The sequence below is a fragment of the Mustela erminea genome, chromosome 10 (assembly GCF_009829155.1).
Source record: "Mustela erminea isolate mMusErm1 chromosome 10, mMusErm1.Pri, whole genome shotgun sequence".
Classification (NCBI taxonomy): Eukaryota; Metazoa; Chordata; class Mammalia; order Carnivora; family Mustelidae; genus Mustela; species Mustela erminea.
In genome coordinates this window covers 58,790,104-59,078,461 of record NC_045623.1, presented here as the reverse complement: position 1 = coordinate 59,078,461, position 288,358 = coordinate 58,790,104, and the positions used below count along the sequence as shown (strand labels likewise).

General features: G+C 37.7%; 3 protein-coding genes and 2 pseudogenes across 20 annotated transcripts; 3 read left to right on the top strand and 2 right to left on the bottom strand.

The window, feature by feature from the left end:
* The first annotated feature begins 51,350 nt into the window (after window positions 1-51,350).
* Window positions 51,351-64,177, top strand: USP1 (ubiquitin specific peptidase 1). Of its 5 annotated transcripts, none has more exons than XM_032303486.1 (10): window positions 51,351-51,439; window positions 54,171-54,409; window positions 56,185-56,305; window positions 56,842-56,946; window positions 57,487-57,647; window positions 58,887-59,578; window positions 60,258-60,428; window positions 61,071-61,272; window positions 61,600-61,632; window positions 62,198-64,177. In XM_032303486.1, the coding sequence occupies exons 2-10, from the start codon at window positions 54,240-54,242 to the stop codon at window positions 62,931-62,933; spliced, it is 2,391 nt and encodes a 796-aa protein (XP_032159377.1). In that variant the 5' UTR covers window positions 51,351-51,439; window positions 54,171-54,239; the 3' UTR covers window positions 62,934-64,177. The 5 variants fall into 5 exon arrangements, with proteins under 5 accessions (XP_032159377.1, XP_032159376.1, XP_032159373.1 ...); XM_032303485.1 differs by lacking the exon at window positions 51,351-51,439 and adding an exon at window positions 51,504-51,589; XM_032303482.1 differs by lacking the exon at window positions 51,351-51,439 and adding an exon at window positions 51,836-51,947.
* Window positions 64,178-65,787: 1,610 nt separating this feature from the next.
* DOCK7 (dedicator of cytokinesis 7) lies at window positions 65,788-285,519 on the bottom strand. Of its 14 annotated transcripts, none has more exons than XM_032303467.1 (51): window positions 285,135-285,327; window positions 256,979-257,084; window positions 246,807-246,982; window positions 246,542-246,610; window positions 241,396-241,525; window positions 241,076-241,288; window positions 240,635-240,720; window positions 228,611-228,677; window positions 227,337-227,486; window positions 222,909-222,989; window positions 220,372-220,537; window positions 215,259-215,401; window positions 211,112-211,205; window positions 210,274-210,436; window positions 172,734-172,851; window positions 169,326-169,396; window positions 165,504-165,642; window positions 164,445-164,546; window positions 157,335-157,421; window positions 151,957-152,188; window positions 148,154-148,318; window positions 146,324-146,493; window positions 139,770-139,862; window positions 138,482-138,571; window positions 138,130-138,165; window positions 137,449-137,544; window positions 135,489-135,629; window positions 135,280-135,393; window positions 132,720-132,890; window positions 130,773-130,912; window positions 125,932-126,101; window positions 124,829-124,983; window positions 114,348-114,530; window positions 114,075-114,237; window positions 110,736-110,832; window positions 107,561-107,657; window positions 107,121-107,255; window positions 106,059-106,211; window positions 100,917-101,075; window positions 100,080-100,180; window positions 98,479-98,671; window positions 96,933-97,076; window positions 93,854-93,985; window positions 92,334-92,348; window positions 84,317-84,442; window positions 82,098-82,187; window positions 81,746-81,982; window positions 81,244-81,387; window positions 79,392-79,498; window positions 69,062-69,229; window positions 65,788-66,403 (listed from the first exon to the last, which is right to left on the bottom strand). In XM_032303467.1, the coding sequence occupies exons 1-51, from the start codon at window positions 285,170-285,172 to the stop codon at window positions 66,361-66,363; spliced, it is 6,459 nt and encodes a 2,152-aa protein (XP_032159358.1). In that variant the 5' UTR covers window positions 285,173-285,327; the 3' UTR covers window positions 65,788-66,360. The 14 variants fall into 14 exon arrangements, with proteins under 14 accessions (XP_032159358.1, XP_032159362.1, XP_032159361.1 ...); XM_032303471.1 differs by having other exon boundaries at window positions 114,102-114,237; window positions 285,135-285,325; XM_032303470.1 differs by lacking the exon at window positions 92,334-92,348.
* Window positions 185,368-195,210, top strand: ANGPTL3 (angiopoietin like 3). The gene is made up of 7 exons (XM_032303488.1): window positions 185,368-185,909; window positions 186,617-186,727; window positions 189,411-189,525; window positions 191,014-191,127; window positions 192,383-192,478; window positions 194,050-194,316; window positions 194,903-195,210. The coding sequence occupies exons 1-7, from the start codon at window positions 185,415-185,417 to the stop codon at window positions 195,085-195,087; spliced, it is 1,383 nt and encodes a 460-aa protein (XP_032159379.1). The 5' UTR covers window positions 185,368-185,414; the 3' UTR covers window positions 195,088-195,210.
* Window positions 232,687-232,861, bottom strand: LOC116568440 (annotated as a pseudogene).
* LOC116568038 lies at window positions 263,204-263,816 on the top strand (annotated as a pseudogene).
* Window positions 285,520-288,358: the final 2,839 nt, after the last annotated feature.

Genomic DNA, 288,358 nt, shown 5'->3' with positions numbered 1-288,358 from the left:
AGACTAATACATTGAGAAATGAGGTGCAGTTCTATAAAAAGGACTTCCCAGAAAATCCTTCTAAAAACTGAGCTTCCTGATAAGCAGAGGCAGATTTGCTATGAACCTGACAAAGCATAAGCCATAAGGTCCCTCATTTGCAGACGCCCTTCCAAGGCCCTGGGAGGATCCCCAATAAATATGGTCATATGCTTTTATGAATTCACAAAAACATAGTATTTTAACTGAAATTGGTTGAGGCTATTGTCTTCACTGCAGTTCCTACCACCTTCTTCCCCTATACTATTTTCCCCTGCCTTGAAAGGAACTTTATGATCCAGGTAAAGCAAGAATGAGTTGGGTTGTATAGGTGGCTCAGCCGGTTAAGCATCTGCCTTGGGCTCAGGACCCTGGGATGGAGTCCCATACTGGGATCCTTGCTCAGCAGGGAGCCTGCTTCTCCCTCTGCCTGTCATGCCCCCTGCTTGCACTCTCTCTCTGACAAATAAATAAGTAAAATCTTTAAACAAAACAAAACAGAAAAAGAATGAGTTGGGTCAAACCCATTTACTCTGGGTTTAATGGGACATTTTATGTGGCTCAAATTCACTTTGGTTTGTGGTTATTTCAAGACATAAGCTAGGTTAGGAATGGCTATCAGAAACATCCCTGCCAACCGTATGCTGACCCTCTCAGACTGATGATGCGAAGAGCCAATGTTCAGGAGTACATGAGTTATGGAGCAGAAACATGTCAGAAGAAAGACTGGCTCAAAGGCTTTCCTCTCAGTAAGTGCCTTGGCCTAGTCCAGTCTCACTTTCCCCAAAAGCCCTGCTCTCTTTTGTGTGTGGAGTTCTAGAAGCTTTCCTCTGCTCAAAGAGGCAGGAAGTTCCTTAGTGTGCAGTGAACACTGCCTCTCCTTCACTGGAGTACGGGGAAGTCAATGCCACCTCCAAGGTCCAGTTCTCAGCAGATTCTCTGTGCTTGGCTGGTAAAGACTGCCACTTGCTTCTCAAGATTGTAATAGCCTCATTTCTGGAAAACTACATTTTTATAAATGAAATATTTAAGTATCTTGGAGGATCTTCATATTGAGAAGGATCTTAGGGAGTATCTTTATGTAAAATGGATACTTGATTCCAGATTATTCTGCTCCTAGGTTTAGGATTACAAATAATAGCTAATATACTTTGGATACTTGTCTTGTGCCAGGCACTATGCTAGATATATTTAATATGCATGATTTAATTTTCATATTAACTCAGTGAGGGAGTTACTAAAATTATTCCAGTTTTAGAGATGAATCAATTGAGGCTTAGTAAATAACTTGCTGAGGGCTTCCCAGCCATGAACTGGCAAAAGCAACTTTCAGAAGTTGTATCCTTGAGGTGCCTGGGTGACTTAGTCAGTTAAGCATCTGCCTTCAACTCAGATCATGATCCCAGTATCCTGGGACTGAGACCCACCTCAGGCTCCCTGACAGGAGCCTGCTGTTCCCCCTGTGTATGCTTTCTTGCTCTCTCTCAAATAAATAAATAAAATCTTTTATAATTTTTTTAAAAAGTTATTTTTTGGAGTTTTGGAGTTTAGTTTTGGAGTTTTGCTTTTTATGTAATTTTATATATTAATTATGTAACATGTATGCATAGTTCTAAAGTCAGATCTATCTATAAAAACATAGACTGTATCATTTTCTCTTTCATGCTGTTTTGTCCTTCCCCCTTTTTGTGGTTTATTCTTCCAAGAATTTATATAAATGTGTACACACACACACACACACACACACACACACACACACACACAAAACATTCTTGGGTAAATGGTAGCATTCCCTACATATTTTTCTCTGCTTTGCTAAATTTGAAGAAAATAAAACCAAATGATGCACTTGAACCTAAGAGGGCAGAGTTAAGGCATAATCATATGAAAATTTCTAAAGTGACTTTATTTTTATTATTTTTTAAAGATTTTATTTATTTATTTGACAGACAGAGATCACAAGCAGGCAGAGAGAGAGGAGGAAGCAGGCTCCCTGCTGAGCAGAGAGCCCGATATGGGGCTCGATGTGGGGCTTGATCCCAGGACCCCGAGATCATGACCTGAGCTGAAGGCAGAGGCTTTAACCCACTGAGCCACCCAGGCGCCCCTCTAAAGTGACTTTAAAACGCAGTTACTTGATGGTACTTTGATTATGAAAATACACCAGAGAAACATCTGAGTATTCTGAAAGCTGGTAAATTGAAGAAAAAATGTATCCTGCCATTTCTAAAAGAAATTTGCCTCAAATATTCAAATACATGTATTAATTGTACAAACTATTGATGAGAAGTTTCTCTTTACCCAAGTATTTCAGCTGCTATTAAAAGGAATGATAGAGTCAGAGAATCACCACTTCATAATCGCTAATGAATTACTCTCTGTTGCCAATGACCGTCAACACCCACTAACATCACAAAAAGAAGACTATTAGATACAACAAAGCTCACAGTCGGAGTTCATACCACCACCTATGGAGTAGTTTTGCCCCCCCCCCAAAAAAAAAAAAGAGAGAGAGAGAGAGAAAGAGAGTTAAACGTGATTCTGATCAAGACTCTGTGTCTAACTGTTAGAGAGACAAGGGGAAAGGGCGGTGTGAAAGGACACAGTGGGAATCCAGTTAGCAAAGAAATTGTCAAAAAATACTTTCAGGGCTATATGGAGCACGGAGTGATTCCTGATGGATAGTTGATAAAGTTAAGAAGCTATTGTTCATTTTTAAGATGTGCTAATGATGTTGTGGGGTTTTGGTTCTTTATGTTTTAGACATACATTCTGAAATGTTTACAGATGAAATAGCCTGTCTGGGCCACACTCCAAAATAATTCAGTGGAATTTCATTTCCATCATTGCAAATGGCAGGACTTCCTTCTTTTTTTTTTTTTTTTAAGATTTTATTTATTTATTTGACAGATGGAGATCACGAGTAGACAGAAAGGCAGGCGGGGGGAGCGGGGGGAGCAGGCTCCCCGCAGAGCAGAGAGCCCGATGCGGGGCTTGATTCCAGGACCCTGGGGTCATGACCTGAGCCAAAGGCAGAGGCTTTAACCCACTGAGCCACCCAAGCACCCCCTTCCTTTTTTTTTTTTATGACAGAATAATATTCATTTTTCTTATCCATTCATTGATGGGCCCTTAGGTTGTTTCCATGTCTTGGCTATTGTGAATATACTTGAACATAGTGGTGCAGATATCTCTTTGAGATGCTCATTTCATTCCCTCCGGATATATACCCAGAAATGAGATTGCTCGAGCATATGGTATATATCTATTTTTAATTTTTTGAGAAAACTCCATACCGTTTTCCATAGTGACTATAACAATTTATCTTCCTACCAGTGGTGTCCAAGTGTTCTCTTTTCTTCAAATAATTGCTGGAGCTTGTTATCTCTTGTTTTTTTGATAATAGCTATTCTAATATCTGTGAGGTGATATCTTGTGCTTTTGTTTTCCATTTCCCTGATGATTAGTGATATTGAGCAGCCTTTCATATACCTGCCTATTGGCCATTTGCATGTCTTTTTTAGAAAAATGTCTGTTCGGATCCTTTGCTCATTAAAAAAAATTTTTTTTTTATTATGTTCAGTTAGCCAACATATAGTGCATCATAAGTTTTTGATGTAGTGTTCAGTGATTCATTAGTTGCATGTAACACCCAGTGCTCATCACATCCCATGTCCTCCTCAATTGATTATTATTGTTGTTGTTGTTGTTGTTACTGGGGGGGTGCTATTGAGTTGTATGAGTTCCTTGTATTTTTGGATATTAACCCATTTTCAAATACATGATTTGCAAATATTTTCTCCCATTTTGTAGGTCGTCTTACATTTTGTTGATTGTTTCTTGTGCTGTGAAGGGCTCTTTCATGTAATCCAACTTATTTATTGTTGCTTTTGTTGCTTGTGTGTGTATTTGAAATTGTAATGACTTTCAGGTGCCTTTTAGATACCCAAGTGGGGATGTCTAAATAGATACACAGAATCTGGAGTTCAAGGAGAGGATAGGGTTGGAGATAGAACTTTGGAATTGTATCTGAATGGCATTTAAGTTATGGGCCAACAGGAGATAACCTTGAGAATGAGGATGGGTAAAAGGGATGCTGGAATACTGAGCTTTCTGCATTCCTGCATTTAGAGGTTCAGGAGAAGAAGAAGGAGCTAGCATTTGGCCAAACCCATTTCCCAAAATGATCTATCCCCAGGAGGAGTACTCTGGGAGAAGTTCCTTTCTGGGTATGATACTCGTACACTGTGCTTTCATAACCACTGTAATAGCCACTGGGGTAGCAGTCATCTTAGCAGTATTGCCTGTTCTGTGTTTATTGGCAACCCCAGTTTGCTTGTGATGAAGTTGAAGCTTAGAGAAGTAAAGCCACTCATTGACCCAAGCTCAAAGGCCATGGAAGCTTGTCTGAACATCAAAGCCCATTCCCATTTATGGCATGTAGCCATGGAAATAGTGCCCAACACAACTTCAAGGGCACCATTCCCATAGACTATAACATGAATGACGTACCCTGGAGGTGTGTAGAACACAATATGCCCAAGCATATGTTGCTGCCTGTGCGTTTTCTTACTGTCTTGCTGCCTTGGCATCTTCCCTACAAAGTTCTGCTACTTTTAACATAAATATCTAAGTCCTTCCAAAGCTTCCTGATAAAAGAGGTTTGTCACAGTGATTAGAAGCTTGAGCATTGGAGCAAAACAGAAATTTGTTCAAGCCCTAGCTCTACCTCTTTCTAGTTGTTACCCCTTGAAGCTTTAGTTTCTTCATCTGTGAAATGAAGAAAATAAGAGCAGCCAGCAGCCTCCTCCAAGGGATATGTAGGCATTAAAAGAAAGAAGGCATGAAGAAAGTTTAGCCTGATTTACTCAATACTTTTTGTCTGGTATTAACTTATTTTTGCTTTTAACTGCTGCTTCCTCAGCCTACATGTTGGTTCTCAGGAGAGACTGAAGGTTTTATGGAAAGGACGGGAATCAGATTTGGTTCAAATCCACCAGCAAATTAATGAAAAGGGCACCAGGGACCAGGAACTAGTGTGCAGAATAAAGATATGCACCTCAGCAAGTGAGCAAAACAACTTGGGTGACTTTGTTTGGATCTGTTACTCTTCCTGTACAGAAAAAAAAAAATACTTATTTTATTTCAAGTATTAAAAAATGCATTTGTCTCAAGTTCAGTTTTGTTTCTGTTTAGTTTGTGCACATTAGGAATTCCAGGGCTGTGTGAAGAGAATTTTGAAAACCTTTGAGATTCAGGCTGTTGGTGCAGTCATTCCATTATGGGGCAGGGCATTAGGAATTAAAGGCAGAGTGGCCCAAGGGATTGAAATCTGTTTACAACCTAGTTACAGTATATCCTGTTTCCCCCCTGCTGTGCTGGGGTAGCATCTCACAAAAGATTCTTCCACATATCTGAAAATAAAATGAGGTCCTGGTGACAGTGTCTATGAGAAATTGACATATTATGTTTGGATTTTATTTTTGTTGAAGGTGCATAATGTTTTCCAGGTTTTTCTGCTCTTCTCCATTCTTTAAAGAAATGAGAGGAAAGAAGCCAGTCTTTAAAAGGGGGAGAGGTTCTGGCCAAGAGCCCAGGATCATACTTCTGGTCTCAGAAGGAAATGTTAAGATGGGCTGAGTTTTAAATGAAGACAGGGGAAAAAAATTTTGTGTTGTGGAGTCTGACATCATCATCCTCTGTGGCCTCCACCCCAACCTCAAACAGCTATGCAAGAGTTTTCTTTTAAAGATTTTATTTTTAAGTAATCTCTACACCCAGCGTGGTATAGATCAACCCTAAGATAGAGAGTCGCACGTTCTGGGACCCAGCCAGCCAGGTGCTCCACAACTATGCAATAATTCAATGTTAGAAAAAGTTACTTGTAAATGTTTATTTGGTTGATTTATTTTTATTTATTTTTTTTAAAGATTTTATTTATTTGACAGATAGAGATCACAATTAGGCAGAGAGGCAGGCAGAGAGAGAGAAGAGGAAGCAGGCTCCCTGCTGAGCAGAGAGCCCGATGTAGGGCTCGATCCCAGGACCCTGAGATCATGACCTAAGCTGAAGGCAGAGGCTTTAACCCACTGAACCACCCAGGCACCCCTGATTTATTTTTAAAGACCTTGATATGGTGTGAGAGATACAGCAGGATCATCCCACTTCTGCCACCTCTATGCATACTTAGATCCACAGGAACAAGAGTAATGGGGGGACCTCCTCTGCCACCTTTAAGAATGTGTAAGGTGAATCCTTCCAAGAGAGGGAATATTAAACAAATGAATAAAAGAGCACACAAGCCAGCAAGCCAATAAATAAATAAATAAACAAACAAAAACAACTTAGATCTGTTTAATCATACTCTCAGGAGAGGGTTTAGTAATCTCAATATTTAACTGCTACCCCCAGGGATTCTTACCTTAGGGAAGTTTTGGAAGCATTGTAATTCAATACCCTCATTTTTCAGAGGGTAGATTGAGATGCTTGCAGGGGAAGTGATTTGTCAAAGTCACCCAGCTGGAGGAGAGCAGTTAATATTCCTGAAGGACACATACCCTTCGATTACTACCATGAACCCACCCACATATGGATAACCAGATGTATTTCTTTAACATTTGGTTATGTTCTGGCCCAGTGGGTTCAAAGACAAAGAAGATTATATACATAAGTATTTATGGGTCTCCTGTGGCTAGTTCCATGGTAAGGAAGAACTTTTTAGTTCATCATACTTCTGTTTAGCTTTATGATTTCAGGAAGGTCTTTATTACAGCAAAATGTGTTTTCAGAACTTGGCTTTATTGAGAGACGTAATGTTTAAAATGCAAACATACCTTCTTGTACAAAGAGCCCTAATGAGTCAGAAGGCCTGTTTACAGAGAAACTAACATTTACAATTGAAAGCAAGATGAAAGCGTGATATAAGGATTATTTCCCTTACCTTGGACATTGGCCAGAGTTTATTCACCTCTGTATACTCTTACATTAGATCAGTGTGTTGGGAGAAACATTGTTCTGGAGATATTAATAGATGTGCTGCCAACAAAGATTTTTTTTCTGATCAAAGTTTGGGAAATGCTGCATTAAGCTCTCCTGTCTTTGAAATATAGAAAACACATTAGCCTGTTGCCATTGGGCTCGATGGCAGAGTAAGAAATAGAATACAAACCATGGCACATATTGATGAGAAAATGAGTAGGAGTACATCAGGTTCAGAGTGAAGTAAGGGAGAACATGGCTTGTTTTTTTAAAATCAGATACCATATGACACATTGTGTTTTCTGTTTTGTCGTGCTTGCTGGAAAGCTTAACTCCAAATTAATGCTTGATGCAATTACTATTTTATCCCAGGTTCTAGTCTCAATTATGGGCTCCCTTCTCAGAGACCTTATTTATATTCAACATCCTATTGTACTTGTGTTTTTATTAGCAATAGCTCTTATTAGCAATTATAAGAGGTATAATAGCCTGGTATATGAGTTCTGGACACACTGTGATCTATGTCACTGACTTGGGGCAATCATTCATTTGCTCTGTGTCCTTAGTTTCCTCATCTGTTTAGGGAATGTTGAGAGGATTAAGTAAAGCAGTGCTTAGAAAGTACTTGGCAGGGGTGGCACCTGGGTGGCACAGTGCTTTGAGTGTCAGACTCTCTGTTTCTGCTTGAGTCATGGCCATGGGGTCATGCGATCAGGCTCCTGTTGGGCTCTGTGCTCAGAGCAGAGTCTGCTTGGGTTTCTTCCTCCCTCTCCCCCTTCCTTCTGCTTTCTCTCTCTTTCTCTCTCAAATGAATAAATAAAAATTTTTAAAAGTGCTTGGCGGAGTGCCTAGGACATAGTAAGCATAGGTGTTAACTGTACATACCAGCAAAAATTAGGCAGTATGATACAAATTATGAATACCTTGACTAAATACTTTGTATGCATATTTGTGATAAAGCCATTTTATCATTTCAGTCCGTTATTCCAGAATTGCTCCTAATATTTAAATAATGCTTACAGTGTACCAGGTACTTATGGGGAGTATTTTACGTGTTAACTTACGCAAACATATTTTTCTGATGTTCAGTGATGGAAACGTTGTGACCCGTACACCGACCCTGTGAGGCAGGACTGTCATTTTCTCTACTTTACAGATGAGACAGACAATTGAGGGACAGAGGTCAGCTTATTTGCTTAAGTTCATAAAGACAGTGAGTGACAGAGCTGGGGTTCACCCGCAAGCACTCCAGCTCCAGAGTGCTTTAACCATGGTGCATTCTGCTTCCAGCCATTATGTATTGAGCACTCACTATGTGCCAGGCTCTGTGACGAGAACATTACCTCCAGCATCTCATTAGGTCCTTCCAACAACCAGGTGACATTGGAAGGTGCCATTTGAAGAAACAAAACCAGAAACATTGGCTCTAATGTAAAGATCAGCTATGAAACCAGCTGCAAATGAAAACTATAGCCATGATTTATGCATTATTTCCTCTGTGACCATAGAAATTATTTATTAATAGAATTCATGGTTGAGGAATAGAAGATCTTATGTGAAAAGGGACTAAAATAATGAACAAAGTCAAAAAGCCCTTATACATATTCATCTTTGCTAAAATTAAACCAGTAAAGACACTACAGTCAATGGACCAGCCATTGCATTTCTCATTATTGGTTACTAATGACCCAGATGCCTGTATTTCTCACAACCCAGTTGTAGGAAAACCATGGCAGCTGCAACAAGACTTGGAATGTTTTGCCCTTCAAGCTCATTCAGTGTGAAATGGTGCACGATGTGGAATAATATACAATTATATGTGAGAGGCTAGAATTTCTCTTCAGGGCAAACTGGTATCTGTTAAAAGATTGCTACAATGATGGAGTTGTGGGGTCCACATCCGCGAGCTGATGAGTGAAGTACTTGGCAACAGTGATATGTCTCCTGAAAGTGAAAATACTTCCAAGGGAGAGAAACAGGAAACGTTAAACATTCTTTCTTCTCTGGGGTCACTTTTCAGGTTCAGGATGCTATGACATGAATCCAGCTAAACCTAAGTACCCAGGATGAACTGTTTTGCTAGTATTACCCACAGGCCATAAAAAAAGAAGAGTCCATTTCTTTGAAGTATAGGCCACTTGAAAGTTTTCCAAGACAGCCTCAGTGTTTTGATTTACTAATCGGGGACATGAATGATTAATGCCTTAGTGAAGCAGCTCAGTTGCTGCTAAAGCTAGGCATTTTAATGTGTCATTCCTGTTGAATTATTAAATCACACATTAAATTACATATTTATATATTTATATGTATGTATATATGTAAGTGTTTATATGTATATGTACATATGTATATGCAAATGTGTATATATATATATATATATATATATAGGTACAATTGACATATAATATTGTATAAGTTTAAAGTATACAATGTGATGATCTGATATACATATATATTGCAAAGTGATTACCATAATATATGTATCTCCAGAATAGAACTCTTGCTTTCCACCCCTTCTTTTTTTTTTTTTTAATTAATTTATTTTTTCAGAGATCACAAGTATGCAGAGAGGCAGGAAGAGAGAGAGAGGAAGAAGCAGGCGCCCCGCTGAGCAGAGAGCCCAATGTGGGGCTCAATCCCAGGACCCTGAGATCATGACCTGAGCCGAAGGCAGAGGCTTTAACCCACTGAGCCACCCAGGCGCCCCATCCACCCCTTATTTTCTTACCCCAGTCTTCCCCAACTCTGTAAAAGCCATCATTCCCCCAGCTGCTCAAATCAAAAGCAAATCCCCTTGACTGTGATCTTTAACAGTTATCCTTATTGTGACCTATTCTCCCTACTTTCACTTGTTACTTTTGCATGGGTGTGTGTGTTGATGGTTTTCATGAGTTATATTTGTTATTCACCCAGAGAATTTATTTTTAGTATGTGGGATTCATTTTTCCTTTTATAACAGCATCTTCAGGGGTGGGCCCTGCATACCAAACTACTTTTATTGCTCTCATTCTCAGACTAATTGAAACACTAAATCTTTTTTTCTTTTAAGATTTTATTTATTAAAAAAAAAAAGATTTTATTTATTTATTTGACAGAGATCACAAGTAGGCAGAGAGGCAGGCAGGCAGAGAAAGGAAGCAGGCTCCCCACTGAACAGAGAGCCCAGCCATGGGGGGCTCGATCCCAGGACCCTGGGATCATAACCTGAGTCGAAGGCAGAGGCTTTAACCCACTGAGCCACCCAGGCACCCCAGAAACACCAAATCTTAGTCTTATCTTGGCCTCAGGCATCTTAAAGGAGTTTGTCTTTTCTTATGCCTTCGACTTCCTCCCAAGCCACTCACTATTCCACACTCTGTATTCTCACCCACCCAGCACCTTATTGACACTGCTATTGACAAGGCCTCCAATGACCTCCTAATTGTTGAATCAAAGGGATTATCTCTAGACCTAACTGTGCTGGACTGCCCATTGTTAATGGCTTAACTCCTTCCACTCTGGATTCCATGGCCATGCACCCAGCTTTCCTCCATCGTGGGGCCGATGGGTGTCAGACTTGTTTGCTGTCTCTCCTTGCAGACTCCCCTTCTCTCTTCCCATTCTACAACAATGGTTGTAGAAGTTTAAGAAAAACTTCTTTTTTTCAAGGATACCTTTAGAAAGGGGCTAAAAGTTAAGGGACACTATTCCCCGAAAAAAAAAAGAAAAAGCCTATATTCATGGACACGCAATATTTTAAGTAATTTCAAGAGCTTCTCTCATACCCTGAAGCCAAATTGGATCCCCTACTCTGCTTTCTCAGTGTGGGGGATGCCAGCCACTCCCAGGCTTTAAGTGTCACTCATGTGTTGGTGGCTTTCATATCTGTACCTTGAGCAGCCATTTTCCAAAACCCTAATCTTACATTCCCAATTTCCAATGAAAACCTCTCTGTTTATCCCAAAGCACCTTATGCTCATTGCGTCCAAAACTGGCCTGCAGTCCCTGTCTGATTCTCTTCCAGGTGAATAACATTGCTATTCACCCCAGTCACCATAAAGAAACCTGCTCCTTGCGATCCCTGTACAGGCCACCAAAGGACGGAAAGAAGGAAGGGAGGGAGGGGGTGGGAGGGACACCCGCTCTTCCTCTCATGTCTCACTTGGATTACTGGAATCGTCTTCTATTTGGTCTGCCTGTCTCCCGTGTGGACCTCTTCAAATTCATCTATTCCACTGCAGCTTCTTTTACCTTCACCAACACCTTACATTGCTTAAGGCAGTACCTCCCCGTGTGTGTTTTTAAGAATACAAGTCTGTGGGACGCCTGGGTGGCTCAGTTGGTTAAGCGGCTGCCTTCGGCTCAGGTCATGATCCCAGCGTCCTGGGATCGAGTCCCACATCGGGCTCCTTGCTCGGCAGGGAGCCTGCTTCTCCCTCTGCCTCTAGCCTGCCACTCTGTCTGCCTGTGCTTGCACTCTGTATCTCTCTCTCTCTCTATAAGAAATAAATAAAAATCTTTAAAAAAAAAAAAAAAAGAATACAAGTCTGTGTGATGTAATTGGTATTACATGAACAAAAAAGGTTTTATGGTCAATTGAGTTGGGGAAAAGAACAAAAATTAGTTAGGTTTAATTACTTCTCAGAGTCTTCAATATGCTAAAACACATGTTGGAGTTCAAACTGGAGGTACGAAATCAAGCATTTGTCAAAAGTTTTGGCAAACAGTCTAGAGTTCTTTGGGATATACTTCGGATGTGGCTAATCTCTGAGCTGAAATTTAATTTCTTTGTCTATCTTTCCTTCCAATTTCTAGCTGCTATTCTTGTAGATAATGAGAGGACAGCAGTATGGTAGTCTAAATTTAGGAAGACCAAGGTATGCATTTCAGTACAAGACTTAAGTTAAATTACTTAATCTCTCAGAACTTGTGCTGGCTGGTCTCCATTTGCCCCTCAGGAGGCTGACCTCTATCGACTGCATCATCCAAATATCCCTGCTCCCTGGCTTCCAGTTGGGCTTGGCCAGTAGAAAGTGGTGTTGAAGAAACCAGTGGGTAGGAACAGTGGGAGAAGAGGGGGCAGGGTAATAATTCCACCCCCCACCATCCTGCCCTGTTGTACTGCACTGTTTTGACTCTCTTTCAGCTCCAGGTCTCATGTCCCAAATAACTCTCTCCCTCTTCCCCTTTAGACCTAGGGGAGATAATGGCTTCTAGCTGTTGCTAACCCCTCTAAGACTTCATTATCTCTTATTACTTCCTTTACCTCTGTTCACACCTCTGTAAATAGTCCTTTCCTTAAACTCTCTTCAAACCGCCCTGAGTATGCCATCTGTTTCTTGCTGGATCTCTGACAAAATAGAACTTTGGTCTCCTTACAAAGTGGGGATAGTAACACCCACCCCATGGGGCTGTTGAGAAAATTCAGTGAAATTACACTAAGTATGCAGAGCACCCAGCACAGTGCCTTGCACCCAGCAATGCTCACTGAGAGATGACTTCCCTGGTTCTGTTCCTTTCTGCCTGTCCTCCAAATACAACCCAGGCTGAGATGGGTAGCAGGAAACAATGCTGAGTTCCAGTCTGAAGATACAAAGCTGCCACAGGGAGTCAGACTCCACTCTGCAGACATTGAACGGGGTTGACCTGCAGGTTCCATTACAGGACCCTGGAACAGAGAATCCTAACAAGGACTGGAACAGCAAGGGTCAGGATGTCTATGTTTTCAGCATTCCTCTTGGAAGAAAGCTGCCTCTGTACTAGGCCCAGATGGTCTGTGCCCCCACACTGGCTAATTGTTTCCCAAGGAGGAAATCTTTCCAGTTCCAAATCTACTCCTTGTACCCATTAAAGTGATCAAGTGGCCTGAAACAGGGAGGGGGGGAGTGCTATTTGGAAGGGGAAGTCACGTGTACTAGGTTTCTAGTACATTTCCCAACAGGCATAAATTGGAAAAATTTAAAAGAATGTTGATAAAATAATGAAGAATATTTAGTGAGTCTGCAGGTGGGTGAACTGTTTGTTGATAATCAGTTGAAATTTATTCACACTGAGATCTTATAAAGGAAATTCATGTATTAGGTATGCTGAACAAGACAAACCTAACTTGTGGCATGTACAAAATGTTAGTTCATTTGGTTTTTTATCATCCCTTTAAATGGATTCAGTGGGAGAAATTCTTTTCATATCTCTTGAAAACTCAGGGAGTTTGCTGATCACTCTTAATGCCAGTCAGACACAGTCTAATTCAGAAATAAAGCTACCCAGTTCATTATGCCACACTTCTAACTTCACTCAACAGCAAGTGTTCCCTCCACCCCAAGAGCTCTCTAGTAAAGAAGTTCTCTATCAAGACTGCAATGCATCCTGTGGCAGAGCTGCCAGCTTCAAGAACTTTGAGCTCTCCCAACATCTTGAGGCCATAGAAATTTGAAATATAAAATTTCCCCTAGCATCAGGGAGCATCCACATTGGTCTACCACCAGACAGTATTACTAGGAGGAATGACCCCAGTGCCAGAATGAGGACACAAAAACAAAAGCTGAGCAAGGACAGGAGATAAGACTCTGTATAAAGGGTGAGCAAGGAAGGTGGCTTGGCTCTCTTCTCCTGTGGCTCTCTTTGCTTTCCCAAGGTGGAACCATGGGCCCTGGGGACTCTGAAGCTCTCCAGGGGGATGAGGATTATCTAGCTTGGATAGCACAGGATGCCCTGATTTCAAGCAGTCCACCAGTAGGGGAATGAGGTTTTTAACTCTGAACAACCCAAAGTAAATACAAGCTTAAGGGGTAAAGTTTGCAAAGGTGAGGGTGTCACAAGGTAGCTGCCAAATTAAATGCCTCTGTCCTCCAGGCCACTCTTCAGGACTCTCCATGGTATTCTGCACAGGCTGAGGCAAAGCTCCAGAAGTTTATTTGGAGAACTGCAGATCTCCAGAGATGGTGAAATTGCTAGTCTAAGCAAATCTCCCTGGGTCAAGTGAAGACACGGGTAGGTCATGAATGATATCCAAATTCCTGGGTCGGAGCTCTTTGGGAGGACATACTATGAAGGCAACCCTGGGCCAATGTTGACCTGAGTACTTTTTTCTAGAACTCGGTTGCAGGTCCTTCCTTCACCCTCTTCAACTCCCCCCACCAGAATCTCCATGGAGCCTCTGGTGTGGCAGGCAGATGTCCATGTCTTAATCCACTAGACCTGTGAATGTGTTACTTCATATAAGAAAAGGCAGTTTGCAGATGCGATTAAATTAAGGATCTCGAGTTGGGGAGATTATCCTGGATTATCAGGTAGGTGGACCCACTGTGATCACTTGGGTCCCTGTAAGAGGAAGGCAGGAATGTCAGAGTTGGAGAAGGAAATGTGACAATGGAAGCAGGGATCAAAATGATACAATTGCTGGCTTTGAAGTTGAAAGGAGGCCACAAACCAAGAAACATGAGCAGACTCTAGAAGCTGGAAAAGATAAGGACTCTCACCTACAGCCTCCAGAAGGAATGAAGCCCTGATGACACCTTGACTTTAGCCTTGTGAAAGTAATTTCAGACATTTGACCTCTAGAACTGTAAGATAATCAATATGAGTTGTTTTAAGCCACTACATTTTTAGTAAATCGTTACGGCGGCAACATCAGAAACTAATACATGTGGTAAGAGAATATTGAAATGATTCTTTCAAGCTCCTAAAACCCAGATTTTAAAAAATCCTGATGAGACAGCAGCACCCCAATCCATGTTCAATGATACCATTTTACTATGGGAGATTTCACTCTCAAATCTGGAAGTTCCAGGGCTGTTCATTCACATCCAGACTTTTGTTACTATCAGGGACACCATAGGGTGTCTCAGTGATAGGCATAGCTATCTTTCTTTATGGCCTGATACCCAGCTCTGGAGCAGATACGTTTCTGGTATGAGGAAGGGTTTCTTTTTGGAGAGAAATCCCCAGGCTTCTCCCTCACCAATGATGGCATTGGTTAAAAGATCGTGGTGACTCATAGGGTGGTAGTAGGAATAAATGGCCAGTCTACATAATTTCTATATAAGAAACATCAACAAGTGCTAAATTACATATTCAAGTATTCCTGGAGAAAGAGATTAAGAAATGGAAATACTAAAAGAAAAAATATATATCCCAGTCTAACATTAATACTCAGTGAACCATTGTAACATCTAAGATTTTGTCACCTCCATTTGAGAACACAAGTTCTATCACAATTATCAAACATGACATCATCATTTTTTAATCCACAGTCCCATTTTTTAATGTTTCTAATAACATTATTAGAACTATATTTTATTCCAAGTTGAACAATGCAGTGTGTTATGATTACTTTATTATACAGCTATATAGCTTTTTGTTTTCTGTTAAGTTAGTAATTGCCTTGGTTTTTAAAAGATTTTATTTATTTTTTAATATTTATTTACTTGAGAGAGAGAGACAGATATAATGGCAGAGGACGGGAGCATGAGTGGGGAGGAAAGGAGAAGCAGGCTCCCTGCTGAGCAGGGAGCCCAACACAGGGCTCAACCCCAGGATTCTGGGATCATGACTTGAACCAAAAGCAGACGCTTAACCGACTGAGCCACACAGGAACCCCAATAATTGCCTTGGTTTTGTTTTTTGAGTTTTCTAGATAACCATCACTATGTCACATTCAAACTTTGGGACTAAAGTATAAATCTCTTCTCAAGATGGTCAAACACATGAGGCAATTTATGTGCTTTATTTTTTCTTTGTTACGTCTCTCCTGAATCTCTCTGTCCTGCTAGTCACCTGTGGACTGGTTCCTTTCTAGGCTTACCACAGGAGCTCTTATGCTGGATGAGCTCTACTTTAGGGTTAGGTGTCCGAGACTGACCAAGAGGTGCCCTCAAGGAAATTGCCTCAGGGTATGTGCCAGCTCTGAATTTTTTTCCTGACAAAAATTTATAGCTTCGGGCGCCTGGGTGGCTCAGTGGGTTAAGCCGCTGCCTTCAGCTCAGGTCATGATCTCAGGGTCCTGGGATCGAGTCCCGCATCGGGCTCTCTGCTCAGCAGGGAGCCTGCTTCCTCCTCTCTCTCTCTCTCTGCCTGCCTCTCTGCCTACTTGTGATCTCTCTCTGTCAAATAAATAAATAAATAAATCTTTAAAAAAAATTTATAGCTTCGATTTCACACACAGGGAACATTCTCAATCATATTATATTTAACACCAACCCCTGATCCATCCCCAGTATTTTTTAACTGGTAGTGAATCAAGTAGATCTGGTTAACAAAGATGATTGGCAAGATCTCAAGGTGGAGTTAAGTGAACAAAGACATGATAAGAAGCTGTTAATGGTGCCCTGGCCTCTGTTACATACAAGAGGGTTCCAGCCCACACTAGTCCCTAGCCAGTCACCCAAAAGGGGCAAGTATAGTGAGCACTTTGGCCCAAGAAGGGAGCCACAGTATCAACTGCATTCCTGAGGCCAGATTTAAAAATGGGACTGTGGATTAAAAAATGATGATGTCATGTTTGATAATTGTGATAGAACTTGTGTTCTCAAATGGAGGTGACAAAATCTTGGATGTTACAATGGTTCACAGTTCTTAAAAAGGCACAGTACATAAACAGATATATAGTACATTTGTGATACTAAAATTTTATGAAGAGAAGAGTGATTTGAAAAATTTGTCAAAAAATATGCAGGGGAAAAAAAAAGATTCAAGAAGTAGAAATAGTGGTCTAGAGAAAGTTGGTTTTGATTATTGATGTCCTCATAATATATGTTTTAATATGTTTTATTTGATAATTAAAATCTGAGTCAGATAGAAAAGTGGATTGTTCTCTATTGTGTTCATGATTAAAAAAATAATTCCTACAAAACCAGTCTCCTTTCAGGATCCTTCTATAATCATGGCCCAGGAAGCTCCAGGAAGGAATCAGTTACCCCAGAGTTACCTATTAATAGTTGTCCAGATCTTATAAAAACCAGGGACTGAGGAAAAAATTTGTATATAAATTTCGTCTAGCCATGAGATGAGGGATAAGCTGTACTTGCTTCTAGGACCAAATTGGCGAAACTCACTGTATTCTCTCTCTTTTTTTTTAAATCTTTAAAAAAATTATTTAAATCCAGTTTAGTTAACATATACTGTATTATTAGTTTCAGGGGTAGAATTTAGTGATTCATCAGTTGCCTATAACACCATTGCCCTTTTATATCAAGTGCCCTCCTTAATGCTCATCACCCAGTTATCCCTTCCTCCCAACCACCTCCTCTCCAGCACCCCTCAGTTTGTTCTCTAGAGCTCAGCATCTCTTACGGTTTGCGTCTCTATTTTCATCCTATTTTATTTTTCTGAGAGTCATTGTATTCTTAGCCATTGCCTGGAACAACCTCTTAGTGCTAATGAATGGAATCCTTCCATTATAAGTTGTGTATTCTGTGAGTGTGCCCTGAGGACCCTAATAATCTGCTCGCAGTACCAGATGGGATTAGTCTCAGGTGGGTAAGAAGGTTTTGGTGGGAAACTACATATACCTTGTTTTATGATAGAATCCTTATGAAATCACGTGCCCATGTGATTGCTGTATTTACTACTCCTCTCCCCCACCTCAACAATGACACTACTTTTATTATTTTTTTTAAGATTTTATTTATTTATTTCACAGACACAAGTAGGCAGAGAGGCAGGCAGAGAGAGGAGGAAGCAGGCTCCATGCTGAGCAGAGAACCCGATGCAGGGCTAGATCCCAGGACCCTGGGATCATGACCTGAGCCGAAGGCAGAGGCTTTAACCCACTGAGCCACCAAGGTGCCCCAATGACACAACTTTTAGTAATGATTGGAACCCCATAGCCTTCTGGAGAGTGTTGCTTTTGGAATGGACAAAGGATAGGCTCAGAGGCCACCTCAGTCCATTCCACATGCTACAGAAGTGCCCTAAGAAAGACTGGTATTGGGTCAATGAGTAGTATGTATAAGTCTACATATATGAACTGTGATAGACATAGAGCCAGAATGTTTTATAGGGAAGCTATCTAACTATAAAGTGAACTTTGGAAGGACAGTAGAAATTTATTTTGTAAAACTGGAATGCTAAGAGCTGATACATGAAGTCCAGCCCCTGAGGAAGATGTTGTTAAAAAAATCAACTGCCCACCACCTTTGGTCCCAGCCTACATAACACTATGAAATTTGATTTTGAATTTAGATGAGTCTAAGTTGGTTGACCAATTCCAAAAATTAAATGAGTACACAGGGAAACATCGGAACCTGTATTCGCAAGGCAACATTTACATTCCATAGGAAAACCTAAAGCCTCTGAAATATGTCCAGTGACCTGATATGGGGACTCCCCATAGTTTATTATCAAACCTATAGAGAAAATTAATGTAAGGTGGATTGTCCTTCAATGAGGATGAATCCAAACAATGACATTGTCCTGAAGATTTCCACAAATACAGATGGTAAATGATTCCGTCATTAACCTTACATCTTGTGGGTTTTGTGTTTTTCTCCTCATTGCTATGCCCTTGAGCCTCCTGGCAGATAATATTGGGAGAATTTTTTTATTTTTTATTTTTTTAATACTTTAAAAAACAATATTTTATTTATTTATTTTTGAGAGAGTGAGGGAGAGAATGGGGGTTAAGGGGAGGGGCAGAGGGAGAAGCAGGCTCCCCAGGGAGCAGGGAGCCGGCTGTGGGACTCGATCCCAGGACCTCGGGATCATGATCTGTGTGGAAGGCAGACACTTAACTGAGCCACGCAGGCACCCAGGAGAATTTTTTTTACTCTATCCATATAAACTTATTTATGGGATGTCTAGTTCATTTCTTAATATTTAATGCTTTATTCATTCATTTAAAAAAATCTCTTTGGGGTGCCTGGGTGGCTCAGTGGGTTAAAGCCTCTGCCTTTGGCTCAGGTCATGATCCCAGAGTCCTGGGATCAAGCCCCACATGGGGCTCTCTGCTCAGCAGGGAGCCTGCTTTCCCCACATCTCTCTGCCTGCCTCTCTGCCTACTTGTGATCTCTGTCTGTCAAATAAATAAATAAAATCTTTAAAATATCTTTAAAAGAATAAGTAAACAATCTTAAAATTATCTCTTTTGAGCACTGTTATAGCTGAATTATGTCTCCCTCCCTGACCCCATAATGGATATGTCAAAGCCATCACCCTCAGTACCTCAGAATATGACTATATTTAGAGATAGGGCCTTTAAAGAGGTAATTAAGGTTTAAACGGGTCATTAGGGGAGGCCCTAACCCATGCTGACTGGTGTGCTTATAAGAAGAGATTAGGAGAACACAAAGAGATAAGATGCCAGATACATGCACGCGTGCAGGAAAGGCCATGTGAGGCCATAACAAGAAGGCCACCACCCACAAGCCAAGGAGAACGGCCTCAGGAGAAACCAAACCTGCCTCATCGGAGGTGTGCATTTTGTGGGGAGGAGAGGAGGCTTTAAGGTCCACACATAGGCACTCCTCCCTGACAAATAATATATTCCATGCATGTATCTGTCATTGCACTTGTCAGTGAAATGCCAATTGAATATTACCCCCACCTTAAAAGACCACCAGTCCTTCAGTCAGCCTATTTGAATATCCTTGAGGCTGTGTTTGGGGGAGGAGAGGACAGGAAAGCATGTCTCATTTGTATCCTAGCCCCTAACACTGACCCTAGCACAGAGCTAGCTTTCAACCAATGAAGGGTCATGAAAGTCAGGTCAGGACTCAGAATTGTATTCTTTTTAAAAAGATTTTATTTATTATTTATTTGAGAGAGAGTGGGAGAGCACAGAAGGAGAGGGAGAGGGAGAAGTAGATTCCCCTCCGAGCAGAAACCCCGACATGGAAATCGATTCCAGGACGGGGGCGGGAGGAAGGGGTCATGACCTGAGCCAAAGGCAGACCCTTAACCAACTGAGCCACCCAGGCACCCTCAGAACTGTATTGTTAGACAACTAGAGTTTCGATAAAAGCTCCTTAGAGTCATCAGACCTGAAGCCAGGAGAGACCCAGAGTCTGAACTGGGACTGAGTGAGCTAAAGAATGGGTTTTAAGTGGTCCCAGCTGGACCACTCTCATTTTACTTGATTAATGCTTTTAAAGAGCAGAGACTGCAAAGAGAAGCTCACAGTTCCCATGCTCAGATGACTGCAGATTCCCAACGCACAGGATCTGAAAGTGTCGAGCCCTCTTAAACTTGGTGCTGCCTGTGAGACAGATTGGTGAGAAGAACTCGTCTTTCCTTCCCATCTCCCTGCTTCTGTCCCCTGAGCAGCCTTGATTCCATCCCCTAGGCTGAACCAGGAGCCGAGGAAAGGCTGGGCTTCACCCCAGAGCGCTCACAGCGAGTCACCAGGTCATCGTGTGTGCGTATTTTCCGCGGGGAGAGCGGCAGGTGAGTTCAGTGGCGGTGCCTGTCCATGCGGCGCTGTGGGCAGTCAGAAACCCAGACCCCACCGTGTAGCTTTTGAGAATTAACTGCTGAGACTTGATGTCTGTGAGACCGAATGGGCCTGACGGCTGAGCACTGGTGTGTGTGGAAAGGTTGGGCAGGCTCTCCCATGGGGCACAGCGCTGCTGCTTCTGGCCCCAGAGGCCAGCTACTAGCTGGTGAGACCCGGAATCCACCCCGATTTTAACGAAGTGGAAGAGGTTTCAGTGGTGACCTGGGACTGTTGTGCCCAAATTCCAAGACCCCCCAAAGACAACCACCAGAGTCCAAATCAAAGCCAAACAGCAAGGGTCATTTATTACAAGTTCGAACCTGGACCTCCTCACTCGTTGCCGGTGATGCTAAGAGGTCCCAAGCGCGGATCACAACACCTTTTATACACTATTTTTGGGGAGGCAGGGACTTAGCATACATCATACTATCTTGTAACAAATCGTCACATACCGCCGGAAAATCAAAAAGGAACTCTATAATATGACTGGCGCGCTACAGAGCGGGAAAGGGCTGGGAACAGATTATTGGTTAGATCAAAGGGCTGTCTTTCTTCAAACTGCTTGGTTGGCACCGCTAGGGTATGTGTCACCTCAGGATTGGCCAGGGTGTCCCTGTCAAGCCGCGGGGTGCCAGATGGTTATTATCTCTTGCATCCAGAGCTGGGTGGGGGGTCCGGGAGCAGTCATTTTGTCACATCCAATTCTGGGTGGGGGTTTCTCTGGAGCCAGATGACTGTTATCTCTCGGTCCAGAGATGGGTGGGGGTCTGGGAGCGGCCACTCTGCCAGGTTCAATTCTGGGCGGGGGTTGTATGGTTACAGAGTGCCTATAGGAAGTCTGCTGGTATTTTTCCATCTCCTCATGGGTTAGCAAGCGAAGGTACAGAAGCAGAAATAGCGGTAATAGTTATAATTTAGGCATCTCAGGACAAAGCCTGAATGGAGTGGGCTTGAGGGAGAAGGGGAGGTGAGGAAACCGTACGGTGCTAAATGAGTACTTTTTGGATTTAGATGCAGGAATGAGTAAAGAAATGGGACGTTAGTCAGGCGGGGTGGGGGAAGGGAGGGTTGGGATCAAGAGAAGATGGCCCGGTTGTGAGGGCAGGGAGAGCGCAGGGGACAAGTCGGGGATGGACGGAATGAGTGCAGTTGGGCCGTTGTGGGTGGAGATATTAGAGGGGAGCTGCCGTGTGCAGTTGAGGTGAGGAAGGGCCTCACGATCTCGAACATGGCGAGGGTTGACCTTTGGGCGGTGGGGGGGGGGGATCTCACTACCGGTATGAGCGCGCCTGCTTAAATTATGCTGAGCCGGCTTCTGGTGCTGTGGTTGGGGGGAGGGGGGGCACTATGAGCCTGAGAGCTGAACCCTGTGGACCACTGAGTAGCTGGGCTGGAACACCCAAGTCCCCACAGTCGCATGCAACAGGGCCACTGTGTCAGCTCCGGGCTGCCTGTTCAGCACATCCACTGAGGAGAGGAAAATCGTCTCTCTCGCTTAGGTTACTGCTCTTTTGCTTCTCAGTTCTTTGCAGGTGAACCTAATTCTAATATAAATAGTAATAAAAAAAAATATGCCAGTGTAGCAAAATTTCATTAAATAAATAGAATTGGGGGCTGAAAGTAATAAGCAGCGAGAAAGAAGGGCAGTATATAATAATAAAAGGAACAATCCTCCTCCCCCCAAACTGTGTACTTAAATGCACTTTATAACACTGTGTGTGTGTTTAAAGATTTTATTTATTTATTTGACAGACAGAGACGTAGCGAGAGGGAACATAAGCAGAGGGAGTGGGAGAGGGAGAAGCAGGCCCCAACAGGGAGCCCATGTGGGACTGGATCCCAGGAACCTGGGATCATGACCGGAGCCAAAGGCAGATGCTTAACGACTGAGCCACCCAGGCACCCCTATAACATAGTGTGTTATATAAATATGTATATATACTTAAATAGACTTCGTTTTTAAGAGCAGTTTTAAGTTCACAGAGAAACTGAATGGAAAGTATAGTTTTCCCATACACCCTTCACCCCACACATGCACAGCCTGCCCCATTATCAACATCCCCCACCACACTGGTGCATTTTTTGCATTCTTTCCAACCAACCTATACTGACACATCATTATCACCCAGAGTCCATGGTGTACATTAGGGTTCATTCTTGGTGTTGTATATTCTGTGGGTTTAGGCTAGTTTATAATGTATAATGACATGTCTCCACCGTTATAGTATATCATACAGGGTAGTTTCACTGCCCTGAAAATCCTTTGTACTCTACCTGTTCATCTTTAAGTCTTCCCTAACCCCTGGCAACCACTTATCTTTTTACTGTTTCCATAGTTTTGCTTTTCCCGAACTATAGTTAGAATCGTGCCGTATGTCGCATTTTCAGATGAGTTTCTTTCACTTTGTAATATACACTTAAGTTGGCTTGATGTCTTTTCATGGCATGATAGCTCCTTTCTTTATAATGATGAATAATTTCCCACTGGATGTGCCACAGTTTATTCATAAGTTTGGGCAATTGTGTGCAGGTTTTGGGGTAAACGAATTTTCAGCTCCTTTGGGTAAACACTCAGGAGCATGGTCGCAGGGTTGTGTGGTAGGAATATGTCTGTAAAAAACCACCAAACTGTCTTAGGAAGTGAATATGCCATTGTGCATTCCTACCACCAGTGAACGTGAGTTCCATGTTGCTCCACATCCTCACCAACATTTTGGTGTTCCCAGTGTTCTGGACTGGGCCCTTGGACAGGTTTGTAGAGATATCCCATTGTTGTTTTAATTTGCATTTCTTTAATGATCTGTGAATGGAGCATCTTTTCTTATGTTGATTTGTCATTTGTATATCTCCTTTGGCAAGGTGTCTGTTGAAGTCTTTGGCTCATTTTTTTTTAAATCAAGTTGTTTGTGTTTTTATTTTTAAAAGTTCTTTGTATATTTTGAATAACAGTCCTTTATCAGACGTGTTTTTTGCAAAGATTTTCTGCTCACCTGTGGCTGTATTTTCATTCTTTTGCAGAGAAAAATTGTTTAATTTTAATGAAGTCCAGATTATCTTTTCTTTCTTTTATGGATTGTGTATTTGACATTGCATTGAAAAAGTCATGACCAAACCCAAGGTCATCTAAATTTTCTCCTATGTTATCTTCCAGGAGTTTTATAGTTTTGTGCTTTACATTTAGGTCTCTGATCCATTTTGAGTCTTGTGAAGAGTGTAAGGAAGGTCTGAGTCTAGATTCTTCATTTTTTTTGTTTTTTGTTTGTTTTGTTTTTTGCTTGTGGATGTCCGGTTGTTTACCATTTGTTGAAAAGTCTGTCTTCGCGGCGCTCCTGGCTGGCTCAGTCAGAGGAGTATGTAACCCTTGACTTCAGGGTTGTGAGTTTGAGCCCCACATTGGATGTAGAGATTACTTAAATAAAGACATTTTTTTTTTAAAGTCTATTTTTTAATAGACTGGGTGGCTAAGTCAGTTAAGTATCTGCCTTCAGCTCAGGTCATGGAACAGTCCGTGTCCAGCTCTCTGCTCAACAGGGAACATGCTTCTCCTTCTGCCTGCCACACTCCTCCTGCTTGTGCTCTCTCGTGCACTCACTCTCTCTCTCTCAAATACGTAACATCTTTTAAAAGAAAGTCAGTCTTTACTCCATCGTTTTTGCCTTTTCTGTTTTGTAAAAGACTAGTTGACTATGTTAATGGGAGTCTATCTCTGGGCTCTCTATTCTGTTCCATTGATCTGGCTTTTTGTTTTTAGGTTAATACTGCACTATTACTGTAGCTTTATAGTATGTCTTGAGGTTGGGTAGTGTCAGACCTCCAAATTTCTTCTTCTCCTACAGTATTGTGCATGTTATATTTTAACACACTCCCATCAGACATGAGTGCTCAAGTGGAGTAAGAACTAGTACTAAATAGAATATAATATACAGAAAGTGACCATGTATTATGTCCTGAAGTTTATTCTTAATTGCAGACAACAGAATCTATCCAATTCCATTTAAGCAGAAAAGAACTAATAAGATATTAGGTAGCCCCTTGATTCTGCAGGAGGGCCAAGAGCCAGGCTTGTAACCCACATGGCCAGCAGTTAGGATTTCAGGGCCCCTGCACCCAGGACACATGCCTAACCACACCAAGGGATGGTTGTAGCAGTAACCTCACTGCTATCACCTCTGCCACCTGTATTCTGCACCTTTGACAGGAGGGGCCCAGTGCCAGTCAGCACTCCTTGCATGAGCCTCACGTCTAGCACACAATGTCTGCTGCTGGTTGCTGGTTAAATAAGTCTCTCCCCACTCAAAAAGCAACCAACCCAGGGTGCCTGGGTGGCTCAGTCATGAAGCATCTGCCTTTGGCTCAGGTGATGATCCCAGAGTCCTGGGATCTAGCCCCACATCAGGCTTCTTGCTCAGCAGGGAGTCTGCTTCTCCCTCTCCCACTCCCCCTGCTCATGCTCCCTCTCTCATTGTCTCTCTTTCTGTCAAATAAATAAATAAAATCTTAACAAAACAAAACAAAACAAAAAAACCACCATCCCAGACAGCTTAACTGACAAGTTCTTCTAAAACATCATGGGGGGGGGGGGGGAAACAAACAAACAAACCCTTTTATGATAAATCTTTTCACAGACTAGAAAAAGAGGGAAAGCTGCCCAGCTCATTTTATGGGGCTAGTATATTTTTGATACTTAAATCAGAAAATAAAACGATAGGCCGATCTCTCTTATAAATATCAAAAATTAAATTAAAAAAATTTAAATCCCATTTAACACTGTATTAGTGAAAACAAAAACAAAAGACATTTATCATGACCAAGTAGGGCCTTTGGGGAACACAAGGTTGAAAGAGGGAGTCCAGCATGTAACTAAGACAATAGGTTCTAGAGCCCGTGTGTTTGCTACTTCCTAGCTGTGTGACCTTGGACAATTTGCCCAAGCTCTCTTTGCTTTGGTTTCTTGCCTGTAAAATGGGTATAATAATAGTTCCAACCTAATAGGATTATTGTGCATACTAAATGAGTGAAATAAATCAAGAACTTAGAAAAGAGCCCTAATTAAGTTGTCATTATCTCATGCCTGTGGTTTTCAAATGCGGTGGATACAGAGGCGGATCAAGGAAGCCTAAGGACTGACAGCAGCAGCAGGTGCTGGCCAAGGATGGCAACAAGCCAGAAACCCCCTTCCCTCCATGCTTACGTGCCAGCCTAGGGAGACAAGGGATGCTGTTCTGGGTTGGATGGCACCCATAACTGAATTCTGAACCTAGGGTGACAAAGAAATTACTGAATCAAACTAAATTTCTCTGAATGGGAGCAATCAAGTTTTTTGCATCAGGCAGAATAGGGGTTCAGAGTCAGAAATCATACTGAGTTGTAGAAATCAGAGCTACATTTTAGCACTCCTGAGTCAGGACTGTGAACAGGGCCAGCTAGGTAATTTGCAGGGCTGGTGCAGAATAAAAATGCAAGGCCCCTTGTTCCAAAAGTAAGAATAATGTGCTGTTTAAGTACTAAACTTCGAATGTTTTTTATTCCAAGGTCTCTCAACTTGCCATGGTGCTTTTAATTTGCTATTTAATTTCGTTCTAAGTAAGTAAATACTAAAATTTTAAATTATTTTTTTTTTTTTAAAGATTTTATTTATTCATTTGACACAGAGAGATCACAAGTAGGCAGAGAGGCAGGCAGAGAGAGAGAGAGGAGGAAGCAGGCTCCCCGCGGAGCAGAGAACCCGATGCGGGACTCGATCCCAGGACCCTGAGATCATGACCTGAGCCGAAGGCAGCGACCCAACCCACTGAGCCACCCAGGCACCCTAAAATTTTAAATTATTAACATGAATTTTACCATTAATCTTATATTGTCCAGTGGCAGTTTTAAATGCAAATTGAAGAACTTTTAAATCCGTGAAATCACTGAAATTACCCAATTCATATTTCATAGCTCATACATGAATATATATTTTGTTCTTACCAAAACAGTGGAAACAGTGCATAAAACAAGTTTCACTGGCTTAATTTTATTTCTCCATACATACATTCTATCAAGTTTTTGCCCTCACTTCGCCCTGATGAGCAAGGAAGGACTGAAAGAAAAGGAACTAAGGATTGCTCTGGTTTTTCCTTTCCTTCTGTAACATAGCTGCATTCATTTTTATTTTTTTTAAGATTTTATTTATTTACTTGAGAGAGAGAGTACATGCACGCACAGAGCCACACAGGGGGGCACACGGAGAGAGAGTGGGAAGCGGAGAGGGAGAAGAAGACTCCCCCACTGAACAGGGAGCTAGAGGAGGCCCATTGTGGCAGGAAGCCCAACCAGGGGCTTGATTCAAGTACCCTGGGATCATGACCTGAGCCAAAGGCAGATGCTTAACCAGTTGAGCTACCCAAGTGCCCCAAATGTTAGCTTTAAAAATAGAGTGAAGTAGTATTAATATCTCCATTTTATAGAACTGCAACTCTGCATAATTCCTAACTTTCAAATGCTCCATTAAATGACTTCATGTCCTTGGGCACCTGGCTGGCTCAGCTCCGATTTCCGGGTTGTGATGCCTGATTTCCGGGTTGTGAGTTCGAGCCCCGCATTGGGTGTAGAGATTACTTAAATAAATAAATAATTTAAAATATATGAGTAAATTAACTTCGTATCCTGCTAAATTACCACCCTCACCTTCCCCTCTTCTAAGCAGATTATTGATTAAGTCATTCAGCCAAAGAAGCTTGCCCAAGTGTTCCAAGTACTAATCAACAGAAGCTGGATAAAATATTAACAATACTTATTTTTATTTTTTTTTATTTTTATTTATTTTTATTTTTTTTTAAAGATTTTGTTTATTTATTTGACATAGAGAGATCACAGTAGACAGAGAGGCAGGCAGAGAGAGAGAGAGGAGGAAGCAGGCTCCCCGCTGAGCAGAGAGCCCGACGCGGGGCTCGATCCCAGGACCCTGAGATCATGACCTGAGCCGAAGGCAGCGGCTTAACCCACTGAGCCACCCAGGTGCCCCAACAATACTTATTTTTAATACCATGTTTATTTTTTAATCCTTGTAGCAATTACATACTCTGCCCTTATTATACATAATGAATGCAGAGGACCATACTTTTCCATCCCCAAGTCAGTCTTTGAGAAAACCGGCCGGCTTAAGGACCAGTGAACACTATGAAGTGAGCGCCACCTACTGTGGAGAAACTTCAAGGCGTTCTTAGTCCTAACGTCTTGATTTGGCTTAAAGCCATTCCTTGTTCTGAAGATCCTTCTGATGCATGAAACCCAGAGGATACTTCTTTCAGTTAGCTAAAACTCAGTAAGTTCCATTTTACTTTTAAATAGTTAATTCATTAACTGGCCAAATATAACCCCTCTTAACTAGAAGGTTTTATCTTTTAACTATTTAAGCTTTAAGTTTTTACAATTTAAATTACTTTAACTTTGAGTGATTTCAGCAATTGGCATTTCAAAGACTAGCTTGGTGGGGTTGCGTTTTTGAGCTAGAACGAAAAACTTCAATCTCCCTTCACTGATCACTTTTTTCTTTTTCTTTTCTTTTTTTTTTTTTTTTAAGATTTTATTTATTTGAGAGAGCGAGAGAGAAAGAGCACAAGCAGGCAGAGAGGCAAGCAGAGAGAGAGGGGGAAGCAGGCTCTCTGCTAAGCAGAGCCCTATGCAGGTCTCAATCCCAGGACCCTGAGACTATGACCTGAGCTGGGGGCAAAGGTATAACCCACTGAGCCACCCAGGTGCCCCCATTGATCACTTTCTTTATGCCAGGCACGAGACACAGGGAATACAGTTTTAAAAAAATTATCTCCGTGGAGAGCAAAAATATAAAGTATTATAAAATGTTAGAGGTTAAAATGGAAGTGTTGGGTCCCCCCAAATTGGGTACCCTAATAATGGGTCCGTGATTAAAGGAGCGAGACTGATACAAAGTGAAAGTCAAGCAAAGCTTTATTTCATGCCAAGCATCAGGAATCAAACTGACCGTCAAACAAAAGGGTCGGGGCAGCCCCTACAGAGAGGACGACCCCTCCCTGCTTTCCAGACTAACTTTTATAGAGCAAAGGCCATGTGGTTGGGTCTGACCACACACAGGTGGCCAATGAGATTGTAACACACAGGAAACTCCACAGTGATGCTAGGCAACCAATTGAATTACAATTTACCCTAGTAGACATTTGAACCAGCCTATCACCTAGTTCAGAATTGGTGCCCAAAATGTGCCCAAAGGGCAGGGCCCATACTCCTTGGTAGCTAGGAGACAGTATGCGCCCCCACTGATTGAATACTTCTACCTGGCCTGACCCACCCTTGTATTTGGACTTTGTTACCTGGGACTGGTTTCCCGGACTTGCTTGTAAATAAGTTCCCCTGGTGGGGGACAAGGTCAATTTAAGCTTTACAGCAAAATGGCAGTTCAACCAGGGTGGGGCTGCTCTGGCTGAATAGGCCCTTACAGAAGTCTGTAGGAAGTAAAACCAGAATAGAGAGGAGGCAGCAGTTCATCATTCTGTGTGAGCTTCTGCAGAAGTGATACTCGAATGACAAAATGTAAGAACCGGGGGAACTAATTCATTTGACCATTCCTTATAAAGTGCCTACTGTGTACACAAAGATGAGTCATACAGGATTCATTTTCTAGAAGAGCCCATGGCCTAGTGCGGGAAGCAGATACTTTAAGTTATCCCCCTGTCTTTGTATAAAACTAGAATAAAATTTGGTAATTTGGAATGGAAATATAAACATCAAGAGACCCAGATACTTATGTGTACAAAGAACTCAGCATCCAGTATAAAATGCCATTATAAGACCATCTAGTTTATGATGGTAACAGAAAGATGGCATGATAAACCCCACAACTTGGTGGGTCCTTCTACTGGAATATGAATCCCTATGAATCCCTTGAGGCTGAAACTTGGTCTTATTTATTTTGTAACCCCTGGACCAGAACAGGGCCTACCCCATAGCTGCCAATCAAGGCTGAGCAAACTGTGCTCAGGAGAGGGAAAGGCTAAAGAAGGGTTCATTAAGGAAAAGACTGAACTAGATGTTCAAGGTAAGGAATTTTCAAGTCTAACAACAGGTAGAGATGGGATTGGAAAAAAGAAGACAAAGGAGAGAATCTGAGCAAAGGAATTAGTACGGATTTGTGAATGAGCATAGCCCATTGAGGAAACTGCCAGTAGCTTGGTGTATTTGAAGTATAGGGAAGGACTAGGGAAGTGGTGGGATATAAGACTGGAGAAACAGAAAAACTCACTTCATTCAGGGGCTTACACGCCATATATGGGAGTTCAGACATTACAGTTCACAGATACTGTGTTAAAAAGACAAGTCTATGGGGCGCCTGGGTGGCTCAGTGGGTTAAAGCCTCTGCCTTCGGTTCAGGTCATGATCCCAGAGTCCTAGGATCGAGCCCCACATCAGGCTCTCTGCTCAGCGGGGAGCCTGCTTCCCTTCCTCTCTCTCTCTCTGCCTGCCTCTCTGCCTGCCTCTCTGCCTACTTGTGATCTCTGTCTGCCAAATAAATAAATAAAATACTTAAAAAAAAAAAAAAAAGACAAGTCTAGGGGTGCCTGGGTGGCTCAGTGGGTTAAGCCTCTGTCTTTGGCTTGGGTCATGATCTCAGGGTCCTGGGATCGAGCCCTGAATCAGGCTCTCTGCTCTGCCTGCCTCTCTGCCTACTTGTGATCTCTGTCAAATAAATAAATAAATAAAATCTTTTAAAAAATTATAAAGATAAGAAGAGAATGAAAACAAAGCAGTAGTTACCCAGGGAGGAAGGCTGGAGGATGTGATGGAGAAGGGGCCTACAGAGCTGTTGACATCTAGCTTTTCAGTTGATTGTTGGTTTCATGGGCACTCATTTTATTATCATGCACCACAAATTATATTTGTCTTGTGTGTTCTTCCATATCTCTCAAATAGTTCATAATAAAAAATAATCTGGAAAGCAGGCTAAATGGGTGAAAAGAAAGTCTGGCACAGTAACAAAAGTTACTGTAGTGGGTATAAGTTTATTATGGGTATTTTTTTTTAAAGATTTTATTTATTTATTGGACAGAGAGATCACAACCAGGCAGAGAGGCAGGCAGAGAGAGAGGAGGAAGCAGGCTCCCCGCTGAGCAGAGAGCCCGATGTAGGGCTCGATCCCAGCACCCTGGGATCATGACCTGAGCCGAAGGCAGAGGCTTAACCCACTGAGCCACCCAGGCGCCCCATATTATGGGTATTTTTTTTGAAAATTCCTGAAACTCATCTTGCTCCACCAGATACATATTTTTTCCTTCTGTGAAGTTCTGCTTTTTCATGCAAACTCTAGCTAAATTTGCATTGGCTAAACTGGTCCTAGTTCTGTTTAAAAGGTCTCTTACAAAGAACGGGAGGGATTTCTAACAAATATAGCTGCTTAGATAAGAAAAGTGTAAAAATGTTTACACTTCCGGAAGAATGTGATACCAATGAGTGGGCCTCCCTATATGACTTGAAATATAGTCACTTACGATTATGTGAAGATGCTGAAGCAATGGTTCCAAAACTGGGGACTTCACCGAGGCAGTGTTCCTGAATTCTCCCAGAGGTGCACCTGTCAGCCTGGCTGCCTTTTTTCAAGGGGTCTTTAGAGATGAGGATCTAGAAGCTTTGGTTTTTACCAAAAAGTCATAAGTTAAAAAGTTATAAGTTAAGAACAGATTGTTTGATTTCAGTGTTTTGTACCCCCCCACCACCATGTGAATAGAGGAAACATCCTGGGTAAATCAAGGCCAAGTACTTTGAGGAGGTATTTTTTCTTGTGAGAACTGAGATAGAGGGTAGCTCCAAGGACATGCTTATAAATTGATTAAAAGTATGCATAAATGTTGGGGCGCCTGGGTGGCTCAGTGGATTAAGCCGCTGCCTTCGGCTCAGGTCATGATCTCAGTGTCCTGGGATCGAGCCCCGCATCGGGCTCTCTGCTCAGGAGACTGCTTCCCCTTCTCTCTCTGCCTGACTCTCTGCCTACTTGTGATCTCTCTCTCTGTCAAATAAATAAATAAAATCTTAAAAAAAAAAAAGTATACATAAATGTTGACTCACAAATGTTGGAAATCTGTGTACCACAGGTAACCTGGGACAAGATGTCACTATTCAGAGGATGCATTTGAAACTCAGGGGAGCAGGACACTACAAGAAAGCCTGGTGGACTGGAGTTTATAATGTATGAGAAAACAATGAAGTACTTAGGAATCTCAGCTGTGGAAACTTCAAAAATCTAGAAGGCCAGGTCAAAGTTTTCAGCAAAACTAGGTAAGTCAGCCCAACTTTATCTGATAAAAGGTTTGTATCCAAACACCCCCCCCCCAATAATCCAGTTTAAAAAAAAATGTGCAGAATAGAAGTTTTTCCAAAGAAACATACAGATGGCTAACAGACACATGAAAAGATGCTCAACATCCCTCATCATCAGGGAACTGCAAATCAAACCTACAGTGAGATACCAGCTCACACCAGTCAGAATGGCTAAAATTAATAACACAGGAAAAAAACAGGTGTTGCTGAGGATGCAGAGAAAGAGAAACCCTCTTACACTGTTGGTGGGAATGCAAACTGGTGCAGTCACTCTCGAAAACAGTATGGAGTTTCCTGAAAAGTTAAAATAGAACTACCCTATAATCCTGCAATTGCACTACTACATATTTACCTAAATACTAATTTGAAGGGGCACATGCACCCCACTGTTTACTGCAGCAGCATCAACAATAGCCAAATTATGGAAAGAGCCCAAATGCCCATCAACTGATGAATGAATAAAGAAGATATGGTATATATGTAATAGAATGTTACTCAGGAAGAAAGTTTTTCCTTCTCCCCCTGAAGCAGCCCAGCCAATGAGAAACTGTCACAACTCAGCCAATGAAAAGCCACTATACGTTGAACTCCCAGTTTAATCCCGTGGACTTTGTTTATAACAGCCTCCCCCTTTCTCTAAGAGAGCAGTCTTGTGTTCTCAGGGCTTGCCTATGGATTTGCCTTAGTTTCCTTGCTCCAGGATGCACTTCTCTGATATTCCCAAATGAACTTATTTTTGCTGATAAAATAACTGGCAGTTGGGGTGCCTGAATGGCTCAGTGGGTTAAAGCCTCTGTTTCAGCTCAGGTCATGATCCCAGAGTCCTGGGATTGAGCCCCGCATTGAGCCCCGCATCCGGCTCTCTGTTCTGCAGGGAACCTGCTTCCTCCTCTCTCTCTGCCTGCCTCTCTGCCTACTTGTGATCTCTGTCTGTCAAATAAATAAATAGAATCTCTAAAAAAAAAAAAAAATAGCTGGTGGTTTTGTTTTTTCAGGTTACATGACTTGGTGATGAGAACTGTGACCCAGAGAGGACCCCCAGCAACTCCAAGGCTGGTGAGCAAATTGGTGCTGGTATCCAAGGACCGATCAGTTGGACTCACTGCTTTCTCACTGACCCTGGAGTTTGAGAGTGACTTTTCTTCTGCATTGCAAGCTTCCCTCTCTTTGTGTTCAAGTCCTCCAGGTCTTATTCAGGATCTGTTTTAAGGCCTTGTCTCTTCTGAGTACTAATTTGACCTTCAGTCTGACTCCTTTCAGAATCAGACTGTGCTGGAACTGTGCCAGTTGGAACTGTGCTGGCCTTTGATCCAACTCCTTTTCAGAACCACACTGTTCTCCTGGAACTGTGGTGGCCTTTGGTCTGATTCCTTTTGGAACCAGGCTTGTCTTCTTAAACTATGCTGTTTAGGAATTTATTTAGAGGTTTAAAGAGAAACCTTCAAGAAATGGGATCCCAGTCATCAAAATGTTTGAGGGGGCCCCACTTCTCCTTCCTGGGACTCTGGCCAGTTCTTAAGATTTTATTTATTGATTGATTTTTTATTTGAGGGAGAGAGAAGGAGAATGCAAGTAGGAGAAGGGTCAGAGGGTGAGAGTCTTTCAAGCAGACTCCCTGCTGAGCACTGAGCCTAGGCTGGGCTCTATCCTATGACCCTTGAAATCATGACCTGAGCTGAAACCAGGTGCCTCTGGCCAGTTTTATGTCTAAAGAACTATGGTGCCCCTGCATGCATATATGTAACTAAATGGACTAACTTAACCAATAGCAGTTTAGGACACTCACATCCATTATGCGGAATTTTTCATCTTGAAGTTGTTTTATTCAAAAATGAATTAGAAGGCTATGGCTCCTAAAAAAGAAAACAAGGCAAGAAAAAGATAACTGAATGGGGATGCCTATTTTAATTTGTAACGTGAGGCTTCCAGACTTCTTCAGGATTCAAAGTTTGCCTCTTTACAAAATACTATTTCTAAATTAACTGAGGCAAACAAACAATTGAAAGGAATCAAAATGGCTTTTGAGGCCTCCATCTTCATCTGTGGACATGGCCGCCACCCTGTGCTCAGGCCTTGTCTCCAGCACCATTATCCTCTTTCTCCCTGCTGATTTCTCTTTTCCTCTGAATCTCTCTCTACTTTCTCCTCTCCTGAACCTACTAAAACCTGTCTCTCTAAATTTAACTCTTGAGCATCTAAATAAACTTAAGTTTTTTATGTCCCCTGGACTAGGGGCCCTATAAGTTTGCTAAAGAATTTAACACAGGTATTCAAACTTACCAACTTGGTTTCTCAGTTTTCTCTCAACTAGTCCACATGCTTGTTGGTGAGGACGAGGCCAAACATTGGATGGAACTAACCCAATGGGAACATCCTGAAGAGAATTTAGAGAAACAGATCCCTAACTTTTGGCAAGAAGTTAGATGCAAGAACACTTGCTGGACATCTCCATAGAGCAATTACAATAGCTTTTCCTAAGCCTCTGATTGAAACGAATTTCAGGATTGCACATAAAAGCCTGATGAACCTGTTCATAACTATTACAAAAGAGTCCAAATTGCTTTTTAAGAATTCTGGTCTTCCAGATGTTGAATCCACCTGGGTAGCATTTAACTCTATGTTTATAAGTGGGCTGAACCAGGATCCTTCTCCTTTAGTTAAATCCCAAAGATACAGATGTAGTGAAAAGAATGGCCATCTGTACCCCAGTGTTCATAGCAGCAATGGCCACAGTCGCCAAACTGTGGAAAGAGTCGAGATGCCCTTCAACGGACTAATGGATAAGGAAGATGTGGTCCATATACACAATGGAGTATTATGCCTCCATCAGAAAGGATGAATACCCAACTTTTGTATCAACATGGATGGGACTGGAAGAGATTATGCTGAGTGAAATAAATCAAGCACAGAGAATCAATTATCATATGGTTTCACCTACTTGTGGAGCATGAGGAAAAACGTGGAAGACATTGGGAGACGGAGAGGAGAAGTGAGTTGGGGGAAATCGGAGGGGGAGACAAACCATGAGAGACTGTGGTCCCTGAGAAACAAACTGAGGGTTTGGGAGGGGAGGTGTGTGGGAGGTTGGGTGCGCCTGGTGGTGGGTATTATGGAGGGCACGTATTGCATGGAGCACTAGGTGTGGTGCATAAACAATGAATTCTGGAACACTGAAAAGAAATTAAAAAAAAATAAAAATTTTTTAAAAAATAAAATACCTTAAAAAAAAAAAAAAAAGAAAAAGGACCAGGATGAAATGGGAAACTATGTCCATCCCAAATATAGTTAGGTTTTTTTTTTTTAAGATTTTATTTATTTATTTGTCAGAGAGAGAGAGAGAGAGAGCGAGCGCACAGGCAGAGTGGCAGGCAGAGTCTGAGGGAGAGGCAGGCTCCCCGCGGGGGAAAGAGCCCGATGTGGGACTCGATTCCAGGACACCGGGATCATGACCTGAGCCGAAGGCAGCCGCTTAACCAACTGAGCCACCCAGGCGTCCCTTAAGATTTTTTTATTTTATTCATTTGACAGACAGAAATCACAAATAGGCAGAGAGGCAGGCAGAGAGAGAGGAGGAAGCAGGCTCCCTGCTGAGCAGAGAGCCCGATGCGGGGCTTGATCCCAGGACCTTGGGATCATGACCTGAGCCAAAGGCAGAGGCTTTAACCCACTGAGCCACCCAGGCGCCCCAGTCCCAAATATAGTTAGTTTGATAAACTAGTTTGCTCACATCCTAGATGAGTCACCTAAAAGAGAGATCACTAAAATTTTTCATTTTTAACTCTGGCAAATGGCCCCTGTACAAACCCAGCCCTTCCCTGCTAGTCTCCGGTATTGCAAAGAGCCAAGGCATTGGAAGAAAAGATTGCTACCAGCTTAAGAGTTCCAGGTGCCTTCAGCTTTCTAGCCAGCCTTTCCAATGTCCTCCTAATTCCCAATTATGGGAATCTAACCCTCTTTCCAATCCTCTCTCTCTCTCTTTCTCTGTTTTAAAGATTTTATTTTTAAGTAACGTCTATACCTGACATGGGACTTGAACCTATAGCCCTGGGATCAAGAGTTGCGTGCTCTGCCAACTGAGCCAGCCAGGCATCCCCTCAATCCTCTTTCTTAATCAGCTTGGAGAATCCATTCTCCAGATTGGGAATGAATCTCTGTATTGACACCATCACTACACCCTCAGTGCTCAGCTCCACTACTATAAAGCAGCCCCTTCCTCAGGATATAAAAGCAGTTTGAATAGCAGGCTTCTCTAATAAACTTCAACAGATTCTTGTCTCTGAACCTATTCCCTTTTGTCTAAGCCCTTTGAGAGATACACAGCCTTTTCTTCTTGGCTTCTCCACCTCTATTCATGAACTGGGCCAAGATTTCTTGGAAAAGTATCATGCCAGAGTTCCTTTCTTCCAAAGGTGGCGGGAATATTTCTAGAATTTGATAGTAATAATCAAAATAGTCAGGGAAATAATTAAATGACTCTGCAACATTTTTTAATTTGCCCTGTCTCCAACAACGCTATAGTGCTATGGCCGAGTCTGGGGACACCAATCATTTGTTCCTATTAGATTAGCTACCATCCTCTTTTTTTTTAAGATTTTATTTATTTATTTGACAGACAGAGATCACAAGTAGGCAGAGAGGCAGGCAGAGACAGAGAGGGGAAAGCAAGCTCCCTGCCGAGCACAGAGCCCAATGTGGGCCTTGATCCCAGGACCCTGGGATCATGACCTGAGCCGAAGGCAGAGGCTTTAACCCACTGAGCCACCCAGGCACCCTGCTACCATCCTCTTTATGGGCAAAATCCTGAATTGATATTGGCAGAATCCACAGTACACTTTCCATCAAGATTCAGATCCCTCAAAAGCGCCCTCCTCCAATTAATACCCCATAAATAAGCCCTTCAAGACATCAAGCCCATAATTAAAGATTACAAGGCTCAGGAACTTATTATCCCCTGCACCAGTGCCTGTAATACCACCCTTTTACCTGTGAGAAAACCCAGTGTCTAAGGATGGAGGTTTGTTCAGGGCCTTTGAGCAATAAATAACCCTGTTATTCCTGTTGTTCTCGACCCCCTGCTGTTCCTGTTATTCCAAACCCCCATATGCTCTTGACATCTATTCCCACTGAAAACAGATTTTTCACTGCAGTTAATCTACACAGTGCATTTTTAATGTTCCAGGTGATAAGGATAGCCAATATTTTTTTGGTTTCACTTGGAAACAACGAAAATAGAGCTGGACAGTAATGGCCCACGATTTTGCAGAGTCTTTACTTTTCACAAACCTTAAAAATTGGTTTGGATGACAGTTTTCTGCAGGCTCTACTTTGTTACAATACATAGATGATTTGCTTCTCAGCCTCCCTTCCCAAACCTCTTCACCAGAAGACAGGGGTCCACCTGTTAAAACTTTTGGCCTTAAAGAGACATAAATTCTCCAGAGAAAAATTGCAGTTTTCTTAAACTCAGGTTCAATACTTAGAGGATCTGATCTTGAAACAAGGGCCACACTTGGAGCCAGATGAAACCCTTCAGCTTAATGCTGACAGATTGCCTTTTGAGTCTCTGTGACAATTTATAGGAAACTCCTCTACCCAATGCAGATTTTTCATGATTGACTGATGGTTCTTATTTAAGGGATGAAAATGGCAAATCTTGTGCTAGGTATGCTATTGCTACTCCTTTTGAAGTCATTGAGGCAGCACATTTACTTACCTTTGGCTATTTCAGCCTAATAAGTTGAGTTGTACGTCCTTCAGCAAGGATAAACCAGCAAACATTTATACCAGCAGTTGGTATGCCTTTGGGGCAGCTCATGACTTAGGAATGTTATGGAAACAACAAGGCTTCCTAATCTCCAATTAAAAATGACTCCTAAGTCCAGAATTTATTAGCGGCCATACCTTTGCTGCCTGCTCAGGCTATCATTAAGGTTCCTAGGCATTCCACTCTCAGTTTCCTGGAGGTCAAGTGAAACCAGTAACCAAACCTCTGTCGTGGTCCAAAGGGATATTCTCCCAAATGATAATTTGGAAAAACTGACAACAAGAGATACCCAAAAATTGGCACCAGGGAGGGAAAAATAATATTGGAAATCTAATTGTTGGCTTAATAAAAAGAGAAGTCTGGTTTGGACCAAATAAGAATCCAGCCCTATCAGAAATTGTAATATACCTACTACTTAACACTGTACAAGCATTAAATCATTGGTCTACTGACAAAATGATAACATTTATAAATCAATATTGGTGGGAAAATATTAATAAGGCCTCATAGAGCACTTATCTCACTTGTCCCACCCATCCAAAATATAATCCAAAGAATCTCATTCATCTAAATGGATTTCCTACAGCTTCCCCATCTCGTGGGTGTATATTTGTTTTAGTCATAGTTTGTGATTTCTCTTGAAAGACAAGGCAGGACAGGACAGGACAAGATACTGTTTCTTTTGTTGTGAAAACTGTGTTAGAAAAGATTGTCCCTGCCTGGGGAACCCCTCTTGAACTTCATAGTGATTGGGGAAACCCTTTTACTGGTCAGGTGCTTCAACAAGTCTGTGCTGTTTGGCCCGTTTTACACTTTTTTTATTGTGCATACCATCTTCAATCTTAAGGATTAATGGAACACACTAACAGCACTATTAAGAATCAGTTGGCGGGATGCCTGGGTGGCTCAGTTGGTTGAGCAGCTGCCTTCGGCTCAGGTCATGTTCCCGGCGTCCTGGGATCGAGTCCCACATCGGGCTCCTTGCTCAGCAGGGAGCCTGCTTCTCCCTCTGCCTCTGCCTGCCATTCTGCCTGCCTGTGCTCGCTTCCCCCCCCCCCCGATAAATAAATAAAATCTTTAAAAAAAAAAAAAAAAGAATCAGTTGGCAAGGGGCGCGTGGTGGCTCAGTGGGTTGAAGCCTCTGCCTTCGGCTCAGGTCATGATCCCAGGGTCCTGGGATCAAGCCCCACATTGGGCTCTCTGCTCAGTGGGGAGGCTGCTTCGCCCACTCTCTCTGCCTGCCTCTCTGCCTACTTGTGGCCTCTGTCTGTCAAATAAATAAATAAAATCTTATTTTAAAAAAAAAGAATCAGTTGGCAAAATTTGTAGATACCTCCAAATACCTTGGCCCAAAGCGTTGCTACTCTTTCTAAATCTTGGATCCTCCCCCTTGGAAACTTTAGGCTTTCACCCTCTGAGATACTCACAAGATGTCTAGTACACTTGGCCTTGCTTCCTTTGACCCACAATTGATAAAAGATGTACTTCAATATTATAAATGCTTAATTACTACTATTAAAACTAACCATGCTTTGTAAAGCAGTCTTTTTGCAGTGTGCTCCCAGGAGATGAAAGCATCATACCTTGCAACCTGGAGATTTCAAAAGATACCTCCAGAAACACTCTTTTCAACCTCACTGGAAAGGCCTTTATCAGGAACTACTAACCAATCCTTATGCCACCAAAGTTCCGAAAATAGGTTCTTGGATTCACATGACACATCTAAAGAAAGCCCCAAACCCTAGCTGGACCTGCACACCATCTGGTCACCTAAAAAGTAAAGATTTCCTGGAACTGAAGCAGACGACATCTGACAAGGCATTCCCAGGATGTCCAGACTAGGCCTATCAACCTTTTTCTCATTGTTCCTGCTTCTGTCTCTGCATTTTCAAATTCACACAAAAAGGAGAAATCTGGGCACCTGAGTGGCTCAGTGGGTTAAAGCCTCTGCCTTCGGCTCAGGTCGTGATCCCAGGGTCCTGGGATCGAGGCCCGCATTGGGCTCTCTGCTCAGCGGGGAGCCTGCTTCCCTTCCTCTCTCTCTACCTGCCTCTCTGCCTACTTGTGATCTCTGTCTGTCAAATAAATAAATAAATAATCTTTTTTTTTTTTTTTTAAGATTTTATTTATTTATTTGACAGACAGAGATCACATGTAGGCAGAGAGGCAGGCAGAGAGAAAGGAGGAAGCAGGCTCCCCAATGAGCAGAGAGCCCGATGCGGGGCTCGATCCCAGGACCCTGAGATCATGACCTGAGCCGAAGGCAGAGGCTTTAACCCACTGAGCCACCCAGGTGCCCCAGTAAATAAAAAATCTTAAAACAAAACAAAACAAAAAACAAAAAGGAGAAATCTCTTATGGCCTTTCAGAAACAGCCCATCATGATCCTGTGACAAATTAAATTTTCACCAATTAAATTTTCTGAAGCGTTAGAAAGTTCAGAATTCACAAAAGTCTTTTCTCATCTGAACTATTCACTGACTAGATTTTTACCCGAAGTCATGGTTTCTAAATTTACAGCTTTATAGGCTATATTATTGATAACACATTTGGTTCCAAACAATCTTCTTTTGAGATAACACTGTTTCAAAACACTTCTGCAGTTTTGCTATTTTGCAAAATGATCATTAACTGTTGCTTCATGTTTATACCTGTACTGTATCTTAACAAATGCACTCAGTTAATTCTATCAGTGTACCTTTGCAGTATTCACTATTTTGCTTTTGTGGTTTCTTTAAGCAGAGACTTCCAGGAGGCATACATGACTACATTTTTGCCATTATGAGAGAAACTTTATTCCCAAAATCATAATATTAAATACCAGTAAATATTTTAATTGGCTACTTTCAGACCTAGAGTCCTGGGAAACCACCATACAATTTGGAATTTTCATGTTACTTCTTCTGTTTTATATAATTATTTTGTTTTACATTTTGTCACCTGTCAAAATTTTTAAAAATGTACCCAATAAGGCAATGCTGGCTCAATGCTTTAAGATGATCTCCAAAGCTTACAATCTTAATAAAATATGGGCTATAGATGAGAAGTGCCCGAGAGGTCTCCCCCCTAACCTTCCTTGTTACTCAAATGAGGCCTTCAGTGGTTTTCAACTCTTATGCATTTTTGCTCTGACATGGGGCATGGCAACCAGGAAAGGTCTTCCTAGCATGGAAAGACAAAAACCACTAAATATGGAGAACTTGACTCTTGGTCAGTGAGGATTTCAGACAGTTGTTGATCCAAAGGGGAAAATATGAGAATTAATAATAGAAGATACCATTTAGAATGAAGTTGAGAGGCCAGCAAGGAGAGCTCTCACACATTAGCACTCCTTGTCAACTGCAGACCCAACAGGAAGGGAGAGGGACCTTGCAAGTGGATGCGATTTTTACTCCATCCCAGCAGAAGGGAGAAAGTTTTCCTTCCTCCCCCAGCAACAGCCCAGCCAATGAGTGATTGTCACAGTCAGCCAATGAAAAGCCACTATAGGGACGCCTGGGTGGCTCAGTTGGTTAAGCAGCTGCCTTCGGCTCAGGTCATGATCCCAGCGTCCTGGGATCGAGTCCCACATCGGGCTCCTTGCTCCGCAGGGAGCCTGCTTCTCCCTCTGCCTCTGCCTTCCACTCTGTCTGCCTGTGCTCGCTCTCACTCTCTCTCTCTCTGACAAATAAATAAATAAAATCTTTAAAAAAAAAAAAAAAGAAAAAGAAAAGCCACTATACATTGAAATCCTAGTTTACTCTAACGGACTTTTTGTTTATAATAGTCATCCCAGCTTCCACCTTTCCTCTATTAAAAACGGTTTCATTCCTTTGTTCTCCAGATTTGCCTATGGTTTTGCCTTAGTTCGCTTGTTACAAATTATAATTCTCTGCTATTCCTAAAAAAAAAAAAAAAAAATATATATATATATATATATATATATATATATATATATGTTTCGCTGCTGAAATAACTGGTAGTTTTATTTTTTAAGGTTAGCACCTTGAGGGATAGGACTTCTACTTTAAGATAATATGCACAGGAAGACTGGAGTAGTTTGTTACATTATTGACCCCAGTGACTCAGCCCTTCTCTCCCCCATATCCATGCCTTTATGAAGATGCCTGACTTTGAGTTTGGCCATGGGATTGGCTTTGACCAAAGGGAGGAATACAGAGGTTTGGTTTACACGTGCACACTGGGTTTGGGTTTCGTCCCCTTGGAATTCTGCTGCCATGGCCTTGTGGAGAAACCCCAGGCAGTCTCTTTGAAGACAAGTACCCAAGGGAGAGGGAAGCCTAGCCAACCCCACTGATTCCAGTCCCCAGGTGACCCTCCACCTGAATGCAGCCTCCAAAGGATCATGGCCAAGCCATAGAATCATGAGAAATAAGAGATCATCATTTTAGACTGCCAAATTTTGGGGTGCTTCCATACCAATACCTATACAAAATCTAAATCTGAATTAGTTGAAAGATAATCATCACACAATCCCCATGTTAGAGCCAATGGTATTCTTGTCTGATTGCAAATACATGGTGGGGGGGGCGCTCAGTCCATTGGGAGTCTGACTCTTGATTTTAGCTCAGGTCATGATCTCAGGGATGTGGGATTCAGCCAAGTTGTTGTTGTTGGGGGGGGCCGTGCTCAGCAGGGAGTCTACTTTAGATTCTCTCCCTCTGCCCCTCGACCTGCTCCTGTGCTTGCGAGTGCATGTGGGTGCTCTCTCTCTCTCTCAAATAAATAATCTTTAACAATTTTTAAAAAGATTTTACTTATTTATTTGACTGAGATCCCAAGTAGGCAGAGAGGCCCGCAGAGAGAGAGGAGGAAGCAGGCTTCCTGAGAAGCAGAGAGCCCGATGCGGGCTCGATCCTAGGACCATGAGATACGACCTGAGCCAAAGGCAGAGGCTTTAACCCACCGAGCCACAGAGCCACAGCGGCACCCCTCAAATAAATAATCTTTAAAAAAAGAAAGAAAGAAAGAAAACTACGTGGGCTCTTTTCAAAGCCCAGAATGAAATGATAAAGTAATATACAGTAACTTTTGACATACTTAAATAAGATTCATTTTTTAAATTAAGGCTTATAAGCCTTTAATAATATTGTGGTTTAAACATACAGCATGGGAAAACAAAATATTACATAGTACAATCAAGTTAGTAAGAAAAAAATTTTTTTTAAAGATTTTATTCATTTATTGGACAGAGAGAGAGAGAGATCACAAGTAGGCAGAGAGGCAGGCAGAGAGAAAGGAAGGGAAGCAGGCTCCCTGCTGAGCAGAGAGTCCAATGCGGGGCTTGATCCCAGGACCTTGGGATCATGACCCAAGCCGAAGGCAGAGGCTTTAACCCACTGAGCCACCCAGGCACCCCAGTAAGAATTTCCTCAAAGGCAAGGATGCTTTCAAAATGTTGAAAGACCTGGACGTCTGTTTAAAAGGTGTCCCCATGGGGGGCGCCTGGGTGGCTCAGTGGGTTAAAGCCTCTGCCTTCGGCTCAGGTCATGATCCCAGGGTCCTGGGATCGAGCCCCGCATCAGGCCCTCTGCTCAGCAGGGAGCCTGCTTCCTCCTCTCTCTCTGCCTGCCTCTCTGCCTACTTGTGATATCTGTCAAATAAATAAATAAAATCTTTAAAAAAAATAAAAAATAAAATAAAATAAATAAAAGGTGTCCCCATGGGATGCCTGCATGGCTCAGCCCATTAAGCACCTGCTCTGGTCATGATCCCAGGTCCTAGGTTCAAGTCCTGCATTGGGCTCCTTGCTCCATGTGGAGCCTGGTTTTCCCTCTGCCTACCGTTTCCTATGCTGTGCTTGCTCGCTCTCTGACAAATAAATAAATAAAACCTTTAAAAAAATAAAAAAGGAGTCCCCACAGGTTGAAATATGACTGTTTTTTGCTTCAAAAAGGAAATAAAAATTATATTTAATTAAAACAAATTAAGACTGTAAAAAGCCATGAGTCCATAATAATACTCGAAAGAATAAGACCTTATTTTCTCTCTAAGTACTTAGTACTTTATTGAAGTAAATTTTATGCAGAGTAGAAAAAAATACTGGAGTTTAACTATAGATCGCTCTTCAGGATGAGTTGAACGTACAAAGGATAAGAGGATCTTAATGGTATGAGAAAGACAAGACTCTCTTTCCGTTAAATATAAATAGGCCTATGAGACTTCCTGCTACCCCCTCAGCACCCACCCACTTACCGGACATTCCTCTACTAAATTGTTACTAAACATTAAGGAAGTGGGGCAAGGCATTCCTTTCATAGACATGGGAGGTCCTCCCACCTGACCCTGAGGCTTTAGATTGTGAAACAAAGTATAAAATCCTGAAGCCAAGTGGGGTTTACCCTTTAAACAGACTTTAATTTATGGAAATCTTTTATTTAAATTTAAGGATAGTGGTTTTACTAGCTGTTTTGAGGTTGGTTGCCTTTTGTGGTTACTCAAGATGCTGGATTAAGGCCAAGGGTTCATACACTAAGCCTTTTTTAAACTTGTACCCAGAAGGTGAAGGTTCGAAGAATTGTCACCCCAATCATAAATAATCTATTCCTGTTGCACCTATTTGTTCTGATCTTTCCCAGGGGATGAAATCAGAACAAATAATTCATTGACAGTGCTTAAACAGAAACTGAAACAATTTTTTTTAAGTTTACTTTTTTCAAAGTTGTACAGGATTTAAAAAGGTAAATTGTTCCAGCAAGGCTTCCCTTCCCTCTAGGCAACTACTTTCAACTTAAAGCTGAATCTTTGGTATTCACCCCCACTTATCTAAATGACACGTTCATGTTTCTACTTCTTGCTTTTCAGTCAGCCGTTATCTGCCGACTTAAGGATATAGCCATCTGATAAGGATAAAGCCTTCTTTTGTACATTTCTCGGCACTTCCACCACGCATGTGCGTTTTTTAGCCTTTTCATTCTTCAGGTCTTGTTACAGCATAATTTGCTCATCCTGCCCAATCAGCAGGAGGTCATTGATGTCGTAGAAGATGTGATGTTCTTCAGGATCTCCAAAAGGTCCAGATCACTTCAGGTTATTTGATAACATAGGACAGGAATGTGAACATAGCCCTGGGCCATGCTGCAAATGTGTACTTTTATCTGCTTCATGCGGATGCCAACTGTTTCTGATCCTTTCTTACGATTGGGATAGAAAAGAATGCATCTACTCAATCTAGAATGGTGTGCACCCAGTACCTGAGGCTGTGTGAATGTACTCTAGCAGGTAGACTACAGCTGCCACAGCAGCTGCCGTCAGCCCTACTAATTGATTGAGCTTTACAGTAATCTGCTGTCATCCTTCAGGGGTCGTCGGTTTTTTGCAGGACCGCATGGGGAGTTAAATGGAGATATGATGGGAATCTGCACCTTGTGTCCTTTAAATTCTTGAGACTGACTCTAATTTCAGCTATCCCTTCCTGAGGTGCAGTATTATTTTAACTTCCTGTGCCATGTTTGGCTGGGGAAGGGAAGCTATTTCAGGGAACCCTCCCTTGGCCTTCTGCACTATGATGGCTTGTTACTTTACAGGCAAAGGATCCAGTGGATTTGTACCAATTACCCAACAGGTGAATCCCATTATACATTTAGGGACTGGGAAAATGACTGGGTGGGGCAACAGACCCAAAAGACCCACTCTGAGCTAGACCTTGTCATGACCCTGTTTATTAACTTTCCTCTCTATGCTTCTGCTCTAACAGGGTAATGATGATGCTTCTGGTCTCTGGATATCAGTGTCAATTCAGACCTTGTGTCTAACAGTCCTTGAAATGTCTGGGTATTCCCATTTCCCCCAGGTACGATTACCCAGGTAAATGACCAGGTAAATGGGGATGAACTGGGAAAATCATTATTTATACTTGAAATGTAGCGGGGCCCTTCCTCCTAAGGACCTCTTCAGCCAGTGATTCCAGATCTGTAAACTAGCTCAGGTATAAACATGGATTAAAGAATGGTGAGTTTATTGAGTGAGGGATCTTAGTCTCCTGGTCAGCTATTTTTGATTTTTTTTTTTTTTTCTGCTGATACAGATTAAATAGGACCTTTGTTGGCTGCCTACCTATTTTGCCCTTAGGGTTACCATGGTCTATTAAACATTTCCATAACTGTGTGGGTTAGGTTCACATTATAATGTTTGTAATTCCCTGGCTTCTGGTAGTTGAGTTGCTACTTGGTCTTTATTGCTCTGGGGTCCTGTCATTGCTATCATTGTCATTGCTGTCGTAGCTAGCATTGCTATCAGTGGGCCAGGTTCTAGAGGCCTCTGCTACCTTCAGCCGTGACTTGCAGAGAGCCACCACTGGACTTTTTAGTGATATTCCTGCCCTTTGCACCAATGCATTTCTGGTGGGCTTGATAAATGGTGTCCTCTGGGCTGTTCTTCAGAACAGAATGATCATAACCTTCTGGCTGTAGATAGTACATCCATTCTAACACACCTACTTCCTTGAATCTTTTTATCCAATCTTGTCCTACCTACCCATCCTAGCATTTCAGGCATTTCAGTGTTAGTGAGTTAGGTTTTTTTTTTTTTTTCCATGTTTCTGGGAGCAATCACAGTAGTGAGTTCACACCAACTCTCTGGGCCCTTGTCAGGATGTTAGATATTTTGGGAGAGTGCTCCACCAGCAATAGAATTTTCCCTATCCCATTTTATGGTCTGGCCTCCTTGACCAAGGCCTCTCTGAATCCAGTCCCAGGCCTACCCCTCAAGCTACTGGTGGTTCATGCTGGCTAGGCCTTTACCTCCTTTATTAGACACAGTTCCTCCCAACTGGGTTATGCTATGATTCAACCCTAATTATAGGCCTAGTGGCAGAAGGCGTGTGTGTGTGTGTGTGTGTGTGTGTGTGTGTGTGTGTGTGGTGGGCGGTGTCTGCTGGGGGAGAGGGGAATATGTTGCCTTCCAGTTAGAAGCCTCTGCAGAGGCTTCTAGCACAGGAAAGGATAGATCTTAGTAGAGAGGAGTGAGCCCACACTGCAAGCATCTGAGGAGCCTGAGGAATGAAAATCTCCAGGAGCACCACGCAGATGTCTCCTCCATGTGTTGGAATGCTAGATTTTCTCAATCATGACCCTGACCTTGCCACAACAAACCTGCCATTTTTGGTCATTTAACCATCCTTTAAGCACTCTAAAGTCTGGTCTTATTACTTGTCTTTCTCCACTCTTTCCCTGCTAATGAGAGCTTTTTTGTGTGCAACAAACGGGCTCTCTCCTCGCTTGCAATTGCCTATTACCTACCCTCAACTGTTCATTCTTTTTTTTGTAACCAATGGAGCGTAGCAATAGTCAGCTAATTCTGTTATCCTTATCAGTTACTTTTACTATATGTCTCAAATTCCTGATGTGTCACACCTCTAGTATTCTATTCATCTCGTATTAGCACCTCAGTTAGACCATCACCCTGTGCCGGCACTGCCTGTGTTTCATCTACTACCAACCAGGTGGTCCATAATCCATCTCCCAGACTGCATCTTACTGCCTGCTTTCTCCAACCAGTCCTACCGTCAGTTATCACAGGTAGGGTTCTTGGGAAGCAGACACTGGGACAGAACATAGAAGATAGGGAAAGAAGTCAAATTTTAATACAGTTTTAAGAAAGATTTTTTTTTTTTTTTAAGATTTACTTATTTTAGAGAGAGAGAGCATAAGCAGAGGGAGTGGCAGTGCGGGAAGGTGAGGGAGAAAGAGAGAGAGAAAGGGAATCTCAGGCAGATGCTGCACTGAGCCTGGGCCTGATGTGGGGCTGGATCTCATGACCCTGAGTTTACCACCTGAGCTGAAACCAAGAGTTGGATGCTTAATCAACTGAGCCACCCAGGCACCCCATGGGTGCAAGAAAGCTTTGAATAATCTGCACAGAAGCTCTGGAGTGAATATTGCAAATCATATGTCCCAAGGTGGGCCATAATGGCAGAGCCTTTCCACTCCAGCCTCGTGCAATTAGCTGTTGAAAGGGCATGACCTTGGGCAAGGCTTCTCTCTGTAGCTGAAGTAGACCCTGATGGAGCTGACAATTGGAAGTACTCCTTGCAGGTTGGGAGCAGTTCCTTCCTTGAAGCGTGTTCTGGGCAGCATCTCCTTACTTTTTTTTTTTTTTTTTAAACCTTCTGCTTCCCCAGCTGGGGAAATCTTTTATTTAGTCGGGAAGGTAGAAGCAGAGCAGAGAATATTTGTCCTCTAACATCTATTGTATACTTCTTCCTTGATATTATGATCACTTATTGGACATACAGGCCCTGAGAATAAAGTAAGTTCTGGCCCATGGGTTGTAAGCAGGAATGGTGTGTATAACTTCTAGGAAGTATCCTTTGAGGAGGAAAGATTGTCTTCCTCCTTTCTGCTTATTAGAATGTAGACATGATGGCTGGAACTTAAGTAGCTATCTGGACCGTAACGTAGAAGCCACATGTTGAGAATGGAGGAAATTAGGTCCTTCATGGTCTTGGAATCACCACTAATCTATACTGCCTACCTCTCCACTCTGTTTATGTGATAAGGAAATGTGTACATCTTGGCTAAGGATGCTTAAAAAATGTTGCTTCTCATAGATTAACCTATTCCTATCTGATGCAGAATTTGATCCCTATAAACTCATACAGCACATAACACGCCTTAACATAAATGTGGTATTGGCTTAGTGGAAACCTAGTAGCAGTGTGTGGTAAAGACTCAGATACCGCAGAGACCCTTGTTGTCCTGTTGCAAGATATTTGTGGCATGAGGGAAAATAATTGGAAAAAGGTATAAACTTAATATACTAGCTTTAAATTTTCACCAGTTTCACCAAAGTTCTTTGATTAGCTCAGGCCAGAGCTACTCAGAATGCAAGTGGGGATGGAAAGGTATGCAGCTTTGCTAAGAGGGAAACTCTGCCTATAATCTAAGTGGATTAAGAGTTCCATAATTTGGAAGGGCTGAAAAACCCAAAACTACTTTTTTTTTTTTTTTAAGATTTTATTTATTTGACAGACAGAGATCACAAGTAGGCAGAGAGGCAGGCAGAGAGGGACGGGGGGAAGCAGGCTCCTGCTGAGCAGAGAACCCTATGTGGGGCTCGATCCCAGGACCCTGGAATCATGACCCGAGCCGACGGCAGAGGCTTTAACCCACTGAGTCACCCAGGTGCCCCTTTAAAGATTTATTTGTTGATTTGACAGAGATCACAAGTAGGCAGAGAGGCAGGTAGAGAGAGAGGGGGAAGTGGGCTCCTTGCTGAGCAGAGAGCCTGATGCAGGGCTCGAATCCAGGACCCTGGGATCATGACCCGAGTCGAACGCAGAGGCTTTAATCCGCTGAGCCACCCAGGTGCTCCAAAACCCAACACTTCTATACCTTTAAGTCAAAGCACAGGGGGGCCTCGGTGGCTCAGTCAGTTGAGAGAATAAGGAAAATTACAATAGGAAACTAGAATTGGTTATCTGTCCTGGTAGAGTTTGAAAGTAGCAACGACGATTCTGCTAATACTAGAGAATGAGACACCCCAGTACATGATACACAATGGCAAACTAAGACTGACCTATAGTTGCATTTCTAGTTCTGTCCTTGTCTATTTTGGTTATCAACATTATACCGACTTCAGAATGAGTTGCGGTGCTTTCTTTTCTGTGCTCAAATAAGGAATTCTCAATCCCTCGAAAGCAGCTCACGCCCTGAGCTTATTTTACCAAGTGATAGCAGCATTAATTTCTCTTTACGTAGCTCAGAGTCGCTGTGTGTGTCATACTGTTCTTTGTAAAAATTCAGTGATTAGGAGCTTTGAAGTCTCACTCTTCAAATGTGTACTTGGAAAGGGTATTGATTCTAAGGTGAGAAAATTACGAGGCAGTTACCTGGATTTAGGATTCTTGGCTTGGCAAGGGAAGAGGTCATTAATGCCCTGCAGAGTTTTTAGGATAAAGATGTCCACTCTAGGTGATTTCTTCCAGTCTTGTACCAGTCAAATACCATTTGGTGACTCCTAATAGATTTATACCCCCCAATCCAAATCTCCCCCTCTCCCCCAGCTCCAAACTTATCTGTTGGTTCATCTTTGTATGTAAAGTAGGCCTCTTAGTTTTAGTGTGCAAGAACAATAGACCCTCACAACAAACCCACTAGTACCTTAATGTTCCCCATTTCAGCAAGGACCAACCACTACCCAGTTGCTTTGGGGGAAAAATAATCCTTGTCATTTTGTCTCTTTCTTGTTACAACCCATCAGTGGATCCTATTGGCTCTACTTCAGACTATATCCTGAATCCTACCAGTTCTCAACATTTCCACTGCTACCACCTTATTCCAAGCCAAATACTTTATTTCCTGGTATGTGGAACAGTCTCCTAGCTAACCTTTCTGCTTGCACTTTTGAAGGTCAACCATCTATCCACCTCAAGCAGCCAGTTTACAAATTATGCCACTCCCCTGCTCAAAACCATACAATAACTTCCGTTCCATTTCCTCACCCTGCTTAATTAATCAGAGCCCTGCTGACGTTATTTACCTCATTTCCCACAATCATCACATCTAGACTCATTGTGCTCTAAGCACCCTAGCTTCCCTGCTTCTGTCCCAAACACCGAGCACATTAAACTTGAGGACTTTTTAAACTTGCTTTTTCTCTTTGCCTGAACCATTCTTCCCTGAGATTCCTCCAGGTTTCACTCTCATTCAGCTCTCTGCTCAAATGTCAACTCAGAGAGGTCTTTCCGGACTATTGTACTTAGAACAGCCCACTCTAGATCTCCTTTACCTAACACTCATTATTTCCTATCATTTTAAGTTTAACTTCCAACCCTGTGGAGCAGGAAATGTATTTCATTCACACCGTGTCCACAGCGCCTTGAAAAACGCATGCCTGGCACCATACTAGTCACCTAAAATCATGCTTGATTAAATGAATTTTAACTTATCCTGCGTTAACTGCATTACCTGCTTTGTGGGGTCACCTCACTAACGTAAGCATACCAACAAAGGTAAACAAAAACCAAGTAAAGCCTGCCTTGCCGCATCTGAGCCCTAGTAAGGGCTCGCGCAGAAACCCTCTCTAGCTCCCTCAGTCAGAGCTGGGTCTGAAAAATGCTCTTTTCTTTTCCGTGTCTGGCCGAGAAAGGGAAGGGGTAAACGAGCGAAAATGAGGCATAGAAGGGCTGAGGAAGGAGCCTCAGCGCTACAGTATACGGTTGAGACTTTGCTGTTATCCGTGGCAGCTCCGGTTTCTGTTGGGCCCTGGGGCCGGGACCGCGAGTCCAGTCAGAAAGCACAGGCGCCGAGCACCTAGCACTCCCGTCAGCCATTTTCCGAATCTAGTCTCCCTTAGTAACCCCGCCCGAGTGCGTACGCAGGAAAGCGGGGCGGGAGTTATTGTGAGGGCCTCACTCCGGAAACCGCACCCTCGGAGGCGTCCCACCGTCGAGGATTCACAAAACGCAGAGCCAGATTTAACAGTCGGCCGCGAAAGCGCGCACTCGAACGCCAATCAGAGCGGAAGGAGGGGGCAGCTCCTGAAGGGTACTTTGCATATCTAGCAATGATTGGTGGAATTCTCCTCTCTTCTTTTTGGTATTGGCTAGACAGCCTTCTTCCGCCCACCCACTTGTCTTTTGCCTAGGTACTTGTGATTGGCTCCTCCTGGGTGGTGGTGGGAGGGGCAAGGTTTGGGAGATTTCTCATCGCAGATTGGTGGATTTGAGCATCTAGCGTCGTCTTCTTGGGGAAGGATACCGTCCCGTCCTCTCCCTGTCCCGTCTCCCGACCCGTACGCTTTTCCTCAACTCGCGCGCACGAATGGTTAAAAAAAAAAAAAAAAAAGGGTGTGAGGCTCGAGCCCGCCAGCCAGGCCTCCAGCACCTAGCGCGCGCCCTCAGCGAGGACCCGCGCGAGCTGCCCGTGACGCTGCCTGCGCTGTTTGAAACTGCAGAACCCGTTAGGATCTTGGGGAAACTACCGTTCCAGCTGGTTCCCGAGCCCGTGCGTACCAGGGGGGCGAGCGGCGGTCTCGAGGCGGCTGCTGCCTTTCGCGTCTCTGCAGCGTGGAGACTAGAACCGGCACTTTCGAAGGACGCCACCTCCAATCGCAGTGCTGGCGCGGGCGGAGGCTAAAACACGGGGGTCCTGAGAGTGAGGAAAACGCGCCAAGTTCCCCTCGGTGGTGGAGTGGGAAAGACCCTAGCGGTTCAGGCGCTGGGCCAACGGGGCTACTTCTGGTGCTCCTTGCCATCCCGGGGCGGGGGCGGGTGGGGCGGGCGTCGCTCCCGGGATGTAGTTGGTGCCGGCGCAGGGCAGGACCGAGTGGCAGCCCGGGTTCCCGCTCTTGAGAGCGAATGGTCACTCCCCTGTGGGGAGGGCGATCCGGCCAGCTTTTCCTTGGGTCCGGGGTCCCCGGGGCCCCGGGCAGGGTCTCACCTGTCGCACCCACACCCATCCCGGCTGCACTCGGGGCGTCACCGCCGCGGACCTCGCTTTGGGCCATGACCAGGTAAGGGAGGGCCTGGGGAGGAGGGGCCGGAGCTTGGGCGCCGAGGCAAGTTCGGCCGGCTCCCGAGGGGCTCTGCCCTGGGACCCCGGTGTCAGCGCCGCGGGGGAGACGCCAGGACCACTTGGCTGCGGCGCCCTTGCCAAGCTGCCAGACGAAAGGGCACCGGTGTGTGTGTGTGTGTGGTGTGGCGGGGGCAGGGTGCCTCTCCTGCCGCCGCAGGGGTTTCGGGAGGCAGGTGCGGGCTGGGCGTAAATAGGCCAGCTTCTCGGGCGAGGGGGGCCGGAGTCTCCACCGCCACCCGCCAACCTCCCGCCGGGCCCGGGCCGTGTCTGACGGGCACGCACGGCAGCACAGCTTAGTCTCTCCACTTTTGTGTTCCCGGGGTGGTGCGGGGTCTGGAGCAAGTGTTTCCATTCACGTTGTCCAGTGTCGGGAATTGACAAATTTTATCGCGCACTCTTGAGTATTTGTAGAAGTATTTAGAAGGCCACGTGTTTTAAACCTTTGTCGAGGATGCTATCCTTGTTTTACGTTTTTCCTGAAAAATTGGAATTAAGTCGTGTCGTCTTGCAAAGGGAAAAACTTAAAACTAATTTAGAAACTGAAGGTTCACACTGTCATTTATTTGTTCAAGAGCAGTTAATGCTCTATTTGTTGTGTTTTGTGCGAAATTTGATTTAGACTTAAGGAAAACCAGGAGCAAGAAGCGGTGTGACATACGGCACCTGGTAAAAATGTGACATTGTCAGTTATGTCAAATGTGAGTGATTTGAGGGAGCCAGGAGGGTATATTGCTTAGGATTTATCCGTTATTTCAACTGCGTCCTCATTTTTTTCTAATATGTACTTAAATCCGGTTAGAGAATACACTTTCCATTATATCTAAGAATTGGCTCCCAAGAAAAACCTTTGACAAGAATCGTTAATGCTTAGAGATCCCTGACAACTTGGTGCAAGCTGATTTATTTTCGTGATAAGCTTTCCATCAGTAGCATTAAGTGGCTAGGAGGGTAAATTGAGTTGGGAGGGGGGATGGGGAAATGGTCAACTTTCCAGTTACTTCTGAGTTGTCTCAAAAATGTGGTTTCACTACTGAGTTCAAAGTTGCGAATTCCCAGATCAGCGGCAGCCGATCTTATTATGAAATGGTTATTAGTAAGCATTAGTTTATTATTGTGTTAGCTTATTAGTAAAGATGGAGTTTGAGTGAATTTTGTTAGTTTATCTATTCCTTCTATTACTGTGTATTTGACAGTCATTGTCGAGCTTTTGTGCTCTAATATTCCAGTCAGATAATTTCCCCCCAGATATCTTCATGAAAGTAGGACGGGTGTTTAAAGTAACTATCACAAGTACTGCTAGAGTTTTTTTTCATTCAGAAATTTTAACAAGTTAATAAAAAAGGTTGCAAAAGTCAAAATATTTTTTTCTACTCTGAGGAGCATTAAAAAAATTTATAGTTTTTTAAAAAGTGATCGGAAAATCAGTAATGTATTGTGTTTAGTGCGTAAAAAGTTGGTCTGCACAAAGTGCAGCAGTTGTTTACACCACTATCCCAGCTACACGTTTTACTACTTTTCACTCAAGTTTTTAGGTATAACTGAACATCAGATGTATGCCTTTGCTTATATGCAGTTACACTTTAATTAGGAGTATAGCTGACACATAACTTTATTTTAGTTTCAGGTGTACAGCATAGTGACTTGTGCAAATTATACCTGAAAGAAGTTTTTTTAAAGAATTCATTTCATGTATTCATATTAATAACTAGAAGAGACCTTGGAAGGAAGACTCATTCATTCACTCTGAGCACTGTTGTCTTCCCATTCATCCCTTTCTCTTTCTCCCCTTGTACTTAAGAATTAGAGATGGTTGTTAGTCAGTGTTTTCTGAATAAGCTAAAATAAAAATTAACTTTTTACTCAAGACTACTTTACTGTAGATGTACTAAAATGGGGTTATTTTGTGATGTGACCCTTAATCTAGTAGACTTATGAAAAGTTCAGTATCTCGTATTTTTTCTTGTTTAGGAAAGTTACGGACAAATGGCAAGCGCCTTCATTTAAGCAGTAAGCATCGAGTGCCTTTTATTGGCTAAGAAATGGGTTTTCAAATGTGAAGTTCTAATTAGTTCCATTCCTTAGTAAATTTTCAAAATTAATGATTTTGTATTTCCACCAGATAAACTGGAAAGTAATGAAATCTTCTCTCTGCGATTAACAGATATGATTGGTGATTACAACATCCTTATATAAATTATTACTTGTCAACTCCTTGGGATTTGAAGAGAAAATGCCTGGTGTCATACCTACTGAAAGTAATGGGCTTTCAAGAGGTAGCCCATCAAAGAAAAACAGACTTTCCTTGAAGTTTTTTCAGAAAAAGGAAACTAAGAGAGCCTTGGATTTCACAGAATCTCAAGAAAATGAAGAAAAGCCTTCTGAATATAGAGGATCTGAAATGTATGTATCTTATTTTAAGTCTATTTCTGTATTTTAAAAATTCCATTATCAGTGAGGCAGCAGTGAACTTTGATATCTCCAGACATTCTGACCTGATAGTCTCTGAAGGCAAAAACACACAGTAGTGAGACAAACATATTAGCTAATCAGATAGATTCATTTGGAGAACTATGTGTTGGCTAAATTATCTTTCAATTCAAACTTGTTTGTAGTAACATTCTGTGTAAAGGGTAAAGAAATTTGTGTGTGTGTGTGTGTGTGTGTGTATGGTTCAGAAGACTTAACAGTTCTTGAGATATCTAAACTTTATAGTCATTCCTAATAGGTATGAATTATCAAACCTGTTGCATAGTTGCTTATTTAAGATAAATTTAAAAGTAAGAAGTGCTTTGATGCAGATAAATCCTTCAGTGACTGAGATCTTAACAAAATGGAATACTTTAATACCATTGTTTTAGTTGTACTCTATACTAGGTCATTATTCAACAAATAGATGCACTGCTGTTTCAGTAAACTGGATTTGGTCATGTGTAATTTCCCAATATTTACCAATAATCAGTTTAGGGGATGTGACTCTTATGTATAAAACACTTTGAGGGGATAAACACAGCTGTAAAATAAATAAAAATGCTATGAGGACCTACTATTTGTTAAAGTGAGGTAAAAGAATTATAAACTTGAACAATTCGTTTTAAAGCGAAGGACAACTGTGTGATTCTCTTTAATAGACCCTTACCTTTTAATTTTGTTAATAGAACCTCATTTAGGTATACTGCCTCTCCTAGATACGGTCATAGCTTATTCCCAGGTTTTTATTGAGAGTTAGACTAGTCTTTTTTTTTTTTTTTTTAAGATTTTATTTATTTGATGGAGAGACACAGTGAGAGAGGGAACACAAGCAGGGGGAGTGGGAGAGAGAGAGAAGCAGGCTTCCCGTTAAGCGGGGCCCTGGGACCATGACCTGAGCTGAAGGGCAATGCTTAAAGACTGAGCCACCCAGGCTCCCAAGAGTTAGACTACTTTTAAAAATGTCATGTTTGGTTCATTAATCACAGTACCTGTTCAGTTTTCTATTCTCTTTAAAATGGGATTAATAGCTTCATGATGGAATCCTTTAGAGGCTTGTTGTGTATGATTTTTTTTTTTTTTTAAAGATTTTATTTATTTATTTGTTTGTTTGTTAGAGGGAGAGAGAGACAGCACAAGCAGGCAGAGCAGCCGGCAGAGGGAGAAGCAGGCTCCCCGCTGAGCAGGGAGCCCGATGTGGGACTCGATCCCAGGACTCCGGGATCATGACCTGAGCCGAAGGCAGCGGCTTAACTGACTGAGCCACCCAGGCGTCCCTGTGTATGATATTTTTAAAGTGCTTATAGGGGCGCCTACACTGTAGCCACTGGATGGCTCAGTGGGTTGGGGCCTCTGCCTTTGGCTCAGGTCCTGGTCCTGGGGTCGGGCCCCGAATTGGGCTCTCGGCTCTGCAGGAAGCCTGCTTCCTCCTCTCTCTCTCTGCCTGCCTCTCCGCCTACTTGTGATTTCTGTCTGTCAAATAAAATCTTTAAAAAAAATAATAAAGTGCTTGTAAAACTTTTATTCTGGGTAGGTAGCAATATTTACACCTGTACAGATTTTTTCTCCTCAAGTGTCAACTGAATAAAGTCCACATGCTTTTCAGCTCATCCAGTTTTTGGGAAAAGACTAAATCTAAGGAGGTATTATTTCCACTTTGTGTAAGATACTACACTTCATAAGACCTTTCTCTGATCTATACTTTATAGTGATCAAGTTGTTCCTGCAGCACAGTCCTCACCTATAAACTGTGAGAAGAGAGAAAACTTGTTACCATTTGTGGGACTGAATAATCTCGGCAATACTTGTTATCTTAATAGTATACTTCAGGTAAATTGATGGTTTTGCTATATAGTAAAGCTTTAGTAGGCAAAGCATGATGTCATATTTAATGTTCTGAGAATTTCAGATTATTGGGAGTATTTTAATTGTCCATATATATGTCTTTGCCTTTGATTGTAAATAAACTGGATTGGGCTAAAGTAATGATTCTAAATTGCATGTTATCAGCTTCCTTTGGGGTGAGAGAAAGTAATACATTAGATGAAATTGGGATAACAAAATTGAATTGACTTTGGTTAATTGGAAGATGCCAAACCCTTAGTTTTTGTGCTTGATTCCTAGTGCTCTGGTGATAAGAATTTTAACCTTTGGAACTCTGCTTTATGCTCTACCCTATAACCATAAGTCTTAGTAGTATGTGCCCAGCCTCAGTGCTTTGATGCCAGCGAGGGTAGACAGTTGGCTACAATGATGAAATAGAAAACAATTTTTGATATGTTAATCTCAGAATTTTAACTAATGCACATTTAAAAGTGCTCTATCAAAAATGCAGATAAACACTCAGACACTCTTATTTTTTATAGGTATTATATTTTTGTCCTGGTTTTAAATCTGGAGTGAAGCACTTATTTAACATTATTTCAAGGAAGAAAGAAGCCCTAAAAGATGAAACCAATCAAAAAGATAAGGTAAAAAAAGAATATATAAAAAGTAAAGTAGTAGAAATTCACTTGCTTAGAAATGAAGAAGTAACAGATACAGAGAAGATTTGGGAGGAGGATAACTGAGAAATTTCTCAGTATCCTTTGTTTTCAGAAAGGCTTTCCTCCCCCCATTCCTGTAGGTTAGCTAACTACATTATCACCTTTTACAATGTCTCCTCCTGCCCTCCAGTTATTGCTTATGCATAAACACTATCATTTATATGCCACAGCCAGCAGTTTATCATACCCTTGTACCATCTGCTACTTAACCTACTGTTTTCAAGTAGTCACTTTTAAAATTTAAGTAAATATAAAGAAGCCTTGGAACTTAGTCAATCAGAAAACCATTCTCTTACAAAGTAATTAAAAAATACTCTTAAAATTTTTTAATTTATTTGTATACCTCTGCAAAATTAGTGTTAATAATGAAATGAAATTTAGCAAAGCTAATATTGGCTAGTGAGACAAAGAAAAGGGGGAACAAACTTAATTTGTTTAATGGTTTGTGGCTTTCTTTTTTGACAGGGAAATTGCAAAGAAGATTCTTTGGCAAGTTATGAACTAATATGCAGCTTACAGTCCTTGATCATTTCAGTTGAACAGCTTCAGGCTAGCTTTCTCTTAAATCCAGAGAAATACACTGATGAACTTGCTACTCAGCCAAGGCGACTGCTTAACACACTCAGGTATAGCCTTTAATAAAACTTTAGGATTCCGTGTTAGCAAGCTATTGCTCTCTTTGGAGGAGAATGATACATGAGGGAATAAAGGGCAAGGAAAACAGAAACTACAGATCTACTCCCTAGTATCTCAGAGGCTCTGGAGATTAGACATTCCTTTGGTAAGTTTGGTATAAATAAATTCATTAGATCTGAATGGGTAGGAGGCTTTTTATAGTCTTTATTCATTCTGATATATAAAGTGAATATTCATACATTTTTCTGTAGAAATAGTAGTTTGTTTAGTTATGGGATACTGTCCTGTCTTGCTGGTGAAAAATCTTTGTTAAGTGCTGTATTTTTGATCTGAAAAATACTGGATTTCTCAAATATATTTGGTCCTAAGAAATTTCACATTAGGAATTAAAGGTTTTTATTCAGAATATGTTATGCATAAGAACTGTAAGTTGCAAATATCCAGTTTTGTTGTATGGACTTGCAGAACTATTAACTGGATTAGATTTCTTTTTGTTTGTTTAGAAAGAGAGACCATAAGCAGGAGAGAGGGAGAGGAAGCCTCCCAGCTGAGCAGAGAACCCGGTGTGGGGCTTGATGAATGAAAGGCAGATGCTTAATCGACTAAGCCACCCAGACATCCCTCTTTGTATTGTCCTAAATGAAACTTTATCCAGTATATAAAATAGTTTTATCTGTATGGTATAGGGTAAATGTTTAGTTTTAAGAATAGACCTAGGCTGGCTTAGTTGGTAGAGCAGGCATCTCTTACTCTAGGGGTTTTGAGTTTGAGCTTTGTGTTGGGTGTGTGAGTAAAAAAACAAAACAAAACAAAAACCAGGGTGTAAATACAGTGTTCTGTGTTTGTTGATGGGCAGGGTAGTATAGCATGCTGGCCAAGACCAGGTTTGCATCCTGGCTTTGAGCAAGCTACCTTACCTGAATCAGGGTGATAGTAGTACTTATCTTACAGGATTATTGTTAGAATTATGTTTTTTTGAGTAAAACCTGGTATATGGTAAACTATATGTATAGTAGCTGTTACTAGTATTTAGAAGAGGATAAAAGTATTTGTGGTAAAATTTATATTTACTTTTATAAGTTTAGGTAAGTTTCAAATTAGTTGAATAAAAATTAAGATTTTTAAAATAATTTGATATCCCTCTAAAGGAATTAATTTCTCTATAGAAAGGGTTTTTTGTACTCTATCTTTAAAACTAGAATAGATGAAATGGAAATTTTTATTTATAGGGAACTCAACCCTATGTATGAAGGATATCTACAGCATGATGCACAGGAAGTATTACAGTGTATTTTGGGAAACATTCAAGAAACATGCCAACTCCTAAAAAAAGAAGAAGTAAAAAATGTGGTAGAATTATCTACTAAGGTAGAAGAAAAACCTCATCAGAAAGAGGAAATGAGTGGTATTAACAGCATAGAGATGGACAACCTGAGGCATTCTGAAGACTATAAAGAAAAACTCGCAAAAGGAAATGGGAAAAGAAAAAATGACACTGAATTTGGTAACATGAAGAAAAAAGTTAAAGTATCTAAGGAACATCAGTCATTGGAAGAGAACCAGAGACAAACCAGATCAAAAAGGAAAGCTACCGGTGATACATTAGAGATTCCTTCTAAAATAATCCCCAAGTATGTTTCTGAAAATGAAAGTGCAAGACCCTCACAAAAGAAATCAAGAGTTAAAATAAATTGGTTAAAGCCTGCAGCTAAGCAACCCAGCATTCTTTCTAAATTCTGTAGTCTGGGGAAAATAACAACCAACCAGGGATCCAAAGGACAGTTGAAAGAAAATGAATATGATCTTGAAGAGGACTTGGGGAAGTGTGAAAATGATAACACAACTAATGGTTGTGAACTTGAGTCTCCAGGGAATAATGTTAAGCCTGTTAATGTTAATGAAGTTAAGCCCATAAACAAAGGTCAGTATAATTTATTCTTAGACTTTGATAGGTAGGAGGATTAACAGCTACAGAACTGTAATGTTCTTAGATACATGTACAATGTAAATCTGCTTCAAGTTTTAAGAGGAAATTTTAACAACATGAATTATGTTTTAAACACTGCTTAGATGTGTGTGTATAAATCTTATTAATCTTAAGGTGATGTTAAAGTAGGGTAATGTTAATTTTTGGTTTGTAAACAAGGAGTTTGATATATTTTAATAGAGAATTATTTTAACTCCTTTTGAAAGCAGTACTTGATAATAAACTTGAGAAATTGCATTTTAGTGAAATACATTTTTAGAGAACTTTAGTAGTTACACTATACTCAAACTGGATTTCTACCTAGTTTCATGCAGATCTCACAAATATGTATAGTATTGACATGGTTAAGGGTTTTACCAACAGTGTTGTACTTCTTTGGGGTTATTCCTATAGAAATGTCTTTGGGAAGGGAATTAACCCACTGAGCCACCCAGGCGCCCCTGGGAAGGGAATTAAAATGACATAGTTTTGAAGATGAATCATAGTTATCTTTACAGGGAATTTAGAGTTCATGAGTAAGGCACCTCTTAATGCTAATAAGCAAATTTACGCTGTAATTGAACTATTGGTTATGTGGGCTATGCTGAAAAGTACCCCCCCCTTTTTTTTTTAGGTGCAGAGCAAATTGGTTTTGAGCTAGTAGAGAAATTATTTCAAGGTCAGCTGGTATTGAGGACTCGTTGCTTAGAATGTGAAAGTTTAACAGAAAGAAGAGAAGATTTTCAGGACATCAGTGTACCAGTACAAGAAGATGAGCTTTCCAAAGTAGAGGAGAGTTCTGAAAGTAAGCAGAATTGGAGTCTTGTATGGACGTGTGTTGATCATGGAATAAGCAGTTTTCTTCAATGAAACACGGTCTCATAGTAGCTTGTGTAATTACTGGGGAAAAAGAGCTGGCTTTTAATTGTTTCTGGTGTAATAAAGTCTTGCTGCTCATGTAGATTCACTCGTTAATAGCATTTGGAAAATTGTTGGCATCTTTATTTTGATGTGTGTAGTGGGAAAATGAAATGCTTTAATAACTCTTGGGTATCTTAGTCTTTGAGCTACATATCTGAGCCACTGTTTAGTATAAAACAACAAAAAGTAGGGAAAGGATATGGGAAGTGATCAGGAGACCGGCTTTACCTGTTCAGATATCGGAAATTAATAGCTGAACTAAAGCCTGTGTCTTAACACTCAGAAAGTAGGTTATTCTCATTTTGCTGTCCCTATCACCTTAATACTTTGGCTTCTCAAATATAAATATTTAAATATATATACTGTTGAGGATGAACTTAAAAGTTTCTGAAATTCAAAGGAATGTTTTTATCATTTAAAAGGATTAGTCAATTGAAATCATGCTAATTTTGAATATGGAACGTGTTTAATTTTTTAAATGTCTGAGAGGTTTTCATTTGTGAGTGAAAGGAATTCTCTCATGTAGTTTCTCCAGAGCCAAAAACAGAAATGAAGACACTGAGATGGGCAATTTCACAGTTTGCTTCAGTGGAGAGGATTGTAGGAGAAGATAAATATTTCTGTGAAAATTGCCATCATTATACTGAAGCTGAACGAAGTCTTTTGTTTGACAAAATGCCTGAAGTTATAACTATTCATTTGAAGTGCTTTGCTGCTAGTGGCTTGGAGTGAGTATTATAAATAAAAGCTATATGAAAAAAATGAGCTGCTATAAGAAGTTTTGTTCAAAATACTATAATAGTAACAAAAAAGCGTAATAGCATAATATAAACTACTGAAATGAAGTAATTTATGAAGATTACCTTAGAAAAGTCTGTTCTGCTTTTAAGAGTTAACTTATAAAAATGCATCATTTTAAATCCTTTTGGTGTAAATACGTATTCTAGGATTTCTTCCCACATCTTTTAATCTTCATTCCTTATTACAAATAGTTTCAAGTTGAATTGATGAAAGCAGCAGATTTTATATAACATTTAAGTTTTTTTTTTTTTGAGGGGAGAAAAAGGCAAGATTGTTTCATTTTCAAGGTAAGCCAGGAGTCAAACTAGTTCTTTCAAGAATGAGAGATTCTCTTCTTGTTGAAAATTCAAGTATCTTCATGACATATATACATGTTAATGAACTGTTTGAAATTATGAGAGCAGCCCACTAGCTCTCTACACACTTTATTATGCCTGAAGATGACACTTAGTGCCTTCTTTCTGTGGACAGTTTCTTTGCTATCATTTATTTTTGTTTCCAAATTTTGGTAGCGAAAGCCTCCATATTAAAATTACTTACTAAACTATAAAGGATTTTGAAGTTAAAATGCCATTTAAGAAACTGGTTTTCTCATTGTACAAAATTAGAAAAGTAAAGAATATGAAAGGGAGAATGCCTTATATCCTTCACAGAAAGAGCTGAATATTAGCACTTATTTCAGTTTTTCTTTGCATACATTTAAGTGTACAAAATTAGAGTCAGTTTTTTATGTTTGTATAAGCACTAAATATTAAGGGTCATTCAGACATCTACTTGGTTTCACATTTGGGGGTAAAACAATATATATAAAGTGGAATTGCAGAAAACTTTTTTTTTTCTTTCCTTCCAAAGGTTTGATTGTTATGGTGGTGGACTTTCCAAGATCAACACTCCTTTACTGACACCTCTTAAATTGTCACTAGAAGAATGGAGCACAAAGCCAACCAACGACAGCTATGGATTATTTGCAGTTGTGATGCACAGTGGCATTACCATCAGTAGTGGGCATTACACTGCTTCTGTTAAAGTCACCGACCTTAACAGTTTAGAGCTAGATAAGGGAAATTTTGTAATCGACCAAATGTGTGAAATAGGTAAGCCAGAACCATTGAATGAGGAGGAAGCAAGGGGTGTGGTTGAAAATTATGATGATGAAGAAGTGTCAATTAGAGTCAGTGGAAATACACAGCCAAGTAAAGTTTTGAACAAAAAAAATGTAGAAGCTATTGGACTTCTTGGAGGACAAAAGAGCAAAGCAGATTATGAGCTATACAACAAAGCATCTAATTCCGATAAAGTTGCCAGTACAGCATTTGCTGAAAATAGAAATTCTGAGACTAACAATACTAACGGGACCCATGAATTTGATACAAACAAGGAATCGAGTGACCAAACAGGCATTAACTTTAGTGGATTTGAGAACAAAATTTCATATGTAGTGCAAAGCTTAAAGGAGTATGAAGGGAAGTGGTTACTTTTTGATGATTCTGAAGTAAAAGTTACAGAAGAGAAGGACTTTCTGAATTCTCTTTCCCCTTCTACATCTCCTACATCTACTCCTTATTTGCTATTTTATAAGAAATTATAGAGTGAGTATTTTCCTTATGTATATATTAGACCTGGACAAAAGCTGGTAAAGTTGATTACATCAAAGAGTCTAGCTTATCTTTTGAAGCTATTGGTTATTATTGGTCTCTCTAGGTTTTTATATAGTGAAATTTGAATTACTGAAAACCATGTTAATTTTTAGAATTCATTTCTCATAGTAGAGACTAGTGATGCATTAGCTTCTGGAAATAAACTTGTATAGGTTCTTAATTGAATTATTCAAATGGAAAGCATTTAAACACTTTTGAATTTACACCTATCTTTGTGTTTGCTTTTTAAAATAAAGTGCTTGTATTTGTATCTCCATATTTTGGAGTAATTATTATATGATGTTTATAGGTCCTGTGGTTTTTCAGCTAAGAAGCAGAATCTCATTCAGTACATTTAGTTTTATAAGTCATGAAGCCAAATCTTTAATGGGTTGTATTTAGAGGCACAAAGTCTGGAATATGTGTGTATTCACAGTAGTGTATATTTTGTGCCTTGAATCACTTTGAAAAGTCTCAGAAAACCTGGACAGCTAGTCCCCTTTTATCTTCACAAGAATTTTATATGTATTTATGAAAATGATTCTGTATTCTAGTAAATCTTCTTGGGCATGGACTAATTTGTATCTCTTCATAGTCATATTCTGCACGATCTGTATATATAGTATATCAAATTTAGAGGTGTGACCTTAAATTTAACTTTTTTTTAAAAACCGGGAGGTCAATAAAATTTAAACTGCTTAACAACTATGTATACAACTCAAATTTTTTTACTTGCATATTTTTTAATAATTGTAGCTGAGTTCTCGTAAGAAAATGTATGTGTATGTATAATATATGCATATCTGCACATACATACCTAGAAGAGAAAAAACATGCATAATTACCTTTAATAATACTGTGACAGTTGGAGGTGAAGAGATTTTTCAAATAGGAGAAACTTCTTAGTCCATCCATGTTGTCATACTTAAGTTTATAGTAAAAACTGCTGCATTCTAGTAGTGCTTTAAAGTAGACATAACTTTATGGAATCCGTAAAGGTAATGCTTTGTGCACACACAAAAATGTTAAATTTTCATTCTAAATGTATATTATATTGGTAAATGATCAGTTACCTTATGGCTTAAGAAATTAAAAAAATCTGAAGAATATATAATGCCATTAGAGTAACACTTTTATACCCCTATTTCAACAAATAAGAGTACCTGTTAACTAATAAATTAGTCACACAGTTAAATCATGTCTTCTGTTCTTCCACAGGATGGTGTGATATAAAATGTCATGGTTCTTACCTCATTCTACATTCAGAATCACTAATGGAACTTTTAAAAAGAAACAGCCCTGAACACTACCTTTAAGTTTCTGATAGAGTAAGAATCATTAATGGAACTTTTAAAATGCAAAAGCCCTGAACACTATTCATAAGCTTCTGATGGAGTAGTTCCAGGATATAGCCTGGGTTTCATATTCAAGAGATAGCCAAGAACTATTGGTATAGATTCTTGATATGAGAAAGCTTTAAGAAAACGGAAGCATGTGGAAAGTAAGGAAGTGTTCAGTATCATACCATTGTTCTCAGAGGAAGCCTGTTTTTAATTCAAGTCAGAAAACTATTACATGGTAATTAAATCACAATTATATAAATTCTAAAGTTCTTGATACTATCACTGAGATTTAAGTGAAATATTCCAAGCTCTTACATGATATAATCTAGTAAGTAATGACCTAAGGATTACTTTATATTCTCTCCTTTATATATACCTCCCCCATCCCTTGCCCTTAAGAGGAGAGAGTGTTACCTTATATTTGTTTTAATGAATTTCCATTCTTGACTCCTTGTACTTCCTTATTGTTCATGTGGATCCTCTGTCCCCAAATTTGTTTTTGGGGTTATTCCTTTCTGACTCCAGTCTACCCCTTTTCGTCCAACACTGTTGACTCATCTGAAAAATCTTGTGCTTCAGTCTTTGGATTGATGTAGATAAGATGAATTTGAGATAATGCTGCCAGTTATAAAGGTAGGCTGCAGAAGGGTATCAACCATCCCCTATAGTCTTAGGAGAGGCAGACATTTTTGAGATCTTGTTTCAATATCAACTACAGAATGAAGGCACCATATTTAATCGGTTTTTAAGTGATTCATGTCATTGGTCAATAGATTAAAGGGACATATTAAAAATGATGCCTTTCTATAAGCTGTATTATTACACAAAGAAAAAACTGTTGAAAACACTTCCAAAAATCATTAATAGGTAGTTTTTTGACAAACCTGGCCGAAAGTAATTGCAATATATATTTTCAAAAGGATTTTTGCCTTAGTTTTTCATGTCAAAGTTACTTTAAATTACTTACTTTAAATTACAAAGTTACTTTAAATCTTAATTTCAATTAAAACAGCTAATTTTACCTTTTACATTAAGTTTATATAGGTGTTAAAAAATTAAACTTTTCATTCAGCTGGTAGATTAAAATCAAATACCAGCTCTTGGTGTCCTTTTTATGGTGATGTAAAGTAGATTTCTAGTTTACCAGTTTAGATGACCAAACTCATAAAATGACCGGCTTGTTTAATTTGAAAGACAGGAATCATTCACTAGTTGCTGAAAGTCATGAAGTTCATATTCTCAGTATAACAAGACTCAGAGTCAAAGATTAAGCTACTGTGACTGGTAGCAGCTATTCCAGTATTTAATTGTTACAGACAAAAGTTTCATCAGGTAAAGTTACTCTATAATTTATCCCAAATCCCTGGTTGGTTTTTTTGGGTTTTTGGTTTTGGTTTTGGTTTGTAAGTGGAAAATAACTTAGAAACCTGTTTTAAGACTTCACAAACCAGTTATCCATATCTATCTATACCCATTTATTCATTTATTTAATATTGGGCTCTTTGGCCCATACAATGTCAATTTTCATTTTTAAAACTTTGCTAGTTTTGGAACTAGTTCTTGAATCAACTCAAAATTCTCTGTTTCTGTCAATAAAAATTTTTAAAGTCTCACTCAGTAAAATATGTAAACGTTCACATATTTAATAGTACCTTTAAAATAAGCATTACTACATTTAAAATGGTTCCAAAATGAATCTATAAATGGTAATATAAATTAAAAAATACAAACTTAAAGTAAATAAATTTAACATTAGCTATGGTATAAATAATAGTAAATGTATAGTGAGTCATTACTTTTGAGTCTTAAAAAAAGATAACAGCATATTACCAGAACATGAGAAACCATGGCCATGATTCTCAAACTTCAGTGATCTACATTTGATACTGTTTTGGCCACCGCATTCTTCAATGAGTAGTAAATTAATGCTAGAATTTCCAGAATTTAGCCCCAAGTCCTGTTTTTCAATAAATCTTTTCACACTCAGTGTTGAATACATGGCTCTCTTCAAATGAGTAAGACAAGTACATTTATTTTAAAGATCCATTTTGCGCAGGCTCATCCGACTGAAGGAATCTCTGGGGAGAAAATGAAAGGATATAAGTATAAATAATTTTTGCATATTTCTTTAAACTATGCTTTACATACTTCTTTCTGCAGAGCTATCTCAAAGTTTTGCCATCAGAGTTACTAACTTTCAAGTTACATGTCCATCCTATACATTCTGCTTTATATATTCTGGTTTTATAGATTAAAAGTATATTACAGTAACCACTTTGCCAAGTGCATTGAGCATTTACTCATTTGTCCAATAGGTGTATTAGATATTGTGATGAAACAGGAGCAAAGGAATAAGGGGAGAGATTTCAGGAAAAGATTTGTGATTATTAAAAAGAGAAAGGCAGGTGCTAGTTATTTAAAATTTTAAATCGTAAGAGTTAAGCAGTTCTCAAACTCCTGGGCATTAGGTCCTTTTTATACTTAAAAATTGAGGACCCCAAGAAGCTTTTGAAAGTGGATTCTACATTGATATTCACCATGCTAGAAATTATTAAGGAAATTTTACATTATTTAATAAAATAACCCATTACATGTTACTATAAATAGCACTGTTTTTAAAAACTTGTAAGAATTTTAGGAGAGTGGCATTCTTATTAAATGTCTAGTTCACAGAAAGCCTAAATTCTCATATCTGCTTCTGCATTCAATCTTTCACAATATTCATATTGTATGTAGTCTCTGGAAAACTCTATGGTACTCTTAAGAATGAGAGTGAAAAAAGTGAAAAACCTTTAGTAGAAACCTCACAGGGTTTCTGGGACACCCTTCCATGTGTTCCAAGGTCACACTTTGAGACCAACCACCTTAACAGCTTTTAAGCCTACTGCAAAATAATATTCCGGGTTATGTTAATCAGCAAAATTCAGATTCAATGAAAATGCTATTTTCTAAGTTCTCAAGAAATTAACAGTGAAGAGGATAATGTTCTTCAATACCTCTTAATGTCTTTTTCTCTATTCTGAAACTGGTTTCCTTCAGTTTATCCTTCCTCCAATTAAGGTTAAACCCAGAGGCTTAGATCTCCCAGAAAAGTGAGGGCAGGTACAAAAAAGATCATTTTTGAATCTCAAAGCTTGGTTTTCTGGTTCCAGGGAAAATACCAGCCCTGAAAGCTAGACACTGTTCACCACACCAGCAGCCCCCAACCAAAGTGTGTTTGATAATTCCAAAATGACAATATTAAGAAAAGCTTGGGGGACTGACCATAACATAGATCACAGAGGAAGGCAAAACTCAGGATTATGGTGTTAAGGGAAAAACTTCTTTAGATTGGAATGATACAATGTTTCCACTAAAATGGGCTGCAAATTTGAAGGAAGCAAGACTAGCATTCCCAAAGGACCTGATTGTGTCAAGGACCCAGTACCCTTTTCCCAGGACCTTGGACAAGTGAGTTAAGAGGAGGTGGGTAAAGGCAACAAAGAGGAAAAATTCCAAGAAGACTGAAGGGAAGCACAAAGTAGTGGGAACTGGCATTGCTTCCCACTGAGAATTTTAAGAGGAAATGTATCAGTTATAGGATGGTGGATGCAAATTATATTTTGCCAGAGACAGGATTTTTTAATTTAAATTTTAGTTAATATACAGTGCAAATTGGTTTCTAGAGTAGAATTCAGTGATTCATCACTTAAAATACCCAGTGCTCATCATAACGACTGCCATCTTTAGTACCCATCCCCCACCCCCTCCAGCAACCCTCAGTTTGTTCTCTATCCTTAAGAGAGTCAGGAATTTAGAAAGGCCCCTGTCTCCCTCTGTTATTGTACAGCTACAACAATGCTCCATGTAGGGGACATGACCTACAGCAGGCACTTAGCAGACCTTTGAATGCATGTGTGATTTATTTTTTTCTACATCACTGCAGAACTGGGACTAATTTCCAGATGATCAAATAGCTCATTTCACTTTTGTAGCATGTTATACCATGCACGTACATTCTATTTTCATATAAGCAACTTCAAAGGTCTTCCAGATATTAACTTATTAACAATGTAATAGCTTTACTGTTGTTAGTTCAAAGAAAAGGGTGGTAAAATATTCAGTGGTTATGTATATTTGGGTTTGAAAATGCAAAAAAAAAAAAGGGCAGTTAAAGTTTTAACAGTTACCATGCCCTCTCCAGAATTCAGGTGCTAACTGTTTTAACACTGTCCTTGGAAATTCACATGCCTAAAATTTAATTTCTATAACAACCTCTTAAAGTAAGTATTATTTCTCACAATTAGTGGAGAAAAATACTCAATGGGGCCACCTGCTTTAACACAAATATAGAAGAACATACTGTAATATTATTTACTCGTAGGGCCAAGGAAAATGAGTATTTGGCTCTTGATACATTCTAGTAAATTCTGCCATTTAAATAAAGTATAACAGGCCTAAAAGAAATAGTTTTAGTAGGCCAGACTATTGTGTCTTGGTTAGTATGCATATTTAACACAACTTTATTATTCTTTAACACAGCTTTATTATTCTCAAATTCAGAAAGAACTGACTTCTATCTTGAAGGTTGATTGATAACAGAGTTATTCATAACAGGCTAGTTGAACTTTCTAGGTTTCAAGGGACAGTATCTGAAACCAGGTAATAAAATTTACACTAATTCATTATTATTGAACAATCTGAGCGGATTTCATTTTCCTGAAGATATCCAAAATAATAGGAAAAAATGAGCATACCTGTGGCAGGTGACAGGTAATACTGCCTTGTATAACTGAGGGATCTTTCTGTTTATCAGAGGCTGTAAGGCCTCTTTAAGGCGATGATAGTTTCTCTCCAGTTCCCTTTGATACTCCTTTTGATCAGGCCCAATTAGGCTCTTATTTTTTCTTAAGGCATCCTCACACCTAGGAAAAACAGTGTGTTACCAAAAGATTTCTTCTGGCATAGTTTGAAAGCTGGATGCTACTACACATATTCACCATGATGATGTCATTCAGTTTTTCCATGGAACATTAAATATCCACTCTTGCATTGGGGGTAAGGCAGGGGACAGAGATGAACTTGAGTTCTTTTACACTAACATTCACTTAACAGTCTTCATTTAGTTAAAAATTACATATTTTTTCATGTTAAATCTTAAGTCATTTTCTCATATATCACCATCAGACTAAAAGCTCTTTAAGGGATTTTACCCTACTCATTCATGTACCAACAATGGCATCTGGCACAGTGGTCTGCCGATATTCGAATAAGCTGCTTAAATGAATAGTCCTTGGTAACAATCCTTTGTCCAATTTATTCAGATATTTAAGAAAAAGTACCTGGACCCTAACAGATCAAATAGTAGGATGTTAAACAATGTACACATAGCTAGCTGTTTCAAACACTTAACAGAAAAAAACCCCCAAAAAACAAACCAATGTACACCTATCACTAACAGAATTGCAGCTAAGTGACGTTCAGAGGAAAATGTATAGTCTTAATTTTTTTTTTAAAGCTAAAAGCGAAGAGCTTAGCAACTTAAAAAGAACAGAACAAACCTGAAGTCAAATCACAGTCTTTACATACAGAAAACAATCTGCAAATTCTACTAAACATTTTAAGAACGGGCCCCAGTGTAACACAATTATTCTACAGTATGGGGTGGTGAGGTGGAAGTGTATTTCTGAGAAGAGTCTCCAACTCCTATTTCAAGGCTGGGATACCAAAACCTAATGGAACTAAAAAGAAAAAAGTGTATTTTAATTTCCCCATAAACAGTTGCAAAACTCCAACAAGCAAGACAATAGCAAACTGTTCCACCAATGTCACACACACCCCTTTGATAACGCTCTAAAATCTGTCATGATGAAAATTCAGCATAACAAAAATAGGTGGGAACTTCTTTAACCTAATTCAAAGCATCTACAAAAAACCTGAAAACACTATCCTTGATGGTGAGCATTTTTTTTTAAAAATATTTATTTATCAGAGAGAGAGAGGGGAGAGAGTGAGCACAGGCAGACAGAATGGCAGGCAGAGGCAGAGGGAGAAGCAGGCTCCCCGCCGAGCAAGGAGCCCGATGTGGGACTCGATCCCAGGACGCTGGGATCATGACCTGAGCCAAAGGCAGCTGCTTAACCAACTGAGCCACCCAGGCGTCCCGATGGTGAGCATTTTTTTCCCTTTTAAATCAGGAACAAGAAAGTGATGTCCTCTATCATATTGCTATTCAGAACAACATAGTACTGGAGCTTCGAAACATCACTGTAAAAGGGGGAAAAAATCCTAAAGATAAATTATTAGAATTAACAAGTGAGTCTGGCAATATCCTCATGTAAAAATATAGAATTCAACTGCACTCTGTACACCAGCAAACAAAATGTAATTCTAAAAGATATTAACAAAAGCATAAAAGTATGAAATGCCAAGGAATAAAATCAAGATCTGTAAAGCCTCTACAGAAAATCAAAATATTAAGAAAACAAAAGATCTAAGTAAATGAGAACTAGGTCACATTCACATACTGGAAGAGTCAAGTTCTAAAGAAGTTCCAACTCTCTGCCAACTTATCTACAGATTCAGGTTATTAGTTTTATGGGGGTAGAGAGGTGGAGGGAATGATAAATTGATTCTATAATTTGTATCAAAAGGAAAAGGTGCAGTAGATATCAAAGCTGCAGTAATTAAGAGACCATGATATTGGCTCAAGGAGAGAGGAAGAGAACAATGGAAGATAAGATCACAGAAACAGATGCGTACCAACATGAGCACCTGATTTATAATATTTATTATACTTTATAATAATGCCACATAGCAGAAGATAAAGGGCAATTTTTGAAATAAGTGGTGCTGTGTCAACTGGATATCCCCAATTCACACCACATTCAATAAATGATATCCAGATAATCATCAATTATCAGTATGCACAAAAGTCAAACTAATCCACTTGAACCATACTCAAAAATCAACTGCAAGTGGATTTAAAAAAAAATAAACCATTTTAGCCTTTTCCCCCTTTTGTTTAACCCATATTGAAATTTTAGAGATACCTGACGACTATGACGGGGGCGCCTGGGTGGCTCAGTCAGTTAAGCGTCTGCCTTCAGCTACGGTCATGATCCCTGAGTCCTCCTAGGATAGAGCCCTGCAGCAGGCTCCTCGCTCCACAGAGAGTCTGCTTCTCCCTCTCCCTCTGTTCTCCCTGTTTGTGTGTGCTCTTTGTCAAATAAAATCTAAAAATAAAAATTACTACTACAATTTCACCCAAAAAGTAATCTAAGAAACAAAAAGCAGTAGTCATAAAGAAAAGGCTGAATCCTTTAGCTACATTAAAGAGCTTCTTTAAAAAAAAAAGTGGTAAGCCCCAAATTCAGATATTTATGATACTTGCAAATAATGAAGTATATATCCAGATTATGTAAATACTCAAAAGTCAGTAAGGAAAAGAATCCATTAGGAAAGCAAAGGACCTGATATGTAACTTTACAGAGAGGAAGGCGAAATGGCTAACAAACACATGACAAGATATTCGACCTCTTGGAAAAAGAGAAATGCAGGGGTGCCTGGGTGGCTCAGTGGGTTGAGCCTCTGCTTTCAGCTCAGGTCATGGTCTTGGGGTCCTGGGATCGAGCCCTACATCGGGTCCTCTGCTCAGCAGGGATCCTGCTCCCCCCTTCTCTGCCTACTTGTGATTTCTCTCTCCATCAAATAAAATCTTAAAAAAAGAGAGAAATGCAAATTTAACCCATAATCCATAATCATACCCATCAAACTGGTAAAAGTTAAACTGTTAGAGAATACAAAGTAGCAGTATAGTTATATAGCAAGATGAACTCTCAGATACCAGTAAGATTTAAATTTGTCTTAAACACTTTGTTTTTAAGTTCTTAAAAGTTTTTAATTTTAACTTTAGTATAGTTAACATATACTTTTATACTGGTTTCAGGTGTACAATATAGTGATTCAACATAGTCTATACATTGCTCAGTGCTGATCATGAAAAATATACTCTTTAATCCTCCTCCCCTCTGGAAACCATCAGTTTGTTCTCCATAATTAAGAGTCCATTTCTTGGTTTCCCTGACTTCCTCCCATTTTCCCCCTTTGCTTAATGGTTTCGTTTCTTAAATCCCACATATGAGTGAAATCATGTTGTATTTGTCTTTTTCTGACCAACTTATTTCTCAGTGTTACACTCTCTAGCTCCATCCATGTTGTTGCAAATGCCAAGATTTCATTTTTTTTTTTTTTATGGCTGAGTAATATTCCGGTGTGTGTGTATATGTGTGTGTGTATGTGTGTGTGTATAAACCACCTCTTCTTTATCTGTTCACCTATCTATGAGCATTTGGGCTGCTTCCATAATTTGGCTAATGTAAATAATACTACAATAAACACAGAGGTACATGTATCCCTCCGAATTAGTGTTTTTGTGCGTTCTTTTTTGGGTAAATACCAGTAGTGCAATTACTGCATCATAGGGTAGTTCTATTTTTAGCTTTCTGAAGAAACTCCATACTGTTTTCCATAATGGCTGCACCAGTTTGCATTCCCATCAGTAATGCACTAGAGTTCCTTTTTCTCCACATCATGGCAAATGGCTGTTGTTTCTTCTGTTGCTGATTTTAGCCATTCTGACAGTTGTGAGGTATAGTTTTCATGTGCGTTTCCCTGATGGTGGTGATGATCATCTTTTCATGTGCGTGTCGGCCACCTGGATGTCTTCTTTGGAGAAATTCCTATTCATGTCTTCTGCCCATTTTTCAATTGGACTATTTGGGGTTTTTTGGGTGTTGAGTTGTATCATTTCTTTACAAATTTGGGTACTTACCCTTTATCAGATACATCATTTGCAAATATCTCCTCCCATTCCACAGATTGCCTTTAGTTTTTGTTGTTTCCTTTGCTGGGCAGAAATGTTTAATTTTAATGTGGTCCCAATAGTTTATTTTTGTTTTTATTTCCCTTGCTTTAGGAGACTTATCTAGAAAAATGTTGCTATGATTGATGTCAAAGAAATTACTGTCTGTACTCTCTTCTAGGATTTTAATGGTTTCGGGTCTCACATTTAGGTCTTTAATCCATTTTGAGTTTATTTTTGTGTGTGGTGAAAAACGGTGGTCCCAATTCACTGCATGTAGCTGTTGGGTTTTCCCAACGCCATTTATTGGAGACTTCTTTCCATGGCATATTCTTTCCTCCTTGCTTAAGACTAACTGACCATGTAATTGTGGGCTTATTTCTGGGTCTTCTATTCTGTTCCATAGATCTATGTGTTTACTTCTGTGCCAGTCCCATACTCTTCTGATTACTACAGCATTGTAATATAACTTGAGTCTGGAATTGTGATACCTCCAGGTTTGTTTTTCTAGACAGTTTTGACTATTTGGGGTCCTTTGTGGTTCCATACAAATTTTAGGATTATTTGTTCTAGTTCTGTGAAAAATGCTGTTGGTGAGTTGGAAAAGTGAGCAACTCTTGATCTTGAGGTCGTGAGTTGAAGGCACATGCTGAGTACAGAGATTACTTAAAAAACGTTGTGGTTATTTTGGTAGAGACTGCAATAAATCTGTAAAATGCTTTGGGTAGCTGTGTGTGTGTGTGTGTGTGTGTGTGTGTGTGTGTGTGCGCGCGCGCGCGCGCTTCCATGAGCATTTCCTCTTTCCATTCCTTTGTGTCAACTTCAATTTCTCTTATCAATGCTTAACAGTTTTCAGAGTACAGGTCTTTCACCTCTTTGGTTTATTCCTGGGTATTTTATTGTTTTTTTGTGCAACTGTAAATGAGACTGCTTTTTTAATTTCTCTTTCTGCTGCTTCATTATTAATGTATAAAAATATAAGAGATTTCTGTACATTGATTCTGCACCCTGAAACTTCACTGAATTCATCTATCAGTTCTAGTAGTTTTTTGGTGGTGATATTAGGATTTTCTATATATAGTATCATGTCATCTGCAAACAGTGCAAGTTTTACTTCTTCCTTACCAATTTATGTTATGTTTGTTCCCTCTAGACCTACCTTGTTGAGGGTTTTTAATCAAGAATGGATGTTGTACTTTGTCAAATACTTTTTGTGCATTTATTGAAATGATCCCATGGTTTTTATCCTCTCTTATCAATGTGATGTATCATGTTGATTGATTTCAGAATACTGAACCACCATTGCATTCCAGGAATAAATTCCACCAGATTGTGGCAAATGATTTTTTTTAAAACATATTGTTGGATTCAGTTTACTAGTATTTTGCTGAGGATTTTTGCATGTATGTTCATCAGATATTAGCCTGTGGTTCTTTTTGTGGTGTTTATCTGGGTTTAGTATCAGGGTAATGCCGCCTCATAGAATGATTTCAGAAGGTCTCCTTCCTCTTCTATTTTTTGGAATAGTTTGAGAACAGATATTCCTTAAACGTTTGGTAGAATTCACTTGTGAAGCCATCCAGTCCTGGACTTTTGTCTGTTGGGAGTTTCTTTGTTATGGATTCAATTTCATTGCTGGTAATCAGTGTACTCAAATTTTCTATTTCTTCCTGCTTCAGTTTTGGTAGGTTGTTATGTTCCTAGGAATTTATCCATTTCTTCCAAGGTTTTCAAATTTGTTGACACGTAATTTTTCATAATATTTTCATTTAATTGTTTATATTTCTGTGGTATTGGTTGTTACTTGTCCTCTTTCATTTATGATTTTGCTTATTTGACTCCTCTCTTTTTTCTTCTTGCTGCATCTGTGTGAAAATTTATCAATTCTGATCTTTTCAAAGGACCAGCTTCTGGTTTTATTGATCTATTGTTTGAGTTTCCATATCATTTATCTCTGCTCTAATCTTTATTATTTCCTTCCTTTCTGCTGGTTGGGGGTTTTATTTGTTCTTTTTCCAGCTCCTTTATGTATAATGGCTCACACACCTTGGGAAAAACGTGGCATTATCTGGCTGAAGTTAAACCCATGAACCAACACTACTTTTAGGTTTATAACTCCTGGAAAATCTCTTGTCAATTCAGAAACAGAGGAATATTTGAGTAGTACTCTTTGTAACTAAAAACAAAAACACAGGAAACCACCAAATATCCACTAACAGAAAAATTAATAAATCAGGGCATATTCATACAACATAAGATATAAAAATAGATTGAAGAAACATTATGGGTCTATCTCACAAACACTGAAAACAGCAAGTCACAGAATTATATTCACTATCCATTTATATAAACAACATGCAAAATGAAGTAGTGTATTAAAGAATAATACTCATTTATAATAAAACAATACAGACAATAAAGTAAATAATATGAAATTCACGATAGTGGTTACCTCTAAAGGAAAGAAGAGATGCTATCAGAGAAGAACATCTGAGGTGGAGATCTCAAAGCAAAGAGAACGCTATTTCTTAGGCAGGGTGGGTAGGTACGTGATTTTTTTCCTCCCTGTTCTTTAATAGCAAATAATATAAATACTATACGGAATCTATTCAAGATTTAATGAAAACAAGTTTTAAAAGATAAACCCCAAAATATAAAAAGTGAACACATACAAAAGTTTTCATTGTTTTTAGGAATAAATCAATGCAAACTAAAGTACCATTTAAACTGATTAACAACAGACACCCTACCTAAACGGCATTGTTTAAAGCAAAGTACACTTGCATACTTGACACTTTTAATACTTAGAAACTTTTTGCAATGCACGATGTATTAAGGGCCAATAAAAATGTACTTTGCCTCAGTCATCTCAGATTAAAATTTTAACAAAAGAAAAAAGGAGGTACAGCCACTGTGGAAAACAGAGGTTCCTCAAAAAATTAAAAACAGAAATACCATATGATCCAATAATTTCACTACGGAGTATTTACCTAAAGAAAATGAAAACACTAATTTGTAAAGATACTTGCATCCCAATGTTTACTGTAGCATTATTTACATTAGCCAAGATACGGAAGCAACCTAAGTGTCCACTGATAGATAAATGGATAAAGAAGATGTGATACACACAGACACACACAAACACACACAGACACACACACAGATACACACACACACACACACACACACACACACACAGAGACACACACACACAGGAATATCACTCAGCCATAAAAAGGAGGATATCTTGCCATTTGTAACAACATGAGTGGGCGTAGAGGGTATTTTCCTAGGTGGAATAAGTCCCAGAATCAGACCTACAAATACAGAGAACAAACTAATGGTTGCCAGGGGGAAGTGCAGTAGAGGTAAAGGGGATTGGGAGACACATGCTTTCAGTTATGCAATGAGTAGGTCACAGGCATAAAAGGCCCAGCTTAGGGAGCATAGTCAATGGTATTGTTCTAGTGTACGATGACAGACAGTAGCTACACCTGTAAGCACAGCATAAGGTATGTTGTATCCTGGAAACTAATGTAACATCGTGTGCCAACTATACTCAAGAAAAAAAAAAAAAAAGAAAGATCCAATGCACTGGTGAATCACAGCACACTTAAATTCAACTTAAATTCAACTATATGATAAAATAATATAATCATTATAAAGTTTTAACTTTAACTGAAAAATAAAAAGATTATATATATACTGTGAGCTTTATAAACATGTGCATATGATATAAAAAATAAAATGTAACTCAAAAATTAAAAAGATAGCATGAGTTGAACAAAACAGTAACAAAAATGGCTGTAACTTTCTTGATAAGGTTTATATCATGTAGAGGGTTTTCTTACCTTCTCTACAGTTGGTAATACTTAAAAAGACCAGCAGACTACAGAAATTCATCACCTTATCAACAACATACATGAGGAGGAGGACATGTGATTTAAAATGTAGTCAAAACAACAGCATAAAAAGAAATAACTGTCTCTACTTAAATGTCTAGGATCTAAACTAGTATGTATTTTTCCAAGATCATCTGGCACACAAAGATAGCAGGGTGTTTTTGGTTGTTATCCCAAACTTCCCTAATAATAAAAATAATGCTAGGGATGCCTGGGTCACTCACTGCGTTAAGCCTCTGCTTTTGGCTCAGGTCATGATCTCAGGGTCCTGGGATCGAGCCCCGCATCGGGCTCTCTGCTTGGCAGGGAGTCTGCTTCCCCCCGCAACCTCCACGCTGCCTGCCTGCCTGCCTCTCTGCCTACTTGAGATCTCTGTCAAATAAATAAATAAATAATCTTAAAAAAAAAAAAATGCTAGAAATCAGTCAATTCTACAAGTATAAAGTAGATTTCTTTATTTTACCACCACAGTTCATCTACTCCACACATTAGAAGCTACGTTTCCTGTTGTCTCCTAAAACCAAACTTAGAAGATAATCTGGCCTAATAATAAGATTCTGGAATCTCAGATTTCCAATGAAGCTTTCTGAAGCCTTTTAAAAGACAGTCACCATGTTCAGGTGGGAGAAGCTGACAAGAATTCACGACAGCTATTGCAATGAGAATGGGGGAAATTCCATTCTAAAATACTTGAACATGTTAGCATTCCTCATAATTTTCTGATGACAAAACAGATGTGATATTATTTCTAACCTTGATAAAGCTGTTCAGTGACTGACTTGATAAGAGAAACCACAACAAGGAGTCAAAGACCGGGTTCCAAAGTCACGTCGTTAGGTGACCATCACATCATTTCCTGAATGGTACACAAGGCTCTCTTACGGTCCAGTCTAGGTTGACTTACCCTGTAACCGACTGCTTGTCTTTACAGAGTTACAAAACTTTACAGAGTTCCAGCTTCATTAAACTATTCACCTTTCTCAGAACAGTCTCTAAACTTTGTGCATAATGTGCTTTTTTCTTTTCTATTAAGTAGACCCTTCTCCTCCACGTTTCTGCCTGAAAAACTAATACTCATCCTTCAAGGTCCGTATCAAATGTCGAATTCTCTGGGAAACCTTCCCGGGCATCCCCCTGTAAAATTAATCATTCCCTCTACTGTCAAGCTTACAGTGTTGGTAAAGCAGAAATCAGTCTCAAGTTGATAAATGACTGTTTGTTTCCTATTGTTTCAAAATTTAATATCTAACAAACACCTATTTATTATGTGCCAAGTATTATCTGTGCAGAAGAGAGTTAATTGCAGGCCTGAGACTGGTATCCTTCAAAGGCCTATTTGCAAGGTGGGTCCTTGGTTAGCAGCTGGGAGGTGGGATTCTGGGAGGTAATCATTTTCAGAAGATAAGAGTGGCTCACTGTGCCTACACTATTTATACAAACATGGCTTCTGCTGAACACCTGCTTTCAGGATTCTGGTATCTGCCAAGGAGAAGGTGCCCACAGGAATAGCCCCCAACAACAATCTGGGCACGGAGTCCCTAGTGAGCTTCTGGGTCAACATTTCACACACGCTATCCCAGCTCACGGACGGAGGAGTCAGGGGCTCCTGTGTGAATCCCCTGAGAGAGGATTTCAGAGCCCACACCTAGAGCCCCCAGGCTTAAGCACAGTGCCTTTTCTCTGTGAGTATTTTACTTTGTCCCTTTCCATAGAAATCAATCACAGTGTGACTACAGCTATACGCAGACTCCTATGAGTCCTCCTACAGCATTAAAACTGGGGGTGTCCCGGGGACCCTGAGACACCCATATATTATTTCACCTAACGTGCACACCTCCCTCGGGGAAGGAGATTATTACTATCATCCATATTTAATAGATTAGAAAATCAAGGATCACAGAGATTAAGTGACCTGAAATAGGACACACAATGACAGAGACAAGATCCGAACACAAATTTGCTGCTTCCAAGTTTGTTGCTTGTGTGTTTCCTGAGGGAAGGGAAGCAAAAACTTTCACACTGAAGGTTCACAATAAACAACAACTCTCAGGTTAAACAGCTAAATAGTCTAATAGTTTCATGTTAAAAAAAACTGGGGGACTACACTTCTCTAATCTTTAAAACTAAAAATATGGCAATATAAAGTTTTAGAGGTGGGGGGGGACATACACCCTGAAGAATAGTAAGTCATGCACAAACTGCTCCTCATCGTTAGCAACTTTCCTAGATTTTTCTCCCTTCAATGGTCCCTTAAGCCCCCACACCATTCTGTGGTTTGGACATTCACAATTTCAGGGTCTTTATGCAGGAAGCCTTCAGTACCTTTTAGTAAAGTCTTTGAAGCACAGTCGTAGTTTATTATGATGTCTGAAGAGCTTTGGGTCACTGGGTATTTCAGACAGAAAAACCTGGGCAACTTCCAAAGGCCCCTGTAAAATAAGAAAATAAAAGTGTGTTTTTGTCTTCTCTAAAATCAGAGGGAGAATATGCCTAAATGATTTTTTCTTAGCACTGAGATGGCTGCATTTAAGCTTAATGCGTCTATGTCTATATTGAAACTTCTCAGGGCACCCGGACAACTCAGTCAGTTAAGCATCAGACTCTGGTTCAGGTCATGATCTCAGGGTCATGAGATCGAATCTGCTGTCCTGCTGTGGCTCAGCAAGGAGTCCGCCTGAGATCTCTCCCTCCCTCTCTCTACCTCTGCCTCTCCCCACCCTTGAGTGTACTCCCTTTCTCTAAAATAAATACATCTTTAAGAACAAAATACAAAAAAACCTTCTCAGACAGATTCTGGCCATGTATCTTAAGCTTCTCCTAATGCCAAATCTATATCAAAGGTACTGTAATTAAATCGATGAGTATTTTTCAATGAAAAAGAGTAGGAGTGCAAGGACTATTATATTCATCAATGCATTTTTGCCTTATACATTTTACATTCCTTAATTTACCCTGGATGCAATCAGTTGTCAAGCCACTGGTTATCAGATACTTGATTCTGCCAAAATAGCTCCCCTCAATATTCCAAATGTGTTCTAACACTGCAAATTAAAGATGATCCCTTGGAATGTTGCATCATTTGGAAGTAAAACCCCCAAATCATTTGTGTTTTGAGGGGTAAAGGTATTAAAAATATTTGTTTCTACTTTGGGAGGACACTTTTTGGCTTTGTTTAACCTAAAATATAGGTAAGATATGTGATATGAGTTCTTACTTGAAGTCTTTCTGGATTTTCCCTTACCCTAGACTATTTCCTAATCATCAGTAAGAGAATTTGAATGAACCCACTACAAGGAGATAATGGGATGGCTCCTAATCTGCATATAACAAAGCAACAATTGTATCTTATGTTCATATATTATCAAAATTTTCAAAGCGATTCCACATTACTTATTTCCTCTTCATGACTCACTGTGAAGGAGAGCTGGAGGAGATAATCTCAGGGAGTATCTAAGGAAGCAGGCATTCACATGTACCAACTAAGCTCTAAAAACAAGACTTTTTTAGATCACGTTCTTTCAGTACAAGGTTTTAAAGGAAAGGCCATGTCAAAAGAATCAGTTCCTTCTTAACAGAATGTTTAAGAACTGATAAGCAGAGTGCCTGGGATCAAGCCCCACATTGGGCTCTCTGCTCAGCAGAGAGCCTGCTTCCCCCACTCTTTCTGCCTGCTTCTCTACTTGTGATCTCTATCAAATAAATAAATAAAATCTTAAAAAAAAAACCAGATAAGTAGAAAAATACAAGCAGCACAGAGGGCAGCATGAAAACCTAATAACTGCATCTATACTAAAAAGATTTTTTTCAGTCTATCTTCATTTATACTTCATGTCTTTTTTTTTTTTTTTTAAAGATTTTATTTATTTATTTGACAGAGAGAAATCACAAGTAGGCAGAGAGGCAGGCAGAGAGAGAGAGAGAGGAGGAAGCAGGCTCCCTGCTGAGCAGAGAGCCCGATGCGGGACTCGATCCCAAGACCCTGAGATCATGACCTGAGCCAAAGGCAGCGGCTTAACCACTGAGCCACCCAGGCGCCCTATACTTCGTGTCTTTTGCAAACCGCTCCTAACATGTATCTCTTTCCACTTAATCTGATACTCGTGGCCTTTGTGAAACATACTCATGGAATCATTTCCAATTCCACTTATGCCTGAAATCATGGAGGACCACGTACCTGATTCACCGTTGTGCCTACAGACCCCTGAAGCACCATCTGAAGCATTTTGGGGTCCGCTGGATCCTGATGTGTTGCAAATGCCAACTCCTGGGTCTTTTTCTGCATGTCCTCAATGGCAACTTCAATTGGAGTTAAGATGATCTGGGTGAAATAACATCTGTTAGGTCAATGCGCTGACTGAAAACTATTTAATGAGCCTGACAGAGAATCTTTTTTTTTTTTTTAAAGTGGAAATGAACTATAAACTGTTTTCTAATAATAGAAATCCAAACTTTAGATTCCTAAATGGGTGAAAAAAAAAAACCAAAACCCAGCCTTTTAAAGCATAAGCGAGGATAAACTAGGGATTTAGAAAAGAAGCCCAAATTAATGACTCAAGAATGGGCAAAGTTCGCTGATGCTGCCATGTGAGGGGCGGTACAAGATAACACACCCACACAGTTCTCACGAGGCACCCGTGTCTTTGTTTTGCTCATCCTATTCCTATCTGGGGACTTACCTCCTCTTTGTGGGTGACATTGACCCTTGTCTTAATATAAGGAAAGGCATGAGAAGTAGTCAGAATGGTCTTCCGTTTAAACTGTTCATGAAGTTCCCCATGGGCACGGCCGTCTAAAGTGAAGGGCGTACAGTACATGAAACGGCGAAGATTATAGTTCTTGTCAAAATAGGTGATTCTGTCCTTCATCTCATACGTGTCAAAGTACGGCTCCACATAGGTAATCTGAATGTATGCCTGGGGGGGGAAAAAGGCCTTCATTTTCTCACTGTTAAATCATCATTCAGTCCTTTTCCCGAAAATCACGGTCTCAGAGTTGCTCCTACAGGGCATTTGCTGTCATCCGCCATACCTTGTTAGGGTCTAATTTACACTTGTCTACAGGGTTAGAGTCCTTGATTACTTCCAAGACATCCTCTCCAAATCTTTCTCCATAAAATCCCTACAACAGAAGCAAAAGAAACCTTTTACATGAAATTAACATCAAGTGAAGAACAGCGAAGGCCTCTGAGCACGAGGTCATTTAGTGAGTTCTTGTATAACCGTCTGAATAATTATAAAATAATTATTTAGGTTCACAAAAATTGTGTTAGTCTATTTATTTGATATTATTCACATCTACTCACTTTTTTTTTTTAAAGATTATTTATTTATTTATTTATTTATTTGACAGAGAGAGAGAGATCACAAGTAGATGGAGAGGCAGGCAGGGAGAGAGAGAGAGAGAGAGAGAGGGAAGCAGGCTCCCCGCTGAGCAGAGAGCCCGATCGATGTGGGACTCGATCCCAGGACCCCGTGACCATGACCCGAGCCGAAGGCAGCGGCTTTAACCCACTGAGCCACCCAGGCGCCCCACATCTACTCACTTTAACACAAAATAGAACAATTTTCCACAGTGGAAGTACAGGATTCCGTAAGAGATTCTCAATAAAAAGGGAACAAAAAGCAGAGACAAAAGAAATTCGGTATCTTTGACGTATAGGATCTTAATTGGATGTGGCCTGATTTTGCAGACATGGGTCAATGAACCAAAATTCATTTTTATGAATGATTTAATAGTCCAGAATTTTCAAATAAAAGTGCTGATCTGCCGAAAGTTTTACACTGGTTTCAATTTTTTTTTTTTTTTTTTTTTTTTATTTGACAGAGAGAAATCACAAGTAGACGGAGAGGCAGGCAGAGAGAGAGAGGGAAGCAGGCTCCCTGCTGAGCAGAGAGCCCGATGCGGGACTCGATCCTAGGACCCTGAGATCATGACCTGAGCCGAAGGCAGCGGCTTAACCCACTGAGCCACCCAGGCGCCCCTACACTGGTTTCAATTTTGAAAAGACAACCCAGTCAACAATGTAGTGACTTCCGTGAGCAGCACAGGCAACAGATGGGGCTATTCCACAGGAAAAATTACATCTGAATCTTCAAAGGAGAAGCCCTACTCTTCCCTCAAAGATAGTTTTTTAACAATAGAGTAAAAAAACATTGTGTCAATGTTTCCCAAAACTTACTTAGCTCTTGAAAAATAAGAAGTCACACTTTAAGCCAATTTATGGAAGGTGAGCCCAGGGAAGTCACCAACAAGAATACAACATTCAAGAAATTAAGAGGAGCTGAGAATTAAACCCAGAACACGGCCTCTCAAACTCTCATGTGAATACAAGTCAGCCGGGGATCTTGTTAAAATGGAGATTTTAATTCAGAATATCTGGGGCAGGGTCTGAGATTCTACATTTCAGTCTCCGAGATGATGCTGGTACTGCTGGTCCATGGCTGCATTTTGAGTAAAATGAATAAGGCGAGGTTGGAAAGAGTAACTATGGCAGGAAAGACTGGGAAATGCCATAAATAAGAAAATTAGACATTCATAGTGAAAATGAAGTTTAAAGGTTAAGGGAATTTAAGAAGTATTTTTCAGGGTATGATTTCAGGCTTTTAATTTCTAAAGGATTCTCATTGGGAATCAGGCCAAAGAAATAATGCACTTGAATCAGAAATTTCTAGGGACCCCAATTTCATCATTAGTTGTTACTTAATTCCTTATGCATTTTTCTGCAAAATATAGGTAATACTATACATTTCTCTATAAATTACAGTAACTCTGAAGGCTGTGGGGTATCTAAAATATGTTTGAAGATAGAGCCACAAAAAAAAAAGTTAGTATTATTTTACTGTTGCCATTAAAGATTTGAAGGAATAGAAAGAATATTACTGTAGCTATCAAAAAAATGCTTATTCTCTAAAGGAGTAGTTTATTTAGCAGGATCTGGCTTATTAAACGATTTGATCTGGATCTGAAAGTCTATGCATCATAGAGAATACAAATTAAAGATGACATTTAGGGATGCCTGGGTGGCTCAGTTGGTTAAGTGTCTGCCTTCAGCTCAGGTCATAATTGAGCTCAGTTCCTGGGATCGAGTCCCACATTGGGCTCCTTGTTGAGCGAGGAGCCTGCTTCTCCCTCTGCCTGCTGCTCCCCTTGCTGGACTCCCTCTCTCTCTGTCTTTCTGACAAATAAATAAAATCTTAAATTAAAATAAATAAATAAATAAGACATTCATAAACTACCACAGCATTCACCTCCAATCTGTGAGAGATCTCTGCAAGTTTGGTTATTGCAGGCTCCTTGTAAACAAATTCCTGTTCATCCAAATCCCCGAACTTGGTTCCATAAAAACCAACACGAAAATAGGTGCCAAACATCCGCTTACCATCCTAGGTGTAGGAAAACAAAGAAACATTAATACAAAGGTTTTTTTGTTTTTCATATCACATTTACATCGCTATAGCATAAAATTCTCAAAACACTGCAAAAAGATTTCATTCAAAATTAAAAAATTTTATTGTTTCTCAAATGAAGGTAAAAATGAAGTAAATATTCTTTCTTTTTCATTACTTTTAATAAATAACGTTCTGCAATTAGGGCTTTTTTCAAGTGACTAAATCACATATGGTTTATGTTTTTCAGAGTTTGTACCAAGTGATTACCTCACATTGGTCTATGTTTTTAAGTCCCTATACTTTTGAGATAAATTAACTTATTTTCCTTATTGCAAGAAAAGATGCTTGGTAGAACATGAACTGTGTTTTAATTATTCTGAAATTACAGCATACTAAATAAAGTGAAATTTAAAAATAACACTAACATTCTTAGTTAGCATTTGCCTTTATACAATCCTTATACATGTAAGCAATGAGATCATAAAAGTCAGGAGCCAAGTACATAGCACCTGGCATGGAGGAGACAGCCGGTAAATGGCAAGACCATCCAGGAGTCCTGAAGCAAACAACTTGCAGTGGGTGTCATTCTGGCAATAAAAATACTTCTTTGTGGAAGAGTATCGAAATATGGAAGAGTAAGGGAAAAGTGTGTGAAAGATGAAAAGAAAACAATCTGACACGAGTTGGTTACTCTAAAGTCCCCAAACCACCCTGTGCATCCATTAACCACACATTCAAGTACAAAGTACACTGAGACCATCTGAACTCTTACACAGAGCATTTTGAGAACACATTCTTTCAATAAAGATAAAATACTTGGAAGCTTTCTGTGCAATTCTTACAATTTATTTACAAAGATGTTTCAGAAGGGGGCGCCTTGGTGGTGCTGTTGGTTAAGCATCTGATGCTTGGTTTCGGCTCAGGTCTCCATCTCAGGGTCATTAGATGGAGCCCCGTGCTGGGCCTATGGAAGATTCTCGCTCTCAGGGTGTCTGGGTGGCTCATTCATTTAAGCATCTGGCTTCAGCTCAGGTCGTGATCCCAGAGTCCTGGGACTGAGCCCCACGTGAGGCTCCCTGCTCAGTGGGGAGCCCGCTTCTCCTCTTCCTCCCCACTCATGCTCTCTGTCACTATTTGTATCTCTCTCCAAGTAAATTTAAAAAAAAAAAAAAAATCTTAAAAAAAAAAAAAGATTCTCTCTCTCCCTCTGCCCCAAATAAATAAATATTTTTTAAAAACTAGGATGTTTCAGAAGGATGTTGTGGTAGTGCCTATATACACAGCCACATGTAAGTATTTAAAAACCTCAGAATTCTCTTTAAGCCTAATGTGTCTTACACTCACTTTTCCTACTGAGTTCTTACTGGAAAGGCTGAAGGACATGTAAAATAAGTCACAAATGAAACAGATAATCAAGCAAAACCGGAAACTCTAATTCTTAATTTACTAGTTTCATAATAAACCCTCCTCTCAAAATTACAGTGACTAAAAATACCCCACATTTCTATGCAGGAAAAATAAAGTTCTGAAGAAAAAAAAAATGTCTTTGAAGCTAAAAACAAAAACAACAACAAAAACAAACAAAGAGGTCTCTAATCTAAAAAATTTTTTTCAAATTTATTTCAAAATTTAACAGGTCTAAAAATTAATGGAGTTCCTATAGCAAACGAAATCTCTCTAGAAAAAAAGTATTCAATCAAAATTCTGATTAAAACCATCCATAAGCCAACGAAACAATGTAACAGCAAGTTTTGACATAATCAAGGAATGAAGGCACTGCATGGAAAACAAAAATGGCATCTGTGAAAAAACCTTGTGATTGTTATGTTTCAAAAATGCCACACATATATACACATACATTTCTACTTTGAGAAACCACAAATATTAAAATTGTTATTCTGGCTAAACTCCTCTCAGAGGTGTCCAACATAAAACACTATTCCAAGTCTTTAATATTGTGGCCTTTTAAAATATTTGAAAACTGCAATTAGGACTTATTTCCCTTAGCTAACTAAAACTTTCCAGTTCTCAATCATGTTTATATGATAGGAATTACTAACTTGTTTGCATTTTATTAGTTTTTCAAAGCCACCTTTCCAAGTGTGGCATCCCAGAAACAGACACAATACTGCAGATGTGCTGTCATCAGCTCAGGGATCAGTAGGCTCACTGCCGATATGAACTTGAATTTTATTAGTGCAGCTTATAACTAGTACTAAGCACTTAAAGCTCTTTTTATTTACTTTCTCATACTGACATTCAGTTCAAGGAAAAAAATTATTGAGTGCTTATAATGCGTTAGACACTGTTCATCCTCTGTAATATGAAAATAAAAATGAAAAGATCTGGCTCCTCAAGAAAGTAAAGGATATACTCAAGTAATTACAATACAAAGGGTTATGTGTTATAATAAAAAGTGGTATCAAGAAAGGAAAGATTAATCCTGCTGGACCCAGGTCACAGAAGAGGTGACGCACAGGGTTCTACAACTCAGAACGGCTAACTGGATGTGGGAAGGAAGGAAAGAACATTTCAGCAGAGAGAGAAAGGAAAACAAGAAGATACAAAGGCATGAAACAGAATATAAGGGAAACCACTCATCCACTCACATACTGACTGCCTACCATATATACCAGCAAGTGGTTCCAGACATTTGTGACAGATCAGTGAACACAAGAGACAAAGAGCATGGTCACGGTAGATCTCACCAAAAGGTGACACCTGAGCAAAGATGTGGAGGAGGTGGGAGAGTTACTCATGTGGATCTCTGGGGAAAGCATTGCAGAAGAGCGAGCCAGTGCGCAGGTCCTAGGAGAGCAGCCTACCCAGTACACGAGAAGACCAGGAAGGCGGCCCGGGTTTTCTGTTTTCTGCTTTCCTATAACCTAGTCTCTATTCTCCTAGCATCACCTTTCCTTACGGTCATGAATTCTTTCTGAATTTCCCATCATTCCCACACTCTAACTGATTCTTCCTTAGCAGTTCTATTTACTGATTCCCCCATCTTGTGGGTGATGAGACCACATCCCCGGTGAGCAAAACTGATGGGCTCATCTCTCCACTTCTCTAATGGCTGAAATGCCTTGTGACAAAAGGATCCCAAATCCTTTTTAGTTTTGTTATCTTTATTTAGCAAGAACATTCTGTTGGGCTGGTTGTGCATTTCTACAACCACATCACTACTCAAAACTTGTATCCCCATCCAACTGCTTTCTCCTAGGCTTCCTTCAAGGTTATTGATTTCTAAATAGGCATACCAGGATTTCAAACAATGGTAATCGCCCTCCTCTTCTATTGGATCTGTTCCTCTTATAGAACACAAACAGTTTTATCAGTTTAATTAGTAACAGATGTCAACTTGGGAACATAACACCTCTTCCATTTCATTAGCCAAATTAAGATTTCTTCTTCTTCTTTTTTTTTTTTTAAAGATTTATTTATTTGACAGACAGAGATCACAAGTAGGCAGAGAAACAGGCAGAGAGAGAGAGAGAGAGAGGAGGAAGCAGGCTCCCTGCCGAGCAGAGAGCCTGATTTGGGGCTCGATCCCAGGACCCTGGGATCATGACCCAAGCCAAAGGCAGAGGCTTTAACCCATTGAGCCACCCAGGTGCCCCCCAAATTAAGATTTCAAGTAGCAATAATGATAATGATGATGATGATGTTATAGTAACATTAAAAATAATAATCTCCAACATTTTAAAACTACTTACTATGTGACAGACACCATTATCCCCTTTACACACATTATTAATTCTTATCACATCTATGAGATGGATACCATTTTTTGGGGGGGGGCTCATTTTATAGGTAAGGAAAAATAACTTGTCCAAGGTCACAAAGTTAATCAGTGGCAGGACTAAGAGTTAAATACCAATATATTTAACATCTGAAGTCCAAGTTCTAATTAAGTTATGAAAATTCCCATACCCTATATACTGATATACAACGTTAGGACATAAGTATGATCTCTGAACCATCTCCCACTTCTGATGTTTTCCTTGAGAATTTTTGAGAATTTCCTTGAGTAAGTCTTTTGAGAATTAATGGGTACCTCCTACCCTATGGTTTGTCTTTCTCTGTATTACAATACTGTCTTCTGTACTCTAATACAATAAGCAGATTGGGGTTCACCTATGAAATATATTCTTCTAAGATATACCCTGCTACATTTCTTGTCAGAAGTTTAGTTTCAACCATTCCATGTCATAGTCCAAGAAAAAGAAATCACATCTAATATCATCTACATTGTACAGGTTTGCTGTCCATGTCTTTCTTTTTCTGAAAAGCAGCATAAAGGGCAGAATATGATCAGCAGAACGGCACCATCAGGTGTTCCGTCATGGGTCTGCACCAATTATCACGGATTCACCAGCTACCCACAAAGTGTCTCCTCCTGGAGATAAGATTCTTCCTACCCATATGTTTTCCTTAACGTTCTTTATATCTGACTTGACATTCCTGACATAAAGCCTATACTCTTGGAATTTTTTTTATTCTCTTCTTTCAGAGACTCCCCCACCTCCGTTATATGGCTGTTTCTAATTCTGCTCTACCTTTGCTTGCTTAGATGAGTTAATTTATCTCACTTAGCTTGAACATGGATTAAAAGCATAATAAATTCAAATGAAACCATAGCACCAGAACTATGGCCAGTATTTCTGAGCATATAAAACCCAAATACTGCCTCATATTCGTGTCCATCTAGCCCGATGACAAGAGTTAAGATATAGCCCTTTTGTATGTTTTGATCTCAAACGGTAAGGTGCCCCACTTTTGTTAAGCATTCCAGCGGGAAGAATTTAGCTTCACAAAGCTAATAAGCCCACCCTCTCTAGCCTTTCTGGAGATAGTGAAATATACCTAATATACCAGTGATATTCCCTTTGAAGAAATATCTTCTAATCTTTAAAGAAAAATAAAATGGAGAAAGTGTCACATGACTATTACTGATGTTTGGGGATTAACTATCCTAAAAAACCCAAAATTGCATTAATTTATTTCTGAAATTGATCACTGCTGGATACCTGGATAAATGCTTCTTTTAAAAATGAAACACATCAGGCGCCTGGGTGGCTCAGTGGGTTAAAGCCTCTGTCTTTGGCTCAGGTCATGATCCCAGGCTCTTGGGATCAAGTCCCACATGGGGCTCTCTGCTCAGTGGGGAGCCTGCTTCCCACCCCCCCCCCTGCCTACTTGTGATCTCTGTCAAATAAATAAATAAAATCTTTAAAAAATGAAACACACCAAAAAAGTAAAACAAAACAAAACAAAATAAAAAAAAAACCCACACCCACAACAAATACAAAATCAGTATAAAAACTTCCATACAGGGCGCCTGGGTGGTTCAGTGGGTTAAGCCTCTGCCTTAGGCTCAGGTCATAATCTCAGCGTCCCGGGATTAAGCCCTCCATCGGGCTCTCTGCTCAGCAGGGAGCCTATCTGCCCCTCTCTCTCTGCCTCTCTACCTACTTGTGATCTCTTTCTCTCTCTCTGTCAAATAAAAATTATAAATAATCTAAACAAAACAAAACAAAACAAAAACAAACTTCCATACAGAAATTCAGTATTTCTCTTTTCCTAGAAATATTTTTAAAAATGCAATCATAAGAAAGAAATGATTAAAACACCCTTTATTTCCTATTATTGCCAGAAAAATAAATGGGCTTGAGAAAAGAGAAAATAAAGGTGAACGCTAAATAGCCATTAAGGTACTGAGACCAGCAGAACAGGTAGGAGCTGCCAAGATTTGTGACAGGTCCCTGATTTGTTCATCTGCATGGTAAATACTTAACCAAATTGCTAAGTGTCAAGTTTTAGAGTTATCTTTTACACACACACACCCACCTCAAAAGCTTTGCCAACTCAAATAATTTATACCAAATCAAAGAGCATAATGAAAAATGAAACATAATGAACTAATACATAAGCCCAGAAAGTCTTTTCCTGTAAATCAGGTAGTCAGTTATCAATGCAAAGAGCCTTTCTACACAATGGATAAGTCATCCTTACTGGAAATTAAACCAGTGAGCTCTCTGAGAATACTAGGATATTAGCTAGGAAACATAGCTTTTGGAAAAAAACAAAATTACTGAAGTTTTCCCAGAGTTAAAAAGAAAAATATTCACAAGATAGGAACTTACCACAATAGACAATAGTAAAAGTAGGGAGTAGGGTCAGCAACCAGGGGCAAGAGAGAAGAGAAAACAGAAAGCATTTTAATTAGGGAAATATCAAAACAAATAAGCAGCAAATGGTGGCAAACACATTTTTAAAATGCAAGCATCCATTTAAGTTTTACAAGGGAAAAGCAAAAAACAAACGTGCAACAATTTTAGAAGCTACAAAGCTAAAAGTCCAGTGAAAGGCAGTGACAAGAATATAAACAGAAAAATAAAGTCTGTGCGACTTTTACCATGCAATAAACATGATGACAGAATGATATTAATGTCATAACCAGTGAAAATTGTACCTTTCAGGGGTCGATTTAGCATCAAGCCAACTAGAAATAAACTGCTCAGAGGTTTCAATATATCTTCTTTCATGTCTACTTTTCAGCTAATTTCATTTCATGTGAGGAAATGCATAAGGAACGTTACCACTCCTAGATTAACCTTGGCAAGCCTCTTTCTAGATCTCTTAACTGAGCCACAGAAATGAGGAATTACATATTAGATATTAATAAGGCCATATACATTGAATCTGGAGAATTAAGGTAGATGTACAAGTACTGGCTTCCTCTGAAGAAAACCAGAGGTAGGGACAAATTCAGAGATGGAAGAAACACAGTAGTAACATTTCTTTCTATGGGTTTCTATTTGGGTCCCTAAATAAGGACCGCAGTGCAAAACCAGAGAAAGTGTAAGGTGCTGAGCCAATGTAAATGTGACCTCAAAGTGAAAGGCAAAGCAGACACCTGTACAAATAAGCATTGCTTAAAATAAACCTGATTTATTAATACCCTGGCTTTACCGCATCAATATAGATTAGGGCACATCTTCCAGAGCTCTTTTCTTTACAGAAAGTTCTAAAATAATAGCAATCAAATCTTTCTGGCTTTTTTCAGGTAAAATTTGACTCATGCATTACTTTTCACAAGCCTACCTCCTACATAAAAGGAAGTCTATATGTAGTCTTCAACACAAACTTTTAAACTGTCAGTATAGGAGGTCAAAGTAAATTTCATGTTCTGCCAGTCTCTGTATCCCTCCCACCAACAAAATTTAAATGACAAAGTGAGTTTCTTCCCTCAGGAGTGCTCATACTCAAGGTGAAGTGACTCAAGATCAAATCAACACATTATTTCATCAATTCTGAGACGCACATTTTTTGGGACCACATTTTAATATTCCTGTAGTTGGCATTCATCTTTCAACTGATAGGATGCTGTGAGTCAATAAGGTTTCTTTTTCTTTCCTAGAGCCATATAAAATAATGGTAGGTCTTATAATTGATGGCGTCTTTGATCAGATGAAATATGGTATTTTCTCTTTACACCTCTGAGCAATAACACATAAATCGACCTCTGTAAAATGAGGTGAAACAATATGGTTAAAAAAAGAAATCTGTGTGTAAATGTTGATGAAAGAAAATGCTTCAAAGGATAAAAACATACTAAAGTGATGACAAAGTGGCTCATTTACCAAAGAATCTCATTAGTGTAACATGAATTTCCATGCACTGCCTACAACCTCTTAATAATAAATTGTTTAAAATAACTTACAGTATTTTAACAAAATTTCTTTGGTTAATGAATTCAGTTGATAGCAGACAGCAACAGAATGCCCACAGCTAGCACATGTGGGCAAAGCATTGGCATAAGAAATCTGGTCAAATCAATCTATTAGTGTCTTTAACTAACTAAAACATTACCTACCTCCCAGCCAGTACTCTGTATAATAAAAAGTAAAAAAGGGCAGGTCATAAAAAAAAAAAAAAGTTTTAAAAGAACAAAAAAAGGCCAAAGGAACTTGAGCACCATAGGTAAGGCACCATAAACCATAAATTCTCCTCCTCGAATAGAAGATAGCAGGGTATTTTAAACACCATATTCTTTCATTTAAGATTTGTAATAATTTCCTGAATTGCTTATTCAAAACCTAAGTAGTTAAAATTTCACTTTTAAAAACTTTAGTAAGGGAAACTAAAGTTTGGTGAAAAAGAGGCAGCTCATATTTCATCAATGTGTCTGAATTAGACCTCTAACTAACGGGAGTAGCGCCTCACTGAATTACCCAGGGTAAACTGGAACAGAAATCGCAATTTTGTTCAAATGTCTATTATACAAATGGAGGAAAATTTCTTGCAAACTACTAGCTCCAGGTGTTCCAGAACGGACATGTAACTGACAGTGTATGTACAACTGATTAGAATAAGACCTACCTGTTAACCCTCATGAATTGTAATAAATCTCTGGCAACTTCAGTGTTTTTGTAAAAGACAATAAAATATTGGCTTAACAGTACAGCAGCCCTGTTTTAAGACTATTAAAGTTTTTCAAATTGTATCAATTCATCCAGAACAGCTTAGTCCACAGTGAGAAAGAGGAGGTCAAGCTGACAGACAGTAGAGCAGGACTAGTCATGAATACAAAAGTGGATACTCAATACTCCACCTTCTTCTTGGATGATGGTAGCAGCAGATAACAGCACAGGTAGCCCGGGGAAGGGAAGGGAAAGTAGGGAAGGAGGTGGCTCAACAGGCTATCTCAGAGTATTTTAACAGAGCCAAGAATTTAGTTTCAGGGAAATCAGTTGCTAGTAGTCTGCTTCATTTTTAAACCAAGGCTTATTTTGATTTTAATTTAGGTGATAATATGTGGATCCCATAAACTATAAGCAAGCACTAAAATCATACTATCATAATCAAATAAACATAAGACAACAGTTTTATTATTTTCACTAAATATTATTTTCATATTAGAAATATATTAAGGGATGTTTGAATGGAACACCTAGGAAAATGAAGCTGAGCTGAAAACATTAACAGTATTAGTTTATTAAACTTTCATGAATTTAATAAAAATCTAACTTAAATAAAAATCTTTTTTGGCAGCAAAAGAATCAACTTAAAAATCGCATTCACAATTTTAACCCACAGTTGAAACAGAATAGAACTAACAATTTTTAAAAATTTGCCAACTATTAATAATTTTAAAAAGTGAAGAAAAAAATGCTATGTACAAAGTTTATGATGATCATGGTCTACTTAAGGTAAATTCATTTTTTTGCTAATGAATCTTGCTCTCACCATGAACCATCATTTTGACACTGTTCATTTGTAACATGATTAAAATGGTCATTTCATCCAATCCAGTTTGACATAAATACAAAGCAACACTAATACTTTCAGACAGTTTTCTCCATTTACACTGAAGCTAGAAAGTGCAATCATTACCTGATGAACAATTTTGCTGAATGCTTCTTGAAGTTTACCATGAATTGTGGATAGTTTCTTTGCATCCCGATTAGCTTCGTGAATAGGAATAAGTACTTTGTAAACCTCATTTACCGCTTCATACATGCCAGCCTGTAAGAATAATGTTATATTGTTTTTTCTTACATCAATATGAAAGAATTACAATTTAAGAATTCACAATACTTCCACTAAAGCAATACCACTGAAGCTTTCCCAGTAGGACATAAAAACAAACACTACTAACTTTTAATTTTATTAGGCCTTAATAAAAGAAGAATATTTTGCACAATACACTATCTCTTCTGGATATGTACATGTGGGTATATTTAACATACACACCATATATATATGCATATTTAAATTGAACATTCTACTACCTATGGAGTAATTACTTACTAGTATGTACGTGTGAGTACTTACAGATGCATATACACTGTGGCAGAAATTAATTCTGAGCAGAGGAATAAAAGAAATCCAATTACTACACTGGTCACAGGTATCAGATGACCTGTGGTATCCTGACAAACTAAAATTATTTACATTTCTAAAATACTGAATTGACACTGGGAATCTTATTGAAAATATCCTGTGGGGGGAAAAAATCTGTGATCTTTCACCAAATTTAAGGAGGTTCTGAGCTACCAGACTTTATTCCACCAGGGGCCAGCTGGCCAGCCAAGGGCTGATCTGCTTATAATCAGAGTGAGGGACAACATGTGTTTGTACTGTTATTCCATTTCCTTGTCCTTAATAATGGGTTGGTGGCTGCAGTGAAGGAAGAAAGAGATGTTTTCCAAGAGCTGCTAAGTTCCTATTACCTCACAAATCGGCAAACATTTTCCGAAGGGCATAAATATGTGGTTCTTAAGTTTTTAAGGAGAAGTTCACAGGAGTTTAAGCGATCACGTAACTGTAATAGTGAAATATATATAGTGTAACTAAAATGCCCCAGTTAATTATTGTAATTAAGATCAGACAGATTAGGGGGGTGCCTAGGTGGTTTAGTTGGTTAAGCGTCTGCCTTTGGCTCAGGTCATGATTGCAGGGTCCTGGGATCGAGCCCTGCTGAGCAGGGAGCCTGCTTCTCCTCTGCCCCTCACACCATTCATGTTCTCTCTCTTCCTCTCTCTCAAATAAGTAAAATCTTTAAAAGAAACCTTTTCTTGGGGCGCCTGGGTGGCTCAGTGGGTTAAGCCGCTGCCTTTGGCTCGGGTCATGATCTCAGGGTCCTGGGATCGAGTCCCGCATCAGGTTCTCTGCCTCTCTCTCTGCCTGCCTCTCCATCTACTTGTGATCTCTCTCTGTCAAATAAATAAATAAAATCTAAAAAAAAAAAAAAAAAAAACAAACCTTTTCTTTTCTTTTTTTTTTTTTTTAAGAAAAGATTAAACAGACCAGTTGAAAAATAGTGGATTTCATAATTGTATGCTATTACAAAAGAACTTTCATAATACAGGCCACTGTATTACTGTGAATTATTAAAATTATACACACAAACACAGAGTGTGTATTTATTAAAATATTCCATTAACTGTAAAAGCATTTTCTTACTGCTAGTTCAGATCACTTAAAATGGAACTCAAGGAGCAGGGATCCAGAGGAGCAACCAGGACAGTCGAAGTCCTCAGACGGGAATTTTTTTTTTAAAAGATTTTATTTATTTATTTATTTACTTGACAGACAGAGATCACAAGTAGGCAGAGAGGCAGGCAGAGAGAGAGAGGGGGAAGCAGGCTTCCCGCTGAGCAGAGAGCCCGATGTGAGGCTCGATCCCAGGACCCTGGGACCATGACCTGAGCCCAAGGCAGAGGCTTTAACCCACTGAGCCACCCAAGTGCCCCCTCAGACGGGAAATTTTAAAATGGCCCATCACCTAACATTCTTGGAATCTCAGAATAATTATATTTAAATAAGCTGGTTATAAGCAGGAATGATGAAGAAGAGGATGGTCGTGGCAAACACTAATACTTACTTGGAGCCAGGCACTGTGATAAGCACTTCATATATATTAACTCATTTAATCCTCTAACAGCATTCCTATGCAATTCTTATTATGCATTATTCATTATTAAGCATCTAATGGATGAGAAAAGCAAAGCACGGATAGGTTGAGTAATATGTGCCTAAAGTGACTGAACTACTAAGGCAGCAGAGCCAGGATATGAATTCGGGCTGTATGCCTTCTAAATAGATGCCCTTACCCAATACATTGCTGGGTAGGGTTAAGGCCAGGAGAATAAGCCATCCCCTATAGCAGTATAATGGTGAAGAAGGGCAACAATGCATATTATGTCAAGCTTCCCCCTTAACCTAACGTGAACTTTCAGTCTCCTAAAACTTGGACACTAAATACCCAACAGAAATGTCAAAGACAGTAGATGTCCTTATTTCCACAGTTTAAGAAAGGAAGCATGGTTTCAGCTAGCTATCTTTCCCTTCTCCAATAATCATCCCATCTTGGATCAACAAGACTGCTTCAGTTCTTCACACAGAGACAGGAAGGGACAAGGACTGACATTTTAACATGGTACAGCAGTTCATAAAGCTCCTCATAAGCTCCAGGTCTCTGACACTTCCTAACAGGGCTCACTGTGCAACCAGTGAGATGAGGGGCCATAATTTTCCTGAGCACCAGGGCAACATTCAAAACACTCAGAAGAAGATCCTTTCATCCGAAAGACCAGTTCTAAAGCTAGAGCCACATTAGTCTACTCAAACAGGAACTTAAAATCATCCGGAGGTTTTCTGTTTCTTAATTTTAAGGTTTTAGAAAATGGTTGGTGGTCAAAGTTTTATAAACCAAAAAAAAGTCTGCTATAGATTAAGTGATAATTCATAAATAAGCAAATGAAAAACACTAGAGGAAATGACAGATTATTAAGACAAAAAGGAGTGAAACTGATGAATCTACAGAGAAAATCTGTTCCTAGACAGTTTTCAAAGTGCTTAGAGAAAACTATCATAAAGGAAAAGCAGGGTCATAGGCAGAGAGAATACACGTATCATGAATAATTCAGAGGTATGTATTTGTGGAAAAGAATGAACAGGAGTCATCTACCATAGAGAAAGAAGCAGCTGCTTGTTCCAGTAATCCCACGAGTCCTGACTCAGTAAAGTACTTTCCAGAGCAGATACCTTCTTCATCTGGAGATACCACATCATCTGAGACTGCAGATTCTTCTAAAACATTAGATGAAATATTCTGGGGGAGAAAATTGAAATGGCTTTTGAAATGGGATTAATTTCTTAGCATGAAAGATGTATATGGGGAACTAACTGAAGATGAAATATTAATACCAGCTTGGGTTAAAAAAAGGTAGGGGTAGTCAACACAGAGATAAAAGACAAATCTCCAAAATCTTTCTGTATTCTGAAGATGACAGTAAATGGTAACATTATTAGCAACTTTTCCATTAATAAAAGTTGGGAGATAAAAAGATTAAGAAAAATCATGGGCTAAGGAAAACAGTGATATGATACAGGACTACCTGAGTAAGGAGACTTAAACAGTCTTTATTTTTAACTTAAATGATCTTGTCAAAACTCCCCATGAGGAAAATTAAGATGCAATATGTCTTCGCTTGCCTAACACACATTGAGTTACTGAACAAACTCAGGTATAATAAAAGCCAATGAGATTGGGATCAGCCATTATTTCTAAAGGAGAAATAATATATACCACCTTAAATATTTTAACCTAAACATTTATAGCAAACATACACTCATTTGACATTTTTTCAAAGTAGATCTAAGGCCTTCTCTTTGTGTACAGGTCTCCAAATCAGATTTTTGAATAAATACCCATAAGACAACGTTCTTATGATTTCCAGCTCTGGTTTCTTTAGAGAAAGCCTTCAAGAAAAACTTGAATTTAAAAGGTTATCCAATTATCCTAGATTTCTAGGAGCTTTCCCCTCAGTCTTTTTGTAGTTGGTCCAAAATTAATTCAATAGCAACTGTTTGGGAGACTCACTTTTATCAAGTCTTGGCAAAACACTTAACTTAGTTTTCAGAGAAACAGTGGCTAGCTTTCTTTCTGTCTTCAGATTTCACAGGAGAACATAACATTTAATTAAGTTTTGTAATTTCCCAAATCTGGCATTCACAGGTTTTGAAGAAAAGCAAAGCATAACTGACTCCTGGCAAGCAAAGAATTCGACTAGTGGGTCAGAGGTACGGAGTCCTACGAGGCAGTAAACTATCGTATCTCAGCCATGGTTATCTGCCTATTTTATATGGAGAATGGAGAATGCTGGGTTAGCTGATGTTTTAAGTAAAAGCCAATTGAGAGTTTCTCCTATATTCGGGTACTCCATTATTTCACATGTATTTCATAGATGCTATGAAGTCCATAGCGGTATAGGCAAAGAGAATAAACACTGGTATTTAGAGGTTAAAAAAAAAGTGGGAAGTGGGGGAAAATTAACAAGAAATGCTCTTTACTAATATATTCAAGCTAGTAATAGTGAAGTATTAACTTATCTTGTGAAGTGTTAGCTTTACTCTTTTTATGTTTTCCTTACAAGCTGAGTGAATCTTAACACCAGTGAGAAAAAACTCGAAAGGACATACCTTGATATAATATAAACCCAGCCGATTCCTACCTGAAATGTTACACACCCTACAGGAAGGTATTTGCGGTCCTCCAGCATGCTTAGATATTCAGCGACAAGTGCTGCTGAGTGGACCAGGCACTGGGCAGCTTCAGCATGGTTGCTGCGTTCCGAGTGTTTGCCCGCCATGTTCTGCAACCAGGTCAGTCGCAGATCTGGAGAGGTCTGGTAGCCCTTGGCAATTCTAATCGGAAGAGAAATTGTTTTCAATCAACATTCCCTTCCCAAGCTGGAAGGGAGTTTGGACTGCTCGTTCAGTATTTACCTAGAAAGGTTTCTGTTACTGAACACAATCTATTAAGACAAGTGTTTGAATGGTATGAAAATGTCTTTGAATATGCTTAAAGAAATAATTGTGGGCCCATGAAATGGTTGACAGCAGTTTTTTTGTAGGGGGACTTAAAAAAAAAAAAAAAGACATGCCACCAGTAAGGGAAAACTATGGAAATTTACGTGTTCATTATGGGAATATGAAGACGTTTCACAATCAAGAAAAAGATTTATTAGGAGTTTTACTGTATATTTATTTTAAAGAAATATTTGTTTTGTGTCTTTAAAGAATTCCAAAACTATAAAGAGAGGTTCATATGGCAAAGAAATCTCAAATTTTACTTGCATCTTTCAAGACAGAATAGGAGTTAAAAATGTCTCAAATTGTGTTCTTAGAAATATTACATAATAGGCAAAGCAATATTTAAAATCAGAAAACTTACTGTTATGGTAAAACAACATGCTGTATTTTCTTCCTAAAGGACTGACTTTTACACTTAAAATATGGGTCTTAGGCCTTCTGCATGAAGTCCAGGGCACAGGATACTAAAGTGTAAATATGTGCCATAATTATTTTTAAAAATCCTCTGTTTCTGAAAAGCAGCATGGAAGAAGTGTATTCTGACTTTTCAATCTACCATCAGAAAATGACTTAAGTAATTCTGGTATGTTTATTCTTTTATCTAATGTTTTCTGTATGTTTTACCAATTTTTAAAAAGTTTTTATTTAAATTCCTGTTAGCTAACATACAGTGTAGTATCAGTTTCAACTGTGTAATTCAGTGACTCAACACAAGTGCACTCCTTAATCTCCATCACCTATTCCACCCATTCCCCTGCCCCCGCCCCCTGTAACCATCAGTTCTCTATAGTTAAGAGTCTCTTTCTTTGTTTGTCTCATCTTCCTCTTTTTCCCCTTTGTTCATTTGTTTTGTTTCTTAAATATCACATATAAGTGAAATCATATGGTCTTGTCTTTCTCTGACTGGCTTATTTCACTTAGCATAATATACTCTAGCTCCCCCCATGTTGTTGCAAATGGCAAGATGTCATTCTTTTTCATGGCTGAATGATATTCCATTATATACACACCACATCTTTACCCGTTCATCAGTTGATGGATATTGGGCTGCTTCCATAATCTGGCGATTGCAGATAATGCTGCTATAAACACTAGGGTGCATGCATCCCTTTGAATAAGTATTTCTGTATTTGGGCAAATAGCTAGTAGTGCTATTGCTGGATCATAGGGTAGCTCTATTTTTAACTTTTACCAATTTAAACCTGTTATACAAGGTATAAGTGAATTAAACAAATGATACCTGTACATTAGATCAATCAACATTTCAGGATCCTCCTGGTGTTCCTTCATTTTAACAGTATCAGAAAGGATCATATGGAGATTGAAAACCAAATCTTGAACCTGCAGCAGAGAATTTTATTTTAAAAATATCCTTAGTTATCAATCATTCACAATCATTAAATTAGTTTAAAAGATTATCAGATTAAAAAAAAAGAAAGATTATCAGATAAACATCTGAAGATTGCAAAACAAATAAAATGATACTGATATAGAGCTCTAAAGGATATGGGTATGTTAGGGTATGGGGAGTGAAGGGTAGTAAATTTCATACTAATTCTTCAGCAGGCTGTTTGTTTTGGCTTTTTGTTTTTGTTTTCAGTTCTCTCACCTGGAAACAAATAGAACTAGAAGTAGAAATAAAATACAGGGATGTAGAGGATACAAGAAGAGAATACAAAAGGAAATTCTCTCTTGTTTCTCTTTTTCTGATTCTCTCAAAGGCAGTTTGTAAAAACTTCACTTTTTAAGGCAAATTACAGTTTCACTAATAAGTGGGAATAATATTTCATCTTAAATAATATTTGTTTATACTGCCTAGGTCTATTATTTGTTCCATTTGTTACAAATTCACAGAATTACATACCAAAGATATTAAGCTTTCCATGAAAGAAGCATGGCTTATTGAAACAAAATGATTCACCCCATCTATTGCATATGATTTATGGACTGAAAAAAAACTATAGGTTCCTCCTATAGGAAGAACTATAGGTTCAAACCCAAGTTTGAATTAACAATTTGGAAAGTGCCTATTTAGGATCCTGTTTTGATTAATGATCTAAAGAGTCACATTTCTGACCTGATCAGGAAATGTTGTTTCCCTCAATTCCAGATCTTCTTCAGCATATGTCAATATAGTCTTTAGAGAACGTCTTAAGAATTCCTCATTGAAATTTTGAGATGTGCCCACCAAGGACGAAAGTGACATGGTTACCTGCATTTTAACCCTAGCGAAGTTCTGTAATAGAAAAATTGTCAGGTAAGCATTTAACATAGAAAAACTTAAAGAAAAAAGTCTTCTTTTTGTACTTGCTAAAGGAGAAGTTCAGTAAAAAAAAAAAAATACCATCTCAAGAAAGATAATTTTTTAAAAAAGTAATTAAATATGCATATTAAAATCAAATTATTTTAAAACCTTTGAAGACCTAACACTCAGAATAATATGCCAAGAATAATAGGCCACAAAACAGTGGAAAAAAAAAAAGCCATGTGTTAGAATTGAATTAGAAGTTGTGCCTAGGACTTTACATTAATCTGTTTTGAGGTATATATTATAAATAATAAACCATGGTTACACAAGAGGTTATAGAGCTTGACCAATAGTACAAAATTCTTAAGTGGTAGACATCTCATCTTCAAACTCCAGCCCATTTCATTAGGTCCATTACCATAATGAAAGTAATTTTAACACACAACATGCATCAAGTAACTTAAAGCAGAATCTTTGGAATGAGGCTCAGGAGTAGTTACATTCCTCCTTTTTCAGAGTGAATTCCTTTCTGTCCCACCTTTTCCCACTATGAAACCACTTCTAAGAGGTTAATCAGGGAAAACCTAGTAAATGCCAAATCCAGGATACCTTCTGATAAACATTCTACCTGACATTCTGTGTATTTAAATGTAATGATTACTTTTTCCTTGAAAATCTCCTGCCTTATTCAGTGGTACCATTTTATCCTGATTTTCCTAAATATATCTACTTCTTTTGGGTTGCCCTTCTTAAATACCAGTATTCCCAAAGATTCTGTCAAGAAACCTCTACATTTGTTATTCTAAATAGCCTCCTACATTTCTTTGGCTTCGATTAGTATAGATGTATGTCTAGTTCTTCAGCTCGTATTCCTCTCTAGAGCTCTAGGCCATTGTTTTTCACTAGATGGCTCCATCTGGATCTCAGGAGAACCCTAATTTTAACACTGCTAATATACCTTCTTTTCCTATTGATTACACAAATGGTACTACTATTTTTTTAGTCATTCAGGTACCCGCCCCCCCCCCCCCCCCGCCAAAAATCTAGCAGTCATTCCTCTATCACTCTCTCCTCCCCTTATCCGTACCGTAGATCCAGTCCCCATTCCCCTCAATCTGTTCCAGTCTAGTCTTCCTCCATCCAATGGCCCCAAGGCCATTGCTATGGTTTATACCCCCATCATGTATTACTTGGATTACTGAAATAACTTAATAGGTCTTATGGCCTTTTTTCTCAAGTTTATTTTCCACATAATATCAGGGAAATTTATGTAAATTTTTCAAGTCTGAACACATCACTCCTCTCCTTAAAATATTCCAATGGCCGACCGCAGCCTTGAGGATAAACTTCAAGTATCTGACTCAGTAAATACATCAAACTATATAAGGGGAATTGAAAAGACAGTACCAAAACAAGTATCTGTCCTAGGATAGCTTAGTCTAGGCCTTTCCAATTACAACTTTATCTTTTCCTGTTCTATTCTCTCTTCCAGCCAGAACCATCATGAAGTGCTAAAAGAGTATCTTTCTCTGTTTGCGTGTTTCCTTCTCTTGTCTCCATGCCTTTTTAATTATGCATGTGCCATTTTCTTCACCTACAAAGTGCTATCCACCTATTCATCATTCTGATCAGGCAATTCTTCATCCTTAGTTCAAGCATCTCCTCTTTCTGAAAATCCATCTTTGGGGGCATAAATCATTTTTCTCTGTGCCTACACACAGCTCTGTGCTATCTCTCATTATATTAACAATAGCAAACACTTATTCAGCATTTGCTCAGTGCAGTTACGGTTTTACGTGTTTTACTTAGTATGAATTTATATACCCCTCAACACAGAAAGGGTACTTCTTGCTATTAATAGGATGAATATTCTCTGTTCATAGATAAGCACTGTTTATTCCTTCCTCCACTTCTTCTTCCTACTTAAAAAGGGGGGAAAAAAAGACCATCCTTTTCCCTGTGTGTGGCCAATGCCTCCTACAGAACCTAGAACACAATTCAATACTTTGGTGTTTTTTTTTTTTTTTTTTAAAGATTTATTTATTTATTTATTTATTTGGCAGACAGAGATCACAAGTAGGCAAAGAGACAGGCAGAGAGAGAGGGCGAAGCAGTCTCCCTGCTGAGCAGAGAGCCCGATGTGGGACTATCATGACCTGAGCCGAAAGCAGAGGCCTTAACCCACTGAGCCACCCAGGCACCCCTCAATACTTTGTTTTAATATTGTTGAATATATCAACTATATAATCTACTGCCAGTTTTAAATTATCTGTTCCTTATTAGAGGTACTATCTGACACTAAGAGGAAATATTACCTATTTTTATCCCATTATATAAAGCTTTCCTAAAACAACAGATGTATCAAGAAGACTCTATATGTGGTCAAATTTCAGGGATTTTATTTCAAAAGCTAAACAAGATCAATAAAGTAATTGGATTCCTCTGTTCTCAATTAAGAAACAAGGACTTGGCTTCTAGTTAAAAAGGGACAGTGTGAAATGGCAATTTCCTACTTCTCCTGGATTTTATACAAAAATGAAAGATGAACAGGAAGAAAGTCCACATACTTTATTTTCAGCAAATGAGGAGTCTGATATAATCCATATATTAGAAAAATGAAGAAGGACTGGCACGACAGGTTAAGATAGGATGTAGTTTCAAAAGAAGGCAAGGAGAAGAAAGCAATAGTGAGGGATGCTAGGCACAGACTTCCGAAATCATGGGGAAAAATACTTCTTTTAGATAAGAGACTCACTTTGAAGTCAAAGCTATTTGTCTTGAAAACAAATAAGCTAAAAATCTGGGAAAACTGGATAGAAATGGACTAACCAGAAACTTCAGGAAGTTAGGCAAGATGTATGTACAACAGCAAATTCCCATGAGAAATACATCCCTGAAGGAATGTCCTACAAATACGTGGGCCAAGACAATCCAACTCCTTCTATGTTGACTGATAAAAAAGGAAAGATCAGTGAAACTCACCAGACAAAAACACATTTAATAGAAAAATGTTATGAAACAGATGAAAATTCTAATAAAATATTTTGCCATACATTATAAAACATATGAACTTTAGAAAGGAAAACAAGGCAGAAATAAACTCAGAGGACATAAAATAGGAGTTTACATGTGCGCTAACACTACTTAAAAAGAAATAGAAAAAAAAGATAAAACTGGAAAAAGAAAGAAAGGATGTCATGGAGAGCACATTAGGTATACAGGACCAAGAAATCCTGAGGGAAAAAACCCACAATAAACAGAAATTTTAAATGTTAAAAAGGAAAAGAGAAAACGATGGGCAAAAAGTAAAGTAAAACAAAACAAAACTCGTAAAGCCAAATAGATTCAACATATGTACAATTGGTACCTAGCAGAAAAACCCCAAACTCTGGAAGAAAATACTCAATTTTATATTCAAGAAAACTTTCTGAAATAAATTGAAAGTAGATATCATGTGTCTGAGAAAATTAACAAAAACTGGTCAATACCATGACACATTCTAGAAAAGGTATTTGATTTTAAATTTAAAGAGAATCCCTTTAGCAACTGGGCGGGGAAAAGTTATTTAAAAGGGAAGAAAATATCAGGCTACCTTTAGGTATCTCTATAACAATATTTAAAGCCAGAAGAAAATGGTATTCAAGTAGCTCTTTTTCTTTTTTCTATTATGTGTTCTTTATCTTGTGTGTTTTACTGATCTTTCTCACCAGTCTTTTTCCTTTTTTTCCACTCAAAGGCTGAAGCAAAAAAACTTCATTGCTGTCCATTAAGTGCAGAAAACAACAATCAATAACTTGGGAAATATTATTCCCAAGAACTGTCTTGCACAAACAACTACAGGATAATATTTAGCTAAATAAGAGATGATTAAAACAAAACAAAACAAAAAGTAATAAAAGATAACAGTCATGAATATCAATTTACCAAATAAGAGGTAGAGGAGAAATAAATTATGTGTAGGCTTTAAATCCTCTTCAGTCCACCAAGTGGACCAAATAGCAAGGATATAGAAAAATAATGTAATTAATATAGTATTTTAACTCAGTACTCTGAAATAAAGAACACTCTTTTTAAGGGTTTAAGTAACACTACACATCCACAGCACAAAAAAGTAGACATAGTTATCTAACATTGTATAATCATAATGAAATAAAACTAAAAATTAACAACCAAACTTTAAAAAAAAAGAGCTGTCAACTCATTGGATTAAAAATACAAACTGAAACTACAAAATATCTATAAAACAAAAATACTGAAAACATTACATATCAGAAACAATGAGATACCAAAAACAATGCTCAAAGGACAATTCTAGGCCTTAAATACTTATATAAGTAAAAATAAATGAGTTCTACATTTGACTAAAAGAAAAATACTACAAGTGAACAGATTATCAAATAAAACACTTTAATAAAAACATGGTGTTTTTCAGACTGGCCCATAATCATAGAATATCAATCTAAGACATTTAAACCTTGGATTTTCTTTTCTTCTCTCTCTTTTTTTTTTTTTAAAGATTTTATTTATTTATTTGACACACAGAGAGAGAAATCACAAGTAGGCAGAGAGGCAGGCAGAGAGAGAGGGGGAAGCAGGCTCTCCGCTGAGCAGAGAGCCCGATGTGGGACTCGATCCCAGGACCCTGAGATCATGACCTGAGCCGAAGGCAGAGGCTTAACCCACCCACCCAGGTGCCCCTTGATTTTCTTTATTAGCATTTTTATTTTACTTACTCGTAATAAGTGAGTTTTCCAAAAGCTCAAGATACATGTACATTCTAAGTTGTGCTACTCTGTGTTATCTGTAGTACAGGAAGTAAGACTGGAGACTTGGGTTTTTGTAAGACAGCCGCATAGTAAGAAATACCAAGGAAGTCTAGACTTAAACAAAATGCCACGCTCTCCCCAAAACACATTTACAAGATATCTGCAGAAGTTATATTCCCTTATAAACCCGGGGATAAATACTCACGTTGCCAATCTCAAAGTTCTGTCTCATGAGGAGGTAGAGTGAGGCGCTGGCGTGTGAGCGTATCGTACTGATGCTGCTGCTGCAGTGTCGGAGAAGCCGGAGGCATAAGTCCGCACACTGCTCGGTCTCTTCTTCGAACAAGAGTTCAGGGAACTGTAAAAAAACACCACCACACAACAGTAACAACAAAACACCACCAACACGTGTTAATATAGCCTGAACCAGAGAGTTGTTAGTATAGCCCAGTTTTTAAGATGGTAAAGTGCTACTTGCTGATGCTTAATAATGCTTAATAATGTTGACCACAGAGCCAGGCGGATTGGGTCTGAATACTGATTATGTCACTCATTAGCTAGTAGTGTGATGCTGAACAAGTTTTCTCAGCCATAAAAAGGGCTTAATGTTGTTATCTACAGGGGATTGTAGGACTATCTGAGATTAGATACTATGCACAAAACAATGTGGTAACCAACATGAAATAATTCTGCAATGTTTTTATTATAAAATGGTATAAAAGTAATTCTCACTGGTTAAACCTTCATCGACAGCTCTGCATTCCATATTATTAGATGACTATGATAAAACAGGTACCTTCAAGATTTCAGAATATACCTATTTCCTGGGGAAAATGAACACTGGAAATAAATATTTGCAGCAGCTGAACAAACAAAAGTACTTTCTTTTCCATTCATCATGGGGTAAAGTTAATGCCAATAGAATGAACTACTTACACCTTAAATTCTTTAACAAATCAAATAAGGAACAGACAGAATGAGATAAACAGAAAACAAGGAAAGCTCCATATTTAAAATTAGTTATGAATTTTGGGCCCTTCTCCACAATAGAACTATTGTTTTTTAAGCCCAAAAGTGGTTAAGGGTGATCCAAATAAGAAAGAAATTACAAAAGGCAAATAGTAGAAAGAGGCAAAGAAGAATCATACATCTTAAAGTTATTATTAAAATTTTAACTATATTAACCAATGAGTGTGTTAGATGATCTTACACAACATGAAGAGAGAAAGCAAAGTCTGATGAAACTGCATGTTCAGAAATGACCTACCTTTGACACCAGGGCTCTTTGTGTAGCAAAGCAGTGTTGTAGATAAACTGCGCTTTGGTTACAGGCCATGCTATGTAGTAGGACTTTCAGGACCCCACCAAGGATGCTCTCTTTGGATTCTGTTACAGAAACTGTCTACAATTTAAAAACAGATGAATAAAACAGAGATGTACCTGCAATTTGGCTAGGGAGACAGAACAGAAGGAAACAGTTTTTTCAAATAGGAAAAGACCTAGGAGGACTTTAGGGAAAAGCAGCTGATTTGACTAAGGGAAGAACAGGGGGAAAAAAGAATGAATAGGATTTAAGTGAAAAAAAAAAAAAAAGAAAAATTTTTATGAACTACTGATAGTTCAATGTAATTGTATGGCTCAATAAATACTTTTGGCACAACCCCAATTTACCAAATCTATACTTTAAATTCCTCATGTGTGTCTTACCTGGACGACAATCTCTAATGTATCCAAAATGATTAGGTTTGCTTCAGTAGCCAGATTTCCATCAATCAGTGCTTCATGCTCAATCTCTGCTCTTGATCTAATACAAAATATCATAAGAAAATACATTTACACAGAACCACCATTCAAAAAAGACTTAAGATACACAGGAAAACAAACAAACAAACTTGGGACTATTTTTCAATACTTGACTGAAAGAAAAATTGTAAGAGAAAACGAAGTATTTTACACAATAAGAAGTGTTTTCTTTTTGTCAACCATGTCAATACAGACTTTCTCACCCCATTCAGTCCCATAATACCACTGAAAGCATAAATGTTTAGCTTTCAGAGATGTTTGCTACAGGAGGACACTGTTTTATTCTGAAAAGCACTGACACTAGGTGGTGCTACGGGGGCTTAAATGTAGGGTTGCTTCAAGTAAAGCAACCCTCAAATGTTTAGTACTCATCTTACCATTTCAAGGATTTTCAATTTATTTATTTAAGATAAAAGTACTTATTTTTTTTTAAAGCATCTAAATTTTCAATATTTTTGTATCAAAAATACAAAAAATTTTCCTACAAAAATTCTGATACAGAAAACAACTGAACTCTTCCCTAAAACTCTGGACTGAATCACCCATTAGAAATAAAACAAGTTGATGCAACAAAGTAGTTTACTTAAAGGGTAAAACTGACATTTGTTTATTGGTAATACATATACAGAAACTCTATTATACCAACGTAGACAAAACACATAAATAAAGGTGGAATTACAAGAACATAGTAAATGCTAACTTTTCCAAGTTTCTGGATGTTCAAGCCTCTGAGTCTTTATTACTAAGCACTTAGTACATGAATTTACATTTTATAAACGAAAAAATGTTTTTTTTTTTTTTTTTTAAAGATTTTATTTATTTATTTGACAGAGAGAAATCACAAGTAATCAGAGAGGCAGGCATAGAGAGAGAGAGAGGGAAGCAGGCTCCCTGCTGAGCAGAGAGCCCGATGCGGGACTCGATCCCAGGACCCTGAGATCATGACCTGAGCCGAAGGCAGCGGCTTAACCCACTGAGCCACCCAGGCGCCCAACGAAAAAATGTTTTAAAGATTTATTTATTTGAGATAAAATAAGTGAGAGAGACAGCACGAGTCGGGGGAAGAATACAGGAAGGAGCAGAGGGAGAAGCAGACCCCCTGCTGAGCAGAGAGCCCTGATGCAATGTGGGCTCCAATCCCAGGACCCTGAGATCACGACTGGAGCTGAAAGCTGACACTTAACCGGTTAAGCTAACGCTTAACTGAGCCACCCAGGTGCCTCTTATAAATGAAATAAGGAGAAAATACAACATAAAATTAAATTGGGAAATACATATATAATGATCAAATTTAAAATTCCCATAAGATTTTATTTAGAAACATGACAATAACATCATTGCTTAAACAAAAAGAATCAGGAAAACACCACCATCACCACCACCACCACCACCAACAGCTTCCTTAACAGAGAGAAATGCAGAGAAAACACATTATACAAATGCAAAAGGAAGCAATATAGTATAATACCTCTCTGCTCTGTGAATTCTAAAAAACAAAACACATCTGGAAAAGTAATCAAAGAAATGGACTTGGACAAAGAGAGAAAAGCGGACATACTTAAAGCTTTAGAATTGTTAAATGTTTATACTGAATTCAAAACCTGCTATGGTCTGCATATTTGTGTCCCTGCAAAATTCATGTGTTGAAAATCTAATGTCCAAGACAATGCTACTAGCAGGCGGGTCATTTGGAAGGTGATTAGGTCCTCAGGGTAGAACCTTCTTGAATGGAATCAGTGCCTTTATGCAAAAGGCTCAGGGAGTATGCTTGCCCTTCCACCATCTAAGAAGACAGCAAGAAATCTGTAATCCAGAGGCACCTGGCTGGCTCAGCTGGTTGAGCATCTGACTCTTGATTTTGGCTCAGGTCATGATCTCAGGGTCCTGGGATAAAACCTTGTGTTGGTCTCTATGCTCAAGTCTACTTCAGGATTCTTCTCCCTCTCCCTCTCTCTCTCACACTAAATAAATGAATAAATAAATAAATCTTTTTAAAAGGAAAAAAAAAGTCTGTAACCCAGATGAGGGCTTTCTCTAGACATCAAATCTGATAATGTCATTATCTTGAACTTCCCAGCCACCAGAAAGGTCAGAAACAAATTTCTGTTGTTTATAAGCAATGCAGTGTGTTTTATTGGGTTATAGCAGCCTTAAGAGACTAAGATAAGTTTCTTGTAATCCAAACCCTCATCTATATGGAACCGAGTCTGTGACCTGCTCTTTGCTGGCTTATACAAGGCAGTCTTTCCTACGGTATATGATGTCACTGTGTGTGAGCTAATATTTCTGTAAGTTTATCTGTGAAAACCCTCCACAGCCTGGTCACAAGATGGTTATCACATAGGATGACCAAGTATCTTGATTTGCTTTAGGACAGGACTGAGGGACTCCCTGGAATACCAACATGGGTGTACTGTGCAAACTTGAATGAGTTGGTCACCCTATTCTCAGAGTTTATTGGGTGAGTAAAGGTACTTGAGGGCTGTAATTACAAATACTCAAGAGAAAAATTTTAGCCCCTTGACTCAATGTCACATTTCATGCCAAGCAATTTTACCTGAGGTCCCCTAGCCAGTGAGAAGGGTTTATTGCACTAGAGGTATAGTCCTTTGGGATCCCAGAGCCAGGAAGTACATTTTTAATTGTTTTTGGCAGTAGGGTCAGTTAGCCAACAGATTTATCTCATGCTAGAAACAGAAGACCTGGAGTATTTTGTCTTTCTTCAATTAAATTTTAAGCTCCAAGAGAGCGAAGTTTAGCTTCCTAATTGTTGATGACATGGAAATATTTAGTTAGTGTGACTCCCAAAACATATTCAGAAATTGTTGCAGACTATATTTCAAAAGAAGATATTTAGAGATAACTGTCAAAAACAAACATTCTGCTTTACTATACCACATGAAAAATTCTTCCCTCAAATCTTTTTTAATCTAAAATTTAAAAACTAAATGTAAGTATTTTGTTGTCTAAGATTTGAACACCTGTTAAAAAAAAAAAAGCCCACTAAAATTAGTGATTTTCCTCCTGCATTTGAAATCCAAAAAGCCCATCAGTAACAAAAAATAGAAGGCTATATTACTTGTCAAGCTTCTCAGTGTTTTGACGCCAGTGAGTCATATCCTTTCTCCACCTCAGATTTTCTTGACTTCCAAAGGCACTTCCAGATGGGCTTCTCTCTGTCAAATAAATTTCAAAACCATTTTTAAAATGTTATTTCATTTGGCCAACCTATATGCATATTTGCAAGTATACAAGAAATACTGCATAATGCCAACTTTATACATAGCCATTTTATCTTCAGCACAAGTAGAACAGTAGTACTTTTCATTAAAACTTCTTTATAGCAGTTATAGAAGAAATACACTTGTTACATGTAATATTAAAAAACCAACTCCCTTTTATTATAAGCAAACCTTAACCCTGATTTTTTTCAAAACCTAAACCGTGGCTCATAAGGCCCGATGTGGTTAAGACCTTACTCTCCCTCCCGCCTGCACCACAGTTATTGTGTGTGTGCTCTCGGTGTAGGTACAGTCTCCCTCTACATGTTCCTGAATGACGACCTTTGCAGTGGCCGTTGTTCCTCTCATGTGATTATTCTTCCCACAAATTTTCACAGGCCGGTTATTCATCACCTCCACAGAAACGTCTTCCTCAATTTCCCCACACTTTTTTTTCTTTTTTAAATGATTTTATTTATTAATTTGAGAGAGAGAGCACAAGCAGGGAGGAGGGGCAGAAGGAGAGGGAGAAGCGGGATCCCAGCTGAGCAGGGAGCCCGACGTGGGGCTTGATCCCAGGACCCTGAGATGATGACCTGAGCCGAAGGCAGAGGCTTAACCCACTAAGCCACCCAGGCAGCCCTCTCCAACACTTCCTTTCCTCTTAATTGGCTTTATTTCTCTCCACAGCCCTTATGATCACAAGAATATAAGCTATTTAAGAATGGAGAATATGCCTATTTTGTTCACCCCTTTATGTTCGGGGTTGACAATGTGTCTGGCAATACTGAGAGTTCAACAAGTTTTTGTTTAATATATAAACAAAATAAGAAGGATTCCTAAAGTAATTATTCCCTTTGGTCCACAGAAGGCAGGATGGGAGAAAGTTGGGGGCTTTCTCCCAAGGTTTCTGGGATGGAAAGCAGCCTGAATGCTGGGGGCTCCTATAAGGGGTAGCAGCAATAGAACTGGTTCATACAAATCCAGCAGAAATGAAGAAGCCATTTAGAATTGTCAGAGATACACACTTAAATGATAGAATCAGCCATGATTTCAGTTTAAGTAGAAAACTAGTGCTCCTTTTTGAAAAACCCAAGACTTGAAATTGGTTGGAAGGATGGGAAAAAAAAAAAAAAGTAAAAATTCAGAGTTCACCCAGTTCACCCAGGCACCTCAAGAACTTCAATTAAAAAAAAAAAAAAAAGACTGACATATAGCATTATATTAGATTCAGATGCATAATGATTCAATATATGTATACATTATTAAATGATCACTACTATAAATCTAGTTAACATCCATCATCAATGGATGCATCATCATGCATTGTAATTTTTTTATGATGACAACTTAAGATATACTCTCTTAGGAACTTTCAAAATAATATGCAGTATTATTAACTGTAGGCACCACACTGTACATTACATCTCCAGTACTTACATGTTTTATAACCAGAAGTCTATACTGGTTGACCTCCTCCACCTATTCTGCCCATACCTCGCCCCACACCCAGGGCAACCACCTATCTGTTCTCTGTATCTATGAGTTTATTCACTTATTTATTTTAGATTCTACATAGAGAACTTCAGTTTTTATATTCATACAAAGATAGCTGTCCTAAGGCCACAGGCTTTAAAAACGTAACATACTGTTAACAGTGCCACTCTCTCTGACATTAAACCTTAGAAAGAACTGTAGTACAATATAGAGAACTACACTGGAAGTCAAAAGAGCCTGGTTTTGTCCCTTAGTTTATGACTTTAGGCAAGTTATTTACCTCTGGTGAGTTTCATTTTCTTTAATTTAAAGGTAAGGATAATCATTCATTATATTTTGGTGAAAATTAATGACCTAAATAAAAGTTAATTATCATGCTTTCATAGAGGGTTGTTGTATGTAATAAAGGAGTTAAAAGAAAATCTGTTAAGTACCCTGTAGACTGTACATAAACAAAAAGTGAAGAAAAATGATGCTTTTAATTCTAAAGAAAAAGGTTTTGTATTCTTATGAAATTCCAAACATCCAGGATAGCATATAAAAGATATTTAAGTTTACACAGATAAATGATATTTATGTGTTTATCTGTGTTTATGGCCTATCAAAAACATTAAAAATATTCATAAATGTGCAATATATATTGAACTATTAGCTTGTGTCATATACACAGACAACTGAGCCATGTCCCTGACCTTAAGGAGCTCTCAGCAACACTGTTATTTGTCAGTTTAGAATTTATGAAATGTTTACACACACAGTCACTACAATGATGATAAGATCAGTTAGTTAAACTACCTTTTAAGTTCTCAAAACAATCACAAGTGGATGAGGAAAAGGAAAGTGAGATTAAGTGGTTTGGCCAAGGTTTTATATGGCTAATGGATACCAGTAGCTGGGATTAGAAACAGACCTCAAATGCTACTAACCCGTATCTCTCCCTGATAAATTTGAGTCTGATGGACAATATATTTCCCTTAAATACAGGGTATATTAACTTATTGTGTCAAATAGGAAGTTTTTAAGTGTAAAAAGTGATGCTGTGTAGAAAGTATGGCACTAAGACTGAACCATTAAGGTCCATTATGGACTTTGGTGACAATGATGTCTCAGTGCTGGTTCAGTACCAAGTTTAACAAGTCACCACTTGACGGGGGATGTTGACAGTGGGGATGGCAATGCATGTGTGTTAGGGAGTATATGGGAAATCTCTGTCTTGTTAGCTCAGTTTTGCTGTGAACCTAAAACTGCTTTTTAGAAGTCCGAAAAAGGGGAGGGGGTGCTATTAATAATTACACAAGGGTAACAGGAATAAACTGGGACTCTTCAGAATAAATCAGGAAATATGTTCACCCTATTTAGAACTCTAACTTAAATTCTTACAGAGAAGTGGCTCCTCAAGTTAATGCACCATTTCATTTAGGACACTTTTTAAGGGGTGCCTGGGTAGCTCTGTCGGTTAAGCATCCAACTCCTGATTTCGGCGCTGGTCACGATCTCATGGTTGTGAGATCAAGCCCCATGTCAGGCTCCAGGCATGGAGCCTGCTTAAGATTCTCTCTGTCCTCCCTCTGCTCCTCACCCCCCTTCCTCTCTAAAACAAACAAAACAGTAAAACACACTTAAAAAAGTGTAGAATCTTTGAAGACTTGCAACAATGATCACTATAATATATAGTTCAAGGAAACTGAAAAAATTCTCACCAGAAGGAGAAGCTACTGTGTACGTACCAAGCTGTCCTCGACTTCGGCGCACCATTTCTTGCCTAGCACCTATGCTCCCAAGAATAGCTTCTTCAAGCTTTGCTCTCATGTCTTTTGATTTCTTAAAGGTCAAACTATTCATTCTTTCAAACACTTTCTTTCCCTAAAATTTAAATATTAGAAAAGAAGAGACATTGAAGAAATTTTCTTCTTTCTTTTCCAAGTGATGGTTGCTTTCTCATTCTTCCCTGCAATGGCACAGTGATCACTTACTTTGTACTCAAAGCAAGATACGCAGAGATAAAGCAAATCCAGTAGCCGGTTTAGCTGCAGGACTGAGAGATCTGTAAACCACTTTTGCAGAACCGTCTCATCTGCATTCTTGAGAACCCAAAGCAGACAGATCAAAAGGCTCCGACTGGATTCTGCTGAAAAGGTAGTGTGTTGCCTGCCACTCTGAAAATAAAGAACAGTAGGATGAGACAGATTGATCAATGGCTCTTTCTTTTGGGGGGTTGTCAGGTGTTTCCTGCTAAATGCAATAAAACAAAAATTGCTGAAAAAAGCAAATATTTAAAAAGAACCATTTGAGGGACACCATTTGGGCAGCTCAGTCTGCTTTCAGTTTGGGTCATGTCAAGAGTCCTGGGATCAAGAACCACCTCGGGCTCCCTGCTTCTCCTTCTCCCTCTGTCCCCCGCAACTTGTGAGAGGTGCATTCTCTCTCTTTTGCTCTCTCTCAGCCAAATAAAATCTTAAAAAAAATAATAAACCCACCATTTGATTTAGACAATACTTGAATAAGTCACATAGAACCTTAAACTTCAAGTCCTGAGGTTTAATAAACTTTTCCTGGCATTGAAAGATTGTTTTAATTTATAGTAGGGTTTCCAGTAGACAATAAATAAACGTTAATAGAAAACATCGAGGGAAAAAGCTAAAAGATCCTACTATTAACACTGATATATCTATTCTCATCATGTCTGATATAATATGGTAAAAGGAAAAAAGCATTCAGTAAAAGTGATGTAAGAATAGAAAGTAGTAACAAAATGTTTACCAGGTTTAGAGAACCACAGTTTCCTCTCAAGGGCCACTGTTAGAGCAGATAAGGTGAAGGTGCTATTTTCAGTCTTTGGTCTGCATTACTATATAGTATGTGAACTATAAGGGAAAAACTAACAAAAACTTGTCTACAGAACCATTTGTTCCATATTTATTCTGCTCGGGTCATCATGCTAAGCTCTTTTTTCTTATGTTATTTCATTTAGGCCTCCAACAATATTACCAAGCAGCATGTATCATCTAAGTTTTACAAACAAGAACACAGGATGATAATAATGATGATGATGATGATGATGACAAAACACAACAAAAGTTGCAATGTACTAGACTCTATGCTAATCATTTCTTCTTATTTAATGCTCATGATGATTTTAGGAGTTGGTACTAACTATTGCTATTTCTAGTTTATAGGTAAGGAAATGAAAGCTAGAGAGTAAACCAGGATTTTAGTCCAGGTTAACCAGACGCTAAATCTTATATTCTTCTAACATTTGGTGAAGTAAATGTACTACATAAGAAGAAGAAAGCAGTGGAAGGGATGTTAGCTGCTGGGGTCAAGATCTCAACCACTAACCTAATCACTCTGCTGTCCGCGATGATGAAAATGAGGTCAGAAGACACTCGTAAGATGCTTATTACTCTGTGCCCTTCACTGTACCGAACACGCATATGAACTTATTTATCCCTTGCACCTACCCAAAGAGATAAATATTATTACAAAACCCATCTTATAGACCAGAAAATCAAGACATTGAGAAGTATTTTGTACATGTATTTTGCAGTAAATACCAGGACTGAGATTCAAATGCAGAAAGAATGCTCCAGAGAGAGTCAGTACTTTTCTATGTTCACCGCCTCTCACGGATGCATGCACTTGTATATGAGTCACCTACATAAATTCATTGAACCAAATTACACAATAACCAAATTAAGAACCCCATGGACTGCTTTAATGTAATACTAGATACAGTTAGAAGAAATGAATAAACTGGAAGATAGATCAAAAGAAACAACCTAGCATGACGCACAAGTCAACAAAAAGATGGACTACACAGAACAAGAGCAGACACAGAGGATAGGATAAAGAGGACTAACAGATGTTGAATTGGAATACAAAAAGAGGAGAGACAGAATGGAGAAGAGGACATATTTGGGCACATAATAGTTGAGAATTTCATAGAACTGAAGAAAGATGCTGAACCACTGATTTAAGAAGTCCAAAAAATACCAAGCAGAATAAATAAATAAATTTAAAACTAGATGGAAGGGCGCCTGAGTGGCTCAGTGGGTTAAGCCTCTGCTTTCGGCTCAGGTCATGATCTCAGAGTCCTGGGATTGAGCCCCACATCGGGCTCTCTGCTCGGCAGGGAGTCTGCTTCCCCTTCTTTCTCTCTGCCTACTTGTGTCCTCTGTGAAACAAAACAAAACAAAACAAAACAAAACAAAACCAAAAAACTTTAAAACTAGATAGAAGAGTAAAACCGCAGAAGATCAATTCTAAGGAGAATATCATAAAGATGAGGGGGAAAATATCAGCAATGGAAATGAGAAGACAGTAGAAACAATGACCTTAGCATGCTGGAACAAAACAGGAAACTCAGATGCTATTTCGAAAAAACAAAAACAAAAACCTTAAGAATGAAGGTCACACATTTTTCAAGGAAACAGAATTCATCAACATAGAACAGGAAATTCTAAAGGGTATTTCACAAAGAAGAAAAATATTTCTTATGAACAGTCACAAATTTGGGAGAAGAGGAAATACAGTGGTGAACATGTGAACAAATCCAAATGATAATTAAATTTATACAGCCACGTAAGTAACAATTTTTTTGACGTTTAATGATATATATAATTAGAAGTGCCTAAAAATAACATTTAAGTAGGGATAAATCCCTACTTTAAAAAGGTAGATAAAAAAATTTTTTTTAAAAAGGTAAATAAATATGCAACCTTTTCTGAGAGCCTTCTATTAACCAATGTGAAAGTAAATGGAATGATTGGAGTGGAATTTAATTTAAGGAAGGGCACTGTAGTTTGTAATACAATCACAAAAAGAATACAAACAGAATGTATAACTTCCAAACTAGCAGAAAAGAAAATGTAGAATGAGGAAAAAATGGAAGTAGAAAAAAAAACAAAAGAAAATAAGGAGACAAAAGAGACAGAAGGGATGGGATAATATGAAGTGACATTAAAATGTTAAGTACAGGGGCATCTGGGTGGCTCAGGAGGTTAAAGCCTCTGCCTTCGGCTCAGGTCATGATCCCAGAGTCCTGGGATCGAGCCCTGCATCAGGCTCCCTACTCAGCAGGGAGACTGCTTCCCCCTCTCTATCTGCCTGCCTCTCTGCCTACTTGTGATCTGTCAAATAATTAAATAAAATCTTAAAAAAAATGTTAAGTACATCAAATCCATATTAAATTTAGTTACACTAAATTAAATGATTTTAAAAACTCTAGTGAGACAAAAATAAACAGATTTTTAAAATTTAAGACAAAATCTAACTACATACTATTTATAAAAGACATCTAAAACATAAATTTCAAACATTTTTAAAACACAAGAAAAAAATGCTGAAAGTAAAGGATGGAAAAACTCGTATCTCGGAAGAAACCCAGCATAACTAAACTAATACACAAAGTAGACTTGAAAGTTAAAAAAAAGTATTATAGTTCACTTTGATAAAAGATGAAATCCATCAAAAAAACATAATTTAAAATTAGATATTTCATAATAAGGCCTCAAATGAAACTAAACCTGACAAAATGACAAGTTATTAAAAAACCATGACTGTAGTATGGTATTAGAATAAGCAGAAAGAATTCAGTAAAAAGAAACAAAGGTTTAAACAGTAAGATTAACAAATTGGAAATATTAGGTGTAATGGACAAATACAGAACAATGAAGACTATGCATTTTCAAATACATGAGCTATTTGCAAAAACTCACTATATATAAGACCATAAAAACCAGATGCCACAAATATAACAAAATAAAATTACACAAAGTTCTCTGATTATGGAATCAGGCCAAAATCAGAAGCACAGGATCATGAGAAATTTTCCTATGACCACACACACACACACACACACACACACACACACACACATTTTGTTGCCGGAACAGAGGGAGAGGGAGAGAGCAATTAAAAAATATTTTTAAAAATAATTTTATTTATTTGACAGAGAGAGAGAGAGTGAGCGCACACGCAAGCAGACAGAGTAGCAGGGAGAGGAGAAGCAGGCTCCTTGCTGGGGCTCAATCCCAGGATCCTGGGATCATGACCTCAGCCAAAGGCAGTTGCCCAACCAAATGAGCCAAGAGGGCAAATTTTAAGTAGGCTCCACATTCTGCCAGTGAGGAGCCTATATAGGGCTTGAACTCACAACCCTGAGATCATGACCTGAGCCAAAATCAAAAGCTGGATGCTTATCTGACTGAGCTACCCAGGCACCTCACCTTATGATTAGAATTTAAAAAAAATTTTTATTCAAATTCAATTTAATAAACACATACTGTATTATCAGTTTTAACAGCAGAATATAGTGATGCATCAGTTGCATCCAACACCCAGTGGTCATTATCATTATCTTTATCATGTCCTCCTTAATGTTCATCCCTCTGTCCCCCATCTCTCCGTCCACTTTCCCTCCAACAACACTCAGTTTGTTTCCAAGTGTTAAAAGTTTCTTACAGTTTGCCTCCCTCTTTGTTTTCATATTATTTTCTCCCCTCCCTTCTCCTATGTTCATCTGTTTTGTTTCTTAAACTCCACATGAGTGAAATCATATGGTATTTGTCTTTCTCTGACTTATTTTGCTTAACATAATACCCTCTAGTTCCATTTGCATGATTTCATTCTTTTTGATGGCTCAGTAATATTCTAGTGTGTGTGTATGTGTGTACACACAACTTCTTTATCCATTCATCTGTCAAGAGATAGATGGACTCTTTCCTTAGTCTGGCTATTGTGGACAATGCTGCTATAAACACTGGGGTACATGTGCCCTTTCAAATCACTATGTTTGCATCCTTTGGAAAAATATCTAATAGTGCAATTGCTGGGACATAAGGTAGCTCTATTTTTAACTTTTTTGATGAACCTCTATGTTTTCCAGAGTAGCTGTACCAGTTTGCATTCCCATCAACAGTGTAAGAGAGTTCCCCTTTTCTGCATCCTCGCCAACATCAGTTGTTTCCTGACTTGTTAATTTAAGCCATTCCAATCTGTGTGAGGTGGTTATTTCATTGCGGTTGTGATTTGTATTTCTCTGATGCCAAATGATGTTGAGCATTTGTTCATGTGTCTCTTGGCCATTTGTAGGTCTTCTTTGGAGAAAGATTAAACATTTTAGAACAAAAACTCAGAGCCTAAAAATCTAAAAAAAATCATAATGCACTTTAGATCTATTTTTGAGCTGAATAATGAAAATGCTCCATATAAACTGTGGCACGTAACTAAAACAATTAACTAAAGGAATATGTACAGGCTTATAATATGCACTAAAGAAGAAATGATGAAAATTAGTGAGCTAAGCACCCACCTCAAGTTAGAAAAAGAACAATATAAACCCAAAGAAAATAGAAGACAGTAAAAAAAGATAAACATTCCAAGTGAGGATCAAGGGGTGCCTGGGTAGCTCAGTGGGTTAAAGCCTTTGCCTTCAGCTCAGGTCATGATCCCGGGCTCCTGGGATTGAGCCCCACTTCGGCTCTTTGCTCAGCAGGGAGCCTGCTTCCCCCTCTCTCTCTGCCTGCCTCTCTGCCTGATTGTGATCTCTATCTGTGAAATAAATAAATAAAATCTTAAAAAAAAAAAAAAGTGAGCATTAACAGGCCCCAAACTGGTTTTTATGAAGACTAAAGATATACACAAATTTTTGTTGAGTCTGATGCAAGACAAAGGGTACAAAAAGCCAACCATAGATATGAAACTATTTATATCCACTACGGATCATACAGACTTTTTCTACTGGAGTAAAATTTACAGAAATCAGTGTAAAAGGAAACAGAACAGTTGAACAGTCTTACAGTCATTAAAAAAATTAAATCAGTAATTTTTAAACTTTCAAAAAAGAAAACTACAAGTACAGATGGCATCACCCACAGGTTCTCCAAATATTCCAGGAAGAAATAACTCCAATTTTAAACATGTCCTTCCAGAGAACAGAATAAAAGGGTAAACTCCCTTTTAAATTTAAATTGGCTAACCTAACCCTGATTTCAAAACCTGTAAAGAACATTATGAGAAAAATATCACAAGCAGTTGTTTACCTACAAGCATAAATACATGAATCTTAAATTATGTCACACAAAATCCATTAATATACAATCACGAGAAAAAGTCGGTTTAATTCGGCAACTGAAGGCAGGTTTAACACCAGGAAATCAACTGAAAAGGGTCATAGTAAAAGATTTAAAAGCAAAATAACACAAGCGTCTCAATGCATCCAAAGAGAGCATGATAAAATTCACCTAGTCATAATTAAAAAACAGAACTCTTAGCAAAGCAGGAACGGAAAGACGACTTTCATAGTGTAAGAGAGGATAGCTGAAAAAAAACCAAAAACCAAAAGATCCCCCCAAAACTATAGCATTTATGTGTAAGAACGAAATGTTGCAAGTTTGCACTTTTAAGGATGCCAACTATTGTCACTTGTATTCAACAATGTACTGGAGGTTCTGGCCAGTAAAGTTAGTCATAGAAAAAACTTGAAAGTAAGAAACCAACTGCCATTATACACAGATGATAGGATGATAGAAAAAAATCTACACATATGTTATTAGTTTAGCAATTCTGCTGGAAATAAGCATCACTGTATAAAATTAATTCTATTTCCACACAAAATTAATCAACAGTTGGAAAAAAGAATTTTTGGAAAAGAGGACACTCATAAGATTATATATATATATATATCTCACATGTAATTTTATAATATAAAAATAAAAAATATCAAGGACCAAAACCACATCTATAAAAGATGTACTAGGCTTCTTCTTCTTCTTCTTTTTTTTTTTTTTAAGATTTTATTTGTTTATTTGACACAGAGAGAGATCACAAGTAGATAGAGAGGCAGGCAGAGAGAAAGGAGGAAGCAGGCTCCTTGCTGAGCAGAGAGCCCAATGTGGGCTCGATCCCAGGACCCTAAAATCATGACCTGAGCCAAAGGCAGAGACTTAACCCACTGAACCACCCAGGCGTAGTGAAAACTATAGGGGCTCCTGGGTGGCTCAGTTGGTTAAGCCTCTGTGTTAGGCTCAGGTCATGATTCCGGGGTCTTGGGACTGAGCCCCACATCAGGCTCCCTGCTCAGGGTGGAGTCTGCTTCTCCCGCTCCCTCTGCCTGTTGCCCTGCTTGTGCTTTGTTCTCTTTCCCAAATGAATAAAATATTAAAACAAAAAAACAACCTATAAAAGTTTCTATATTCACAGATGTTAAAGAAGATCTAAATAATAGGGAGATCCATCATGTTCAAGGATTAAGAGATTTAGTAATGCAAAAATACCAATTTTCACCAAAATTGATTCATATACTCATTACAATCTCAGCCAAAATCCTCACAGGTTCATTGGTTTTTGTTTACTTACTTTAGTGGAACATCATAAGCTGATTTTATAATTCATGTTAAAAACCTTTTTTTATATGCAGGAGGCCTTTTTCTACATGACAGACCATACTGAGGTAGTTTCGCTTAATAAACAGTGCTGAGATAATTTGGTTTAATATAAATGTATGAATGAACAAACCTGAATCCGCAGATTCTACTGTTCATAAAAAATTCCAGGTATATTTTAGGATTAAATATGGAAGAAGAAAAAAACATTTGGAAAAGTAACAGGAAATATCTTCAAAATCTTAGAATAGGGATCAAATCTTTAAAGATACAAAAAACACTAGTTGTAAAGGAAAAGACTTTAAAAATTTTAAAAAACTTTTAAAATTTAAAAAATTTTTAAGTGTTTTAAATAAGGCACTCCAGTCACCAAATTCACCATTAAGTAAGTGTTAAAGGCAAGTAACAAATTAAAAAAAAAAAGATATATTTGAACCACTTATAATTGACAGTGGATTTGATCCAAAACATATAAACTCATACAAATTATAAACAAAGGCAGACAACCAAATGGCAAATGGGCAAAAACCGCTAGAACCTCAACACCTTAACAGAGAAAATCCAAATGGCCAACATGTATATGAAGAAGTGCACACCCTCATAAGGCACCAGGGAAACGAAAGCTGAAATGAGATACAACTAGAAAGTATCAGATTGAAAAAAAATCTTCAAGTCTGAAAAATCTAAATGCTGATGAACATGTGAAAGAAGGGGAACTCTCATACTGTAGGTAAAGTATGAATTGAGACAAACCCTTTGGAAAAATACCCAGGTATATCTGGTATAAAGATGCATACATATTCTTTAACACAGCAAATTCAACTCCTAGGAAATAATGTAAATAAAAGTGCATATATATACAAGATACATGTAAAGAAAGCTACAGGGGGGAAAAAAAGAAATCTATATGATTACTATTTGAAATAACCAAAGATCAGAAGCCATTCATGCATCTAAGAACAGAATGGGTAAATAAACTGAACTATAGTCAATCAACTTAATGACATATAGAAATGAAAATCAGTAAATGATAACTACATTTTATAACACAGATGAAAACTAAAGATGTAACAACAATAAATTACAGTATTTAGGGATGCAAAGTTGAATGGCAAAAGTATAAGCAAATAAGCAATTACTTCATTAGTTAGGATAGAGGGCAGCTTGGTGGACAGCTGTAGTAGGGAAGGGCATGCTAAAGATTTCTGAAAGGCAGCCAATGTTCTGTATTTTGTCCTAAGTGCTGGTTACAAAGGTGTTCATTTCACAATATTTTGTTAATTTGTACATTTATGTTTCATATACTTTTTAACATATATATTTCACACAAGAAATTTAAAAAAATGAAACGGAAGGTCAAAAAAAATTGAGCGCAGTGGCAGTGGTCATTTTGGGCAGAGACAGGGACTGAACAGAGGGCAGACTGGAAACTTTCAAGGAATTTGCAGTGTTCTGTCCTGAAGCTGGGTGGTAGGTACACTATTGTTTCTTCTATTAATGATACCTTAATTGTGCATGTACTTTTCATATTATACATACTACATATATAAAGTACCAGTGATAAAAGAAAACTGATAAATTGGAATTCAGCACTTCAAATGACGCCAACAAGAAAGCAAAAAGATAGTCCATAAAATGTGGGAAAATACTTGCAAATCATGTAAGAGATTTGTACTCAGAATATATAAATGGTAACAAAGATGGATGAACTTTTCTCTAAATAAGGCATACAAAAGAGATGCGTTGATAAACAAATGAACAGATGCTCAACATCAGCCGACGTTAGGGCAACGCAAATTAAAACCACACTGTGATACTACTCTATACCAAGGTGGTTATGATAAAAAAAGAGACAGTAACGAGTGTTGGGGAGGATTTGAGAAACAAGAATTTTTATTTATTGCTGGTGAGAATGTAACATGGGGCAGCCACTTTTAAAAGAATTTATAAGTGTCTGAAAATGTTACACACAGAGATACCATGTAACCCAGCAGGTTGACTTCCAGATACCTAAGAGAAACAAAAACATGCATGCACACAAAGACAAGCACACAAACGTTCATAGCAGCATTATTCCTAACAGCCAAAAACTGGAAAGGATCCAAATGTTCATCACCTGACAAATGGATAAAAATCTGGTATAGTAATACAAAAGGGTACTGCTTGGCAACTAGAAAAAAAAAAAAATTAAGATGTGCTGATGCACATGACAACGTGGCTGAATCTCAAAAACTTTACATGTGGTCAAAGAAGCCAGACATGAAAGATCACAGTGTATAATTCCATTTATATGAAATGTCCAGAATAGGCAAGTCTATAAAGATATACAGACAGAAAGTACGTGAGTGGATGCTTAGGGCTGGGGGGAAATAGAGAGTGGCTCTTAACAGGCATAAGCATCTTCTTGGGGTGATGGAAATACTCTAGATTGTGGTGATGGCCACACAGCTCTGTAAATACAATAAAAACCACGAAACTGTACACTTAAAATGGGTGAATCTTTCGATATGTAAACTATCTCAATAAAACTTGTAGTTGTCAGGACAGCTTCCACAAATATTGCATTTTTCTGAAAGGAAGTCTTTTAGAACTTGATCTTGCTCTATCGGCAGTTTGTTTCCTCTCTGTTCCCATATCCTTCCCTCTTTAAGGGGGAGAATAATTATAGGGGCAGAGTACCTACTGATTTCTTTTAAACATGAAACAGTATAAATCTTCAGAGATTTAAAGAAAGCATTTCAACTGCTAAATTAACTGAAAGTATTTCTTAGGGTTGAAGAACAAAATGAATTGATTCTGAAAATAAAGAAAATGGGTCATATACAATAAGGTAACTTCCAAAATTCTGAATGATGGAATCCAGAGCTTTATGCCATAAACCCTGAGGTATTAGTAATTTTGAAAACAACTCAGTACAAGATAAACAATATTCTCAGAATCTTAGTTTCCACAAAGTGAATGAAACTCAGAGTACTCTTGCATCAGCTAATACAACAACCTGTTCTTTAAGGGTATATCCTTGTAAATACCTGTCTTCCTAGAAAAAACTTCTGCAGGAGGGTTGTTCTTACCGATGATGTGAGGAGGAAACTGCCGGGCCTCGTTAGTTGAGGAACTGAAGTTCCTGCAATTGCCATGGCAACTGTCTGGCTTATCATGCTTCCGCTCTCACTTTCATAGTCATCAGGGGCTATACAAATTGGTCTTCCTCGTTGATTTTGAGTTTCTAGAAAAAATAAAACCAAAACAAATAACAACATTTCCACTTGGTTAATTAACTATTAATTAACAGTTATTGAGCAATTTCCTATTCTCTATAACTCATTAAAAGAAAAAACCTGTTAACCTGAAATATTTATCATTTTATTTTCAACAATATTTTAAACATTAACTCATTCCTACTAATAACTTACAGTTTTGTAGAGAACTTGCTAGTCAAAGAAGATATAATAATATAAACATTTCTGCCTTCAGATTAGGAAGCCCACTTTGGAGATAAAAATACTGGTTGAACTACTCACTGTCAGTCCCTCAAGACACTGAGTTGGTTATCTTTGTATCACCCACTCTGTTCAAGTTCTTAATACGTAATGGGTACTCAATAAATGTCTGTTTTTGTTTTTTTTTAAATGCAAACTACAGCGTTTTATTTAGGACAAATGAAGGAATCCAAGAAATTCTAAATATGGAAAGCAAGAGCAATAAAACTTTGTGAGTTCTAGTTTTTAAAAATGCAACGTAACTTCAACTTCTTATCCCTGTGTTAACAACAAAACTAATTCTTGTTATTCAGGTAAATATTAATTTCAATTATATATATGAATAAAAATGAGACTGAAGGTGGTAGACATCTGCTGTCTTTTCTTACATACATATTTTCAGATGCATAGTACAGTCTCATACCAAAAAACCTATTTTCTAATAGGCAGGTACTGAAGTGTTATAAATCATCTAAAAACTCATCGTAAGAACTACTTAAGGAAAGCCTGCAGTGAATTCTCTCACGTAGTCAAAAGTTATTCAGTAATATAGTTAAATATTTACTGTTTACTTATGTCAGTGCACATTTCCTTGTATTGTTTTTCCTAAAATAAGATCTTTAAGCTTCGAGATATTTCTAAAACTTGGAAACACTGAGATTTCCTTTAGGATGTGTTTTAAATACACGAAGTACCTGTAAAGTCATAAAGCTGAGGAACAGTTTCCATGATGATGCCAATCAGAGGCAGATACAACATGGCCACCCTCGCCTTTGTCTGGGGGTCAGAGTACCGTGGGTCTGAGTCGTGACTGGATAGTAAATTGTGTACCATATTGATGACTTTCTTGTGCAATCCGAACAGTCTATTTAAAAAGAAGATGAAGCAGCAGCAGCAGAAAGGTCACAGAGATTAGTTAATATCTTTAAAGCAAACAGTAACTCACAGTACTGAATCAACTTTGTTAAACTTTGCCAAATATTTGCATGTATTCCTATGAAACACTTCTCATTATAAAATTAACAAATGTTTCTCTATATAAAGTAAAGATGGAGGGAAAAAGAAATGCTAAACAAATTCACCTAGGAGAAAATCTGAATTATTTTTACATTAACTCATTAGTGCATATTCACATTAAAGAACTTAAGACCCGTTATGGTTTTTTTTTTTTTTTTTTAAAGATTTTATTTATTTATTTTACAGAGAGAGATCACAAGTAGACAGAGAGGCAGGCAGAGAGAGAGAGGAAAGCAGGCTCTCCGCTGAGCAGAGAGCCCGATGTGGGACTCGATCCCAGGACCCTGAGATCATGACCTGAGCCGAAGGCAGTGGCTTAACCCACTGAGCCACCCAGGCACCCCTGTTATGGTTATATTTTAAAGAAAAAAAATCTTAAGTAGCTTCAAATTTTATTTCAAAATAGGTATTCTCACATTTATCAAAAATAAACTTTCAGGTGCTTTTTCTAAAAGAAAAATCTTCTACCTAATGGATTATGCAGTCCATAGGCTGGAGGATGGGTACTGTCTTTGACTTCTCTTATTTAAATTTAGCTTCCTTGCTCATCTACCTCATTTGGGTCCTACACCTTCTGTAGACTCCCCAAATCCTGAGTTTCAACTGGGTTAAAATACTCATAATCACTAACTTTTTTTTTACGCCTCTTCTCAAATTGAAGAAACTCTGACTATGCGAACCATTCTAAGTAAACATTTGGTCAACGTAGGTCCTTAAGGCTACAACTGGCAGCAGTCCCACATCTTATTCTCTCTCCTTCAGCCTCCCACCACCCATCTCAGCAAAAGATCTTGATTCCGACTTCCGATTTTTAGGAAAGAAAAACCATTCTGGATTTGCTCTAGCCAGATCTTTAACACACCTCCACATTTATATCTCTGTCATTCCTTTTGTCTCAGAAAAAGTTGTACTTCTCCCCCAAAAGTAATTTCTCCATTATGTTTAATGAACCCCATGTTTCTTCAATAGCTTCAATGCCCCCCACTAAACTCTTCCCTTCTTTCAAATAAGCCTTTCCTATGTTGAAAACACAAGTTCACTTGAAACTAGTCTCTTCTACCTTATATACTGTCTCCTAGTAATAAATTATTACAACAATTTCTCCAGTAATAATTCCTGAATGTCCAGTCCATAGCAACTATTTTCATTTACTTCCTAGTATCTACTCCCTTTCTTTGGAACAAACAGTTTTTGAATGCTTACAACATGGTACTGTACTAGCTTCATCATTTAATAGCTAAATTTCTTAGGAGTACGTACCTTCTCTGTTTTCCTATCTGCAATAGGGGGGTAATCGCCTACCTCATAAGGAGGCTATGAGAATTAAGTTGCATAATTTATGTAGCATATTATTAGCACACTGCCTTCCTTGGTATTTAAGATCACAATGCCAATTTCAAAGCTGGGATTGGAAACCTGGGCCATTCATCTTATCTGCCACTTCACATTGCTACATATGAAATCTAGCTGGAGATTCTTCTTCTTTCCAAATTTTTATTCAGGAAGTGTTTTTTTAAACACTGTCAAGAACCACATCTAACTGACACATCTCAGATTTTATTCTCCAGTTCTCTACTTGATGCTGTCATCTTCTCTTTTCTCAATTTTTTTCTCCAGATAGTTCCCTCCCTTTCCTCATACTCTCTCTCATTTTACCCAGATCTCAGATTCCAGTCATTTGCTTTTTATGTTCTCCATTTTGAATTTTTCCATTACCAATGAGGACTTCCAAACCTGGGTGTGTATTCCTTACTCTGTAGCTACCAGCCCAATGTTAACCTACCAATAAGCTCTACCCACTCATCTTTATTTTTTTTTTTTAGATTTTTTTCATCTATTTGACAGACAGAGATCACAAGTAGGCAGAGAGGCAGGCAGAGAGGGAGAGGAAAAAGCAGGCTCCCTGCCGAGCGAGAGCTCGATGCAGGGCTCGATCCCAGGACCCTGAGATCATGACCTGAGCTGAAGGCAGAGGCTTAACCTACTGAGCCACCCAGGTATCCACCCCCCATCCCACACTCATCTTTATAAGCCTTTCATAGGTCTACATTACTCAGTCACATGCAGTTATTAAAAAAATGTTTATGTAGGACCTGCAACATACTATTTTTTAAGTGTTAGGGATAAGACACTGTCCCTGTTCTTAAAGAGTTTGCTATTGCAAGAAAGAAACACAGACACAAAAATAATAATTTAGTGTCACAAATGCAGTAAAGGTATTAATCTTCTATACAACTATGTACTACAAAATTAGCATTTAATCATATTGTTTCATAGTCTTAATTTTCTGACTATAATGAAAGTTTCTAGAGAGCAAATGTTTTATCACTATTAAAACATATTATTGCCCCCAAGGAATTATTCTTATTAGCAAGCAGATGAAGTAAAAAGAAAATCATTATTCTCAAGGACCTATCCAAGACAATATATGTTGTATTTTTTCTATATACCACTAAAGAATAGAAAATCTAGAGATTGGCTGAGAGTCTCTTAAAGTCAATTACTTATATGTTACTGAATTAACATATTTATAAATGTGCCAGACATGATTTTAAGGTATTGGAAGTGTAACAGTGAACAAAAAAGAAGTGTGTGCTCTCCTAAAATCACTTTATAATGGGAGGAGACAGAAATAAAGCAGCAAATTTCAGAGAAATGTTTTGTAGAAAATAAAAGAGGGCCATATGTATAAGAATGATTGTGACAGGGCAGTGTGTCTATCATTTTGATTGGGTGGCCAGTGAAAGCCTCGCCTAGAAGATGCTATCTGAGTGGAGACCTGAAGAATCACAAGGAGCAAAAAGGTACATGACAGTCTTACAGTAACATGAGCACTGCTTTTTTAGGCAGAGAAAAAAAAAATCCAAGTGCAAATAACCTAAGTTATGAGCAACTTTGGCATACTAAACAGAAAAAAAGATTGAGATGGCTAGATTTTAATATGTGGGGAGGGAAGATAGTGACAAAATTACACAAAAATCAGATAAATAGGGCTTTGAGGACTATTACTAAAAGTCTAGATTTTAGGGACACCTGGATGGCTCAGTCAGTTAATTGTCCTACTCTTGATTTCGGCTCAGGTCATGGTCTTGGGGTCATGAGATCGAGCCCCACATTGGGCTTGCCACTGAGCGCAGTCTGCTTGGAATTCTTTTCTTCTTTCTCTCCCTCTCCTTCTGTCCCCCCTTCTCAACACCTCCCATACTTTCTACACACAGACATGCACTCTCTAATAAATAAAATCTTTAAAGTCTGGATTTTACCCAAAGAATAGAAAAGCACTAATTCAAAAAGATAAAAGCGCCTCTGTTTACTGCAGCCTTATTTATAATAGCCAAGATATGGAAGCCACCCAAATGTCCATCAACAGATGAATAAAGAAGATATATGTACGTGTATGTATGTGGGTATATATATGCATATACCCACAAACAAACACACACACAGGAATATTCGCCATAAAAAAGAATGAAATATTGCTACTTACAATAGCATGGATGGATCTAGAGGGTATAAAGCTAAGCAAAATAAGTCAGTCAGAAAAAAAAAATACTCTATGACTTTACTCATATGTAGAATCTAAGAAACAAAACAAACAAACAAAGAAAAAAAGAGATAAACAAAAAACCCAGACTCTTAGCTATGGAGAACAAACTGTTGGTTACCAGAGTGGAGGGGGCGGAAGGATGGATAAAATAGGTGATGGGTTTTAAATACTACACTTGTGATGAGCACTGGGTGTTATATGGAAGTACTGAATCACTATATTGTACACCTAAACAGATATTACACTGTATGTTAACTATACTGGAATTTAAATAAAGACTGTTAAGAAACTCCTAAAGATTCTATTATGAGGATTTTTAAAAAAGTGATCATTACCTAAAGGAATTATGATTACACAGATTTTTTTAAAAGCAATTATTAAGATAGAAATACCTTCTAGGGATGCTAGACCACAACACTCAAGCTATTTAAATTCAATCATCAGACAATATGCCCTTTCCTTACTACGTCAATTTCCAAAAATTCTGTACAAGTGTACACAACTTTGGAAGTTCTTAAAACCTAAGAATATTTGTTTATGGGGCATACTTTGAAATAAAATGCTACATAGTGTAATGGCAAACAATATATTCTCTTTACAAGGAATAGAAAACCAATCCATTTCCTTCGAACTGAAATGTGCCTACTATACATCAACAAATCTATGAGTCTACCTACTAATACACACAGTATTTTTTGTAACCATTAAGAAGGAAAACTACTAAATAAACCAAGATATGCCACTGATTTCAAAAGAAACCTCAAATTCAGAGATGATAAAGTATGAAAAAAATGGCTCTCTTAAAAATCAGTGAAATGCAGAAATACCATGGAAATGGGACTTAGTGAATACAGAGGTATATGAAGAGTGGCGAAGACTAGTCTTTTGATTCTTAGGAAAGTAAGTGCAATACTTCTGTCCCATTATCCAAAAGCAAACTGCTACTCCACGAGGCAAAGTAACTCTACTCACCCTTCAGCATCAGGGTCTAAAATGACAGCCAGTTCTGTTAATACAAGTCCTGCCAAATAATGCTGTTGGCGGAAAGGCACAGACAATTCAAACATATTTGCAATCTTCTGGTCTTGTACGTTTGTGGAAAATCCAGAACTCTGTTTGGGAGTGAGGTAGAAGAAAACTACAATAGCTGTGCAACAAAACATCCTACAGACAGAATATTACAATAAAGGCAGTATGAGCATTATCTCAAAGTAAGATACACCTCGCTTAGGGTAGTTTATTTTACATCACTATTATTCACATTGGAGAAAGTAACTCCTCTTACTTTTGGTATAGGAAGCTCTGATAAAATAACACTTTAAATTATTTTCAATTTCCTTTTTCTCATATTGAAACTTTTCCATCTTTTTAAAATCTTTATTCTTTTAGCCATTTAATGTTTCAATATACCTTAAAGGAGAAAAAAAGTAACTAAATCCAAATGATATATTATGTATTTACTGCTGAGTACAAAAGATATATTGGTAGTCAAAGCTATTGATTTCCAGACAAAGTCCAAATACCAGTAAAACTGTTTTTCAGAGAAAATACTATCTTTAGAAAATTACTATCATTTTGTCATTTACTCACAATTTTTAAAAGAGTTTTAATACTGCAAAATAGCATCCTCCCAAGACATAGTTCAGGACAAAAGTGTCTATAATCTCATCCCCCTCTAATTCATATTCAAGACCATCCATATGGGGAACAAGAGAATGGAAGGAATTCTGTTAATTTCTTGGCTGAATAAGATGTTCAAAAGGGAGTAAGGTGTAAACAAATGTGTTTCATTAAAGGTTTTAGGAACTATACTATGATTAATCTGTTCCTCATGGGACAGCCACATCTCTGGCAGAGGATGTGGAAGAAAGCAAAAGACTAGCCTTATCCATTATAGAAAGAGGTGTATGCTAGCCAGGTAAAAGAGTATGTGAAAATAGGCCAATCCATAAGCTTTTTCATAAAGGCAAAATGTTTTCTAATCTAGGTAAAGTTTAAAAAAATATATTTTTATAATGAATCTGAGATTGATCTAGGCTACGGAATTACAGCCAGGAATTAAATAACTCAAAAATAACACTACAAAAAGTTAAGATCAATTTTAACTTTAAACATTAAGAGATTACGAAAGCTTAAGAAAGCAGCTTGTCTGCCTTAGGAATTACAGAGCAGAAAGAATGTTTCACTAGAAGGAGCTTCTCTGATATTAAAACCAGAAAATCCCTTTATCTCAATCTGTATGACAGGACACGAAGTAATTGCTTTGATAACCCCTTTTTGTCTTGACAGAGACCACTTGCTACTCAAGTCCATTGCCACCCAAGAAAACTTTACGGACATCCACCTACTTTCCTTTGGGTTTTCAAGGTACAAGAGATGTAGGCAGGGCTTCCTCGGACTGCCCTGCAGTTTGACTTCTTTCCCAGCTACATTATGCCTCATGCCTTTTCCTTTCACAGGTATTGGTCCCTAATAAACATCTTCTAGCCCAAACTCAAGACAACTTTGCATTTGCTTCTAGAAAACCCGATCTGCAAAAAAACCTCTCAATGGGCTTATCTAAGTGAATTCACTCACGTGGATGTGCACAGATCTGTAAGAGGACAACACGGTAGTTAAGACCTCGGGCTCTAGAATAAAGTCAACACGTGGCTTGACTCAAAGTCTAGCTCTGCCACTTATTACTGTGTAATCTTGAGCAAGCTCATGACTTTTCTGTGTTTCATGTGCAAAATGAAAATAATAGAATTTACCCCCAGAATTACTCTAAGGAGCAAATAATTAATACTTACAAAGCCTTTAGCATGGAGCCTATCACACAGCTATTATTCAACAGTGTTTCCTCCCATTTTCTCCAGTGTTCAGAAAGCTTTCGTACAAACATGGGCTCTATAAAAAACTTTTTCAGACACCGCATACCTGAGATGTTGCCGAAGAAACAGATGGCGACGGTGATGCAGGGGGAGTGAGCAGACTGCAGGGCAGGTTCAGTGTAACGTAGTGCTCGTGGCTACAGACAATTCGTAGAAAATCCAGTCTCAAAGACACCAGCACACTTGGATTTGGTAATGAATATAGCTTTGAAGATACCTTGTAAGCATTACATAAATAAAAGAATACCAATTGAATTCATCATTTCTCTAAGCCAACACCAGAAGGACAGATGAAGTATTGAGTGAGCAGTTTTGGGTTTTGTGGTTTAAACAACAGTATCAGCTTTTTCCAGAGTTACTGCTAAAATAAAAAAATAGGGAACTAGAAGATCTACTTAAGATGTACAAATCCACTGACCAGGCTAAAAGTCATATTCTCTATATTTACAATATAGCATTAATATTTCCACTTCTCAAAGATACACTTTATGAAGGAAAAGTATATGACCAAAATAACTTCATAAAAGAAATGATCCATTGGGGGTGCCCTGAGTGGCTCAGTCGTTAAGTGTCTGCCTTTGGCTCAGGTCATGATTCCGGGGTCCTGGGATGGAAACCCCACATTAGGCTCCCTACCTGGTGGGAAGCCTGCTTCTCCCTCTCCCACTCCCCCTGCTTGTGTTCCCCCTCTCGCTGTGTCTCTGTCAAATAAATAAATAAAATCTTTAAAAAAAATAACAAGAAAACGATCCATTCTTTGGATAATTAGCACCCTGTGTTAACCTATATTTATGATTAGCTATTTGTCTATTCACCCAGCTACATGGTAAGCTACGCTGAGGAGACATATACACACTGACTTGAAAGTTTTGGCATCCCTGGGGTCTAGCTCGATGTTTGGCAACCACAGAAAGTCAATGCTTGAAGAACAACGACAAGATCTGAGGAGCAACAGAACATGAAATTCTGGGGGGAAAGTAAAAATAATACATACTACTGCAAATACTTCCAAGTGGGTCAGTGACCACATGTAGTTTTAACTTCTCTATTAAAAGGAACATACAGGGGCACCTGAATGGATCAGTTGGTTGGATGAGCATCCAACTCTTGCTTTCAGCTCAGGTCATGATCTCAGGGTTGTGGGATCAAACGCCATGTTGACTTGTACTCATCGCAGAGTGAGCTTGGGAGTCTTTCTCCCCCTTCCGTATGCCCCTCCCCCCAATCATATGTACACTCTCTAAAGTAAATCGGTCAATCTGTGGAACACACAACAAAAGTAGCTGATAGAACAGATCTTCAAAATTCTAAATATTAGACTGCCAAACAGCATTCTAAACCAGTAATTCTCAGAAACGAGCCTGTGGACCAGTGGGAAACGCTGCACAAGCACTGTGTCCCACACGTCCCTCCCCTACCCCTAGGATTCAAACTCCTCAGTAACTCTGGGATAGGACCCAAGAGCTGTGTATTTTTAAATTTCCTTTAAAAGGTAATTCCAGAATGATTATACAGCTCACTACCCCCATGGCCTAAGAGGACCAATAACTAATGTTTTCCAAAAGGCATATTCATCAGTTGATAAAAATGTTAAAGTCAGCTGTTTGTAGAAAAGTTCCAGGATGCTTTTTTAGTAAAAGCAACATAATGGAAAAGATAAATAAATTAAAAAAATAATAAAAGCGACAAAGTGATTGACTGGGGATTTGGGTAAACATCCATCCATGATTCTAAACTCTACAATGTCTAAGTCTACATTAGGATGACTACACAGCAAAATGCAGTTGCTTTAAAAATCACCCAATAAATACACAAACAAGTTCATTTGGCTATGCATTGTAACTGGTACTCTTACATGGCATCATGGGGGTTGCTTTACATTATTTTTTTCTATTATATTTTTTAAAGTTTATTTTATTTATTTATTTTTTTGGAATCTCTATACCCAATGGGGGGCTCACACTGACAAACCCAAGATCAAGAGTCACATGCTCTTCGGACTGAGTCAGCTAGGCACCCCCAGGGCTATTTAACATTCAGTCTAGTGACTTCCTGATCTGCTGCAAAATGGGAATCAAAGGTCCCTGCTGGGCCAGTAAAACCAAGGAAAAGTCAGCTATACAGATATCAACTTGCCATAGGCCTGTGTCCTCATAAAACAAATGAAATTTATTTTTGTCTTACTAATAAAAATACCCTGCTTTTATTTTTTAAAGACTTATTTATTTAAGAGAGAATGAGAGGGAGAGAGAAGAGGGGGAGGGCCACAGGGAGAGGGAGACAAGCAGACTCCCAGCTGAGCAGGGAGCCTGACACGGGGCAGGGCTCGATCCCAGGACCCTGAGATCATGACCTAGGCTGAAATCAAGAGTCAGATACTTAACCAAGTAAGCCGCCCAGGTTCCCCAGAGAGTCTCTCTCAGAGCCTCTCCCTCCACCCCTTCTGTTCATGCTCTCTCTCAAATAAATCCTTTTTAAAAAGAAAAATGCTGTTTTTTAAGAACATCAGTATATGAATGTGTTCTGGAAGATATCTAAGCTGTAACTCTAAAAACAGCAAACACAGTATTTAAATTATTTGTTAACTATTACTAATTATGCATTACCTGTTTATAGCAGGTCTTAATAAGGCTAAAGACAAAACCTCTATCCATAACAGACAACAGATCATTGAGAAAGAATGCAAGGCTTGTGTTGAGTCTCTCAACCATTTCTGTGTCCTGGAAAACAGAATAAAAAGCAAAAAAACAAATAAGAGTATGACAACTTAATGTGAGTTTGACAGAAATTTAATTTTTTAACAAGTTATCATTACCTTCTGAAATCGTGAAACTATATCACTAGCAATTGTGCTGACAAGAGCAGCAATGTCATCCATGAAACGTTCTGGAAAACGACTTTTCCTTGGTGCATCAAGTTTATCATTAAAATATAAATGATGCACCATGCTCTTTACCTGAAAAAATAAATAAGGCATTAGTTTAATTTTTTATGAATGCAATTAACAGTTAATCATATCCGGGCTATTTTTTCACTACACTATGTGATTGAACAGATGGCTAAAATACTTCTAGCCCCTCAAATACTTTGAGACTCTCCCTGCAGTAGCTTATGTTCCCAAGAAGTATCAAACACGGTACAACTCAATCACTGCATCACCTTCATAAAATTATTCTGGCTACCAATACGAAAAGAATTATGGATATGAACAGAAAAATAGTTCACCTTTCAAATTTGTTTTAAATGAAATCTTTTCTAAGATGTAACATTTTGACATTCCATATATGCCCAACAGTAAGCTCTGAGACACTAGACACACTGACTTCACTGTGGTCTCTTCAGCATCTATAATATAGTGACGTATGGTGAGTGTACAGTAAACACTGATGACTCAATATGAATAGTAAACTCTTGGGCAAAAATTAACAAAGTGATTCACGTGTACAGAATGCTTCTGTGGGCACCTGGGTGGTTTAGCCTGCTGAGCATCTAACTCTTGGTTTCAGCTTATATCATGAGCATCTAACTCTTGGTTTCAGCTTATATCATGATCTCAAAGGAGATCAAGCCCTGCACTAGACTCTGTGCTCAGTGCAGAGCCTGCTGGAGAGTCTGTTCCTATGCTCTTCCCCCGACATGCTGATGCGCACACTCGTTCCCGCTCTCTAATTAAAAAATACTTCTGGATATTGACTATTACAACAATGTGGTAATAATAATAAAGAATTCAGGGAAAGCAAAACCAAGTTTCAACAATTAGTAAACAGCAGAGTTACGTTTTAAACTGTAGCTTTTTAACTATTCTTAAGAAATCTGAACATACACGTTAGACTATCAAAAAATCAAAATTACAATTTGATCTTATATTAAAAGCACAAGAATTACAAACTTGGTGTTTATTCTCCAGAGGGGGAAAAATGAGAAGCCTATCACTTACATAGGGTCCCTGACTTATTTTCTTCTGTAGATTAGTAAATCTCTAGAAAAACTGTCTTCTTATCCCCAATATAGGTAACACTCAATGCTGAGAATGACCCTATGACATACTCTGGAAGCTCCTTCTGTTTCTTGTCTTCCTGCCTTCGTTTTTGTTATTGTTGTTTTGTTTTCCATTATATTTTTACACATTCCTCTTTTGGAAGAAAAAGTTTCAATGACTTCAGCTTTCTAGAGTTTGAAAAGGAAGAGTCCCTAGTGTCAGAACGCCCGAGTTTGAAGCCCAGTTCTGTCTCTCTGTGCACTGAAAACCCCTAGCCCACAGGGACAGTGCTACACATAGTACATACTTGGCAAATCTTCATTGCTCTTGTGTATATATGAGTTTATATGTATATAAATATTAAGATATTAATCCATTTGTTTTTAATATCATTTATTAAACTGAGCCGAAAGTGTTGCTATTGAGCTTTCGAACCATGAAAGCAGTGAGAATCTTTAAAGCCCTTTTTATCTATGTTTGGGATGAAATCTAAAATACATTATGTGCTAGCCACGTCCAGACTAAGAAATAAGGTACCATGTTTTTCTTTAAAAAGAGAGCTGGTTCTGCAACCATCTCTAAAATAATAGTTAAGCAGAGCCTTCTAATTCCACCTGAATTATGCTCAGTGTCCACAGTGTTTATGCAGAGATGTAACAAATGTTAATTTTGTATTGGAGGCACATGTCAAACCCTAAGAAGGACAACTGAAAAGGCTTTTTAGGATAAAATAATGAGCTAACACAAAGTTGCCAACTAAGGAAAACAGTATTAAAAATGTGTTGGGCTTGCTCACCATTAACTCAAAAAAGAACCAGGCTTGTTGCAAAGCTGATTCCCGCACGCTGCCACTGCAAACAACCCACTGCAAAGCCAGCTCCTCATGAAAAAGCTATCCAGAAGTAAATCCAAAGTTATTATCAAAGTCATATCTGCTGATAACATAAACCAAACCATAATGCAATTACAAATGAAGATATAATGAGAATAAGCAAAATAAGGCAGGTGAACCATTCAATGATGCAGTGAGGACACCCATTAACGAAACGGCTGTTTATACATGGAAGACAGTGGCATGTTGAACAGCTGAAAAAATTACATGTTATCTTGCAGTAAAATGTAATTTTAAAAGGGCAGGTGGGAAACAGCCTCCTAAATTGTACCTGCAAACAGAAACTAGACCAAAACTCACAGTTACAAATACGATCTTGTTTGTGCCTTAAATACATATTCCAACATATGCAAATACATTCATGAACTTTGCTGGTACAATTTAGGAAATACCTTTAGAAATTTAAACTTTGATGTAAGCCATTAATTTTCAAGTTTTCAGGTATCTGAAGTCTTTTTTATAAACACAGAGGAAATTTCCTGCCTTATAATGGATATGCATACAAAGCATTTGCAAAGTAGGGTATATCGATATGAAAAGGACTAACAAAACTGTGCATAAGGGAAGCAAATCAACATATCTTACTAAGAGTGATAATTTTTCTAACTCATCTTCCTTTCCCTGGAGATTTAAAACACAAAACAGAGCAGTTACAGAAACAGAATTCAGAATTGATACATTTTTTGGTACTAAAATCTGATTATCAAACTTGATTTCAAACAGTCAATCCCAAAGATAAAACATTTCACTAACAAAAGAGCATACACTGGAGTGGTATGCCCAAAAAGGCAACAGACAAGCAGTGCTTGCTCAAATGTATTTTTAAACAAATAATTTAAATGCAATTATTGTAACATACTGGCTACATAAAGAAATCTTACATCTATTTAACTGTTGGAATTTTCCCCCTATACGGATTGTCTTCATATGAATCTACCTTTTTAGTTGGTAAGCGTCCCGTTAATGTTTGTAAGAAACTTGACGTCTCTGTGTGCGAAGACATACGATTACAACTTCGATCCATAGCCTATGGAGTGGAGGTGAATGAATGATGAGATAACATTAAAGTCTGCTGTGGAGGGCGCTGCAGCTCAAGGATTACATACAATTTTTTAAACAGTTTTACTTTGGTTTCAACAACTGTTTTATTATTGCTCATCTCATTTTTACCATTTTAAGCTGCTTTAATGACAGTGCATTAGAAGTATCAAAATGGCTTCTATGTATTTTTAGTAAAAAGATGAATTATTTTAATGATTATATAAATTCAGAGTGCTGCAAAGAATGAAACTTTTATCTGTGTGATCTATACACATGCACACATCCAGTAAGAAAATGTATAAAGTAAAAACATACTTCTCACTGGTCTCAGATCAAAAAGAAGAAATCAAGAGTTTTATATTCAATCAAGGAAATCAAAAGGTTAGAATGGTTTCTTTCACTTTTCACTATCAAAAACTACTATTCAGATCTGCCATATATTTCAAATATAAAACATTTATGATACTAAACATGAAATCAAATTCTTCAAGAACAAGAGCATTTCCCTCCAAAGCCAATACACAGATGAGAAGTATATTTTGAGGTGTCATGCAATATTAGCCATGAAGCAACTAGACTTAAGTAAGCAAAACCTAGTTCAACTAAGTTATAGACAAATTTCATACTTTGCAACACAATATGAATTAAAATGGATTTTTGCTTCTGGTATTAAACCTTACAGCATGGGGATCATATACTGTTCACACTTAATTTCAGCTTAGTCCCAGTATTTCTAATCAGTAATTATGGGAAAAAAAAAAAAAGGCAAGACAGTAAATGCTAAATGAAAAGGATATAATAGCTACACTTTAAACCAAAAGCAAATGGAAAACTGCCAGGTTTTTTCCACACAAATTTTTTTTTTTTAATTCTTACTAAGTGTGCTACCCTTACAGTAGAAACTGTTATCAAAGCCATCACTTGCATAAGCAGCAGGCATTGAAATACTGAGAGAGTATACAGGGAGGAAGTGGGAGGAAGAGACAGGAAGTAGGAAAGGACAGCATTACTGGTGCAACTGGTGGTATTCATGCATAGTAGTTGGAAAATGTGCTAAGTAAACAAAAATACACACTTTTTAATGATTAAAAAGCAAGCCACTGAAATCATAGTATGTACTAAAAAGTAATGTTCTAAAAAGAAACATCAGCAGCCAATAAAGAAACCTCTAATATAAACACCACCTGTGTTGATTCTGCACTTGGACTGGGGTTGGATCCCCATGGGGCAGCTTTTGGACCACCAGTGTTAACCCAGGAATTGGAGCGATCTAAACCCTAAGCATATAATAGAAAGCAGTTGGAAAGGAAAGAAATATTACATGTGGCATGCTATAAATTATTCTTAAAGAAATCCAGACTTTCCAATGCAAACATGTTTTTAATTAGTACTGTTAAAGCAACCAAAATTTCTAGGCATCAAGAAGTATTAGTTCACCATAATTACCTTATTACATAATTTGTTTTTAAATCACGAAGAATAATATGTACAGCATTTAAAAACAATTTCTCTTTAGTTGGAGTACCAACTAAAGTTCCCACAGCACCATCCTCCCAAACCCTCCTTAAAGATGGCACGAGTTAGTAACATAATTTCCCCTGAATCTAAATAGGATTTAAAAGGGGAAAAAAAAAAAAGAACTGAAGAAAATAATTTCATTCTTGTCTGAAAGACTTTATTTGCATTTTGTCATCAATTGAAATTTCTGTGTATTGATATTCCATAATTCCATTTGACCTTGCTTCCTCTTTTGCTTTCTTTTAACAGACCAACAAGAGAAATTAAGAAAACAAAAGAATTAAGAAAGAAAAAAGGGATCACTAATACTTGCTCCTGCCTAAAAATGAGGGTGGATTTGAGGTTGGGCTGTTTTACTGTGCTTGTTGTAATTAAACATAATAGGCTACTATTTTATATAAATATCATAAACAAAAGCATTAGGATGGGGCTGGTCTGTAGGAATTCCATCTTCATTATCATGATCACCGACGTTAATTTAATATGCTACCAATGTGTACGATCAGAAGTGAATTACATCTGTTCCTCTCTGAAAGAAGTTACTATCCCAGGTGAAGAGAACCGGGGCTTTCATTTCTTAAACGTGACTGATCGTTAGAGTCACTCGGGAAGTTTTAAAACCTTCAGATTCTGGGCCCCATCCCCAGAAGTCCTGATTCAGCAACCTGGGCTGTGGCCTGGGAATCTATTAGAACTGGAGCCAGTTATAAGGGATTTTTAGAAGATTGTTGGAATAAGAATAATGAAGACAACCCAAGACAAGGTGACAAAGTAGGGACCCAACCCCAGAAAGCACTGAAGGATAGGTAAAGGAAAAACAAGAGTAGTAACAACAATAATCAACTGTGTAGACACATGTGTATCATCTGGGAAGGTCAACAACAATAAATATGCAGGGCATTAACGCTATAAACAATTTAAGAATCTCTGAGAGTGAAGCCTATGTATCAGTACTATGGGAGGGAATGAGGATTAGGGAGAAGGAGGCAAGACAAACTACCTCTCAAGAGCGTAGGTTTTTAGGGAGAGTATTTCCTCTTCCTTTTCCCCCCTATTTTTCAAAAAATACAGAGTACTTGAATGATATAGTAAGTATCCATTTCCACTCATTTTTTATATTGATTTTGATAATGTGTAAGATGAGTGCTGAAATTCAAATCCAGGTTCTACTGCTTATTAGTGGTAAAACCTAGGGTAAATTACCTAATCTCTTTTTCAGTTCCTTAGCATAAAATAGGATAATGATAGTCTCCCTCATATTGCAAAGATCAAATTTAAAAATGGAAGTAAATTACAAAATATAATGCTTCAGATACAGTAAACACTCAAAAAAGAGTTCTGGGTGCCTGGGTGGCTCATTCGGTTAGGCGTCCGCCTTCAGTTCAGGTCATGATTCCATGGTCCTGGGATGGAGTCCCACATGAGGCTCCCTGCCCAGTGGGGAGTCTGCGTCTCCCTGAGCCCCTCTCCCGACTTGTGCTCGTTCTCGTGTGCCTGCACTCTCTTTCACAAAGAGATAAAATCTTTCAAAAAAAAAAAAAAAAAAAGCTCTAACAAAAACTTCCCATGCATGTTTTTTAAAATGCTTTCTAGAAAAGTAAATGAGACAATATTCAAATACTAGTAAAATTATGTAATCAGATTTATTTAAAATAAAATACCTACCTTCTCAGAACCCCATATTATTTCAAACAAAAGCAAATCTGCAAACAATGTTTTTCAGATATGTTAAAACAAAAGTTTTCACCAGTCTCCCAAATTATGTCTCCACCATAAAAAGTTCTTTCTGCTATTTGCAATTTTTACAACCACTATTCATGTTACAAGAATAATACATAAGCATCTGATTTTTGCAACATTATAACTGTGCTCTTCTACCATAAATTTCCACAATACCAATAATTTTCCTGTACTCTTAAATACACTTTTCAGCTCCTTAATTTCCTTTAAAATTAAGGCACATGTTAATCAGTAATGTGAGAATAAACAAATCTCTTTGTCATTGTATATTATATCCACAATACTGAGACTAAACGGTTACAATTACATCAAGTCGAAGTTAACTATTTAAAGAAAACCCATGGCCCATTATTTTGTAAAGCAAATAATTGCCACAATTTAGGTGTTACAAAGCTAAGAATTATATCTTAACTTAGTTAAGCAAATTCATCACTGATATTTACTAATGTTAGAACTATGTTTACTGATCTCCAATGAACAGAACAGATTAACCAAGTGTGTGCACATGTGCATGAAAGAGCTTTTGTTTCTGTCACATCTCTGTAACATTATTTTGTCCCTTAAATATAGATAGGCTCCTTCCTTGAGCAAGGCTCATATTGTATTTGATTTGACATCAACACTGCTGTTAGAATTCAAAGTTTTGGCTTTGTATCCACTAGTCCTCAGCATAGTGCCTATCATACAGTAAGCTCTCAAGGTTAAATTTAAAAACAGGAGATAATGTATTACAAAGAAACTACGTATTCACGTAAAATTGCACTGGCATTTGTTTAAACACAATAAAATTCAAATTTGTCATAATCATATATTTACATAATTGAATGTTAAAAGAACATTGCTAGGGCAAAGAGGTTGGTTTTGGCAAGAATAATTATGAAGAAAATCTCGCAAATCTGATTTTACAGTCATCAGAGTAATAAAATCCTACTGATGTTAAGTATTCTTGAATTTTAGGAGCTCTGCATTTTATATTAAAGAACAAAATATAAGACCAAATGTCTCTGATCATTAAACACATAATTAACCCTGACAGCAAGAAGGCAAACAAAACATAACTCTTAATGGAGTAGTTTATTCTCGCCATCCTCACTAACATTCATTCACTGAATATCTATCGAGCAGCTTCAATACACTGGCCACCATGGGTGCTTAGGTTTTATCATTCAGCAACTATGCCTGTCCTCATGGAGCTCATACTGTGATAAAGGTAAGGTAAACAAACACCAAAAAATAATTAATAACTAAATTATATGCTACATTAAAAGGCAGTAAATGTTATGAGACAGAGAAACAGAATGAGGCGATCAGAAGCCCCCACGATAAGACTAAAGAGAAAGCAGCCCAGGTTATACATTTAAGTAAGGTGGTCAGAGTAGACCTCATTGAGAAGGTAGTCCTCTGAATAAAGGCTTAAAGGAGAAGGAGTTAGTCACAGGATTATCTTGCTCAGAGGAATGAAATAATCTAAAGTTATTTATTTATTTTTTTAAGTAATCTTTACATCCAATGTGGGGCTTGAAAGGCATGAAATCTTTTTCTGGGAGAATGGGAAAGTAACTGGAATAAAAAAATATAGCATAATTGCCCAAAAGCATTGAGAGCTCTCTTGAGCTCCATGGCTTTTCATTTCAAATGAGACCAATAATGATACTTCTCAAGTCATGTTCATTAGCACAGGTGCCAACATGGCACAGATGGATGACTGGGTTCAACTATGGTATGAGATTTGGTTAAGCAAGTAAAATGAAATGGGAGAAGGATAAGGCAATTGAGATTTAATTATAATAGGGATAACTATAATGACGGGTCATGGAGCGGCACCTGGGTGGCTCAGCCAGTTGGGCGTCTGGCTTTTGATTTTGGCTCAGGTCATGATCTCACGAGCCTGGGGCGAGCCTGGGATAGAGTCCTGAGTCAGGCTCTGTGCTCAGCAGGGAGTCTGCATCTCTGCCTCTCTTCCCCTCTTCCTCCACCCCTCCCCTCACTTGTGTGTGCACTCTCTCACTCTCTAAAATAAATATACAAATCTTTAAAAAAAAAAAAAGATTGGTCATAGAGTTTAAGCTAGCTAGATTGGAAGAAAGAACATTAAGGGATTGAGACAAGGTGAAAGGTCATTAGATCAAGTGATGGGACATTGCAGAAAAGTGCTGGGAGTTGAGGTACTAGAGAGAAAAACTGGAGCTAATAGAGAACACAATTCATGAAACTGAGATTGTGAGGTTTAACGTTATTAGTAATGACAACATCTAGGGTATGACCAGCAGGGAGTCTGCTTCTCCCTTTCCTTCTGACCCTCCCCCTACTGGTGCTTGCTCACACGTGCGTGCTTTCTCTGTCTTGTTCTCTCTCTCTCTCTCTCTCTCACACACACACACACACACACACACACACACACACACACAGTTTCTTGAATTTCCAGACCAATGAAGTCAGAAACTTCAGATTCCTTATGATTTTAACAATGAGATAAAATTATACACACTATTAGTGATTATGACTAAATGATATTCCAAAATAAAGTAACTATCAAAAATTTTCCAAGAGGAAACACGAAATCCATTTAAACAAAACTTGACTAGAAAGGGGCTATGATAGAGACACATTCTCATCTTACGATAGCTTTCTCAGAAGTTTATGTAATTATATAGATACTACATATCAGCAGAAGTTAATGTCATCATGTCTCATTCTATGAACTACATGAAAAAAGGCAAATAATTATTCAAATATATGTAAACCTTTGTCCTAAAGTTTGATGTTATCATCTGTCCAATACACCATATAAAGGAAAACTCTAGAATTATGCTAGATGAGACATAATGCAAATCTTACAGAAGTTAAGAGGCATTTTAAAAGTAGAACCTTGAGGACAATGGTGTCTTTTTCATCTCCGTAGCTCTTTTTTTTTTTTTTAATTTTAAACTTTTTTTATAAACATATAATGTATTATTAGCCCCAGGGGTACAGGTCTGTGAATTACCAGGTTTACACACTTCACAGCACTCACCATAGCACATACCCTCCCCAGTGTCCATGTCTGTAGCTCTTTAACAGGAAAATTTCTTATTCACAAGTCAGATTCATTCTATAGAAGAATTATATTTATAGTATACAAATAATCCTAAATACTAGCTCTATTAAAATGAGACACATTCAAGAATGAATACAAGGATTAAAAAAAAAAAATCTGAGTTCTTTTCCTAAAGATGGAAATATATGGGGGGGAAGGGCACAGGAGCCTTCCCTTTGACAGTTGCTGTGTTACTCAGGTTACTTTTGCACAAGCCCACATACAGGCATTTGCACATCACTCTCAGGGAGTTCACAAAAAGTGAAAGTCGTTTAACTAGAATAAGGTCTGTATGGATCTGTAAGTTACTAAAATCCATGTTTGTTATTTGAAATAGACTACAAAATATATTTTTGATCTGTGGCAATTACTTTACAAATTACTTGTTACTTTAAAAGAGCAATGCTTAAGTTCATTAGAAGCTTCTGAATGTAAAATTTCTATAGCTATATGAACAGATAGAAGACCCGATGTTTTTGTCAATGTTCAAGTATTTCATGTAACAAACCAAGATTGTTTAGAAAAAAAAAAAAAAAGAAATATTGTAGTTCAGGCTCAGGGTGAAACACAGAGGCTAGAACATATTTATTAATTCTTCCTTAGATCTTAGTCAACAGACTAAAAGTGCCAAAGAAAAGTTGGCTGTGATTCTGCAGCAATGGTATCTTCCTCCTTTCCAACAGCAAAAAATACATCTGAAATGGTCTTTTATACATTTGTATATAAAACGATTTACTGGCCTAAGTCTTACTGTTTTTTTCCAGCTTGCTTAAATTTGGAGTTATTCTTGAATATTACCTATAAAAAGGTAAAAACTATTCCTTAATTTTTTAGGGGGCATTAATAAAGATGCTGTAAATAAAATACAGCAAGATCTTATACTAGCTAGCCTCTCACTTGTTACCTGGAATAATCATTAATCATCATTAAATAAATCATATTTTTCAAGCTCTGGGGCAATAGAGTTTTCCACTGAAAGGCAGCTCTATTACCAATCAAGGCTAATCAATGGTCTTGATATTTTTCAGAGAAAGGATGGAGGGTCATATTTTAAATCAATGATGTGATGTCCCTTCTACACAGCAGTCAGGTCTCTTGAGTTCTACAGGAAATTAATCATTTTTCACAGGCTGGAGTACCATACAGACAAAAGTGCTATATGGACTGGTCATCCTGGACAAATTTCTTAATTTGGCAGATTTCCTTGAGCAGACTGCACAAACCAGTTTGTAACAGCAAGCTTAATTAATAGAAACATGAGGCACTTAGTGCAGACTGATTGAAAGGTACAATGTCTTACCTGTTACTAACTCAAAAACATTTTAAAATTAATAAATTAAAATCGGGCATTTCTCACTTTCCATAAACCAAAAACCAAATGTATAGACATGATCTTCAGTTTACCTTACTGCCGATGATTGACCGTACTTCATCATCTGGTGACGTGGGAGTCCCAGATATATCTGGATTACTATTACTAAGGCTCCGAGAACGATTTAAATTAAGGCTTGCAGGTCTCACAGCAGATCTAGCCATTGTGGCATAATGCACTGATCCTCCCAAACCCCCAGGACCTAGAGTTGTATATAAAATAGCACATAATTAAACAAAGAAAATTAGTCAGGAAAGGACCTGGAAAAATCTCTGCCACTTTGCAAAATTCCACATAAATAATGAATTATTTCTAAATGAAAAATACTATAAATTAAAAAAAAACTCAAAACAATGACAGCTACACCAAGATATCCTATTTTACAGCAGTTGACAAAACCACATGGCACTGATAAAGTCACTACCTTGTCAATGTTTCTGATTATATATTAAATGTACAATAAAAAACAAGATAGAAAACACACACATATATACATTTCTTTCTCTTCAGATATGAGTGTATCTAGGACTCGAAATGCTCTGGCTGATGGCTCTTCCTTTTTCCCACCCCTCCTACTCTGTCCTGATACACGGTCACTGGAAGACAGCCAATTTACTGTCAACATCTCTTGAATGAGACTGTGTTTTGTTTCTGCATCTTCATCAATGACAATCTGAACTATACCAAAATGGCATCCTTATGATATACTTATGTATGTATTCTCCACACAATTCTAAGAGCCCGAGTTATAAAAGCAAGAATTCCTCTGTTTAAAATCAACTATATTCAACCATCATTCAACATATTCTATGAATATAAAAATACCCAGCAATTGTATCCATAATTTATCCCCATTTTCTTAAAGAAATCCTTCATATTTCCAAATGACACACTCCTGTCAAGTAACTGATTTACACAGTCTTTCAGGTCAGCATGTAAAAAAGATGTTTTGTAAAATCTGTGGAATTCTAATAGAATGAAAGGGTAAAATGGAGGAATATTGTACATATCCACAATACAACTTCAGAGCCTCAAGTATTATAATTTTTAAAAATCGAGAGAAGAAATAACCCAGAATATGTGTCAATAACTTCTCTTTTTGCAATTAAGAAATAAAATGAGCTAAAACTTAGAGCCGGATTACTATTATGTCTAGTTTTCATAATCAATGTCATATGTAGTTATCATCATTATTAATGTTGCCAACAGCTGGAAAAGGACACTTACCATTATCATTAGTGATGAATGATGATTCATACAAATGTGTGAGCAGATTGAAAGGTACGCACAACATAATCATTAACTAACAACTAAAGAGTTATTGAAACTGAGACATCCCTCCACCCCACCACCACACTACCACCAATGTCATATAAAACCAAGTAACCACTTTGGGCGCTGATACTCACAAAGGATGTATTATTTCACTGACCATGAAGAGATCAGGACTTTTCTAGAGAATATCCTTTTACATTATTGTAGGTTTCACAAAGTTATCAGGGAACTAAGCCACCCTATTTCATCTTTAATGCCAACATTCCAAATGACAAATTAACATTCTATTTATCTCATCAAAACAAGGAATGATAAAATGCTTCCAGAGACAAAGAACTTATTTTCAAGGTTTCTAAGAATTAATTCAACCAAGCTCTAATTCAAATTAAAGGAATCTATATAAATAATGATGCCTGAAGATGTAAAATAATTATCCAGCACCTAGCATAGGCCATGCTACTCAGCAGGCACTTAATAAACACTTGCTGTTGAATGAATGCATCCCACTGGGACTATGAGATTATTTCAAACTGGCCATGAACATACAGTCTATGCAAGAGAATTTCCAAGTAAAAGGAATAAAATACCTGGTGATGGTGAATTAGGATAAGTATTTGGTAGGCGAAAAACGTAATAGATGTATGAGGCAAGAAGGCTGTTCCTGCCATGCTGGTCATGATTTCCTTCCAAGTTTTTGTGGAGCCGATTTATAATTGATGCCATGGCTTCAAAGGATGCTTGACCTAAATTAACTTTTAAGAGGGAGGAACACATTTTTGTATTAATTTTTTTAAACTGTAAATTCCAAAGAGATCAAGGTTTTGTCATCTCTGTATGTGTTAAGTATAGTGATTGTGCACAGTAAGTGTATAAAAATGATATTTGAGGTTGTTTTTAATGATATCTTGTATTAATTAGGTGAACCAAATTACCTTTCTACACAAAATTTCAAAATACTTATTTTACTAATTTAACATGAAAACTGTATAGGTTTGCTCAGTTAAAAAACAGAACCTCAACCAACAGGTACCTATTATTTTGTAAAACAATACATAGCACATTAAAAAAAAAGACATCTATCTTGTGTATCACCTCTGAGAAGTCACTTCTTGTTTAAGACTCTGAAAACCCAAGTAACATACAATAAGCACGTGTTACTCTTGCTTAAAAAAATATTAACAATGTAACAGATTATTAAAAATATCAACTTAATGGGGCACCTGGGTGGCTCAGTGGGTTAAAGGCTCTGCCTTTAGCTCAGGTCATGATCTCAGGGTTCTGGGATCGAGCCCCGTTATCGGGTTCTCTGCTCAGCAGGGAGCCTGCCCCACCCCCCATCTCTGCCTGCCTCTCTGCCTACTTGTGATTTCTGTCAAATAAATCTTTTAAAAAAATAAAAAATTAAAAAAAATAGCAACTTAAAATACTAAGAAAAGAGGATAGCGAATAAGCATCATGACTGACACAAGTGAATTGGTAAAAGAATTGGGCACCTAGAAGAACAAGCTGAGGTAAGATGGTATGGCATTTTCAATGTCAGGCTAAGGAATACCTACCCAGTCATTCAAGTGAGTATATAATGAGAATTTCGCAAAGTTCGGGAAATTCTGGTATCACACTAAATAAATTTATAAAACAAACAGCCATTCTGGGCAATTAAGCCTCAGAGTCTGATTTATTCAATCAAGACACGAAATTATGCACAGAAATAAGGCCAATTAAATTTTCCTAAAAGTGGAATAATCCGATAAAGTGGTGAGGTAGGAAGGGGTGTCTGGGTGGCTCAGTCAGTTCAACATCTGCCTTCAGCTCAGGTCATGATCTCAGCATCCTGGGATGGAGCCTCCTGCTGGGCTCCCTACTCAAGGCTTCTCCTTCTCCCCCTGCCCCTCCCATCACCATCCCCACCCCCCCTCATGCTCTGTTCCTCTCAAAGAAATAAAAATCTTAAAAAAAAAAAAAAAGTGGTCATGTAGGACGATTAATCTATATATACTGAACTAGAAAAGAAACTAGAGATGCAGAGGCCTAAGTGGGCTGTGTTCCTGCTTAAATCCCTTTTCCTTTTCCTCATAGTAGCTATTCCAAACCATGAGGTCCACCAATTCTCAAAACTCAGGCCCACTTTAGCCCCTTCTCAGAATATTTTGCTTTTTATCTCCTAGTAGAAATTTATAAAGTATTAAAGTCCTCACCTTTGTACTACAAATTTATCCAATCTGAAACCATTTTAATTTCCCTACCAACGAAAGCAGTGCTCCTCTCCTATATAACAATGATCACTTGACTTTTTTCCTACAGGGTTGCTTCATTAATTAAATCTTTCAGCTCCTCTTATATTTTTCTCCCCTCTCCACTAGTTTCTCAAAGCACATAAACATGCTCAAATGATTCCATTCTTATGCCACAGTCAACCCTCCTTCCTCTTCTAAGTGAATTTGTTTAAAAAACAGTGTGTAAGTTTTGTATTCCTTTCATCATATACTATGCACTACTTGGTACTACGCACTACTTAATTCTCTGTAAATTGGTTTCTACTTTCACTATTTGACTAAAACTCTTACTAGTTTCACCACTGGACACTTCTTTAGTAAATAAGACTGAGACTCTAGCATCAGATGCTTGGGTCTGAATCCTGAGGCAAATTTTCAAGCACTGTGTTCATCACTCTACTTATTTGTGAGACAGTGGTAATAATACCTACACAGTTGTGAGCATTTCATACATTACTATGAATAAAGCATATAGCAGTATTGATGGCATATAGTAAGTGCAAATGTCTGTTACTATTACATTATTATCTTACTTACATAATCTACAAAAATGAATGGTGCTGAATTTTTTTCTTAAAACCCTCTCCTAGGACTCCTGTGACAATACGCTATGCAACAACTCCTCAGTATTTCTTAACCTGCCCCTCTTCTCTCATTGTCACCTCCTGTTTTGGCAGGACCTCATAGTTTGTTGTATGAAATTCTGCAAGATTCCTAATTTGTCTTTTTGCCTCCAGATTTTCTCACTTTCAACCCATCTGCCCAGAGCACACTCATCTTTATAAAAGCCAAACTGGGTTACAATATTTCCCCAATTAAGACCAGACCCTTCAAAAGCTATTGATTCCTTACAGAATAACAGTCCCAATTCCCGAAAGTGTCATAGAAGATCCCACTTCATCTCCCTCACTGCCAATATCATCATTAATCACCAATCCTCCAATTTATGACTACTTATAATTCCCCCTAAATTTCTCAGTTCACTTATCTGTCTGTATACCATACACATACTATTTCATCTCCTTGGACTAGTTATTTGCCTGTCAGACTCCTACTCATCTTCAAATGTTTGATCCAAGGATCACCTCTACTAACAAGTCTCCCCTAAAGTAGAGAAAGACAATTATCATACCGTTTCACTGATATGTGGAACATATGCAACAGCACAGAGGACCATAGGGGAAGGGAGGGAAAACTGAATGGGAAGAAATCAGAGAGGGAGACTAACCATGAGAGATTCTGGGAACCAAACTGAGGGTTACAGAAGGGAGGGGTTGGGGGGATGGGGTAACTGGGTGATGGGCATTAAGGAAGACATATGTGATGATGAGCACTGGGGGTTATACACAACTAATGAATCACTGAACACTACATCAAAAACTAATGATGTACTATATGCAGGCTAGCTGAATACAATAAAAATAAATTTTGAAAAACTTTAAAAATTAAAAATACAAAAATAAATATAATAAAATAAAATTCCAAGGAGCTGAACACTCCTCTCCTTTGTTCAACCATTTAACACAGACTTTTATAATGTGTTTTTCATACAAACTCAACTACTTTGAAGGATGTGGGTGGAAGCTATTAGCAAAAGCAGAGGAACAAATCTTCGAAAGATAGTGGGAAACAGGAATACTTCTAATTCCAGAATAACACAGAAGAAAAAGAGAATAAAGATTTTCAGTCAATGAAGAAAAGAAGAGCTATCTTAAATAGAGGAGAGCAGATGAGTAAAAATGTAGGCTAGGTAAATCAAACATCAAGTAAAAAGCAAAATAATTTATCTGTTTGCCCGTTTTCCAGAATAGTCTGAGAGCCTTAAAATCAAGAACAAAGGCTTGGACAGAGCCTATCGGTGTCTGGCACATAGTAAGTGCTTCATCAATATTTGTAAGTGGATAAATGAATTTGTTTCCATAATCTAAGCTCAACTCTATATGGCACATTGGAACATTTTATAAAAACAAACAAAAGGAAGTTACTTTCTGCCCTCTGCTTCCCCAAATCAAACACAGTCCTTATAGATAACAAACAGTAAGTGATTCTATTTCTGCAAAAGCTAGAAATACCAAGTTACAAACCTCCTAATTCCCCAAACATTAAGTAAAAATTACCTATCTGGCCAGCAATGACAGGAGGTCTAACAACTAAAAGTATCAGTTTATCAAGCAGAAGATGAAGAAATCGGACCACTGGTTCCAACTGAGATGAATTCAATGCCGAAATACTGCTCTTCAATTCATTTTCTAAGTTATTTTCCATGATTCGCATGTCTCCAATTCGGACTGGGAACATGTGTTCATCCAGAGCATTGACCAGAGCAAAAAATTTATCAAGATAAGGATCCTAAAACAAAGAATGAACAAAAGCATTAACCAATTACAACTGTTAATTCCCCCAAATTTGGACCAGATAAATATAAAATATATTATATAAAATAGCACATATAAAATACGTAAAACATTTTATATAATATAAAATAGCTCATGTAAATCAGTAATACAAAAAAGAACATAAATATATACAAACACTGTTTCCAATTAAACACTATACCTATTCTCATTTATTATTGTAAAGTGGCCATTTTGAACACTACTGATTACTCAGAACTCTACTGATACTAATTAAGGATTTTTTTTTCTCCCAGTGTGAGACCATCTTACTGTTTTAGAACTTAATGATTGTGCAGGTCTGTTCATACAAGGCCTCTGTCCCTTATCAATTTATTACCACTCAGCTCCATCCAAACCCACAATCTTTGCCACAGTTTGTAATACCGAAGCTGGCTCTCTGAATTGCATTTCATTTTGTCAGCTGGCCTGTGGTTACAGCTCAACCAGAGGGTACAAGAAACAGCCTTCTTTCTTCTTATTTGTTTTCCCAATGGCAGCTAGCAGATGTGAACGCTGGAGTTCAAAGGTGAGGGATGTGACAGCAGTGTTCACAGCAGCAATGGTGGCTCCTGTCTGCTAGCAGGTACCCTCCACACCCTAACAAGGCAGGCAACGTGTGCCCGAAGCTGCAGTGTCTTCTCTTTGGAGGTCTGATTCTTTGCCTTCAGAATCCTCCTCTAGGTTTCTAAGTTCTTTCCTTATCACTTTCTGCAACTGCTCTCTATTATAACCACAGAATTTTCTTTTACCCCATTTAGTAGTGAATTACCTTTAACCCAGTTAACAATTATTTGTATCTAAACTGACTCCATTCGAATTACTGGCAATTTCCATCTCCTGACTACATTCTGACTGCTACTATTTAACCTCCTCCTACACTAACAGAACCACAGTCTTATTTAAAGCAATCATGTGCCCAGTCCCAGGGCAGATGCTTGCTCCCCCAGCCTGCTCTATCCCTACTGATGAGACGTGTACAGTGGTGACTGGGTACACAGCGCTGTCCACGGAGATATGAGAAGTCGGCTGGAACTCCAGGAAGACTTTTACTTAGTTAATAGTGAAAATGAACTTTAAGACAATAATGCTGAACAGCTTCATTCACATTTATAGTTCTAATACTGTTCTGATTTGATAGGTAGGATTTAAATGAATACAAAAATTATTGATATCCAGTAAATTTTAAAGAGCTACAAGCAAAGTATAAAACATCATAAGAAACACTGTGTTCAGTTGATCCTTTTAAGAAGGCATACATGATGAAATTGTCTTACATAGTGGCAAAAATTTATAAAATCTTGAGTATTACTCATCAGGTCAGTGAATGCCAAAGTGCTACAAGGTAGATACTTCCACTTTATCTTCTCCAACATTCACAGATTCTAAATCATCTCTATAATATATTTTGCCCCAATCCTTCTTTGTCACCTTAAGACAACACCTGTATCCACCTCTACAAAAACAAACTCAGGAGCAAAAGATAAATATACCACCAACTCCAAAAAGAAAACTAGTAATGACAATAGGAATTAAAAAGTCATGAAGAATAATCTATTTTTACACTTAAGAAAATATGATACTATTAAGGGAAAGAATACATTTTAACAGTATAAATGTAACATCAATTTTTTTTTACTTTTACAACTGTACTCTTTATTTTAATGCCACAATTAAAATATTTATTGAAAATATCAACTTCTGTCACCATAGATTAATTTTGCCTACTTTGATATAACAGTTTAATTTTGCTGTTGGCAGCCTTCCATGACTCCCTCCTTTCCCTTCCCTGGTTTATGTCCCACAGTGCCTACATCTGGCACTCAGGAACTTGGAAGGTCTACGTCTTCTTGCCCACCACAATACTCCCAGCTCCCATCACGGTGTGACATGCAATTGCCACATGATCAGAATGCGTTGACCCACTCCCCTCTTGGTGTGTATTTAGTTGTTTCCCAGCGATTAGTCTTGGTGTGGTAGTTGTGAGCTTGGGATTCCAAAACACACCTAGGTTTGAATCCTATCTCCTACCACCTCCTGGCTGTGTAGTAGCAGACACAGGGGTCAGCTTTCTCATCTGTGAGATGGGGTTAATGACCGTCCCTACCTCCTAAGATCTAGATAGAAACATCCAAAACATCATGGAGCGCTTGCGTATAAATTTTAAAATGTATGGGCGCCTGGGTGGCTCAGTGGGTTAAGCCGCTGCCTTCGGCTCAGGTCATGATCTCAGGGTCCTGGGATCGAGTCCCACATCGGGTTCTCTGCTCCGCGGGGAGCCTGCTTCCTCCTCTCTCTCTCTCTGCCTGCCTCTCTGCCTACTTGTGATCTCTCTGTGTCAAATGAATAAATAAAATCTTTAAAAAAAAAAAAAAATTTTAAAATGTAACGCCCTCTGTCACCAGTCTTGTGTATAGGATTGATTTGGGACATTTAAGAAGAGACCGCAAGTAAGATGGTAAATACCAACGTAACTGCCATCTAGTTTGAGAAACAAAACTACCATAAATTCAGCTGTAGTCCCGGTGGGCCTCGTTTCTGTTACGCTTCCTTTCCTCTCTCTCATGTAACATCAATCTCATCAAAAGGGTAAAGACTATAGGAAACAGAACATACCCAGTATCAGAAAGGGAAAAACTCCACTGGAGCCACTCTTTTACTGGGATCTACCTGTATAATGCTAAAATCTATCTACTACTACCTTTTGTTGTTGTTGTTTTAAAAGAGGTTCTTGGTCTTACTTTTCCCTACTTCACTGCAGAAAAGAGTTAACACAGCAAGCTGCTATCATTTGAAAGACCAGCTTACACAACTGATCCTTGGATGGCATCTGGGAACTTGGATTTCAAGAGACTGCCAACTGAGAGGGGACAATTCACCATGCCTAAATTGTTTGTGCAAACAATATGCTTTATGCTGAAAACATGCTTTCCTTCTGGGAATCAAGAATTTTGGTATGTGATAGGCAGAGGGTGCCTATGTTACAACCTATAGTAAAAGTCCTGGGAACTAAGTCTCTAATCAATGAGCTTCCCCTGGCAGACATTTCATACATGCTGCTTCCACTCACCCTATGGGACTCCACCAGGAGAAGATCTTGGAAGCTTGTGCTTTCTTTCCTGTGGACTTGACCTCTTTTCCCTTAGCCAATTCTATTTTATCTTTCACTAAAATAAATCATTGCTGTGAATATGACTACATGATGGGTCCTGTGAGTTCTGCTAGAAAATCCTTGAACTTGAGCGTGGCCTTGGAAGTCCCTGTATACCGCCCCTTCCCTTTTCAAGTTGAATTCCATTTTAAACACTTGCCCCTTCTCACTCTACATTTTCTCCCTGGATAATCACTCACCAGTATAGTTTCAGCTATCACTTTACTCTGCCACCTTCAATGTTAAACTTGAAATTAATTACAACTGCTTTCGGGTATTTTTATCTGAAGTACAGAGGCACTTCAAACCCAACAGGCTCAAAAATAAACTCACTATAGCTCCAGAGTCATCTCCATAATCTCTCTTAGCATGCAACCAAATTTACTTCTCTCATCTTTCCAATTCAGGTTAGAAATTACCAGCTAGGGATGCCTGGGTGGCTCAGTGGGTTAATGCCTCTGCCTTCGGCTCAGGTCATGATCCCAGGGTCCTGGAATCGAGCCCCGCATCGGGCTCTCTGCTCAGCAGGGAGCCTGCTTCCCTTCCTCTCTCTCTCTGCCTCTCTGCCTACTTCTGATCTCTGTCTGTCAAATAAATAAATAAATAAAATCTTAACCAAAAAAAAAAAAGAAAGAAAAGAAAAAGAAATTACCAGCTACCTAGACTCTACACTCTACGGCATTCAAGGTCCCTCATAACCTGTTATCAGCCTGGTCTTCTTTTCTCCTCTATCACAATTTCCCCATGCACTATAAATTATATTCATACCAGATTGCTTGCCTGTCCTTACACTACTATCCCTTTGCACTTGCTTTTTATCATCTGAATTGCTCACCCTCTCTCTGTATGATAAATATCTACTCATCAATACAACATCTCAGTTCCCAACAGAGCACACCACTCTCCACTCTTCAAAGGACTTCATGTATATGTCTAACACAATACTAACTTCATTTACTGTTATTATTTTTACACTTTCCCCTATTACACTGTAAGGTCTTTGAAGGGAAGTTCCTTTCCTGACAGGTACCAACATCCCTGACTCCATGAAGCTTACAGCCTAATGGGGAAAGAACCAACAAATAAATGCTTATGTACATACACATACATACACACACACACACATCACAGAGAGAAAGGAAAGGTGCAAGAGTACAGATTAGAGCTACAGGCAGTAGCAACTACAGGTAAGATGATAGAGAGTAATGGGACTGCTATGTTTAAGAGTCTCCAGGAGAGGGGCATCTGAGTGGCTCAGTCAGTTAAGCATCTACCTTCAGCTCAGCTCATGACCTCAGGGTCCTGGAATCAAGCCCCACTTCAGGCTCCCTGCTCAGCAGGGAGTCTGCTTCTCCCTCTGTGTGCTCATACACTCTCTCTCTTTCTCTCTCAAATAAATAAACAAAAATTTTTCTATAAGTCCCCAGGAAAGGCCTGAGGTATGCAGAAGTCTTACTGAAAAGAAGTACATATCAGGAGGGACGTATTCCAGCTAAAGAAAGATTAAATATACAGGCTTTGAGGAGAGCCTGGCATAGTCCAGATAAACAGTAAAGAATATAGAGCAAATAATCCCTAAAAACTCTTACCATTTGAAATATCTGAGTCTATGAGGAATAAAAGAGGTTGGATGATGGTTTTTAACTCTTAATTCTGCAATGTATCAGACACTTATATTAAAAAAAACAAAGTCACTGAATTTTCAAAATGAAGATAGCGACATTTTGAAGAGCAAAAAGTTTGCTTATGGATATTAAAAGGCCTTGGTTAATTCCTTTAAAAAGTAACTTCTAGGGTGCCTGGGTGGCTCAGTGGATTAAAAAGTAACTTCTAAATTTAAACTTTCTGATACATAATCCCATAATTTACTGCAGATAATGAAACTGATATAAGTACTAGACAAGTATGTTCATTCAAGTGAAAATTGATAATAAAATTAAAACTTACTTACTTGTGTATGAATAGATGAAACAGCAACAACTTCAACATTAAAAACACCTTTGTGATTATCTACCCATTTCATGCCAGGTAGAGGAACCTATAAGATAGTAAATATTAAATATATTAAATGTAATGATCACAGATATTTAAGTTGATTAGAAATTCTGAAAACAAAAAAATTATAATACCTCAATGAGAAAAAAAAAACCCTGTGGAAATATATTTTTAAACACTGTAAATGAATGTAAAGTTTTTATTTCATTATTACAAAGTCACTGTTTTGATTTTTTTTTAAAGAATTTATTTATCTGACAGAGAAAGATCACAAGTAGGCAGAGAGGCAGGCAGAGAGAGAGAGAGAGAGGAGGAAGCAGGCTCTCTGCTGAGCAGAGACCCCGATGCGGGACTCGATCCCAGGACCCCGAGATCATGATCTGAGTTGAAGGCAGTGGCTTAACCCACTGAGCCACCCAGGTGCCCACAAAGTCACTGTTTCTTACAAGAGAATTAAAAGGAGGAAAGAGCAGAAAATATACAGTCAAAATTCTATCTCCCCAAAGACATACCCCTTTATATCACTCCAACTCCTCTGTGCACATGTATTTTTATACACACTCTACCCTTGCTTAGTTTATATAAAACATTCTTTGAACCTGTTTTTCACATGCTATATTATGAATCTCTCTTCATATCAATATATTCATATCTACAGTATCATTTTAACAGTTTAAAATATTTTTTCTTGTAAAAATACTTATTTTGTTTTAATAAGGCTATAAAATATTCACAGCAAAGGAATTCTGTTATAAGGGTTAGAAAACTTTTCTGATATAAATTGGTAGGAATGTTTATTAAATTTAGATCATAAAGTTATCTTTAAAAAGAATACCCACTTCTCTCTATTCCTCCTGCTAAATACAGCTGAAAACCCTGAATATGATACACAAAATAAACACTGAAAGGTAGAAAGAAGAATGCAAACGGCTAGGGACCTCGGGATGTAAGGAAATAAAAAGTAGTGTTTCCTGGGTTTTATTTTTGCCTCACCGATCCTGGATTAGGTGCAAGAGAAGCTGGCAACCCAGAAACACCAAAAGGAGTTGACAAAAACAAGCTCCTAAAGAAGCCCGCTCTCTCTAATCAAAGCCGACAACTGCCCTACTCTGGCCAAACTCAAGGAAACAAGTTGCAGCCCCACCCCTCCTCCACAGTCTGAGTAGGGAGTGCAGGTGTCCACCCTCAGCTGGCTGTAATGAGGTGCCCGGATTCCCGAACCCACCCCCATTTTGGTATCAGAGAAGACAGAGATGGAAACTGGTCCCAGCCCAGTGGTAACAAGTACCACCACCAACTGTGGTATCAGTGGAAGTCAAGCAGGGAGCAGTACCAAGGTGCCCCTTCCTCCTCACATATAGGGACGTGTCAGCAGAGGTCTGGTGGGGAGCCTGAAATCCCACCTCTAATCGCACCCTGAAACCACAGCAGAGTGAGGAATGTGAACCTTTACCTGTTGCAGGAATGTGGCAATAGTGCCTCCCCCTGCTGCTAAAAACCTAAGGCTTAAATAAGATGAGGTCATAACATAATACTGAAGAGCTCTTCAATAGAATAAAAACTCTTGCATCACCCCAAGAACCAGAAAAATCTCAAATGAGAAAAGCCAATCAACAAACACGAAGATGACAGATGCTAAACTGTCATTATTTAAAAAAATAATAATAATAAAACAAGCTTCAACAAGTAATTACAAATATCCTTGAAATAAATGACAAAATAAAAGTCTCACGAAAAAAAAAATATTTTAGAGATTTCTTTCCCATGGTTTCATTTTTTTATCACATGTAGAAAAGAAAATCAACTAATAATACAATCCCAGTGTCCTGGGATCACCTAGCATCGGGCTCCCCGCTCGGCCGGAAGCCTGCTTCTCCCTCTCCTACTCCCCTTGCTTGTTTTCCCTCTCTCCCTGTGTCTCTCTCTGTCAAATAAATAAAATCTTAAAAAAAAAAAAGAAATTTTATAAAAGAAAGATGGTGCGTAAATCCAAAACTATTTAAAGCAAGAATAGTACTAGCTCTTTCAACCCCAAACACTTGTTTTCTGCTAAAAAAAAAAAAAAAAAAAAAAAAAACACAAATAAAATGAATACCGACTGCTTTAAATATATAGTGGTTCTTAAAGTCTGATAAATGTCATCTGGGCACTTGTTGGAAATGTACATAAACAAGCCCCAACCCAGATGTCCTGCATCAGAGACTCTGGGCGTGAAGTTCAACAGCTGGCCTTACAAATCTCCAGGGGATTCTGATGCATGCTAAGGTATGAACTGCAGTCTTAAAATTCTAACAAGCAGTGTGGCAATAGGAATGCCATAATACTGGCAAACATTTCTTTAGCACTTTTCATGTGCAAAACATGTAAAACACTAAGTGCTCTACAGACTACTATTGTTTAATCACCAATGTACCCTTTCTTATAAGCTTTAATTATTCTCAACTTACAGAGGAGAAAATTCAGGCACAGAGAATATTTTAGTTGGCTTGGGCTGCCATAACAAAATAGCATACATTGGGTGGCTTAAACCACAGAAAGTTATTTTCTCACAGTGTGGAGATGAGATGTCCAAAATCAAGGTGCTAACACGGTCAGTTTCTGGTGAGAAATCCTTCCTAGCTTGCAGACAGCCACCTTCTTACTGTGCCCTTACACAGCCAAGACTGAGTGAGAGGGCTCTGATGTCTCTTCTTAAAGCACTAATCATGTGGCCCCACCCTCCCGGACCTCATCTAAAACTTATTTGAACCTAATTAATTCCCACAGATCTCTTCTTCAAACACTAGGACACTGGGGGTTAGAACATCAACATATGAATTTGGGGGTTGCAATAGGGGGGGATGAGGTGGGGAGACAGAATTCAGTCCCTAACAGAGAGATTAAGAAACTTAGCTGAGGTTACAACTAATAAATGGTGAGGCCAGGAGTGAAACCCTGAAAATAATGACATACCCAATAAAAACTTTAACAATCCTTACCCTTCAAAAAGTTAACCTTGCTAAACTTGATGTATATTTTCTAAACTATTTACTACCCCATTACTGATGTGTACCTGAGGTGTGAGTTTGGTTGTCACTACATTGTTTTTGTATTTTTATTATAAATGTTCTGTTGGGCGGTACCTGGGTGCCTCACTAGGCAGAGCGTCCTACTTGTGTTTTCGGCGCAGGTCATGATTTCATGGTTGTGAGAATGACCCCTGCATCGGGCTCCATGCTGGGTGCGGAGACTGCTTGAGATTTTCTCTCTCTCCCTCTCAATGAATGAATGAATGTTCTACTGGAATATTGAGGTGGGCTACTGAAATCTGTATTACTCCTCTTAACTACCGCATCACTGCATGGATGCACCAGAATTTAATTAAGTACATTCTTGGTAGATCCATGTAATTTTCATTTTTTATATTTTGCTAATACCAACAGTTCTAAAATTTTTTCCTTTTTTTAGACAGAATATATCTTAAAATATTAAAAAATATGTTAAATAACTTGAATTCAAATAAAATAAAATAATTTTTAAATAAAAATGAGGGGCACCCAAGTGGCTCAGACAACTAAGCATCTGCCTTCGGCTCAGGTCATGATCCTGGAGTCTCCTATCTAGCCAGCATCGAGCCCCACTCCCTGCTCAGCAGGAAGTTTGCTTCTCCCTCTCCCTCTGCTCCTCCTCCCCACGCCCCCACCCACCATCCCACGCCTCCCCTACACCGGGCTCCTGCTCTCTCTTGCTCATTCTCTCTCTCAAATAAATAAAATCTTTAAAAACAATAATAAAAAAAATTACAGCCATACATTGTACACTTAATAGTGTACAATAGTGTTAACAGTTGAATACATCTATGTTGGCATGGCATGGCATGGCATGGCATGACTATGCTTGGTACAACCTGGTATGCTCTTTGTAGAACAGAGGACACAGATGTATCAACTGCATTCAACTAATGTAGTTAAAATTAAGGAGCTCCTCAGGATGTCATAGATTTAGCCCATCTCTAACCTAGGTCAGAGAAGTGAAATACCCAGTGAACTCGGGCAAATGAGGTATTAAAAATACTTTTTTTTTTAAAATATTTTATTTATTTATTTGACAGAGAGAGATCACAGTAGGAGAAAGGAAGGGAAGAGATCACAGAGAGAGAGGAAGGGAAGCAGGCCCCCTGCTGAGCAGACAGCCCGATGTGGGACTCGATCCCAGGACCCTGAGATCATGACCTGAGCCGAAGGCAGCGGCTTAAACCACTGAGCCACCCAGGCGCCCCTAAAAATACTTTTTTAAAAGGTCACTAGGTAATATCCTTCACTGCATGTCACTGGTGGTCCATCACAAAAGGGCACTCAAGCCTTGGAATAGGAGGAAATATGGCTGGATTTGGCAAACGCGTTTGTGTTTCACAGCCCAGAGTCCTTCCTCTCCACACACCAGTGAAATGCCTGCTTTCCCCTAATGGTGGAATGATACCAGGGAGATGCAGAGAAATGGCCAATGTTTCTGTGAGGAAGAGAACACAACAGATATTCCTCACTGCCAAATGGCTAATCACTTTGAAAAACTTTATATGGTCTCAACAAAATTTTCATTTTTTAGTTTTTGCAAGTATCAACAATCCTGTAACTTTTTAAATTCATACAACAAATATTTACTGAGGGCTCTAGACAGTTTTCTAGATAAACATAAGGTCTGGTCTCAGGGAGCTGACCGTTTCTTACAGAGAACAATAAGGAAAAAAATAAGATAATTTCAGATAGTGGTAAGTATATTAAGTAATACAATTAGATTAAAATGATAAAATATATCAATAGTTTGGTAGAGGGAAGGGCTGGAAAATTCATGAAGTAAGCAAAGACCCCTCTGAGGAGGTAATATTCAATACAGAAATCAGATAATGAAAGGAATCCAGCCATGTGAATTTCAGGAAGAGGAAAGAAAATTCAAAGGCCTAGAAGTAGGAAAAAGTTTAGAAGAAGCTGTAAGTGCAGAAGAAGGGGCTCAGTGATGCTAGAAGATGATGTTAAAGAGGTGGAAGAGCTCAGATCCTTTGGATATTTGGAGGTCATGGGGAAAAACTTCTATTATATTTTAAGTACAATAAAATGCCAGCAAAATATAGATACACTATGTCATAGTGTATATAATCCTAAAGAAACACTAAGTCTTGGCAATATTATGCTGAATGAAAAAAGCAAGTCCCCAGAGGGTTATATACAGTATAATACCCTTTCCATTAAATTCATAAAATAAGTAAAGTAAAAAACGTATTGTTTAGACATACATATACCACAATTAAAAACTAGATGTAAGAGGCTAGCTTCTAAACCAATGTGAATGCAACTAATGCCATGGAACTGGACACTTAAAAATGGCTAAAATAGTAAATTTTATGTTTGTATATTTTATCACAACTTTTTAAAGCACCTGCCTTTGGCTCAGGTCATGATCACGGGATCCTGGGATTGAGCCCCACGTTGGGGGGTGGTGGTGTGAATCAGTGCTCAACAGGGAGTCTGCTTCTCCCTCTCTCTCCGCCCTTGCCTCTGCTCCCTTTCTTCTCTCAAATAAATAAATAAAATTTTTTAAAAATACAAAAGCTTAAGCACTTAATCACAAATGGGTCGTAGTATACATCTATAGTCAAATTTCAAATTACAACTACATTCTTTATATATGAGCATACACAGCACAGTAGCTAAAAGAAAACCATCAGCTTCCCTTTAGAAAGCTGACCTTACATTTGCAAATCAATTAAGAATAAATGCATAACTTCCATAAAATCAGATTTTGTTTTAAAGTTATTTCCTTTGAAATATATAATGTAATCCCTGACAGAATACTAGCTGATTTTACTGAGAAGTCCTGGAAAACTGAATGAAAGGTCTGGCAGGGAGTAGAGTGGGGAAGGAGGGGAAGGAAGGAGTCATCTTTCTTTCCTACTGTCTTTATTCATTCCTTTAACAGATACTGACACCCCCCCCCCCCCCCCGCTATGAGCCATGCACTATTCTAAGTACTTGCAGAGAGAGCAATGCACAAGAAAATGTCCCTACCTTCCTGGAATTTCTATTCTGTAGATAATAAACAAGTTACATGAAGTATAAAGTCAATGGTAAGTATTATGAGGACAAAGCAAAGTAAAGGGATAAAAAATGGTGAAGGCTGCACTTGAAACAGAACCCTGTGACACCCTCTCTGGAGAGGCAGGATCTGAGAGGCTATTGGATGAAACGAAGAACCTGGCCTGGTGACGGAGCACCGGCAGCAGGGGAAGAGCAAAGGGCCAGACATGGGCTTCCACTCTGCACATCTGAGGAACAGCGGCCAGGGTAGAGGAAGTGACAGGGAACAGTAAGAAAGGAGGTCGGAGCAGGAGACTTCTGCTGCCTCTGTTTCTTAAACATAAAAACAATACAAATTTATTTGTGAATATTTTTTGAGTTCTATTCTAAAAATAAAAGCCGCCAGGAGAACACTGCCAAGACATAGTTAAGATTAATGCATACAAAGAGTCACATTCAAATCATCATGTGACAGTTCTCTCAAACAGCACTTTGGTTTCTAAATAGTGGCTCCTGATTCTTGATTGAAATTTCTTCAGTGTTTTTGTTCCTTTCAAGTCACATCCGTTATCAACACAGCTGCTAATGTTTTTTGTATTGTGTGTTTATAGCTACTTCATTTTCACCTACATGATCATCAATTATAAAAATATTCTAAAAAACTGGGTTTGTTTGTACTCCTTCCTGACTTCAGGTGAAATGTTGTCTATTAAAAGAAATACTCATTTATTTAAAGCTTCTCATGTTACAATTTGAAAATTCTCCAAATGTGCCTTTTAAGTTTGTATTTCATATACGATTTTGTTTTTAAAATCAATACACATTGATTAAAAGCTTTAAGTATTCCATAGAGTAATTTAAATTCTAAGAGAATTATTTATTATATTTATCTACACTTATTATACTTATCTATATACTTCTAGATAGAATAGTCAGGTCACATTTGAGAAAAACACTTTTGTAATAAAAAATTCGTTTCATTTAATCTGGAGAGTTTTGTCATGAGAGATACTGACCTCAGGAGACAGTACAGAATAAGCCTGTGGTGGTTTTTCCAGTGATACTGGTAGGCAAAACTGCCCAGTCTTTAATCGTCCATTCTGAAGCATTGGTATCCACTTTTAATTAAAAAGGAAACAATATTAAGTTAAATATGTTTGTTACAAAAGGAATTACTTGGAAAATCTGTTTTAAGAACTTGGTATGAGCCAGATTTGTCTCATACCACCAAACACCAAAGATTTAATTAGGTAATAATAACAGCTTTCATGATTTCTCTAAAGAAAAGCTTCCCTGACAATATTTTATTAGGGACGATCCTTAAAACATTATTATTACTAACTAACCATGCAATATTTAAATCTACAGATGGTCCTTATTATCCCAGAAAAGGCTGGAGTAGAAGAAAAAGGCCACAAAGTGAATCCATTTTAAATGGGGGTAATTGTGCCACTGTATACAGGAAAGGTTTGACTACCTATGGATGCTGACGACAAAACTAAAAAGCATAAACATAAATTTATTTTGTTACAGTGAGCAAAATTCACTCATAAATTGCAAGAGACAAAAAAAAAAAAGTTAGTCAAAAGTCCAATGTTTTCTCTTTTGGGTAGCAGCATGATTTTTCTGACAAAGTTGTGATAACACATCATGACCTCCATATCCTTCACCTTAGGTTTACCTTTGTAATTCAATCATAATGATTTTCAAAAAATACTCAAGAGTTTTAACTGCCTTTAATCAAAGCCAAAAGAGTTTTAATGGCCAAGGGTCTCTTTTAATCATTTTACACTGAAATCATTCTCTTCTGAAGAACCCTTAAAATATATTTTATACTGTATTGTTGGGTAAACACATAATAATCAGGACCAACACCTAAGTATTCACACATATTAGCTAATTAATTACATTAGTTAATTAAATTAATGAGTATTTTCTTATCCATGATAACTTTTCCTAACCCTTATGAGGAATCAGATAAGGAATACCCAAGTAATATTGAGCACCAACTATATCTCAAATACTGTAATTATTTTAAGATCAAAGAGCTAAGTATTAAACAAAAATATACTTACTGTATATCCAACAGGAGTTTCAAGAGGAGTATTTTGTTTTTGTTGGCAACTAACATGATAAAAAGTAAAAAGCAAATGATGGTGGTCAGTTAAAGTAGCAGGGAGTTTAACCTTGATTTCTTCATGAAAATCAGGAGACCTTCATACAAACAAAACAAAACAAAACAAAACAAAACAGATCAATAGTGAGTAATTTGTTCAAAATAAGTAATTATTCCATTGGTATATTTGAGTAATTTTTAAATTAATTTCAGGACTCATGCTTAATTTTTCTTCTAGTATAAAGTATTTTTCTCTATTCCCAAACTTTAAGTAACTAACTCTTATTTCCAGTTGAGGAAGCTGCCTCTGTTTCTGAAATTTCTCATCCCATTTTTATCAATGGGCTGGTTAGTCCTACTATTTTAAAATTCATTATTAATCACCACCGTGATGCCAAGATCTTTATTAGATTGGAAATTATATAAAAGAGCAGACTAGGCAAAACTTTCTACACTCTGATACACATTACATAGAAAAAATAATAAGAGTCTTTTATAAGTAAATATTTTAAAGCCATGCCATAAATTTTTTTTACTATTATAGGAGTGCAGCTTCATGTTAAAGATTAATATCTTTTTATAAAAGAAAAAAACAAGTACCTCTAGACAACTTAGTATCAAGTTGGGCTCTCTATGGAATATTTTGTATCAATTAAAGAAGTAGATGTTAACAAAACATAAACTAATGTACTAACAGCTCAAAAAAAAGAAACAAACAGAAAAGAAAAAAATCAGGGAACACCTACAAAATGCATTTGTCGCACAGTTTAGAAGTGTCCCAGCCACTGTTAAGAATACAACCAGTATCATATTTGATCAAACCAATGGCATTTTCACCTCAATATCCATTGAGAGTGGTCCCTAGGACCATTTTTATAGAAGTATTGCTGCTCTTTATGGTATAGACTTAAAAAGGATAGAACTTCAGCATTCCAATCTTCCATATTCAATTAGTATCTCTTAGAATTATATTCAATGAAAATTCATCCAAACCATATGGCTCCAACTAATTAAAAGTGAAGGCTATTCCACAAATTAGGAGCTCTTTATCCTCTGATGCTAGTAAGTCTAATATCGTTCCATTTCAAATAAGCCTCAAAAACACTAACAACTGTAGATCTGATCACAAAAAATATTAGGTAGATGAGGTTTTTAATACCTACAAGAAAGATAATTAATGCTAGCCATTTGAGAATTTGATGATTCTGGTGAAGAGAAAATGCTATGCATCTTATTACTGATCTCACTAATCATCACTGAATTATGAGACAGTTGAATTTACTAACAATGTTAGATAGTATTGTCATTTTAATTCTACTAATGCAGAGAATAGCAAAAATAAAGATATATCCACAAACTGAAATACTTCAAGAAATTACTTCCCTCTTTATCAGTATCTTTCCTGGTACTGAATGTTTTAGTTCATTTTTTTTTCTGAAATCATACTAGGTGGAGGCTTTTATGAAAAATCAAGCATCTATGTGTTATTCATCAACAAGTACTTTTAATTGTTCACCCTTATGCTAAGCACTGTGCTATTTTTGTGGTGGTTTTACAGATAAACATGAAAAAATAATTACCCTCAAAAAATATATAATTTAGTAGAAATAGATCAATAGCAACGCTATAAAGCAGGGGTTGGCAAACTATGACCCATAGTCCAAATCCAGGCCATAGCCTGGCTTTGTATAGCCCACAAACTAAGAATGATTTTTGTAAGTTGTTAAAAAAATAAAAATAAAAAGAATAACATTTGACTTGAAATATTACATAGAATTCCAATTTCAGTATCCATAAATAAAATTGTATTGGAAGACAGCCATGCCCATTCATTTGCGACTTTACTGATTGTCTATGGCTGTTTTTGCACTATAACAGCAGGGCTGAGTAATTGCAACAGAGACCATATGGCCTACAAGCCCTAAAACAAACCTACTAGGTCCTCTGCAGAAAAAGTTTGCCAACCCCTACTATAGAGCATATAAGGTTAAGTGCTTCAGGAAGAGAGCTGAACAGATTATTTCGTTTGGGATCAGGGAATTGTGTTTAGGAAGACTATATGACATGGGCCTTAGAGAATGAATAGGAGTTCAATCAGTACAGGGAATCGGTATTATAATAAAAAAAGAGATCCAAGAAAGGCCCAGAAACAGAACAGTACAGGATATGTTTGGTAATCAGGCAAAAAGAAAATCATCAAGATGTAAAAGATATTAGAGAAAAGAAGAAGGAAAGCAAGGATGTTTTAAATTCTGAGTCAAAGGAACTGGAAAAATTGTGGTACCATTAATAAATAGAGTCGGACAGAGATACAGTCCAGAAGACAATCAGGGAAAAACCTACGGATGAGAAGTCAGCAGGGCACCCTGAACATCCCAATAGACCACTAAAAAATATATGTCTGCATCTCACAAAGGTTATGACAGAAAATAAAGAGCTGGGAACAATCCACATAAAGATAAAAGTAGTAGCATTTTCACTGACTGTAACTCTGAGAAATACATAAAAGATTATTAACAGAGAGTAAAGTATAGAAAAAGAAGGTTATGGGTGAAACTTTAGTGTTTTGCATGGAATGTCTATACTCAAAAAAAAAAAAAAAAAAAGGAAAGAAAGAAAAATCAGAGTAATTACCAAAAACAAAAACCAAAAACAAAACAAAACCTGTCCACAGAGATGGGAGGAAACAAAGAGTGACACAAGTAGGTGAGAAAGAAAAAAGTTTTAAGGAGGGCAAGGAAAAACCATGCTATACAACAACAACGAAGAGAGACCTTTGTTTTGTTTTTCAGGAGACTTAAGCTTTTTTTTACAGTAAGAGATGGAGCCAGGGAAGCAGACAAGAGAAGGGTTAAGTGATGGAGTCACACTCTGAAGAGCAAGAATGAGATCGGAGGAAAGCAGAGGGAAAAGACACTAAGCCAGGTGTGCGTCCCAACTGCCCTTGAACCAGAAGAAAAGGCAGATCCATGCAGAGATCATCAGAGGTAAAGAGTAGACAAGTGGATTGTTCTCAAGTTGGATGATCTCAATCCACTTACTAAAGTAGGAATGCTAAGAGTAAGGCAAACAGAGAATAAGTAGGAGCTAGAGAAAGGAAAAGAAAGGCTTAAAATACATCCTGCCAAAAGACAGAGAGTAAAAAAAGCGATGACAAGATTACCAAAGATTGGTGGGGCTGAAAAGAAGATGAAATAAAATAAAATGAATTCCTGGAGCCTGGTTATATGGATAAAATGACGTCAATTTGTGATCATCTTGATGGTAGAATTTTGTGATTTTTCTCCAATAGCATTCAATAATCAAAAAAAAAGAAAAGAAAAGAAAGTAAGCAGAGATGAAAAGTTATCCAAAATTAACACTTTCTGAAAGAAGTAAATTGGAAAGGTCCTAAGTCAAAGGATTATGGATTTGGGGAATACTACCAATGTGACTGACTAATGGCTATAAGTTTAGTAAAGAGTTAAGTAAAACTACAAAGTGTCCAGGAAAAAATAACAGGGAAAGTCCAAAGGACCAGAGGCCACAATGATAATCAATAACCATATAATAAAAATGAAAGGGTCAGAGAATTTGATATGAAAGATGTTTTGTGTATAAAGTCTTGTATTTGATGTCTATGGAAAATATGCATCTACAGGTTGAAAATTATAACTCTGATGTCAGCTGTCTCGAATTTGCACATTCAGTGCAGCAAAGCATTTGGTAAACACACTAACGTGAGTGCTAACAATGCCACTGAGAAGTGAGTAACTTTGAAAGAAATATTTGAATTCAGTACCTGTTATGATATACTACGGCTGTATAGGCTTCCTTTGAAAATTCTGAACAGCTAGATTTACCAAAGATTACCTGTAACAAATAACAGCATGTTGAAACTTTGTTGTAATAAATGCTGGATGTTCAAATCTATGTAAGAATTTGTCTGATTTAATAACTACTGGAGAACAATGGGCAAAATCAGCCCAATGAAGAACAATGTGCCTACTGACGCTCATTAATAAATTCAATTGCTTAGTTGTAAATTTCTTTTCAACTCTAGACCCATCTGACATTTAAACATTCGAAAAGTTTCTACCCATTATATTATCTTTTTCTTAAAGAAGGTGAAGAATTCATTTTAAAATCTGGATGTAAAATATCATTTGGAATTTATGTAAGAAATATGGTTTTAGAATGGTAGTATATATCTACTATACAAATTAGTGGCTTCTCCACTAAAACAGTAATCATTCTGTAAATCAAATATAAATTATTTATAAATAATATTTAAAATTCCTATTTTAGGTCAAGCTATGTATCCTTTGCTTCCAGTATTCCTTATAAGCTACTCTATAAAGAAGGAGGAGCACCATTCTCATATTCTTTCTTACATGTTAAAAAAAAAAAAAACCACCACAACAAAAAAAAAATACAATACAATTGGAGAAGGATTAGAGGTAAAATAATTCAGCCTTGTATATCTGCCTCTTGATTTCTAATAGCAATATCATAGTTAATTAGGACAGTTGATTAGAGAAATGGCTTATGATTCCTATGTGACAGTAAGGCTTGCAATGTTATCTAGCCATAAGTTAAACTCTTACGTTTGGCCAGCCATCACTACATATGCAGAAATAAGTACATGGACATGTTATCACACCTCCATCAACACAGCTGGTAAAAGAACTCAAACTTTGTATCTTAAACAAAGGGATTAATTAGTACCATCCATAAATAAAAAGAACATATTAACAGATATTTGGGTTTCTTTTTCTAACAGTTCCAGCAGGACCTTTTATTTTAAGGGTGTGTAAAGGTACAATAATTATGACTCTCCTAAATAAATCTACTTTCATCAATTTGCTAAGAATACATTACCAGGTTTTTATAAAATGTTGTTCCAATGCCAAACTTGAAGTTTATGATTTTATCATATCAATGTTATACGATCAAGAAATTATCTTAGGATCCATTTGAGTAGTCCTTATTTTTTAAAAAATTAAGCCAAGACAACGTGTCTATGTTTCTATACTTTCAACCAGTCACTAGGATAAACATAAAAGCATTATATTTTCATATGACTAATAATACACAAGCAAAAGAATTGCAGTACCTTTTTTCCTCCTGAGAAATTATCATTTTTCACAAAGTATCTCATTTAGTTTCATAACACAAATGATTAAAAAGTAGAAAGTGTTCCCTTTTTTGACCATTTGACAGGTATTTTTAACCATTCACCCATACAGACTGAGCATGATTTCTGTGCCAAGCACTATGACAAGCATCAAAATACAATCATGACATGGCCCCTGCCCTCAAGGAGCTCACAATCTAGTAGACAAGATGAAGAAATAATCATATAATCTTAAGGTGATAAGGCCCAGAAAAGAAATGAGAAGATGCTATGGTAGCACCAAAAGAGGAAGTGGTCTAACTGCCAATGTGGCTCGATGCAGCTGGAAATCTGTAGAGGAGGCCATATATATGCTAAGATAAGGAAGAGTTTATTAGGCAAACAATAACAACAGATTATCTTACATATACTACATTTGCATTAGCTCATCCATGTGGCAATTCACATAACAAATCACCGATTTTCACAATCCAATCCCTTTTCATCAACTGCAATAGTACATTCATTCCTTTAGCAGAAATAAAAAACTAATAAAGAACATGAAATGCTAATTCCAAACTGCAAAAATAAATCCTACATTTATGAACAAATATTTATTTAGCATGTATGATATACAAAGATCTGAAATAGCTGCCGTACATAGAAGAATACAAAGATGAATAATTTGTGTTTGTTGCTGTCAAGATCTATAAATTCTGATGAAATGGACACAATAGGAAAAGAGAAAATACACAGCTTTCTCAGTAAGTAGAAAATCAGAACTTGATTTAATGACTGACACAGAAAGCTAAAATAAAACTCTGTTAACAACGCACCTATTCTTAAGCTCATTTTCATTCCCCTATTCTCAGAGGCAGAACATCTACAGTGACAGTTGTGCTCCTACTCCATATGTTACTAACTTTAGTTGAGCCTGAAAATCTACTTTCATGGAACTTGTATGTATTTCCCAGAATGTGCATTAATGTCCCACAAATCCTAAATGACAATCTGGGCAATCAAGAATCTCCCCAGTCTGGCCTCAATCTAGTATTTCTGACTTATCTTACATCCCGCTGGCTTACTGGTAACTCACCACTATACCGAATGTTGAAGGACATTCTCCAACTGGAAAGAGCTGCTTTCTTTCCCCACTGTCTAAGACCCAATGCCATTTACATTTACCACCTTCGGTTTTAGTTCAGATATACCTCCTCCAGGTGATACCTGCCTATTACCTCAGCAAGGCACTCTCTCCTACTACTGTACATCAATGCCTTTGAATCCCCATAGCAATCTTCTAATACTTAGCAAATACCTTGGTTCCCAATATTGACTGCAAAATGTAATCCCTTGGGAAGATTTAAAAATACTGATACATGATTAGTTCCCACCCCCAGACATTATAATTTAACTGGAGTAAGATTCAGTCTGAGCACTGGTATTTTTAAAAGCTCCCTAGGTTAGGTATAATACGCACTATTAGCAGGATTTCTTAACAAACATGGGGAAAACCACACATATTAGAATCATGTGGGGAACACTTTCCAACCTACACCACAACCTCATACGTTTCATTCTAAAGGAGAAGAATCAGAATCACAGATGACGAGAATAGAAAAAAAAAAAAATTGTGCTTTCTTAGAGTACCCTAGGTGATTCTGTTCTGATCCTCTCTTGAAAGTCACTATTTTAGAATTTTATGTGTTTATCTATATCCTCTAGGTTATGTGTTTTATTCATCTTTGTATCTCTGGGAGTGACTAGCATATACCAAGTCCTCAATAATTAAGACTTGAATATGGATGTATTGAATCACTATATTATACACTTGAAACTAGTATTGCACTGTATATTAACTAACTGAAATTTAAATAAAAACTTCAAAAAGACTTCAAAAAGTAAAGTAAAGACTTCAAAAAGTAAACTTGTATTATCTCTACAGGAAGTAATGCGGTTAGAAACTTGATTTACAAGATCATACTAATTTCCAGTTTAGAACTGCCAACTAAGTAATACAACAGCAACAACAACAACAAAAAAGTCTATTTGAACCATATATGAAGAACAGGAAAAGTAAAGAAAATTTCTTACCGGCATGGCATTGCTTGGATCCTCCCCATACATGAATTGTACTTTCACTGTAATATTTCTTGCAGAACCTTGACGATTGGCAAAATTGAGACTCTGAGGGTATATGTAGAGAAGATTTCTGTGAAGGCAACAGTATACATGATAGTGAATATATATATCTAAAACTGGTATGTACAACTGCATGCCACAAAAGAAAAGATGGAATAAACACTTTTTGCTAGCCCCTAAGCTATTTTCACATCCAATCATTCAAAATAGCCATCAAATATACCCCAATTTTGCAGATGAACTGAAGCCCAGAAAACTTAAGTGAGGTTCACATACAACTAGTAAGCAGCAAAGCTGAAATCAGAATATAAGTCGGTCAGTCTTAAAAACACAAGTTCTTTATTCTACAAGAGGATTCTGGTAAATAAATGAGTATGGACTAAATCATTATTAAGAAATTAACTGCAGGGGCACCTGGGTGGCTCAGTCGGTTAAGTGGCCAACTCTTGATTTTTGGCTCAGGTCATGATGTCAGGGTCATGGGATAAAGCCCCACCTCTACACTCAGTGGGGAGTCTGCTTGAGATTCTCTCTTTCTCTCTCTTTTTTCCCCTCTGCCCCTCCCCCTCTGCCGCACGTGCTTGTTCTCCTCTAAAATAAATAAATCTTTTTTTTAAGTTAATAATGTATTATGTTAGTTCCTCCAAGCAGATATAAAGTGGATGACAGTTACAGATGAAACTTTTATATAAATATCAAGGATTTAAGAGGTGTAACATTCCACAGTATATGTTCAAAAACACATATGACAATATGCTAGGTGTAACAGTATTTTGTAGTTGCTATAAGATAATCACATAATAAGATAATCACACCCAGGGGCGCCTGGGTGGCTCAGTGGGCTAAGCCTCTGCCTTCAGCTCGGGTCATGATCCCAGCGTCCTGGGATGGAGCCCTGCATCCTGCTCTCTGCTCAGCAGGGGGCCTGCTTCTCCTTCTCCCTCTGCCTGTCTCTCTGCCTACTTGTGATCTCTGTCTGTCAAGTAAATAAATAAAATCTTAAAAAAAAAAAAAAGATAATCACAGATTAGTCTGCATTTATTTTACTTCACGTCCAGTTCAAGATCATGCATCTCACACAACTTTAATAGTCCCTACTGCCACCACAGAGAAGATAAATAATTCAAGAAAAGACACCAAAAGAGAGGGCTCAAAAGATAAAAAGGAAAAGATACAGAATGAGAATTACTTACTGAAGACTAGTGCTGAGAGCTGATGAGCAAGACTTCAAGTATAATAAAGCCCTGCTAAGCAACTGATGAAGCAATGAAAATAGAGGTCAAAATTTTCTAGAATATGGTAGGGCAATACAGAAATTCTACATAAACACAACCTTTGACCTAAGAAACATGCCTCTAGTCTAAGGAGATAACTACGCACATTTACAAATGGATATGTTCACAAAATTCACTACATTTTTTTGTAGTAAAGAATAATTACAAATAATTGTGAAGAAATATAATGTTCACCAGCACAGTTCCAGTTAATTAATTTGGTATATTAATAAGAAGAAATACTATGGAGTCTAAAAATGACAATATGCAGCAATGTTACTGATGTAGAGATACCCAGCATGTTAGGTGAAGAAAAACAGCAGGTTCCACAGCAGAATGTATAGTGGCATATGCTACCTATGGAAAATTGTGAAGAAATAATAGCTGAAAATTTCCCTAACCTTGGGAAGGAAACAGACATCCAGATTCAGGAAGCCCAGACAGTTCCAAAAAATATGAACACAAAAAGACTCACACTAAGCCCTATCATAACAAAAATTTAACAATTAAAAAAGGAGAGAATCCTAAAAGTGGGAAGAGAAAAACAACTTGTTACACATAAGGGAATCCCAATAAGACTGTCAGCAGACCATTTAGCAGAAAATTTGCAAGTCAGAAACCAGTGGCAAGATATTTTCAAAGTGCTGAAAGAAAAAACTTTCTGGGCGCCTGGGTGGCTCAGTGGGTTAAGCCTCTGCCTTCTGCTCAGGTCATGATCTCAGGGTCCTGGGATCAAGCCCTGCATCAGGCTCTCTGCTCAGCAGGGAGCCCCCCCCACCCGCCCACCGCCTGCCTCTCTGCCCACGTGTGATCTTTGTCTATCAAATAAATAAATAAAATCTTAAAAACAAAAAACAAAAAACTTTCATTCAAGTACACTGTCCCCAAGAAAGTTATCATTCAGAAGTAAAGCAGAGACAGAATTTTCCAGACAGGCAAAAGCTAAAGCAGCTTATCATCACTAAACTAGCCTAACAAGAACTTAAAGGGAGTTCTTTAAGCTGGAATTAAAAAAAAAAAAAAAAAAAAAAAAGTGTTAATTTGTAACAAGAAAACATGAAAGAATAAATTTTACTGGAAAGATAAATATATAGTAAAAGTAGCAGATTAATCAATTATAAAGCTAATATGAAGGTTAAAAGACAAAAGTAGTAAAAAGATAATAGTTAAGGACACGAGATAAAAAGATGTAAAACACAACATCAAAAACAGAAAACATGAGGGATGGGATTAAAAGGAAGAGCCTTTTTTTTTTTAAGATTTTATTCATTTATTTGACAGAGAGAGATCACAAGTAGGCAGAGAGAGAGGAAGGGAAGCAGGCCCCCTGCTGAGCAGAGAGCCCGATGTGGGGACTCGATCCCAGGACCCTGAGATCATGACCTGAGCCGAAGGCAGCGGCTTAACCCACTGAGCCACCCAGGCGCCCAGGTGCCCAAAAAGGAAGAACCTTAAAACTCTATCAAACTTGTTACTGACTTAAAATACATTGTTCTAGATACAAGTTGTTATGCGCAAGCCTCAAGGTAACCACAAAGCAAAAACCTATGGTGGATACACAAAATATCTTTTTTTAAAAAAAGGAAAGAAAGAAAGGGGTAAAAGGATATTCATGGTTAACGGTGAAGGCTCTAGTTCCTTTTCTACACTTTTCCATTTTTTTTTTTACAGTGAGAACACATGACCTTTATAATTAGATAAAACAATAAAGTAAAATTTCTATGGGGGAAGGACAGAGATGTATAACAATAAGCATACAATCTAAAAATCACTAAAGACATGGAGAAGAGTCAGTTGTAGTCCAAACAGTCAAAAATGAAAAAGGCAAATATGGAAATGTTATAACTCCTCAGTTTCCTAATCAAAAGAACTAAGGAGCAAAGAAGGCTATGACCGACTAACCACTGAAGTCATCAAATAAAATTTGCACATGAAATATTTATTGACTCCACACACCAAACATTAGGTACCATGTTACTGCCCATAAACAGACCACTTCACAATAATGTTGTGTTGTGAGAGAGGTATGCAGAAGTTATGGGAAGAAGAGATACTAGGTTGGTTGTGGGGAAATCTTTTCACCTTCTACCTTTGCAATATATTTACTGAAGAAATGGGGCTATTTTTGTCTAATTTCTCTAGAGGCTAGAATTTACTGATTGCATCCCTGTAGTGATATTTAACACATTCCTCTATGTTTTCTATAAATTTAGAGCTGGATCTAGAGCTCTGGTCATATTTAGGTTTGAGGGTCTTTTTGGCAAGATCATTTCATAAATGGTACTGTGTCCTTCTATCAGAAGAAAAATGTCTGGTTGTTCCTCTTTTTGAGCAGTTAGCAGATGGTGATCAATGTTTAAATCTATTAGCCCCATTAAGGGTTGCCAAAAGATAATAATTCCAGCAGTCCTCCTTTATTTAATAGCTGGATTATCTCTACGAAGAGTATTTTTCCTCATCTATTATTTGCTTAGATAGTGGACCATTGTATGAGACACAGGAATAAATGTTTTCTTTTCTATTATTTTCCAGTTTTCAAAATAAGCAGTTGGTGGATTAAAATCTTCTAAGAGAAACTAGTTCTTATCTTTAGCATCATCTATAAACTCATGGACCAAAGATATTAAGGAGTTTTAATACACTGCAGTTATTATCTTCACTGATGTTCAAATTGTCCTATCTTTGGCAAATGAAAAGGCAATTCAAACTGGCTTGTAAATCCTTGTCATTCAAGGATTCATATACTCTTTGATGACTTCTTGCTATCTGCTATATAGCAAGATGTTCTAAGTTCTTCTTAAGTAGTTTCTCCCAGGACCCAGAATCAGCCCTTTCTCCAAGGAGCTTTGGTTCTCTGAATGAGAAATGTTTTTCCAAGCTAAAATCTGGGCACTCATTACTCACTGTTCCTAGGTCACTTAAGTAGAAAGAGTGAGGGGAAAATGTTTTGGGTTTTTTAAAAAAGATGTATTTATTTGAGAGAGAGAGAGAAAGAGAGAGACTGAAGAGGGGAAGAGCAGAGTCTTAAGCCAACTCTGTGCTGAGCATGGAGCCCAATGTAGGGCTCAATCTCACAATCTTGAGATCACAACCTGAGCCAAAACCAAGAGAGAGATAATGCTTAAGTAACTGCAATACCCAAGCATCCCGAGGAAAACGCTTTTAAAAAGCATTCTGAGTACATACTGATATTGCAAATTCCAATTCAAGACACCAAGGTTTTTATTTAACCCTTTCTATCTTCCATCTACCTATCATTTTTCTTGTGCTGAGAATCATTCTGAAAGATCTAAACTATGAGAGAATTAGAATCTCACATAATTATTTATGTGTGCTATTCCAAAAATGGAGTCTTAAGGAACTCCAAGATACTGTGGCCATCCAGCAGGGGATGAGACTGTCAAGAAGACTGAGAAGGAACCCAGAGAGAAGTAGAAAACCATGAGTGCAGTGACATGGAGGCCAAGAAAAAAACAATGTAAGAAGAATTAAACTATTTTTTTTTTAAGATTTTATTTATTTATCAAAGGGAGAGAGGGGGAGAGAGCGAGCACAGGCAGACAGAATGGCAGGCAGAGGCAGAGGGAGAAGCAGGCTCCCTGCTGAGCAAGGAGCCCGATGCGGGACTCAATCCCAGGACGCTGGAATTAAACAGTTAAGGGATGCCTGGAGGGCTTAGCTGGCTAAGGTTGGACTTGAGCTGAGTTCAGCTCTTCATCTCAGGGTGATGAGTTCATGCCCCCTGGTGGGCTCCACGCCTGGTGTGGTGTCTACTTAAAAAAAAGAAAAAAAAGAAGAAGAATTAAACAGTTAAATGCCAAACACCAATCAGGGGCCAAATGAGGTAAGAAATGAAAAAGATCAACTGGACTTCGCAACGTGAAAGTTACTGATAACATTGGGCTGAAAACACATAAAAGTAGGTTTAAGAACAGGAAGTTGTTAAGAAAAATAAAAATGTGAAATTCTGAAATGTATAGCTATAAAGAAGAGAAAGATTATTCAACAGTTGGGAGACAGAATACAGGGATTTCGTAAGTTTTTTAAAATTGGACAGCTTTGAGTCTCATTAAATGATAATGAAAAGAATCCAGCTGACACAGTTTGCATACATTAGAACAAGAAAGTAAAGATTCTTGAAATAGTAGGAGAGAATGGGATCCAAAGTACACGATAACAGATTGCCCTTTATTATGTTTGTAATTCCTCATTGTAACAAATATTTGCTGAATATGCAGTGTGCTAGATACTAAGAATATAGAGACAGATGACAAAGTTCTTTACTTCACTAGCCCGGAGGGAGAACTGGATGAGCAAATAATTATAATGTGGTATGGTAAGTACTACGATAGAATGTCACTGGAGCTCACAGGAGGAACTGAGGCTGCAGAATCTGCCCACACATTTCAATTAAAAAACTGTACATAGAATAGACCTGCAGAACACACAGAAAAGCAAAACACACTATGCTGTCCCCCACACCTCAAAACCTCTACATTGTCATTACTGCTGTCTAAGTTTTGTGGACATGGACATGACTGGACTCTTCACATCTTTCAAGTCTTAAAAAACCTAACCTTAACTTCCACCCACCATCACATCCCTTTGTTACTTCATTCACAGTTATTTTTTAAAGGTTTTATTTATTTGACAGAGAGAGATCACAAGTAGGCAGAGAGGCAGGCAGAGGGAGGGGGGCAAGCGAGCTCCCTGCTGAGCAGAAAGCTCTATGCAGGGTTGATCCCAGGATACTGAGACGGTGACCTGAGCTTTAAACATTATCTATAAGAAATGCTTGATTTCCAAAACCGTTTTTTAAAAAAGATTTTATTTATTTATTTGACAGATCACAAGTAGGCAGAGAGGCAGGCAGAGAGAGAGAGAGGAGGAAGCAGGTCCCCGCTGAGCAGAGGGCCCAGTGTGGGGCTTGATCCCAGGACCCCAGGATCATGACCTGAGCCGAAGGCAGAGGCTTTAGCCCACTGAGCCACCCAAGTGCCCCTATAAAACTGTTTTAAATTCAACTTGTTTCTGAAGGTAAAAGGCATAAAACTGAATCCAGATTCTTTTCCATTTGACTACTAACTCCACTAATAACTTCCCACTAGTAAGTCTTTACCTTGCATTTGTAACACTTCGGAAGAACTACAAATCAGCAGTGACAGGGTAGACTGATGAAGTGTTGAGATAGCACTTAGCCATTCAGGGAAAAAAGATGAATTCATATTTCACCCCCTCCTCAAAATAAATTCCAGATTAGACAAAGGTTTAAATAATACAAATAAAGCCATGAAACTACTAGAAAAGCTTTAAAGACAGCATATTTTATATGTAAAAAAGGCGTTTCTGAGCATGAGCCACAAAAATTATAAAAGACAAATTTTAAAGGCTCCGCAGAGCAGGTGATATCATAAACAGGTGGAAGACAAATGACAAATTGGAAAAACAGTATTTGTTACATACAAGATAAAGAGTTAGTATCCATAACATGTAAATAATTCCCTTAATTAGTCAAAAAGAAACAAACAAAAAGGGGAGGAGGAGTTTGGACAGAAGGGACTTACATAATACCTAGGTAATTCATGAAGAGAGCAAAACAGATGGCCAGGAAAATAAACTAGATGTATTTGCCTGTTAGATTTACCGATATTTAGGGGGCATCTGGGTGGCTCAGTTGGTTAAGCATCGGATTCTTGATTTTGGCTCAGGTCATGATCTCTAGGTTATAAGGTCAAGCCCCATGCTCAGCGGGGAGTCTGCTTGAGATTCTCTCTCTCCATCTGCTTGTGCCCCCTCCCCTTACTCCCATACATGGGCATGCTCTCTCTCTCTCTCAATAAATAAATAAGTAAATCCTTTTCTAAAAAGATTTATTGATATTTTTTGTTTTTCTCATTCAAAGCATCAGTAAAAATTCGTGGGGAAAGGGGCGCCTGGGTGGCTCAGTGGATGAAAGCCTCTGCCTTCAGCTCAGGTCATGATCCCAGGTTCTGGGATGGAGCCCCGCATCAGGCTCTATGCTCAGCCGGAAGCCTGCTTCCTCCTCTCTCTCTGCCTGCTTGTGATATCTGTCAAATACATAAACAAAATCTTAAAAAAAAAATTTCATGGGAAAAGAGGAATTCTAATTATTCTTGGAAGGGATATAAAATGGCACTATGCTTCGGAAGGATAATCCAACATGAGAAATCACCCACAGCTACTCACCTAAGGGATCTGGTATGAGAGACCACAAAATGTTAATAGTGTAGAGTTGGAATTTTTTTTTCCTTTTTTTTCTTAAGATTTTGTTTGTTTATTTATTTAGAGAAAAGAGAGCATGAGAATGACTGGGGTAAGGGACAGAGAGACAATCTCAAGCAGACTCCCCAGTGAGTGCAGAGCCCTACATGGGGCTCCCTCCCTGTGCGGCTGGATCCCACAACCCTGAGATCATAACACCAGCTGAAATCAACAGCTGGTAGTTTAACTGACTGAGCCACCCAGTTGCCCCTAGGATTTTTTTTTTTAAGTTTCAGAAGTATCTGGGTTTCCACAATAAATACTTTCAGCATAAATATTTAGTATTTATCAATAGTGAACATGAAGAAAAAAGTAAGATACATGAAATAATTTCTTCAAAGGTTACTGATCTTCTGGATCGGCAGTGTCCACTAATAGTCTAATGAGACTACTAAGCTTTTGATGTGTGCCTATTCTAATGGAGATGTGCTGAAAGTATGAAAACACACCAGATTTGGAAGATTTAGTATGAAAAAAAGAATATAAAATACATAATTAATGTTTTTATATTGATCACACATTGAAATAATTTTTGATACCCTGGATTAAGTATAATGTACTATTAAAATGAATTTCACTTCTTACTTTTTACTTTTTTTCACATATACAGGTCACACTGTATTTCCACTGGACAGGGCCTGTTCTGGACCAAGAGAGGATAGGGAAGCCAATGTATTTATCTGGCATTATTCTTCACTTTAGTTAATATAAATATTTCTACCTTTAAATGGGTTTCTCTCATGAAGTTACTTTTAGAATCTATCTACCAAACATTAAATCAAAAACAAATGATCACATTTTAAAAGGAGAAATTAAAAGGGATACTATACTCAAAAGATCCCAATGTCTTGTGTTTTATTTGGAAGTCACATATCCAGATTACACAACCTGGGGGAGGACAAAGGACTTTGCTTTGCTTAACTTAAATAAGACTTCTACATGTTCTAAAATTCCATGAAGCTAAAAAGTTTTGTGTATTAGTTCCTAGAAACTAGAAATCCTTAGATTAGGACCCAACTTTTGTTTCTTATTTTCTTTGACATAAAAAATATTAAACTTTCATAGCATTACTATTTATGTTTGATTAGGGTTTTATTTAAGTAGGCACAATTTCAAGCAAGGCTTAGATTCTGCCTGTGACAATGTGTACTCAGGAGGTATTAAAAGGCAAATGTAAAATCACTTATAAAATTATTATTTTGGGGGCGCCTGGGTGGCTCAGTGGGTTAAAGCCTCCTCTCTCTCTCTTCCTGCCTCTCTGCCTACTTGTGATCTCTGTCCATCAAATAAATAAACAAAATCTTTTTTTTTTTTAAAGACCCCATTTGTTTATTTGACAGAGAGAGATCACAAGTAGGCAGAGAGGCAGGCAGAGAGAGAGAAGGGGAAGCAAGCTCAGGCAGAGAGAGAGAAGGGGAAGCAAGCTCCTCGCCGAGCAGAGAGCTCAATGCGGGCCTCGATCCCAGGACCCTGGGATCACAACCTGAGCTGAAGGCAGAGGCTTTTAACCCACTGACCCACCCAGGCGCCCCCCAAAAAATCTTTTTTTAAAAAAAATTACTATTTTCATTACACTCCCCATGTTGGTACTCTCCTACAGCTCGTGAATAGGCTATTTATTTACTTTAAGTATATTCGGTAACATGTCAAACTAATGTAAGAAAAAAACTATCCAGATATTTCTACCCAGAGATGATATAATATAAACCAAGAATATGTGATCATTGCCTTTAATCTGCTAGTGTCACATGTAAGGAATTATATAAATTGTGCAGAAAAGTGTTAAGATTCTAATACAGTAACCAAAATGGAAGGAACTTCCTTCATATAGCCTGTCTTTGTATTAGTGTCCAGTTACTTTCACGCACTGGAAGGGGCAAGTTCAAAAAACCTTTCAAATTCCTTTCTCTAAAAAAACCCTCCTAGGGCGCCTGGGTGGCTCAGTGGGTTAAGCCGCTGCCTTCGGCTCAGGTCATGATCTCAGGGTCCTGGGATCGAGTCCCGCATCGGGCTCTCTGCTCAGCAGGGAGCCTGCTTCCCTCTCTCTCTCTCTCTATGCCTGCCTCTCTGACTACTTGTGATTTCTCTCTGTCAAATTAAATAAAATCTTTAAAAAAAAAAAAAAACCCTCCTATATCAAAACAGGTTGAGCATATATTATATGGAATTTTGCACCTTGAAAACTCCCATATTATGACTTTTTCATTCAATATATTTATATAGTTTCTCAAACACGTAAGGCGTTTTACTAAATAAAGTACTATAAGGGATACAAATTAAAACCAAATATAGATCTTGCCCATAGACAGCAACAGAGAGAAGCTGGCCCATCTCAACTTCCCACCGACTAGAAGGTGGATAAAACATCAGGGTTGATAGCTTTAAGCCAGAAAAGCAGACAGTAATTTAGTTAAGAGAAGTTTTGAAATATGCCCTTCATGACCAATGATCACACCACTAAATTTTCCTTTAAAAAAGAAGAAAATCCAAGTTTCTTCACTAGTTCTACATACACTTTTATAATTCTATAACATTTAATAGTGGTAAGGGTAAGATGAAAATGAAAAGTAAGAAGTTTTTTTATTTTTCTTCTTTATTTCTTTATTCTTTTCTCTTTCCCTTTATTAGGGGAATTATTTATATATTTTTATTTACTTGGATTCTTTATTTCTCTTACAAAGAGAAATATTTATACAGTTCTGTATTAAACACTTTTTAAAATGGCATACACAGGCTAAACAGAAGACATAATTCCTTATATCTACACCAAAATTCAAAAGACCAAAATGCAGAAAACCTAAATTTTAGCAAAATTTCTCAACTCATGTCATCCTAACATGAGATTAGATAATATTCAGCAATAAAATATTACAGTATAGGCATAAATGCATTGATTGGTTCTAATTACCAACAAGTAAATAATAAATAATATTATGAGTATTTACTTTATACCAGATAGTGTTCTATGCTCTAAAAATTTTTCTTAAACTTCATATAATCCTATAAAGTAGGTATTTCCTTCACTTGACAGACATGAAAATGGAAGTACAGAAAAGCTAAATAATTTGACCAGGAGAGCCAGGATTCCAAGTCAGCCTCCCTCTCTCCAGAATCATACTCGAAACCACTATGGTATACTACCTTACTGTAGTTATTACATCCAAAAGCCCTTATTCCTAAATCATCAAAGGAAAAGGTCTCTACTACATGCTATGAGGAGGCATTTCTAAGCATAGAAATTTGGAAACAGTTCATTTTAGGAAGTTTTGCTTGATAACTTAAACTAAATTCATTATGTTAAAGCTTTTCATTTTGCAGAAAAGCTATTTATTTAAAGAAAATTTTTCAGGGCACCTGGGTGGCTCAGTGCATTAAGGCCTCTGCCTTTGGCTCAGGTCATGATCCCAGGGTTCTGGGATCAAGCCCCGCATCGGGCTCTCTGCTCAGCGGGAAGCCTGCCTCCCCCTCTCTCTCTGCCTGCCTCTCTGCCTACTTGTGATCTGTCTGTCAAATAAATAAAATAAAATAAAAAATTTTTCAGATAGGCCTGATTACACACACATGCACAGGTTCAAAACTTGTTTACATGTGATATAATAACATTTTGAGTACTTCCTATTTGCCAGACACTGTTTTAAGTGCTTTACATGTAACATTTCTTTTAATTCTCATAACCCTATTAAGTATGTACTATCCCCCACCTTACAGATGAAAAGACTGAGGTACACAGAAGTTAAATATCTTGTCCAAGGCCAGAGAGCTAGAGCTGACTGTTGGACATAGATGACAGTCTGATTTCAGAACCCACACTCTTTTAACAATTTTACTAAATTATTAATTTATCAAGATAAGGCATTTTAAAGGACTTATTATTTTCTCAAAAATATTCCCAATGAGCAATCAAGGAGGATAATCAGGGGCACCTGGAAGCTCATTCAATTAAGCGTTGGACTCCTGATTTCCACTCTGGTCATGATCTTGGGGTTATGAGATCCAGCCTTGTGTGAGGCTCAGGGCTGGGTGTGGAGCCTGCTTAAAATTCTCTTTCTCCCTCTCTCTCTGCCCCTCCCCATCAACTTGTGCATGTTCATGCACACTCTCTCTTAAAAAAAGGACAATCAGTTATAGTTTAACTGAAGCATTTAGTATTTTCCTTTTAACACTAAGTTAGAAGCACAGAAGAACATTTATTTTGAACATACTATTAATCTGTTGTTTTGTTAAATTTCCATTACCAAAATTGTTACCAAGGTCACAAAATTCAGAAAAACTTAACAGGTAAACTGTTCCAGACATTGGAGGTATATCATTGTGGCTGGACCTTTGCAGATCACCTATTCTATTGGTCTTTCAGTGGACACATGGAAAAGAGGTTAGAACATAAAGACTGTATATAATAGAGAAAGGGAGTGAAATGTGTTGCATAAGATTTTGTGATAATAAACAAATATGTTTAGGAAATATCATCTGAAGCAAAAAGACATACTAACAAGTACAGTGACAAATAATAAGGAATATATGTTAGCTTATACAGAGTATCATGGGAATGCAGCATTGAGAGCCATTAATGCCACTTGAAGAAGTGGTGGACAGCTTTACAGCAAAACCATTTCTGGGAACAGTTTGCTGTTCCAAATAACTACAATTATTTGTTCCAAATAAATACAATTTGGGAAATGCATACTTAATTCATTAACTTTCCTTAACCTTAATGTGAATTTACCAATCAAAAGAGTTTGTCTAATTGTAAATCTCTTTTAAAAATCATGAGAAATTAAAATAAGCTTTTAAAAACAGGTAGCTCTCTCAACCCTGAAACTGGAGTTTATAATATTGCAAAATTAAATACATTAACAACTTAAAATGACCTAGTAAGTTCATTGTTCATTTCTTTGATTTCATTTACCACTGATCTAACTCAATGTAGAAGGTTACATTTGTACAAGTTTACACGACTTAATGATTAACTATACTCGCTTGCCAACCTTACTGTTCATGTGGCAAGTGGTGGTATATATAGAGCTTAGAAGTCTAGATTTGCTTACAGGAGAAAATTAGTTGAATAATTAGGATAAAAATGCACATAATTAAGCTATTTCTTTTTATCATTCCTCTAGTTATTTCTTCCAAAATTGACCGGGATGATTCATCATATGATTCTGTATCTCCAGAGCCAAAATCAAGATTTGCTATGTTAGATGATGTAAAAATTTTAGCCAATGGCCTCCTTCAGTTAGGACATGGTCTTAAAGACTTTGTCCATAAAACTAAAGGCCAAATTAATGATATATTTCAAAAACTCAACATATTTGATCAGTCTTTTTATGACCTATCACTGCAAACCAACGAAATCAAAGAAGAAGAAAAGGAACTTAGAAGAACTACATCCAAACTGCAAGTCAAGAATGAAGAAGTGAAAAATATGTCACGTGAACTCAACTCAAAGCTTGAAAGCCTCCTAGAAGAAAAAATTCTACTTCAACAAAAAGTGATATATTTGGAGAAGCAATTAACCAGTTTAATTAAAAATCAACCTGAAATTCAGGAACACCCAGAAGTAACTTCACTTAAAGTAAGTAGAAATCAAAGAAGGTTCGTAATTATGTTTTCAATGTGGATCTTTTTAAAAAAATATTTTAAAACATGCTACTTTATTGAATCATTGAAATACTGTATTTCTCTCAAGGAAAAAAAGCCTCTAGGAAATAAAATTTTTCATTATAATTTCAATTTGGTTTTTATGATTCTCTAACATTATATATAAAAAAACTAAACTTTACATTTCAGATGAAAATTACAAATCAATCAATAAAATTTAGAACACTAAAATTACAGTATTGGAGTTACTGGAGGAAAGTAAAAAGTTTAAGAAATATAATTTGAAACTATCCTCCCATGTTTAAAATGAATAAAAGTAAAAAAATAAAAATAAAAATAAAATGGATAAATATAATAAGTAAATGGTAAAAGATTAACTCCTATTAAAATACTGGGCTTTTTTAAAAAAAATAAAATACTGGGTTTTTTTCCCCCATTTAACTGAAGTACTTTGAAGTTCAGAAAATTAGGTTTTTAGAGATGGTACATTTTAAAACATAAAAACAAAAGGATTTGAAAGAAGCATAAAAGAGAAAAAGGTTGCCAATATTCAGTTATCTAATCCACTATTAGTTTTAAAAATTTAGATTGTAACAGTGTTATAAAAATTTTTTAATCTAATTTAACAAAAAAGAAAGAAAGAACACAGAAAGTTCTAACCACCCTACAATCTCTGTCCAGACTTTTGTAGAACAGCAAGATAATAGCATCAAAGACCTTCTACAGACAGTGGAGGAACAATATAGACAATTAAACCAACAGCATAGTCAAATAAAAGAAATAGAAAACCAGGTAAGTCAGTATTTTAATGGTATGTCCACTCTTTTACATAAAATCTCAGTTTATGAAAACATCAGACCTTAAATTTATTTTTAAAACTTACAGTTGGATAATGAGTAAACAGGTCACATCAGCATGACTGCTAAAAACTATAGACTCTGAAGGTAAGAAACTACCTGGGTTTGAATTTTGGCTCTAAAACTTTTGCATGACCTTAAATAAATTACTTAAATGTTCTGTCTCTCAGTTTCCTCACTTATTCTATCAGAAAAATAACAGAACCTATCTTATAAGAGTGTTATAAGGAAAAAAAAAAAGAATTCGTGTAAAGTATGTCTTCAATATATTCTATCAAAAGTCAAAATTAATCAAAATTAGCTCAGTTGGTCAAGCATCTGACTCTGCCTCAGGTTGTGATCTCAGGGTCGGGCTCCCTCGGCCCCTCCCCCTGCTCAAGCACACTATCTTTCTTTCTCTCTCAAACAAATCATTTAAAAAAAAACTTTTTAAAAAAAGTCAAAATTAGATCACATCTCTCTTGGTTCAAAACCATGAATGGCTTCCTATCTCACTTTCAGTAGCCCATAAGACCCCAGATGACTCTTATCTCTAACTTCATCTCCCCAACTCTAGTCATACTGGGGTAACTCTTCCCAGTTACTCAAACACATCAAACATGCTGCTGTCTCGGGCCCTTTGTCCTTGTTCCCTTTATCATCTAGGGGAAGAATGCTCTTCTCCCTGGGATCTGCATGGCCTATTCGGTCTCTGTCAAGCATAAAATTCTCAGTGAAGTCCTACTAGGTCACTTAATCAAAAATTACAATTCCCAAACCCATCCTTAAATCCTGTTACCTCCTTCATTCTTTTTATTTTTTCCTTTAGACTTATCTCTATTTCACATAATATATATATTTTAGTTATTTATTTTGTCTGTTCCCTCATCAGAATGTAAACTCCCTTGAGAACAGGGATTTTCTTCATTTTTTTCATTGCTGTTGTCCTGGAATACAGAATACTGTCTGAGACATAGTAGGAATTGAATAAATATATGTTGAATTAATAAAGTTAATATCATATTCAACACAAAAAAATCGATAAAAGCTTGCTATTATTAGTAATATTAGAAGCTGTGTGCCTCATAAATAAAGTTCAATATCCAATACTATAATTAATCTACAATGTAAGCTGCTGTCTAGGTGAGGGAGAGACCTATTTAGAATAAAGCTATGTAAAAACCTAAACATTTCAAAAATATTAATTATTACTACTATTAAACAGGCATCCCAGAGGGTCCAAAAATAATACAAATTTGGAGAAACCTATAAAAAAAGTTGTCAAGAATTATAAAACAATTTCCACTAAACAAACATATTGTTATATGTTTCAGAAATTTTTAAACTCGTAATTTCAGGTTATTTTGCTAATTGTAAATCATAGTTTAGTAGGTTATTTTACTATTTTTGCTAATTAACCAAAAAGGGTTTTTGCCAGTTAGTTTTGATTTCTATAACGTCCTCATTATGTTATTTTTCCAAATTCTCTTTTCTTGTATCCTTTTTTGGTTTTGTTTACAGATTTTATTTATCTGAGAGAGAGACAGGGAGAGACCACCAGCAGGGGGAACGGTGGGCAGGGAGAGGAAAGGAGAGGCAGGCTTCCCTGCTGATCTTAGGACCCTGGGATCATGACCTGAGCCAAAGGCAGACAGTAAACGACTGAGCCACCTAGGCACCCCCTCTTATATCATTTATTATGGATAAATGAGCCTACTCACAAAACAAAATGTCACTATTATCAAATGATATACATCCTCTCTAATAATAAAATGTATGAAGAATTTAAAACAATGAGTATCTGAGTGAGAAGCCGCCTCAGATCACCTGATCCAGGTTCCTCAAATTTCAAATAAGATCCCAAACTCTGTAAGTTAAGTGCATTTAACATCACACAGTTACCTAGGAGAAAAAGCTAATATCCAACAAATGAACTCTGCAACAGTTCCTTATGAGTAAGGTCATAGGAAATGCCAACATCAAAAAACACTAGTAAGGTATTACGTAATCTGTTTTTCTCAGGCAATCGATAAGAAAAGCTATTAGTCAATAAACTGCAAATCCCGCACATTTTGCATAAAAATAAAGTGTTATTGCTAAACTTGCAATGAAATAATGAATGTACTTAAAGTAAGCAAATATGCCTGCCAATTTTTTACTTCTACAGATATGTTTACATTTCAAAAAACTATTAAGACAGCAGCCTTGTTCAAATTATATGCTGGTCTTTAAGGCAGATCTGAGACTCGCTCAATAAGGCCTACAACTGACAATTATTAAGCTTAAAATCTGCCTGTTACTGAACAGAACACATACTGTATTCATAAATGAACAGAACATATTAAAAATGCTAATAAGCAAAGTCTTTACCTTTGGTGTTGCTGTTTTTTGACCAATTTCTGGTTTGTGCTTTGCTATCTTTCTTTTTCTAGTTTTCTGAACTCATTAAGTAACGTGCCTCATTAAATATTTTGAGGTCATGTATACAATCTGTATGTCACCTCTGATCCGTTTTTAATCAAAAGCAAGAACATATTATGAGCTTAAAGATGTATACAAGCTGTACTTTTAATATCCTTCCTCGGATTTCCCTAACTATATACTCAGTACCATTTTTAAAAGATTTATTCTTTCATCAGCTGAGAAGAACTAGTATTCAAGAATCCACAGAAAATTCTCTTTCTTCTAAACCAAGAGCACCAAGAACTACCCCCTTTCTTCACTTTAATGAAACACAATATGTAGAACACAATGGTAAGTTAATTTGTTGGGGTTCTTTCTTGAAGGTATATTTTCAACAAATTTTTCTCCTATCTTAGACATTCTTGTCAAAAATTGCTATTCTCAGGGCCTCTTCTCAAACTAAAATAGAGTAAAGTGACAAATCTACCAAATACGATGTGTCAACCTAAACTGGATCCTGGCAGATTTTGGTTTTTTTTTTTAATCCTACAAAACACATTCTTAAGACTATCAGTAAAATATAGATGTAGACTTTATATTAGATAATATGATATTATTTTAAATTTTCTTAGATGTAATAATGGTATTATAGTTATGGGTGAAAATAAACTCCTGTTTAAGAGATATAAGCTGGCATCAAAAGAAATGAAATCTTGCCATTTGCGACGACGTGGATGGAACTAGAGGGTATTATGCTTAGCGAAATAAGTCAATCAGAGAAAGAAAATTATCATATGCTCTCCCTGATATGAGGAAGTTGAGAGGCAACATGGGGAGTTTGGGGGGTAGGAAAGGAATAAATGAAACAAGATGGGATCAGGAGGGAGACAAACCATAAGAGACTCTTAATCCAACAAAACAAACTGAGGGTTGCCGGGGAGGGGGTAGGGAGAGGATGGTGGGGTTGTGGACATTGGGAATGGTATGTGCTATGGGGAGTGCTGTGAAGTGTGTAAACCTGGCGATTCACAGGCCTGTACCCCTGGGACTAATAATACATTATATGTTAATAAAAAAAAAATTTTTTTTTAAAGAGATACAAAAAAAAAAAGATACAAGCTGAAATATTCAAGGGGTTAAGGTCATGATGTCTGCAAATGACTTTTGAATAGCATGGCAAAATACATATTTGTATACATGTATATTTATGAAGCAAAAATGGCAAAAGATTAACAATTACTAAATACATATGGAACAACTATGAAATTCTCTCTAACGTTTCTACTTCCCTGTTGAAAATTTTCACTAAAAAAAAACAAAAAAAAACAAAAAGAAAACCACAGAGATGAAATAACAAAGTCTCCATTCCCAACCAAACATTAACAAAATAATACTTACAAAACACATTCACTTTTATGTAATTCTCACACACACACAAAAGGTCTCTGTAAGTTTCCTTCATGTATGTTTTATGTTTACTCTTTCCACATACGCCTCTGGATTAAGTGCTATGAACACCAAGCCCTATAATAATGTCTCATATGTGGCATTATATTTATATTCTTCGTATATCTAGCAAAAATACATATCTAAAATTCTCATTTTGTCACTTTTCCTAAAAAGAAATCAGTTTAATAGTAACTATTTTAATATTGTTTGCATAACATGCCATCTAATAAATCTGCTTCAGTTATCAAGTACTTTCTTGGTAATACAGTACTGAAAAAGGCTAAGGGCTACATTCACCACAATTCCATAAAATGTCAAGTAAAACACTCAAGTTCTAAAGATAGCATTCTTAGGACTATATCTTATGTAATAATACTTTCTTGATTCTAGACATTCCTGCTAATTGTACCACCATTTATAATAGAGGCGAACATACAAGTGGCATCTATCCCATTAGACCCAGCAACTATCAAGTTTTTAATGTCTACTGTGATGTTAAATCAGGTAAAACCAGCCTGAAGAGAAAATGGACTGTAATTAGCTCCTGTTATTCACTATCTATTAGTAAGACTAATCTTATTATCTTTGTTCTGAATATATGTAAATGAAATGTAAGTAACATAGACAACTGCACAGCTCTGCTATTTATATTTGCCTTATTTTTGTTTTTACTAATGCACTTATTCAATATTCTCCATATTTTTCCATAAAGTAATCTGAAATTCGTATTGTTGGCAAGTTTATTAAGACAGACTCATTAGCTGCCCTTTACTTAGCTTCTTGGGACCATAATAAATAATAAAATGCTAGTACCATAATGATATTAATGACTACATTACATAGCCACTAATTAAAATCAAAACAAGGGGCACCTGGGTGCCGGAGTCAGTTAAGTGCCTGCTTTTGTCTTGGGTCATGACCCTGGGATCCAGGGATCAAGCCCCATTGTCAGCTCCCTGCTCAGCAAGGAGTCTGCTGCTTCCTCTTCTCCCTGCTCATGCTATCTCTGTCACTCTCTGTCCCTCTCTCTCAAATAAATAAATAAAATATTTAAAATCAAATCAAATTAAACCAAGAAAACAGTATTCTGGGGCACCTGGGTGGTTCAGCTGGTTAAGCATCTGCCTTTGGCTCAGGTCATGATCCCAGAGTCTTGGGGGTGAGCTTCATGTTGGGCTCCCAAGACAGCAAGGAGTCTGCTTCTCTCTCTCTCTCTCTCCCTCTCCATCTGATCCATCCCCACTTGTGCTCTCTCTCTCTCCCCCTCTTAAATAAATAAAAACTTTAAAAAAAATTTTTTAGGGACGCCTGGGTGGCTCAGTAGGTTGGACGACTGCCTTCGGCTCAGGTCATGATCCCGGAGTCCTGGGATCGAGTCCCACATCAGGCTCCCAGCTCCATGGGGAGTCTGCTTCGCTCTCTGACCTTCTCCTCGCTCATGCTCTCTCTGTCTCTCTCTCAAATAAATAAATAAAATCTTTAAAAAAAAATTTTTTTTTTAATTTTTTAAAAGATTTTATTTATTTGACACACAGTGAGAGATCACAAGTAGGCAGAGGGGGAGGGGGAAGCTCCCTGCTGAGCAGAGAGCCAGATGCGGGCCTCGATCCCAAGACCCTGGGATCATGACCTGAGCTGAAGGCAGAGGCTTAACCCACTGAGCCACCCGGGCGCCCAATAAAAAGAAAGAAAACAGTACTTTGTTATATCTTTTAGCATCAATCTACTTAAAATACACAATTTTGTTCATTATATTCAGATAGGTCATGGACATTAATTCAACACCGAACAGATGGATCACAAAACTTCAATGAAACTTGGGAAAACTACAGATATGGTTTCGGGAGACTTAATGGTAAGGTGACTTCATTCATTATTCATTCACTCAATTGTTACTTAAAAATATTTACTAGGAATCTATTTTGGATTGGGCATTAGGAATGCAACAATGAATGAACACTAGGCCCAGCCTTCTTAGAATTTATTAACTAATAATTACATATCTGTTAGTAATTTACACTTATTACAAGCATCTACTTGAATTATACTTATCACAATTTCATATCCATTCTTAAGTATATGCATCACAATTTGATGGCTTCTAATTGTCATAATTACAATTATTAAAGACAATTATGATAAAATGCTGTGTGCTCTGATAAGTGGTAAATGTTAAGAATGAGCTATCAAGAAAACCAACTTTACCACTGGGTCACTCTACATTCTTTTTTAACATTTTTAATACTATTTGGAGGTGGAAGGAACAAGTAAACTGTCAGATGTATAGTAGTAAATGTTTAAATCTCAACTGTTTAAATATTATAAATGTATACTATGGAAATGTGATTTAAAATAAATGAATTAACTCAGTGCAACTACTACATTTTCATCACAAAATAAAATAAGCAAAACAAAAATAAGTAACAGGTTTAAAATTCAAAGGCATATTAAAAATTTCATAATATAAGTACTCATTTATAAACTGGAAAACATCCATTATTATACCAAATTTTTTTTATTAAACACTCTACTTGATCATTTAAAAAATTTCATATTCAAACTACTAGTTAGTTCCCTTACTAAAAGGTATATTCAGTGATATGTTCTGTAGACCCAAATCTTCCAAGAGTTAGTGTAACTTAAGAGTGTTAAGTCCAGAATACTCATTTATTTCTGTAAGAAAATAAGCCATTTGTACTTGAAATCCCTAAAACTGTCCTCTAATTCAACAGCAATAAAAGTTTGACTTTTTTCCTTAAACACTCTTATAGAAAGGACTGTGATAATTAAAGAGATCTTTGTATTTATGTTGTTTTAAATTCCAAATAAAAATACTTTATAAAATTAAAAAGAAAATTATGTTTTTTTAACTCAAAATGTCTAAAAAATTTTATTCCTTATTTTCCTACAAAGAAAACATATATCAAACAAATATCAAAGGCCAAGACTATATTTGAGGAAAATGACACTATTATCATCCAAGTAACACTGGGTATAATAGTAGAGATATTTAACAAAATTTCCGATAGTACATGGGTATTAACAAATTCCTTCTGGTAAAGCCAGTATACCTAAGAAAGAACCTAGAAATGAGATAATATTTTATCAATGACCACATCTAAAATGCTTAATATGTTTCACCGATGAAATATGTCTCATAAAATTCATTTTAAAAATACTAATCTTACTTGAGGCAGGCTTATTAATATTTTTAGCATTTTTTGTGTATTTCACTATCTTCAATAAAATTGTTTTTAAAGAAATATTTTAAGAGACTCTAAAATAACCAAGGGATTCTAGGCTAAAACAATTCACTGACTTACACCAATAAAAAAACACTATCAAAAAAAAAAACCCACAATAAAAAAAAAATTACTGGTACCCAATATGCAGTTAACAACCCACAGATTTTTACTTTCTTTTCAGGAGAATTTTGGTTGGGTCTAGAGAAGATATACTCCATAGTAAGGCAATCTAATTACATTTTACGAATTGAACTAGAAGACTGGAACGACAACAAGCATTATATCGAATATTCCTTTAACTTGGGAAATCACGAAACCAATTATACGTTACACCTAGCTGAAATTAGTGGCAATGTGCCCAGTGCACTCCCGGAACACAAAGACTTGGTGTTTTCTACTTGGGATCACATGGCAAAAGAGCATGTCAACTGTCCAGAAAGTTATTCAGGTATCATTTTCCTAATATCAATATTTCATTTTCGTATCTAGAAAATATATTCCCAAAGTATTAGCTAACATCTACAATGTCAACTCTTTTAAAACTGAATCCCAGGGGCGCCTGGGTGGCTCAGTGGGTTAAGCCGCTGCCTTCGGCTCAGGTCATGATCTCAGGGTCCTGGGATCGAGTCCCGCATCGGGCTCTCTGCTCAGCAGGGAGCCTGCTTCCCTCTCTCTCTCTCTGCCTGCCTCTCTGCCTACTTGTGATTTCTCTCTGTCAAATAATAAACAAAATCTTTGGGGAAAAAAAAAAAAAAAACCTGAATCCCAAATAAACATTTTCTCTACAGGTAAAAATTTCTTAATATAACTATTACTTTGATTTAGTTCAATTAGATATTTTACTTATTACATTTCTCAGGTATTTTATTTTGGGTGTATACATAAGACTTGTACAGATTATTTTAAAGTGGAATACATGTATTATCCATACGATACTGCCATATTTGTAAGAAGTGAGATGTACTCATGGGGAAATGTAGTAACAGCAACTATGTGAGTTTGTATTCATGAAATGTCCTATCTATCTTCTTTAGGAGGCTGGTGGTGGCACAATGTTTGTGGGGAAAACAACCTAAATGGTAAATATAACAAGCCAAGAGCAAAAACTAAGCCAGAGAGGAGAAGAGGACTATGTTGGAAGTCTCAAAATGGAAGGCTATACTCTGTCAAATCAACTAAAATGTTGATCCATCCAAAAGATTCAGAAAGTTCTGAATGAACTGAAACAAATTAAAAAGCCAACAAATTAAACATTAAATTCATCTGAAGTTACTGTGGTTTACTAATCTGGTATTAAAATCCCTAACAGAAGGCTTCAGAAATAGATTCTTTTTTAAAGTCACTATCAACTTAAAAGTAAACATGCTGTCAAATCACTTCAAAGAATACCATTTATCTTTCCCAGTCAAAATTCTTATGATATCATTTATTCATATATTCTGTGATGTGAGAATCAATTTTATGTAGTCACAATCTAAATTTTACCCAACGGGTGAATTTTTAAATCATTTTTTAAATGAAAAATTTACTAGGACTTTTATTTTAAGAGTCATTATGTAGGCTAATTGCTCAGTTTAAACTTGATCCATTTAAAAAATTAATTTTCTTGCTAAAATTCTGTACTTGAGTAAACATCAAAGACTGATGATTATTCCTAAATGCTGTAATATTATTAATTTCAAGATTAAAATTTGGTTAGTTCAGAGTACATGTGAAAATCTATAGTACTAATTTTAAAACTGATGCTTCATTTTGCTACCAAATAATCTGAAATAAATGTTTGATATGCTTTATTTATGAAGTCAAATGAAGCAAGATAAAATACTGTATTAAAAGAGGTTAACTGTGGGGGCACCTGGGTGGCTCAGTCCTTAAGCGTCGGCCTTCAGCTCGGGTCATGATCCCAGGGTCCTGGGATCAAGTCCTGCATTGGGCTCCCTGCTCAGGGGGAAGCCTGCTTCTTCCTCTCTCACTCTCCCTGCTTGTGTTCCCTCTCTTGCTGTGTCTCTCTCTGTCAAATAATAAGTAACATCTTAAAAAAAAAATTTAAGAATAAAAAATTACATGAAATAAAATAGGTTAACTGTCTTAAACAAATGCAGTAGATCATGATAACTAGGTCATACTGACCTTAATATCAGGCATCACTGTATCTTAACATATTTGTTAACTTATCTATATACTGTATACATTTTATGTACTTTAAACCTTAACAATGTGAAAAACATTTTAAAGGGATCTTGTCAGAATATCATGAGAATGAATGTATCTGTGGCCTCAAGTTTAATAATTTATACCCCCCTGGACATGGCATGAATCTAATACTTATGTGTAGGTTGTCAAATAGAAGTAAAAATCATAACAAGTTATTGAATGTTTAAATAGCCTGAAAGATACATTCCCAAATTCAATAAAGACTCAGTACTTTAAAATATAGAAATTTAAATTCTTGTAGTTTTTTAGTGACATATAATGAGTCCATCATTTCCAATGTAAAAAATTTGAATTCTAATCCTCAAGGATCACTTTTGATCATATCACTTGTCAGTATTTTTTAAATAAGGTTTTTAAAGAAACTACCAAACAGAAATAAAATTTTGAATTAAATCTAGTTTTAAGGAATATAGTACCCCAAGTTATATAATGACTCACCTTAGTCAAAAAATATTCAGCATTATGTATTTTAAATTACTAAGTATATCGCGTTTTTTGTTTTGTTTTAAAGATTTTATTTATTTGATAGAGACAGACACAGTGAGAGAGGGAACATAAGCAGAGAGAGGGGGAGAAGCAGGCTTCCCGCCGAGCAGAGACTCTGACGCGGGGCTAGACCCCAGGACCCCGAGATCATGACCTGAGCTGAAGGCAGATGCTTAATGACTGAGCCACCCAGGCGCCCGAGTATGTCACGTTTTTTACATGACATGTAAATATGTATGATCTATGTGGATCCTATATAAATATTTTGTTCTAATAAACTACAAAAGAATAAGCTTTAGCATTTAAAACCATAGCCAAACTGTCAAAATTGACTTTTTAGAGCCAGAATACCATAATGACTTTTTTCCCAAAAACAGTAGAAGCTTTCAAATACAAAATAATGCATTCATTAATATGCCAATTGCTTCTTCTGTTTGTTCTCCAATTTTTTAGACTTCTTACACAACATCTTTCGTTTTGTTCCTTTTAGGAGTACTAAGTGAGGTTTTTCTGTATAAAATATGCTCAGATTGAGAGATAAATCTGCTAGAGAAAGGATTTTTTTTATGATTCACAAATTGTGTCCTTCTGTCCTCACTCCTTTGCCAAGTATTTTAATTACACCATTAACTCACAATTGTCTAATCTAATGGCCTTTCCTCAGTCCACATTCACTTGGATCTCTCTGCTAACTTACTCATGAACAATACTCTTTCTTCAAACATGACCCTCATTTTGCTTCCACATATGACTATACTCTCCAAGGATTATCCCTAACCTGAATCCAGTTTTTATACCCCAGTTCCCTCCTAGTATGTGATATATTTGGACCAATGCACAGTCTTCAAAAATCTCTTCCACTCTTATCCTCAGAAATTCTATCTACTCTCACGGACTCATCTATGTTTCATGAGTCAAGTTCCCAAATTTATGTATTATTTCCAGATTTCTCTTCAGTTCCCCCTTCTTACATTGCTTACTACCACTCCTCCTTTTGATATCCTACAGTCTTCTCAAACTCAATCTATCAAATAAATTAATCAAATCCCTACCACCTCTGCTGGGCCTGCCCCCCCTTTCTACACCATCACACTCCCCCTTACCTCTGTATATTCGTTAATGGCACCACCACGCTTCCAGTCATCCAAGCTTAAAATCTGGAAGACATCTCAGCCTTTTTACTTAACTTTGTGAATCACTGCTCCTGTATCATAGGCCACTAAACTGAATACAATCTTCTTTTGAAAAGACTGTTAATATAATATGACTTCTTCCCTACCAAAGCCTGCTTTTAACCTGAATTTTAAACTATCTGAACAGTCTCCTGCCTTGTCTCCTAAGTTTGTCTATCTTCCTTCAATTTTCCTAAAACAAATTTATAATGGCTACATACTACTTTGACCTGTGTCGTTCAAACGTGTCTATTAAAAGAGTATAGCAGCTTGAGAATACTGAAAATGTATCTTTACAATTCTAGAAATACAGGATAAAATGGCTTTACATAAGCCTGTACTTCTTTTAAGATATTATTAGGATTCTACCATAAATCTTACAATTTATCTTAAAATTGCATGTGTATTATGTTTTCTACTCTATAAATCTTATATAAAAATAGTTATTTCTTCCCCATATCTTCTAAAAAGTGATATTCCTGGAAAATGTGTTATATTTATCCTGTGGATCTGCATAACCCTACACAGCAAGAATGTGTACCCCAATGTGGAAGGCAGAAGCCTACAGAACAACATCCACATCTCTTACAGATATTCAAGAGTCTGTATAATCTGATCCCAAATTCCTTGTACCATTTTTTGCCCAACACAAACCCTTAGCCCTTATCAAAATTATCTACTTTTAAACATCCCCCTTATACTCTCCTAATGCTCTTCCATTTGTCTAGAATGCCTCTATACACCTTCCTATTTGGCTAGGTCCTATTTATACCTGAAAATGATCTCACTTCCTCTAGGAATATCCTTGTAAATGAGGCTCCTCTCTCTGATACCATGCAGCAGTACTGCCCGTACCACTCAATGGGCACTTAGCAAATGAAGGAAAGACAGAAAAATACATACGGCAAACCATAACAGAAAATTTTAAAAACTGTAATAAAAACTCCAAGAGCATCAAAAAGATAAGTCTATCTACTTGATTTGAGTAAATTACTGCCAAATTTCTATACCAAGAGTTCAATCTGAAACTGTGAATTTTACTGAGAACAAGTATGCACATTTCTCATTTTGGGGTTACCTATTTTTGTATAATCTGTTTATTCTCTGTCATTCTATAATTAGTATGTTCTCATGCTTATATCTTTTCTTCCTAACAGCATAACTTATGGAGATCAATTATCTCGTTCATTAATCAAAAAAATGTGCACTAACCAGTATTTACTGAGTTTCTACTATCTGCCTCCTTTATAAAAGCTATTCCAAATATGTACTTTTACATATTTTCACCTTCTGTTACAAGATAATCAAATTCCCTTGTGATTTTTCCCATCACTAACAACCACAGCACTGCATTTCTGTATGTACTACTAAGTGATGTTCCAACACAGTAGTTTTAAAAATTAAAAACAAAATGACCAAAAGGTTGGTCCTCTTATCAAAGTCCAGAGTGTTCTCATGGCAAATCAACTAGGACAAAATTACTCAACTGGTGTGAAATGTTGAGTTCAAGGTCATGAAAGTACGACTCACAATCTCCCGTAGTGTGCTTTTATAAAATCAAGTTTCAATGACATTTTAGAAAATATAAAATCAAGGATGCCATCTCAAACAGAAAAACTGTTTTTCTAAATTTATTTATTTAACCCCGGGAACGATCATACATCTAACAAGATGATTAAGTTTATCTAAAAGAGCGATTATCTACAACCTTAAAGAGGTAAGGCTGTAACTATTTAATCATCAAATGAGCAACTAAGCCTCCGTCTCCACATCCCATATATGGGAACAATGATAATCTTGCCAAACTTACTTCATAGGGTTGTTGTAATCTTCAAGTAAGACAGGGTATTTGAATGGCTTTATGAAGTATAAAATTCTGAACAAATGTATACACTTGTAAATATTTGATCTTGGTTATCACTCTACATTGCTTTAAGTAAGTAACGTGCACAAATTTTTCCTAACTGAAAATACTCTAATTCTCAGGATAGTTGAACAAAACTGCTCTCTCATATTTTGCTACCATTCCTGGAACTTGACTCCTTCCATCAGGGTCTGAGATAATACTCCTCACACTGAAATACAAGCCCCTAACTAAAAACTCATGGGTGGCTACGTTAAAATGTCAGGAAACAGAGTTCTCAACTCAAAAGCTTTTGTAATTAAAATAAAACTAGGATCAATTAAGAGAGAATAAAAGCCCCGGTAATGTATCTAGGGCAAAACCTGAACAGCAGAGTATGCAGCAACAGCTTGAGACATCCAAGAAAACTAAAAACAAATACAAAAACTTACACTCTTTAAAGCAGGGGACCATAAACTTGAATGGGAAGAAAAATACTCCTTAATTTTTACTGAAATTTGTACTTCCTTAAATTCTGATTGTAGGAAACTAACCATACCAGTATTAGCAATACAGGAGAATTTGTCATTAATAGAAATCATATACATTTTTGTATCACAGCTATTACAGATATCTCAGAATATTTTTCACATGCTTATTACTACTTAGAAAATATGGTAGCTTTTAGACCCGTGGCTAGATATTTTTTAATTCATTAATAAAGAAACATGCACCAGAACTTTACTATCTTGATAATTATAATTCAACATAACATAGGATAACATTGTTATCCTATGTATTTTATTTTATGTATTTAAAAACATTATTCCAGGGGCACCTGGGTGGCTCAGTAGGTTAAGCCTCTGCCTTCGGTTCAGGTCATGATCTCAGGGTCCTGGGATCAAGTCCCACATCGGGATCTCTGCTCGGCAAGGAGCCTGCTTCCTCCTCTCTCTCTCTCTCTCTTTGCTTGCCTCTCTGCCTACTTGTGATCTCTCTCTGTCAAATAAATAAAATCTTAAAAAAAAAAATTATTCCAAAAAAGAGAATCACAGGATTCACAAAACTGCAAGGGTACCATGACAAAAAAACTTTAAGAACCCAACTCCAAAGCAAGATCTACCATAATATGACCTAGTTCAAGAATCATGAATTACATGGGTCATATATAAACAGTATACATTTACTTTTGACTGGCCAATCTGTTTCCAGAAACAGAAGTTTAGGGAAAAAATTCAATCAGTATATGTAATAAGCTTATTAAACCACTCAACAGAAAAACATACTAAAGGATTGACAGGTGAAATGATACAATAACTAGGCTTTGTTTTAAAATATTATAGGAAAAAAGGGAACTGGTAATAGATAAAACAATAGAGAGGAGTGTCTGGCTGGCTCAGTCAGTGGAACAGGCAGCTCTTGATTTCATGGTTGTGAGTTCAAGACCCATGCTGGGTATAGAGATTATGTAATAAAAAAAGTTTATGTTAACTAATTAGAATTTAAATAAAAATTTGAAAAAAAAAAGAATGACAATGGAGGTTAATTATACTTTTCTATTTACATTGTATATGTTTGTAATTTCCTATTATAAAAAAGTTTAAGACTATATTCAGATTAGCAAACCTAGAAGTTCACTAAGGATTAATAAGAGAGATATACGGGGCATAGTCCTAACTGCTAACCAAGGTCCAGATCAAAATGAATGGCATCTTTTCTTTTGTTTCTTATTTTGTTTCTTATTTATTTATTTATTTATTATTATTTATTTACTTGAGAGAGAGAGAGAGAGACGGAGGCAGAACAAGCTGGGGGGGGGGTAGAAGACAGAGGGAGAGGAAGAAGCAGACTCTGCACTGAGCAGGGAGCCCAGTGTGGGGCTGGATCCCAGGACCCCAGGATCATGACCTGAGCTGAAGGCAGATGCTTAACCCACTGAGCCACCCAGACGCCCCTTCATTTTGTTTCTTACACTGTTACCAGGTCTGAACCACTGCATTCATTCTTATATTCTTAGTAACACAATATTTGCTAGATACCCTCTTTCTACAAATTGGAAGAAAAAGATGAAAGTTCACTAGGTGATTATAACTAAGGCAACTTTGGAAAAGAGGCCAACTCTCACAATCTCACTAAAAATAACATGACGTGTGATGTAGCTCTTAAAAACTGAACACACAGCATTTGCTCAACTAGATTATACCTTCATCTTTATAACTCAAATGCAACAGTGGAAGTCAAGTATAAATTTGGAACATGAGCAACATTACACAAATCCAGTACCTAACTTGTGGATGATTTCAGATACTCAATAAAAAAAAATTTTCCCCACTGATATTACTTGGTTTAGGATTTTATTTATTTGAGAGACAGAGCATGAGAGAGGTGCCCTAGCCAGTTACCTTAATGTAACAACTACACTAGTATTTTTTCTATGATACTGTGATAGCTAAGCATTTCCTTGATAAAGCAAGCATTTCATGTCAATAATCTTCATTGGTTTGGCCCAATAAATGCATGACATTAGCTGCAAACTTCCATGTATCTATGCGTCTTCATTCACCCCATAGAGGTGTGAAAAGACCAGGTCTCTCCCGGATTAACACTCTACAAAAATAAGTGAACAATCAATGTGTGTAGGGGGGATTTATTTAAATACAAAATCTCTAATTTTAGGGATAGCTTAATAAGGGATTTTTCTAAATATCTTTGAGAAATCACAACAATTTCGTTAAAACCTTATTTTTTATTAATATTTATTAATATTATTTTTAAAAAATATAAAAAACTGGGGCACCTGGATGGTTCAGTCGGTTAAGAGTCTGCCTTAACTCAAGTCATGATCTCAGGGTCCTGCGATGGAGCCCTGTGTTGGGCTTCCCTGCTCAGTGGGGAGCCTGCTTCTCCCTCTGCCTGGCTGCTACTCCTCCTACTTGTGTATACTCACTCTGTTAAATAAATAAAATCTTTTTAAAAATAATAAATAAGGGTGCCTGGGTGGCTCAGTGGGTTAAGCCTCTGCCTTCAACTCAGGTCATGATCTCAGGGTCCTGGGATCGAGTCCCGCACCGGGCTCTCCGCTTGGCAGGAAGCCTGCCTCCCTCTCTCTCACTGCCTGCCTCTCTGCCTACTTGTGATCTCTCTGTGTCAAATAAATAAATAAAATCTTTAAAAATAAATAAATAAATAAATAAATAATATTAAAAAATTACAAATTAAACATATGTATTTTTTATATACATACCCTTTAAAACAGCTTTTTCTACATTGTCTAATAATAACCATAAATACTGGAGGCCAAAGTATTAAGTAATAGGAAATCGGTGATTTTGAGACTATAGTTCTTTTTAACCTGTTTTCTCACCTCAGCCAAATGTTTGTTTCAGTCACATCATTCATTCTCCCTCTATACAGACAGTATTTTTTTAAATCTTTTTTTACTCCATAAGACTCTCTAAAATACACTCAAGTTTTAAACTAAAAATAGCTATGTTGTGCAAATATTTTCTTAAAACTCACATTAAAAATGCTTAAAAATAGTTTTTTCAGTTACAAATGTGAGCCCTCTGGTATGTTAGCTAATGATACTGGTTCTACGCAGGCTGCTACACACAGTTAGTGAGACAATGATGGTACTGAAACTACAAGGAGTCCTAGTAGGACTTTATCTTTTTTTTTTTTAACATTATTTACTGGGACAATGTACACATACAGATTTGTGTAATGAACACTAGTGTATATAACCTGAAATAATGGCTTACCACAAAACATTCCTTAAAAGGTTAAAAAGAATTCAAACTGAACAAGAAAAATACTACTGTGATCCAGCAACAATTCAGTCAGCAAGTATATATGGAAACTTATGCAAAATATTTTATGATATCTGTATGTTAGCTGATTTTTAGCTTTCATACATCTTCCTTTTGTGATTCTAGAATTATTTCTATGTGAGATTTTCTAGATATGGTAAAGGGGCCTGTTTGGTTTTTTTTTTTTCCCCCACAAACTATAAATTCCTAAAATATTAGCTATCCATGAGACTAAAATTTTTTAACAGTATTAAGTAGAATAAGCAACCTATATGACTTAACATTCAGGTCACATGGCACTGAAGCTTCAAGTAATAATACAAAGCAAGCTACTACTAACTATTGATAACTTTGATAACCTCCCCTTTAAAAATAATTTTATCTAATTATACCCCCAAAACTCAGAAACCCTCTGCTTTCAAACTATTCTCTCCCAAGTTATGTAAGGCTTGGATGAATGTAATCTAATAAAGCTTCTACTGAGCATTTAATATATGTCAGGCACTTTGCAAAAAGCTTTAATGTAGGGGCACTGGAGTGGCTCAGTGAGTTAAAGCCTCTGGCTTCAGCTCAGGTCATGATTCCAGGGTCCTGGGATAGAGCCCCGCATCAGGCTCTCTGCTCAGCAGGGAGCCTACTTCCTCCCTCTCTCTTTGCCTGCTTCTCTGTCTACTTGTGATCTCTGTCAAATAAATAAATAAAATCTTTAAAAAAAAAAAAAAAGCTTTATATGTATTACCTATTTAATCCTCACAAATTTCTAAGATACAGGAATTTTTATTATCCCTATGTAAAAAGAAGGAAAATCAGTTGATCTCCAGTTTTAGATGATTCTAAAATTAAATGTGGTTGCAAAATTTGGTTCCATTTCCCAATTTTTCAGAAAATATGCATAGAGTCATACCATTTCACGTAATATAGAAACTATTCTTTCTTTTCATAACTCAGATTTTTTTTTCAAAAGCATACAATCAACTTTATAATCATTCTTTTTTAAAATGAAAGAAACTCTTTTGGCCAACAAGTATCAACAGGAAAAATACCCATGGAATATAGAAACCATAATCTACTTCTATAGTCTCATGTACTTCTCTTTACGTCTTTAAAGACACCCTTACAGTAGAAAATTATTAATCTCTTTCTTAAACAATGTGCCTTCTTACCTCAACAGTTTTCACCTATTACTCACAGAGCACTCTGATCCTTTCTGTACCTTAAGAAACTTAGCAATCCTAAGAAACTTGACATCCTACGTTACAATTTTATCAATGTTTGTTAATGAGTTAAAACATTTTACATGAGATCCTTAAAGGCAGTAAATAAGATGAAAACAGATTATATAAAATTCTAGCCTGAAACCAACTTATTTTGATAAAAAACATTAGAACCTAAAGCAGTGTTTGTTTTCAATTAACGTTTAATAGGAATAAACCTGATCTTACTGATGCGTTTAGCTGGTTCTGCTATTCTCTGGGAATAAACTGCTCAGTCATGAGAGAACAGTTCTTCTTTACATATTTAATGAATCAATTTTTGCCTATAATGTTATTTTCACTAATAATGCTTGGGGTAAGTATCGACTCTTTAATTAACACAGTACTTAGATACAGTCCAAGCTGAAGATACTGAGATACGTTAACAGATTTCTCCAGATCATTCTCAAGCTAATTAGCTATGAATTCATTCTTACACCTGAAAAGTTTACTGCCAAAATAGAAAATAATTATGATTTTCAGACAATCAATTATTCTTACTGATGTTAAACACTTCGAATGGTAAAACATTCAATCATAAAAACCAAAATCAAACACAAATAAACAAGTTACCATAAACAGCTAATATGTTTATTCACTTTCCGTAAACTCATACCCAGCAAAAACATACTAACTTATAATTTATAAAATTCATTTAAATCTTTTGGTGTGTTAACTCTTCCTTCTTCCCCACAGAAAAAACTGGATTAAAATTGGATACATACTTGAGAGAAAACAATAGGCTACCTCATTCAGTAAGGTATCCTCTCACTTTAGATAAGCTCTCTACCCAACTCCCATTCAACTCCTGAAACGTGTCTAGATCTTCTATTTTAGCCCCTCATATACTTAGCTCAGTTATAAGGCATTAAAAAAATTATTAGACAAGGATACATAATGAGGTATATTTTGAGGCAAATAATAAGGTAAATAAAGGTGTTCTGCCTGCTTTAATAAAAATGTAGCATTCAATTATCTAGCAATAAGAAACTTCAATTTTATTCATATTGTCAATAACTATAAACACTGGATGTACTATCATCCCAAAGGATGAAGAACACAGAAATAAAATAAGACCTGGGTTCAAGTCCAGATAAGTTTCTTATCTCTTATTTATAATAAATAAAAAATAATAATTCTGCCAGAATTACATAATTTATAAGAGTCTTCTGAGACTGAATAAATTAATTTAAATGAAAACAATTTAAATTAAATGCTATAGAGCACTAAATTAATGTTATTATATCAGCACATCACAGGCAAGTTCAGGACACCAGGGGTTAAAAAAAAAAATACACAAAAAAACAACTCAAAAAAGCCTCCAAAGCAAATGATACCAACAAAGGATTAGCAATGAGAAGTACATTGGGCCACCTGAGGTGCCTGGATGGCTCAGTCCATTAAGGTTAAGCATCTGCCTTCAGCTCAGGTCATAATCTCAGGGTCCAGGGATTGAGCCTACCTCCCCACATTGGGCTCCCTGCTCAGTCTGCTTCTCCCTCTCTGCCCCTCTGCCTCCCAGCTCATGCTCACACCCTCTTTCTCTCTAATCAATAAAATCTTCTAAAAAAAAAAAAAAAGTATTAGACCACTCAAAAATATCAGTTAAAGCCAGAAGACAGTTGTGTCATGTTTTCAAAATCCTGACAGCAAATAATTTACAACTTAGAATATTGTATCCAGCAAAATCAGTAATTCTAGAGTAAAGGTAAAATAAACACATTTTCAGATGCAAAAGTCTCAGAAAATTTACTCCCTATGTCAAGATACTGAAGGTTGTCCGTAAAATGAGTAAAACAAAAAAGAAAACTATACAGGAAATAGGGACTTCACGGCAAAAGAAACGCAAAGAGAACTTCCAGGATCATGGTAAACAGGCTCCAAATGACAACTGTACAGCAGGCCTAGCAAGCCTCGGAAACTCCCTCGGACACACTGACAATCTAGTTTCAAGGGGAACTGAGGAAGCCACGAGTCAGGAAATGATTATCTGCTATATTTTATTGTACTGCAAGAAGCTTTAGAGAATTTTAAAAGCTTTAGAGAATTAACACATAGAAAAGTAGGGAAACTAAATAATGTTAACTATTTCAGGAAAATAAAAAGCTATATAAATCAAAAACAGCAGGAATAAAATCATAGTAATCTACAGGGCTCCACTGCAAAAACAGTTACATACGAATCACAAACATGTAAAAAAAATCAACACTGATTTAATGAAAAACTGGAATTATAACTACGTATGGAAGAGATGACAAGTATATGTATTTTCTTCTGGATTTATGCAAGGACATGTATTTTTAGGAAGGAAGATATAAGAGTTAAATCTTTGTCTTCTATAACAGTAAATAGATGTTTAAAATTAAACAAGAATCAAGAAATAGTAGCATGAATATGTTATTCAGGAAACAAGGAATAAAATACCAAAAGAAGGAGCAAAAGAGGTACCAGTGATTGACACTGAAAATTAGACATCAAGGTAGGGAAAGGCTGGCAGGAGTAAGAGGAAGAACTTCCATTTTTAATTTTAAGCCTACAGTACTTACACAAACTTTAAGTATATTCATACAATTCTTTTTAAAAATAGAAGTATGTAAATAACAAAAATAAGTAGGAAAATGAAAGAAAAGACCACTCAAAGTCCTCGGTTTCTATTTTCTTTATCTCTGAAACAATCCCAGCAGAGGTAAGACAGATAAACACAAGTTAGGGTTGTTCTGGATGAGATTCCTGTACTAGATAAGATGTATAGCTGATAACCTCAAAATGGCTTCATACAAATTTTGGATTATATAATCACTTCTTTATTCCATGTGCTTGTAAGTACTTAAATATATAATTTATAGAAGAATAATTTCATAATATCTTATTTCTTTCCTTAGCCTAACTTCTAGAACTTTACTTACACTAACTGCCAATTACATGCAGTGTGTTGTACTCTGTACCCTCACAAGAGGAGGCAGGTATAATTATGACCTCACATTTTATTAATAAGAAAACTGAGTGGGCAATATATGAAGTAACTTGTCCTAAGTCGCCAAACAGTGCATAGTGGAGTCAGAAATCACACTCCTAACTCTATGACTCTAAATCCCACTCTCATACCATTTATATTTCTGAACTCAATGAAGAAATGTTTGTTGTGTGCAGCATCCTCTTCTAGATGCTGGAAATATAGTGATAACAGAAACAAACATGTCCCTGCCCTTTACAGTCATTACATTTTAATAAAAAAGACCCCAAAAACCCCATGATATAACTACATAATGTGATGCTAGACAATGATGAACTATATAATGTGATGCTAAGTAATGATGATGAAGAATTGGAGAGAAGTGGATCTTTTTAATGAGGGTAATGAGAGGAAGCCTCATAAGGCAATGACCTTTAAGCAGACATATGGCTGAATGATGAACCAAACCACATGAAGATCTAGGGGAAAACATGTCAGGCAAAGAGAAGAACAAATGGAAAAGCCTTAGGGAGAATGAAATTTTGTTTGTTCAAGGATGAGTAAAAAGGCCACTGAGGCTAAAGTGAAATGAGCGGAGTAGGATATGAAGTAAGATACAGGCAGGGGCCAGAGCATATAGCGTCTTATAGACTGTTATTTTAAAAAAGCATTTTTTTTTCTGCTTATGATGGAAGCCACCAGAAGTTTTAGGTGGAGGAATGAATGATCTGATTGAGAACATTTAAATAATCTCTCTAGGGACGCCTGGGTGGCTCAGTTGGTTAAGCAGCTGCCTTCAGCTCAGGTCATCATCCCAGCGTCATGGGATCGAGTCCCACATCGGGCTCCTTGCTCCCCAGGGAGCCTGCTTCTCCCTCTGATTCTGCCTGCCATTCTGTCTGCCTGTGCTCGCTCTCGCTCGCTCTCTGACAAATAAATAAAATCTTTAAAAAAAAAAATTTTAAATAATCTCTCTAGTGATAATGCTGAGAATTGATTTTGGAGGGGTTAAAGGAAGATGATCAAATCAGAAAGGTACAGAAAAATGTGAGATCAGAAGCTATCCCACAGGCTAACATCTAGCCCCACGCAGAAACTGAGCATTTGAAATGTGGCTCATCTGACAATGAGATGGGCTTTAAAAGTAAAACACACACCTGATTTTGAAGACGTTTCGTAGGAAAGAAAAAAAGTAAAATATCTCAACAGTTTTTCACATTTAGTACACGTTGAAATGATAATATTTTAGGTGTATTAGGTTAAATAATTTAAAATTAATTTCACTTGTTTCTTTTTATTTTTTTAACGCGGGAACTATAAAATTTTAAATCCCAAATGTAGTTCCCATTATATTTCTATTTGACAGTGCTAATCTGGACAGTGACTTGCCGAGAGTTTTATAAGTGGAGAAAGGGGGGGTGCCTGGGTGGCTCAGTGATTAAGTGTCTGCCTTCAGCTCAGGTCATGATGCCAGAGTCCTGGGATCAAGCCCTGCATTGGGCTCCCTGTTGAACAAGAAGCCTCCTTCTCCCTCTCCCTCTCCCCCTGCTCGTGTTCCCTTTCTCATGGTCTCTCTGTGAAATAGATAAAATCTTGAAAAAAGAAAAAAGTTGAGAAGGTAAGCAGTGCCTGGGGTGCCTAACCTCAGCTGGTTAAGCATCTGATTTCAGCTCAGGTCATGATCTCAGGGGCCTGGAATTCAGTTCTGCCTAGTTGAGCACTGCATGGAGCCCTGCATGGAGCCCCATGTGGGGCTCTGTGCTCAGTGAGGAGTCTGCTTCTTGTCCTCTCCCTTTGCCTCTACCCCATTGGCATGCACGTGCAAGCAGCGCGCATGCTCTCTCTCAAATATATAAACAAAATCTTTGGACAAAGTAAGAACGATGGGATTTGGGATACATTTTGAAAGCATAGCCTATAAAACTTGTGTGAGGAGTAAATGTGGAGTAGGAAAAGGAGAGAAATCACTTTGATTCCAAAATTCTGGCCTCAGAAACCAGGTAACTTGGTGGTAAAATGTGATAGGCTGGGAAGGCTGGGCTGGAGTCTTACGTCTGAGCTGCCCCGCTGGCTATCCCAATGTCAAGTCACAGGCTAGGCATTCACAAACAAAGGGGCTTCATTCATAAGGAGTATAAATAAACGAACCCTTAGAGTTATGGAGTGGTCAGCCTAGAAAGCCTATCCAACAGCCTCGTGTCAAGTATTCGGAGTAGTGGATCAGTAAATACTGTTGATTAGTTGTTGGGCCACAGTGCAGCCACATAATTTTGGTTCTGTGGAACGCTAAACTCTGCTAATAACATCTGAGGAAATACAGTAACTGGGAGTTCAAATGTTTTAATCTCACAGCCCACAATTCCAGGGTTAGCTCCACCACGGGGAAGTATACTTGACCTCGCCATCCCTTTACTCACTTCTAAAATGAAGGTAATACCTACCTCAAGCCGTGAGAATTAAGTAAAAGAATGTATGTAAGGTAATAAACATTAGACCTTTGACCTGGCACACGGTGTAAGTTTAATACATGACAACTCTTAATAAAACCATAGACTAAGAAATGGATTACATAACAAAGCTACAAAGGATTTTTGGAGAGATTCATTCTGGTTCTACTTTAACAATAGAATATATAGTATCTAATTTCAGAAATCTCCAAAATTAAAATGTGTTACCTGTAAGTAGTATTTGGAACATAGACATCCCTGGCAGGAAACTCCAAAATTTCTCTGGTAGGTCTAACCCTACTGTCTGGGTAAAGCTTCACTTGAAGCAGCTCTGGAGTTAGGCAATAATGGGGATTTTCAGGTGCAGGAGAAATGTCTATCTTCAGCTGAGCTGCATATAAAAACATATTGTAAGAACAATGTAAATGTAAGAAAAACTTCATGTAAAAATGTTCCTGGAAGGATTTAGACCCTATTTTTGCAAGAAGTCTAGAAATTACAATCATCTCAGACCTCTAAATTATTTCATTTTACCAAGTCTCAAACTTACAAATTACTGATACAGAAATAAGTACATGTAAAATAATAAATGCCTATAGAATGAATGAATGAGAAAAAAGAAGCAAAAGAAAAAAAACAGAAAGAGGGATCTAGCATAGACTCAGCCAACATTCTGAAAGTTAAGTGATTTAATTTAAACTTTTTTACTCTGGAACAACAAACAAAACAGTTTTACTCTGGAATGGTTTGTTCTGATTATAATATGAATTTGTTTCTGAATATTTACCATTCTACATACATTCTCTTTCCCCTAAAAAGTAATTTTAAGCCATGAAATTATTCATCATTCTCATTGCAGTACTCAAATTATCAAAAGTACTGAATCTTGCATATAAACTATTAAGACCAAAAGAAGAGAATAATGAGATAAAGAAGACTGACAGGCATTGGGCTAAGAAAAACATATGGGTTAGAGAAGTGAAAAAAGAAGTACATAATTACCAACAATATGACATATTAGTGATGATAAGGGCTGTAATAATGTTTAATCAAAAATTTAAAATACCTGTAATAGGTCTCAGTCGCCGTAAAACAGAAGATGGCCTTCTCATATCAGCAAGAAATTTGTACAAATCTTCATCACTTAGGCGGTCTCCTTCCTGAGGAAAAAGTATTCAATAAAACAAACACAGTAGATTAAAAATAAATATATATTGCCTATTAATATTCCTACCCTCTTCTGTCAGGTTAGCCAGAAAGAAAAGTAAGATTATTAATGTAATTATGATTAAAAACAATTACCCTGCTAATTTGTTTTCTTCTTTTTATGCTTTCAAATTTTATTGAGTTATGATACTATTTTCTACATTTTAATTTTTTATATTTACTTATAGCCCATTATTTATCTTAGAAGGTATTATAGAACACTCTAAAATGCTGAAAATCAATACAAGTTAGAGGTAGAGGAAAAGGAAAAAAGAAAAATAATAGACATAAAAGAAACATATATATGACAGTCTTAAAAATTTTTTATATTTGAGTTTTTGTCTTTTCAATTTTATATCACCAAATTTCTCAAATGCAGAATATACAGCATTATCTAAGTTTGAAAAAGAAAAGAATAAGAAGCAATAAAAACTATACTTTTTTTCTGATTGTAAGTACTTTTTAAAAATTTTTTCATTTGAGTATAGTTAACACTAAGGTGAGTTTCAGATGTACCACACAGTGATTCAAGGCATTTATACACTGTGCTACACTCACAACTGTAGCTATCATTTACTACTATATAACACCATTAAAATATAATTGACCGCACTCGTTACATTGTGCCTTTTAGTCCCATGACTCCATTCATTCTGTAACTGGAAGCCTGTTTCTCCCCCTCCCCTTCACCCATTTTGCCCATCCCCCAACCTTTCACTCCTCTGGCAACCATCAGTTTGTTCTCTGTATTTACATGTCTGATTCTGCTTTTGTTTGTTTATACGTTTAAGAAACTACTCTAAAGGAAAAGAATAATTATCCTGCTACTAAGACCAGAAAGAAAACTGTGACACAATCTCAATCAATGGGAAAAAAGACAAGCAAACAAACAAAAAAATCAAAGCACACCTAATTAAGACAAAATTTTCAATTCAATATTTTTTCTTACAAAAGAATTTTGCTCTTTTATTCAAGAATCAATCTCTGGGAGCATCTGGGTGGCTCAGTGGGTTAAAGCCTCTGCGTTCGGCTCAGGTCATGATCTCAGGGTCCTGGGATCGAGCCCCGCATCAGGCTCTCTGCTCAGCGGGGAGCCTGCTTCCCCCTCTCTGCCAACCTCTCTGCCTACTTGTCTACTCTGTCAAATAAATAAATAAAATCTTTAAAAAAAAAAAAGAGTCAATCTTTGGATTTTATTAATCCAAACCTCCTGCACTTGCTATCTTACTGTTTTTAAGCACTGTTCATATATTTCTTATTTTGTATGTTAATGAACATATTTAACATTATTACTGTGAGCTCATCTTGAGCCATATCCCATTCGTTCACTATTATATTCTAAACGGAGTAAAGAATTGATCTCTTTTATCCCACTACTTAGAAATGTGATTTTTAATTTCCAAGTGATCCAAGATTTTTGTTAATACTTTGATAAACAGTTTTGAGTTTTATTAGGTCATGATTAGAGAATTTCATTTTATGAAGATTTTTTCCTGTGGTCTAATTATTGTAAATGTTCCATCAGCAGCTAAAACAATATACACTCTCCTTCTGTCAGATCTTTAAATGGTCTTAACTGACAGTACATTCAGATTATCTCTACTTAATTATTTCTGTCTATTTAACCTGTTAAATTGATTCTATTATTGGCCTCCACTCTCTACTCCCTGTATGCTTTTTGTTGGGTGAGACATAATTCCCACCCCCGGGCTTGGCCCTGTGACTTGTCTTGGCCAATAAGCAAATGTGATGCAGAAACCTGATAAACATTTGCACAACTGAGTTTGGCCCTTCTGTTGAACTCCTGCCACTAGGATGAGAACATGACCAAGCCAGCCTGCTAGAGGATGAGAATAGAAGAGAGACATGGAAGACACCTGAGTCATGTTAGTCTTCCCAAGAGAAGTCAGTCTAGATCAAATAATCAAAGTCAGTCTCTGAATGTGAATAAGCCTAGCTGACACCCCCTACTTCTACACTGTGTATTCACCACTGTATATGCCAACTTATATACCTGTCAACAAATACATTTCTTAAACTAATGGGTGGGTTTAATTTTGTTTTTATATCTACATGTACTTTTAATAAATTTGACTTGACAATTTCAAATCTGTACATAAGCACTGCTGATTATTACATCGCAATCATGGTTAGTAATCTCTCATCAACTTAAAAAAAGAACTACCTTCTGTATCTCATTTAGGAGAAACTTGTACCTTGAATTCTACTATATTAAAGTTATAATCTCTGCTTTTTACTTAGTTTGCATTTGGCTGGTGCATAGTACCCTAGCTATTTAAAAATACTTTTAAAAATTATACACGCTAATAATTTTTAAAAGTACACTATACAAAGTATAAATGCTTTTCATTAAAATAAACAAATAAACAAATAAATGTTTTCTATTATTGAGGTTTCCAATCATCATTCATTCGAAGTTTTCACAATCACTTTGTGCTAGCTTCCAGCTACCAGTCTCCAACATAGTATCCAGTACATGGTGAATGCTCAAAAAATATTTGCTGGATAAATAGGTAGGTGGGTGTACTGATACTCAGTACATGCTGAACACTCAGAAACTATTTGTTGGATCAATAGGTAGGTGGGTGGATGGATGACTTGTTGATTTAAGGTTACAATACCAGTTCAATAATAAAGCAGGCTGAAGAAATGAAAAAAGAACTGGGAAGTAGTGCAGAAGTGATATAGTGCTTGAAGAAGTAGAAAGAGAGAAAAATGTCATAGCTGCAAGGCCGAGTCACTGTATCACGTAAATCTACTGCCAGTTCCTGTAGCTTTATTTGGCCTATCACTTCATCCAAATAACACTGTGGCCTTTTCTAGACTCTTTCTTGTTCTATTGCCCATAATAAAAAGACCCTTACCACTTTAGATAATTCTCAGCTACTTTACTCTTTCAAGTTATAAGATGTCAGTAGGCCAGAATTTCCTCCTCTTATTTAGAATAAGACCTCAAAAGAAGGAATTCTTGGACAATATTTAGCACTTCCCCTTCTTCTGTTCCAAAACATACACATGGTTCCAATTCATTTTGTATCAAAACCTAGTATGGACATGTACACATGCATGTACTCATGCAAAAAAAAATGTTCCTCACTGAAGGAACATTTAACCTCGCTATGTGCAATGCACTATTATTTTTCTATTCTACTGTGTTTGTTTTTTTTTAACCTGAGTATTATCTATTACATTTGCATTACAGTTAATGAATCATGACCAGCATTTGAAAACTCCTGATTTGATTCATGATTTGAAGTACAGAGAACGTATTTGAAAAGAATAAAATACTTGATCAAGAACTTTTGGACCTATAAATGCACCTATAAAAATAATGTTGATTAGGGGCGCCTGGGTGGCTCAGAGGGTTAGGCCTCTGCCTTTGGCTCAGGTCATGATCTCAGGGTCCTGGGATCGAGCCCTGCATTGGGCTCTCTGCTCAGCAGGGAGCCTGTTTCCTCCCTCTCTCTGCCTTCCTCTCTGCCTACTTGTGATCTCTGGCTGCCAAATAAATAAATAAAATCTTTTAAAAAATAAATAAATAAATAAAAATTTTAAAAAAATAATGTTGATTATATTTTAGCACAAAAATGCACTACAAAGGCCTGCAAGTCCTATTCCATACAGCACTGATGTGGTAAATTCAACCCAAAAAAACCTGGATAGGGAAGAGAGATACAACCACACAATTACTGACTGAAAAAATTCATATACCATAAATGTTTAAAAGTTAAAATATTATAATTGAGAAATAGGATATAAATGTGGAGGATAGATTTTGATGCATTATTACTATAACAGTTAAATAAATATAATTACACAACAGGCATAAGATTATTTTATTCTAATACTTCTTATTCTTAAAAGTTTTTTTTAAATTTCTCAAAATCACAAACACTGCATGTACATGTACAATTACAATTTTTCTGAAAATAAAAAAATTTCACAAACAAATAGCCCCCTAGAATTCCTACATGACAGAATAATACCTGCTTAAAAAAATTTGTCACTGTGAGAGTAGCAGGTCGAAAGCTGGTCAGGTTACAAGCGTCATCTCCACTTGTTGTCCTTTCGAGTGATCGTCTGCCAACAATACTAGAATTCCTCCTCTCTGACCAAGACCCTTTTCGTTCTACCAAGGGGGGAAAAAAAGCATGATATTCATTTTCATAATACTTAAAACTTGTTTTAAAGCAGCTTTCCAAACACAGGGGGAAAAATCATTAAAGTTGAAAATTCAGCATATTGATTATAGCAGGAGCTTCACTTCTGGAGAGTGGGTGGCACAGTCAGCTAAACATCTGACTCTTGGTTTTGGTTCAGGTCATGATCTCAGATTTGTGACACTGAGCCCTGAGACAGGTTCCACACTCAGCACAGAGTCTGCTTAAGACTGTCTCTCCCTCTCCCCTGTGCTCACTCTCCTTCTCTCAAATATAGAGCTTTAAAAAAAAAAAAAAAAAAAAAAAAAAAAAGCACTTCTGGAGAGATCAGTAAGAAAGCACTATACCTAAATCTTCTGGTTCTCTTTTTAAAATTTCTCTAGTGTAAAAAAAAGTCTCTACTATGCTATAATTATGTATATAACCAAAGATGAGCTATGATGAGCAGCTACAGAGGAACCATGTATTTGCTGGGAAATATTCACACAATAAAAATTTTAGTAACCATGTAATAGTCCGTAACTTGAATGTGAATTCAAAACAGAATTTTAATTCCAAGTCCTTGCATAAAACACCATTATTCAAAACCAAATGAACAAAATGAAACAAGATGGGATTGGGAGGGAGACAAACCATAAGTGACTCTTAATCTCACAAAACAAACTGAGGGTTGCTGGGGGTGGGGGGTTGGGAGAAGGGGGGTGGGGTTATGGACATTGGGGAGGGTATGTGCTTTGGTGAGTGCTGTGAAGTGTGTAAACCTGGCGATTCACAGACCTGTACCCCTGGGGATAAAAATATATTATATGTTTATAAAAAATAAAAAAATAAAAATTAAAAAAAAAACAAATGAACAGCTATGTTGCAGATCAACAAGGAAACAGAAGACTTTAAACAAACTAGACATTACAGACATCTATACAACATATTAGCAAGGAAAAGCAGAATACATGCCCTTCTCAAGTGCACACAGGACATTCTCCAAGGCAGACTAAGCCATAAGACAAAATACAATAAATTCAAAAGGTCTGAAATTACACAAAATATGTTCTCCAACAACAGTGAAAGCAAACTATAAATTAGTAACAGAAGAAAATCTGGGAAATTCATAAAATGTAGAAGTTACCGCAAACTCTCAAATAACCAATGAGTCAAAGAGGAAATAACAAGGGAAATCAGGAAATAGTTAAGATGTATGAAAATGAAAACACAATATCCCAAGACATATGGGATATCACTGAAACTGCTCAGAGGAAAATTTGTATTTATAAATGTCTATATTTTTAAAAAGAAGAAGAAAGCTCTCAAATCAGTAATTTAACCCTACATTTTAAGAAACAAGAAAAAAGAAAAACTAAAACCAAAGCAAGCAGGAGAAAGGACTCAAAAACAAAAGAAACAAACAAAAAAAACAGCTGAGGGACGCCTGGGTGGCTTAGTCAGTTAAGCATCTGCCTTCGGCTCACGTCATGATGTAGGGTCCTAGGATCAATCAGGCTCCCTGCTCCGTGGAGAGTCTGCTTCTCCCTCTGCCCCTCCCCTGCTTGTGCTCTCTCACCCTCTCTCTGTTGAATAAAAAAAGTAAGATTCTAAAAAAAAAAAAATGACAACAGCTGAATGGCAATAAATGAAATAGAAACTAGAAACACATCAACGAAACAAAAAGCTGGATCTTCTAAAAGAAAATTTTAAAAACGTTAGCTAAATGGATAATTTAAAAAATAGGAAAGGCTCACATTACTAAAATCAGGAATGAATGAGGAGACATCATTACAGCTCTTAGAGAGAAGGGATTATATTACAATATTATGAGTAACTGTAGGTCAACAGTAAGATAACTTATACAACATGAACCAACTTCTAGAAAGAAATATAGTACTGAAACTGATTAAAGGTGAAACAGAAAATATAAAAAGATCTAATTAGTTCAGAAAAAATTTACCACAATAAGGCAGAGCCAAGATGGCTTCACTAGTGAATTCTTCCAATTTTTCAAAAACCAAATACCAATCCTTCACAAAACCCTCCAAAAACCAAAGCAATAATTCACAACACATTCTGTGAAGACAGTGTTACTTTAACACCAAAACCAGACAGAGATGTCATAAGAAAGAAAAACTGCAGGCCAATATCTCTTATAAATATAAAAGAAAAATGTTAAACAAAATATTGAGAAACATATTCTAACATCTACAAAAAACTTGCATACCACGACCAAGTGGGATTTCTCCCAGAAATGTAAGATTAATTTAACACCCAAAACCAATCAAATAATGCCATACACCCTACTTAAAGAATAGAAGACAAAAACCATACAAGTCAACCCAAAGGCAGAAAAAGCATTTAACAAAATCCAACATTCTTTCATGATAAAAAACGCTCAAAAAGTCAGGCATAGAACAGAATTTTGCCAATCTACTAAATTATATCTATAAAAAGCCTACAGCAAATATCATACTTGATAATAAAAGACTGAATGCATTCCCCCCCAAGGTCAGGAACAAGAAGAGGATATTCACTTTTCCCACTTTAATATTGTATAGGAGGTTCTAGTTAAGATCATTAAAAAAGAAAAAAGAAATAAAAGACATCCAGATTGAAAAGGAATCAGTAAACCTTTTTGTTATTTGCAGATGACATGATCTTGTATAGAGAAAAATCCTAAAGAATCCAGAAGAGAAAAAAGACAAACTTATTAATAAACATGTTCAAACAGTTTCAAAGTACAAGATCAATATTCAAGTCAATCAATATTCAATTCAATATTCTATACACAAGAAACAAACATTCTAAAAATGAAATTAAGAAAACACTTCCATTTAAAACAGCATAAAAAAACTAAAATATTTGGGTATCCATTTAACAGAAAAAGGATTAAGACTTGTACACTGAAAACTATAAATGTTGGAAAAAATATTAAGATCTAAACAAATAGAAAAACATTCCATGAACTGGAAGACTTAATATTCCCCATACTGATTTACAGACTCAATGTAATGCCTATCAAACTTCCAGCTGCCTTTGTGCAGAAATCAACAGTTGATCCTAAACTTCATATGATACTACAAGGGTCCAAAATAGGCACACACACAAAAAATCTTTAAAAAAGATAATAAAATTGGAGGGCCGCTCTCTCCACTTTCAAAAATTACTGCAAAGCTAAAATAATCAATATGGAATAGTATTACCATAAGCTTAGACATATAAATCAATTGAATAGAATTGAGAGTCCAGAATTAAACCCACATATCCATCATGAACTGATTTTTAACAAGAATAGCAAGACCATTTGCTGGAGAAAGAACAGGCTTAGCAAATGGGTGTTGGGACAACTCATTACCTACATAAAAAGAATAACGTTGGACCTCTACCTCTTAACATGTAACTTGAACTGAATTATACCCAAATGTAAAAGTTACACCTTTAAACTCTTAGACAAAACATACAGGTAGATCTTTCTGATACTGGGTTAGGTAATGCTTTCTTAGATATAACTCCAAAAGCACAAGCAACAAAAGAATTGAGAAATGAAAATTCATCAAAATTTAAAATATCTGTGCTACAGATAATACCATCAAAAAAGTAAAAAACAAACAAACAAACAACAACAAAAAAACCCACAGTCTGGGAGAAAATGTCTGCAAGTCCTTAATTAGAGAAAAGATTTGTATCCAGAATACCTAAAGAATTCTTACAACTCTAGGACAAGAACATAAAAGAGCCACATAAAAAATGAGCATCCACTACATAACAAGACGAAACAGACATTTTTTAAAAAAAGGGCAAAGGATATGACTATATCTTTCTCCACAGAAAATATACAAATAGCCAGTGCAAAAAATAACACTCAAGGTCATTAACAATCAAGGAAAGGCAAATCTAAACTACAATGACAAACCTCTTTACTTGTACTAGGATGGCTACAATCATAGGGCCAGATAATAGAAGTGTTGGTAGAGATATGGAGAAACTGGAGCCTTCACACACTGCTAGTAGAATTTTTAAGGTTGCAGAAACATTGGAAAACAGCCTGGCAGTTCATAAAAAGGTGAAATACATGAGCACCTTGGTGGCTCAGTGGGTTGAAGGCTCTGCTTTCGGCTCAGATCATGATCCCAGGGTCCTGGGATCGAGCCCCACATGGGGCTCTCTGCTCAGCAGGGAACCTGCCTCCCTCCCATCCCTGCCTGCCTCTCTGCATACTTGTGATCTCTGTTAAATAAATAAAATCTTTAAAAAAAAAAAAAAAAAAGTGAAATACAGAATTATCATTTGATCCAACAATTTCTAATATATAAAGAAATGAAAACATATGTCCACACAAAAGCTTGTACATGAACTTTAACTGCAGCATTATTCATATTAAACAAAAAGTATAAACACATAAACAACCCAAATGTGCATCAATGGATGAATGGATTAATAAAATGTGGTATATCCACATGATGCACTATTATTTGGCAATAAAAAGAAATTTAAATACTGATGTGCTACAACATAGACAAACTTTTAAAACATTATGCTACGTGAAAGGAACTAGTCACTCAAAGACTACATATTGTGTAACTGTACTGGTATGAAATGTCCAGCATAAGCATATCCATACAGAGTAAGGAGTTCTCAAGTTATTTAGGGTTGGGTTTGGGGACTAGGAGAGAATGGAGTTACTGCTAATGAGTACAAAAAAGTGTTCTAAAATTAGACTGTGGTGATGGTTGCAGAACCTTGTGAATAAAAAAAAAAAAAACGAATTATACACTTTAAATGGGTGAATTGTGTGGTATATAAAGTACATCTCAATAAAACTGTGGGGAGTAAAAGCAAAAAAAGAAAACCCTTTCATGCCTCAGAACACTGCAAGGTCTACAAATAAAACAAGCCTATATAGAAAAAAGAAAAAATTATACATTTAGGAATATTTTATATAAAACACTCTTACCTCCAGTGCTTATTTCCACCTCTGTAGAATCTCTTTCCAAACTCCCCGCACTGCTAACAATATTCATTAAATGGATTGCGGTCCAAGCAAAAGGCATGCGATATTTTCCAAGTCTTTGACAAAACTGATCGGCTTGACTTCTCAGCTTCTCCAGTTTTTCCTTATTCTGCAAAACAAAACTTTATACATTATATAATTATGCTCAAAAGAAATGAACTAAAGACTACTTCATAATACATAAAAAGATGGGGTAAGAATTCTCCATTCTCAACAAAAATGGAAAAATAGGGGTGCCTGGGTGGCTCAGTAAGTTAAGAGTCTGCCTTCAGCTCAGGTTATGAACCCAGGGTCCTAGGATTTAGCCCCACTGTGGGCTTCCTGCTCAGTGGGGAGTCTACTTCTCCCTTTCTCTGCCCCTGCGCAAGTGCTGTCTCTCTTGCTCACTCTCTCGCAAATAAATAAAACCTTCTTTATAAAAAGATGGAAAAATAATTTATACCTTTCAGAGGTATACACTATTTATCTTAACCACTGAATAATTTTGACCCATTCTATAAATATATATGTAGAGTAAGTCTTTTAAATTTCTCTTTGTGATTATCTCACCTTGTTCCTAGGAGAGAAAGGAGAGCAAGTGCCAAACATGTTCGTGTATTACAAGTACCATTTTATGAAAAGAAGTATAACTATGTTCTACTCAGTAACTCCTAACTATAAAATAATTCAAGATTATGGACTTACTAAATTGTTATTATTCTGAAAAAGATGGAAGCAGCTGAGCCATTTGGAACTAATCCTTAATTTATGGAAAGAAAAGGAGTAAGGTATGGTGAGACTGGGGAGCACAGACAGGCTAATAAGCCAAGAATTGTAATAAGAGAAGCGAAGAAAAAATTATTACAAAGGGACCAAACCCCAGAAACACACTGATGGTCCAAACAGTACATGCCTATCAGGAAGATATCCTGAAGCTGGCCCAACTTTTAGGCTATCCCTGACACAAACACTAAGGGGGCCTGTGATAGCCAACCAATGGTCTAAGAGTAAAAACCTACACCAAATCTCTTATATGCTCTTTCCATATAGGATATATACTCTATCATAGTCCTATCTTGAGACTCAGGTCTGGGAAAAGAGGGAAGGATAACTAAATGGTAGCACTGTTTCTTCCTATCTATTATACCTCCAAAATAGAATCTTGCTTTAGAGACTAGATATCCAGTGTACTTGATTCTATCAGCTTATATACGTATGTAATAGGTTGCTATTATAACTATGAGCTCCATAAAACAGGAAATTAAATTTAAAAAATGACAACCTGGGGAAAGCCAGAATACATTAACCCTGATTTCAACCAGGTAGCCAGGGATAAGAGAACATTATCATGTACCCAGGTTAACCTTGATTAGCAGAAAAGTCTGAGTTCTTATTATAAATTTCACAGAAAGCAAAGCATATTTTAGATTTTGGTAATTTGTCCAGTATTCCTCAGGCATAGTCTCCAGGCTATTGAAACTATTAAATCATGTGGTCAAAGATCTAAGATCATCTGTTATTCTTTTTTTTTTTTATTACTTAAGAGATTTTATTTATTTATTGGAGAGAGACAGAACAGGAGCCGAGAGAAGGAAAAGCAGGCTCCCCATTGAGCAAGGAGCCCAATGTGGGACTTGATCCCAGGACTCCCAGGATCATGACTTGAGCCAAAGGCAGACACTTAACTGTCTGAGCCACCCAAGCTCCCCTCATCTGTTATTCTTGTGGCTAATTCTGGGTATCTGAAATTTGGTACCAACCTTAATATAAATTATTCTTGTTTTATAAATTGATTCAAATTCTACAACATAGTGGTCTGATAGCAAAACAAATTGCATTTTCTATTTTTACCATATTTCTTAATTATCTGCAACTAGACAGAGCTCCAGAATACTGGCGTCTTGCTATGAAAAGTTTTACTATCAATACCACTATTTTATAAAAATATCACTACTTTTAAAAACTTTCATTATTTAGGAATTAAACTTCGTTGTCTCCAAGGTGGGGGGAACACGTAAAGAGTAAATTAGTTTGCAGGTAACAGAGATTTTAAATAACAACACAGCATAAGGTACCTGGTGGCTCAGTTGATTTAGTATCTGACTCTGAATTTTAGCTCAGGTCATGATCTCAGGGTTGTGAGACTGAGCCCACATTGGGTTCCATACTGGGGATAAAGTCTGCTTAAGATTCTCTCACTCCATTTGTCCCTACCCAGCCCCCCTCTAAGACCAAAAATTTAAAAAAATAGTAATAATAATAACAGCATATGACATAAGCTCGGTGACAAAGGAAATAAAAAAGAAAGTAAAAAAGTGGGTAGGCCAACAGAAAATGATGAATTAGTAATGAAATTCCTTAATATGCTTTGTATAGTATTCTCCCAAATAACAACTTGGGAAATCTGAGCATGTTTAGGGTTGGACTCAGGAGATTTGGGGGAAATGGGGAAGGACTATATGACTATAAAGGTGGAAAAAATGAGATGCATGATAGTCTACCTTTGTGGCATCTGCTTCTTTGAAAATCATGTATGGCTCTGCACACTCTCCGATGTCACCCTGCTGTAGGACTTTTTCCAGCTGTCAAAGAAAAAAAAGTAAAGACTAATTAAGCCAAAAAAAAAAAAAGAAAAAAGAAAAAAAAAGGGAAATAAAAAGAAAGAAGAGTTGGGGGGAAAAGCAATCAGCCTGGAATGCAAGGATGGTTCAATATAAGAAAATCAATCAACATAATGCACTATAACTAACAGAATGACAGAAAAAAAAAACACACGATCATCTCAGTTGATAAAAAAAAAATAACTGGGCAAAATCCAACACCCTTTCACACTAGGAATACTCAACAAACTAGCAATACAAAAAAAGCTACCTCAACATAATAAAGGCCATATATGGAAACACCACAGCTAAAATGATATTCAATGGTGAAGTTGTTCCTCTTACATCAGGAGCAAGATAAGGATGCTCACTTTTGCCAATCAATTCAACAAAATACTGGAAGTCTGAGCCAGAAAATAAGGAAGAAAAAGAGAAAAAATGAGTCCAAATTCGAAAGGAAAAGTAAAATTGTCCCTGTTTACAGATAGGATCCTTTGTTCAGAAAATCCTAATACATCTCACACACACACACACACACACAAAATGGTTGAACTAACAAATACAGCAAAGCTGGAGGATGCAAAATCAAAATGCAAAAGCCATTTGTATCTCTATATACTAATAATGAACAATTCAAGAAGGAAATTAATAATTTTATTTACAATAATATCAAAAGGAAAAAAATACAAGTATCTTCCACTTTTAGGAAGCTTACATTATGCCACTCTGCTTTTTTTTTTTTTAAAGATTTTATTTATTTTATTTGACAGACAGAGATTACAAGTAGGCAGAGAGGCAGGCAGAGAGAGAGGAAGGGAAGCAGGCTCCCTGCTGAGCAGAGAGCCTGATGCGGAACTCGATCCCAGGACCCTGAGATCATGACCTGAGCCGAAGGCAGCGGCTTAACCACTGAGCCACCCAGGCGCCCCAGCCACTCTGCTTTTACAGAAGACCTGTATTAATAGTTGTTTTTGCTAACTGAAAGAGTTTCACTTCTATAAAAAAAGGCAAAAAGTAAAAATACCATTCAACATTTGCTTTGCAGTTGCCAGGTATACAGGTAGCATACACCTGAGGAGCAAGAGTGGGGCTTTCCAGCTCCCTCCCTGGACACTCCACTCAGCATCTCAGCATCAAGCTGCCATAGCTTTGAACTGTGTCAGCAAGTATCTGTGCTTTATCTCCATTTATTTTGTGCATTTGTTGGCAAGATATGTCTAAAGGTATCAGGAAAGTGTGAGAGAGATTATTTTTGGGGCCAAATAAGGATGAATAAACCATTTTAATCATGTGAAGGAGTATGACATGACAACATACATAAAAGAACAAATTAATGCTGCACATAATATGGAAGACTCTCCCAGACATCATATTGAGTGAAAAGCCAGACACAAAAGCCTGCGTATGATACGATTCCTTTCACGTGAACTTCAAGAAGAAAAGCCAGCAATGGTGACAGAAGTTAGAATACTAGTTATCTGGTGGAAGGGCAGGGGTAGTCACTAGAAAGAGAAACACAAGAACCCTCCAGAGTAATGAGGTAACAGAAATACCGTATGTCTTGAGCTGAGGAGTGATTATACAGATGAATACATGTGGAAGAATTTACCCAACTGTTTACTCCAGATTTGTATGCTACAAAGATCTTACTGTAGATAGTTTATATCTCAGTATTTTAAAAAACCTGGTAAAGTAGCAAGTGTAACTAACTGAAACTTACTCACTGCTAGTGGGAATGCAATTATCACAGATACTTTGGAAATCCATTCGACAGCATCTACCAAAGCCAACATACAAATATTCTATGACTCGGCAATTCTACTCCCAAGATCAAAACTAAACAGAAATGAATACAAGTCTATCCTCAAGAAATGCAAATGTTTACAGAATTACTGATAAAAACCACAAAATTAAATTAACCAAAATGTCAATCACCGTAAAGAGAATAAATAGTCATATAATACTATATAGCAATGTAAATGAATTTTTAAACTGGGGCGTGGGGCGCCGGGGGATTCAGCTGGTTAGGCATCAGACTCTTGGTTTCCACTGGGTCATGATCTTGAAGTTGTTGGATCAAGCCCCGTGCTGGGCTCCACCTTCAGTGAAGTATCTGCTTGGGATTCTCTCTCTCTCCCTTTGTTCCTTCTGCAACTCTCACATACACACTCTCCCCTCTCTCAAATAAATAAAATCTTTTAAAAAATAAAAACTGCTGCATAGAGCAGTAAGATTAATCACACAATCAAGTAGCAAGTCAGAAAATAAACATACTCTTGGATCCTATTAACACAAGTGAATACTTTTGGGGGAGAAGTAAGGGAGTAGTGAACAGTCTATGGGCAGTTTCTGGGATTCTGGTTAACATTTTGTTTCTTAACCTGGGTGGGTGGTAACATAATGTATTTATTTGGGGATAGTTCATTAAGCCATACATTTATGACTTTATCATACTTCATTAAAAATTTTAATTAAAATAATTTTAAGCTTATTTTGTTATAGTTACCTTACTGTAAACCCAAGTTGGGTTTTTTTTTTTTTTTCCATCTGTTTGCAGGTTTCTTTCAATGAGCTTTGTTTTTATTCTCTAAAAAAGACTAGTGCAGCTAAATATTTGCTTCTAGGATTGACTATTCATTGTAGCTAAGACCTATTTTAACCTGAATTCATAGCAATGTGACCACAAAGTAGGACATTATTCCTGTGGGTAAACAGGATTCATTTCATGACAATCCACTTTATAACCTTATTGTAAAATTCATTACCTTTTATGATAATTTTATATAAATAAAGATAAATGATTAAGGAATATATTTTAGGCTTCTCTCAAGTCAAGGTCAAGTTATGGTAAATGATTGTTCAAGTTATCCTAAGCTAAACAGCTTAGTAACAGAGAGATTTTACAATTTGTAATCCTTATTCCTTTTTTTTTATTTTTGTTTTTGTTTTTATCTTTCTAAGTTTTTATTTATACTCCGTTTAGTTAATATATAATGTAAGAGTAGTCTCAGGAGTAGAATCTAGAGATTCATCACCCAGTGCTCATCCAAGTGCCTCCTTAATATCCATCACCCATTTAAACCATTCCCCTGCCCACCTCAACTTCAGGAACCCTCAGTTTACTCTCTACAGTTGAGTCTTCCCAATGGTTTGCTTCTCTCTATTCCCCGCCCCATGTTTGTAATTCTAATTCTTAACTGGCTGAAAATCAAATCATACTGCTCCATAACCTTGATGATTTAGATATTCATATTTATATAATACAAACACTGAGGGATAAAATCACATTAAGGTTCCTATGACAGTTAATTTTATATGCCAGCTTGGCTAGGCTATCATACCCAGTTATTTGACAATCTACATGGTGCTGTGAAGGTATTTTTTTTAGAGGTGATTAGCATTTAAATCAGTAGAATAAAGTGGACTACTTTCTCCACAATGTGGGTGGGCCTCATCCAATTAAAAAACCTTAAAAACAAAGACTGAGGTTTCCCAAAGAAATAATTCTCAAGTCTGCAACAAAGAGGCACTGCCTGGGGGCGCTTGGGTGGCTCAACAGGTTAAAGCCTCTGCCTTTGGCTCAGGTCATGATCTCCGGGTCCTGGGATCGAGCTCTGCATCAGGCTCTCTGCTTAGCAGGGAGCCTACTTCCTCCTCTCTCTCTCTGCCTGCTTCTCTGCCCACTTGTGATCTCTGTCTGTCAAATAAATAAATAAAATCTTAAAAAAAAGAGGCACTGCCTGAATCTCCAGTCTGCTGCCCTAGGGAATTCAGACTCAGAACTACAATAACAAGGGTGTCTAGGTGGCTCAGTCAGTTAAGCTTCTGCTTTCAGCTCAGGTCAAGATCCCAGGGTCCTGGGATCGAGTCCCACTTCGGGATCCCTGCTCAGCAGGGAGTCTGCTTCTCCCTCCCACACTCCCTCTGTACTCTGTCACTCTCTCCTTCAAATAAATAAATAAAATCTCAGAAAAAAGACAACAATATCAACCCTTACCTGAACGCCAGCCTACCACCTTGCCCAACACATCTCAAATTTGCCAGCCCTCAGAAATACATGAGCCAATTCCTTAAAATCAATCACTCTCTCTTTCTGAGTGTGTGTGTGTGTGTCTCCATCCTACTTATCTGTTTCTCTGGAGAATCCTAATAGAGCTCCCACTCAAAAAAAACTTAGGAAGCACCTACAGTGCACATCCAATATGGTGTTAATAAACATTAAGATGAAAAAATAAAGATAAAATCTTTGCCCCTAAAAAGCTTGTGGTATTAATAGAAAGACAAGTGCACAGACACTACACAAACTAATATATTTAACCTTATTCTCACCTTTATTACAAGAAAAACATCTTGTGAAGGATAAGTGATAGAAAAAATAGCTGATCTTGCCAAGGTGGTAATGGCAGCAGGTGGTACATGGGGACGTAATAACCCTTTCATCTGCTCAGAATTAAGGTCAAAATAAAAGTTTTCTGAAATCTAAAAAAAAATTCACATATTACATTTAAAATATGTACATTTTACAAAAATCAAACACAGTTTCAAAACACTATAGATATTAGAACATTATACTAATATAAAATTTATTATATATTTCAATGACCAATCTTTACATATCTAAATCAAAGCAAAAAGAAATATACAAACTATCTGGGACATATAGAAGAAACATATTCTAAACAACTATATCCCTAACCTTTCTTATTAGAAATGTAACTTGCAGTAAAGTACACAAAGAAATTACTAAGATGAATTACCTCAAATTGAGTCTTTAAAAAATTATATAAATAATGTTTTAGCAGATTTGATTTAGCAAATACAAGCTGCTAGTGCAGAATTCCAACACAGAAATTTCTAATATATTGACAGCAGAGGTCATTGAAAGTACTTAGGTGCTACTACACATTAAGGAGCCCTACAATATAAGTTAATAAATGCTGTATGAGGGGTGCCTCAGTTAAGCATCTCCCTTAGGCTCAGGTCATGATCTTGGATCCTAGCAGTGAGCCCCACACTGGGCTCCCTGTTCAGCCTGGAGCCTGCTTTTCCCTCTCCCTCTACCTCTCCCCTCTGCTCACTTGCTCTCCCACTTTCTCTCTCAAATAAATAAAATCTTAAAAAAAGAAAAAAAAGAAAAGCAGTATGAGATAGCCCCCTGGAAAAACTCCTAAAAGTAATAAAGATATGATGGTAAAACTAAAGCAGGATCTAAGACAAAAAATTTCAAGCACACGTAAATGATCTTTTAGCTAGAATGAATTTTAAAATTGCATCAACTGAAATTCCTAATGATTCTAATCCTTTATACATTGTTGCCTAAAATGCCTTTCTTATATTAAATTTTTCTTAAACTAAAAGAAAGCTGCTTCTGCCACCTCTTTTTGAAACTCTCTCCTTTAAATAAAAACTAGGTATCAACTAAACTATTTTATACTAAGAAAATATTTAACAAGTCTCAATAAATTAAATTTCTATTTTCTTCTTAAAAGATATGCTTAACAATTCTCAAAAAAAATTTAAGTTATCTTACAAAACAAACTAAAAACAAGTTTCTGAAACCTAGAATTGTGACAAAAGACTATATTCAAACAATATACCCTTACCTTTTTCTTTTCCTTGACATCATATAAGGCCAAACTTGCAAAAATGGGTTCAATTTCAATTTCAAACCTTAAAGAAAAAAAAAGAGTTTAATCTTTCTTCATCTGTGTTATAACATCTATGCTACCCCTTCTTTCTGAAACACTTTTCCATGTATATCTATTGGTCTAAATCAACCATTACCTCCTCTAGGGTAATCCCATATATTCAATGTAAAAAACAAAAACAAAAACAAAAAACTAAGAAAACAAGTAAAAAATTTTCAGAGAAAAACAAGAGCATACAAAATTCTACCACATGGCAAGAACCAAAATAAACAGTTTCAGGGCCTATCCATCTAGATTTTTGTCTATGTATAAATGCACTTGGTGAATGAATTTTTTTTAAAGATTTTATTTATTTATTTGACAGAGAGATCACAAGTAGGGAGAGGCAGGCAGAGAGAGAGAGAGAGAGAGAGAGAGAGAGATGAGGAAGCAGGCTCCCCGCCAAGCAGAGAGCCTGATGTAGGGCTTGATCCCAGGACCCTGAGATCATGACCTGAGCCAAAGGCAGAGGCTTTAACCCACTGAGCCACCCAGGCGCCCCTTGAGCAGTGATTCTTAACAAAGGACAGTTTTGCCCCCAAAGGGATATCTGGCAATGTCTGGACACATTTTAAATTATCATCACTGCAGGAGCATTACTGGTATTTAATGAGTAGAGGCCAGGCTGCGGCTAAACATTCAACATTATATAGGAGAGTACCTAACAACGAAAAATTAGCCAGACAAAAAAGTCAATAGTGTCAAGGTTATAAAAACCATGTTCTTGGGAATGCAAGTTGGTGCAGACACTTTGGAGAACAATGTGGAGATTCCTTAAGAAATTAAAAATAGAGCTTCCCTATGACCCTGCAATTGCACTACTGGGTATTTACCCCAAAGACACAGATGTAGTGAAAAGAAGGGCCATCTGTACCCCAATGTATATAGCAGCAATGGCCACGGTCGCCAAACTGTGGAAAGAACCAAGATGCCCTTCAATGGACGAATGGATAAGGAAGATGTGATCCATATACACTATGGAGTATTATGCCTCCATCAGAAAGGATGAATACCCAACTTTTGTAGCAACATGGACGGGACTGGAAGAGATTATGCTGAGTGAAATCAGTCAAGCAGAGAGAGTCAATTATCATATGGTTTCACTTATTTGTGGAGCATAACAAATAACATGGAGGACATAGGGAGATGGAGAGGAGAAGGGAATTAAGGGAAATTGGAAGGGGAGGTGAACCATGAGAGACTATGGACTCTGAAAAACAACCTGAGGGTTTTGAAGGGGCGGGGGGTGGGAGGTTGGGGGAGCCAGCTGGTAGTATTAGGGAGGGCACGTTTTGCATGGAGCACTGGGTGTGGTGCATAAACAATGAATACTGTTATGCTGAAAAGAAATTAAAAAAAAAAAAAAAAAAAAACATGTTTCACACAGCTCATTTTTTTTAATCCTAAAAGTATTATCAAAGTCATGGGCCACCTGGGTGGCTCAGTTGGTTAGGCATCTGCCTTTGACTCAGGTCATGATTCCAGAGTCCTGGGATCGAGTCCCACATGGGTTCTCTGCAGGAAGACTGCTTTTCTCACTCCATCTGCCTACTGCTCTGCCTGCTTATTCTCTCTTTCTCTCTGAAAAGAGAAAGAAAGAAGAGAGAAAGAAAGAAAGAGAAAAGAAAAAAGTTATCTCCTTGCTGGAGATAACATATTTGCATTGGATTAAGAATTTAATGAAAGGTGATTCACAAAGATTTGGACAAGATTTAGGAAGAACAACTACAGAATGTACAATTCTCTGGGGATAACAATAGCAGGGAGTCATTACCAATCCTTGACCTAAAGACGACCTTGGAAGTGGAAGCCAAAACTTAGAAAGAAAAGATACATAAGGGCCTTTCACAGAAACAGTGGCTTTTTGAGAAGGAGACGACCAATTGATATAACCTAGCAGGGAATGAGTAAAGGAAATAAATACCCCTGATTTCACGCTCTTCCACCCTCTGACTTCCTGCTGATGCCTCTCAGCAGGACTTAAAAGCAGGACTTAGCAGAAGCCAAAAGAACAGGGATTTTGGTGATACTGTCTACACAGCTTAACCTCTACAAAGCCTACTCTGCAACCTCTTTACCACCTGTTAGTGTCACTCGCTCGAACTTTGACTCCAGTAGGTACGTGGTACCACACTTGATGGACTTTTAATATGCATCTCTTCATATAGTTATAACCACAAAGGTATCCTCTTTTGGGCCATTTTTCTATTTCTTATTTGACATTTTCCTCATCAATTTATACTTCTTTATGAATTCTGTATATGGACACTTTGTCAAATGAATGTATTGAAAATATCTTCTCCTTTTGTATGACAGAGAAGGAGAAACAGAAACAGATATCCAACTGTCCTGCCAATTTATTAAAAAGATAAACCTTCCCCACTGTCTATACAGTTGTTTTCCCTTGTGTGCAAAAAGTGTTCCAAGACCCCCAAGGATGCCTGAAACCTTGTGGATAGTACTGAGACCTATAGATACTATATTTGTTCCAATACATATATAATCTGTTTTAAGGTTTAATTTATACTTTAGGCACAGTAAAAGATTAACAACAATAACTAATAACAGAATAACTAATGCAACATACTGTAATAAAAGATATGTGAATGTGGTTTCTCTCTCTCTCTCTCTCAAAATGTCTTCTTGTACTACACTCATCCTCCTTTTCCTTACGATGGTATGAGAGGATAAAATGCCTGTGTATGACATAAAGTGAGGGGAATGACAAAATAGGATTAGGCTACTATTGACCTTCTGACCATACCTCAAGAAGAATCACCATCTGCTTCTGGACAGCACCTGACCACTGGTAACTGAATCCATGGATAAGAGGGGGACTACTGTCACACCACTTATATAGTAAATCAAAAATCCATAAACATATGGGTCTTTTTCGGGCTCTAGACCATTGGCTGGTTTATCTACTTATGTGTCCATGCTATACTGTCTTAATTATGTAGCTTCATATTAAGTCTTGATACCTAGTTTTATTTCATAAAGTGCTTCAAAACTGCCCAGTCTCCTTTTGGCCCTTTGCACGTTCATATAAATTCTAAATTCACATAAAAATAAGCAAAAATGGATCAAAGGTAAAAGAAATGGTTATTGCTTATTCAGAAAATAACCTATTTTGGAATTTAGCAGCATAAAATTCATGTATAATAACTTTCTCTATGATACTCTTGAACAATATTTAGAGATCCATATTGTTAGCATGATAAACAAAGGCTGAAAATCCTGAGGGAAAAAAACAGTGTGTTTCACATAAGAGAGGCTCCTCCTAAAGCAGGACAATAATTTTTTGAATGAGATTACATAATATGAATTTTTTTTTTTAAGTTTCAAAGCCTCTTCCATTATACAAAGGGAATTCCACAGCGGTTGTTTTCTTCTTTTTTATCTTTTCTCTTTTTAATGTATACTCCTCATAGGTTCAGTACATAATCTAAGTCAGAAAATTTTAAAAAAGCGTATTGTATTACTCCCATGCAATCAAACATATGTATGCTTGAGTTTGTCAGGAAATAATATTTGAAGGATGTCTGGGTGGCTCAGTCAGTTGGGCATCTGCTTTCCTCTCAGGTTATGCTCCCAGTGTCCTGGAATAGAGCCCCTGCATTGGGCTCCCCGCTCAGTGGGGAGTCTGCTTCTCCCTCTCCCCACTCTTGTGCACTCGTGCTCTCTCTCTCTCTCTCTCCCTCTTCAATTAAATAAATAAAATCTTTTTTAAAAATTAAAAAAGAAAAAAGAAGAAATACCATTTGAGCATTAGATGCCCAGTGGCTATAAGCTGCAAAAAGGCTGTTGTTGTTTTCACTATAAGTGCTCATTTATTTGAAATGTTGAGAATTCTGAAACATCTAAAAACAGGCAATCTTTAATCACTCAGAGGCCTACCAAAACACACAACTAGTAAAATATTGGCTTATTCCTTTTAGGGTTTTTTTTGTTTTTTTTTTTTAAGTGGGGTGTATTTTTTTCTTAATTCCCCGAGAGGGTGAACTGTTCCTGGAAGTACTCCTAGGTTGATGTGTGGAGTGGAGGGAGCAAGCAACCTATTCTACTTCCTAGTTCCAAAAATCCATTTAATATATCATCCTTGGCTAGAGAATACATCACATATTAAACTGATAAGAACAGATTTTAGTGTGGTGTATTTTAACACATTTGCTTCCATACAATTTTCATAATACAGCTTTGAACAATTTTATCAACATGTGTGACTCTATTATGACTTATAGTCAATGTTGTCCAATAATAACGGCACCACAAATCTGGACTACATTGTTTCCTTGGAGTTTTCTGCCTTGAAGTTTTTTGAACCACAGAGATGGTACATGAGCTTATGGTTATGAACTCAAGAGGAGTCACTGTTTGGGGTTTTTTTTTTTTCCTATTTCATATCTAAGTTTCTCCCTGCTACAGCCAAAGTCGTAACAGATAAATATCTCTACCACCTACAATATTACTCCTATAGAATCTGGTGTTAGGTACTTATACAAGACTCTGTTTCTACCCTGTTTGAGTGCAAGCTCTTTCTCTTGTAAAGTCCATTAAAACAGGGTTGGACATGGTGCGCCTGGGTGCCTCAGTGTGTTAAGCTTCTGCCTTCAGCTCAGGTCATGATCTCAGGCTCCTGGGGTCGAGCCCCACATTAGGCTCTCTGCTCAGCAGGGAGCCTGCTTCCCCCTCTCTCTCTGTCTGCTATTCTGCCTACTTGTGATCTCTCTCTCTGTCAAATAAGTAAATAAAATCTTTTAAAAAAACAAAACAAAACAAAAAAACCAGGGTTGGACAACAGCCCCAATGTAAAAGTTCGCTACAGAATGCATACCCCTATGGAAAGATTTCCTACCATTATTGGGCTCCCAATAAATTCTTAGTTTTATAACAGCTTAGTTTTAATCCTTACTTTTTTATCCTGAATGTCTAGATTACTTTATTGCTGACTCACAGTCTTAATATTAAAAATAATTTTCTCATGCAGGATAAAGGAAGGTTAGTCTTAGAAAATAAATGTAAGAAAATGTATTTTCAAAAATGTATCAGTTTCTGTAATTGATGACTAAAATAAAACTATTATTTCTGACCCCTTCTGAAATCATAATGTGACTATGTTCTTCCTTCCTTTAAACCTGGATTTTTCTTATGATAGAGAAATCACATGTATGTAATTCTTGGTTCAGGACTTTTAGCAAGAGCTGACCAAACTAAAACTAAACATCACAAAATTATGTGAAAACCCATTCTGTATTTTATTCCTTTAAGGGAGAAATAATAAACCTAAAACTTTACTAGTCAGTAAGATCATAAGTACAAAACCACAATGAGATGCCTCACATCCACTCTCATCAAAAAAAATAGGTAATAAAAAGTGTTGGCAAGAATGTAGACTAGTTAGAAGCCCCATACATGCTAAGGGGGAATGTAAAATCGTACAGCTGCTTTGGAAAAGAGCCTGGCAATTCCTCCAAAATTTAAACATGTAGTTAACAAATCAACCACAATTCTAATCACAGGTATATACCCAAGAGAAATGAAAACATAAGCTTGTATATAAATGTCTTAGCAATATAATTCATAATGGCTGAAAAGTGGAAACAACCCAAATGGTCATCAACTGATGAATGGATAAACAAAATATTGTGTACCCATCCAATGAAGTATCACCCAGCCATAAAAAGAAATCAAGTACTCATACATGCTATAACATACATATACCCTGAAAACATTACACTAAGTGAAAGAAGCCAGACCAAAAAAAATCACATACTATATTATTCCATTATTGGGAAATAATTAAAATAAATAAATGTATATAGACAGAAGACAGATCAGTGGCTACTGAAGGCTGGAAGAACTGGGGGAAAATGGGGAAAGTAACGGATATGGGTTTTCTTTTGGGGATGATGAAAATGTTCTAAAATTGTGCTGACAGTGCACAAATCTGTGAATATACTAAAACCCACTAAATTGAACATTAAGCGAACTAAGTGAAGCCAATGGTGAACTACACTGGGTATACTTTGAGTGAACTGCAATGTATGATTATATTTCAATAAGGCTGTTATTTTTTAAAAAGTGGAAGTAACACATGCTCATCAAGTGATAAAAGGATAAACAAAATGTGTTGTATTCATAGTTTAATATTATTAGCTATATAAAAGAATGAAGTATTGATATACGCTACAACATAAACCTTGAAAACATTATGCTTTATAAACAAAGCCAGACACAAAGGACCACACATTATATAATTCCATTTCATTAATTATACAGAATAGGCAAACTTAAAGAAACCTAAAGCAAATTAGTGGTTGTTGGGGGCTGAGAGAATAGAAGTGACCACTAAGGGAGCTTTTATGAACAGAACTGTGTCACCTGAAAATGTTTATGTTGTAGCCCTAATCCCCAATGTGACTACATTTGGAGACAGAGACTTTAAGTAGATAACTAAGGTTAAATGAGACCATAAGACTGAGATCCTAAGCCAAAAAAGACTAGTGTCTCTATAAAAAGAGAAAGAGACCCCAGAGACACTCTCGTCATTCAGGAACAAAGAAAAGGCTACGTGAGGGTACAAAAAGAAGATAGCTATCTACAAGTCAGGAAGAGAGGCCTCATCAGAAACCAATCCAACCAACACCTTGATCCTCAACTTAAGAGTCTCCAGAAGTGTAAGGAAATATATTTCTGTTGTTTAAGCCACTCAATCTAGGGTATTTTGTTATGGCAGTCTAAGCAGACAAATACAGGTATGGAGTTTCTCTCCGGGGTGATGAGTATGTTCTAGAATTAGTCACAGTAATCGTTGTACAACTCTGAATATACTAAAAACCACTGACTTTAGCTTTCTAGAGACAGTGGCAGAGTAGGAAGACCCTAAGCTTCACCTCTTCCCATAGATACAACTAGATAACACTCATGTAAGTATAAATAAACCCACTGGTTTATTTACAAATAACCAAAAAACCACCCTAAAACTAGTAGAACAGACTCTCCACAGCTACTTGTAGAGAAGAGGCCACAAAAAGAAAGTAGGAAGGGCAGAGACGAGGTCAGGAGCTAAATGGACCTGCAGGAGGGAGGCAAACAATAGGTGCAGAAAGGGGGGAAAAAACAAGACCATCAAAACAGGCACCCCAGGCACAAGGAACCCACAGGGGTAAGACAAATCCCTCTAACGTTTGGCTCTGAAAATCAGATGGGCCAAATTTTACCAGTTCTTACCATCTGTGGGGCTTAACACCCAGAACTTTAAAAAAATCAGCAGCTAGGCTTTGGGATGGCCAGGAAGGTGAAAGGAAACTGAGTCCCTGCTCTTAATGAGACAACACAACAAAGAGTCCCTCAGTTTTGTTTTGTTTTGTTTTTTTATAAAAGACTTAGACTTATTTATTTATTTGAGAGAGAGAGAGAGCATGCATGCATGCATGTGCAGGGGCTGGGGGGCGGGGGGCGGGGAAGACAGGGCAGAGGGAAAGGGAGAGAAAAACTTAAGCAGATTCCACCCTGGGAACAAAGACTCACTCGGGGCTCGATCCCAAGACCCTGGGATCACAACCTGAGCTGAAACCAAGAGTCAGTTGCTTAACTGACTGCTCCATCCAGGCACTCCAGCCCCTCAGATTTTATAACATAGATGTAGCAGCTTGAAAAATTTCTGGTGTGTGGGGTGCTTGGGTGGCTCAGTCAGTTAAGCATCTGCCTTTGGCTCAAGTCACAATCCCAGCATTCTAGGATCAAGCCCTGCATCAGGCTCCCTGCTAGCAGGGAGTCTGCGTCTCCCTCTCCCTCTGCCCCTTCCTCCCACTCATGCTCTCTCTCTCTCTTGCTCTCTCTCTCAAATAAACAAAATCTTTAAAAATAACCTTAAAGAAAAAGGAAAAGAAAAATTTCTGGTGTATACAAGAGGGAGATTTGTTTACAAATCTTGGAGCACGTGCAGGAGGTACAGGGATCATTGGAAGACCTCTCCAGGAACAAAGAAGCTGGTGGGTACCATTTCCCTCTCCCACCCCCCAGCCTAGATACCTGCAGAAACCAACACAGTGCCAACTCTCTACCTAACTTGCTAAAGGGGAAACATGTCTCTTCATTCTCCGGCAGACCTGCCCCCTAAAATATGCCCTTGGATAGAACCCACCCAAAGCAATGCCACAAGCCTGGTAGTGTGCAAAGAGCCCCAACAGAGGCCACAACTCCTCCAAAGTAACCCCTACACTGGGGAAGGGAAAGATAACCACACACACCAACTCCCCTGTGGCCCCAGCAGTGGGGCTGGGAGCAGACAGCTGGTCTGACCACAGGCCTCATCTAGCAACGAAAGCTTCTCGGGAGACAACACAGGGAAAGTGCCCACAGTTCAGTGCACTTCATCCCTGGCAAATGCCTAGTCTTACTCAACTTAAGCCCAAGGCAGCCCCAGGCTAACCCATTAACAACACGGGACCAAAACCTGCCCACAGCAGGCAAAAAGAGTCTTGCAGATAACTGAACTGTGAACTGCATCACACCTCGGAGATCCCCTGAATTACTGGATTCTGGTGAAGAAGGGACAGTGCACTGCAGGGTACTATAGAACCCATTCTTCATGACACCACTACTTTCAAGAGCAGGAGATTTGGCTGACTTTCCTAACACAGAGACAGACACAGAGAGTTAAACAAAATAAGGAGAAAGAGGACTATGTCCCAAATTGGGGGGCGGTGGGGACAAAATCACAGCAAGAGAACCGAACAAAAACTAAAGTAAGAAATACGCCCAATAAAGAATTTAAAGTAATGGTCATAAAGATACTCATGGGACTCGAGAAAAGAGGGGAGGACCTCACTGAGACACTCAATGAAGAGACAAAAAATATAAAAAAAGAACCAAAGATGAAGAATTCAGTAACTGAAATTAAAAATACACTAGATGGGGTAAAGAGTGGACTAGAGGAAGTAGAAGAAGGGATCAATGACCTGGAAGACAGAGTAATGGAAAGCAATCAAGCTGAATAAAAGAAAGGAAAAAAAATAATAAAAAATGAAAAAAGACTTACAGAATTCAGTAAGGCCATCAAGCATAATAACATTTGCACCAAAGAGACCCCAGAAGGAGAAGAGAGAGGAAAGAGAGCAGAAAATTTATTTGAAGAAATAATAGTTGAAACCTTCCCAAATCTGGAGAAGGAAGCAGAAATCTAAACTGAGGAAGCACAGAGAGACCAAGAAAATCAACCCAGGAGGTCCATACCAAGACACACAGTAATTAAAATGGAAAAGGTAGTGATAGAGAATTTTAAAAGCAGCAAGAGAAAAGAAAACAGTTACATACAAGGAAAACCATATAAGGCTACCAGCTGATTTTTTAGCAGAAATTTTGCAGGCTATATTCAAAGTGATATATTCAAAGTGCTAAAAGAAAAAAAAAAAAACTGCACCCAAGAATACTTTATCCAGCAAGGCCATCATTCAGAACAGAATGAGAATAAAGATGTTCCCAGAAGACTAAAAGTTACAAGAACTCATCGCCACTAAACTATCCCTACAAGAAATGTTAAAGGTGATTCTTTGAATGGAAAGGAAAGACCATAAGCAGGAGTAAGAAAAGTAGGAAGCACAAAAGCACTAAAATCAAGTATACCTATAAAAATCAGTTAAGAGACTCACAAAATAAAAGAATGTAAAATATGACACCATATACCTAAAATGTGGGAGCAAAAGGCAGGGGAGTAAAGAATGGGTTCAAACTTAAGCAACCATCAACTTAATATGGACTGCTTATGCATAAGATGTTACATACAAACTTAACTGTAACCACAAATTAAAAACCAGTAATAGATATGCAAAAAGTAAAGAGAAAGGAATCTAAGTATATCACTAAAGAAATCCAGAAAATCGTAAGAGAAGTGAGCAAGAGGGGAGCCTGGGTGGCTCAGCTGGTTATGCAATCAACTCATAATTTCGGCTCCCATCATGACCTTCAGGTCATGAGATCAAGCCCCATGTTGGGCTCCACACTCAGCCCATGAGATTCTCACTCTCTCTCTCTCTCTCTCTGACCCTGCCCCCAATTGTGCACACTCTCTCTCTCTCAAATAAATAAATAAATATTTACCCCCCAAAAAAAGAAGTGAGCAAGAGAAGAAAGGAAGAGAGAGAATATAATGCTAAGTGAAATAACTTAATCAGTAAAAGACAAAAACCAAATGATTTCAATGATAAGTGGCATTTAATAAACAAAACAAATGAACAACAAAAAGAGATAAACCAAAAAACAGACCTAACTGTAGAGAACAAACTGATAGTTACTAGAGAGGAGGTGGGTTGGCAGATGGGTGAAATAGATGAAGGGGATTACAAGTACACTTAAGCATGATAAGCACTGAGTAATACATACAATTACTGAATCACTATATTGTATACCCAAAAACAGTAATAATGCCATTTGTTAACTATACTAGAATTAAAATTTCAAAGACAAATAAGTAAACCACTGACTTTTAAAAGGGAAAATTTTAGGGGCGCCTGGGTGGCTCAGTGGGTTGAGCTGCTGCCTTCGGCTCGGGTCATGATCTCAGGGTCTTGGGATCGAGTCCCGCATTGGGCTCTCTGCTCAGCAGGGAGCCTGCTTCCCTCTCTCTCTCTCTGCCTGCCTCTCCATCTACTTGTGATTTCTCTCTGTCAAATAAATAAATAAAATCTTAAAAAGAAAAGAAAATAAAATAAAAGGGAAAATTTTATATGTAAATTATATCATAATAAAGCTGCTTAAAAAAACAAAAGATCATAAGAACTGATATTAGCTGTCCTCATATTCAAAAGACTCAATGCACTAAAACACTAACAAGTGTCTAGATAAATCTAACTAAATATATAATGCCCTGACTTTCAAAGGAAGAAAACTCTCCAAGTTATCCAGAAGTAGAAGTGGTCTATCCCTATGAATTGCTGCTTTTAGAAAGTCTATGAATTGAAACTTCCTTTTTCTTAAGTCAGAACTACGAACTAACTATAATATTAACATGATGTAAAGAAAAGAACATAGAGTTGCTTTTCTGTTAGTGGGTGCAAAACAATGAGCATGCCTGTTAACCTCTGTTAATATTTTAAAATCCTGGTTTCCTCATTTGTAAAATGAATAAAATATCTACCTTATACAATTACACTGAAGACAGGATGAATTAAAATAAGGAGAAATTAAAATAAGAGAAAGCACTTTGTGAAACAATATAAATTCAAGATAAATCATTTTGATGATGTTAGATCAGAAGTCACTTAACTTTTTTACATAAAAAAATATGTACTTCAGGGGGGTAGGAAAAGAATAAATGAAACAAGATGGAATCAGGAGGGAGACAAACAATAAGAGACTCTTAATCTCACAAAACAAACTGAGGGCTACCGGGGGGAGAGGGTAGGAAGAGAGTGGTTGGGTTATGGACATTGGGGAAGGTATGTGCTATGGTGAGTGCTGTGAAGTGTGTAAACCTGGCGATTCACAGACCTGTATCCCTAGGGCTACTAATACATTATATGTTAATTAAAAAAAAATTTTTTTAAATATGTACTTCAAAATCTTAAAAAAAAAAAAAACCCACAAAGCCTACTATGTAACAAATGTATAATCAAGAGAAAAGCTACTTTGCCTTTATAGTCCCCAAGCCAAGTAGAGCATCTGGCAAACACAAGATATATAGGAAATGCTTTTCAAGTTTTAAGACTAATTATATATAGCTGTGACAAAGAGTCATCTCCACCTGCGAGCCAAAAATGCTCTTAAGCTCAGCTTCATACATCAGTTTTAATGCTTAGTAGTCTTTAAAATTATGTATAGAACAATACTTCTCAAATGGACACAAATAAAAGCATAAAGTCTACTGTGATTTTGTTATACTAACACTCAAAATATTATTTGAAAAATAAAAGTTACAGAGTAAACAAAATGAATACTCACTTGAGTGATAAACATTTTACAAGAAGTCTTTGACCAAAGTGCTCTTTGGGCACATCAGGAACACTAAGTCGTTCTATTGGCTCTTCCTACAAATTGACAAACAACATTAAAATGAACATTCTTACCACATTTCAACTCCTGATAATTTTTTAAGAACCTAGTTTATTAATCTAATACTCTGAGTCTTCACAACTGAGTACAGAAAACAAGGATCAATTTACCCTCAAATAAGTCACTAGAATCTAAATGTGCTCAATTCACAGAAGTTACATTAGATTACATTAAATATATTCACTAAAATAAAAAGTGTATTTCACTTACTAAAATTATACCTATGTTTCTATTAAGTTTTATTCCCTACATTATTATATTACTGTATGCAGTACTCCCAAAATACCTATCTTAATAATCATCTGCTTCTTCATATCCAAATATCTATACCTCATCTGGTGACGGGTGCAGAGCAAAGAGTTCCTTGTGGCGGTTCGATTTCCTTTGGTCATCATTCTGACGGTCTATTTCTTCATTGGGAGTTCGGTCAAGTAAATTGGGAAGCAAAGCATCAGGAAGCGAATTTTTCAAGTCAAAAATACTGCAGGCCCAGCTACCCCTTGGAGTATCATCTATTGACATCGAACGTCTTTTAAGATCATCCTGTCATGCAAAACATTAAATATAAATATAAATATATTAATAAAGAAATTAAAAAATAAATTACTTTAAAATTATTTCTTTTAGTCATTTAAAAATAGAGACATTACTTGCTCATCCTGGTAGCTGTTGCCATCTGGAGCTTCATCAGATTCAAAGACCTGTTTTGGCAAACCTTTTTGCCTTTCTTTCTGTTTATCTAACGTATTAGGATTAAATCCTGTTCCCAATTTATGATACCTATTCAAAATAAAATAGTTAAGTAAATGTCAGTTTTTGGGAAACTTTTCATTTCATCATTATGTAACAAGCCAACTGTTCTCTGTATTATTTCTTTACATTAATAAGGATATATTCCAGCAGTTTTGATTGTGTTCAACACTGAACCAGAAGTTTAAGAGACTTCCATTCAAAGTTCCTTTACTCCAACTAGAGAGGAGATTAGGAAATTCCAGACATTAAGTCATATTCTCCTTCTTTCTACAACAACCATGTATATCTAACTTAAGTTGTACTTTCAATCCAGATTTTTTTTTTTTTTTTCAGTTAAAACAAAGGATGGGAAGCCAGGTTAAAGAATAGAATGAGACTGTAAATTTTATTTTTTTAAAAGATTTTATTTACTTATTTGACAGACAGAGATCACAAGTAGGCAGAGAGGCAGGCAGAGAGAGAGCTGGAAGCAGGCTCCCCGCTGAGCAGAGAGCCCGATGCAGGGCTAGATCCCAGGACCCTGGGATCATGACCTGAGCCGAAGGCAGAGGCTTTAACCCACTGAGCCACCAAGGTGCCCCAATGACACTACTTTCAGTAATGACTGGAACCCCATAGCCTCTGGAGAGTGTTGCTTTTGGAGTGGACAAAGGATAGGCTCAGAGGCCACCTCAGTCCATTCCACATGCTACAGAAGTGCCCTAAGAAAGACTGGTATTGGGTCAATGAGTAGTGTGTATAAGTCTGCATATATGAACTGTGATAGAACACAGAGCCAGAATGTTTTATAGGGAAGCTATGTAACTATAAAGTGAACTTTGGAAGGACAGTAGAAATTTATTTTGTAAAACTGGAATGCTAAGAGCTGATACATGAAGTCCAGGACCCTGGGATCATGACCTGAGCTGAAGGCAGAGGCTTTAACCCACTGAGCCACCCAGGTGCCCCAACAGTATAAATTTTTAAAAGGCAGAAAAATATAAAGCATCGAATTTTTTTTTTTAAAGATCTTATTTATTTGACAGAGAGAGATCAGAAGTAGGCAGAGCAGCAGGCAGAGAGAGAGGGAGAAGCAGGCTCCCTGCTGAGCAGAGAGCCTGATGTCGGGCTCGATCCCAGGACCCTGAGATCATGAACTGAGCCGAAGGCAGAGGCTTAATCCACTGAGCCACCCAGGTGCCCCATTGAATTTTTTTTAAAGATTTTATTTATTTATTTGACAGAAAGCAAGAGAGCACAAGTAGGCAGAGCAACAGACAGAGGGAGAAGCTGGCTCTCCACTGAGTGGGGAGCCTGATGCAGGACTTGATCCCAGGACTCCAGGACCATGACCTGAGCTGAAGGTATCTGCTTAACTGACTGAGCGACCCAGGCACCCATGAAGCATCGAATCTTAAAATTTCAAATAGTCAAAAATAAAAGTTCCTATATATCATCAAGGATAAAAGATCTTAAACAAGCTACAGCTACAGACTTTAAAAAGGAAAAAAACAGATCTACACCATTGTATACATATATCAGTTAACATATATTGCTACATAATATATATATTTGACTTAAAATAATTCTTAAATTAATGTAACCTTCTTTCCTAAAAATCCAATACCCAAGAGCATTAAACAGACATTTAGGTCAAAGAGCAATTATAGGGAGCCTGGGTGGCTCAGATGGTTAAGCGTCTGCCTTCGGCTCAGGTCAATCTTGGGGGTCCTGGGATGGAGCCCCACATCGGGAATTCCTGCTCAGCGGGGAGTCTTCTTCTCCCTCTCCCTCTGACCCTATTGCTCTCCTCATGCACTCTTTCTCTCTCTGTATCTGCCTCAAATAAATAAACAAAATCTTTAAAAAATTTAAAAAAAAAAAAAGAGCAAATACTGTTCCACACCTCATATAGCCCACCTGGGGAAAATTTTAATTGGAGCAAAAACAATTATGATTACAGAGGATGATATGGTTCCTGCCACCACTGAATTTATGAAATAGTAAAGAATCACACTTGATACGAATGATTCATATTGTGTCTTGTTGCCAAAGATAATAAAATAGCAGCTACATGATGTTCATTATCCCAGTGTAATCACAAAATAAAAGAAAGCATTCTTCTCTGAAAGAACTAAAATAAAGATATTCAATATAATAACATGAAAGGTTTTATCCTTCATAAAATGTTTTAAGTTCCTTAATTTGTAAAATTGCATGCTAAGCCGCTCCTATAAACTAGAAGTGTGTTCAATTCTATCTCCTTTATGTCCTAAAATATTGACAGAATAATTCACAAGAGATGAGAAGAATGACATGATTCATGATCAGTATTCTTTCTAAATTATCACTCTGACCTCTAGCTGATTGCTGTAAGACTTTCTATGATTACCCATCCAACCCCGCACACCATCACCACCATTGCTAGGACCTCGTATCTCAGCATTCTGTCCCTCATTTATTCTATTCCAGCCACACTGACCTCTTTCCTTGCACACTTCTAGTATGGAGCCTTTGCATGTGCTATTCTTCCCTCTGCCTAATACTATCTTCCCCCAGATATCCAGAGGGCTCACTCCCTTACTTCCTTTAGGTCTCTTCTGATTAGTTTACAAAGCAGGAAATTGAGCCGCTCTTCTTGGATCTCCCTATCCTCCTCACCCTACTTTTTTTTCTCCATAAGAGTCACCTCCACCACACCTACTAGTATTTATCTGTGTTGGTTTATTATCCATTGCCCTCATCCCCAACTAGAAAGTAAGCTCCACGAGGGCACAGATCTGTTGACTGCTGCATCATCACTGCTTAGCATAGTGCCTGGCACACTCTCAGCAAGTACTTGCTGAATGAGTAAATAAATGAAGTACTTTCTGTCCCTTTATCCTTCTGTGCTGAATTATAGACGAATGGTGTGGTTTCGTCTTATGGAACACTATTCCACTCCTCAGTCATGCCCACTCCGCCATTAAGCCCATCTGCTGAATTTTTAATATTTTTTCACTGAAAAAAATATTAATTTCTAAAATAACTAGTTGATTTTCATATGTCTACCACGTCCTTTCATGTCTCCTTGAGGATATTAATTACACTTACAGGTTTTGATCTGTGTTCTATTAACTACTGCCAACTTTAAATTGTTCTGTTACTTGGAGATTGATAATTCTCTTTGAAGCATGCTGGTTTTCATTAAATTGTGGGCAATTCTGGGTTCTGTGCTCATTTTTAAATCCGTAACTCCATATCCGCCTAAAAACACTATCTATTCTGCTCAGCCCATATCCGGCGGTTGTGGAGAAGAGGCAATCATGCTGTCAGGCAGAATCTGCCAGTATCCACTCTTCTGGGTCTGAGGGGCCTCTTCTTCCAAGGCATGCCCACCCTGAGCACTATATTATCAGCTCAAGCCCCCAGAAACATTGCTCTTAAAAAAGGCATAGATATCTCTGCAGGCATTCCTGTACACACATGGTATAGGGGTCAAAGTAACCAAATGTCCAACAGTTACCCCAAGACCCCTTCCCCTGCCTGAATTCACTACTTCTGAGCTTACAACCCTACCGAGGATTTTATAGATATCTTCTCCTTAGATTATTCTGTACTATGATTTTCTCTTACGTTCCAATCGCACCCTATCTTCCATCCTTCAGGGATACTTTAAAACCTATAGCCCAACAAAAGTGCCCTTTTGCCATTTACTACTGCAGATAATAAATAAAATAATATCTGATGTTACAGGAAAAACTGAAGCATTAGAACCTGATGTCCCTAGGTTCTAATCCAGACTATCCCACTTTCTGGCTGGGAGACCTCAAAGACATTACTTAACTACTCTGAGCCTGAGCTCATCTGTTGGAACCTTAACTGAGACTGACTGTCAAGGGCCCAGTAAATGCTTGATACACAGTAAGTACCCCAAAATGTTAACTACCTTACCCTCTTGCCTAAACCAAGGTCAGTAACCCCAGGAGAATTAAGTAGCAGACTCCATGATTCTGAGATTAATGTTTTGCAACTAATCTCTTTATATTAAGATTTCTAATTAGAAGTCTCCAAAATACGTGTACAGAGGTAAAAACCTGAGTTATCTGACACAGGAACAGTTTTCTTCAGTAATGTCTAAAATCTACCTATTGAAATACTTATCAAAATGGTAAGTTCATAAAAACAGCTCTTCTTTATAAAAGGTAGCAGACTGTGCTTTTATTAGGTCACACTAAAACTAAAAAGCATGTCAGCAGTATCCCCAAGCGATGCTTAGCACAATATTAAACCCACTGAAATAAGACAGCAGCCATAAGGGCAAAACAATAAGCAAAGGATACAAGACTGTTTCTAGTACAATTTAGCACAGGTAACTTCATTTCTGAAAACCATATCATAACAGAATTCTCCACTACTTCAGTAATTTATTTTTCTTCTAGAAAAATAAGGCTAAGAATTTTCAGTATGAAGACTCTTCATTATGCAAATTAAAATTAGCAAAGGAAACGTATTTTTTTTTTCTTAACCTGACTTGATATCTCAAATACATTCATTAGAACAATAAATTTTGTGGTAGAACAAAACATTACTTTTTAAAAATATTTACCTGATTCAATATACTGGTCAATGACCTATAAATACTTAGTTAGTTAGTAAAGGGTGGAGACCTTTCAAACAGCTTGATCTGGAAAGCTGGCTATTCAAATTAATTTAGCCACTTAAGTTTTAATAAAACTGGATTCTTTTTGAGAAATGCAAATTATTCATCAATACCTACCCATGATTTCCCAAAAGTTAGACCATAAATTATTATAGTTATATATTATTAGTTATTAATTACTTATAATAATATAGAAATACTACTGAAAAAACTATTATTTTATAAGGCAAGTTAAGTGATATAGGCTGCAGTAACTGCAGAACTCCTAAGGAGAAAATATTTACATACAAAATGTCCTTCTTCTGTTTCTTCAGCTGTTTTTTAAATGAATGTTCAGGTCTCATAATTATTATTAATCTACCTTAATCCACTTATAGATCTTACTCAGCATTTCTTAAAGTTATAATAAACATATGACTTACTTTCTGATTACAATTGCCCAGTCTTCTGTATAACTTCTTATACAATCTCGAACATGTGGATCCATTTCACTATTTTAAAAAAGAAAACAGATTTGTAATTTAGTAAGGAAAGCACCGATGTTTGTAAATTTGGTTGCTTCAGTTCTTACCATATACTAGGCAACAACAAACAACACTACCACAAGAAAGAGGATCTAAATAGAATCAAGGGAGGTAGCCTTTCCATAGTTACACTCAAACCAAAAATAGGTAAACGTCACCTTACCTTTCTTCAGGTACAGCTGACACAAGGGTTCTGCAGTCCCTAGGACTATAAACAACTTCGATATCATCTGGAGGGAACTCAATCAAATCCCTTAAAGGTCCAGAATCCACAGCTAAAGGATGAGTAATGAGGTATTCTTCCAAATCCACGGGGTCCACCGCTTCAGTAAGGGGCACCTTTATAAAGAAGGGTGGGTGTGAGAGGTGGGTAGAAAGGGAGAGGTGGATATAAAAATTTTAAAACTTTAACCAAAGGAAATTCACTGTTTTAAAAAAATACATGCTTTTAACCTAGTTATTTCTAAAATGTCAGCAGAGATTCAGCCAGAGGCACTAAAGAAACCACAGGGTGTAGGCCTTCTTATACTTGTTTATACTTTTGGGTCAATATACCAATCTTCTCACTTAGACTTTGCCCATTCCCCTCACATAAGGTCAGTAATAATAATTAACAGTTTTAGAATACTTCACGGTGACGAAACGCTCATTGGAAGGATTCTTTTTTTCTTTTTTATATCCTTGGAATTGTCAATGCTAAGTTTATAAGCAGCACTTTTACTTTTATTTGATGTTATTGTTGATTATTCTAGTAAAACATATAACCAGTCTGTAGCAGGCTGGGCCCTCCAAAGATCTCCACATCCCAACCCATGGACCTTATATGGCAAAATAAATAAATAAATACAAATAAAAGGGTATTTGAAGATATGATTAAGGATCCTAAAATGGGGACATTATCCTGGATTATGTAAGTCCTAAGTACAATCATATATATCCTCATATGGAGACATAGGGAATTTGGTGCACACAGAGGAGAAAGCCACATCAAGACACAGCAAAGAGAAATTTGAAGATTCTGGCATTAAAGACACAACTGATACGGTCTCAAGCAGCCACCAGATCCGGACAAGGCAAGGAACTGATTCTGAAGGGAGTGTAACCTCACGAAAACCTTGACTTCTGCCCACTGATATTAAATTATGAACTCAAGCACTGTGAGAGAATAAATTCCTGTTGTGTTAAGCCACACAGTTTGTGGTAATTTGTTCCAGCAGCCACAGGAAAGTAATACACAGAATCTGTTAAAAGTATCTATTAGCAATAACAGAATATTCACAGAATTCCTTAGCCAAGTTGAAATTATACATTTTAGTAAGACACCCTACTTCTTATCTAACATGAGAAAAAATATTAAGCAAAACTGTGAAGAATTATATAACAAATGTGCAGTTGTGGACCAATGAAAATAAGAATATGTAATTTTTCAAGATGCTCAACTAGGTAAAAACACTGAGACTCACAGGTATGTGTTACAAAATAGAAGGTGCTGTAATCTATGATGCTTTGGACTGAACAACCCCCAACAGGTAAAGCAACATTTTAAAGATAGTTAAATAAAGTAAAAAGTGACTAGCAAATCATAAACACTCAAATGAGAGTCGTTATTATCATTATATGCTTTCTCATTCAAACTTCTCCCAAACCCTGTAAGCTAGAGAAAGTTAGTACATCCGTTCTGTGAAGAAGGGCATTTATGCTCAAAGAACTCAAACAGGCGCCTGGGTGGCTCAGTGGGTTAAGCCGCTGTCTTCGGCTCAGGTCATGATCCCAGCATCCTGGGACGTCCTGGGATCAAGCCCCACATCAGGCTCTTTGCTCAGCGGGGAGAGCCTGCTTCTCTCTCTCTCTCCCTCTGCCTGCCTCTCTGCCTACTTGTGATCTCTGTCAAAAAAATAAATCAAATCTTTAAAAATAAATAAATAAATAATAAAACGAACTCAACTCCTGAAAATAAAATAGCCACTAATGACAGTGCAAAATTTAAAAAGGGGTCATCAGGATCTATAATTCATGGTTTTTCATTCATAAGCATTCCACCTTACCTATTCTCTTAAGTACATCATATACTATCATGATGTATAGTTTATACACCATATACTATCCCTGTTCCTTTTTTTTTTTTAAGCTTTTATTTATTTATTTGACAGAGAGAGAAAGAGAGATCACAAGTAAGCAGAGAGTCAGGCAGAGAGAGAAAGGGGGAAGCAGGCTCCCCGCCAAGCAGAGAGCCCGATGCGGGGCTCGATCCCAGGACCCTGAGATCATGACCTGAGCTGAAGGCAGAGGCTTAACCCACTGAGCCACCCAGATACCCCCTACCCCTGTTCTTAATACAGGGAAAGAAGCAATTCAACAGGGAAATAGAATATTCTTCAACCACAATTGAAAAAGCTTGGTATCTATACTGGGGGGGAATGAATCTCAATCCTTCCATCACAACATAATTTAAATTGAGATGATCATGGACATAAATATAAATATACTAAAACCATAAAACTGCTAGATGAAAAATAGGAAAACATCTTCATGATTTGGGAGCAGGCAAAGGTTTCTTAGACATGACACAGAATTTATAAGAGAAAAATTTGACATATCGAAAGATAGTTAAAATGGATAGGCAAGTCACAGTAAGAGGAAATATTCACAAAGCATATTTAACAAGGGACTGGTGTCTACAATATATAAAGAATTCTTATATCTCAATAGTAACAAGACAAACCAACCTCCCAAATCAGGGGTAAAGTTGACAAGGCATTCACAAAGGAAGACACAGGAATGGCCAGTCAGCACTCAAAAAAGTGTTCAATGTTTAAAGTCACTAGTACACACACATATTTTTCCCTATTCTCCCCACTAATTACAACTATAAATCCCGGACAGTCTATATAAAATAAACATCGGAAGACTCTAAAAGGTAGAGAAAAAGGTAAATCAGCAGGGACCTCGGGACTCAAGAAATGGTGTAACCGTGGGTTAGCTCAAATTTCTTTTTGCCTTATATACTCCACGTTTGGAGCTAGAAAAGCTCACAAACCAGAAACACCAAGACACATGGCATGGGGTGACCTGGGGGAGGGGAGCCCCAATAAAATCCTATTCCCCCCAGCCAAAGGACCAAGAGAGGGGCAGCACTGCGAAATAGAAGAATTCTCTTTCTTCCCTCATTTCTTTCTTTCTTTCTAAAGTTTATTTATTTGACAGAGAGTGAGAGCCCACAGGCTCACACAAGCACTAGCAGGCAGAGAGGGAGAGAGAGAAGCAGGCTCCTCACTGAACGAGGACCCCAACACAGGGCTCGATCCCAGGACCCCAGGTCCATGACCCAAGCTGAAGGCAGATGTGTAACCAACCGAGCCACTCAGGCACCCCAGCAAAACAAAAAAGTTTTAGACAACAACCACTCTACTTCAGCCAAACACTGTATGAAAAACTGTGGGCCCACCAATACCTACACAAGCAAGGCCAAATGGAAAGCTAGACTTCACCCTCTCAAAGTTGTAACAAGACATCCAACGCTCCCCACCAAGCATGGATTCAAAGAAGTCAGAGTAGGGAACGAGGATTTTCATACCTACTAGGAGCTATGAGCCTCCCACCTCCACAGTGTCAATGGAGACCATGTAGGGGCATCTACTCATTCAGTAATAACAAGGTACTTCTTCCTCTTACTGTTGGGATAGCATATGAGGCGGTCTATATAATATAATACAATAAAGGGTAAAGGGATGGAAAGGTACATAAGATTTCTAGACTTCACTCAAACTGTTAAAGTGTCAACACTAGTTTTGTGATAAGTTATGTAAATATACTACCTAAGCAACCACTAAAAAAGCTATACAAAGATAATGCTCTCAATCAGACTGCAGATAATCAAAATGGAAATCTAAAAAAATGTTCAGATAACTCAGAGGGAAATTGGAAAAAAACAAACAAACAAACAAAAAAAAGCAGGGACACCTGGGTAGCTCTGTCAGTTAAGCATCTGCCTTCATCTCAGGTCATGATCTCAGGGTCCTGGGATCAAGCCCCATGTCAGGCTCCCTACTTAGCAATGAGTTCACTTCTCCCTCTCCCTCTATGATCTCTCTCTCTCTCTCTCAAATAAATTAATTTAAAAAAAAAACAGAACAAAAAATAAAATGGCAGAATAAAGCCCTAGCAAAATAATAATAATAATAATAATATTAAATTTAAATGTCTCCATACACCAATTAAAAGAGAACAGCAGAATGGTATGACCCACCTGTATGGTGTACAAAAAATTCACCTCAAATAAGACAATATATGGAAGTTGAAAATAGAAGAATGGATAAAGATGTACCATACATACATTAATCAAAAGAATTCTGAAGTGGCTATATTAAAATCAGACCTTGGGGGCCTGGATGGCTCAGTTGGTTAAGCAACTGCCTTCAGTTCAGGTCATGTTCCCGGAGTCCCAGAATCGAGTCCCGTATCAGGCTCCCAGCTCCACAGGGAGTCTGCTTCTCCCTCGGACCTCCTCCCCTTTCATGCTCTCTCTCACCGTCTCTCTCTCAAATGCATAAATAAAATCTTTAAAAAATTAAAAAATAAAATCAGGGCGCCTGGGTGGCTCAGTGGGTTAAGCCGCTGCCTTCGGCTCAGGTCATGATCTCAGGGTCCTGGGATCGAGTCCCGCATTGGGCTCTCTGCTCAGCGGGGAGCCTGCTTCCCTCTCTCTCTCTCTATGCCTGCCTCTCTGACTACTTGTGATTTCTCTCTGTCAAATAAATAAATAAAATCTTTAAAAAAAAAAAATTAAAAAATAAAATCAGACCTCAGAGCAAAGTAAAGTATTAGATAAAAAGGGACATTATCTGATAACAGCTATGATCCAACAAGAAGACTCAGGAATCTTCCCCCACCCCCTTAAGATTTATTTATTTATTTATTTATTTGACACAGAGAGAGGGAGAGAGAGGAGATCACAAGTTGGCAGAGAGGCAGGCAGAGAGAGGGAAGCAGGCTCCCCGCTGAGCAGAGAGCCTGATGCGGGGCTCGATCCCAGGCCCCTGGGATCACGACCCAAGCTGAAGGCAGAGGCTCAACCCATTGAGCCACTGACTCAGGCACCCCTGAAGACACAGCAATCTTAAAGGTGTATGTATTAAACAGCTATAATTATGTGAAAAATTAAGAGAACTGAAAGGAAAAATAAGATAAAATCTACAATTAAAACTGGAAACTTCAAAACCTCTCTCTCAACAACTGACAGGTAACTGGACAGAAAACCAATGAGGATATGGTAAAACTCAACAGTACCATCAACCAACAGGATTTAACTGACATTTATAGGACAGTCTGCCTAATAGCAATAGAATAAACACACTTTTCAAAAGCCCAAAAAGCATATACCAAGACAGACCATATCCTAAGCCATAAAACAAACCTCAACAATTGTAAAAGAACTGAAATCACAGTCTGTTCTTTGACCGTAATATAAACAAATTAAAAATTAGCAACAGAAAGATAACAGGAAAATCTCCACTTAGGAAATGAACAATATACTTCCAAATAAACCATGAATTGTAAAAGTCTGAAAAGTGAAATTTTAAAAATACATTGAACTAAATGAAAATATAACATAACAAAATTTGCAGGATGAAGGATATGCAGATCAAAAACACAGATACTACTTCACACCCATTATGATGGCTATTATAAAAAAATGGAAAACAAGTATAGGAGAGGATATAAAGAAATCAGAAGCCTTTCAAATGTTCCCAAAATAATCATACCAAAAAACAGAATTCCATATGATGTAATTCCAAGTCTAGGTCTTCCACCCAATAACTGCAAATAGGACTCAAACAGACACTTGTACACTTATGTTCACAGCAGTGATACACCAACAGCCAAAACATGGAAACAACATGTCCATCAACAGATGAATGGATCAACAAAATGTGGTATACACATACCATGGTATATTACTGAGTCTTAACATGGACAACCCTCTGAAGAAATGCTAAGTGAAATAAACCAGAGACAAAAAAACAAGTATTATATGACCGCACTTTATAGGGTATATAGAACAGACAAATTTATAGAACAGAACAGAGGTTACTGGGGACTGGGAGGAGGGGGCAACTGGGAGTTACTGTTTAATGGGTCTACAGAGTTTCAGTTTCGGATAATGAAAAATTTCTGGAAATGGACAGTGGTGATGTATAGTGGGGGTGATAATTACGTAATATTGTGAATATACTTAATGCCACTGAATTATATACTTAGAAATTGTTGAAATAATAAATTTTATGTTACATATATTTTACCACAATATAGAAAGTTAGATAGACAGATAGATAGATAGATAGGCAGACAGATAGATTGAAGTGAACTTTTTAAAACAAAATTTTAGGTCATGTTTCTCTGCCTAGTATTATTTCTAGGGCAGCATACTTTTCAGGATTCAAAGTGTCACAAATGAATATTCAATGAAAATAATGACAAAAGCTGGGAGTCCTTACATATATCTAATTCAAAATTAATCTTTCCTCAAAGAATGACCAACCATACATGAGTAAGTCTTAGGGAAGGGAAGGAAGCTGTGACTTTCTTAAAAATACCAAAAAACAATCTTGTTTCCCAAATTTACACAGGTCACTGGCTTTCTAGAGGCGGTGTTAGCTAGACCTGGATCACAGAATCAAGTTTGCTACAACTACCTCCCCTCCCTCTGATGCCCAACAGAGACAGCTGCTTGGGTTAGTCTTGGAATGTGGTGATGAGCTGATTATAACTATAAATTATTTTGCAAGACTCCAAGGAAAGATCCTGTATTTACTGATCCAAGGGAAGAGATTACGACATGATTTTCTAGAAGACTGTGGCTGGGGGACACCTGGGTGGCTCAGTCAGTTGAGCAGCTGCTTTCAGCTCAGATCATGATCCCAGGGTCCTGGGACCAAGTCCTGCATCGGCTCCTTGCTTGCCAGGGAGCCTAGCTTCTCTCTCTGCTTGTGCTCTCTCTCTGACAAGAAAGTAAATAAAATCTTTTGAAAAAAAAAAAAAAGAAAGAAAGAAAGAGCATGGCTGGGCTGTAAGCAGGGTTAAAGGGTGATGAGAAGCAATAGTGAAGCACTACAGAACCTCTAACAGGCAACGTTACCACACTTTCTTCAACAATCATTTGTGTTGGGATTTGGAGGACATATTTAGTGTTAAGATCTCTTTCAATCCTTTCTGGTGCACCATCAAAATTCTGGTATTTGACAGAGGTTGTTTTGGGCTAGGGATGGGAGGTTAACAGGTGACAGATGAGGAGTTTCTTTCTGAGGTGATGAAATGTTCTAATGACTGTGGGGATGGTTGCATACATCTGTGAATACATTAAATCCACTGATTTGTAAATTAAATGGGTTAATTATTCGGTGTGTGATTCAAACTCCAATAAAGCTGTTAAAAAAAAGTTAAACCAGAATCTAATCAGTTAGAGGAAATATGAATGATAGAGAAATGAGTCTATAAGGAGGAAATTTCAAAAAAGTTGAACCAGAATCCTAGTCAGCTACAGGGAATGAAGGAGCTAGAGAAACAAATCTATAAGGAAGCAAACATAAAATCCAAAAAAACCGGGCAATTCTATTAGGCAACTAATTCAATTTTCTCAATAATCTCAATGGCATAAAAACAAAGTTAGAAGTTGGGGGAGGAAGAAACTAGTTTTTATTTTTGTTTTAGCACAAGTGAGCTAAAACCAAATGCTATCGGTGGATTTTATGTGGAACTCCATTTGAATAAAGCAACTATAAAGAGATATTTATGAGATAATCAAGGAAATTTAGCAGGTACTGGATATTAGATGATACCAAGGAATTACTGTTAATTTTGGTTAAGTGTGATAACAGCATTGTTGTTAAGAAAATATCAATGGTTATACTTGTCTTTCTGTTTCTATGTATGTTTAAAGATTCCTAAAAGTTAAAAATACTTTATCAAAGAGAACACAAGAAGACAAATTGATGTCAGCAAGCTCTGACAATCCTTTGAAGGAACTGTGTTGCAAAGAAGAGCAAAGAAATACAGAAGGCTGGGGACAGGTAGAAAAGTAGGGCAAAACAGAAGGATTTTTTTAAATGGGAGAAATAACAGCATGTCTGTATACTCATGGGAATGACTGGGTAAATAGGGAGAAAAGGTGATAAAGGAGCAGGGAGAATTACTAAAGGGGTGCATTTCAATAACTGAGCCAAGTAGGGACTGACTCATCCCTCCGCTTGTCCACGAGTGGTTAACCTAGAGTCACAGGTGTACAGGTAGACTACATGGGTACAGATGACAACTGGTGAATACACATGGTGGTAGGAGTATGTGGATGTTCTTTTCTGACTTGCTTCAATTTTCACAAGTGCAATATGAAGCCAAATTATCTGAGGAGTAAAAATGGGAAAAAGTGATTAGGGGTTAAGAGTAGGAGGCACGAAATAAGCAAACTGTAACAGTGGGGAAATGAATGAACTGGGAAAACATACTATCTGCCTGGAAACGTTAAAGCCTTCATGAGTGAACGCTAATAAACCGAGGAAGACCAGTCATTAGGATTATGTTTTTCTCCAGCCATACTCAGCTGCCCAAGTGCAGGTATGAACTAAGTGGAGAGCGGGATTTTGAACAGCACTGAGGTTGTGCCAGTGAAATGAGAAGTTAAGGAATTCAAGGTTACATGCAAGAGAGTCATTACAATGATCATTAAATAATTTAAGTTTGGTAAGGAGAGAAAAGAAAACATGAAAGTGTGAGGAGCAGGAAAAAAGTCAGTAGGACCATGGATTCTAGGTTTTGGGGGTGAAGGACAGTTGGAGTTGGATACCAGAATAAGACAGGCACCTGGCTGGCTCAATCAGGGAGCATGCAACTGACTCTTGATCTCAGGGTCATGAGTTCAAGCCCCATACTGGGTGTGGAGCCTACTTAAAAATAAAAACAAATTTTAAGAAGGATACCAGAACAAGAGAGCAAGAAAGGTAAGAAGCAGTAGCCAGAGAGTAAGAAACATAAAACTGAGATTATAGAGGGGTCACAATTATTTATAGTGGCCAAATCTAGGGCATGACTACAGAAGTGAGTGGCTGAGGTATAACACAGGACATAGAATATCAGTATAAAAAAGGAGTTCAAGACTCTGAGAGGGTATTAAAAGGATCACCTCCATGTACACTGAAATCACCTACAAATGCATGTATTCTAAAACTTCTGCAATCAATGTGTTACTGTTGTTAAATGTAAACTCCATTTTTAAAATTTTTAATAATGCAAACATTATAAACATGTTATCACAAGGTAATCAAACTATTATGTTCTGGCATACAATGTATTTTAATAACTGGTATCCTTTCTTACCTGAATGAAAAAATGTTAATACATAACTCTACCCAAGTCACTCCTTTTTTTTTTTTTTTAAATTTTATTTATTTATTTGACAGTGATTGATCACAAGTATGCAGAGAGAGAGAGGGGGAAAGCAGATTCCCTGCTGAGCAGATGCAAGGCTCAATCCCAGGCCCCTGAGATCATGACCTGAGCCGAAGGCAGAGGCTTAACCCACTGAACCACCCAGGTACCCCTACCCAAGTCACTTTTAATTACTTTTTTAGTTTTTGACAAATGGATGTATATTTCTAATTCATATTCTTACTATAACTAGTAAGTACCAGTTTTTTATCAAAATTGATTATCCTGGAGCACCTAGGTGGCTTGATTTCTGCACAGCTCATGACCTCAGGGTCAAGAGACCGAGCCCCCGCAGGAGCTAGCTTAGGATTTTCTCTCCCTCTCCCTCTTCCTCTCCTCTACCCACTTCCCCCAACCCCCACTCCCCACCCACTCAAGCTCTCTCTCTAAAATTTATTATCCTCACATGCCAGTTCCCTTAATAAGAACACATATGCTTATGATTCTGACATAGTAACTGGTTAAGGCAATGATTCACTACCTATATATTCCCTTCTATAAAAGGGGACAGAAAATACTACAAATCTACGTAATTATTTAGTATTTCCTTCAGTACATATTCCCAGAATAGATTCCTAAATTTTCCTGTAATGAATCACCTTGGATCTGGGGAGTCTTCACTATAAAATTCCAGAGTTGATAAATCCTGAAGGTAGAGTTTCAGAGTTGACTAGGAAATCAACACCTGCATTACACCTCCTAACCCAACTCAAATTTCAGGAAAGACAAGGGTGGCAACAAATAACATTATGAGACTAGTGATGGAACCCAATCCACTGGCTCATCTTTGCACTATTTTTTCATAGCCTCATCAGTAACATGCCAGTTAACATCCCATATTTTAAAGATGTTACTTACTGTGGTATGATGGGATATATTGCCAACAACGTTGAGGTTTTTGAGCAGTTGAGGAGAACCGCTGTATTGTCCAGAGATTTGCTTCCTGACTTCAGCAGCCACAGTTCTATAACAAAGAAAGTAAATATTTAACTTAAAAAGAAAATAACCATGTTTAAAATGGAGGCAAACTAAGTATATTAAATATTCATTTAAAAACCAACAAAATCTCGGGGCGCCTGGGTGGTTCAGTGGGTTAAAGCCTCTCCTTTCAGCTCAGGTCATGATCCCAGGGTCCTGGAATCGAGTCGCACGTTGGGCTCTCTGCTCAGCAGGGAGCCTGCTTCCTTTCCTCTCTCTCTGCCTGCCTCTCTGCCTACCTGTGATCTCTGTCTGTCAAATAAATAAAATCTTTTTTAAAAAATTAAAAAAATAAAAACCAACAAAATCTCAAGAGTATCAACAGGACCATAAATTCATAAAATACTTCAGTAAATACTGCCTATAATACAGTAGAATATCTTATGCTGATGTCACAAAAGTGACAGCCAACTTACAGAAGGCTTTTTTTGTATCTGGCATTTCAGGAAACATACGGTAGCTTTCAACACAGCAGGAAGCTATAATAAGACATATATATATGTATATATATGCATATATACACACACATATATACATATGTATATATACATTTGTACATATATATTAAAATGTACATATCTTAAGGATATAAAATTCTAAAATATTTATAAACAAAGAATTAGGAGGAAAAAACTCCTCCTTCTTTTCTAATATCACTAGCTCCTCATTCATGCCTCAGAAAACTATCTCTTAATTTTACTTAACTAGTAGAAATCATCCTTAATACTCTGGCATTAATGGCTTTCCATAATCTGACCCTAATCACCTTTCTAGCCTTGCATGTCCTTTCCCACATTCTTGTGAGTGAATATAAATTGCTTCTCACAAAGATATTTCTCTCCTATACTCACAAATTCAATTCTTAACTAGTTTTAGGCTAAACTCAAATACCAAGACATGTATACAAACATCTTAGCTCATCCCAACTAAAAATAATACCACCCTTCATTAAAACTCTTAGAGCATTTATAATCTAATGCATTTTCCTCCTTCCTAGTTATTTTTCCACATTTTATGTAGCTCTATATAAACAGGAGGCAGTGGTTTCATTCATCAATGTTTTTCCTAAAATACTGAACATGCAACACTCAAAACAGGTGACTGGTTATGAAATATACAGTATTACTTAAGTAATGAAATAATACTGCATATTATGTATTATTACTGTATGTTATAAAATATACAGTATTACTGAAGTATAAATGAAGTAAAACACAAAAGCATTACCACAATACAACAGATTAAGTTTATTTCAATTAGGATTAGAGTTTAAAAGTTTCATCACTTCAAGCTAACCCTTGGGGGCATACTAGTATTTCAAATTTATTTGCATAGCATTTCTAAAACAAAAATATTTTAGAAATTCAAATGACTTCATACCTCATCAGTATCCATATTCCTTATATTTCACAAAACTATAAAACAAAATATTCAATGAGTCCCAAATCCCGTAACTAATAACTTCCTCACATTAGTATCACTTTTATTAAATAGAAATTATAATTCAAAAAAAAAGAAATTACAACTCAAGAACACAAAATAAACACCACCATCCACAGATTTTGTGCAATTCTTTTTCTGTAGTCAATATCTAACCTCTACACTATGATCACTGTCCGTCCACTTCTTTATTTTATAAAACTAGCCTTCTGGGGTTTTTTACTCTTTTCCAAAAACTAAACCCTACTTTCTCCTATCATTCTACTGCAAATAAATTAAAATAGGGCTAATGACCTAGTTTCCGGGACAGCCTGATACTTTCTGCAGTTATCAAGCCAGAGTCTGAATTCAGAGCCCTAAACATCTTCATCCAAATCTCCAGCTGAATTTCTGAACAATCTCATTTTCCAAAAATTATCCAGATTTGTGATACAATCTTTTCCCCCACCTTCTCTTTCAGACCTCCTTTCATTTTTCATGTTCAACCATTCCACACATATTTACTGAGCCATATTTTTTTTTTTAAGATTTTATTTATTTATTTATTTGACAGACAGAGATCACTAGTAGGCAGAGAGGCAGGCAGAGAGAGAGGAGGAAGCAGGCTCTCTGCCGAACAGAGAGCCCGATGTGGGGCTCGATCCCAGGACTCTGGGATCATGACCTGAGCCGAAGGCAGAGGCTTTAACCCACTGAGCCACCCAGGCGCCCCCTGAGCCATATATTTTGAGCTTATTACTCAATTAGAAAATTTTGATACAAAGGTTAAAAAAAAGTAAGTCTCAAGATACTGATTTAGCTCAGCTTTTTTAAATGGGTGCTTTTATGTACTTTAGACCATTTCTGTGTTTTATAAAACGCTAACCTATATTATTCATAATTACTAAAACCTAGAAGTTTATCCTTCAACAGGTAAATGCATATACAAACTGAGGTACCTCCATACAATGCAATATTATTCAGCAATAAAGAGAAATACGTTATTAAGCCACAGAAGATATGGAGGAACCTTGAAAGAATACTGCAAGTGAAAGAAGCCATTCTGAAAATCCTGTGTATGATTCCAACTATATGACGTTCTGGAAAAGGCAAAACTATAAAACCAATTAAAACAAAAAAAACAGAGTTGTCAGGGTTAGAGGGGGGAGGAAAAGGAAGGGATAAGTAAGTAGTGTAGAGGGAATCTTTAGGGCAATGATTTACTCTGTATGATTCTATAATGGTAAGCAGATGTCCTTATGCATCTGTCAAAACCAACAGAATGAACAACACAAAAGTAAACCCACTGTAGTCCATGGACTGTCATTAATAATAATATATCCATATATATCCATCAATTATAAAATGTACCACACTAATGCAGAGACATTAATAATAAGGGAGGGGCACCTGGGTGGCTCAATGGGTTAAAGCCTCTGCCTTCCCCTCAGGTCATGATCTCAGGGTCCTGGGATCGAGCCCCACATCGGGCTCTCTGCTCAGTGGGGAGTCTGCTTCCCCCGCTCTCTCTCTGCCTGCCTCTCTGCCTACCTGTGATCTCTGTCTGTAAAATAAATAAATAAAATCTTAAAAAAAAAAAACAAATAAATAAGGGAAACTTGCTGGGGAAGCATATACAGGAAATCTCTGTACTTTCCACCAGATGTGAAAAGACAAGAAAGTTCACTGCAGTTTGGGATTCCCCTTGGGCCTGTTATGCATTTGTTTTGTTTTGTTTTGTTTTGAAGATTTTACTTATATATTTGAGACAGAGAAGGAGCAGGCAGGACCAGAGGGAGAAAGAGAAGTAGATTCTGCACTGAGCAGGGAGCCCGATGTGGGACTTCATCCTGGGACTCCAGGATCACAACGTGAGCGGAAGTCAGACACTTAATGAACTGAGCCACCCAGGGGCCCCTCCCCCTGGGCCTTTTAATGAAGCCTATATACTATGTGTTCTTTACTGCGTTTAAAGGCCTTAAAATCTCCTGATCCTTTTGTCAAGACTTAGATGAGAATATGAAAAAGCTTTTTCACAAAGAGATGTAGAATAAATATTCTAGACTATGTCTATGTCTCTTTATGTGTCTCTTCCTCAGTGCTACTCAACTCAGTCTACCAACCTCCGCATTATCTCATTGTTTCTGGGACTAAACCATGAGTTATCAGAATTTCATCAAATTCAAGATGTCATTAATTATTAAGACCTGCCATTACTTTATGCACAGCTAATAGAGAAAAACCTTGCCAATTAACCACCATAACATCAATTAATTGGAACACATATCCTGATTTCAGAAAATGTTAAGCAGTGAAACTTAAAATAAATGAAATATGATTACCTCAAAAAGAGATGATCTTTTCTTGACTAACAAAGACATACAACAAAAGATAATCCCCATGCTACAAATATTTGTCTTATTTCTACATTACATAATTTCCCAAAAAAAGAAAATTAGTAATTATTTCAAAATAAAAAGCATTTCTAAAATGGGCTATAACAGCAATAAAAGTGAATAAAAATGAAACAAGGGATGTATTTACACTGAGTAGATGTATGAGAAGATTTCATGGAATGGTAGTGAGGAAATTTTCCCAAATGAAAAATAATATCTCTTAACCATACTATGGTCTAAAGTATGCAAGACAAAAAATATGACGAATATAGTTCCTGGTTAGTTAAAATTCCTTATTAGACAGTAGTTCTTCCTTACTCATGGGGAATAGTTCCAAAACCCCCACGCATGTCTGAAACTGCAGATTGTACCTAACCCTATCTATATCCTTTTTCCTGTATGTACACACCTACCACAAAGTTTAATTTACAAATGAGGCAAAGTAAGAGAGTAACAACAATAACAGAGCCATTATAACACTATATTGTAATAAAAGTTAAGTGAATGTGGTCCCTCAAAATACCTTATTATACTGTATTCACTCTTTTTCTTGTGATGATAGAAGATGAAAAAATGCCTATGTGATGAGGTGAAGTAAGGGGCATTAGTCTACTACTGAGAAGAGAGATGCCGAATCCGCAGGAAGAGGATCATCTGTTCCCTGACTGAGGTTTATCTCAGAAAGTGAAAACTGTGGATAACGAGGACCACTGTAGACTGCCTTTTCCCATATAATTTTTCCTACTCCAGGGCACCTGGGTGTTTCAGATAGTTAAGCATCTGCCTTCAGCTCGTGTCATAATCCCAGGGTGCTGGGATGGAGCCTTGTGTTTAGCTCCCTGCTCAGCAGGGAGTCAGCTTCTCCTTCCTATACCCCTCCCCACCACTTGTGCTCTCTCTCACTTTCTCTCTCTCTCTCTCTCTCTCTCAAATAAATAAAACCTAAAAATAACAATAAAATAATAATTTTCCCTACTCCTGATGATAGCTCTATAGTAGGGAAATACAGGGAAGTCTTTTTTACATCTAATAATCTATTAATATTAACTGCAGGGGCACCTGGGTGACTCAGTCAGTTGGGAGTCTGCCTTCGGTGCAGGTCATGATCTCAGGGTCCTGGGATCAAGCCCCACATCAGGATCTCTGCTCAGTGGGGAGTCTGCTTCTCCTTCAACTTCTACCACTCCGCTTGCTTGTGCATGTGTTCATGTGCTCTCTGTCAAATATAAATAAAATCTTTTTAAAAATATATTAACCGCAAAGTGGAAAGGGTAGGTCAGAAATTCCATAGTTACTTACACTCCTAAATTATAAGAGAATACCTTCTTCCACTCCCTAAAGAACATGATTGAATACTTGACCTATATGTCTCCTTACCAACTCTCACCATTTCTACAAGTTCTCCCCCACCTCCCCACCCCCACCCCCACCCCCCTGCCTTATGTCAATATGCATTACAATTTTCACAAAAGAATACACTAAGGCCATTTACCACAGGACACTGGAAATAACCAACAAAGGACTCACATCCTGAGGGAAATTCTATTCTATTTAATTTTTCCTCTACCCTCCTCCCACTTTCAGATGCCCCATTTAACCCATGATATCCAGAAAGACCAATCTGGGCCTCTCACATCTCTACTCATTCTTCATGGGACCAGAAATAAAACCTTAGTAAAGATGAGTAAGGAGAGGGGAGCCTTATAGAGCCTACTACCACTCTTGATGTTGGGGTCCTGAGTTCAAGCCGCACGTAGAGCTTACTTAAAAAATAAAATAACTAATAAATAAATAAATAAATGTTAATTTAAAAGATAAGTAAGGAGAGTTCAGACAAAACAGAAGAGTGTGAACTTCTACTATAAAGTCACATAGCTGCAATGTACTATGTCAAATAAGAAAATAAGATCTCTTGGAACTGTAACTGTTTACATATAAAATAGAAGTCAGGGAAGAAGTGAAGGGTAAGAGGATATACCATGGACTATACCAGGTAAGAGAATATATCAGAGACAAGGCAAAAAAGGGCTGGCTAAAAATCCCCAAAGGAAAAAGGGAAAGAAAGAACAGCTGATCAGTGCTATGACTATCCAAGCCCAAGACTGGTGACTGATGGGCTGAATCACAGCTCTACCACTGTGTCTAGCTGGCATTAAAGTTAAAGAGAAGCAAAACAAAGAAAACAATAGATTAGAAAATAACAAATTAGAGGTGTGGAAGGAGGGACTATGGGCTTCTGCCACTTTGCTTGGGAGGACTCGAATTGACACCTGAAAACTTCAGGAAAACAGGATTTTCAAAGCTAATCATGAAAACATTTGTCATTGGAGTTAGTACTGTGACAAATGGCAGGAAGACAACATGGCTAAGAATCTGCAGAACTACCTTCCAAACTGCAGCATTGTATCTCAGGATGATTTTTTTAAGCCAGAGTATGAGAAAGAGACAAATACAGATGGATTTCTGCAGTATGATGTGCTTAAAGCACTCAACATGGAAAAAATGATACCCACCATTTCCTGCTGGACAAAAAGCCCAAGACACTCACTATTACCAACAGACTCTGGAAATGCTAAGAATTCCCATATTAATCATCAAAGGCTTCCTTCTCTTTAACTATAAGCCCCTCGACACTCTATGGAACAGAAGCTACTTTCTGACCATTCTATACGAAGAATATAAAAGGAGGAGGAGTATAAAGCTCTACGAGCCTCCAGACCCCCAATGTACTTTGATGGCCACATGCAGTCCAGGTACATAAAGCCCAGAGAAGAAATGGAGACATAAGGTGGGAAACTGTTTACTGAGACAGAACAAAATATGAAGAGGACCTCTTCTCACAAGTATATGAAGATCGAATACAAGAACTAGCAAAGCAAAAGCGTTTGCAAATAACAACATAAAAATGGAGTGCCCTGAATCCTTTCTGGGATGAATACGAAACTCAAAGGAGTATCTTTAAGAACCTTAACCAAGATACAGCGTGGAGTTTGGTATGATGGCAGCTGTTGGTTCCTTTTCTCACACATGGTTTCCCCAATATGTGAAACAGTAAAGAGTTATCCATGCCAACAGATGGGAATTTACCTTGATAAGGTGTTCTCACGCTAAGGAGTGCAGATATACAGCACAGCTCACGAACAATGAGTCAGTTCCTCTAGACTAAAAATGGTCAACCTTTTCTGAGCAGGACCCAGAGGACAAAGTAAGGCTTACATTACAATACAGGATATATGTAATCTATTGTGTTTGTATGTATGTGTCTGTGTATATGTAGGGTATATATGTGTGTGTGATGTGTGTGTATACATACACACATCAAATATCACAAAGTAGTCACCTTAGATATAACGCCCGGTCATATTTTTCTACTTGTAATTTTTAAAAAATATTCATTACCATCTAGTACAGATGTCTACCTCCTGCAAATAAAGGCTTTACTAGCAGTAGCAGTGACATTGAATAAATCAATAATTTACCAGGAAAAAACAAAAACAATCTATTAAAGAAATGCAACATTGTGTCATCTACTAAGTATGATACTAAGTATGCCTAAAATGTTTACCCTGAATTGAATCAAACTGTACATCTACAGAGAACACTAGAACAGGCTGGTACCAAAGGAAGCAATCAGATAAAAACCAGAAGGCAGGTCATTATGAACCATAAGTCTTTTCAGCAAATCAGTGTCATGGATAAATAAATAAAGACAGTGGGCTAAGTTTTAGTATTTAAAAAAAAAAAAAAAACAGACACATAGATCAATGGAACAGAATAGAGAGCCCAGAAATAGACCCTCAACTCTATGGTCAACTAATGTTAGACAAAGCAGGAAAGAATATCCAATGGAAAAAAGACAGCCTCTTCAATAAATGGTGTTGGGAAAATTGGACAGCCACATGCAGAAAAATGAAACTGGACCATTTCCTTACACCACACACGAAAATAGACTCAAAATGGATGAAGGACTTCAAAGTGAGAAAGGAACCCATCAAAATCCTTGAGGAGAACACAGGCTGCAACCTCTTCAACCTCAGCCACAGCAACATCTTCCTAGGAACATCGCCAAAGGCAAGGGAAGCAAGGGCAAAAATGAACTATTGGGATTTTTATCAAGATCAAAAGCTTTTGCACAGCAAAGGAAACAGTTAACAAAACCAAAAGACAACTGACAGAATGGGAGAAGATATTTGCAAATGACATATCAGATAAAGGGCTAGTGTCCAAAATCTATAAAGAACTTAGCAAACTCAACACCCAAAGAACAAATAATCCAATCAAGAAATGGGCAGAAGACATGAACAGACATTTCTGCAAAGAAGACATCCAGATGGCCAACAGACACATGAAAAAGTGCTCCATATCACTCCGCATCAGGGAAATACAAATCAAAACCACAATGAGATATCACCTCACACCAGTCAGAATGGCTAAAATTAACAAGTCAGGAAATGACAGATGCTGGCAAGGATGCAGAGAAAGGGGAACCCTTTCTGTGGGAATGCAAGCTGGTGCAACCACTCTGGAAAACAACATGGAGGTTCCTCAAAATGTTGAAAATAGAACTACCCAATGACCCAGCAATAGCACTACTGGGTATTTACCCTAAAGATATAAACGTAGTGATCTGAAGGGGCATGTGCACCGGAATGTTTATAGCAGCAATGTCAACAATAGCCAAACTATGGAAAGAAACTAGATGTCCATCAACAGATGAATGGATAAAGAAGATGTGGTATATATACACAATGGAATCCTATGCAGCCATTAAAAGAAATGAAATCTTGCCATTTGCGACAACGTAAATGGAACTAGAGCGTATCATGCTTAGCGAAATAAGTCAATCGGAGAAAGACAATTATCATATGATCTCCCTGATATGAAGAAGTGGAGATGCAACATGGGGGTTTAAGGGGGCAGGAGAAGAATCAATGAAACAAGATGGGACTGGGAGGGAGACAAACCATAAGTGACTCTTAATCTCACAAAACAGACTGAGGGCTGCTGGGGGGAGGGGGGTTGGGAGAAGGAGGGTGGAGTTATGGATACTGGGGAGGGTATATGCTATGGTGAGTGCTGTGAAGTGTATAAACCTGGAGATTCACAGACCTGTACCCCTGGGGATAAAAATATATTACAGGTTTATAAAAAAGAAAAAAGAAAAAAGAAAAAAATAATAAAAAACAAACAAACAAATAAACAAACAAAAAAGACTTCCGGCCAAAAAAAGTACAGTCTATTTAAAAGAAGGGAAAAAAGAAAAAATCTTAAAAGATATAACAAACTGTAATGAATGGTTCCTAATTAGATCCTGATTTGAACAAACCAGCTACAAAGGACATTTCTGGGGATAATGAGAAACCTGAACATGGACAGGTATTACATTATTAAGAATTATTGTTTTTTTTTTAATGTGTGATAACAGTATTACAGTAATGCAGGAAATGTCCTTATATATTAGAGATGCAAATGATGCCAGTAATTTAGCTTTAAACTCTTCAGTTATTATTATTCTACCTAAATGTACAAAACTAGCAAACTAATTATGGAGTACAGATGAGGCAAGTATTCTTCACAAAGTGTATCGTGTCCTCCAGAATGCCCTGCCTGATTATGTGTTCTGTTCCACTCAGGTTAGCTACGCCTCCGCTGTGCTTTCAAAGTACTCATGTGTATCCGTATACACTCAAGGAAACAGAGTTACCGGGGGCTCATTTAGACAGGCAGCAGACTGGCCAGACTGCTTTTCACCATGAACTAAGAACCTGGACTTGCTGACACAGAGTCTGATTACAGCAGCAGGAAAGTCCAATGCTTATAAATGTTCTCTTTGATATAAGCACATAAATTGCAAAGCAGGTTCTTCTGGAATACTAACACAACCCTCAAATATGAAAGTATGGTGGAAGGGAAAATTTGAAAGTATGGCAGAAGGGAAAAGGAACAGTGAAGGATCAAGAACATGGCTCTCATGTCTGGCACATTCTCACACTTCAGAGGTACCTTTGCAACCTCCTTGAGGAATTAGGGAGAACAAGGAAACTTTACTTCTGGAGTATGCTATGCTGGCTCCTGTTTTGTATAAATGTCTCAAGGCAGGTTAATTTCTGCCATTAAAGAAAATGTATAGTCTTTAACTCAACCTGGTAGCACTATCTAAAACTACCTGTTGAGAGGGCGCCTGGGTGGCTCAGTTGGTTAAGCAACTGCCTTGGGCTCAGGTCATGATCCCAGAGTCCCAGGATTAAGTCCCGCATCGGGCTCTCAGGTTCATCGGAGTCTGCTTTTGCCCTCTGACCTTTCCCCTCTCATGCTCTCTCTCTCAAATAAATAAATGAAATCTAAAAAAAAAAAAAAAACAACACCTCATTGTGATAACCAAACAATATTATAGACAAAGTATCATCAAATTGTTTTGAAATCTACTTACCTATCTCCTTGAAAGAAACCAAGCAATAAAAGGGGGGACTTCATTTACCTTTGCACCCTCTACCAGAATGCCTGGCACATCCTGAGTACTTTAATAAATGTTTTCGAAGCTGGACGGAAAAAAATGGGAATAGAGAAAAAAATCATAATTCTCCCCCAACCCCGGCCCCGGAAAGTAGTTCAGAAAGAATGTTAGAATGGAACAACTGATGTGAGCTTCTTAAGGACAGGACCTGCATCCCATTAATCTTTATATGCTCAGTATCTGAGACAATGGAGAGAGAGAAAGGAAGAAATGCAGAAACAGATACAAGAGTGCAAAGAGAGAAAAGGAGATAGGGCAGAAGGATGAATTTGGAGACTACTCAATATATAAATCTTCCAAATGTCTTTTGTAAGTACAGTTGTTTCTAACTGATTTGGAAAGGCCAAGGAAGTATCCCTTTTTATCTATTACTGTCAAAAAGGTAAATATTTGCTAAGGGGAAAAATCTGAATCCACAGAAGAATTCTAAATACATAACCATTTCTGAAAGAGCCTTGCTGACACATCATTATCCCATTTATTAAGTGAAACACAGAAACACAATGCTCCCCTATTCTACAAGAAACTCCTTTGAAACAAGATATATGATATGTTTACTTATCTCAAAGCAGTCTGTTATTTAACCTACCTGCAAAGGCTGGTTCCAGAACTATGTTCAAACTCTACAATTATGTAAATAAAGTTATTACAAGTAGCAGAGAAATAAGATTTTCCAACATAGAGGAAAGACAAAGAAAATAAATCTATAAAGGAAGATATCTTTTTTTTTTTTTTAAGTAGACTTCACACTCAATGTGGGGCTTTAACTCACAACCCTAAGATCAAAAGTCATTCTCTACTGACTGAGCCAGCCAGGTGTCCCAGGAAGACATCTTTTAAAAAGTAAACAAAAGGAGAATCCCCGAGTCCTGGGATAGAGCCCTGCATCGAGCCCTGCATCCGGCTCTCTGCTCAGCAGGGAGCCTGCTTCCTCCACTCTCTCTGCCTGCTGCTCTGCCTACTTGTGACCTCCGTCTCTGTGAAATAAATAAATAACATCTTTAAACAAAAAAAAAAAAGTATGGGGTGCCTGGGTGGCTCAGTGGGTTAAGCCACGGCCTTCGGCTCAGGTTATGATCTCAGGGTCCTGGAATCGAACCCCACATCGGGCTCTCTGCTCAGCGGGGAGCCTGCTTCCCCACCCCCCACCTGCCTCTCTGCCTACTTGTGATCTCTCTCTCTATCAAAAAAAAAAAAAAAGTAAACAAAAGAAATATATACCTGGCATTAAAAAACACAAACCTCACGAAGAGGTAAAAACAAGAAATACATCTCTCTACCATCACCTATCCCCAGTCCTATTTCCTAAATGTAACCCCTTAATATTTTATCAGGTATCCTTCAAGAAAAATGTGTATACTTTTTAATATTCATATATGACATCATACAATAAAAAAAGCTTTTCTTGATACCTTACATTATAGACTTAATATATCTTGGGAATCACTCCATATCAGCACATAAAATTAATAATCCTCTAGCAATATTTATCAAGCATTTACAACTTATATGCCAGATACTGTATAATATGTTAGATTTGTTATACCCCATTTAATCCTCAGAAAAACTCTGTGAAGTAGGCATTTTAGAATCTTAAGTATCAAGAGGTTAAGTTCAGATAACTAATAAGGAATAGAGCCAAGATCTGAACAAAGAATCCCCACTCTTAAAAACTGCTCTCCAGCTTTCGATCTGCTACAGAGTTTAGAACATGGGTGAACCAGAACATATTTAACCAGCAGTCTCTATTAGTAGACATTTAGGCTATTTCTAGATTTGTAAAGATTATGACTGGAATGCAAGCTCCAAGAGAGATTTTTGTCTAAATCTAGAATTATGAATGGCCTTTATTTTTTCTTTTGGGCCTTCTGTATTCCAAATTTTCTGCAGCACCATATATTATGTTACAGTCAGAAAAAAACAGATATTTTTAGATAAACTTCAAAAATAAAGTAACTTTTCCAAGCTTATGAAAAATAGAGAGACAGAGTTTGAATTCAGATCCATAAAACTCCTAAGGCCTCTTTCCTTAGAAGCAAGTTTCCAAAGGTAAATGATTCTAGCTACAGTTCATATTAATGAGTTCTCTGTTCTTGAAAACCTAGCCTATGAGGTCAACTAAAGATACTCAGTGAAAATGTCTAGTGTATACACTAACATATTAATAGGAACACTGTAATTACAACCACCACCGCTGTTATGATGTTTCCTATCTTTCCGGGATGGCTAAATAAAACTTTCTTCTGAGTCCCTGTCACTTGTTAAATTCTTTAAGAATTCAGGTTCACAATGGGCCAGAAGCCACTAAAGGCCTAAGAAACAAAAACACAGAGAGGATGATTTGTGAAACCAAAGAACAGAAACAGTCTTTCTATATAACACACTTAACATTTAAGACATAATCCCTTTTTGGGAAGGATAAAGAAAAAAAGATGTCGATGACTCATGTATCCCATCTGACACAATTCTGGAATAACATTTTAGTCAAAAATTTAGAACGCTGTATGAAAGAGACGTGGATATCTCCATCACTCTGATCTAAAGCATCCTACCATATCTCAATTTCCTCAACAAAAACTTGGTAATAACATTGTTCCCAGTTCATGGAACATATTAACTTAAAACTACAGAAAAAAAATAATTTAAAAATTTAGCATTTGGAAAAATGAAAACTGATCTGAAATTGCCAACCCAAATGAAAACTGGAAGGGGGAGAAAACCTCTTACTGTAAAAAGTCAATATTCCCAAAAAGAGATAAATTTATCTTCAATTCCACCCTACTTCATAAAAAAAGCACCAGAATCTCCCACAAACATATAAATTATATCTTGTATACAATTAGTTGCTAAGTCCTGTCATTCTAACTCTGATATACTTCTCAAATCTTTGTCTTCTTCCCTTTACCACAGCATCTGCCTACAAACAGCATCATACTTAAGGGTGAAAGTCTGAATGCTTTTCTCCTTAGACTGGGGAGAAAGCAAGAATGCCTGCTCTTACTATTCAACACTGTACTAGAGGTTCTAGCTAGTGCACCACAAGGAAGGAAGGAAAGAAATGGAAACAGGGGTGCCTGGGTGGCTCAGTGGGTTAAAGCCTCTGCCTTTGGCTCAGGTCATGATCCTAGGGTCCTGGGATCGAGCCTCGCATTGGGCTCTCTGCTCAGTGGGGAGCCTGCTTCTCCTCTCTCTCTCTCTGCCTACTTGTGATTGCTGTTGTCAAATAAATAAATAATTTTAAAATCTTTTAAAAAATTCTTTTAATTTTTTTTTAAAGATTTTATTTTTATTTATTTGAGAGAGAGACACTGAGAGAGAGCATGAGTGAGGAGAAGGTCAGAGGGAGAAGCAGACTCCCCGTGGAGCTGGGAGCCCGATGCAGGACTCGATCCCAGGACTCCGGGATCATGACCTGAGCCAAAGGCAGTCGTCCAACCAACTGAGGCACCCAGGCGTCCCTAAAAAATTTTTTTAAAAAAGAAATGGAAACAAATTAAGGGCAATTCAGATGGAAAAGGAAGAAATAAACCTCTTTATTCACAGACAACATGATCCTGTAAGCAGAAAAACCTAAGGAATCCACAAAAAAACTACTAGAACTAATAAGTTCAGCAAAGGTAGAGGATGTAAGTTCAAAATCAACTACATCTCTATATACTAGCAACTAAATATCAAAAATAATTTTTCAATTCCACCATGATAACATCAGAAACAATACTTAGAAACAGATTTAACAAAAGAAGTACAAGACTGGGGCGCCTGGGTGGCTCAGTCAGTTAAGTGTCTGTCTCTAGCTCAGGTCATGATCCTGGTGTCCTGGGATCAAGCCCTGCATCAGGCTGCCTGCCCAGTGGAGAGCCTGCTTTTCTCCCTCTCCCACTCCTCCTGCTTATGTTCCCTCTCTCGCTGTCTCTCTTTCTGTCAAATAAATAAATAAAATCTGTTAAAAAAAAAAAATATATGGTATTAGTGTTTAGACACATAGTTCAATGAAACAGAATGGAGTATGAAAAACTAAAGACATTTATAGTCACCTGATTTTTGAAGGTACCAAGACAATTCAACCAGACAAGAATAGCCTCTGCAACAAAGAATGTTGCAACAGAACAGTCACATGCAAAGATGAATATAAAGACTTTTTTTATTTTTAAGTAACCTCTACACCCAATGTGGGGCTTGAACTCACAACCCCAAGGTCAAAAGTTGCACGCTCCACTGACTGAGTCAGCCAGGCGCCCCATGAAAAATGAATTTAGATCTTCATCTCACATGATGCACAAAATCAATGCAAATGGATCATTAACCTAAAGTAAGAGCCAAACTATAAAAACTTCAGAAGAAAACAGAGAAGAAAATCTTGACCATGAATTAAGCAGTTTTAGAGAATAAAAACAAACTCATGATATACAAAAGAAAAAAAAGATGTACTGGACTTCATCAAAATTTAAAATCTCTGTGATTCAAACTTCACCATTAAGAAAATGAAGAAACAAAGCAGACAGGGAGAAAATATTTGCAATTCATATATCTAATAAAAGACTTGTGTTCTGAACATATTAAAAAAAACTCCTACAATTCAAAAACAAGATAAATAACACAATTTATAAATGAGCAAAGGATAGGAACAGAAATTTTACCAAAGAAGATATGTGAATGGCCAATAAGCACAAGAAAAACCATCACAAATCATTAGGGAAATGCAAATCAAAACCAAAATGAAATGCCACTTCACACTCATTAGAATGCCTACAGTCAAAAAGAAAACAATTAACAAGTGTTAGGAGGATGTGGAAAAGAGTGAAGGCTCATACATTGCTGATGGAAATGTAAAATGGTGTAGCTGCTGTGGAAGTTTCCCAATTCCTTAAAAAATTCAACAGAGGGGCACCTGGGTGGCTCAGCTTAAGTGTCTGCCTTTGGCTCAGGTCATAATCCTAGGGTCCTGAGATCGAATCCCACATCGGGGTCCCTCCTGAGTAGGGAATCTGCTTCTCCTTCTCCCTCTACTTCTCTCCCCTGCTCATGTTCTCTTTCTTAAAAAAAACCTTTAAAAAAAATTCAACATAAAATACCAGATGACCCAGCAATTCCTTTCCTAGGAATATACTCACAAGAAATGAAAACAGATGTTCAAAAAAAAAAAAAGCTGTCATGAATGTTCATAGCAGCACTATTCACAATGTCCAAAAGGTAGAATAATCTAAATGTCCATCAACTGATGAACAAATAAACAATATGTACTACAGACTTGCGATGGAGTATTATTCAGCCATTAAAAGGAGTAAAGTACTGATAAATTCCACACCATGGATGAAACATGGCAATGTTATGCTAAGTGAAGGAAGCCAGGCACAAAGGGCTTCATATGTTCAGAAAAGGCAAATCTTGAGAGAGACAGACAGAAAGTACAGTAGTTGTTGCCCAGGGCTTGGGCTGGGAATAGAGAATAAATGACTACAAGGTATCTGGGGAGGTGCTGGAAATGCTCTAAAACTGGATTGTGGGTGATGGCTTCACAACTTTGTAAATTTACTAAAAATAATCAAATAGTACACTTAAAATGAATTAGGGGCGCCTGGGTAGCTCAGATGGTTAAGCATCTGCCTTCGGCTCAGGTCAAGATCCCAGGGTCCTGGGATCAAGTCCTTCATCAGGCTCCCTGCTCGGTAAGGAGCCAGCTTCTCCCTCTCCCTCTACTGCTCCCCCTGCTTGTGCTCTTCCATTCTATCAAATAAATAAATAAAATCTTAAAAAAAAAAAAATGTAGGGGCCTGGGTGGCTCAGTCATAAAGCATGTACCTAGGCTCAGGTCATGATCCAGGGACCCAGGATGGAACCCTGCATCGGGCTCCCTGCTTGGTGGGGAACCTGATTCCCCCTCTCCCCACTCCCCCTGCTTGTTTCCTGTCTCACTGTACCTCTCTCTGTCAAATAAATAAATAAAATCTTTTTAAAATAAATTTTTAAAAGTTTTAATGAATTAATTTATGGTATATAAAGTATGCCTCAAGAAAGTTGTCTTTAAAAAAAAAGAGAGCCTGCATAAAGCTGTAACTGCTCTACGAGGGTGAGAGAAAAGAAATTGCTTTCCAGTCAGAGAAAGAATGTGAAGACAGGAAAAGAGGAGAGCCAAAGTAGAGTCTCGAAGAAAGTCTTGCACCCTTAGCCTCCTTACCCCAATCCCTCATCTTCAGCAAAGTTTATTAAAATCATTAAATGGCTGATGAGTGCAGTTTTCTGGTCACAGAGGACAAATGAGAAACACCTCATGATGCTGCAGAACCACAACAGAGAGAAGCCTGGGAAAGCCAGACGGTGGAAACCAAGCCAACTGCCCGTGAGGGCTGAGCTGCCACTAAGATCAGAGCTAAACTTAAAGTTAAGGAACAGGGATCCATAGTTGCTTCCCATTACACTGCTTTTCTTTACATTTTTGTATTCGCCAGTTACATTTAAATTTTAACAGGTAGTACAACTAACTATATTGCTATATATTTAAATAATTACAGTGAGGCTGAGCAAATTACAATGACCAATCTTAAAGAATACCAGTTGTTCTGGTGTGACCAGAATTTGCCCTCCCCCTCTTTCTTTTGGTTAGAAACCTCTTCTTTTTGGCAAGGAACTCATCACTTGAGACTGGCTGGGGATGACACCATCACATCTGTCCTCTAGCCTGGGAGAATGTCATGTTACACAGGAACAGCCAGCATCCCCACTGACCCCAAACATTGTAATTGGTTCAAGCAGGAACATGTGACACGAGCCAAACTAAATGGTAAGATTTGAGCCTGGGGCTGTCAACTCTCATCGCAAACATTTAGTGGGAAATCTATCAAAGACATGAAGAGGCTGTTCATACCCTCTGTATCCTGGCACTTGATGTACTCAGTTGTAAGCAAATTAATCTAAATGGCGTTTCTGTCAAATGCAACCAAAAAGTCCCCTCCGTAAAAAGCCACTGGAAAAAGTAGTGACACATCTAGACGCTTGCGAAAGCATATGATCAACCGAGAAGTGAAGGAAAGTTCACTCTCTCATGGAGCTGACTAATGGAAAACAGGATGCAAGACAAAAGCAGGTAGATAAATCTTCTTCCAGACTTGTATCTACTGACTGGAGAAACTGTTCCTATGTCCAAAGATACCTGCCAAACAGTCCCTCCCCAGCGCCTCGTGAACAGTGGCCAAAGAAGATAAGGTATCACCTTACATTGTTTCCCATCTCTGCCTCACTTCCCTTTTCTCTTGCTGCCCCAGGATTATGCCTTCCAGATAAACCCTCAACTCTTAATCCTTGATTCAGTCTCTATTTCCTAGGCAACTCAGATTAAAAGGTTATCTACAAAAAAACTTACAGCAACCCTTAGGCTTAAAGAAGTTAAGAAACATAAAAAGCTTTCCCTCTGAGGTCATCAACAAAATGAGGATGCTCAGTATTAGTACAACGTTAAACAGAAATGGTAATAATCTACATAGTAATACAAGATAACCGTCCACAGAACAAGACAAAACTGTAAGGTTTGGAAGGGTAGAAACAAAAATTCATGATATCCAAATGACACAGAAAATACAAAATTCATGGATACATCTTTTAAATAACTTTCAGGTTTCACTTTACTTTATTTATTTATTTTTAAGATTTTATTTATTTATTTGTCAGAGAGAGAGCACAAGCAGGGGGAGCAGCAGGCAGAGGGAGAATCAAGTACCCTGCTGAGCAAGGAGACCTATGTGGGACTCAGTCCCATGGCCTGGGATCAGGACCTAAGCCAAAGGCAGAGAGATGCTTATTACCCTACTGAGCTACTCAGGTGTCTGCCACAGACACATTTTTAGATGTGACATGAGTTTAGCAAGGTATATAGCTGGATAAAAAATGGTTATATACCTAGAAAGGATACGCATGAATCTTACAGAGAAAATTTTATAAACTTTTGTTGTATGAGATAAAGAAGACCTAAGTAAACAAAGAGATAAACCATAATCAAGGCTTAAAAACTCAATATTATAATACAAAATTATTTATTATTATTTATTATTATTAGGACATCATTTCTCTACAAAACTGATATACAGAGTCAAGGTAATCCCAACCAAATCTGAATAGGACTTGGGGATTTTTTGTTTGCTTTTTGATAGATTCTAAAATATTCAAGGAAATTCACAGGGCTAAGAGAAGTCAAGACACTTTCTTTAATGATGAGAGAAGTTAATTATTCTACCAAATTCCAAGACTTATGATAATTAAAATTGTTTATACGGGTGCCTGGGTGGCTCAGTGGGTTAAAGCCTCTGCCTTCTGCTCAGGTCATGATGATGGGGTCCTGGGATCGAGCCCCGCATCGGGCTCTCTGCTCAGCAGGAAGCTTGCTTCCCTTCCTCTCTCTCTGCCTGCCTCTCTGCCTACCTGTGATCTCTGCCTGTCAAATAAATAAATAAAATCTTAAATAAATAAATAAAATTGTTTATAATTGGTGAAAATATGTATAACCAGACCAATGGAACAAAAGAGAGAACCCAGACAAAGACCCACAAATGAGGACTCACAATCTATAATAGAGGTGGCAGGGCAGGTCAATGAGGAAAGGGCAATCTATTTGGAAAAAAATTAAAATTTCACACCATACACATATCAAGTCCAGGTGGAATATAAAGGATGCAACTATAAGGTTAATACAGATGAATATCTTAATGACCACAGGGTAGGAAAATATTCCTCAAACAAGGTGCACCTGAGTGGCTCAGTCGTTAAGGCATCTGCCTTCGGCTTAGGTCATGATCTAGGGTTCTGGGATCAAGCCCCACATCAGGCTCCCTGCTCGGCAGAGAGTCGGCTTCTCCCTCTTACACTTCCCCTGCTTTAGTTCCCTCTCTGCTATCTCTCTCTCTTGTCAAGTGAATAAATATAATCTTAAAAAAAAAAAAATTCTTTAAACAAGACCTCAAAAGTACTAATCATTAAAAAAGAGAGAAAGAGAGAAACTGATAAAAGTATATTCAAACTAAGAACTTAGGGGCTCCTGGGTGGTTGTTGGTTTAGCGTCTGCCTCCGGCTCAGGTCATGATCCCAGGATTCTGGGATACTTTTCTCCCTCCGCCATTGCCCCTGTTGGTGGTCTCTGGTTCTATCTATCCATCAAATAAATAAATAAAATCTTTGAGAAAAAAAAAAAAAAAAAAAACCTGAGAACTTAGTTGGAGTGCCTGGGTAGCTTAGTCTGTTGAGTATTCAACTTTTGATTTCGGCTCAGGTAACAATCTTAGGGTCGTGAGATGGAGCCCCAAGCCAGGTTCCATGCTCAGCATGGATCTTGCTTGAGATTCTTTCTCTCCCTCTCCCTGCACTCTCTTGCTCTCTCTAAAATAAATAAACCTTTAAAAAAAAGAAAACTGAGAACTTAGTTTTCAAAAGACCCCATAAGGGCGCCTGGGTGGCTCAGCAGGTTAAGACTCTGCCTTTGGCTCAGATCATGATCTCAGGATCCAGCAATGGAGCCCCGCATTGGGCTCTCTGCTCAGCAGGGAGCCTGCTTCCTTCTGTCTGTCCTACTGCCTCTCTGCCTACTTGTGATCTATCTCTCTCTGTCCAATAAATAAATAAAATCTTTTAAAAATAAAAAAATTTTTTTAAAGATTTTACTTATTTATTGGACAGAGAGAGATTACATGTAGGCAGAGAGGCAAGCAGAGAGAGAGAGAAGGAAGCAGGCTCCCTGCTGAGCAGAGAGCCCGATGTGGGACTCGATCCCAGGACCCTGGGATCATGACCTGAGTTGAAGGCAGCAGCTTAACCCACTGAGCCACCCAGGCGCCCCTAAAAAAAAATTTTTTTAAAAGACTCCATAAAAAGAATTTTTAAAAAAACCACAGGGTGGGTGCCTGGGTGGCTCAGTGGGTTAAGCCTCTGCCTTCGGCTCAGGTCATGATCTCAGGGTCCTGGGATCGAGTCCCGCATTGGGCTCTCTGCTCAGCAGGGAACCTGCTTCCTCCTCTCTCTGCCGGCCTCTCTGCCTACTTGTGATCTCTCTTTCTGTCAAATAAATAAATAAATAAATAAATAAATAAAATAAATAACCACACGTGAGTAAAGATATTTGCAACACATAGTATCATTCAATGGGTTCATACACTGAATATATATATAAAGTACTCAAACAAATCAGTAAGAAAAAGAGTAATACAAAGGAAAAACGGGGAAGAATGCAAAAGATTTAAATAGGCAACTTATAAGAGTATATTCATATAGTCAATACCCATACAAAACAGAGCTCAATCTCAACCGTAATCAAGTAAATACAAATCAAAACTTTTATAATAACATAGCATCATGCATCCATCCATCAGATTGGCAAAAATGACACAGCTAGCAGTACAAGAGATGTCAACTAGGTACAGCAACACTACTATGGGAGTGTATATTTCTTCAGCTATCTAAGAAAACAGTTTGGTATTACCTAATAAACTCCATGATAAATAAAAGTGCTATGAGGAGCAACAAAGAATACCTAAGGACCAGCAATCTCATATCTGAGTATACCCTAGAGAAATTCATGCACATGTATATCCAAATATATGTACAGGTGTGTTCATAGAACATTGTTTCTAATAGCCAAAAACTAGAAACAATCAAAATGCCCATCTACTGTAGAATGGAAAATCATGGTATATTTATATAATGAAATAATATAAAGACAAAGAATGAACTCCAACTACTTGTAATATTATGAATGAATCTCACAGATTAATTCTGAACAAAAGCAAGACAAAAGAAATACAATATCCAGTATGATTATGGTCAAATGAATTAAAAAACAGAAAAATTGCTTTTACTTAGAAATGCACTCATAGGTGAAAAGAATAGAGAAAATCAAGGAAATGGGGGTGGCCTGGGTGGCTCAGTAGTTAAGCATCTGATCTCAGGGGCAGGGTTGGGGGTCTGCTTGTCCCTCTCCCTCTCTGCCTCTGCTCCTCCCCTGGCTTGTCTCTCTCTAAAATAAATAAATAAAATCTTAAAAAAGAAAACCAAGGAAATGGTTATCCCAAAAGTAAAGACAGTGGGTTGGAATGGTCCACAGAAAAGGTTAAGATTTAGAAAAAAGAAAGGATAGATCAAAAAGAAAAAACAACGTGCAGTTACAGATCTGGAAATGAGCAGAGCATTTGTGGGGGTACAAGGAAAATGTTCAACTGATTGGTCCAAAATGTAAGCTAGGGAATAAATCAACAAGAGAAGGACCAGATTCTAGATGACTTCAAAATGCAAGCACGAGTTTGGGTTTAACACTGTTGGAAGCTACTATAATATTCTTGAACAAAAGAATGCCATGATAAAAGCTGTATTTTAGGGAGATTTCATTTGTAACACATTTGAATTACAAGAGATAAGAGACTAGATCAGCTCTGGCCCACTGAGGTCATCTAAAAGCAAGATAATAAAAGATGCTCCAATGAAGCAGGGTAGCATTCTTTCAAACAATCCTTTTTTTTTTTTTTTTAAGATTTTATTTATTTATTTGACAGAGATCACAAGTAGGCAGAGAGGCAGGCAGGGGGCGGGGCCGGGGTAGGGGAGCAGGTTCCCTGCTGAGCAGAGAGCCCAAAGAGAGGCTTGATCCAGGACCCTGAGACCATGACCTGAGCAAAAGGCAGAGGCTTTAACACACTGAGCCACCCAGGCGCCCTCAAACGATTTTTACATGTCCAGTTTACAAAAGACTCTGTGTCTGACACTAGATATAAAAAGACTCAGAACAGTCATCAAAGGCCTCTGAAAAGCGGTATAAAGTAGGGGGAAAATGGCACGGAGGATGAGGGCAAGAAAAATTAAAAAGACAAAACCCAAAAAACAGCAGCTCATGAAATCAGTGATGAAGAAAAAAAGTCAAAGGCTCCTAATCTCCAGGCGTTCCATAATTCAAGTACACATAAAGTACCATGGGAAGCACAGCCATATGGTCCAAGGACTGACAAGAACAAGCAGAAAGTGGTTGGGACTGCACCACATACATGTGAGAAATGGGACTAGAAGAAAGGAATGACTGGGTGGCAGCTAGAAATGCAGAAGATTCAATAGTTCTTTGTTTTATGATGAAAAAGGCATAATAAGTCTTATGCGTTAAGGGAAACATCCATAAAAAGAAACATATTGAAGATGCTAGAAAGGAAAGGAAAAATTATGAGATCAAGGTTCTAAGGGAGGCAGCAAGGTAACAGGGTACAAAGGACGAAAAAAATTGGTAAACTTTAGGGAAGGGATACCTTACAGGCTCAGGAGAAGATGCCTAAGTGACATACAGGAACAGCAGCATGCTGAGGTTATCATGGACTCATGTTAGATGATCCAGAACTTTTCAGTAAAAGATGGGATAGGAAAACAAAGATGTTAGTAAGAGAAATGATTTAGAGTAAACCTCATTGCAAATGAGAAGACATTCACTATTAAAAGTTCAGCTCTGCACTGTTCTGCTCTCTCTCAGGGGCAAGAAACAGGTTAGACATTCAGCATTGAGAGTTCGTGAGATGGGTACAACAAAAGGCCAAAGTGATGAAAAAGGGAGCACTGAAGTAGATGATATTATGTGGGTAGAATTTATTTAATAATGAAGTGAAGAAAGTAGACTGGAAGACTTAGCCTATACAGCCAGAGTTATGCACAGATTCAAAACTTAAAAAAAGAGATAGAGCTTATAAATAAGACTATGTCCCGGAAATTCTACTCATGTTAAGATTTTCCTCAAAAATAAAAATCTGATGCAAGCCTTTCACTAAATTCTGCTTCTTAGGCAACAAAATGATACCAAATTAACAAAGGAAAGATTAAGTAGGTAAGAAATAACTTTGGGGATGCTAATGGTAGCACTGTTCGAAAATGTGGAACTACCCCAGAAAATATTTTGCAGAAAGAAATACAGTATATATAGTACAGAAATTAAAAAAGTGTAAGATCTGAAATCAGAGAATTGGGGACTGAGTCCCAATATGAGCAAATAATTTCATGAGATGTAGGTCTCAGTTCCTCATCTGGATTATGGGAATAATAATCATTGTAAATAATATAGGAATAATAATAGCAACAACTAACATCTGTTGAATGCTTATTATGTTTCAGGCACAGTTTAAGTGTTTTATATGTATTAACTTACTTAATCTTCATGATGACAAAGAGACATTTTTATCCCCATTTTACTGAAGAGAAAACTGAAACAGGGGGATTAGAGCAATTGCCCAGAATTATATAGCTATTATGTGGTATAGGCAGAATTTCAATCCATGCAATGTGACCTGAGGTCTACATTCTTTACTATGTTCTTCTGCCTCTCTAGGTAATAAAGATGAGAATGTAGTAAAAAGTGTTTTAAGTATATCCAAATGTTCATCATTACTGCTGAGTATCTGGTAACAGGACAAAATAATCCAAACAAAATCATTAATCTACAATCAACACTCCACAAATTATACCTATCATATGCTACGGTGTGATTAAAAAAGGGGTAATTAGCAATGAATATGCCTTGTCCTCCAAAAGTAGGGGGAACAAACAAGTGGCAATAACCGTTATGAACAAAATACACGTGCTGCTTTTCCATGATAAGCTCAGTACAACCGGTGAAAAAATAAAGAGCTTTGGGGCACATAGGTGGCACAGTGGGTTAAGCTTCAGACTCTTGGTTTCGGATGGGTCCTGAGATGGAGTCCAGCATAGGACTCCAGCTCAGTGCAGTGTCTGCTGAAGATTCCCTCTCCCAGGGGTGCCTGGGTGGCTCAGTGGGTTAAAGCCTCTGCCTTTTGCTCAGGTGGTGATCCCAGCATCCCGGGATCAAGCCCTACAGTCCTGGGATCAAGCCCTACATCGGGCTCTCTGCTCAGCAGGAAGCCCGCTTCTCTCTCTCTCTCTCTCTCTCTCTCTCTCTCTGCCTGCCTCCCTGCCTACTTGTGATCTCTGTCTGTCAAATAAATAAATAAAATCTTTAAAAAAAAAAAAAAAAAAGATTCCCTCTCCCAGCCTCTCCCCCACCAAAGTAAATAAATCAATCTTTTTTTAAATCTAAAAAATAAAAAGTTTGAGAAATCACTAAATCATGGCCTCAAAAAGTAACAGCACTAAATACAAAGGGTTAGGAAATGACTGAGCCAAAAAGAAATCAGTGTAATCTTTTAAAAGTAAGGTATGGGGACAATCATAAAGCTTTAAAAGGAAAAAAAGGGTTTCAAATAGCAACAGGCTACTCACAGAGCAACAAATTTCATATATGCACATCACAAAAAGACTTACCACTTCCAAGGAAAGGTCCTACACCACATTATAAATATTGTAACAATAAAAAATAATTGATGCTGGAACTTTATGTAGAAAACACTGTTCTAAGCACTTTACTGGAACCGACTTTTTAATTCTAATAACAACACTGTAAGGTAGGTCCTGCTATTATCCCCAGTTTATAGATAGGGAAAATGAGGCAGAAGTGAGGTAAAGTAACTTGCCCAAGTTTATTCAATGAAGGCCAGCGCTAGGATGTCAACGCCAAGCATTTTATCCCCAGAGTATGTGCTATACTTCCTCTAGTAGGAAACTAAGAAGCAGAAGAAGAATTTATTCAGAAGTATTATTCAGCCAGAGTACCTGGGTAGCTAGCTAGACGGCTGAGGTCTGCCTTCAACTCAAGTCTTGATCAAGCGCCTGGGATCAAGCACCACCTTGGGCTCCCTGCCCAGTGGAGCCTGCTTCTCCCTCTCCCTTCGGCCCTCCCCTCACCCTCCTACCACCAACCCCCTCCCCTGCTCGTGCTCTCTCATAAATAAATAAATAAATAAATGTATTACTTGGCCATATTTGATAACAAGAATGAAAATACCTTTCAATTACAGTAATTCATCATCTATAACAATTCTGTCCTTGGTCTTCCCTCCAAAGTAATCTGCACATTCGTCCCATACTATCTCATCTACTCCTCTGGTTTCAGTAACAATCTCTTTGCTGAAGATTCCCAAAATCTACTGACCTCCAGCCCAATCTCTCTTCTGCATCTTAAACCTCACCAACAACCTAATAAATATTTCTCTTTCAATGTTCAATGAGCACCTCAAAATCTACATATCCAAAACTGAATCATCATCTCCTTCCCACCTCATTTCCCACCTTCAAATCCCTTCTTCCTCCCCTTCGCCTTTACCTCAATGACTGCCTCCATCATCCGCATGGTTGCCCAGTCAGAAATGTACATGCCATCCCAGACTGTCTTCTGCACCTTACATACCTTATCTATCATCAGTCACCTCCCCTAACTATTTCTCCAAGCAATAATATCTCAATTCCATTGCTTTATTTAATCTGACAAATTTACAAGGCTTATTACTTTGAATTTTGTATTATTTTGTGAAACTTTCTTTTTTTCTTGTATTTTGTTCTGTCTAATCCTAGCACAAACTCTGCAAATAAAGAACAGGTATGATATATATTCATATCTAACTCCTCAATGTGCAATTTCCTAATCAACACATGTTCTCAGCGAAACTTGGTTCTATTAAGAAGAAGTTAATACTAAGCATGTATGTCAAGTAATACATTTTTTCAATGGCATTGCCTTCAGAAACAAGACTCAGTTATTTTGGAAAAAAAAAAAAAGTAGTAATTTCCTATTAACTCTAGCACAACTCCCCGGAATATACCAATAATTGTTAATTGTTCAATGATAGCTACTAAAGCCTATGCACAGTGCTAAACGCTTCACACAAATTTTGCCACTTAAAGTTCACAATGTTATCAACAGAGTACTGGTACTGTACCCATTTTCCAGATACCAAAACTGTAACTTAAGATTGATCAAGGTACTAACTTAGAAAATTAACAGTCATGGCTCCTGGGTGACTGGGCTGGTTCAATCGACTGCCTTCTGCTCAGGTCATGATCCTGGAGCACCAGGATCGAGTCCCACATTGGGCTCCCTGCTCAGCCGGGATGCTTCTCCCTCATTCCCTCTCTCCCTCATACCCTCCCCCCTCATGCTCTCCCTCTCTCTCTCTCAAATAAATATTAAAGAAAAAGAAAACTAACAGTTGGGATTTGAACCCATGGCAAAGTCTGACACCAGAGCACATGTTCTTAAGCACTTGCTCTTTGTTTTTTTGCTTTGTTTTGTTTTAAGATTTTATTTTGGAGGCACCTGGGTGGCTCAGTCGGTTAAGCATCTGCCTTCGGCTGCCGTCATGATCCCAGGTTCTGGAATTGAGTCCCCCCGAGTCTGGCTCCTTGCTGTGCGGGAAGCCTGCTCCTATCCCTGCCTGCTGCTCTCCCTGCTTGAGCCTTCCCTCTCTCTCTGACAAATGAATAAATAAAATCTTTTAAAAAAAAATTTTTTTTTTAATAATCTCTACACCCAACACCGAGCAAACCCGCAACCCCGAGAGCTCCATGCTCCACTGACCAAGCCAGCCAGGTACCCCTTGTTATTTTGCCTCTTAAAAATAAAATTAAATGTTTTAAAGCTCAAAAGTTAAGAATAATTAAGCAAAAAGCTTAAATCAAAAAGCTGTTAGTTTTAAATGAAAAACGTGCCACAACAGAGTAACGCTATGGAAGTTAAGGCAGTTAAGAAAGAACCCGTTTGGTCGGTCCAAAAATCGTTAAGCAAGATCAGCAAACGAAAAAGACACAGAACCACAGAAATAAAACTGTCGAAAAAGTAATGCATTCGAACGTTTCTTTTCTTGGGACATCATAATAAAACCAACACAGTCCAGTGCCTTACACATTAGTATATTTCAGAATGAAATTCTACAAATATTAAAATCCCCCGCCGTTATTCAATTTTTGGTTCTGGCAACCGACCCACACCGCAGGCAGGTAAAAGGCTCGGAAATCTCAACCGTGATTCGCCTGCTTACTTCCAGACTCCTAAAGCGTGAGTCAAAGGGCCAATATAATAAGGACACTATCATCCATCTTCGTCTGGTGCCATTGGAAACACAGGCGCACGTTTAAATTCACACGCTTCTAAGATCAAGCTCCAGCCTACAATTCGTCCAAGATTCGGCAGCTGCACACACAAGGTGCAGACCACAAGCTCTCAACTTTTCATTCTGACTATACGTTTTTAGATTCTGGGTGCGAGAGCCTACTTCGAACTGGCCCCTGGTTGCAAAGAGGATTCCTGTTAGATTTCTCGGGAAGGGTGGGAGGCGTGAAGAAGGGGCGGCCTCCCACCGGCCAGGAGCCCGCCGCGCGCCGAATCTTTTGTTGGGGAGGAGAAGAGGGCGGACCCCCACACCCTCCAGGGGGTAAACGGGGGTGGGCGGGGAGAGTGAGGGAGCGAGACGCCGCGGCGGCCCCCGGCCAGCCCGGGGGTGGGGACACAAAGAATTTGGGGAGCGCCGATCGGCTAGCCGACGAGCTCCCCACCCGCCCTGCAATAAGCCGCCGCAAAACTCCAGGCCCGGGCCGCCGAGGAGCCGGCGGAGGCCGGCGCGCTGGCGTGTGGGGCTCCCTGAGACCCTGGGCGAGGATCGGCCGCCAGCGCGGGCTGAGGGCCGGGGTCGGAGGGCGGCGCGAGGCCTCGGCGACAGCCGCGAGCCCCCTCCGCCCAGCCGCGGACCAGGCCGCCAGATCCCCGCGCCCGCGTCGCCACACCCACCCGCCTCCTAGGCCGGGCTCGGGAGGACTCCCGGCTCTTCCTCCCGTGGCGGCCGCGCGCCCCGCGCCCGAGATTTACCTGCTGATCTTCTGGGCAAAGGCGCGGCGCTCGGCCATGGCTGCTAAGGCGGCGGCGGCGGCGGCGGCGGCGGCGCTCTGGGCGCGGACCGGCGGGCGCGTGCCTCCTCGCTCGCGCTCCCTCCCTCGCGGCCTCCGCCAGTCCCAGCTCCGGACCGGGGAGGCTGGGGCTGGCGGCCGGAGCCGGGAACGAGCCCTGCCGTAATGCTCCTGAGAGGCGCGCAGCAAGAAACCGCTCCTCCCCCGGCGCGTCAATCCCCGCGGGAGCCGGGGCTTCGGCACGCAACTGCGGCCGGACGGAGCCCGGGGGAAGAATGGGGCGTGGAGGGAGCGACACGCCAGTCCTGGCCGCCTCGCTGCCGCGCTCGCTCAACCGAAAGGACACAGAGAACAGCCAGGCAGGGGCCAGCGACTTGGCGAGGCAGGAAAATAAGATTACAGAACGCGTCGGGGAGGGTGGGGGGAGCTTGGCTTTCCCGAAAAGGAAGGGGAGGAAATGGAAGATGGTTTTTGGCGAGGGGGGGCTGTGCTCTGACGCCCAGGATGGCTGAGTTCTTGTTCCTGCTGCTCCCATCTCCGAGCAGTTGAAAGCACTTTCTGTTCTGCTCCGACCTTGTGAGTGGGGTCTGACCAGAGAAAGAATAATTTTTCTTGTAGAAAAAGAGCTAAAAAAGACCTTTCTCCTACAGAGGTAACAAGAATAGTTGACTTGTGGTGCTTAGCCAGACACAGATGAAAGTTTTACAGGCGTGATCTTAATCGCCACGACAGCTCTTTGAAGTAAGTTCTTATTATGCCCATTTTAGAGACAAGGAAATTTGTTCAGAGAAGCTAAGTGCTGGCCGCAGGTCACACATATGGTAAGTAACCTCTTCAGCTGAGGTTCAAACCCAGAGCCTAGTCCTTTTCTTTGAAGATAAGTGTTTCTCCATTAACAATAGGCTCCCTGAGACTATTACTTCCCCCTTTGGGATCTCATTTTCCATTTATAAATGTTAGACCAGATAAGCTCTAATGTACTTTACCATTTTGATGTTCTATTAAATAATCTATATATTTACCACTCAAAATGATCTTGCCTGTTAAATCCTATAAAACAGGGACTAGCGAAAATTGTGTCTTATTCTGTTGTAATCCCATAGTGTGTAGAATGTAGTTCCTAATGCATATTTGCTGATTATTTGTGTTGTGGTGAAGTTAGGAAAAATAATCTTTGTTTCTTGTAGTACCTTTACTCAAGTATTGCAACGATTTATGTGTATTTTTTTTTTATTATGTTCTCTCTGTGCCCTTGTGAGGTACGATGGATACTTGTTTCCCTCTCTTTTACAGTTGGAAAATCTGTAGCATAAAGTCCGTTTGCTCAGTCACACACTGAGTCAGGGGTGAAAGCCTCAATTAGTCACATCCATAACTTCCTGTCTAGTTTTCTAACCACTGTGGAAGATGGCATATTTTGTATAACAATGTACATTCCAGTAGAGATAGTCTACTTAAAGAGGATTTTTGTGCAACTTTACTTGAATGTATAGCCCACCTAGATATTCTAGAGAACACAAAACTGAATGAAACTCAGTCTTGCTGCCAGGGAGTTTAAGTCCATTGGGAAAGATGAAACAGCTACTCAAAAAACTGCAAGTCAAGTCTAACACTGTAACCTGGCCTTTAAGACACTGCTTGATAGGAACCCAGTTATTTTCTGTCACTTTCTTACTATGTGACCTTGGACAAGTTACTTAACCTTGACTCTAAACTGAGGGGAATAATTGTACCAGCTTAAAAGAGTATTGGGCAGATTCATTGGGTCAATTCATATAAAATTCTTAGAACACGCCTGGCATATGGTAAGCCCTAAATGTACTAGCAGCTGTTATTACTGTCAGTGTTATTATCATTATTCAGCTTACACTTAAACTTGTCCTGGGTGCTTGATAGACCCTGAAGCGTTTGTCTGCTCTCATGCTCCCAGCCAGATGTTGTACGCCTTTATCTCTGCTCTCCAAACATCTTTTCACTACTCTCTTAGAGAACTGACCACATTCTGCCTTTGAATGGTTCTTTGTATACATGACTCACCAGTTGCCAAAGTGTCTGAAAGGACATTGCAAGCACTGTGCAGCTTGCTGGGAACATTTAGAGCAGGAAGAGGACAAGCAGGACCAAACTGTAAGCAGGGTAGACAGAGCCTGGGAAATACTCCAAGCTGGAGTGGTGGCCCCCACCTCAGGGAAGAGCTGGCAGTCACAGGCAAGCCCAGTATGGGCAGATATCCATGTCTCACAAGGGTCCAAATTCAGGGAAATGCATGGAGTTCAACAAAGGGAATGACCATGGAATTCCTTTGGCTCCCCAGTACCATGCTCCACATATTATCCCTGCACATACACACAGACACACACACATCAGTCTCAATCCACCGTACTTTTATGGCGCTGATGCCCTCATTTCCAGTTTCAAGGATGAACCTGTGGCCTAAGTCCGGCCAAGCAGAGCAGCATATTCCCCTGGCTTCTGTGACAGGTTTAGGAAAAGGCATATAGATCAAACCAAGACAGTTGGGCCCAATCAGAGCTAAAAATTGCATTTGCTGCACCAGGGATGATCTAAAGGCCTACCTAAGAGTAAAGCCAAACACGGCAGAGAAGAAAGTAAAATTGGAGAAAGGTGAGCTCCTTACAGCATAACTTGAACCCTGGACTTTGCAACTACAGGAACTAATAAGGCACTGGGGTTTGTTTTGCTTGCTTTCCTTTGGTTTTAGGTTTTTGCATAAACTAATCTGAGTTGGGTGTTCTTCGTTAGCAACTGAGTCTTTAATACAAGCCTTCCTTTAGTAAACTAGGTTTTGGAGAAACAATGGTAAAAGGACATTTTGTGGCCTCAAAGAATTTAGAGACTGGCTGAAAAGATAAGCAAGTAAACAGTTACGTTTAAGTGCTAAGACAGGAAAAACTCAAGAAGGTCCTTATAAATTCTAGATAGCACCAATTCTCAGCAGCAGGTTAAGACTAAATTATCACCGAGGCGCCTGGGTGGCTCAGTCAGTTAAGCAAGCTGCTGCTTTGGGCTCAGGTCATATTCCCAGGGTCCTGGGATTGAGTCCTGCATCATGCTCCCTGCTCAGTGGGGAGCCTGCTTCTCCCTCTTCCTCTGCCTGCTGCTCCCCCTACTTGTGCTCTCTCTCTCTGTGTGTGTCAAATAAATCAATAAAATCTTAAAAAGAAA

Coding starts and splice junctions, on each gene's coding strand:
- USP1 (XM_032303486.1), top strand. CDS start 54,240: ATGCCTGGTGTCATACCTACTGAAAGTAATGGGCTTTCAAGAGGTAGC. Junction 56,306..56,841: donor ATCTTAATAGTATACTTCAG/GTAAATTGATGG, acceptor TATTTTTTATAG/GTATTATATTTTTGTCCTGG. Junction 57,648..58,886: donor CGACTGCTTAACACACTCAG/GTATAGCCTTTA, acceptor TTTTATTTATAG/GGAACTCAACCCTATGTATG.
- ANGPTL3 (XM_032303488.1), top strand. CDS start 185,415: ATGCACATAATTAAGCTATTTCTTTTTATCATTCCTCTAGTTATTTCT. Junction 191,128..192,382: donor CTACTGTGATGTTAAATCAG/GTAAAACCAGCC, acceptor CATTATATTCAG/ATAGGTCATGGACATTAATT. Junction 192,479..194,049: donor TGGTTTCGGGAGACTTAATG/GTAAGGTGACTT, acceptor CTTTCTTTTCAG/GAGAATTTTGGTTGGGTCTA.
- DOCK7 (XM_032303467.1), bottom strand. CDS start 285,172: ATGGCCGAGCGCCGCGCCTTTGCCCAGAAGATCAGCAG. Junction 135,630..137,448: donor GGTTCTTTTTTGAGTTAATG/GTGAGCAAGCCC, acceptor TTATTTTTTCAG/GTAAAGAGCATGGTGCATCA. Junction 100,181..100,916: donor AAACAACATTTCCTGATCAG/GTCAGAAATGTG, acceptor TCTCTGCTGCAG/GTTCAAGATTTGGTTTTCAA.